This window comes from Cylas formicarius, unplaced genomic scaffold (genome assembly GCF_029955315.1).
Source record: "Cylas formicarius isolate icCylForm1 unplaced genomic scaffold, icCylForm1.1 PGA_scaffold_10__41_contigs__length_53128322, whole genome shotgun sequence".
Lineage (NCBI taxonomy): Eukaryota > Metazoa > Arthropoda > Insecta > Coleoptera > Brentidae > Cylas > Cylas formicarius.
The window spans coordinates 32540076-32797944 of record NW_026844214.1 but is presented as its reverse complement, the minus strand read 5'-3'; the positions used below and the strand labels follow the sequence as shown (position 1 = coordinate 32797944).

Sequence of the window (257869 nt, the reverse complement as noted above, 5' to 3'; positions counted from 1 at the left end):
ATTACTTTTTCTAATGTACCTAAACTTAAATCCTAACAATGTTTTTCTAAATATACTCTCAAGGTGCATAACTAATGTATAAACCTCTGAAGTAAAGTATCTGTTTAGGTGATTTTCGACATATTCTCTATAAACTTTTGCCTCGGGATAAAAAGTGTCTCTTTAGTTCCTTGGATACCATCTAAATTTTGTTCCCAAATTGATTTAAAAAAATCCTCCTTTCAAATCCCTGCTCTAAAATACCCATTATACAGACGTTACCTAGGGCTGCGAGCGGCTTCGGATATTTCCGGTGATATATTAGCCAGAGCTTTGGTTTGTCAATTCTGATGGTCAAGGCACGCGTATAGTATGCAACACCTTGTAAACTTGTTCAGTCATTCATTTATTAAGCAGTCCCTCCGTTGGTGCCAAATAAATTAATCTGGCGTTTATCAAACTTGTGTAGCAAAAGATTTCTAAAGATTTTTTTTTAAAGGAAACTTTCACAGAATAATGTAACACTATTTGCAAATATTCTGCATTCTACCTTCGTCGGTGGTTGATAAATCGACCTTGCTGACGTTTCGCCAACCATCCTGGAGATCTCAGAGATGGTCCTGTTCATAAATTTCACCGTTACAAAAAATATGTTTCAGACAAGTATTTTTCAGTTCGGTTGAATAGGTTTGATTCCAGATTACCGAATTGCAATATATCTGAAAGAGCTATGTCAAAACTAACCTGAGAAACAGAACAAAAAATATACGACTATGACAAATAAAGTCATAAGCAGTTGCCGACAACAATAATAAAACCGAAATCTCATTCGATCAAATTAAAAATTAATCAATGTAATCAATTCTTCTACCCGGAAATATCGGAGAATCCATAGAAATCTCTAAACAACCAAACCATCTTAACCGCGACTCTGTCTTTCAGCAATATGGAAATCTGAGACAATGTTCATGTCCCTCTTTTAGCTCCACCTCTCTCAAAAAGTATATAAGAATAGAATGTGAGCAAGCTTCACTTAAGTTCTGAAGAAGCCATCAGGATGGCAGATTGGCAAAACGTCAGCTAGCTTTGTTTATAAACAAACGATGCAGAAGAGATCTAGAAGATTTGTAAATAGCCTTCTGAAGAAAATGTTAATTTTGATGAGTAACGAATGCCGCTCTCATTGCTGTTGTAAGTGTTCTTTATAATTTTATAAAGATTTAAAAAATCCTTATGTTTATTAAAACTAAAATAGTAACTATTCCTCCTAAATATTCCAAATATCTAACATCGGTCCATTTTAGACCAACATTAAACACGCAACAAAGTAATATGATGCTCCAGTTATCCTCGTAAAAGAAAATAATTGAAAATGACAATAATTTCCAAATTAACAGTTTTTCTTAATTTGCTACAATAATTTATTGATCTGAAAATAAGTCAACTGTCAAGAACTTAGAAAACAATTTTAAAAAGTAATATTTGAATATTAGTATTTACTTTTTACAAAACTGGTTTCCTTCTGCGTCGGTTTTTGCTGAGTCGAACTTGCTGAGGTTTCGCCAATCATCCTGTTAGCTTCTTCAGAGCTTGACTGAAACTGGCTCACGTTTTACTCTGTACTTGCTTATATATTGTTTGAGGAAGGCGGAACTAAATGAGTGGCAGAAACACCGTCTCGGATGACCGATTCCCATGTTGGTGACAGGTAAAGACCAGAGTCGTGGTTAAGATTGTTAGGTTGTTTATAGATTTCTATAGACTCTCGGATTTTTCGTTGTTAGAATAATTGATTACATGCAAGCATTTTAGTTTTATCGAATAAAATTTTATGTACGGTTTCGTGATTGTGTTCGACAACAGCTGATGGGTTTATTTGTCTTAGTCGTAAGGCTCTTACGTGTCCTTTGAGCCTAGTTGATATTTTTCGTCCGGTTTCTCCAATGTATTCTTTGCCGCATATGCATGGAATGCTGTAAACTCCTGGAAACCTCAAATGGAATTTTATCTTTGACGAAACGAATATGTCGAGAGATTTTGGACAAGTGGTAAATCTGGTTGCGACGTTATACTTCTTTAGACATTTTAATATGTGGTCAGTGATATTTTCAATTTTTGAACATTGGGTCATTGTATTTACAGAAAACCTACGCACACTGACCGATACCCTAATGCATGGTCACATCACCATCCGGTCCAAAAATCATCGGTTATCAACTCTCTTGTGTACAGAGCCGTAAAACTATCTCACCCGAGACACTGAACCCAGAATTAAAACACCTTACCTCTGCTCTTCTCTCTAATAATTTCCACATTAAAGATATTGAGCGTACGATCAAAAAATACACTTCACCACAACCTTCCAATAGCAATGAGGCCGAAAGCAATCCTATACTTGGCACTGTGCTCCTTCCTTACATTCAAAATATTACTGACCACATATCAAAAGTTCTAAAGAAGTATAACGTCAAAAACAGATTTACCACTTGTCCAAAATCTCTCGACATCTTCGGTCCGTCAAAGATAAAATTCCATTTGAGATGCCAGAAGCATTCCATGCATATGCGGCAAAGAATACATTGGAGAAACCGGTCAAAAAATATCAACTAGGCACAAAGAACACGAAAGAGGGTTACGGCTAAGACAAATCAACTTAGCAGCTGTTGCCGAACACAATCACGAAACCGGACATAAAATTTTATTCGACAAAACTAAAATTCTTGCATGTAATCAATTCTTCTGCCACCGAAAAATCCGGGAGTCTATAGAAACTTACAAACAATCTAACAATATTAACCGCGACTTAGATCTCTACCTGTCACGGTGTTTATGCCCCTCATTTAGCTTCGCCCCCTCAAATAATATATAAGCAGGTACAGAGTAAAATGCGAGCCGGTTTCAGTCAAGCTCTGAACAAGCCAACAGCATGATTGGCAAAACGTCAACAAGTTCGACTTAGCAAAAACCGACGCAAGGGAAATCCAAAAGTTTTGTAAAAAGTATTACAGTAGCCTGTGGAAGAATCTTTGAAAAATTAATATTAGTATTCATTTTCAATTATTAAGTTAAGGTTATTAAGTAAATTAAGTAAAAAAAATGGTTTAGATTTCACTTTTTATGCAAGTGCAATATTTGTGGCAAACATACTGCATTAAAATTAATCAACCGGGCGACGTATTAAAGAAAACATCTACACAAAGAAATTAAGTTTAGCAAAGAGCTTTAAAAACTAACAAATCTACCAAAAACAAATATAATAAAATAAAAATATAAAACAGTTCGCAAAAAAGTCTTTTCCAAAATATGGCGAGAATATGAATCGCCTTATACCCGCTGTGCACCGTCATGTTAAAAAGGAGAAGCGTGTCCTAAATACGATATCTATTTATATGTACTTTAATACACAATCAATCGGGCAACGTTGCTCGGACGCTCAGAAATCTGCGCAATAAATGAAAAATATACATAAGGAGGCTGGGATGCTGGAATATAAAAGTTTTCCCGTGTATATTGGACGCTAGCAAGTCATCTCTATGAAAGCACGCAGACATATTAGTATCATAAAACTTCATAAAAATGATCTTCGTAAAATCTGGCCTAAGGAAACCCAACGCCATCTCGTTTACCAAACTTAAAAATATTCACTTGTTAAAGTAGGGATCTTGAAGAAAACGATACTGGACGCTCATAAGGTAGCGGGATCTACATATATATATATATATATATATATATATATATATATATATATATATATATATATATATATATATATATATATATATATATATATATATATATATATATATATATATATATACAAAATTCTTTTATAAATAATAACCAACAAATATCTGACTGAATTTAACAAATTCCTACTGAATGTAACAAATTCCGTTGTTCCTGCGGCGTGCCGGGTATTTATACGGTAGCTGGACCGTGCGAGTTCTAGAAGTTGAGGAATCGCTTCTTAGTCAGCATTACTCGGTACACAATGTAATGACTAATGACTTTGAGGTTCAATAATAAGGTTATCGTGCCATTGAGATTGTTGTAAACAAACAGATTGAATTACTCCATATAACAACTCCCCTTTTCAAAAAAAAGTTGTTACTTTAACACTTTAACAATTCAATAACTTTTAAAGCAAGCGATGCCTTCTTCATCATCTTCTATTGCTTCTCCAACTCTAATACTTGGTCTTCTTTTTACGAGAATTCTTGGTAATCTTCGTAAAATATTTTCTTCATTCTTTGGAGGTTGTGGTGGCCGTGGTTGGTTTGAACTTCCAATAGCTAACCGTCTTTTACGATTTTTACATTTAAAATAACAAAATAAAATAATTAAGCAAATGATTAATACAATTGATAAATAAGCCATGGTGTATATTTTTGATTATAAGGTTCATTTATTAAATCATCCAGATTTTTTGAATATTGATCAAGTTTATGTTTTGCAATTTCAAATTCATCAAAATTAATTTTACTTAACTTTAAGGGTCGTAAGTACTTTGTATTTCCAATAAAAGAACTACAGTAAGGATACAGGGTTAGAATTGTATTTTCTATAATTACTTCAGAATATGGTCGATGATGCGGACATTTAATAGTAATTGGTAATTGTTCTGATACACTTATTAGAAATTTGTTTGTTTTTAATTTTTGAATATTATATTCTTTAGCATATAACAGAACAATCTAACAAGTATTTGGAAGAGACAATTGAGTTTTAAATACTTGCCCTTAACATTGGGCGTTTGTATCAATTGGATAATGAAATAGATTTTGACATAATATTGCGTTATATACATTTTTACAATTTTCTACACTTTCAATAGGAATGTACATTTCTGAATCATCATCTTTCCATTTTTCCATTAGTTCAATAATGTTTAAATAAGACGATGAGTTATGTCAAATGGCAAACTATTTCTTCTCAAGTTTTGCGAAATAGTTTTTAAAGACATGATTAATTCTTTTGGAGTAATAATTGAAGTATGAATAAACTTTTTTTGAGAATGTAATTGCGTTTAAAGTATCATTCATATCATATCAATATGTCTAAAATTTGAACCTTTGATTCGATAAATTTTAAATTATCCGATATATCATAATTTGATTCCTCAATTTCTTTAATATCTTTGTTAAAAGTTTCTTGGTCAAATTGTAATTTTCTTATAGTTTCGTTAAAATTTTTCATTAACTCTTCAAATTGATGTTCATTCTATTTCGATTTCATTAATGCATTCATCATAATATTCTACATCAGAAGCGTCTAAATATCCCGTTCCAAATTTCCATACAGATCCTAGAGCATTGATTAAACCACCTTGGTTTCTTGTATGTCGCTTATATCTAATAGAAACATCAAATTCTATTTCTGAACATTTAGTTCCTAAGGTATTTGATAATTGGGTTAAGAATGATAAATGTGTTTTTGCACTTCAGCTATAAAGGCATACATTCGATTATTTGAGGCTGTTACTAAACTAGGTAAGCTGTTTAATATTTTATTATTATTTTCAAATGCGTTTAATGGGTTCATAGTAAAGGTATTTTTTATTGGTTGTAATTTGTTTTCTGCTTCTATTGATGTAATAACGATAAATAATCTGAAAAGAGAGAAAAGTTTCAATCGGTATCATTTTTTTGTATAGAAATATGTTTATCTTCTTTTTCGTAAAAAGGTTTTAATCTATCAAAATTGACTTTAGTTTTTACACCTAGTTTTAAATTAAGAGCAGTAGCTGAATTTTCAAAGATTTCAGTTAATTTAAATGGACTATTAAATTTATTAGTAAGTTTTCCTTTTATTTGCTATTCTTTAATATAAACTTTATCTCCTACTTGGAAATGATGTTGTTTAGAAACGTTTTTATCAAATGTTTCTTTTGACCTTTGTTTTTGTTGTTCAGTTTTTTCTCTTGCTTTATCATAATAATATTTAATTCGAGTATTTAAGTCTCTTACATATTTTGTAATTAATTCTTTTTCATTATAAACTGTCTCTGGTGGTCTATTTGATGTATTTTCAAATATTAATTGCCATGGGGTAAAACCATGTGTTTTATTAACAGAATTATTGCACTAAACGGACATTCATTTGGATTTTCCCATTTTTGAAATTCGAAGCATTTCTAATAAGGTTGCATGAAATCTTTTTAAAGAACCGTTTGATTCGTATTTGTATTGTATACAAATTACATAAATCCTTTATTAATTGATTATTAAATTCTCTACGATTGTCACAATGAATTATTAGGAATGTTGAAAGTAGACTAAAATAGTACTTGCCACTGATTTTGAACTTTTATCAGATATTGGATAAGCTTGAGTGAATTTTGTTAATTCATCTCGAATTGTTAGAATAGAATTTTTTGTTGGAATTTCTATAATATCAATTTTAATTCTTTCAAATGGCGTTTTTGGAGTTTCAGTAATTACTTTGCGATTAATTTTAGTTTTTTGGCAGGTTTCACACTCTTTAAAGTCTTCATTCCTTGCAATGTATATTTTTCTTTAATTCGTCTAATTGTTTCATTTATTCCGCGGTGAAGGTCACTTTTTCCACAATGTTTTTGATGAATAATTATTGGTATCTGATCTTTGTCTACAATATACGCAACTACATTTTGACAAACGATTAGTTTTAAATCTTTATCGGCGAAAATAAGAGACAGCATTTGGAGAATAGGTCACTTGATATTGTTTTCGACATAATACGTTTTGTTTTCGATAAGGTCAGTGTTACAAAGTATTTTAAATAATTCTGGTACTGCAGTTTCGTTATTAAACGAGAGAACAATTATATAATAGTCACGTTTCTTTACCGTTTTAGAAGATAAAATATTTATTTTGTCGGTTGAAAATTGTGGTGATTCTTCAAATAAATCGTCGATTATTTTAAAATTTAAATCGTTAAGTTGACTCTGTTGAAAATTTGTAATAATGTTTTTATGTTCTTTATTTAATAATTGTTCATTTGAAAATTCTATTTTTGAATAATCGATTGATGGTTTTGTTTGATATAATTCGATAAATCTGTCAAATTCATTTTGAATTACATTAGGACTCATTGGACAAGTTGTCTCTTTTTGGATTTCAGCTTTATTTGATAAGGTTCCTTCTTTATCTTTTGATGTACCCGGTTCATTTAATAATTTTGAGTTAAAGTTAACAATTGTTTGTATTTAATTTATTTTAATTCTTGATAAGGCATCCGCGTTTTTATTTATTTTTCCAGGTTTATAAACAACTTCATAGTCATATTCTTCGAGTTTTAATCTCCATCGTGCTGATCTACTACCAGCATCTTTAATTGAAAACAACCATGTTAATGGCCGATGATCAGTTATAAGTTTAAATTTTCTTCCATAAAGATAAGGTCTAAAATGTTTAACAGACCATACTATAGCTAGTAATTCTTTTTCAATTGTTGAATAATTGATTTCGGCTGAGACTAATGTTCTTGAAGCATAAGCTATTGGTAACTGCTAATTCTAAAAATGATTTTATTTCTTTTGTACTTTTTGGAATTGGAAAGTTAATGACTCCATGAACTTTATCTGGGTTGGTTTTGACACCATCTTTTGTAATTAAGTGACCAAGATATGCAACTTCTTTTCTCAAAAATTCACATTTGTCAGGTTGTATTTTCAATATACAATGATTTTCGTAATCGTTTTGAAACTTCTTTAAGACGAGAAATGTGTTTGTGTATTGTTGGTGAAAATACAATTATGTCATCCATATAAACTAAACATTTTTCATTTTGTAACCCTGTTAATACAATTGTTCATTACTCTTTGGAAAGTAGCGGGAGCATTTTTAAAACCGAAGGGCATTCTTTTGAAAGAATAGCTTCCTAGCTCTCAATTAAATTGAGTTTTTGGAATGTCTTCTAGATCAATTTCTATTTGATGAAAACCTGAAGCTTAACTGCAAAATATTCACATTGACCTAACTGATCGAGTCAATCGGTCAGATGATATTTATCATCTACAGTAACTTCCTTTAATTTTCGATAATCAACGACTACTCGCCATTTTTGTTTTCCTGACGCATCCATTTTCTTTGGTACTACTTATATTGGTGACGACCATGGTGAAGAAGAGGGTTGTATTATTTGTTGATCTAACATTTTATTAATTTGATCTTTGACTTCTTGCTTATGAACATGTGGATAGCGATATGTTTTTGTGTGTATTGGTTTAGAATCTCTTGTGTCAATTTTGTGTTCGATTAGTTGATCTCCATCAAGATAAAATATTTCAGAAAAATTAATACAAAGATTTGTAATTAATTCTTTTTCTTACATTAGATCAGCGAGAAATACATCAGCTGTGCTTAAATCTCGATTTAAAATTGAAGTATAAAATTCTCCATGTTCTTTTATGTGAACGATTGCATTTGGAATTAAAATGTCATTGTTTCGATCCCCTAGCAAAATTGCATCAATGTTCCTTAATTTGTTAGTTTTGAGTTTTTTTCACAACGGGATTCAATTGTTATTTTGTTTACTGGTGTTTTTTTACCATAGTTTTTTGTTTCACGATACATTGGAACAGTTTTGAAATTTGTAATCAATTGATTATTTGCAAAATCGATCTTAGAATCATAATGTTTGAGAAAATCAGATCCTAATATTCCGTCAAAAATAATATTTAAATCGTGTAGATAAACTTTCATTGGATCATTTGGTTTAAAATAATTTAAAACTGATTTTGTTACATGAACTCTGTTTTTTGTTATTCTTGGACATTTGGAATATTTTCAAAAAAGATTTAAAATTGAAAGTCCTGCACCTTGCGCGCGGAAACGGACTTTGACCGCAGCTGGCACAGCAAGAAGTCGCCAAAATTAGTCAAAACAGGATCAAAAGATTTTTAATTACTTAACTGATCCAACCACGCTTTTAGTCTTCCTTCCGGAGGGGGCGGCCTGAGCAGCGTCCTCTGTGCCTCGGGTGGTGAGGAAATTTGTTGATCACCACGCGTATGATCTGATGCGTTCAACGGCACTTTTTGAACCACACGATGAGAGCCACCGATTTAGTCCTTCATCGTGATTTTTAGTAGAGCATGCGCCTAAGGGCGCTGGCGGATACAGCTGACCAGTTAAGCTTAAGACTTTAATACCGCGGAGAAAAGTAGAAGAATACCTTCTTGATGCTGTACTGGCAGCCAATAAATAAGTTATAGATATATTTAGGAAAATGCATAAAAACCCGAAGAAATAATAAAATGAAAACTAAACAAATGTAATAAAGTCCTTCCGCACTTTCGATAGATACTGAGACAAGATGTATTGATAAGTATTTCTTGAGGTTTTTTGTTTTTAATTAAAATTACATTCCTTGTTCAATTGGAATTTCCGAAGTTTCTAAACGAAAATTTTCATTTTGAATTTCTTGATTATTTTCATTTTCTTTTACAAAATGACGTGCTTTTCGAAAATTTTGTTAATTATTCGGTGTAACCACTTTGTTTTGTTGAAATTGGTTTGGTTGCGGCGATTGTCTTTGTTGAAAATTGTTTGTTTGATTGTTAACATTTGGTGTATAATTTGTTTTTTTGACATTTTGTTGAAAATTTGGCTGATAATTATGCCTTGGAAATTTTGTTGAGAATAATTCCTTTGGAATAGGGTATTTTGTTTTGTTTAAATCTGCATTCTTTTGACAGATGTCCAATTTTTTTACAAAAATTAGATTGTTTTTGTACTTTTCGATTTTGTGATTGTTTCGCGTAATTTGAGCGATCATTTTGCATACGATTTCCAAGTTGTGAACGATGTTGTTCAAAATATGATAATTGCATTTCGGGTTTTATTATGTTGATTGCATCTAGCATAGTAGCGGGATTGTTTGCGCGTACTATTTTTGCTAAGTCAGAATTTAGACCGGTTAATACGGTATATAACATCATCGATTCAATTAATGAAATTTGGGCTGTTTTTTGAGTAGTTAAACTTTGTTTATTAATTGCTGAAATTAACTTTGCACTGGGTGTTTGTAAACGAGCTGCAAAAATTATCGCGTTTTCGTTTGGCAGTTGACATAATCTTTGCAAATTATAAATTAATGAAGTTAAATCTCTCTGATCGGCAAAATGAGTGTTTAACAAATTTAAAATTTCTTGCCATGAATTTAATTCTCGAGAATGAATTAATTGTGCTGCACGACTACGTAATTTTAATTACTAACAAAGGGCGTTGGTTAATCGTACACATTTGATAAGCACTGTTACAGGTACTTACGAAAGTATTTAGATTTATTGGATTACCATCATATTCTGGTAATTTTGAAAACATTTCTGAAACTTTGTAAGGTTCAAATTCTTGTTCAATTAATGGGATTTGTGGTTGGGATGTTGTTGGTTCAGTATTTTAATTCAATTTTAATAATAAATAACACTTTAAAACCAGATGATTCAAATTGTACTTACAGTAACAATTGTTGATTCATTGAGTTGACCCCAACTAGACGTTGGTTAGCGTTGTTAATACCAGGGGTTCCACCAAGTGCTCCTAATCCGTATCTGCTTGCGCCGTTTGTCGTAGTTGTTGGGGTCTCAGTTTCTTCTTTCTTCGAAAGTTATTTAGCTTCTTTGGTACCAGAGGTTTCACCAAGTGCTTCCAATCCGCACCTGCCTCCTGATCTTTGCGATGAATTTCTTCTCTTTTTTTCTTTACAACTTTTCTTCACGGCTTCTGGACTCTCTGGCTCTTTTTTTTTTCTTCTGGGGTGTTGATTCTTCTTTGATGAACTTCACGTTAACGTGAGTTGAAACTTTCTTCTAATTATCACTTTTTCAAAATCGCACGACTGCGCCACAGAATAACCAGCGGTCATCAGTTTTTAAAAAGAACTTAAGGCATGGTAACATATTGTCAACAAGTGTTTCTGATTTAAATTTTGTTTTGAATTTACATTTTTTTTGCAATTTTTAAAGGTGGTGGATCCTCTCAAATCAAGTAATATAAAAGTTCCTTGAAAAATAAAAAATAAATATTATCATGCTATATTTTTATGTAACTTCTTATTGTATTTATAAGCAACAATATATTTTATTCTTTTCAATAAAGGCCTTATTAAATAATTCATGTATTTATTTATACTAACCAAAACGAGTTAATAAAACACTATATACAATGCTATTATAATTAAAGGTAAGTCGTACTTGTGGCATAAACCATAATCTTGTCTACAAAACCAGTATTGAGTGTGCATCTGGAAATTAGTATATTATACAACAAGTGCGGTTAACGAGTGAGTTAAAAAGTTTACTGAACGTGTTGCATACTATACTTATACTTAAATACAGGTCTGCAGTTTTATTACAGTACTCTTCAAATTTTACAAGACCTATATCATACCCCGAGCAAACTGTGTCCCATATCACACCAAATTGTTCGATTAATGTTCGATTGACTCCTGTTATATCTGAAATTTTTCTGGAAAATTAAAAAAGGCTCTGACGGTATTTCCGTCATTACTGACCCCGAATCCAGGTTTTGGCTTGTCTACGTCTAAAGCCATTTCATTTCTAAATCTTTTGTGAATCTCTTGTTTCCTAATTTTAACTTCCTCTTGTTGTTTTTTACTTCTGAGCTGCCATTTTTTGTGATTTAACTTGTAACCTATGTGAAGTAAACAGTCAAAGCATCTTATTCGCGCATGTAACGTAGACAAGTCAAACTCATAATTTTTATATTTATTTTGTGTATTGTTGGGCTTTACATTCATATTTTTTGGAGTTGCGCCACAGATATAACAGGTTTGTGATAATTTTGTATCGGTTAGAATATTACACACTTTTCCATCTACCATTGTTAAGTGAAGCTCATGATGAATATTTATTTGAACATTATTTTCTAAAACAATAGCTGTCTGTTTTAATTAATTTATTTGCGACTGTATTTGTTTAGTCTCGTCGCTTACCATTTCGGTAGTTTCTTTAGAAAATAAGAATTTTATAAGCCGGCAAAGTTTGGTGGGTGATCGTTTTGCCATAGAAGAATATTTTTGTCCTTTATTGGATTAAGTTTGATTGGCACTAGAGAATATATAAATAAATATTCGTCATTAACTTCTTCGCCTTTAAACTTCTGCTTATATCTACTGTGCCCAGAGCTTCCATCACATTCATACTTAGTGATGCGTGCTGTTGAAGTACAGGTTCCTGTACATTTACTAGATGTTTGGCGGTATAATCCAGCAATACTTGAAGGTCGATAATTTCAACTCTAGTTTCGTTGATAAAAATAATTTCACCGGGATATAGAGGATAGCATTTCAGTTTTGCTCTCTGAATCTGTTTATAAGAAGGATATTCATGACATGAAGGAGTTCATGACCTGCTTCAATCGCACTTTTTCGTAGGTTTATATAGCTTTGCTTGGTTAGTCTGCAATCTAAAAATATGGCTAATGCTTCGTCTTTAGAATACTGTCTTGGGTTTCGGGCGTCATCCTTTTCACAGCAATGTTTTATAACGGTTGCTCTGCCAGGAGCTGCGGTACTGATTTCTTCGACTAGATTAGCTGCATCTTTTTTCCCATCATTTCTTAAAGCAATTTGAGTAGCAAATGTAATTCTTCCGTATTGACTTTAGTAAGTGCTCAACTTTTTTTTTCTTTTATCTATGAAGAACTTGGTTAAAAGGCTAAGTGGGCGACCCAGGGTTTTTTGTACTTTTTCTTCAAAGAAATCTTCTGTTTGGGCCCTAGCAAAACAAATAGAGCCATTCTGCAACCACTCATCATACTTTAGTAAAAATCGATCAGATATTTTGCCGCACTTCCTCCATCTTGTATTTATTTTGTTACAGATATCTTGAATAATCGATATCCACTGTTCTTGTGTATGCACTCGTTGGCCTTCATATTTTTTTACTCTATAGAGTTTGAAAAATTAAATATTAATGGTACTTACCTCGTCACTTCTTGTCAAATCGCAGAAAAAACACAAACATTCTACATTGCATGTACAGGTCTAAACTAATTAACAGGGCTGACACCAGTTGTCAAATACTTAAAGCGGCATTTGTTTTCAAGGCCTACTAAGCCGTTTAAAAAGTTCGAAAACTTCGTTATTTTATCGAAGCGATTGCAATAAAAATAGATTTTCTTTTAAACATCTGATATTGTGAATTTATAAAAAATTCTTGGTAAAGTATTTTTACAAAGCAATACTGTTTTTACATGTTTCAGTACGTTCTTAATTTAACAACATTGACAAATTTTGCATTTTTAATAATGATTTATTGTAACCTAGTTTATGCATGGGGCCCACAGTGCGAGCGGAGCGAGTGTTTAATAAACGAATGAGTTAAAAAGTTTACCGAACTTGTTGCATACTATATTTTTTCTACGACCGTTAGTTTTTGGGTATATTTTCGTAAAACAACACGAATACATTCACTGACATGACGATCAGAATTGACAAACGTCAAAATTCAAAGCGTGGGAAATATCTCCGAAAACATCCGATTGCTCCCAAATCCGTGCGGTAAAATCCCGGTAATGTCCGAAGTGGCTCGGATTCGTTGGAAAGGAAACTGACGTGGTAAAGTGACGCTTCCCGGATGCTAGATCGGTGGGTAATTAGGTATTTTACAGACGGGAGTAGAAAAAAAAATTCTTAATAGGACATCTTCCTTTTAGAATTTTTCATGTCAGCCTACACTTTTAAAAAATTCCGAGCATTTCTGGAAAAGTAATTTTTAGTTATCTACATTTGAATCCAGATTGCAATAAAATATTGCTAAATTATTCTGTGAATTTATACTAGTATTTAAAGCCCGGTAGACACGATGCAATTTCTACATGTATTTTGAGCATTTTACAATTGCTGTTTAATATTATTAACGGGGATTTTTTTGCGGTAGCCGCCATGCAATTTTTGCTAGCTAAATGTTTTTTAAATTTTGATACAATAAACGACACTTTTAATGTTAAATCTGTTACATTTAGGACTAATTGTTTATTGACTTGTTTTATACTACTTTTTAATTTTCTTGGTTACATTTTCTAGTACTCCCAGTTTTTAACGAAATTGTTCATTGGTACTTTTCATAATTACATATTTGGGAGTTGAAACTTTCTGTAATTACTAGACTTGCGATGAAAGAATGATCGTTCTGTCTCTAGGAGGTGCCTGTCGAACATTTTTTCCACTTAGATGTTTCCAGTGCGATATTAACTCTGCACTTGTCGCTAATTTTGTCAACAACGCTTTCTACACATTAAATCTTTTTTTGCCTGAAAATTTAATGGAATTCCGCCATATTTTGAAAAAATACAGCCGCAAAAATTGAGCATTCAAACACTGACGATCTGCCAGCGGCCATGTTGGCTGTTGGAAGCCGCAAGGCCTTATCGGTCGAACGTCAAAAAATTCAAATTAGAGCTGCCATTGGTTAAAAACGAAATTTCAAATCTCGCGCATGCGCATTTTGAACGGACCTCAAAATTTTGTTACATAGCTGCTTCACGAGTTCCTGTATTATTAGCATAGGCAGGGCCTCTAGTACCTATATGGGATATCCCTATAAAAATTGCTGGTTCTAACCTAAAGATTCTGTCACTCGATCATGTATAATTTTCTCTGTACGTCTCGTCTCATCTGTTGGCGGGTCCGCTCTTACAAACCACCTCCCCCTCAGCTGAACCAGAACATTCGGGATTTTCGACACTTTGCTACCATCTTAACAGGTTTAGGATCAATCGAATGTTTTTGGAAATATTACCGACGGCTTCTAAGGAAACATATAGTACGCAACACGTTTGGTAAACTTTTTAAGTCACTCGTTTTAAGCACTCGCTCCGCTCGTACCAAATAAACTCATTAGGTTAATCATTAATATTTTAACTTGGCACAACAATTTAAGGTATTCAGAGTCGCAATTCTTGATAAAATTAGGGTGAAACGGACGGCTGTACTTAAGCTTTACCTTACACAAGTCACCAAAATCGAAGTATCAGTTATAAGGGAGGCACTTACTTTACAAAGTGATTTATTTCTTTTTTGGTTAATGTCTCAAATTGCCAACATCGTATAGGTCCCTTTTTTTACAGATACAATTTTAACTTAAGTTTTTCCAAACCAATTTCCATGAAATTATTCATAATTCTCTGCAGGTTCCAGGTTTTTCTCGTTTTGTGCACACATTATAATACAAGCCAACACTTCAAATTTTGAATTTGATTAATGTGTTGAATCTTTGAAAATGGTTTCTTAAATATAAAATGCTATTGGTTTCACCTCAGTAATTACCCAAAATCAAAATAACCAACACTAACAAACAATGATCACCAAGTGAGAGAATGGTGTTTTCAAGATTTATCCGTATCCAGATTACTTTAGGTATATGGTGTGGTGGGTAAGATTTTTTATAAATAAAAGAAAAACTTAACATATTTATTATATTAAATAAAAATTTTCAAAACAAAGTATAAACAACCATTAAATAGCTCTGCATGATATATTTAAAAAAAGAATAACCTTTCCACTATTTTTTCTGTTCAAATTTTTAGTTAAATATACAAGTTATCATCATGTAACTTGTGTAAATGAAATAAACAGTGACTTAACTTTAAATAAACTTACATATATATGTAGACGTAATACAAAAGGGCTTAAGACTAAAGTACTATAATAGAAATCGAATTTAGCGTTTAAAAAATGCCATAAAAATCTATCAAATTATTATGCAGACTGACTAAATTATTGCAACTTTGCAAACGAGATTTTTTTTGGACGAAGTAAACCAGTTCATTAGTTCTGGCTCAACCAGAACAACAAATAAAATACAAAACTTTGTTCTTTTATTTACACTGTCATGGAAATAAACTAAGTTTTAATTTAAAAAAATTACAGTTTTGGTGTAACATCCGTACATATTTATTATATATGTACGATATTAGCTTGGAATGTTAAATTAGCTCATAGCCTGCATGCTGATTATATATTTTCAAACTTTTACATTAACACACCTGTCACAATCATAACTTTTACAAACTGTTTTACGAGATTCAGTGACTATGATTTTAAAGCACCTGTTACTCTCGCACCTGTTACTCTCGAACATTTATGAAATAAATAAATAAAAACTCGACGTGATGCATGTCATAATGAAAATTTTTGGAGCCACGGACATCCAACAAAAGGCATGGATTTCATATACCAACACTTTTGGGGTTCAACAAAAGCCAATATGTACACTTATTCTAACTAAAATAAAACTAGAAATATTACATGGTATAAACATTAAAACTTCAAAGTGAATCATAATGTGTGACTAAAAAACTGTGTGTGTGAGTTCATTACTCACTTGCACTTAAAATAACATAAAATACTTTAATATGAAGGCAGGCAGCTTTTTTGCTCTAATCAAAATGTTTTCAAAGCAAAGCGAAGCCAAATGATATCCACACGTCTCGGGATAGAATAATTTTACGCCTGCAAAGAAGTAAGTACAATTTAATATATTTTTTACTATATTTACTGATAATCAGATTTTTAAAATTTCTATTCTTTATTCTTACCTTCGCAATTACTGTTGTGCAGATTGTTGCTGAATTTCAATTTTTTCCACAGTCATATCAGGGTTCATTGCCGTTGCTTCTTGTATGGCTTCTGCTAAAGCTCTGTCATGATCGATTGGATCGCCATCAGATTGAATTGTAATTTTTTGTTCCACTCTTGTCTCCACCACGCCATCTCTCTCTGTTTTATACTATTAAATAAAGAGTCGATTGTCATTATCTATTTAAACTTCGACCTATGTATATTGTAAAATTTTCTGGAGCGTAATTGCGTAAATATTTTGGGAACTCTTAGTTTCTGAGATAGTAAGTGGAACAAGATCATTTTTAAAGTGTATTTCTAGTTTCCTTGTTCAAATGTTCAAATTTATTTATTGATATTTGAGAAATTACTTTGTTTATTTACCGGAAAGTTGAAAATACATTTTATAAAATCAAATATGCTTCCATTGTATACTAAATTAACTATAACAAATGTTTTACTTACTGTAATCGTCTCAACAGTGCGGGTTTTAGAACTTATGGTTTGCGTACTGACGATTTCACCCGTTTTCGTGTAATTGCCATCGTCGGAGGTAAGTTGCATCTTCCTGGCTTCTGTTGCTACAATTGGGACACCTGCTGTAGAAGTCTTGTATGAAACTCGATCAGGACTGTAAACTATGCTTTCCGTTTTAACAATTCCTCCTGGTATGTCCTCCTAATAATAATAAGGCAATCAACAAAATTGTTAAGAGAATTAATATTGTTAGAATACAATTTTATATATATATATATATATATATATATATATATATATATATATATATATATATATATATATATATATATATATATATATATATATATATATATTATCAAAATGAACATTAGGACACGTATATGTGGCTTGACCTGCGTGCATTAGGATCGTTTATATAACATGCGGATAAAAACTTCAATTTAAAAATCATCAACCACTTTCTAAAATAAAACATTTAAAAAAAGGCTACATGCGCTGCACTAAAATCAATCAATAATAAGTCGTGCTTTTTTCAAAATATAGCAAGAACGTAGTTAAAAATCGTTTACTACCTTTATCCTACTTTTTGTGCATAAGAAATATTCTTCTTTAATTTAATTTCATTTAATAAAACATAATAATCCCGCTCTTCTAGTGGCACTTGCTGTTAGAAAACACTTTTCCGTCGTCTTTAGCGGATAAAAAAATCAGTGCTTTGGAAGAACAAGACAAAAGATAGTCAATACCCTCCAAGGTCATATTACAACATTAACCGACTGAACACGCGTTTTTGTTCATTACTTCAGAACTCCAGGGAATCAGATTCCTGCATAAAAATAATGTTAGAAGGCGTTAAGAGGACTTGAAATGAAATTAAATGAAAAATCAGGAAAGTATCTTTTTTCCAAATCGAGACTAATGATGATTTTTTATTTATTTACCCCATAAGTTTTATTAATAAATTTGTACAATAATTTTTGACCTAAATTGAATTAAAGATTTAATAATTCTTGAAGCTGATACTCACCTTATAAATAGAACTGTTGAAATATGGGTGATTGGGGTCATCGGGAGGATCAATGGGGGTGCCTGAATCGCCTGAACTAGTCGAGCTCACACTATCTCGTCTGCCCAGCTATTAGTCATGCAAGTTAGTTATTGATGTTGGGTTAAAGTAGGAAGATTATTCTATTACTCACACAGTGTTTATGGTTATTGTTTATACGTTTTTTATGGATGGGTTTCACATAAAGCTAGTAAAACCGTATTTAGTTTTTTGTTTATCTAAACTCATGTGATTTTTTTGAGGCGGAATAAAATTGTTAAAGGAAGAAGAGCAAATAAAAATATTAGTTATCTTATTTAGCTAATTCTTCTTGTTACATGTAACATATTGGATTATTTCAATAAAAACTTTTCTAGGTGAGAATCAAGTATAAAGATAAACTATGAAATCTTAGCAGCTCTCGAAAATACCTTATTAGTTACACAGCAATGAGTATAATGGAATATGAACGTAATTAATAAACCAAAAAATATAAAGCTATGTTTTTAAAGGAATAAAATAAAAATAACAGTTAAGCGAACATCAACAACAAAAAAATAACCTGATCGCCGCTGACAACCGTACTGGTTGTTTTAACTTCTTGAGTTACAGTCCTTTGTTCTTGCCTTGTTGCACTACTTGTCAAAGAGTGTGCCACAGTTTTTTCCTCCAGTTGTTGAGTTTTGGCGTTGGTGCCCAAATCTTCATGAGTGGTTGCGGTACGGGTTATTACAGCTCGCGCTGTTACAAACGGGGATTTTCCATCGTCTAATGGGTCGGCGTCAGTCTTTAGGGTGAGGGATAATGGTGATAAAGAAAAAAAATGATTAAAAAAAATAAATGAATGTTCAAAATTACCTTTAACCTAGTATTATAACGTAATTCTTATGGCCCATAAATAGTACCGCCTAGAAATTATAACGCTGTGATCTACAACAGCAACAGATGTCATTTGGAAGTATTCTTGAATTCTATTATTATTAAACGGTGCATTATTTTTTATTTTTGTTTTGTTATGTTATTTTCAAAACAAATGTCCCAGTACCGGTCTTTAAACTAATTTATCAACTTCTCTCCTTCCACTGTTTTCTAGAAAATTTACTGTTCTTAATATAATTAATTCATTACATTTGAAACATAAAGACTGTTCTGAACTAAATGTAATTTTATTAATTGAAACCGGCAACGTGATGTAACCTAAAATTATGTGGCGTCTAATTTCGATCCCTTTACTTATAATAAAAAAAGGGTTTTTTTTTCTTCCTCCATGGTACGAGGGGATATTGTGGATTCAGGCACAAAATGTAGTAGGTAATGTAATGTATGTATATGTAATGTATATGTATATAAAAGTTTTACCTTATTGATTTGCGACGAATAGTTGACTTCGCCAGTTCGTCCATCTTCGATCGTTTCTTCAATATTTCGGACAACGCCGTCTTTATCCTTTGTTACAAATTGTTCGGTTGTTGTCTTGACAACAACCGGGCTCATAGCAGCTACTTCAGTTTTACCTTTTGGTGTACGTATATCAGTAATCCCTTTAAAATTTTCAGATGCATATTCGTTCAGATCATCACCACTAGATTCCCCTGAAGAATCGCCATGTTTCATTCTAACCTTTGAGTCTTTGAGATTTTCAAAGTGACTTGGATCGATTTGGGCATAATTCAATATTAGTTCTCCTGTGACTGGATCCTTTCTTGCTGTCTCTGGATCTATATCGCCAGTTTGAGGGTCTATATGACCCCATTCAGAATGTATTTTTCCTGTAACTGGATCTATTTCGCCCGATAGAGTGAGGACTTGAGTAATTTTTGTACCGGGACTCTTAACTAAAGGATCATCTGGGTCAACTTGTATCACTTTTCCTGTTTTAGGATCCACCATGCTGTATATGTAGACCGTTTGTGTAGTTACATTGACAATTTTACCAGTTTTCTCGTCAAATTGACAATTCTTGGGATCAATCTCTTTAACTTTGCCGGTGGGGTCGTTTTGTGTTATTAAATATATGCGAACTATAATCAGTTTTCCAGTTTTTGGATCAATCTTACCATACTTGGTATAAATCTGGCCAGAGCCCGGATCTATTTCTGATGTCGAATATAGAGGAGCGCCAGTTTCATCAATTTGATTAGTTCTAGTAAATATTTGATTTGTATTCGGGTCAATTTTTGTATTGCTTGAGTCAACTTTAACACTTTTACATACAGTGCCACTTTTTGGATCAATATAGCCATAAACGGCTGTGACATAACCAGTAGTGGAATCAATATTGCCAGTATTATAGACTTCCTCTTTGGTTACCGGATCATTATAGTCAAATACCCAAATCTGATTATTCTTCGTATCAATGCGTACTGTCTTGGGGTCCTTCTTCACGATTTCACCATTCTCGTTGACTTTTGGATCAGAAATAAGAATGCCAATAAGTCTTCCATAAGCAAGATCAACTTTTCCCGTTTTAGGATTAACATACCCTCCTTTAAAAAGAATCTGTCCTGAATACGGATCGACAATCCCTTGTCTCACATCATGGCGACCAGTTGAAGGATCTACAGAGGTTATTGTAGCCTGAACCGGATCGATCTGCCCATATTTACTGTCAATCTTATGCGTTATTGGGTTGTACAAACCCTGTGATACCTCAGGAGTTGCATTTTTGCAATCAATAACATTTTTCTTAGGATCAACTTTACCAATAAGAGTTAAAACCTGTACTTCTGGGTCTACTTCTGCACCGAGTTTGATGACTTGACACAATTCTGCATTAATACTATCAGTTTTTGGATCTCTTACGCCTGTCGGTATAATTATATTACCCTCTGCGTCCAGTTGAATTGGGCGAGAAATTGCTTTGCTTGTCTTGGGATCTACAGTAACAATATTCAAAAGTTTTAAATCAATGGTACCATATTTAGTAACAACTGCTCCAGTAGCGGAAAGCTTTTTTCCTTTAGAGTTTTCCATGTGGCCCCTGTTAAGATCAATATTTCCCGTTTCTGGATCAATTTTTGTGATAACCGAGGTAATTTCAATAACGGGATCGCTTTGTCCTGCAATGCTGATCACTTGACCTAAACTGTTATCAATTTTTCCCGTTTTAGGATCTGTAACTCCAGATGATAATATGATTTGTCCATTTACTTCATTAATTTGCACAGTTCTAACATCAACTTTTCCTGACTTTGGGTCATTTATAATCAGTTTCCCATTCTTTGGATCAATAAGTCCATATTTAGATTCAATCAAACCCGTTTCAGGATTAAGAAGAGCCGTTGATTGTTGGAACTGCCCTTTTTCGGTCTCCATTTTACCAGTTTTTGGATCAATTTTTGTGGTTATAACGGTAATTCTGATAATTCGCTTTCTAGGTATCGGAGCAACATGTGGATCTTGCGCTTGCTTAAGACCAACAACAGAAAACACTTGTCCTAAATTTGAATCTGACTTTCCGGTTATAGGATCGATTATTGCTCCTCCATTTATAATAATTTGACCGGTTACAGGATCAACTTTACCCGGTATTATTTCTTGTTTCCCGGTTGCACTATTGTGTGTAATCAATTTGCCCGCAGTTGGGTCAATTTGGCCATATCTAGTTTCAATATAACCTGTTGTTGGATCTAAAACACCAGTTAAATGTTCCACATTACCATTTTCAATATCCAAAGAACTGTTCTTCGGGTCTTTTTTAGCAGTAATGACCATAATTTTTACAATGCGATGTTTGGCGATAGGATGCAATACACCAGTAACAACTTCCTTAACAGGTGTAGAGAGCGTTTGTTTCGTAGGCGAAATTTTTGTTTCTGATATTTCAATAGCATCATCTGTTTTCTGCAATTCTTTTTGTAAAGGTTGTTGGGGCACCAACGGGTCTACAGTCGGCTCCGTTATATGTACCGAAATAGCTCTTCCCAAATCTTTATCAATCTTACCAGTTTTCTGATTTATACAACAACCTTTAAATATTAATTCACCAGTGCTGGGTTCAATAAACCCAATCTTTGTATCAGTCTTGCCCGTTTTCGGATCTACAGTAGTTAATGTTTCGTCTATAGGGTTCAAATGCCCATATTTTGTGTAAATTTTATTTTTGTCTGGATCATACAAACCAGGAGTTACACTTGGCACGGCGTTCTTGGAGTCAATAATATTCTTTTTATGATCAATTTTGCCTATATAGGTTCTGATTTCTATTTCTGGATCCATTTCGGGACCAACTTGAATTAACTGGATAAGGCAAGGATCAGTTTTACCACTCTTGGGATCAACAATTTCAGAATTTATAATAATATTGTCATCTCTATCAACTTGAACGGGTCGTTCGTGGAACTGACCAGATCTTGGATCACGTGTAAAAATTTTCATCAACTTCAAATTGATTGTGCCATGTTTGGTAACAATCTCACCAGTTTCTGGAATGATTTTTCCGTTTGAAATTTCAGATCGCTCATTTTCTCTAACCTTACTGTCCTTTTTACGGGTAGTAGTTGTAATGACCACAGCAGGATGCTGTGGATCAACTATATTAACTATCTGAGATAAGTTGGGGTCAATTTTACCAGTTTTTTGATCCATTACGTTGTCGTTCATAAATATTTGACCAGTATTTTCATCGATTCTTATCGGGGTAACAGTTGCTTTACCGGACTTGTCCTTATGTATTACCTTGTGATTGTGGGGATCAATCTTTCCATATTTTGATTCAATAATACCGCTGACTGGATCAACTGTAGCTGTAAGTTTTTCAACATTTCCTTTTTCAGTATCAATTCTACCAGTTTTTGGATCTTTTTTGCTTGTAATAACCAAAATCTTAATAATTCGTTTTTTCGGGATTGGATGCGATGGCAAAGAATACTTAATTCGAGTTTTTTCAGGGGCAGAATAATCTCCTACAATAGTTATAACTTGGCCCAAAGTAGAATCTCTTTTGCCCGTTTTTGGATTAATTACTGGTCTACTTTCCAAAATAATTTGACCAGAAGATGGGTCTATTGAACCTTGAACAACTTCTTGTTTTCCAGTCGCTGGGTCTGTTATAGTAACTATCCCCTTTGAGGGATCAATTAGTCCATATTTTGAATCAATTTCTCCGGTTGGGTGTAAAATACCAGCTGACTGATCAACACTTCCATTTTCAAGATCTAAATGGCCACTTTTTAGATCTCTTTTCGCTGTCACTACTAACAATTTTACCACCTTATTCTTTTGTTTTGGAATTGTTAAAGGCAGTTCGTCACGTGAAACAGGCTTCTCTTTGCTTTTCCTGGCCGTTTCAGTTATTGTTGGATCAACTGGAGCTCCTCTTACATTAATTTTAATATTGCGTCCAAACGAACTATCAAATTTGTTACTTTTAGGGTTAACTAAACCTCTAAAAAGTACTCCTCCCAAGGTTGGATCTCGCTGACCCTCTTTTATTTCAGTTTTGCCTGTTTTTGGATCCATAATACTTAGCGTCTCATTAATAGGATCAAATACGCCGTATTTGGTGTACAATTTATTTGTGTTTGGATCATACAGACCCACAGATTTTTCGGGTTGTGATAAAGATTTTGGGTCTAGACCTCGTTTATCTAGTTTACCAGACAAAGATGTAACCACAATTTCGGGATCTACTTCTGAGCCAATTTGCAAAATCTGACTTAAATTATTATCTCGAATGTTTGTTTTGGGGTCAATTACCCCTGATAGTACAATAATATTATCATTAGAATCAAACTGTACTGGATGCTCCTCAACTTCGGCAGTTTTAGGATCTTTTATAAAAATTCGTTTTTTCTTAAGATCAACTGTGCCATATTTTGTCAACATCACTCCACTCATTGGATCAATTTTACCATTGGTTGTCTCTTTATGAGCTTGAGTAGGATCTAACTGACCAGTTTGTAGATTACGTTTGGCCGTTACTGCTGTTACAGGAATAATTGTATCTCCATTTGCATCAATTTTTATAAGTTGACCTAATGTATCATCTACTTTGTTTAATTTTGGATCAATAACACCTTCAATAATAAAGTGCTCCAAGTTGGGATCGAATGTAACCGGACGTACATCAATTTTACCAGATTTAGTATCCTTATGTGTAATGTTACCTTTAACTGGATCGATGGTACCATATTTAGTGCTAATGCACCCAGACGCAGGATCTAAAATAGCATCCAGAGTCTCACTAACACTTTGCTCTACTTCGATTCGTTTAGATTTCATATCCTTGTTTCCAGTTACTACAACAATTTTTATTAAACGTTTCTTAGGTTTAGTATGTAATGGGGTTGACGTTTTTTTGTCTGGTTCGCATATTGCAATAATCTGACTTAAAGCTGAGGACCTTTTACCACTCTTTGGGTCAATAACAGAGCCAGACGTTATTACTATTTGTTTAGTAATTGGGTCGATATAACCTTGTACTACTTCTTTCTGGCCATTTGTGGGATCTGTGATGATCACAGTGCCATTCGATGGATCAATAAGACCGTATTTGCAATCAATAAGGCCGGTATCAATATTCTGCTGACCTAAGGTTGCTTCTGCTGTAGCATTATCAGTATCAAGACGTCCACACTTTGGATCTCTTGGACCAGTAATGACAAACAGTTGAATAGGCCGCTTTGTACCGGCAATTGCGAAACCCCCAGGGCTTGCACCTATAGACTTAGGTTTTAGCGGATCCCGTTTATATTGTTCTCCAGCTAAGAATGCTGCAGTGTCAGCTTTGGGATCTTTAAAACCTGGACTTGCACTTTTGGTTAACTTCTCAACATCTCCTGGAGCATAATTGAATGCTGTCGCAGTTGCTTTCTTAGTTGGCGGGGATTGTTGAGTTTCAGGCTCACTAGTGGGGCTGGATGGCAATTTTTGATTTTCATAACTGAAACCTTGTGTATATGGTTTTCGGGGAGTCACTTGCTCTTCTGGAGTCTCATAATCATACTCTTTGACATAACCAGGTAACGGAGGAGCATTTAGTGGACTTTTTTCTGTCTTGTCCTTGGCAGCTTTTTCCCTTTTAGCAAACAGGCCTGCAGGACTCTAGTGTTTGAAAAAGAAAGCAAATAATCATGCTTAAATTTCATGCACTACATTTATTGGTTGTTTACGCTAATTACACTGGTACATTTATGTACGTCGTTCTATATCAAACAATATCTATATAAAATAGAAATTACTTCAATAAATAGCATTCATACAATTTTATACTAGTAAATTAAAAAACAAGTAAATAAAATTATCTTAAAAAGGTTCATGCTACAAGTTTACAGTCGAACTCAGCGATTTAAACTACAATTACCAAATAAATAGGGAATCTCAAACCAATTACTTAATTTTAAAAAAGTTTAAATTTTTTTTTATAACTTTCACGGTTGTTATTCACTTGACTGATTGAATTTAAGTTGAAACCAACCTTGTATACGTCTGAGCAGAGCAGGTTTTTTTTTCTGCAAGCGGTAAAATATTTGAAACTACTCACCTTTGCTTTTTTCTCTTTTGGAATCTTGTTACTTTCGTTTGAGGTATTTAACTCAGTGCCATCGCTTCCATTTTGTTCAATATTATTGCTCTTGTTTTCTTTATCCTTGTCATCTTTATCTTTTCGTTTACTAAATAGCCCACCAGAAGGCAATACAGCTATTCCCCCAATAGGTTTCTGCCGAGAAAGAATATAACTTAAATTTTTTAAAATCAATTAAAAAGAACGCCTAACAAAACCAACAAACTGAAGCGGAGAAAAGCCAAACAATAAAGTAAAAATTCCCAAGATTTAAAAACAGTTAATGAAACACATAGTTCTTGATTTTTTTTTCTTTCAAATATTTTTGTATTCGGCTATATTAAATTGTAATGTAGAATGGATTTCTCGAATACCGAACGTGACAAATAACTATGTCAAACTAATGTTATGGACATCATGCGCTTCTTTTAGAAATATATTTTAACTAAATTTTTAGTAACAGAGTAAATTATAAAAATACCTCGAATATCTCCCAAACAAAACACAATGAAAAGGTCAAATTTGATAACGGCAATCCAATGACGTAGTGTTTTAGCCGCTTAGAGAGAAATTTATAGACATTCTAAGCATAAATATATTTGATATTGATTGGTTTTAATTTTCTCTTGAACAGAAACAAGGGCAACTTTCTTCTTACTCTAAACCGCAAAAAAGTAGAAAATCAAAATTAGATTATTACTACAAATAAAGTTTCTGAAAAACCGGTTTCTTAAAGGAACAGCTTTTTATATTTTCCGCCGCATTTGATTTGTTTATTTATTCATTCATATAATACTGTGCAAGATATACCTATAATTTAAGAAAAATGAAAACCCATAAGAACCTCAAAAAACCAAAAATATTATTAGTTCAGAAACTACCAAATAGCTTAAAAAGCTCATTTACACTTTTAATTATAATAGGTCTCAACCAAGCAAAAAAGAACAGCGATATTAACTTAAAAAGACAGACAGAATGCTATAATATGAGCAACACCTTTTCAATCTTTTCTGCGTCATAATCTCCTTCGGTTGAACTTACAGTGCCGCTGGATTTCATTGAAGTGGAGCTTGGCTGCCTAGTATGCTATATGGGTAAAAAAATGATAATGAAGATGAATACAGGAGCAATGTAGATCTTATTAACATCGTCATTCTTATATTTCCAAAAACGGGGAACAAGAAAAAAAACACTCTAAGGAGACATGTTAAATGTTTCCTAGACATATTTAATAGAAATTATTACACACAAAAAATTCAGTCAAAGAACTGATTCGTGCAGCTTTATTTATAACATTACAAATGTTAGTTAACAGTTCGCTAGTGTATCTGTATTTTTTTGTTCACATGTCGAGGTTACTCAACCATAACCTCAATTACAATCTCCATGTAAAAAACAATACAAAAAATTATCCTCATCGCTGATATTATCAACAAGAAATGAAATTGTGAAAATTTCGATTAAGGTAGAAAAAAAATATTTTCAATGTTTTAATTGCACCATATACCAACTCGTTTCTGTAATTTTGGCTGCGAACTTTTAGTTGCTAGTTTCACACCGGTAAAACTTAACACCCCATCTCGGTTATGTATTGTGTTGGCACTTGATAACAATACAAAATAGAAAAAATCTCGGAATAATTGCTTTTTTTAATTAAGTGATATTTCGAAAATTTCGCTATCATCTAAAATACAACCCTACTGTTTTTTAGGGTTTTTTTACCTGATAGTTAACTAGAGTGCCAAAAACTGACAAAAACCATGTAGAAATTATGCAACATTACCTTTTCTTTCTTATCTTTAACTGCTTTGACTTTTGGAGGAGTTTGGTTGTCAATATCGGGGATATGATCTGGTGGATAGGGCATTGTATGACGTTTATTTGCTTCATTGTAATCATCCTCCGGTTTTAAACCGCCGAGTGCTGAAAAGTTGAATTTGACAACTGATGAACGAAACAAAGCGACGCATTCAGTCCAAAAGAAGAGCACACATAAACACTTACGCACGTCGCTTTTCTTTTTAAGAACTTACGGTCCATGCTTCTAGAAGTCAGCCGTTTACCAGTAAGTGACCTTTCAAATTGGGGTGCTGGCCTGTCTATAGGAGTTTTCCTCGTTTCATAGTGAGTACGACCAGAATATCTAAAATATTTTATAAACCAAATATAAAATACTCTATATTATTTGAAAGATTCACCTAAATTTGGAGCCTAAGCGAGGAAAAAGCGAATATTTTTGATTAATTTCTGGTGACATCAGTCTGAAGAAAGTATGGTGCTCAACGCAAGTCTTCCATAACTTCTTGGCAGCCCTATGATTGGCTAATTTGAATCCAATGGTTGACTCAAATTGCTCAAACTCGCCGGGACGAATTTTGATATAGAAATTATGTTGTTTGTAACTTATTTTTAAAATTTTGGGCCAAGCAAAACGATTGATTCTTAATCTATCTCTATATACCAGGAGCCCAGATGCACATACTCCTAAAATAATTCCATAATTTGGAATACAAAACTTTCACATGTTTTTTCACTTATATGTATTTTTATATACTAATTAGAAAATAGTATCAATGCGAAAGATTGTAAAAATATCTCTTGTATTTCAAATTTGTATGATTTTTTTTTAATAAATTTCAAAGAATGATAGATGCAATGTTACATATATGAGTATACTTAAGAATTTGAAAAATCTATAAAAAAAATATAAATATATAGGATGACCCGTTGAAATAATCAACCTGTCAAAAATGACATTTATAAAAAAAAAATTGACCAAAAAAAAAAACATAAAACTTTCGAATTTACCCCTTCTTTTCTATTATTAGTGTGTACTCTGTTGGTAAGGTGTAAAAATATACTAAAGAAAACAATACTTTAAGACGTACCCAACATAATGTCTACTCCTTCTGAATCTTTTGCAGGATGTAAGTCAACACCATACATGGCCAATTTTTTTGCGTTTTCTAGATAGTGTAGTTCCGCCTCCGCAGGATTTTGTCCCCTATTTATTAAAAAATAAAGTTACAGAAATATTACCACATTTTTTATTTTGTGGTATTTAAATAAAACGCCATAGTCGCTACCATTTTAATATTTAATAGATATCTTGTTTTTGAATAAAATGTTCTGTTTTTAGCATAATTCCTACTTTTTACCTATGAGTTTTGTGCAGCTCACAAACTTTGTCTTCTAAATCCTGATTTTGGCTTGGAGCAATTTTAAATTCTTTTAAATAGTTGCGGCCCATTGTGTCTGGATCATAATCCCCAAGTTCAGATTGGGCTAAGTAAGATCCTAAAAGGGCATGTGTGACAAATGAACACGGCAAGCGACCACTGAGTATGTCGTTCCTAATTTGAAGACACAAGTGGTATCGGGTTATATCCTCTTGAAGTTGCGCTGGATCCGGAGGATAAAATTTAATTTCAAAATTAAATCTCCATGGTTCGTCTGAAAATTAATAGGACAAAATCATATTGCTTTCAAATTAAAAGAAAAAAATAAAAGTCTTAGATGAGGCAAATGGTGATACATAAAAAGTTATATATAAAAACAGTAGAAAAAGGTTTTATATATAATCATAAACTAGGTGGTTTGAAAAGCACTTTCGAGATTGGCTACTTACAAGTTTCACGTTTGTTGGATGTTAATTGCATTTCAGGGTTATTTATCGCCAAAATTTATAAAACCATTTATTTTATTTTAAAAAGTTCAATTTCTAGACGAATTTCTGACCTCCTCCTTTTAATAGATGAAACTACTTACTTGCTTAAAATATTTCTCATAAAAAATAAGAAATTCAAATAATAACACTTACTTTTCATAAACTTAGCTATCCTCTTATCAAGTTCCAGCCAGTTTCGAGGATCGTGTCTGTCTGCATATGTTAAGCCAAAGTAGTCTCTCTCAATCAAATTTATAGCTTCACATACCCTGTCCAACAAATCCTTGCCTTTTGCTTTTCGCTAAAAAAAAATAGAAAATTTGAAAACATTAAAAGTTGTAAACTTTTGAACAGGTTAGTGTGTTAACACAAAAAAGTCACTCCATTGTATCATCGAATGGGTAAATTGTGATGAAAACTTGTCGAGATCCCCTTCCCTGATGAAAGCACTTTTCCTTTACTGAATCCTCGCAGGAAGAATTTTTGAAACATTTGAGAATTCAGTCTTTATAAACTTTTCTGTTCGGTTAGGTACTTACATCAATGCTGACTGATAGTGTAGAACCATCGAGCATGATGATTTCAGCATGTGCATTTCCGGTCATTTTAATCGACGTGGATGACTTTTTGGCCGGGGACGAATCGTTATCTACCGCCATTTTACTCTCTTCGGGTATATTAGCCTATCCTAAAATAAACGTTCAAAAGAAATCCCATTTTAAATATACAACATTTTATTCAATGTAATAATTTTTGGTTTTAGTTCGGTATGTACTGTGTGTCCCATTTTTGATGGTTTTACGTTTACGTTTTACTTATTAATAAAGCTAGCGTGTTGCGGCTTTCATGGGCCAAGACTACCTTCTCATGAAATGACAGGTGGCGCGAACAGAAATGTCATAACTAATTTACAGAACTTATGACAAGGAGTTAGTTACCTGTCAAAATAAACTTTTTTAAAGCCAATATTAAATGCGCATTGATAAAATATACCCCTATTATATCCAATTTCTCCTAATTGACACATTTTGGTTTAACACGAGCCATAGCAAAAGGAAGAGGAGGCAGAAATTAAAATATATATACAGGGTGTCCAATATAACGTAACCCTATACCTTATATCAGAATATAAAGGGTGTACGAAAAAATCTTAAATACAAAAGTCTGAAAAGTTTGAAAGTTTTATTTTACTATACTTTCGCATATATAGGACACTCAGTGTTGCCTGGGTAAACACAACTTTATTGTTCTTTAATGAAACATCCTGTATATTATTACATTTTTGGATTCTACTCAAGTTTCTAGGAAAATTTCATATATAAAATGTTCTATACAAATGTCTAATGGTTTTTGACAAATTTAAGTTTTTATCTCATTTGTCATGTCATTTGCAGGCAATAAGAAAAATACTAATTTTTCCTAAAAGGAAATACTTATTTTTTAATTTGGGTTTAATACCTTGTTGACAAGAAGCTACTTTAATAGAATTTTTATAATATTTTGATAACTAGGGGTAAAGGTGTTCCAAAAGTAAGATTAAATATTAAATTAAGAAAAAATCCAAAAATCTTTTTTTTTTTTTAATGGAAACCACCAAATTTCATAATTTCATCTTATTTACCAACATAAAAAAAGGTAAGTTTGTATAAGGTTTGTGTATGCTGAAAATGTTTAGTTTTCGAAAGATTGACAAATTAATATTCTTATATGACGATTTTGCTGAGGGTTTTAAGTTTTGACAGTGAATATAATAATAATATTCAGAATTCGATTATGGCGCTGTCGAGTGGGCAGCATGTACAGTTACTCCGGGCATTTTTTAAGTTTTTTTTTTCATTAGTTTTTGTTCAAGATAATATTCAGGATCCTGGCGAACACTATTATAACAAAATTACTAGACAAACTCTTGCGTGTGTTAAGTTGACATGAATACGAGAGGTGCAAAACTTCCAAAAACTGATCTCATTTTGGATATCAATTCACGTGTTAACAAGATGGAGGAGATTTTGCAGTGCGGCTTGGAAGAGTTAAAAAATCTACTACTAGTGCTTTGCAGGATTTAAATAACATTTTAAATAAGATGAATGTCTTTGAAAACAGTGTAAAACAGGATCTTGCTGGTCTAAAAAGTGAGATCGAAAAAACTAATTCACAAATAGAAATTCCAAGGGAAGATTTATTTAATCGTAAAATACGCACCATGGCGTACGGACACTATTATTAACATGGTAGCTACTAGAAACAAGGCATTGTCTAAATTAAAAAAGAGTAAACGCCCGAGTGACTGGCAGATCTATAGAACTCTGAGAAATACTGTAACTGCGGCGATAAAAAGAGAAAAGAAAGTGTATTACAATAGTTTTTTTCTATAATAATGCCAATCCAAAGAATGTATCGGCAGGTATGAGGACTATGGGACTATTAAAGAGGGAAAATAGTGATTTACCTGCAAATATATGTAATATTAAGGATATAAACGGTCACTTTATAAAGTCTGTTCCCGATTTACCCCCTGGTAAGGATTTAATTTCATATTATTCAAATAGAGAAAATAGTTCAATCCCACGTACTTTTTCTTTTACCCCTGTAATTGAAACTGATGTATTGCGGATAATTAAGGCTATTAAGACTAAGGCAGTAGGTTGCAATGGTATTAATATTTCTACAATCAATTTATGTATTCCCCATATTTTGCCTCATATCACACATGTTTGGCTTAGAGTTCTTTGTAAAAGAACCTACCAGGAAGTCTAAATCAGTAGATTCCTGTTTGGACAATGTAATTTCCAATTTTCCTAGTGACCGGTTAAGTGTCCTAGTCTGTGACCCCGTTTTGTCAGATCATTTGGGACAATTAATAAAAGTTAATTCGTCAGTGCTTTGTCGTAATCATGATAAAATTAAAAGAAGGTTAATAAGTAATAAACGTATAACTGCGTTCGGCAACAGTCTGGAGCACATTGAGTGGTCCAAACTTGTCAGTAACGAACAAAGTGGCGTTGAGTTTTGTTCTATGTTTATTGAACAACTTAGGGGAGCTGTCGACAGTTTCTTTCCCATTGTTAACTCTACCATCCATTGCTCGCCAATTAAATGGTTCAATGAAAACCTTAAACAAATGCGCCAGCATCTTTTATGCCTTAAAAAAAAATACCATAGTTCAAAAAGTAACCAAGACTTTCATGCTTACAAGCGGTTCCACAAAGAATATCGTCACACTATAAAGGTGGAGAAAAAGAAGACTTATGATGACATAATTCTGAGTTCAAATGATAAATCTAAAACGACATGGAATATTGTTAATTCGGAGAGACGGTCTAAGCACAGTAACTCTATTCAATCATCTATTACTCCGTTGGAGTTCAACAGATTTTTTGCTTCTGTGTCAGCGGAGATAACGAAAACCATCACACCTTCAGTAGTAGATGCTATGACCTACATCTCCAGATCATCTAGACCCAATTTCTCGTTTTTTATGTCGGCAGTTGTGGAGAGTGATGTTAGGGAAGCGATTTTAAAACTAAAAAACTCTCGTTGTCTTGACTATTATGGTCTAAATGCCAATATTATTAAGCAATCAATATCTTCACTTCTGAAACCTATTACGTTACTAATAAACAATAGCATTGAAGAGGGATGTTTTCCGGATGAATTAAAAGTGACAAAAATTCTTCCACTCCATAAAAAAGGGGATACTAATATCTTAGATAATTTTAGACCAATAGCAATCGTTCCTATCATTGGAAAAATTTTTGAGTCGATAATAAAAGATAAACTTATTGCTTACTTTGAGGGAAGGAAATTGTTAACAGATTCCCAATTTGGTTTTCGGTCAGGTAGGTCCACCATCCGTGCCTTATACACAGTGATTGAGCATGTGATTGATGGGTTTGAGGAGGGCCTGTCGACTTCGGTAACGATGTGCGACCTCACCAAGGCATTCGACTGCGTGGATACTAATATACTTCTGTCTAAACTTGAGTACTACGGAATTCGTGAAAATACCTTAGCCCTTTTAAAATCTTATTTGACCGGAAGAAAGCAATATGTTGTCTGGAATAATCGGGAATCCACTCTGTTGGACATTACTAATGGAGTGCCTCAGGGTTCCATCCTTGGTCCACTTTTGTTTATAATATATGTCAATGATGTAGTATTTGCAACAAATGCTGCTCGCAGTATACTCTATGCGGATGACACATCATTGATTGAATCGGAGAAAGATCTAACTAATTTAAATAAAAAGGCTGTCACTACACTCTCTATGATTGAGCACTGGTTCTCTGCTAATAAACTTAAATTAAATTCCGATAAAACAAAGACTCTAATTTTCAATACCAATCGAAGAAGTAAAAAATCTGAACCGGTCAAACTCCTTGGTGTTTACCTAGATGCGTTTTTAACGTGGTCGCCTCATATAGACTACCTGTGCGGTAAATTGTCATCTCAGGTTTTTGTTCTGAGACAACTGCGAGGTTCGATCTCGCAAAGCACTCTCCGTATAGTTTATTTTGCACTGTTTCATAGTATCTTATCTTATGGTCTACTACTGTGGGGGAACGCGACGGAGGCCGAGAGAGCCTTTAGATTGCAGAAGTCTGCGGTTCGGGTTCTTGGGGGTGTTCCGCCGTCCAGCCACTGCCGCCCAATATTCAAAGAATTGAAAATACTTACGTTACCATGTATGTTTATTCTCCAAACTTTAGTTGAAATCCACTCAAATTTGTCTGTTTTTCCGACTCATGGTGGATATCACAGTTACATGACGCGAACAGCTGACAATATCAAAACATTAAGATCGAGGTTGTGTACTACACAAAAAAATAAACTTAATCTAGAATTGTATAATATTTTTGCAAACACTATTTTTCGGTCCAAAAATATTGATATTAAACGACTTTCCATCAAAAAATTCAAACAATTATCAAAAAAGTTTTTTGAAGAGCATTGTTTCTATTCCATAAACGAATTTGTTACTTATCGGGCACAGTAGATCTAAATTATTTTAAGTTATTTTATAAATTGTTATTCTTTTGCTGACTTTAAAAATACGTTTTGTATTTGTAAATGGTCAATAAACGATATATATATATATATAAACTATTGCTTAAAATATTCAATTTTCCCGGCTCAGTGGAAAAGGCACTCGTCATACCGTTACAAAAAATTGCAAATCCAACAACCTTAGATAACATTCGCCCTACCAGTATTTTACCAACCTTTTCAAAAATCTTGGAAAAGGTTATATGTGAGCAGATGCAGTTTCACTTAGATAATAACAAGAAATATCCCCGTTACTCAATCAGGATATAAAGCTGGACAAAGTTGTACTACAGCTCTACTAGATATAACCGATGATATAATTAGGGCTACAGATGAAGGCAAGCTGACACTACTAACCCTTTTAGACTATTCGAAACCGTTTGATACTGAATCATCCAATTTTTATTTCAATGTTAAATTTTATTGGTTTGTTAGAAAACGCAATTAATCTTTTTGCTTCATACCTACAACACCGATCTCAAGCGGTAACATATAATGGTGTAACTTCTTCATTCTTAAATGTTAAGGTATACATCAGGGATCTATTTTAGGACCGCCTTTCTTTATTGTATATGGCTCTCGCTTTACAAAATTTCTGTTGTCAAGTTGTCATCAGACGATACACAACTTTACCTTTCTTTTTTTCCCGGTGAAGCTAAGCAAGCCGTTGCAGCGCTAAACTATGACTTGAATATAGTTTATGAGATGTCCACTAAGCATTGTTTTGGCCGAAAGGGTGACAGGGAGAGATTTTTATTGGATTGCCATGCTGTGGAGATTAATAATAAAAAAAAGTTTTGTGATTCGGAACTTAGGAATGATAAAGGACAAGGATTTGAGATTTTCAGAGCATATTTCTAAATGTTTACAAAAGGCATATTTAATGTTAAAATTTATATATCAAAATCGTGAATTTTTAAGCAGAAAACATTTTGTTTTGTCTCAACTAAGTTTCGGGGATGCAGTATATGGCTCTTGTTTAAACTATTTTGATAAATGCTGATTTCAAAAGCTTCAAAACTCATATCTCAGGTTGATTTTTAGGTTCCGAAAGTTCGACAGAATTCATCACATACTTCAAAGAGTTAATTGGTTAAATATGAAAAGTAGAATATTTCGTCATTCTGCCGTTCTATATTCAAAAATACTAAGTAGAAAGTTTCCTCCATACCTTTTCAATAAAATAAGCTATCGCTGTGACGTAAATAATCTTAATTTATAATTGGCTTACTCCGCCAATGTATGCAACTGAAATTTTTAAACGCTCCTTTTCATATAATATTGTTTCATGTTTAAATAATTTGCCAAAACCTAAAACGCTTCAAAACTAACCTTTTTCTGAGACTACTGGATGAGCAAATTAAGGAAATTTCTAGGTAACTGTGTGCGCTACATGTAATGAAATATTGCCTTAATAATTTTTACTTTGTGTTTGATTTTCGCGGGAACACCAATCATTTTTTTTTTGTTTAAGTTACAACTTATAAAATAGAAATTCACGTACACTTATTTTCTCTCTTTTATCGGGTTAGATAGAACAGTATACTAATCTTTAGTAGACTGAATCTCGCCTTTTAGTCAAAATGTTATCTTGTTATTGTTATATTGTACATAATTCAATTAAAGATCTTGTTCAGTTTTTATGTACTTATGAATGTGAGCCAATAGTGGCAACGCCGCACGACACCACGAAAAAGGGGAAGAGTGAAAAACCGCGCGCACAGTGGCGAATAAACTGTTAGAGAATTAGGTCGCAAAACGGGGGGATTGACCACATGTAATTTTTATTTAAACTGGTAGTGTAGAAGTCTATCTCTGTTCCTTTTGAAAATTAGTAAAAGCATGAGAAGTTCGCGTGGGTGTTATTTCAACATCAAGCAAGTGAGAAAACCCCAACAGATCTTTATTATTATTATTATTAATATTATCAATATAAAGTCAAGAAGGCCATGATAAACAAAAAACCCGAGAATGTAAAATGTTTTTATTTTATTAATGTCAAAAATATGGGTCCATAGACTGCTGAAGAGCGCTTATAGTTGTATGAGTACTTTATTCGCAATAATAAAAGTCCAGCTTTCGCTCTTCGGGAACACCAGCAGTTATATCCAGCAAGCAGATTGCCCACTCAACAGATTTTTAGTAGAATAGTGCGTGACCTACAAAATCGTTCAGTCATAAAAAACACTGAGAACTGCCCTTAGTGAAGAAAAACAATTAGATATTCTGCTGTATTTTCAGGAGAGCGAAGAAAAGGCAAGCCTCGCGTGACATTCGAGAAGTAAGTCGAAGTAGCATTCAAATCTCTTTAAAAGTAAATAATTATTTTCCATTTAAAATCCTCCCTGTTATGTTATTAACAGCTGGGGATAAGCACGGCCTTAAAAATTCAAAATAGCTATGACCTTTCATTTCATGAAAGGGTCGCGAAAGCCGCAATACTCTAGCTTTACTAATAAGGGAGATTTAGATTAGATTAATTAGTTATTAGTTACATAATTTTTACATGATTCACTGGATCCTACTTAAAAGGCCCTATCTAGACCAGTTTTCACCTTTCCGATAAATTAAGGTATAACGGAACTACAAAGGATGTTTAAGAATGCAAAATTTTCAAAATCGCTCTGTATCTAAAAATCAAAGATAGCTATGACCACCTTTCATTTAATGAAGGGGTCACGGACGCCGCAAAATGCTAGCTTTACTAATACGGGAGAAATGTTCGATTAGCACTAGGGGGTTTATTTATCCTTTACTGGGATTTATCGGAAAAAATTGAGTAAGTGAGCAAATATGTTGCTATTACTTATGAGTATTTCATTTTTTGAGACTTAGATAAAATTTCATCAGTTTGTAGTTAGTTCTTGAAAATGTTACTAATTAAAACAAAATTGTAGATAAATAAGAAATGTTAGCAGTAACGAATTCGATTTGCACTAGGCGGTTTATTTATCCTTTACTGTGATTTACTGGACAAAATTGATTAAGTAAGCAAATATTTTGCTATTACTTATGAGTACTTCATTTTTAACACTTAGATAAATTTGTATCAGTTTGTGGTTAGTTATTGAAAAGGTTACTAATTTAAATGCATTCTGTTAAATCACAGCCCACAACTAGAGTTATGTACCGAGGTGGCAATCTAAAAACGATCTATCATAGATATAGTTATTGCTCGCGCATTGTGGGTTTCATTATTGCTCTGCCAGAGCAAACAAAAATTTACAAAACATATCCTAAAGATTTATTTAAAAAATTGACGGCGTTGGCGTATTACTTTGGTCCAGCATGGTTTAAGAGTATTCGGGTTTCTGATGTCACAGATCATTTTGAAAAATTTAGATTCCCTAATTTTGAAGTTATCGCCGGCTTAGGAAATTCCTGGAAAAAGGTAGCTGAGAATCATGTATTATTGGGTTGGGATGCGTAGTTATCGCGGCAGTTGCAGGAAACTTTTTTTTGAGTTTGAGAGTTTTTTCTACTGTTACAAGTCAGTGACACGGCAACAGGCACCCTCTAGAGAATACATTCAATAATAATTAAGACACACTGCCATTTACTTAGATTAGAGTTTGATAATATTCATTAAAGAGAAAATTAATAGCCGTGTCAAGATACATAAATTAAAACAGGTTTTTTGGCGTATATTTAAATTAGCGGCGTGCACATTCATCTGACGCCACGGCTTCTGACGTGTTGTGTGGCTGTTGCACGTCTGGCTGTACTGTGAAATGCTTGACATCATAAGGCATCACAACAAACCTCAAAACAAGGCTATTTACAAATCTTCTAGATCCCTCTCGCATGGGTTGTTTATAAATAAAACTCGCTGACGCTCGCATTCTATTCTGAACCCGCGTATAAACTGTTTGAGAGAGGCAGAGCTACAAGAGGGACATGAACATTGTCTCCGATTTCCATATTGGTGGCGGTTAAGATTGTTTGGTTGTTTAGAAATTTCTATGGATTCTCGGATTTGATTACATTGATTAACTGATGAATTGATCGATTAAATTTTAATTTGATTGAATGAGATTTGATGTCATGTTTCATTATTGTTTTCGGCAACTACCTATGATTTTCTTTATCGTAGCCGTATATTATTCGTTCTCTTTCTCTGGTTAATTTTGACAGCTATTTCTAAACTCCCTATTCCTGAAACTCAAAACATTATTTCAGATATATTGAAATCCGGAAGTCTGAAATTAAACCTTCTCATCCGAATTGAAAAATGCTTTATGAACAAGTATCAGGAACAGGTAGGTACAAGTATCAGGATGATTGGCCAGTCAGCCAGTTCGTTTTATCAACCATCGATGCAGGAGCAATGCAGAATATTTGTAAATAGTATTTCATTAACCTGTGAAAGTTTCCTTTTAAAAAAAATTCTTCAGAAAATTTTAATTACATATTACGCAACAAGTTTGATAAACGCCATATTGGTTCATTTGGAACGAACGGAGCGAATGCTTAATAAATGAGTGACTGTTGTGACATGTTGACATACTGAACACCTTGACCGTCGGAATTGACAAAGCAAAGCTAATAAGTCTGAAAACATCCGATAACTCCCAAACCCGTGAGTAATACAGCGGAAATATCCTCGCAGCCGTAGGTAACAGAACTGATGTCTTAAAGCGACACTGTGAGCCAGCTCGATAGGTGTAACATTGGGTATTTTAAAGAAGGAAGTTGAAAAGGTTTTTTTTTTTAAATTTAGATGGCAAACAGGGAACTAAAGATACACTTTTTAACCCGAGGCGAAAGTTTATAGAGAATATGTCGCAAAAACTTTGGGAGTATATTTACAAAAAAAATGTAACGACTTACGTTTGAGTATATTAAAAAATATAATATATCAAAATATTGTTCGGTGGCAGTGGTGACACATTATTGAATAGTTACTTTTTATCTTTCTTATTCCTTTTTCAACATTATTTTTATTTTTATCTTAGGGGACAATGAAGAAAAATAATTAGTATAAAAAACATTTTTATCAAATAACTTTTATCAAAATTCGTTTCAAAATCATTATTTTTAGGAAAACATAAAAATGTTACTTTTCACATTTATGTTGGTTTGATTAAACGCACAAGTGAAGGACTTAAATCGTTCAATAAAATACTTTTTAAATGTTGCGGACTTTAATACCGACACTCAATATTATTAGACGATTCGATCAAAATACTTTAGTACCCAATTCTTGAAATAAGTATTTAGGAAATGATCTTTTAATTTGCAAATTTCACAATCATTTCCTACTGCATTAGTCAACCGCTTATATTGCATATTTCAATAATATAAATATTTATATTCGATATTTTTAATATTTCGAACACCGCTCTAAATAGTATTTAGCAGAATTGTTGTAAATAAAATGTACTCAAAAATTTATAGATTATAAATGTAATAGCAACATAAATATTGTTTAAAATTTTGCGACAAAATAAATTGTTAACCATATATACAAGCTAGGTGGTATAACTCGTAATTTAATATTTTATAATATTCGCATACAAAAAACCAAAACTTGTTGCGACTGCTTGATAAGATATCCACCGTAAGCGACTCGATGGGCGTTAAGATAAATACAAAAAAGACAAAGGTTGTGTTCAGATATTTGGGCAGTTGGATCAGTGAAGAGCTAAATCCCAATGTAGAAATAAGAGCACAATACATAAATTTGTCAAATGCTACGTGCACTCTACACTTCCTTATGGTGTTGAGTTATAGACATTGAAAGTACGTACAATCAATAAGCTGGAAGCATTTGAGATGTGGCTATAATCGCAGAATGTTAAGGATACCATGGACTGATCACGTTTCAAATTTGGAAGTTCTACATCGAATGAACAAGGAACGGGAGCGATAGGATAAACAAAAGAAAAACAGTATATCTCGGTCATCTTATGAGATATAATAAATACAATTTCCTTCAACTCATAATTGAAGGTAAGATAGAGGGAAAGCGCGGTACCGGGCGTCGACATTGCTCTTGGCTGAAGAATATCAGAGACTCACACACATTACTAAGAAAAGCGCAAAAGAGTAGGCCACTGACAGCAGAATGGAAACATGATTTTTGTAGATTTTCATTCCTTTACCACACATATCGAAAATAAACTTTTCTTAATTATTTCATTTTTTAATAGAAAAAAAAAGGCTTGTGTATTTTTTTTACGTTTGCGTTAATTCCAACTTAGCCTACTTCTTCCTAATTTTTGGTAAAAGAAATAAAATTCTCTATTGCAATCGTTTCTACATGCCCGCACTATGGAGCGATAATCACTTTCATTCAATGAAAATGAAAAACAAAACAACTAGGCGATACAGACCCGTGACCCCCAAAATTTCGGGCCAGTCTGAAAAAGTTAATAGTGACAGTGTTGACACTTAACAAAAGCGCAAAAGACCACTGGAAATCGATGAGCTTTTAAAATATACAGATTGGGTCTCGCGCCTCTACCGGGTATACGGTTGAACTAACATTATACAAGAAAATTCAGTTTACTATGATCCTAGCGTCCTTCTGAAAATTTTAATTTAGACTACTCAGACCATGTATGCACAGTTTCTATAGCGTTTCATCCGAGCGTCCATATATGCAGAAGAGTTTGCGAGGTTATTCGACCCTTTTGATCAAAAGGTTCTGGCCTGCCGGTAAACTTGGCTCCTAAATTTTTGCGAACCGTATCTTCAGACATATAAATGTAAACGATTTACAATTTATATTCTCAAGTTTTTTTATTAGTTTTGGGTTTGATGCTCCTGCTAGACAAATGACGGGAACAAAATTAACCGACGTACCAGACCCTAGTGTTTTGATCTGCTTAGAGAAAAAACTCACAAACCAAAAAAACTGCAATTTGTCAGTCCAGAAATGGAACTTTGCAGTTCGTTAACAGTTCATCATTTGATCTAATGAAGCTATTCTGAAATACTTCCAATGAATAAAGGATTGAATACTTACAAACGGCTACGTTTGTTTACTGTCAGTAGCGCCACAGTTGGAGGTCAACGGCCCATGCGTTGGCATTTTATTTTAATTCACTTGGCTCCTTAAAAAGTTTGCCGATATAATTTACTGCATTTTTTACTAGTGTCACTAACCAGAAACCATCAAAAGCTATGGTGTAAAAAGATGTGTTATATTTTGGTCTTATTAAATATTCTAACCGATCTTAGCAACAATTCTATTTTTTTTAATATTTATTGCAATATGTGCTGGAAGATATCTATTTTGTTGCCAAAACTTTAAATTAGTATAATAAAAATTAACTAATTTCAAATAAGCTGAAAATACCACAGATTACTTCAATTGAAAAACTGAAAAATTGAATTCCGTTCTCTTAACAGCATTCGCCTAACATATCCAGGAAAGGCCAATAAGATACCTCATATTTGAACAACGCTTGTAATAGCTTTGTTACAACCCGTCACGAGAACTGTTTAATTTCCAGTCAAGTTTTACAAGCCTTTGATGTGTCAAAAAATGTTTGGGCAACTGAAAATTACCGATTTGGCGTGGTTCCCTGTCGTGCTGTAACAATCTTAATATAGAATATAAAAACAACAGCAGCAGCACCCTGAAAAGCAACCGTAAAGTAATATGAAGGACGTAAACAACAATAATTTCCAGATTTTTCGCCCACAAATTTTCTGAACTGTCACTCTGCAGTCGTATTAAAGAAAATTAATTAATCGGGAAAATATAAGGAACGTATTGGGTTATTAGAAAAGTTATTCTCCGATAATGGCGCTGCTAGCAGTAAACAAACATGGTCTCGTGAACCTTTGGCCAGTTCATTCTATGGTTCGCCCAACCATATAGCGTTTTTACACCTTTTTATGGTTTTCACTTCGGATGAGTTTAAGAAACGACTGCTGTAAAGTGGAAGCGACCATTCTTTTCAGCACGTGTACCACAAGCCAGGGCCGTATTTGAAATGCTAGCCGACAAGAACTGTGCAGTGCGGACTGTTGTATTTTAAGAGTAGGGAACTTTTCTTTGATTAAACGGTTATATTAATTCCTATTAGTGTGCTAGTTGATAGATTGATCTCCTATATTATAAACACATTAGAAAGTTTATACTGATTTCCAATTTAAGGGATTAACATAATGACTATACAATATTTTCCTAGGAAAGCAATACAAAACCTTATGTAGATAACTAATTTATAATGGATATTTTCCCAGTTTGCTATTGGATGATTTGTGGGGGTTGGTCAAATCGAGGTATGCTGTCAGTTTTATGAAACGGTATTTTGTTAGCCGTCGAAACTTGGAGTTCCGTCTTGTGTTTGTAATTAGTAATTACCAACTTACTATTGTTCTATTGTTTTTAAAGACTCAGTGTGCCTTTTTATTGAACTACCATATAAATTTTATTACAATTTATTACTTACCAAATACTACCTTTATTCAATTTTGTTAGTTACTTGCGACGTCCAGCGAGGAAGAAGTTGAGATTGTGGTCAATGACGTAATAATCCCTGATGAACATCCATCAAATTGAAATGGATTAAAAACTCCGACACATTTGCCGGTTGCTGCCAAGATTATAATTTTAAACGTATTTCCGTTTCTGAAATCGTTGTCTGAGGAAAGTGGAGTCATAAAATTAACGTCTGAGATGACTAAAACACCGTATGCCACCGTACGTGACATAGTTGTGGGCGGTGTCCGAGAAAGAAAAATGCGAAAAGAACGTGGGGTCCCAAAAAGTCTACTTGACATGCACCATGCCGGAATAGTGAGACGGTTGATATATGATGCGTATCAGAAGAATATTATTTTAACAATTAAAACATTATATGAAGAGTTGCGTAGTGTTTTGAACATTGATTGTTGCCAAAAGACTTACGAATAGGCTTTTATTACAAAACCAGCAATAAGAGAGTTTTGATGGAATCAAGAAGAATTTTGTAGTGGAGGACAAAATATTTGAGAGAAATCCAAGAAATTTGTGCTATAAACGTCCCCATCATATATTTAGATGAGACCCGGTTTGGTAACCACGATACTGTCAAGAAAGGATGAACTGATGGTAACAGCAGGAAATGTTTGGATGTTGGATGTGCAAGTTTTGATGGGGAAACGAATTACATACTACATTCGGTCTCTAAAGCTTTGTTGCTTTCTGCAAAAGATACCAAAGAAGTAAAGGTTGACTACAACGAAAACATGACGGCAGACATCTACAAAAAAATGGTTTTCTGAAAATTGCTTCCCAATATTCCACCAAACAGTGTTTTCGTGATGAACAACGCCAGCTACCAATATACACAAGAAGCAGTTATTGGAAGTTCTTAAGACGGTAACGTTGGATAGTTGTCCGCCTTCCACCATATTACTGCAATTTTAATCCGATAAAACTGATGGGGACAACTGAAACAAACTTTAAGAAGAAACAATACCTCGCCGAAAGTTAGTTCTGGGGCAACAGAATTAATTAGAAGTGAAGTAGAAAAAATGTCATCGAAGAAGAAAATGTTTGCAAAGTTGACTAGTGCCAGAATTACTTATTAATATGGGAGACGAGTCCATTGACGATAGTTATTATTTTATTGCAGTATAACTTTTTTTAAATAAATATGTTAACATTGTTTTATAGCTAAATTTACTCCTTCATTTATATTTATAATAAACATTTTAAAGTAAGAATGGATTTTCCACTGCATGGACTAATAATAATCGAGGAATCTCACCGATGAAACTCTACACAAATCCGTCAGCTTTCAGCATGCACGAAGGTACCGAAGTACGGTTCTGGAAAGTCATTATGGAATTGCGAATCTATTTATTGGGAGTTACAAAGAGAAACCCAAGCGAGGTAGGCCTGTGGTTAGACCTTCATAAAAATTTATCAAAGTTAAATACCGGATTATGTTGTAAAAACGGTATTTCGTTGGGTTATTTCTACCCGAATAAGCGACACTAAAGCATTATTCGTGGCTCTGTCATTACTTTTTCCGGCATAAAATCCAATTTTATCGTATTTAAAGTTTAATGTGGAAGCCGGAGTTTTGTAGAAGACGAAGCAATATTAAATACAAAAGATGTCATTTCAATTGGGTTGCAGAAACCAATAACTTAATGGACATTTTTAAAATGTGCAATCTAGCAAAATTTAAAAAGCAAAGTATCCATAAATCGCCTTGCTTGCAGATATAAAGCTGGACTTGTCGTTAAGTTACAAATATATTGCTAAATTACATTAGGTAAAAAAAAAAGAATAAAATGTTTACATTAAAAATTATTTTTAGGATAACTGTCGTCATTGAATGTTTCGTAAGTGACATCCATCAACAGAGAAATTTGTATTGTGTATATATTTAAAACAAGCAAGTTTCCCAGAAGAATCAACACAAACACCCCGCAAACATGAATCTCAAATGAAAACAACGCCAATTTTACTTCCGAAATAATTTTTCAAAAATTCCGGCAGACGTCTCATTTAATTGTAAAATCGGCAATACCCTACCAGTTTTTCATCACGGAAGTTTGGACAAAATGGTTGCCCGAAAGCAGTTGGTGTTGAATCATGACAATGGCCGGAAATAAAATAAAGGGACGATACGATAACTACACAAAATGTAACAGTTTATTTAAAAAATCGGCAATTATTAGTTACGAAACGGTATATTAAACATGAAACTTTTGTAAAATGTTTGTTGTATCGTTCTCGGGGCAATTTTATATTTGTCATGTTTTACCGATCTAGCATATTTCTAGTTCAATAAATTTATAAAAACTATAAACCTGCCGCAAAATGGAAAATAAAAAAACAAAAATGTACTCTGATATTATTATTTAACGTCTAACAGAATTTGATAAGCGAAATAAATAAAAGCGACTGCATACGAATAACATTTATTTTTAGCGTATGACGATTTTAACTGGAATTCTAAACTATCGAATGGGCAACTTATAATTATTAGTTTCAAGAATGGTTTTTAGAGTTTAAGGACCCAAGAAGAAATAGTGAAACTCTCTTAAGCTAAAAAATAAATTATGTACTAAGAGCTTATAACCTGAGAGACTGGATTACAGTAGAATCATGGTAAAAAAAACTAACCAGTATTCTCTGGTACAAAGCAACAAATTCTGTTTTACTAATTGGATCAAGTATGCGGATAGCGTCACTTTAAGTCCAATCCCACGCGGCGGAATCAAAGCGGAATTTTCGAGCGGAATACGCTTCCGCTTTAACTACACCATATAGCCAATGGAATAGATTCCGCTTCCGCTTTTATCAGTTTCCCTTCTACCTGAGAAACAAATGCCAGTACATTACTTTACAGATAATTAATGCAAGTTTTCACTTCAACATTTCTTCATCAAGTTTCAAGCATTATTATTACCCTGGCGATAATGAACTTGTTTACGGCTGCTGTGAATAATTCAGTGGTTGTTTTGGAAAACCATGTTCTTAAGTTCTTTATCCATGATATCCTACACGTTCCGAGTCTCTTTTGTCATAGATTTTTCACTGGAGCATATCCTTAAGGAGATGTATTTGTCTTCGTTTCGCATTATATAGCCCGGAAGGAAATTTGTTATTTAGTTTTTTCCTCGCTCTACCGCAGTCTAGTTTCTTTATCTACATTTACTTAGTAGTTAGTTTACGTAGTAGCTTAGTTTTAAATATTATTTTATTTAATTAAAAAACTTAATTTTGTAAAAAAAAAACAACTATAATGACAGTTGTTGAAATCAATAGTGCAATTTCTTAATTCATTAACAAAATACCTTCAATTGTTCTTCCAGGATGAACAAATTTTCATAACACCACATATTATCATTGTATTACTATGTACAGGATGCGCCATATTCTATTCCGTTATTTCAAAAGAGGTTGGATTTTTTGATTGAGCACACACGTAGTCAATTAAAAAAACTAAAAGAACAAATCTTTAGAAAACACCCTGTATATTATTATGGACATCGAATCCTCGCGAAATAAGGGTGATTTTCCACTCTTAAGCATCTAACTGTCAACAGTTTTATTTTAGAGCAAATCCCATATTATCTGATTTTAATTTTTTTTAAATTATATAGGGTGACGTCGAAACTTAATGCGATAGTAAACGATCCTTGTATAAAATACGCTATACTCGCTATTTAAAAGATATTCGTGATATTAAATATTCTATATTCCATAAAAAATATCGAGTAAACTTGTGGTAAATATTACAAACATTAGAAAAATATGCTGTACTATATGTATGACAAATTGACAGAAATCTACCGGTCGAGGGGTAGTGGTGTACTTTTGGCCGTCATCAATACTATTATTTCAAATTTATTTATTATTAGTTATTATAAGTGGTAATGCAACCCCTAGTAAAACCATGCATAGTACAGGTAAAATGTACCTACAATCAAAGTACCTAATAACCTTTTATTTACACAAAAATACGCAAATCTTGTTCGGGCTATTTTCACTTATTTATTGACTAATTTGTAGGAAAATTGTCGCTACCTATCATGTTGGTAGAATTACAATTTACAGTCAGTAAATATAAAAACAGTTTATCATTTGTTTTTCATCAAATTTACTCAAATGAATCTTATATGATTAGTTTTAGTAATTATTTCTGTTCGGAAAAGTCAAAAATCCTTTTCTACGGAATGCAGGACGTATAATTGCAGCTAATTAATAAGAGCTATGTTGACAAACAGCTTGCAACAAGTAAAAGCTGTTATAGCAATGTTTTTAAATCATCTAAATAGAAGCAATCTGAAAGACAATTATTTGAAATTAAGATATTTTTAGAATCACATCTCAGCCAAATTGTTATTATCAAATAGAGACAGAAAGCATAAAGCGTAATGTACGGTTTCGCCTAAAATACTAACGAAAACGAATATAGAAAGTTAAAAAAACATTAAAGTTAAAGTTAAGAAACAAAATTTTTTCAGCAAACAATAAAATACACATAGTATGTAACGCAAAAACCCTCGCAAAAACGCGCAAGCCACACAATTTTATCAAAACAAAAACATGTTTGCAGTTAAAGCAAACTGTTACACTTGGGCAGTGTGATTCAGTTTTCAGTTATTTTTCACCAATTAGAAAATACTGCCCAAAAATTGATTTAAATCATTAATGCCAAATTCTTTACTATCAATTTATGGTTATGATTTACCTTAACTAAAAACGAATTCAGCAGAAATTCGACACAATCATTTACGGTGGAACTGGGATGGGCGACAACCATAAACAACTACCTCTCGCAGCTAAACACTTAATACTTGTGGCGACAGCGACAAAATGAAGAGTTGTATGTTGTATGTGTCAGTAAGCGTACGCTCCACTCTAACCTGAAAAATGTAACAATTTCTTGTTTTTCATTACCCATTAATTTTATAACATACAGAAAAAAATAGTTTTGTTGCACTTAACTAAAATTTCAAAACTATTAACATTTTTTGAACATAAGGGCACCAAGTTAGTAATTATTGTGGTACTATTTTTTATAACCCTGACGACGCGGAGGAATTCAATATGGACGGCGTCGCATGAGAGACAGGCATTTAAAGAATTACGTCACGGATATACATAGCAATTCGGTCACTATTTCGTTATTGATATCATTTATTCTAAAAACGATTGGACCAAGTCACTGAATTCGGCATGTAAATTGTTATTGGAATTATTTTATTATATAATTGAATATTGGATGCGGCAAAAAAATTTCTGTTTTGTTTACTAATAGCAGCGAACTAAACATAGGGTCTGGTAAAGTTTACTTTTATTTTTTTTCTATCCAGATAGAAATGAAAGATTTTGGTGAATGATAACGAAATGGAACTCCTGGGAACGGTAAACCAAAGAAAATAGTTAGTTACATCGGCACTTATTTCCGCAAGTTTAGCGCGAACAATGACGTCACCTATCTACTTCGATGCTGAGAGTTCAAAACGATATTTTGTATATATAGTCTAATTATACTAGCCTTGTGATACGGTTATTTTCACTTTTGATGCAATAAATTTGGCTTTAAAGGTAAGTTTTTATTACCGAATGTGTGGCACGTGATACGTCTCATATCCCCTTTCGGTCGGCTAGCAATTTTATCTATCCTCTTTTGCTTTTGCTCATTAGGTTCTTTCGTAGGTATATGGATCTATGGTTAATTATTGTTCTATGATGGTTAACCTGTTTCAAATTTCTTTTGGTGTTAGCACGTTGTCGTGGAAAGTGGGTTCTGGTTCAGCGCTGATCAAATTAATAGATAAATTTGATTATCTCGACCAGAAAGCCAAGATTTGAGAATAAAAATGGTTAGTGAACGTTAAGATGGAAATTTCTTTTTCTTCTCAATATGACTTAAATATACAAATACTTTTGAAATATCTATTACTGGATATTATGCGTTTTAGGCTACCACGAAAGAAGTGAATCCAGAAAAACCCGGTCAGGAAGTTGCCCCAATTCATCACATCAGAATAACTCTGACATCTCGCAATGTTAGGTCATTGGAGAAGGTATGTTCAGATCTCATTGATGCGGCTAAAAAACAAAAATTGAGAGTGAAGGGGCCAGTTCGCATGCCAACAAAGGTGCTTCGTATCACAACTCGTAAAACACCATGTGGTGAAGGATCCAAGACTTGGGACCGATTTCAGATGAGAATTCACAAGAGAGTTATTGACTTGCATTCTCCATCAGAAATTGTTAAGCAGATAACCTCAATCAACATTGAACCTGGTGTGGAAGTAGAGGTTACCATTGCCGATGCCTAATTTTATTTTTCTATTTTTAAGAAAATAAAGTTTACAGAATGACAAATATGTTATTTTTTGTGATTATGAGCTACCCACTTTTACATCCTGATCAGAACAGAATAATAGAGTATTTAGCAATTTTGAAAATAATAAAAAATAAAACAATAGTGATAATAAAAATTGTATTTTAAAATGAATACAATTCTATTACAGTAATTCTAAGTCTACCATAGCATAGAAGATTTGAGAGTAAGCCTTTCTAATTTTAAACTCATAGACCTTTCATAATATTGAAAACACTCTTTAGATATTATGAAAATATATTACGATTTTTCCGTTTTGTGTATCAATTATATCAAAAATATACACAAGTAGAAAGAAATAATTGTATAAGTCCAAAACAGGTTTTTTCAAGATATAAATATATCAATCTTTAGAATCTAACACAATATACACTATACATGCATTATACAAAATAATACAGTAATACATTTTTTCATCTCGTATAAAACATAAATACTCTTTATTACACTATAATAAAAGTTATACAGAATTTCATAAATGCAGACAAAAAACTGAACCAACAAATAGAAAGTTACAATACAAAAATGGCTAAATTTTATTATAACCTGGTAAAATGTAACTCAGGACCTTTAGTACAGAAAATTAAACCAACACTATTTCACAAAAAAAAAAGTGGTCGCTTTATATTGATAGCTACTACCTTGTGGAAAATGCAATCCTTTTTAGGGATGAAAAGCTAATTTTTGTTACATGTGAAAAATAAACCTTGTTATGTGGATGCGAAAAAGATTTAGATTAGAAAAATTAAGATATGGAAGCTGGATTTACTTAAGTTGGTAATATACTATAATATCATATTGATATATACCAAAATAAACCAAGTTATGGATTTTTAACTTTTGTGACTGCAAACAATAAAAATGACTCCCTTAGGAAAAGGGTAGACGACAAGTTTCTATATAAAAATTTTAAATTTACAAAATATATTCATGGCTATTGCAATAAATGAAATCTGTGCTAGATTTAAAGATTTATTTGATGCCTCTTAAATATCTACAAACAAACTCTAGTTAATGCTACATGATGCAACCCAAGTGTACTCTGTTCCTTTTTATTGTAGAAAGAAAGTTGGCAACCTTGTCTACAGTGTGTCCCAAATTTGAGCCTCATCATTGAGTTGTCGAGACCGTGACAGTTAAATGAACATCCCGTTGGGCAGCTGAATGTTATTGACTTTTAACATCTGGTGACATCTAAATGATGAGCACTCAAATTTGAGATACCCCGTATACAGTTTGTTATATAAAATGTCACCCTTAACAGATGCTTTATAGATTTTAAGTAAACAAATTGAACAAAACACATTTGTACTTAAACATATAGGTGAGATGTTTAACAATGTTGCTTAAGTTGCCAAGGGTCACAAGTTCACGTTGATATTAACTGAAAAAAAATTATATATAATGCGTTTTTTATATTAACCTGTAAAGAATATAATAGAGCATAACTAAAAAAATAAAAAACTTTCAAAACATAAGCAATGACCACAGGCAATTTTTTACGTGGGTGTTTTGATAACTATGAATAATTAAAAAACCAGCAAAATGAAATAAACATTGTAGCATTAAATTGCTGATAATGTTTGTGCCTACCAAAAGTTAAAGTATTTGGTGAAACTACAATCATCAGTCAAAAATTCATCAATTCTGTAATTGAAGATATACTTACAGATTTCACTGTTGATTTGATAAATTTCTTTTTATTCGTGAGATCAAAATCCGGGTAATGATCATACACTCGCTGACAAACAGTCTTCATTGTGATCTCCTCCAGGTTGGCTCCTTCTAATATGCTTTTAATAAACGATTTTATTTCCTCGTCCTACAAGTAATAAAAAAATATCTTTTGTAAACTTAATTTTGTCCCCTAAGATCAGGAAAAACTTACAGTTGGTGGTTCTGCATTTTTAGTTTTTTTCTTAGCTAAAGGTTCATCCTCTGAAGAGCTGCCTTCATCAATGTCCATTTTCTCATTTTCTTCTTCATCCTCTGAACTATCCTTAGCGCGACGCCCTCTGGTAGGCTTGCGGGGTGTGGCTTTAGCAGGGCGACCCCTTCCACGACCTGGCGTTTTAGGTTTTGCTTTATTGTTCACTTTAGTATTCTTTCTTTTCTTGGTCTTAGGTTCATCCTAAAAAATATAATAAGTGGAAAGGTGAAATTAGTAACCATCAAAAGCATAAATCCATAACACAAATACTCAGATTCTAGATTGTACAAAGCTGGATAGATTGCAAGATAATTCAATGAATAATTTAAAAATAATAAAACAAAAAAACATACATCACTCTCATCGGAAGTGGCTCCACTCATGCTAGCTTCATCTTCATCAGATGAACCTTTTTTGGCGCGGCCCCTCTTGCGTTTGTTTACAGTTCTCGGTTTATCTTCGCTCCCGTCGGAGACATCCCCAGGTTGAAACTCCTCATCGCTCGAACTTTGTTCCTTTAGGCTAGCTCTCTTTCCTAAATAAAACGCGAAAAAATGAAGAGTGTATTAATGCATACTTGTGAGTTTAAAAAAACTCATTCAAAGCAACATGCGGAAAAAATTTAAATTCAATTAGTCAATGCAAAACACCACCAACAGTAAGATACTTCTTTGCCTCCTTAGGTAGCCAACTTTCTCAGCAACCAACTTAATCTATAGAAATAATATTTTCTCACAGATCACCAACCTATACTTAGAATTAAAACAAATAAGCAAGTGTGCTACAGTTTAAAAAAAGACATTTTTACAACTTTTGCTAATTTAAATTATTTTTGACATTATACCTCATCATTCTAAAGTTGATACAAAGAATGATTAGCAAAATTTGCATTTTCTCTAAACGGCAAATAAAAATTATTGTAATCTTATCAATCAATTCAGGCAATTACAGAAAATCTTATGTTCATATGCATGTCTCATTTTGGTTTTTGAATATTTATTTTAAGAATTATTTATATTTATTTTAAATAGTAAAACCAGATGGAAAACTGGGATTAAAAAATGTGACTGAATATATCAAATTACTTGAAAGTAATCCTCATGATTTTTTAAATTATTTAAAGTTAACAAAAATTTAATTAACACCCAAAAAATATATCCTATCTCAAAAACTGGTAGACATAAAAATAAGGAATTTATTTTTACCAACCTAAGTAAAATACAATTTTATTTAGTACTATCTGGTTGAAACTTGGAATACTGATCTGTATAAAAACTAAAAAAATTAAAAAACTTACTTATAGTGGATAAAACGAGTCTCTATCCATAATTATTCTTTATTTGACCTCTTGCTAATAAAGTACTTAACCGCAACATAAATGCAAAACAGAAAGTTAATAAGCAAACATTAACTTAAAAAGAACTACATTTAAAAACAAAGAGCAAGCGTACAGGGCGGTTTTTTTTTTAAATATCACTGCAAGGTGTGATTTACCTTTATCTCTTCTGACCCTAGAGGAATGTTTATCATCACTTGAGTAATCATCATGTGACGAATAACCTAAAGGGGAAATTAATATAACAAATTAGAAATGCACACATATATTGAGAATTATTCTAGAAAAAATGTACCTCGGTTGTTTGCTCGGACAGCTGATGCTCTTTTAGGTCTTCCACCTCCTAATGGCTTGCCAGAATCTTTAGGCTCTAATAAAAAGTCCACGATTCTCTCAACAATTTCATCTTTAGTGCCTGCTTTGGCAAGGTCCAGCTGTTCACAGACGATCTTTAAACTTTTAGCCTAAAATTTTATTTTCCAATAATTATTAACTTATAACTTAGGAATAATAAACTTACTTCCAACTTTTGCAGAAGTGCAATTTTTTTTTTGTGCTCTTCAGAATCCTTTTTAAAGGAAAACCCATTAAACCTTTTAATATTCTTCTTCAAGGTATTAGACTTTCCAATTGTTTTAAACAATATCCGGTGCAAAACTTTTAAATCGTCATTTCTGAAGCGAGTGATACAAGCTTCAACACGAGGTATTTCACCAAGTGGAATGCCTGAGCCTTCTTCAAATTCAGTTTTAGTCTAAAACATTCGCATCACATTATGAATTATTAACAAAATAAATCACATAGTGTCAGAAACAAATAATTTTTATCTATACTTGTTTCATAATGCAATTTGAGTTCTCTTATTTATATCAATTGAGAGATAAAACTGCTGGTGCGATGGCCGAGAAAGAGATAAACTGAATTAAAAAAATTAGAAAGTGAGAAAAGGGCAACCATATCTTTTTCTGGCCTTATAAATAACATTACTGATTTGACCTTTATTATAATAAATGCATTTCAAGGCAAGAAAAAAAATTATGGATAAAATAATATTTTTACTAATAGCTTTAATTTTTATATTTATGTGTTATATTATTTAGAAGCTCTCAAGTATTTCAATTATTTGGATACCACAGATAATATTGTTGCACTCAATGTTAAAGGTCACTATTACCATTTAAACATGATAACTAAAGTCTAGAAGAATAAACTATACAAAACAATAAACGTTCTTTACCAATCCAAAGTATGTTCACTTATTATTTTATTGTATAACCTGTCAATCATGCAAAACAGTCTTTAAAAAATCTAAGAAAACAATGTTGTAAAACAAGGAACTTCAGACTAGCAATGTAAGTATTTATATCTATTAAATTTCAGAACATTAAAAGAAATACAAAAATATATACTAAGGTGCACTCTACCTCTTTTGATTCCTTTTTATACTCCTCTTCAAATCTTTGGACATTCTTGCGTTCTCGTTTCCCAGATGTCTCTAATGGTTGGTCCAACAAAGGCACACCCTTCTTTTTTTTTGGTTTAGTGTCTTCTTCACTCTCATCTTCTTCCTCATCTTCTTCTGCTTCCTCATCTTCTTTATCACTGTTTTCATTTTTTTCCTCTTTAGGTTTAACATCCTTTCCTTTCTCTTCTTTTTTAACTTCTTCATTTTTTATACCATCAACATCATTCTGAGATTTATCTTCTTTCAACTCGTTTTTGGCTGGCTTTTTATCTTCATTTTGGGGGTCTTCCCTTTTATCTGGTAGACAGTCCTTTTCAGAATCTTGTTCTGATTCCTCCTCAGTAGTCGCTTCCTTAGGTTTCTCTTGTTCCTGCAATTCTATATCCTTTTCTGTTGTTTCCTTAACAGCATTTTGTTTGGTGTCTGTGGAGTCTTGTGATGAATCAGTTAGGTTGTCAGTGCCGCTTTTTTCATTGGCCTAAATATTAATTTTATTTATTAACAACCACTTATCAAACAAATATTTTCAAATTTTAGGAGATATATTTTTTGTAAAAAACGTTGTTTCCCGCTTTTTCAACAACAACCGCCATATTGAAGGATGCTCAACAAACACGATTCTTATTATAATGTTACTAGAGAAGTTCAATACTGGTTCAGTTGGAAACCAAATAAAGAAAAAAAAAGTGATACTTACTCCCAAAAATTATTAAAAAGTGAAATTTACTTACGGTTGATAACGCACTTTTAGCAGAATCACCTTCGCTAGACATCGCAAATGTCATGTACCATATACCGCGTCTCGCGTCTCTACAAACGGGCAGTGATCACGGACATTCTTTTAGACCACAGTATTTGAAGTGGTGTTTCTAATTTAACAGCTAGCAAAAACTATTTGATTTCCTCGAAAACTTCCCTAGGTAAAAAAATCTATTAAATTGAAACTGGCTTGTATTTGTTAAAATCACTAACCTGAATCCTTATTTTTTTACTCTTAATCAGAAATCAAATCCTATTTTGGTTAATAAGCGGAGCACAATTTCATTTGTTGTGTCATGCTAAGTTTGAGGATTTTAAACTAAACCAATGATTTAAATGAAATAAGTAAATTAATTATAAATTCATTTCGTCTCGTCTGGTCTAAAATTTTACTTTCGTACACAAAGGTTAATATTGAATAAAATCGTCGAGAAGCCAATCAACTATACATATAAGTAATTCGTAAACATTGTTTGCATTGTTTTTGGGGTGTAAGGGGTGATGGCAAGACGGTCCAAATAAAAGCCAGCCCTAATGCCAACCTCACCTGCTCGAGCGGTGGTAAATATATCACCCGGTGCACCCTGCTAGATAACAGACGAGGCTCTGGCGACCGAGTACCGGCGGGATAACCGTACCAACGAGATAGGAGGAAATGCTTATCTCAGGACCACGCAGAAGGACCAGGGGCCCCACTGCGTCATATATCCCCCCAGGAAAATTCATGATATTGATGATTTGATGAGTATTACGGGATGTGTATTGCCGAGCGATCCAACTAGCAATTGGCGCCACTCAGGGTCCGGGCCTAGTGGTGTGAAATGGGCGACTGGCCATGTGCGTGTAGGAAACCAGGCATCACATGGAAAACGGGCTACTGGAATGAACATATGGAAAAGTTTAAAGATAGCCACCTGGAACGTTCGCGGACTGCTAGAAGCCGGAAAGTTCGCCATAGTAGAGAAAGAAATAAGCAGTCATAGCATAGTGGGCTTAGCAGAAACGCATTGGAAGGGCTCAGGACACTTCATATCCAGAAACAATAACATCGTTTTTTATTCAGGCAACGAGGACACATCTAGAAACGGCGTGGCCATAGTAATAAACAGGACACTTGAAAACTCCATAACAGAATACAGAGCAATCAATGATAGAATCATCTTGATCAGATTTAACGCGCGTCCTGTGAAGCTGAATATTGTACAAGTGTATTTTCCAACCAGCGAAGCACCAGATGATGAGGTAGAAGAATGCTACGCCCAATTAGAACAGCTACTAGAGACTCTACCAAATCGAGAAATCACGATGCTAATAGGCGACTATAATGCCAAAGTTGGAAGAGAACCTGGAGATGAACATCTAAACAAAATTATCGGCAAATACGGTCTGGGAAAAAGAAATGTTAGAGGAGAAAGACTGCTGCAATTCTGCACTGAGAACAACTTTTTCATCACAAACACGGGGTACGAACATCATCCAAGACGACTATACACCTGGACCTCACCTGGAGGCCTACATAAAAACCAGATAGACTACATCCTAGTAAAATCCAGATGGAGGACTTCAGTAAGGAATACCAGGACTTACCCAGGAAAGGACTGTCACAGTGACCATCAGTTTCTCGCAGCAGAGCTCCGCATAAAATTAAGCAGATCGCAGCCTAATAAAACCTTTAGGAATTGGTCGGGCCTTAAACATAATGAAAATTTCAGATCAAAGGCTAAAGCAGAAATCTCCAAAATAAATTCACATACGCAATCAGACGATGACTCTAACTCATTGTGGAACAAAACAAAAACTGCACTGCTAAAAGTGGCATCACAAACTGAAGCTTCTGTGAAACAGAAGAGGAAAGCATGGATTGCAGAAGAAACCTGGAAGAAGATTGAATCGCTGAAACAACTCAAGGCCACGGGCTTACACAGACATGAAGATAGAGAACAATATAGCAGGCTCAACCAAGATATCAAACACCAGTGTAGAAAAGACAAAAACAAGTACCTAAACGATATATGCGCCGAAGCTGAGCAACATTCGCACAACAACGAATCAAAAGACCTGTTTAACAAAATCAAGCACATTACACGCACGTTCAACTCAAAATCCTGGGCGATAAGATCCGAAGCTGGTAAATTAATAACAGACAAAGCAGAGATAAAGGAAAGATGGAAGGACTACTGCGAAAAATTAATGGAAGACACTGCAAACTCAAACAATGACACAGAAAAAAGCACATACAATGGAAAAGAACCTCCCATACTGAAAGAAGAAGTAAGGACAGCAATTACCAAGCTGAAGTCCAACAAGTCGCCTGGAGAGGACGGCATTGTTGCTGAAATGCTAACTGCACTTGAGGAAACAGGAGTGGAATTGTTTCATAGGATCTGTCAAATGATATGGGACACCGATACTTGGCCCGATGATTGGACGAAATCGGTCTATGTGCCAATACACAAGAAGGGACCGAAGGACATCTGCGATAATTATAGGACAATAGCTCTAATCTCACACGCTAGCAAGGTCATGTTACACATAATATCAGAACGTATAAAGCCTTTCCTACTTCCACAACTACCACCAGAGCAAGCCGGCTTTGTCCCGGGACGCGGAACTAGAGAGCAGATACTAAACCTTCGACAAATAATTGAAAAATCAAGAGAATTCAATGTGCCTACCTACTTATGCTTCATAGATTACTCTAAAGCTTTCGATTGTGTACGATGGCAAAACTTATGGACGATTCTAAATGAAATGGGCACACCTGGCCATCTAATATCGTTAATTCAAAAGTTATACGACAACAATACAGCCTATGTCAGAGTAGATGGAGAACTAACCAACCCATTTAGAGTGGGTAAAGGGGTCAGACAGGGCTGCATACTAAGCCCACTACTCTTTAATATTTATGGCGAGTGGATTATGAGGAAGGCGCTCGATGAATGGCAGGGAGGAATCACCATTGATGGCATCAAAATCTGTAACCTACGCTACGCCGATGATACGACACTAATCGCTGCGTCAGAAGAAGAATTGATCAGTCTCATACGTAGAGTTGAAGCGACGAGCAACGAAGTGGGTCTACAAATAAATAAGAAGAAAACCAAAATAATGATAATTGATCGCCAAAATAACAACAGACCTGAAGTAAAACAGATAAATAACATCGAGACAGTTGATACCTTCATATATCTTGGCACCACAATATCGAACATGGGCGGATCTAGCGAAGAAATAAAAAGAAGAACTGCCATAGCGAAAGAATCCATGACCAAACTAACTATAGTGTGGAAAAGCCATCAAATATCCCTTAACACTAAAATAAGATTGGTCAAAAGTTTAGTGTTCTCAGTCTTTCTCTATGGATCAGAATGCTGGACGCTGAAAATGAATGATAAAAGGAAGATAGATGCATTTGAAATGTTTTGCTGGCAACGAATGCTGAGAGTGTCCTGGACCGAGAGAAGAACCAACCAATCCATCCTACAACAACTTGGATTTAGGAAGAGATTGAGCATCGTTGTCGCAGAGAAAATTGCAAAATTCTTCGGTCATGTGGTTAGAAGAAATGGCCTTGAAAGACTCACACTGGAAGGAACGGTACACGGCAAAAGATCAAGAGGAAGGTCGCCCACAAGATACACGGATCTTATAAAGAACCTTACCGGCAAAAACCTCTGCCAGTCATTCAGGATGGCAGAAAACAGACAGGAATGGAAGCTCACCACAGAAAGCAATCTATGAACTCACGATGCTCGAAACCGAGCAAACGACTAAGAAGAAACATTGTTTGCCTTGACATAACGATATGTGCAGCTGGTAGTTTTTTAGCCTGCAACAATTCTGGATGCAGGTATCTGCTGCTAATTGCTAATTGGCCTGGGGGTTTGGATTGAGGTTGGATTTTCAGTTTATTGATAATATGCATGTAGTATTCCAGGGTTCATAAAAGTCGCTTCTTTTCGTTAATTTCGACTTGTTTGTAAATAAAATTATTACAATGGCTAAAAGATTTATTAGAAAAAAGAAAAATTGCAATTTTAATGCGGCTGTAAGGTTGGCTTAAATCTTCTTCTATTAAGGATTCAAAGTGTTGATATTTATTTATTGTAAAAATTATACCGTCATTTTTGATGAGTCCGCCAGTAGACTTTACTATAGATATTATAATAAAAAATATATTAAAAAATAAGAATGAATAATTAATAAGCGACCTATATTTTTTGTAATTAATTATTGATATTTATTTCAGGCAGTTTGCCTTTAAAATGGAGCTTGAAAGGCAAGTTTATTGCTTTAATTTGATATTTGTAGGTTATGTTATGTTGTCTTGTAATTTAATTTTTAATTTTTTAGAAATAACTTGACTTGCCAATTTTGTGAGATGGAATTTTCAAATATATCGACCAAAAACCGACATATACGGGCAAAACACTCTGGTCAAGAGGGATCTAGATCTGAAAGAATGCATCATATTTTATGCCCAATATGCACAGACAGGACTATTTCTTTTTTACTTCATACAGACTTAATTAAACATTTAAATCCTTTTCATAGCTTAACTATTAATGAATCTACTTTGCATTTTAGGAATTTTGAAGAGTTTTCGGTTTGGAGGACCCAAGAGAATAGGGAAGTAAATTACGCTTGCCGTACACAAAAAAAATATCAACACAGTCAAGAAAAAATATTTTATGAGTGTAACAGAAGTAATTAAAAAGGTTGTGTGTTTACTAATATGTGAGTAGGCATATAATGTCTCATATTTTTTAAGGATTTGTCAGCTCAGCTAAAAAACGAAGTGTGAAAACTGGAGGGGGACATGTCCTTCAAGAATTGTAGTTAACATTTTAACTGAGGTATAAATAATATTATAATATTATTGTTATCTACAGATTAACTATATTTTATTAGGATTTGTGACGTAAAGTTTGTCGAAAAACATGTAGGACACATTGATGAACTAAAGACCAAGTGGTTATCAAAAACTGAACAGGAGACTATTGTCAAAAAACTAATTGGAGGAGTTTCAAATAATAGAATAATTGTAGATTCACGAATAATTCAAAATGATCATTTGCACAGAATAAACCTTGTCACGAGAGGAGATTTGGCATACTTAATCAGGAAATTTAAAATTGTGTTAAGAGGAGAGATGCAGATGACATGATAGCAGTAGCACTAAAAGTTGCAAGCAAGAAAAGTGGTAAGTACAATTATTATTATTTAAAATGTAGGAAAAGCATTGTATATTACTTTTGCACAAAAAAATGGTATGAGTAGTGTTATATTAATTAGATATTTAAGTTGGGTGTGGATAAATTTAGGTTGGTTAAAGTTTTGTATATATTATTGAGTTATTCTGCTTAACTTTTAGTGTGTGTTAAAAGCAATATAAATTCCTTGGTAATTTGCTTTATGGTGAAGGTGGTAGAGATTTGCTTTCATTGTAGGTGAGAGTTTTTCTGGGTTAAATGATGGAGATTTTGCAATTTTGTATATGTACGGTATTATGGAGACAAAACTTCCAGCTTTTAGTCAAGTAATTTGTATAGATAGAACACATCGAACAAACAAGAAAAATCTGGATTTAACTATATTATTGGTTAAAGATGAGAATAATATTGGTTTTCCTGTTGCATTTTTATTTTCTAATAGATTAGATCAAGCAATTCAACAAATATTTTTTAGTGCTTTACAGGTTAGACTAGGGGAAACAGTAAAGGCTTATACATAATGAGTGATGATGACCCAAAATACTACAATGCTTGGTGCCAAGTGATGGGTACAAACCAGAAACCTAGAAGACTTCTTTGTACATGGCATGTTATCAAAAATTGGAATATTCAAGGTAATGATGGAAGCAGATAAAATAAATGACAATAATTTTATATTCATCAAATGCCAATAGCTACCAACATAAAATTACCCTAGAAGCTCATAAGAAAGCAGAAGAGATGGTTGATAAGGTAACCGTTTCAAGTAATAGTAATTTTAAGGTGCAATCTGGTGCAGTAAGTAATAAACATTATTTTGTACCCTATAATGAGGCATGTGATGTAGAATGCAGAACTGGATATTGCAACAAATGTAAAATATGTTTACATAATTATCGCTGTAAATGTCCAGAAAATGCTGTTAAAACTGTTATTTGTAAACATATACAAGCTGTAGCAATGTTTGAGCAGAGATGCGAGTCTGTTTTAGATACTGTAAGCTCCGATGATGAAGAGAGGAATGATTTGCATATTGATGAGCCATCAACATTCAGGGTACGTTAACTGATGTTACCCATTTTATTCAGGAAACGAAGCCCATTCTCCATGTAGACACTATTGCATTTGAAGATAGGCGACAGGTTTGAAAAAATTAAAATTCGAAAAAAGAAAAATTGAGAAGCAAACATATTATCCTAATAAAAAATAATATAACTATTTATAAACCTTTCATTTTCATATAATATTTTATTTTTTAGATAATTGCATACTTTAATCAGTGTTTTATTTATTGCATAGATTTTAATTAATAAATAATAATTGTATGATATAAGATGTAAACAAATTTTATTGTCATATTTTATGTCAATTTACACTCAAAATACAAATAAAAGCAGTATAAAGACATTGTCAATTTTATTTTATAAACTTTAAATAGAATTAACACATTAACCAAAGTTTACTTGGTCAATGATTAACAACAAGCGATCATACGTATGCGAAATGCGTTCTCCAATCTGTCGAGAAAGTAAAGAGCGCTATGCGGATGCCAACTTTAAAACACCTCGATTTGAATTTGGCGCCATAGTGAAAACTAGCCGCCGCGTTCTGATTGGCTCGGCACGTTGGACAATTAACGTATGCTAACTATATGTACGAATGCAATATAATTTTTTTTTTTCGCAATAAGTATGTGCCCCCTTTGATTGAGGCATTTGATTTGATTTCACCTTATCTGAGTCACATTGACTCGTATAATGTTTTCCCCTGTTTTCAGGTTGATATTGATTCCCAGATTCATTCTGTGCATTTTGTAGATTCGGGGTTTTCTAAGAATTTTCCTAATGAACAGGTTTTTCGGGAGATGTGTGAACAGAAGTGGCCTTCAAATTATGCATTTGTTTTTACCGATGCCTCTAAGGAGGATGATAGGGTGGGAATAGGAGTTTATATCCCCCATCTTAACATTAAGTCAGGATGGGAGTTGAACCGTTTTTTTAATATTTGTATGGCTGAAATGGTGGCAATTAAGCATGCATTTCACTTGATACATACATATAATTTAGTTAGAGCTGTAATAGTCTCTGATTCTAAGAGTGCCCTCCAAAGTCTGAATTCTACAAAGTTCAATGCTAAATCGAGTGGTATTTTCCTAGATGTTAAACATAGGTTGAAAGTCCTGGCTCAGAGAAGTTTTCGAATCTCTCTTTGTTGGGTTCCTAGCCACTCCGGTATTAGAAATAATGAAATTGTGGATAGGGTGGCCAACCAAGCTAGAGAGAATGTCTAATTGGAATTAAAACATGATTTTACTGAGTTTTTTAGAGTTGTTAAAAATAATCTATGGATTTCCTGGTCTTTAAATTGGAGAAGAATGGGTTCCTACAAAGGTAGGATTTATACCAGCTTCCACGAGAATTCTCCGGTTAAATTCTGGTTTCATGGATTGCATCTCACCAGAAAAGAAATTACTACTATGTGCTGAATAAGAAGTAATCACTGCTGTTATCCGGTACACCTATGCAGGATAAACGTAAAGGCAAATAACTTATGTGAATGCGGAGAAGTAGGAGACCTTAATCACATATTTTTTGATTGTGTGAAGCATCGGAAATACTCTCAATCCCTTTATAGAGACCTGATTAATTCCCATGTTCCCTCTCCTATTTTTTGTGAATAATTTGGAACGCGATGCCAAGGCTGTATGTAACTTTATTAGTGCATGTGATATACGCTTGTAAATAGACTTGTGTGCATAAATTTGAGACTACATAGTGACACTTTAAAATAGACTTTATTGTGCATGGAGAGTAATGTAACTGCCCTATTTAAAAATTGTGTGGACTTGTAGGAGCATTCCTTGACGGTAGTCGGAAATGGGCAAATGTCCTTGGTTCACGTGCCCATGTTAAGGAAAGGCAAATAAGAAGAAGATGATCTGTACTTGTAATTAATGTTCTGTGGTTGAGTGATAGGATTTTTGATACTATTTCCTAAATTTTATAAAGAATTTGAAAGAAAACAAGTTTTCTAGGGTCCTTTTCGACAAATATCTGTGAATAGCGGCTAGTCATTAATAATTTTGATTTTTTTTTATTTTAGTTTTCTGAACATTTTTAACCTAACATTCACATATTCTTAAAACATGCCGCTTTCCTGTCGATTTTATAAAGAAAAATATCCTGAAGTGGAAGATGTTGTGATGGTGAATGTAAGAGCTATAGCCGAAATGGGCGCTTATGTACATTTGTTGGAATATAAAAATATAGAGGGTATGATATTACTCTCGGAACTCTCTAGAAGGCGTATTCGGTCTATTAACAAATTAATTCGAGTAGGCAAAACAGAACCCGTTGTAGTTATTAGAGTAGATAAAGATAAAGGTTATATTGATTTATCAAAAAGAAGAGTCAGTGGTGAGGATGTAGAAAAATGTACTGAAAGATTTGCAAAAGCAAAAGCTGTTAATTCTATCCTAAGACATGTTGCTGAATTGCTCAAGTATGATTCAGATGAACAATTAGAAGAATTGTATCAAAAAACTGCTTGGCATTTTGAAGAGAAATACAAAAAAAATAAAGCATCAGCATATGATTTTTTTAAACAAGCTGTTGCGTAAGTTTCACATCTTGAGTTTTATTGTTATGATTTTTACAATCATTTTAGTGACCCGAGTATACTTGCTGAATGTAATTTGGATGAAAAAACAAAAGATGTCCTTTTGAGTAACATAAAACGTAAGTTAACCTCGCAAGCAGTTAAAATTAGAGCTGATATTGAATGTGCTTGTTATGGATATGAGGGGATTGATGCTGTTAAGTCTGCTTTAAAAGCAGGTCTTGCTTTGTCTACAGATGAATTGCCAGTTAGAATAAATCTAATTGCTCCTCCATTATATGGTAAGTCAAATGTTCCTGAAATGTAAATAGTAAAGTGTGCTAATAAATGGAAATTACAATGTAATTTAACCAGTTAACAACAGAATATGTAATATGAAAATAAAATTACAATTAAAAATAGTAAAGATAGTAAAGCTAATGTTATCAATGTTTAAGTTTCATGATTTATTAGTATTAATAATGTAAATATGTGTATTAATTAAAGAAATTTTGATTCAAATAATTCTTTTTTTTTTTTAGTCATGACCACCTCAACACCAGAAAAACAAGATGGTTTAAAAATATTAGGGGAAGCAATAGAGCAGGTTAAGAATAAAATTACTGAGTTAGGCGGAGTTTTTAATGTGCAAATGGCGGTAAATATTTTTTAGTTAATGTTATGGCAGTTTCTATATATTAAAATATTTACATTACATATTAATTCACTCTTTAGCCCAAAGTGGTAACTGCGACGGATGAAGCTGATTTGGCTAAGCAAATGGAAAGAGCAGAGCTTGAAAATACTGAAGTTGCTGGTGATGATGATGATGAGGAAGAGGAGGAAGGACAAACATACAGTGATGGTGAGGACCAAGAACAAGGTGAAAATGGTGTTAACACAGATAATGAAGTTTAGACAGCATCTTATTAACTTCATAAGTGAGCCTTCAGCAAGTTTGTAAAAGGTCAGGATTTATTAAATAATTTTTGACTTGGGTAATAAAGTCCACTTTTGTATGTTAAACTAATAAAATATCTGTAAATGGTTAATGTTTTATTAAAGCTATCCAGCCTTTTATGGAAATGGGAAATCCATAAAAAATTGAATTGGTGTGTGTCTCTTTTGGCAAAAAAATAAGGAGTCAGTGAAGCTCTTTATAGTAAAATATTTTATAAAAATTCACATTATTAACAAAACAAATAACATAGTATCAGAAACAAATAATTTTTACCTATACTTGTTTCATAATACAATTTGAGTTCTGTTATTTATACCAATTGAGAGATAAACTGTTGGTGCGATGGCCTTATAAATAACATTACTGATTTGGCCTTTATTATAATAAATGCATTTCTAGACAAGAAAAAAAATGGTTAAATAATATTTTTACTAATAGTTTCAGTTTTTATATATTATATGTGTTATATTATTTAGAAACTCTCAAGTATTTCAATTATTTGGATACCACAGATAATAATGTTTCACTGAATGCAACTTGGGTAATAAAGTCCACTTTTATATTTTAAACTAATAAAATATCTGTAAATGTTTAATGTTTTATTAAAACTATCGAACTTTTTATGGAAATGAGAAGTCCATAAGAAATTGAATTGGTGTGTGTCTCTTTCAGCAAAAAAATAAGGAAATTTAGTGAAGCTCTTTATAGTAAAATCTTTTATAAAAATTATTAGAAAGTGGTATCAGACTTGGGTAAACGTACTGGGATATCTCGGTACTTCTACGGGATTCTGGTAGATGTCTCGCTTCCGCGACATTTAGTCCGCGCAGCACACGTCCGCCTGATTCTGCTGGATGCCGCGCTTGCGCTAGCGTCAGGATTCCGTAAGTCACGGACCGCGATATCGCGAGAGCCCCCCACATGGCCTCGCGCTGGCCTGGCGTCGCGAGGAAAATGCTTAATCGGATTAACTAAATGTAAATTGCTCACTTAATTACACAAATAGTGAGAAGTTTTTGCTGTATTCATACTTTTGAATTTGATACTGAAGTCACTCAATGTGCAACAAAGTGGTCACTGTCAATGAAAATATGATATCCGAAATATAGAATTTGGATGTCCATTCATCTTTCAGGATAAGCATATGCATATCCAAGTCAAGGATTTTTGTTACTATTTGTACTCCCTTGAGGACGAGATGGGGAAAATATGTACTGGTACGATATGTGCGGCGCACTCCAAATTTTGATGGTGTGTATCGATCATGCGTGACTGCCGCACGTACCTGCTGTTCCATTTTTTTCGCACGCGGCGACGCTCATGGAATCATAGTATCGGACGCAATAAAAATAAGAAAACTGCATTAATGGGTAAAAGATAACAAAAAGACAGTTATTTTTTCTTCAATATATGACAACATAATTTCTCGCCACGCATCTTCTCTATACGGTTTATTATGGTATTGAACTAATTTTGTATTCTAGAGCAATTTTTCTCACCATACAATCGAATCAGTTCGAGACACTTTTCATTATCCATTGATCGATGCGCGACAAAGAGACACGACTCAAAACGCTCCGCTCCAGAATTTTGACGCTTCGGTATTGAACTTGGCGCAATCGATACACAACTTCACTCGGCTTGTTACTTTCGAAAATCGATGAAATCGAATTTTTCGAAAGTATCTGCGCTCGTATAAAAATTTTATATCTCGGTAATTCTACGGGATCACCGGTGGTACAGAAATTATCACCGCTTTTTTTTTGTCTGTTTGTCCCTTCTCCGTTGTCGTCTTTTGGTTTTTCCTGAATAACTTTCGAACCGTTGGAGCTACAAAATTGAAATTTGCCTCCTTTTTAACCCTCCACGAGGCACATAAGCTTATAAGAATCTTTTTTTCGCGATTTTCGACTGTTTCTTGAACCTTGCTATGAAACGCGATAACTGTCCGTAATTTGAAGCTAGCGACTTCATATGCACATATATGCAGCTTTGCCTCGTGACGGAACCTATTGAAAATGGGGGGGCTGGGGGGTCGAGAAGTATTTAAAAAAAAATAAAAATCGCGTGTTCAAAGGTCTACAAAAAAGACCGTTTTTCAAAAACGGTTTACAAGACCGAAAAAAGTCTTGAACTAGAAGACGCAGAGGAAACGACTCCATAAACTTTTGAAGCTGACGATAAATGAAAAACTTTTAAAGATGTGATAATTTGATATAAACAGTATCGTCAACTGTGTTGAGAGAGAGTTTAAGGTTTCGTCTATAATACAGGGGGCGCGAGACATTTGAAAAAATATAATTTTAAATTGCAATTACCAGTACAAATTTTAATATTTACTAAAGTGTGCCGTAACTTTGGAGTTCGACGAGATATGAAGGACACTTTATACAGGGTGGAAAAACAATGCGTCCCTCTAGCACAAGAATAAGCGAAGCGCCTTATTTTTAAAATAAAAATCTGATTGGCGCTAATTGCGACGAACTTGCCCCGCCAGCAATGATTTTTTGAAAGCAATCTTGTTACTTTGGAAAATCGATGAAATCGAATTTTTGAAAGTATCTGCGCTCGTATAAAGTTTAAAGTTTTTAAGTATTGTACAGGGTGTTCGCGATGTTCCGTGCAATATTAAAAAACATAATGAGTACTCCAAATTTGCAGCTAGCGACTTCAGACTTGGAAGAGAAATAAAAGTGTGGACCCGCATTTAGACACTTTAAATTGGGATCAATAAAATAACGCGAAGTATTTTTTTTTAATTTTTGATTTTTTTTGTGATTATTTTGGCATCCAGAAAAACATCTTCCCCTCCAAAGCCATTCATCCGATCGGCGCTATAACTTTTGTTTCACGCATTTTTTTTATTATATACAAGGTGTTTTGGTTATGGACAAAAAGCTAAAAGACCTTGAAAATTGTTCTATTAGAGAGTAAATTATTAACCGTAAATCAAAATTCGTACAGGCAATAGCTAATCCGTTCAAACATTGTTATAGGCCGTATCAAGGGCTACAATTTTTGTATTTACGGTTTTCGTCTATCACATACGCTGTTCGAGATATTTGAAAAAATCCAAATGAAAATCACCACTTCGCCCTCAATCTAGACACGATGACGTCATTTATAATTACCAATTACTGCATGGTTTCAGAAAACAAGTAGTTTTTTGAAAACCATTTACTACATTGGAAAAATTCGAATACCAGGAAACTAAGGAGATCTAGGGCTATATCCTCCATTTCGAACATTGTTGGAATTATATACAAGGTACGTCGTTTATGGGCAAAAAATTCTAATAAATTCTAGAAATTTCCGCTTTTGTGGGTGAATTATTGGCGATACATGAAAACTTTTAAAGATGTGATAATTTGATATGGACAGTATCGTAAGCTGTGTCGAGAGAGAGTTTACGGTTTCGTCTATAATACAGGGGTCGCAAGATATTAAAAAAAAAAAATTAAATTGCAATTACCAGTAAAAATTTTAAAATTTACCGAAGTGTGCCGTAACGTTGAAGTTCGACGAGATGTAAAGGACACTTTTGGGTGTATTCACAATCAAACGACATCGATTTTGCGAAAGTTCCATAGTGTACCACCTTGTTACTTTCGAAAAATCGATGAAATCTAATTTCGAGTATCTTGCAGGTGAATAATTTTTTTAAAAATTTTGAAATTTTGTCTTAATTTTAACTGCATCATCAGAACAACGAACAAGCCTGAAAAAACTGGGTCAACTAATAAGAAATCCAAAAGACCGTTCCCACCTTAAAAATGAAATAGTCAATAGTCAAAAGCATTACATAGTGCAAACAAACATAAAAATATCAGCCTGAATCCAACAACACAAACTGGCAGTAAAGACCAGTCAAACAACATGGGCGATCTACCAGCATTATCTGCAGTCGGCCTACAAAATGGATTTTGAAGAAAGCAAAGAGATCGCAGATGAAGCCTCCATACTCCCTGGAAAATGGTATGAAACCATACTCATAGGAAAAATACACAATTTCCTATCTCCGCAGGTTGTGCATCAAAAATAATAAATAAATCAATTTACGAAAGCTTTTACACATTTGACTTTACTTATAACTTCAAAGTGACACAACGAATTTTGCCTGACTTGGTGTCGTTGAAAATGATTCTCCAAGCAAGCAAGGTCTAAAGGAATCCGCTCGTGGCAGCTTGGATACCCTCACTACTCCAAGTGTGACAAAATACGTTTAGCCATTTTCTGTTCGGAGATACCCTCCAATCGCTTTCCGTTTTGATATAGAGCAAAAACCATTCAACGAAAAAGAATTGAATTTTTCCCAAATTTAAAACTTAAGAATGCGATTAGATATGCGATAATTTTTTGTATAGACGAGAATTATTTTTTGAGATAGCGCCGAATGTTCTCAAAATCCAGTCAATATTTTTTAAAGTGGTCAATAAAAGATTTCTGTTTATCAAGAGAATACTGTCATCAAGGCCAAGTTTCTTTAGAATCTTATCTTAGGTTCGGTCAGTATAATTCCAAAATTAAAATGTTAAATTTTAGTAAGAATTTGAAACTTTTTTATCACAGAATAAATTAAAAATTTTGTTACTGATCCACAATTTTAAAGTAATCTTGATAGCTGGGCATTTAAATTTTGGAAAAAACAAATGGCTTGCTTCAAATATTAGTTTCCTAACTGTTTATGTTTTTAAGTACTTCGTTGTATAAATATCGTAATAGTCTACAAAAAAAAAGAAAGTTCGCTTCCTCTGCGCTTTCGATATACTCGGTGACGACGCAAAAATACAGGCTATAACGCGTATCGCCGATCGATCAGATATTTAACTCATCAGAATATCATGGCAAAAATGTGAAATTGAAGTTTAGCAATCGCCAAATATTTAAACTAACTACAGGAAAGCACCGACAGAGAGTAGCCCTTCTGGTTGTTTGGTGTTACAAATAATATTTCATTTACGTTTCTTGGCACTACAATGACCCACCCTGTTTAAAAACATTACTCAACACTCTCAAATATAAAAAAATATCCGCAATCGCTGACCCCCACTCTGAAATTAAATATACATCTAACCCGAAAATGTATCTTTCGAAAAAGACCAGTTCAGAGTTGCCTTTGCAAGTGACCACATAGATCTGGCAATGAACTTACTGATAACAGTCACGCTTTTTGGGATCTTACTGTTATCAGTATATGTTTTCTCAAAATTTCGGTATACCTACTGGACCAGAAAGGGCCTGGCTCAGCTGGAGCCCACCTTTCCATACGGAAATGTAAAAACAATATTAACCGGCGAATCTTCGTTGGCCGATGGGTTTCTGGAAATATACCAGCAATTGAAAAAACAAAATCTGAAACATGCCGGAATATACTGGTTCTTCAAACCCCAATATATTCCTTTGGACCTGGGCATCATCAAGAATATATTGCAGAACGATTTCTGGAACTTTATGGGACACGGTAAGTACCTACGCATTTCGTTTTTTACATAATGGGGGTTTTCACGTTAGTTTCATTTTATTTTGTATCTAGATTTACATCCGAATAAGAAGCAGAAGAATTGTTGGAATTCCCTTTATTTTATACCAATTATGTAATTATTTGCAATTCAGGTTACCTAAAACAACTTATATGATGACTCAAAATGAAAGAGTTGCATGAAAATTGCCATATCTGTATCAATTAAAATGATATTCGAGTATCTTGCAGGTGAATAATTTTTGAAAATTTCAAATTTTGTCTTAATTTTAACTGCCTCATATTGAACTTGCAGTCGACTAAGGTATATCAAGAAAAAATTCTTCTCTACAAAAATTTTTTATATTGATATGGTTCGTTGCTCCTGACCTATGAGATACGGTAAAATTGGGTTTTAGATTTAGGATTTTTCAATCAAGAAAGCTCGGTAGTTGATTTGCAAGTTGTTAGTGTTAAAATTAATACCAACACACATACCTTTAATACCTTGCACTTCGTAAACTAGCACAAAATTTATATGGTAAACCTAATCTCTAAAAGTGATTAGTTTTATATAATATAAACTTTAAATATAAAAAAAGTGTATCTGAAACTAAAATTATTCCGTTATATTTTACGAGGAGTACTTTGGAATATATATGTAGTGCGGTTAGTTTTTGAATGTCACAAAAATTTGGAAAATGGGGTAGTAGATCACTAATTTTAGACTTGAAAGGTCGTTGGCAACAGTTGTACTGAACAGACCGGCCCTTTAAAAATTTAAAAATCTGACTTGAAATCAATTAAATGAACCGCAAACAAGAGTTACGACGTCCATTCATTATTATTATTACTATTATTATTATTACTTATTATTATTTATATTAAAAACCCTAATGAGATATATTGCTTCATTTTAACAAAAGGAAAATTTTGTTGAAGAAGTTCGAGAAATAATTAATTTGAACTTTGAATAACACAAGGCTATCTTAAATATGCGAGAGAATGCGCGATCTTGACATAAGTACTATACTAACAAGAAATAAGTATGTTTTGGTGTGTGGAGCGAGCGGTACGTAACGATTCTAACACCCTTTGTAAAAACAGACAAAAAGAATGGGATAGACCAGTTTGTTTTAACAATGAGAAAAACTCAAAGTTTGTAATTATGGTATGTGAAACCGATACGAAGACTCATTCTATAGTTATCGTTATTAATGCATTCCGACATATAAATCTCATTTTGTGACCTACGGTTCCCGCAGCTGTGACACAAGAATCTGTGATAAATCCCTCAAAATGCAAATCCAGAATATAATACTGGTTGGAAATAATAAATTTTCGCATTGATAACAACATCGTCACCGTCTAAATAAATATTGTTGCTAAATAACACGGGAAAAGAACGTGTTGTGGCCACACGAAGCGTAATAATGTCTAGCTGGCTGTTGATAATGCGTTTATAGAGCGTTTCTTACGCAAATCGTTGATTTAAAGGTTGTTAATTGGGCATTTTGTATAGCAACTACGACGACACGAGAGTGTTTTTTGGTCGTAGACCGAGTTTTCTGCTATGGATAGTCTCGCAGCGAGAGATCGGCATAAATTCAAAAGTGATGACAATATCTGCGACTAAAAACTTCTTTTTGATCAAGTTTAAAGGAAAATGCTGAAATAGTATATTATGCAACAAGTGCGGTAAACGGCATTTGACTCACGAGTTTATTTGACCCGAGCGGAGCGCAGCAGAGCGAGTGTTTAAAAATCGAGTGACTTAAAAAGTTTACCGAATGTGTTACATACTATGCTTTTTCTACGACCCTTAGTTTTTGGGTACATTTTCGAATGCACATTCACTGTCATGCTTTTTTCTACTCCCCAAACGCAATTATGCATGAATCAAGCGTAAGAAAAATGCCACTTTAAGACGTCAGTCTCGTAAAACACATTTATTTTGAGTCGGACATTTGACAGTTCAGCATAATATCACAACATAACACAGAACTTAACACACGGTACACAACTAACCAAAACTAACTAAAATAAATATCTCATCTAAGTATCACGTAGTGTCACAACACAACACGTCAGAAGAATCGGCTTTAGTTGTAAATAATTTCACCACATTTGGATCTTTGGCGCCTTCCGGAGCATATAGTAGTAAGCTTCACTTAAGCAGTTAGCTGTGAAAAAAATAATACACATTTTTAAATTTGCCAAATTGACATTTTGTTGGTTAGCGACACAGACGTAACTAGATTTGCTTCGAGAGTTGCAACGTGCAGACAAGAAAAATGACATCCGGCGAAAAAAATTTAATGCGAGTCTCTTGGAGTAATTGATAAGCTGGGCATCAACCACGAATGTCCTTGAGGAGAGAATATTTAAAATCGCACACCCTTTCTATATCAATGTTTATTTTTTTCAGACGCTCTGTAGAACATTTACCCTTTTAACAATAAAATTTTTAGCAGTAAAATTTAAACTCCACTAACTTTACTGCCGAGGCACCAAATTGTTACGGCGTTTTCCGTAGATTAGGCTCCTACTAATTCTGTTCTGGAATCCGCAAACGATAGAGAAAGCAACTTCTTAAATTGCAATTTTGGTTCAGTGTGAACTGATAAATGAATCGCCATTATTCCTTACAATAATAAAGTTTTACTAAGATTTATTTTCAATTCACTATAAGATTGAGTTAGGATCCCCGCTCATACTATACAAAACTGTATAATTTAATAGGTTTTTATCACAATCAACACGACATCCTCACCAAGAACCTATTTCGACTAGAAGGCGATGAATGGAGAAACTTAAGATCAAAACTGACTTCTACATTTACATCGGCGAAAATGAGGACAATGTTCGATATTTTGATGGAGAAAACTGACGATTTAGTGCAACTTCTTGACGAAACGGTGAAATCCCATGAAAGTGTGAAAATCGAAAACATAGCTACAAGGTTTACCATCGACGCAACTGTGAGCTGTACCTTTGGCATGGAATCTCATTCGCTAAAGAATGAGGAATGTGATTTCAAGTAAAGTTAAATTATTTTTTAAAATTAATTGCTACTTCCGTTACAAGAGATATCTAATTTTTACTTCTCGTAGACTTAAAACGCAAAAAACTGGGCGTAAGCTGAAGGGAACTATAATGTATTGTAGAGTATGAAGGAATTCCAGAGGAACTCTCCGTTCCATGTTCTTCGCCTCGGAATTTGAATCTTATTTCTTCTTTAATATCTGAAAAAATAATTTTAATTTTAATTTCTCTATAAATATTTTTGTTTCTATTCCTCCATTTCGGTTGAGGAATTTGGTACTTGTAGTAAGTAAGTAAACGTACCAATGGCAGTCGCGATTTGAGATTAAGATTCCAGAATTGTTCCTAATTGTTTGATTATTTGATCTATGTTTCCTTTTCTTTCGCAATAAAACTTTTAGTTGTGGTTATTGCGATTCAAAATGTAATATTTTCCAGTTTTTGAGCCCTAGAAAATGTATTTTTTAATGTTAACCAAAAAGATTTTTTATACATATACAATTAATTACCGAATTAATATACTACATTTAATTTTGTAACTAAATAAATCGTAGCAATGGAAATCAATCCTAACAAAACTTCAATACCTACCACAGTCAGAATGTTTTGCGAATGGTAGTTGGCAAGTTACATACATTTATGCATTTTAAGTTTTTATGTACCAATGTGGCAACATCTTGCTTTTTTAATATATACCACGTCATTTTTATTTACAATCAAACTCTTTGTATTCGGGGTAAATATTTAAAAATTCACTTTTTTTACTTTGCTAATTTGTCGAATTTGTCATATTACTATCCTGGGCAACAAAAGTGCGATACTCATTTTGAGAAGTAGCTAACGCATCAGTATCAGTATCTGTGTTCTGCTATGAAATGACGCAAAAATAACATGTCCAATTTCTTAATCGTCAGATATTTTTTTTTTCGGTCATTTATCTTATACTGGCGGCGTTTTTAATTTGTAAACGATGTGATAATTTGTAAACGATGTGATTACAATAATTTTATTTTTATTTTGCATCAATAACATACGTAAATTAGTTTATCTTAAATGGTTGTTAAATTCAATTGAGCAGAAAATATGATAAAACCAATTGGAGACCACACGCAACAAAAACAAAAGCAAAAATTGTAAAATAGTTGTTGCTTTTTACAGACGCACAATTCCTGGAAAAATGCGCGGTATTTAATTTGTGCACAAATTCAAACTACATCGTTTCTAAAAGCAGGTTGAAAATAATAGAATTACAGTATTAATTTTATGTTAAAAATAAATCAATAAACGAACATGTAAAGGATAACAAAATTTTCAGTATTCACGATTTTTTTTTCAATAGGTAAAAAGATCTTTACACAAATGTTCCGTAGTTATAAATCACATATTTTTTAAAAGAATTTTAAGATACTTTGAGTTATGACATACATACACAGGTATACCTATGTAAGTACAGTTTTCTTACAATTTTAAGTCAGTCTTCGGATTTATTATTTATCTTCGCTCATTGAGCGATAAGACTTTGCAGAACATGTATATAAAAAGGATTAAAAAATGCTGGGAACTCCCAAAAGGCTTAGCGCGTTTTAATAAAAATGGAGTTAGAAAAGGGCTTTTAATAATTTATCGTGCTATAAGTGAGGTGATTGGGATTACTTACCTTGCCACCAGGTGACGTTTTCTGACATAATTGGACAATCTTCTGCAACAAGATTACTTTTTCGCGTCATTAGGTAATTAAATAAGGGTCCAACAACCCAGTGAAATCCGCATCTCATTATTTTTATTCTAACCTAAAATACGAATGAAAGAACTTTTCCACTTTGCAAGTTGTTATTAATGACAAATTATTATATTATTATTTATTCATACATTTTTGCAAAAATACCATTCTGTTGTAATTTGCATTACCTTTATTTTTCAGAAAATACGGCGATAAGTTTGTAGAACCAAACCTGGCAGCGCCGTGGTTAGAGATGTTTGTTCCATGGAAAGTTTTGCCTTATACAGGATACAAAATATTTGGCGATCTAGAAGATTTTCTTTACCGATTGGTGCTAAATATAATGGATTACAGGAAAAAACATAACATTTACAGGTTAGATTACAGAATTTTGAATTAAGCAATAAAAATCATATGTTTCTTACCATCGAGTAACCGCTATCTAAAATATACCTAAGTTAGTTAAAAATATGTTTCGATCCTTGTACTCTAAAATTTTAATTAATAATTATACTGCGACAATTCCTCTTCTTTTCAGTATTAACATTTTTATTTTTAAGCCGTCTCACATTTATTATTTCAAACAACTTTTTGTAGTTATTTATTTTATTTATTTTTTATCTTAAGCCGTCTTTTATAAAATCTCTCTTTTTCTAGTTCTAAACGTCATGGGAAAACTGTTTTGAACCGTGAATACGAAAATACCATATAAAAACAGGACTAGATTGTTGAATGTACGATGATCATAGTAAAATTCACAGAATTTAATAAACATTGTTTTTACTTTTACTTTTATAAAACTGATGCTTATAATTAAACGTCATGTCACTAAAATCCAATTTAACTTATTTTCAGAAAAGATTTTATCCAGTTATTAATGGAAATGGGAGAACTGCAAGAATCAGATAGCAAAGAGGGGGAGTGCCCTTTAAGCAAAGAAGATATTGTGGCACAGTGTTTTCTTTTTTTTACCGCTGGATATGAAACGTCCGCCTCCACCATTACATTTGCGATGTACGAAATAGCTCAGAATCAAGAAGTCCAACAAAAAATTCGAGACGAGATCAACAAAGCGTTAGAGAAGTGCGACGGCAAATTGACTTACAAAGTGGTCTCGGAAATGACTTACTTGGAAAAAGTTGTTCAAGGTAATTTTTCACCTGGAATATTTTCATACAGTGGTTATTTAAAAAATAGTAACAGAAATTTTGTCTGTTTGCTTGTATTTTGAGTTATTTAATATCTATTGTTTTATGACTTTATTTATTGAAGCTGTTTACACATAGTCGGCACTTTGTCTTATATTATTGCATCTTTAAAGGCAGCGAACACGTGTTTCCTAAAACTACTTATGAGATATCATGACCTTCCTCCCCAAGCCCCTCTGATCGCACGGTTAAAAATATTTTTCGAGATATGGTGTGATTTTTAGCAACAGCATAATAAATAATATGTATCATAATTATTTCGTATTGTTCAAGTTATCCACATGGTAAAATTTATTTATATTTCCGGTGCAGTTGCACTACTGTTTTTGAAAATATCTTGTTTTATTATATTTACTTGAAGTTTTCGTCAACAATATAAATAAACTTTTCATTGCATTTACAGCAGTTAGACTTAAAGTTTTTGAGCTTTTTACTTGGTAAGGGATAAAATGAAGTTTCGGTTATTGATATCGTTTTTATATATTCATCTAGGAACAACTACATAGAAAAGGGTGTGCATTGATTTCTGAGTGATAACAATAAATAAAGTTTTTATTTGTTTTGAATTTTAGAAACACTAAGAAAATATCCCCCAGTTTCAACGTTGCCACGTTTATGCTCTAAAACTTATAAAGTACCCGAGACTGATGTGGTCATTGATGAAGGAACTATGGTTCAAATCCCAATTTTAGGGATACATATGGATCCAGACTACTATCCTGAACCGGAAGTTTTTAATCCTGAAAGATTTAATAATGAAAACAAAGCGAAAAGGCCAAAGTTTACATGGATGCCTTTTGGGGAAGGTCCGAGAACGTGTCTGGGTATGTAATGTGATGTGCTATCTTATTTCATTTTAATTGAGTATAACTAAAGAAAATTGGAAAATATAATTAAATGAATTATTAGTGAAAAAATGTCCCATGATGGACGTATGTTATAAATGTAATGCAGAATTCCGCATACATTTAAAGTAATGTTATTATGATATTAAGAATAACAAAACAATTCATTTATTCAATTGGTATTTTATAGAAGCTTTGAGCCGAATATAATTGCGTGTGATTTACTATTTATTGTTTTTTGGATGTCTTTTTTGTTTTAAAAAACTCAATTTACCGTTAGAAGAAGACCGAAGCCGTAGCAAGTAATGGTTTATAGGAATAAACGACATCCCCATTGGACCTAATTTTTTTGCTGCCCATGAAAAATTAAACGAAATTGAACGCCGTTCCTTAATAAGGGGTGTTTTTTTTCGATGTACAGAATTTTAAGTTGCAATAAAACAACGATGGATTATTCGAATGACATGAATTTTATTTATCCGAAAGATAATCTTGTGACCGCCAGGGCTAGCGCGGATGTAGTCCAATCTAGACGTCCAATTTTCGATGACTTTTTCCAACATTTGTGGCCGTATATTGGCAATAACACGGCGAATGTTGTCTTCCAAATGGTCAAGCGTTTGTGGCTTATCCGCATAGACCAATGACTTTACATAGCCCCACAGAAAGTAGTCTAGCGGTGTTGAATCACAAGATCTTGCGAGGCCAATTCACAGGTCTAAAACGTGAAATTACGCGGTCACCAAACGTGTCTTTCAATAAATCGATTGTGGCACGAGCTGTGTGACATGTTGCGCCGTCTGGTTGAAACCACATCTCCTGGACATCATGGTTATTCAATTCAGGAATGAAAGAGTTAGTAATCATAGCACTATACCGATCACCATTGACTGTAACGTTCTGGCCATCATCGTTTTTGAAGAAGTACGGACCAATGATTCCACCAGCCCATAAAGCGCACCAAACAGTCAGTTTTTCTGGATGTAACGGTGTTTCGACATACACTTGAGGATTAGCTTCGCTCCAAATGCGGCAGTTTTGTTTGTTGACGTAGCCATTCAACCAGAAGTGCGCTTCATCGCTAAACAAAATTCGCTTATGAAAATCAGGAACAACGGCAATCTCGTTTTGGACCCATTTGCAAGCGTTGTTCAGGCGTGAGTCTATTCATGATGAATTGCTAAACCAAACTGAGAATAAATCACTTGACAGCTGTTAAATCGGTCGCCATCTTGAACAATAATGCCAACTTAAAGTTCTATACATAAAAAAAACACCCATTAGAAGTTTGTCACAAAACCTGGCTGTGTTTTATTTGAATAACATTATCAAACTGTTTGCAGGTTCAGGATTTGGAATGCTTCAGAGTAAGATCGGAATTATGGGTTTGATCAAAAATTACAACTTTACCTTAAATGAAAGGAGTCCGCGATATCCACTGGTTATGAAGAAAGGTTTATTTACTAGCCACTCCAGTCGCGACATTTGGCTTGACATAACTAAAACAAACCAGTAAATAAAGGAATCTGATTCACAATTTTGTTTAATTGGAATTCTTAACAAACAAAAATCAGAAACTGTGATATTTATTTAATTACGCAATAAATTAATTTGTTCGAAAGTGGAGTCTCAATATAATAGTTTTTTTTATTTCATTAATATGTGTTTTCTATAAGGTACACCCAAGGATTTCTAAATAATGCGTGGAACACAATAATTCAAATAATTTATCTGTAATATCATCTAGTAAATTAGTATTGCAACTAAGGAGCTTAAGAGAAAAAGAAATTTAAAACTTTCATAATAATACTCGTTTTTTTTTATTTAATGAACTAATTTTCCTAGATTTTCTCTTTATTCCAATTTTTATTAATTACAGGAAAAACTTATTTCTAGTTTTAATTTTTACACCTTCAGTACCTCAAAACTTTTAAATAACATGGAATTACTATATGTTAATTTGACTTTTCGTTGCCTTTCAAAAATATTTATTGTTATTATAAAATGGAATGTACTAGGGTAGCTAAGTGCACATCCCAGAAAGGAGCACAGGTCATTTTGTTACATTTTGGTTACTTTTTGTTCAGTGTGCCTCAAAAAACAAGAACTTAAAAAAATGTGTGATTGAGTAGATAAAAATAGTATAAGTGGAATGTGTATTTAAAAACGGATCTTTGTATTTGTTCAGTTCTAAAACTAATTCGATTTCCATTATTCAGGTTTTCTTCGATAAGCAAACAAATTCTTATTCATTGCGAAACGGTGGTTCTTGAGTTTCTGTTTACCATTGAAGTGTTTACCGCTAGGAACAATTATTTAAAAGGGGTGGTATTCAATTTAATGTTATATGTATTATATTAAGTATATAGTGTCAGGGTTCGTTAAATAGGATGGTGAAATTAACTTAGCGACTTTGCTATTTCGTCCAAAATGTTTGTCAATGGTCCCGAGAGTGGCAGTTGCAGTGTGCAATGGCCGAGGTAGTTGACCTACCTGAGCCTTAGTGTCTAAAATTAGGATTGTAATTACTTTCTGGCGGTTGTTCGCAAAGTTCGTTCTTGAAAATGGACAGGAAAATGGAATGGAAAATTAGAAAATAATTATCCCATTGTTTTCAAAATATTCGGAGTTGGAAAAATTGTTGCAAAGTGTTCATATATAACTGGAGTTGGACAGTGAACAATATACCGACTTGTGCACGAGAATAAACGCAGCCCCATCAGGTCACCAAAAAGAAGTGCAGGAAGTAAATCAACTGTAATAGATGAGAATTAAAACACTGTCATCAGATGATTAACACACTCGTTTTCCTCAAAAAATAAATAAATAATTACCTACCTTTGATAAAATAATATTTGGATAAAAACACAAGCAATCAGATCGATTTATATCAGTTGATTATTTTATACGTTTCCTCTTTTCGGAGCGGCGCGTGGCTTTGGCTCCATTGCCTTCTTGCGATGGAGATCGAATATTCGATCCGTTAAAATATCAAACATAATATTATGCATTATTAGTATATTATGCAACAAGTGCGGTAAACGGCATTTGACTCACGAGTTTATTTGACACGAGCGGAGCGCGAGTGTTTAATAAACGAATGACTTAAAATATTACCGAACGTGTTGCATACTATACTTTTTCTACGACCGTTGATTTTTGGGAACATTTTCGCAAAAACAACACGAATACATTCACTGACATGACCGTCAGAATTGACAAACGTCCAAAATTCACAGCGTGGGAAATATCTCCGAAAACATCCGATTGCTTCCAAACCCGTGCAGTAAAATCCCGGAAATGTCCGAAGTGCCTCGGATCCGTGGGAAACAAAACTGACGTGGTAAAGTGTCGCTTCCCGCACGCTAGATTGGTGGGAGTAGACGGGAGTAGAAAAAATAAGTTAATGAGGACTTCCGGTGCAGCAGACCGTGGCACGGCATTGAAAATATTTCAAATTAAAAGAAAATGTTGAACATCTACCAAGAGAAACACTGTATACAGAAAAAGGTTTTTTTTTTGTTGTAAATACTTCCGAAGGCGCTTCACAATTTTTAATTACGTGTTTCCCGCAGCTTAGCGCTTTTTAAAAAAATTATCTTTGTCGACATGTTTTATCAATCAATCAAAAATTATCAGTAAATATAAACGATGCTGTCAAATAGATCGATTGGATATGGATATATTGTCAAATCACAAAACGACAAATACGATAAAGCGTATTAAATTTTATTGCTCAATAAAGCAAGTAACTACGATTTGCCTGAACGGAACCCAAATGGATTCTACAGCTGACTCAAACGATTACAAATTCCAGAAAGGCAAAAAGAAATCACGAAATCCGCTGAGCTTGAAGGTCCATATCAATACGGAACCACGTACTACATTCAATCCTTCAAGGGCAAAATCGAATAGGTAATTAATCGGAGATCATACGCCAAATTATATAGATATACTAAACAAATAAAAAGTAATAAAGCTAGATTCGATTTTTTCGTTATAGAAGCGATTCTCTTGGTGCCATAGAAGAATTAGTTCAATGTGGGATATGTCTGGATCGTCTATCCCACCCAAGGATGTTGCCATGTCAGCATACATTTTGTCTTTCTTGCTTGCAGACTCATCTTGCCGCTAAAAATTTGAAATTAAAAAAACTTCCGGTTAATGATAATGAACTGTAACCATTCGTAATTCATCGTAAAACTTTATATTGAGACTTCCATTTTTAGATCAATAAAAAAACACATCAACGTTAGGAATGTCAAGTGTCCTGTGTGCCAACAAGTTACCGACTTACCTGACGGAATTAATAATCTGGGAAAATTGCCCAAAAATCTGTATATTGACTCATTGCTTAGATTACTAAAAGATGATGGCTCGCTTACAACTCCTGCGTGCCAGGATTACAGTTGCGCAAATTGTCAAACATTGTCCAAAGACGTGGAACAATGTTGTCAACATTGTATGAAGGTAATGGACTGAATGTATTTTTTATAGTTAGGTGGTACTTTCGGTAATATTTTTAATTGCTGGCTCGAACTTACGTCGAACATAATCAATTTGAGCACCAGAGTTATTCAGGGTTATATTTATATATTATATTATTTTATCATAAGGTTTGTGCTCGGGTTTATGATGAACCTGAAGATTTAGGATTGGTCGGAAAGTTTTTTAAATATGTTTTCAAAATCGTAACCTATATAGTTTTGATACTAAAGAAGTATTTAATTAGAAATTAAACTTAATTGTACGTCATATTTTCTTTTACCAGGGAATGGATTTTTTAATTTCTGTATAGCTAAGTGGAGATTTCCCAGAGCACACAAAATTATGATTTTTATTGCATCTAGTTTCCTTGATTTTTAAAAATGTAAGACAATGCGTTCGCCTAAAAAATATGCCGTTCCATTTAAATTTATCAAGTTATAGCTACTTACTAATAAATTAGCATACATTTTTATTACCCTATATAGATGGCAAGTTTTTTATATGAAATGATAATATGTTTATTGGTGTATATTTCTGCAAATTAATAATTATGTTACATTTTGACAGACTGCCGATTATTTAAGAGTCCTACACCAACATACCAATCCTACGTACTAAGTTTGACAGTAGAATCCAAAAAGGTTATAATTTGCAGGAGGTTCATTTTAAAAAGTACATCTTTGATACTTTTTGTACTTTTGGGGCAACCCGAATAATATAAAAGTAATTTTAAAAAGTAACCGCAACAGCGAAACGTTGAAAACCTTTTGGCCATCGTGCCAGGGTATTTTACTATTCCTACTAGAACTTTTGGACAACTGAATATGTTTTTTTTTTAATTTGGTGTATGGCAATAGTGGGCTTTCTAAAATAATTAGGCACCTGCAGCATTGTCAATTTAACTCAAAACAGACCACAACATTCTAAATTCAAATGAAACACTTTGTATATTAGTACGTTTTCCGGTTTTTCGCCTAATTCGCAGTAACTTTTGTTAACATTTTCCTATGCCTGTCTCCTCTCGAAAACAATAATTTTAATTTATTTTTGCAGTAATACCGCCGTTTTAAAATTTTACGGGGGTGAGCTATTACATTTGTTTAAATGACTAATGGAGAGTAAATCATACAAGAGGTTCCAGTAATTTATATTTCTGAAAATGAATTGGCAACGCTCCAGGTGCGCAAATATTTCAAAAAGATAGATCGTGGCGTTCTATGGCCATACACCAAACTTGAAAAAAAAACTATTTAGTTCTCTAGAATTCCTAATAGAACACAAAACGTGAAACGTGATATTTGAGACTTCTTCGATTACGGAAAAAGAAGATGCGAACCTTTCCAATCTTGGTTTGCAGTCATAACTATAACATAATCTATATTTTAGAAATATGTTGGTAATGGCAAATTTGGTACCTCTAGACATTATATGGGTATACTGAAACATTCATATTTTTTTTAGTTATTTTGCAATGTTTGCTGGAACGAACATTTAACCCAGTTAGAGTCAAATTTGTCACTGCTCGTCAATCAGTTGCTAGAGTCGGAGACTCGACTTAAACATAAAAACAGCAACTTCGATGCTCGGTGTGATAAATTAGAAGAAAAAGTTAGACACACCACTCAACGCAAAATCGACGAATTGCGCCGGTAAGTGGTGAACCTCCTCCGTAAAGAAACTTAATGTAAAAAGCAATTTGCTAAATTTTATAACTGTTGTGTAAAGATGCTTTTCACGAGGGCTGATACTTTACGAATATTTTTTGACAAATTTGCTAAAATAAACAAACTGCCATTTTTAATTTTTAATATTTTTAGACCACAAGCTCATAATTTTGTTTCAGTCTAATCTTACACTATTTTTCAGTAACGAAAAAAAGGTCATCGAAGAAATTGAAAGCATTAAGCAAGAGGGACATATTTCTGCGGATATATTAAACGAATGTGTAAAAAAATTAAGGGAAGAAATTATTTTGAAACCGGGAAAGACGGATTATCAAAAGGTAAATTTTGATTTAATAAAAGGTATACCATTAAGGTAATCATTTTGGATCAATTTACTGTTTATAGACAGAGAAGAGAAAATCAAATACAAACTTCAACTTAGATAATATATTTCAATATAATTCTACAAAAATTTTTATTGCAAATGCATACCACATTTATTATTATTAATACCTATATTGTAAAAGTGGTCAAAAAGCAATGCCATGCATTTTCTGATTATTTCCTAAATGCTGTTTTGCCGTGTTTGTTATTTATCGTGACTAACTAAACTTCATTTTGATCCATAATTAAGGAAATTAGCAGATATCTCCCCGTTCATTGTTCAGGAAAATAAACAAATTTACGAAAACTTCGGAAACTTTAACAATTTTACGTTAAATTTTCTAAATGTACAGGATGTTTATTATATGAATTTTACGTCACTATGTTAACTGTCAATATCAATGTATACACTCAAATTGATGGAAAATTTCATAACCATCTAACTTGCTTTTATTTCGCTATCCTTAATATAACGCCAAGGTTGGGCAAGGAAGGGTTGAGGATGTGGTAGGCGAATTCGGGCTGGGGGTGAGAAATGAGAGGGAAGAACGCTTAATAGAATTCTGCGAGGAAATGAACTTTACTATTATGAACACCTTTTTCAAACTGCCCTCGAAAAGACTGTACACCTGGAAATCCCCAGCGGATAGCAGCCACACATAAGAAACCAAATTGACTTTATAATGATAAACCGAAGATATCGCAACGCAGTTGTATCCTGTAAAACCTACCCAGGCGCAGACATACCGTCAGATCACAATCTGTTGTTGGCACGCACTAAACTCAGATTAAAGAAAATCGTCAAAAAAAGGCACTCAAGACGCATTAACGTACGGAAACTCCAACAAGAAAACATACTACAGCGAACCAGAGATAAAATTAACAACGAACTAGGCAATATTTCACAAACAAGCAATCACGGAACAGAAATAGAAGACCTTTGGAATAGAATAAAAACATCCATAGTTCCGTCACGGAAGAAGAGCTGAGGTAGGATAAACAGGCGAAGAGACAGGAATGGATGATGGATGCTATACTGGAACTTATGGAAGAAAGGAGACAATATAGAAACAGGGATACGGAAAAATACCGATAAGTGCATCGGAGAGTTCTGAGAAAGATCAAGGAGACCAAGGAACAGTGGCTGCAAGAAAAATGTGCTGAAATTGAGATACTGCAGGCAAAACACGATAGTTTTAACCTCCACAAGAAAATAAAAGAAGCAGCAGGACGATTCCAAAGACGGAATACAGGAGTTCTCCTCGACTCAGACAACAACACCATCACCGAAGTCGACAAAAAACTAGCAAGATGGAAAGAATATATGCAGAAACTCTTTGGAGAGGAAAACGTAGACAATGTGGCTGCAACGGTTAACACTGAAGGACCTACCATCACACAAGAAGAAGTGGAAGCAGCTATCAAAAGGTTAAAAAACAACAAAAGCCCTGGACCAGATCAAATACATGGAGAAGTCCTGAAGCTACTGGACTCCCAACAAATAAAACTGATAACCACCCTTTTTAACAAAATCTATATAGATGGCCAACTGCCAAAAGATTGGCTGATGTCAACATTTATCCCGCTACCCAAGAAAGCGAACGCAACTAAATGCTCAGAGTACAGTATTATAAGCCTGATGAGTCATGCTTTAAAGGCCTTCCTCAATATAATACAAGCACGAATTTACAAACGACTCGACGAGAACATAAGTGCTAATCAGTTGGCTTCAGGAGAGGACTTGGCACTAGAGAAGCCTTGTTCGCCATACAAGTGCTGATCCAACGAGCACGGGATGTCAATACAGACGTTTTTACTTGTTTCATAGACTTCGAGAGGACTTTCGACAGGGTTCGGCACGATAAGCTCATCGCGGTGCTACGAGAATCAGGAATGGACAACAGAGACACGGAGATCCTATCAAAACTATACTTACAACAAAAGGCTATGGTTCGAGTAGAAAACACAACGTCAGCAGAATTTAGCGTTGGAAGGGGAGTGCGCCAGGGCTGCATACTGTCGCCTCTCCTGTTTAACGTGTATTCAGAACATCTATTCAAGGAAGCATTGGATGATACAGAGGACGGACTTGTAGTAAATGGTCAAATTATAAACAACTTGAGATATGCGGATGATACCGTTCTTGTGGCCGACACTGCCGAGGGGCTTCAGAGACTTGTAGACCGAGTGGCGACTGCATGCGAAGGATACGGTATGAAGATAAACTGTAAAAAAACACAAATATTAATTATCAGTAAAAACGATATTGGAAACCTACAGTTTACTGCAAACAACGAAGCCATCAAAACAGCAGAGACAGTTACATACCTGGGCTGTACTTTGAACAAAGATTGGGACCACTCTCGAGAAATAAAGTGCCGAATCGAAAAAGCAAGAAGCACATTTAACAAAATGAGAAACATACTCTGTAACTTATCCCTCAGCGTCCGCACTAGAATAAGGGTCCTGAACTGTTATGTTCTCTCGGTCCTCCTTTATGGGACAGAAGCATGGACCCTTACCGATGCCTCGTGCAAACATATAGATGCCTTCGAGATGTGGTGCTACCGCCGCATCCTCAGAATTTCGTGGGTACATCATGTGACAAATAAAACGGTCATTGAGCGCATCGGAGGAGAAATGGAATTCCTAGCAAACATCAAACGCAGAAAACTGGAATACTTTGGACACATTATGCGCAATGAGAAATACCACCTACTCCAACTCATCTTACAGGGGAAAATAGAGGGTCGACGATCGGCAGGACGCAGACGAATATCGTGGCTGCGGAACCTACGTGCATGGACTGGAATGACATCAACAGCCCTATTCAGATCCGCAGTAAACAAAGTAATATGGACCAACGTGATAGCCAACGTCCACAGAGGACCGGCACTTTAAGAAGAAGAAGAATATTTAGATATAGGAATATTTCTTTTGAAGGGGTATTAATTATCTTCCAGAATAGTTAATACAATATAGGAAAAATGATATTTTTATTATTTTTGTTTTCAGTGGTATACAAATACATACATAACACATAAAATATACACACATAAAAGAAGTAATTAAATTTTGGAAAACCGGTAAATACAGTTATTAGGGAGGGAACAAAAATCAACTGCAATTGGAAGAACGGAAAATCCAATAATATAAAGGGCGTTCCATTTAAAATATCATTGTTGAATAGCTGGAAATATATTATATAGTCGTCCTTGCTTATGTAAAATACAAAATTTTCAGAACTGTCCTGTCTGGTTCACTTCGGTGAATCACCCTTTATACACATATAACAGAATATAAATCTAAATTATGCAGGCTGTATAGATTAAGTTTGGCCTCAATTCCGGGTTGGAAATGTGCTGTTTTTCATAAACCAAAAGAACTTAAACCTACAAAACATACAAAAAACAGTAAACAGTAAACAGTCATTTCTGGACATTAAATTACTAGCTAGAAACAGACAATTATTGAGACATTTTAGAAAATCTCAGAAATTATAGCCTTTTTTAATTTTTTTCTGTGCCGATTCGTGCTATTACATCATTTCAAACTGTGGCCTAATCAATCATAATCCGGAACTAACTTAACCTACATACATAAACCTTTCAACTAGAGTGGCTAGTAAAGCTTAATATAACTAAATTAAAAATTATATAATAATTATTTAAATAAACATAAAGTGACGAGGTGACGATTGAAAAATTAAAAAAAAATCACGGAACGAAGTTTTTTAACGTTTTATTATTATTATTATTATTATTATTATTATGATTGTTATTCACAGGTGTTTTGTTAAACGACAAGCAATTCTAGAACCTGTTCAAATTTAAACTTTAGTAATATTTAGAAGTATGTCATGTCGTACTTGAGTAATGAATGTTCCACATTGATAGACAAGGGGAGTAGGAGTATTCTCGTTTAAAGTAAAGCTATAGTCCCGCAGGAGGCCAACAAGACCAATTTTACTTTGCAGCATTCCAAATCTTAAACCTGGAAATAAACATTTAGTTACACAACTTTCTTATACATTGAAAATCATTATGTCAACGACTAGGTAACGACTCCATTCTGCAACAACGAACATGCAACAAACAAATCAATTGTGTCAATGTGAAAAAAATTGTAAGGGAAACCAGGAAACAATGTATATATGTGTGTATACGATGTATGTATACATTATTCAGTTCGATTAATGGAAATTGGGACGTAGTTTAACGTCTCCTTTGTGACAGAGATTACTTATTACAAATATTAAATACTACTTAGGCTTTCAGAAATTTTTCAATTTTGAAGCATTGTTAATTGTATGCACTTCTTTTGTTATTTGATGCTAATATATTGCTAATTTAATAATAATCCGACCCCGCTAACAGCCACGTGATCCACAAAGAAGCAGTAAATTATTGCGGTTTTCGAAATGGGTAGAAAAAACTTCCGATCCAATACAAAATTCTTAATTTGTTCATAAATAGATTTTCGAATACCTGTTAGTTTAAAATGTGTTATTATAATTTCTTGATAAACAATTCTTATTTTTAATTATGAACTTCAAGACGTATAAATTATGATAATCCGAATAAATCGGTAATCCGATGATATTAAGTTGTACTGTACACGGACAGAAATTATTGTTTAAACTTTGCATATACTTTTTCAATGATAAAATTGTTTATTTTGAAACAAATTCTTTAAAATTAAATTTAATAAAAATATTGATATAATATAATAGTGTCCAAATTAATCAGGATATTTTTCAGATGTCACAATTATTTTAATTTATCTTTTATTAAATTTCCAGAAAGTCCGGTTTTAAAATTATAACCCTATAACCAAATTTACCTATACATATTCTCGGGCCCTCCCCAAAGCCCAACCACGAAAACTCTGGTCTTTTTGCTTTGTTTTCTTCAGTGAACCGTTCTGGGTCGTATTTTCCTGGGTCCGGGTAGTAGTCGGGATCCATATGTATTCCTAATACTGGAATTTGTACTGTCGTACCTTTTTCTATGACTACATTAGTGCCGGGCACTTTGTAATTTTGAGTACAAATGCGCGGAATAACCGAGACAGGAGGGTATTTTCTTAAGGTTTCTGGAATTTTCAAAATTATTATTAACAATTGTTCAGATTTTCCAAAAAAATCAATAAAACACATCAAGGGTGCAATGGGATAATGTTGACAATAATCTTAAGTTTTAGTAAACAATAATTAAAAGTTTTGGCGCAGGAGTTCTCTTTTTTAAAATTTTGTTTCTATATTGAAGTATTTGCTGAAAATTACATAGAACAAAACTGAAAACGTCAATTTACAAGTGGAACTGTTATAAAATTATTGATTCCACATGAAGCATTACTTACCCTGAATAACCTTATCCATGTAAGTCATTTCCACAAGTGCGTCGTATGTAATTTTGCCGTTTTTATTAACTTTATGTTTTATTTCTTCTCTAACTTTATTCTGAATTTTTGGATTTTTGGCCAATTCGTAGAGAGTAAACGTCATGGTTGAAGCCGAAGTTTCATATCCGGCAGAAAAAAATAGAAAACACTGGGCTATGATTTCGTCATTAGTTAATCCGATCGTTTCGGTTTCTCCTTTACTTAACTGATTGGATTGTCCTGATTTTTTCATTTGAATTAGAAGTTGCATAAAATCTTTTCTAAAATGACAAGTATAGGATATCCCATCTAAACTTTAAGCAGAACAATTTAAAAATGTCCATTGGGGATATATGTTGTTGTTATATATGTTAAACATTTTTTAATAAATATTTCAAAATTTTCTTAAAAAGTCCTAAGGGTTTTTGATACATAAGAATTTTTTTCTAAATAAATTGAAAACATATTTTGCAACGTTTCCCTTCACTCAGCTGGGTAATCTATATGTGAATTTTCCTGGAATTTTTTAAAACTTGACATGACGCTAGAATAAATTTGATCATACACGGTTGGAACAGTGAGAGGAATTTGGTGTAAAATTGTCTATAAGGTATATATTACCTACCTTTCCACATTATTTTTCGACCTATAGTAGATAGTTTCAGTAACGATTGTTTCAAAAAATTCTCTCACATCACCAAATGATCGGTATCCAGTATAACTTAATAATTTCCATGGAATCAAAGTTTCCACCCATTGACTAAATATTCTTGGGGCAAAAATTTTATTTCCATTTATTCTACAAACAACAGACGGTAAAAATACATAAAAACCATTATCGCTTTAGGTTTGACAGCAAGCGACGTAATTTTTAAAATTTCAAATTGAACTGTTTTTGTTTCCTATGGTTTATCCCAAGTCGACTTTCAATAGGTTTTACCTTTACGGTGCATTCTAACATCTAACAAGTTGATATGGTCGAAGCTTTACTTATTTTTAATACTTAAGCCATTAAGAATTTTGGAAAAAATATCTATTATTAATTTTTCTTACCATTTTAATTATTAGTAGTCGTATAACTAATCATTAAACAGATAAAGCTTCGACCATATAAATTTCATCCCTTGGTCCCTTAAATATTTGACATTGAAAAAGATAGCAAGTATAATGAAATTCATTCATCTATTAGAAATATGAGTCAATATCGATTGACAAAAAGATTGACTTGGGTTTACTAGGTTAAAAGTGGCGACGATGCAACAGAATGTATTCACCTGAATTCGCAATTGCCATCCCTCATTGAATCGCATTCCAGCCCGAAGGCGCAAGACCCAATAACGTCAGTGGTAAATCTAGCCGACACGTCCTTAATATTTATTGGCTCGCCCGCAACCACGCAGTCATTTGCCATAATTTCCAATCCTTCAATTTTATTTAGCAATGTATCGAACATCGACTTTAATTTTCCCGAAGTAAACGTAGGACTCAGTTTAGCTCTCAAATGTTTCCAAGGTTCGCCTTCCATTCTGAATAATGTTTGGGTCATTAAGTCTTTTTCATGTGTGTACAAACCTGTAAAATAACATTATCAGGCCATTATGTCAAAAAACGCCATTTGATAGCGAGATAAACAATCAGAATCGCCTAACTCATTGCCTAGGCAACACCCTTTTCTGGCGCCAAGTTTTTTTAAATTTCTTTATGCCTTTTTGGAGTAGTTGACATTTATTTTGTAAAAATATTCATTCACTCACGACCACCAAGAGCAAAGAGTATTAAGCAAAGAAAATTTTAATTTGTCTCAGTTTTAAGGCATCAGTACTTACTGTAACTAAGGTTAATATAAGAACTGTTTCTGTAGAAACCGAATTTTAAAAATCATTTCAGAAACTAGAAAATAATTTCCGCAATCTTCTCTTTTCGGTTAACGGTTCGGAAATATTTTTTTTACATTTATAGGGCCACCCGATTTCCTTATACCGTGCCTCGTTGCGCTTATTGGGACATCCGGTACATGTTTGCCAAAACGTCAACTCACCTCGGCCCGAGAAATGGACGAAATCCTTCTGTAAAATGCACTTAACAATTTCTACATCTAATGGAATATACTGTGGACTGAAGAATCTATATATTCCGCCATGTCGCACTTTGAGCTTTTTAAATTTTTCGTAGAGCTCTAAGTACGTGTATCCTAGAGAAAACTGAGCGGTCAATAACTTTTTTATGTTTCCGTAAAAAAATTCCGGCTCCAATTGCAGTACGCCTTTCCTTTTCCAATATGAATATCTCCATTTGCTAAATATAAATAACAAAAAAGGCAATGTTAAAAGAAAAATAATTAACACAGTAAACATTCTCCCGATTCGTATGTAAGTCGATCTAAGCTTTTCATCACTTTATAATTTACAATGGAATGAATATTTTACGTAATCTGAGTTAATGTTATCCTTATCAGTTTGATATTGACACGAGAACGATATAAAATGAGTGAAAGTAATTTTAGAAGAATGGCAATAACTTTATCTACTGGAGACACAAGTTCATGTACGTTTTTAAATCGACTAAAATCGTCCGAGGTCGTCATATACATATGAAATTAAATAAGTCACACCGCGTAACTTAAAAGAATTGAAAAGTATTTCGTCCAAAAATATTGAAGTCACTAACTATTTACATAGTACTATCCATTAGACGGACTATTAATTTATATAACATCTATTTCTATCAGTTGATGATTTATATTTGCGCGCCAAACGGTCACTTTTGGACGGACTGGCAGGGAGCAGTGCTTCGCTTTTATAGAACATGGCCCCTTCTCACGATAGGGGTCGAATATTATCCGCTTCTTGATAGGCGGCATCTGTAACCACGCTCCGATTTCCGCGTACCCGAGTTTCTTGAAACGCAGACAGGTCCGGGCCCAGTTGTTTCAGTTCGTTGACTTTAAATAAGACCCATATTTTGTGGAGGATAGATTCTTTTATTGCGATTCCGAAAAAGAGGAACATTTTGAATATTATTTTATTAATAAGATAAATGTCATCCAAATGTTACATATTATTTTATAATATAATGCAATTTCAACTGTCATTGTCGTTTTCATATGTGCGGGAATATTATTGCTTGATCGATGACAATTTTAAACTAATTGAGAAGAATTCATATACAAAATTTTCCCTTTCCTTTCTTTGAACTTGACTAGTTTGCTGCTCATTTTAATTACCGTTATTAGCATTTGCAAATGTTAACTCTTTAAGTGGACTATTATTGGGAGAAGGCAATATTTATTGTATCTCTATGCTCTATGGTAGTGATAATTAAAAAAGTCGCGTCTTTTATTTGAGGGAGATGATAGATGATAATTATAATTATAAATTTTGGTTGGTGACGTCAAAGAATAATAATAGATGTATTACAATAATGTAATAAATAAGTTGCACAGATAATTTTTAGACGAACAAAAATTTAAATTGCACCGGTGCGTTTGTATATTGAACCGATTGATTGGAATCTCACAGACGTATGGCCAATCACTTGGCATTTTCAGTGGTTATGCATTGAAACGATGATATCCAGAAATGTTATTTTAACATTTTTCTATCCGTGAACTGTTTAGAAATAAGTTTCAACCTAAAAAAAAATGTGCTGCGGAAGTAGTGTGTACTTGCTCAATTTTCAGGTCAACTAAAAGATCTGTTAGATATAATCAAAGAATACGCATTGAAAATATTAGTAGTTATACTTAGATCAATTAAAATATTAATTTCTGTTCATTTGAAATGATATTGAAACGATTTTATAGAGTAGCTATTGTACAGGGTATCTCAAAAGTATTCTTACAGCACCTAACTTTTTTTTATTTTAAATGGAAGATCTTGTACATTATTTCATTTTTGGAGTTCTGAGAAATATTCCTCTTTGGTTCGTCCATACTTAGTTACAATAGCTTCTTAGATACCTTCATCATGGTAAAAATGTTGAAAGTTGTAGTATTATTTTAAACAATGCGCCATTTGATTATTGTTAATTCGTGGTAAACGGGAAGAAATTGTAATTGAAAATTGATTTTTGACTTATAGGGTATTAGCGTACAAGTAACAAAGTAAAATAAATTATTTTTATCTATTTTTAAAACACACATCTGTGATCCTACGTGCAGGGTATCTGCGACTGCGCGAAAATTTTGATTACGACCTGCTATCGGCAAAATTTTAGGACGCTCTCTTGTCTTTTCTACACCTTGGGAAGAACATTAAAATTTCATACAGTTCGAGGATTAAAGTTAGTGGTTAACTCCTTCAGTTTTCAAGACCTAGGGCCTCAGAAGCAGAACAACACCAACGGCTACCCGTGAGTACCCTGTTTCGGTTATCGCTGTTGTATGTTGCGCAATTGTACCTATGAAATTATCCTTTCGGTCATAATGTTGTACACAGGAAATAATTTAAAAAAAAAAAAGAAAAAATCGATATTAGATATTAAATAATATTTTGATTTGCAACTATCGAGTGTATCGCAGGTAGCGTTCGATCGGTGATAAAAAAATACGGTCGCGTGTTTTTTCAGTATTCAGCGATCGCAAAGTATCGTACGGTAATCTCATATCTTGAATTTATTTTGCGCTATTATTACGGGTACCATTTGTGTCCATCATTCAACATTTCTTATCCAATCATCGATAATAACTATCGAATATTGCACATCAGTAGATAGGTAGTGACAGTTCAAGAATAAATTTTCTCATTTTTACATGTAAATTGCCATAAGAAAATTTAAGGTTCATATCAGCGGAAATTGGTCCCGGTCAAGGTCATTCGATCCATATCCTTAGCACCAACCAACCTACCGTCTCCCTCAACCCCACCCCTCCCGCCCGCAATCTCGATATTCCTGTTGCCGTGGCATTAGTACTCAAAAAAAAAAAGAAAAGAAAAGTCGCTCCACCCACTGTGTCGACCACAGATTTAAGAGGTGCTTGTATTTTAAATCAGCGTCGTCTATGACGTACGTATTTTGATTTCAACGGCGTCTATGATGCAATACGTTGTCATGTACGTGTTTTAAATGAGCGTCGTCCGTGACGTACGTACGTTACGTACGTACGCAAGCGGGCGATTATAAAGTTTGTGGTTATGTGCGGTGGAACTCTTAATTAGTAAATATAGATCTTTTTTGGTTACATTATATGTACATATCATCATTTTCATAAAATAAAAATGCCGAGACCATCGAGTGGAGTCACTGGATCCATTGAACTCATCCGTTTACATTTTATGCTATGCCTATCAATGACTCCATATTGACAAACATCTATTAGTATGCCCATTATATTTCTTTGAAGGGGTTGACATATTAATTACTAAATATATGAATGTTTTCTTTTGTATGAACAGGAATTGCTTGTAAGTTATTTGCTAATTTACAGTTGGGTGCATGGCTCTTGCAATCTACAAGATATAGTCATCGAAAAGTCCCGTCAACAAAAATTGAATATAAACTGCCACGCGAATCAGCTTTCGATATATTTTTTCGTATTTTGTTGGTTCGGTGGTCTTGACGAATTGATGCGAAATTATTTTTAACTGCTTATATTCAAATGAAATCCATTTTATTTTTCGGAAGAAAGACAGGCGTGTTTACTCGTACGTCAGACGGCGGTCACTATGGTTTCTGTCGGCAATGCAGCTTGGGTAAGAATTTTTTCGACTAAGTAGCTGCCCATTCCATACAAGCCCACATTCATTTCTCTCTTAATTTGTTAACTAAGAAACCGACTGTTTTTGGAAATGAATAACCGAAATATTTCAAAAACTGTAAACATTTTCGTTCTTATCCTGTAATATCATATTCATGTTTGTTTTTTCTTTTGCTGTTCTTGGATCCAATTCTCATTGCCGTTATGTCGATATCATCCAGAATGCAAGGCGCACCTCAATCTCGTTACCGCCAACGCGATGTGTTAAGGCGTGCACGTGCGTCCCCACCATGAAGAAATTTTCCGTGCGCGGACAGGCATAGATGCGTTATCAGAGTCTTCGTATTGCCACTGTTGTTATTGTACGTGTGTATCAAGTCGCAAGTAATTTCAATCTCCGTTTTTTCTACTGTAAGTCTATTGTTAAGTACCTACAGTTTCATTATGGTTTCATATTTTCACAACGATAAAATAAAACATACCACTGAGAATATTAAATATTTTCAAAATATCAAGGACTTTGCTATGCGTAGAATCATCCGATATGCGATTTCACATTAAATAAAGCATCACCATTCTGGACCAGTCACTAAATTTAGAATACAATATTTCGTTGGAATTATGAACGTTCAATTATATTCTACAAATTTTAATTTGACCTTGTGATCTTAAGTTTTGACTTATTTTGGGTATTAAGGGTTCTGATGTAAAAAAACAAGATTGATTTACCATTTTTGAGTTTAGCAATAATGATCTATAAAAATTATTGTGGTTTCTTTATAGGATGCTGCTATATTAACGTTTGATGTCAACGAAACTTTTACTTTTGTTTAGTTTGCCAAAGTTAAATTTTGTGATACTTTAAATAAACGATTTGGCGTAAATAAATTTTATGCACGTGTCGTTGGGCCGATTTATTTTAAAGAATCCGTGTTACTACTCAACAGTTCACAAAAATCTTCTATCAAAGGCCCGGACCACACAATAGCGTTCAGTGCTACGTCCGTCCAAAGTTTACCTTACAGGACACTCAAATTGGGATTTTCAGTTTTGTACGTGTGCGGCACAGTGAAAAAAATGTCTGTGGTCGAAGCGCTTATTGGAGCCATTAGAGCTTTGTTGGCTCTTTCACTGGCTTCTCCTAAAAATGATGGTGTCACTCAGGGTATGAAAGAATGTACTCAATTGATAAGAAGAATCCAAAAGGAAATGCGGACTACGAAAACGGTGGGAGAAAAACAACGTCTGGTAGCTCAAATGGTCCAAGTTAAATCGTTTCGGAGTCAATTCAAAGGAATGCTGAAGAGAGGTTCGGGAAGTAGACCCGTAACTGCGAGAGATCGCGTTCACTGGGATGATGTTAATTCAACATTTGAATCGCGCATCAGGACTGGCGTCATAACTAACTTTCAACATAAGGAAGTGCAGAGTTTCCTCCAAGACTGTTTCGCACTGTTTCGACGACGTGTCAACAACGCGCTGAAAACGGACCAGGCCGTTAAAATAAACGCTGTCTTCGGGGGAGAATTTCAAATTCAAAAGACTGATCAAATCCAGACGGAAATTAAATACTTTACAACTTCGAACGCAGCAATCTACAAAGATACTAATTTAGAACAATGGTTTGAGATAAACGTTGTCTTGTCAATTAAAACCCAATTAGAGGAGTTCCAAGAAAAAGATTCCGGATGGACTTTGAAGAAAATCCTAAATTTAATGGTCAATATCAACAAGTTTAATCCACTTCACGCCGGAAGTTACCTGAAGTTACCGGAGTCGATAGCAAGAAAGCACGCCTGTATTAATGTGCAAAATTCTGATGAAATGTGCTATGCCTGGGCAGTGGTCTCTGCTCTGTTTCCTGCTAGATCAAACTGTGGAAAGACTTCGTCTTATCCCTCTCCCCAGTCTGTTTTAAGTCTTAAAGGCATCCAATTTCCAATAACATTGCGGCAAATTCCCAGATTCGAAGGTCAAAATTATGTTTCGGTGAATGTTTATAGGCTGCTGAAAAAATCATCAAATAGGTTTCAAGTTGTTCCTGCTTATCTGACCAAAGATAAAAAGGTCAAACACGTTAACCTACTACAGATACAAAGTCAGTATTTTACCGAAAAAGACCCCATCGATTTTACGCTCGTTACATTCCATTATGTATGGATCAAAATTATGTCTCGGCTTTTATCATCCCAACTTTCGAAACGTGATGGTAGAAAATATTTTTGTGAGCGTTGCTTGCATTATTTTCATTCCGAGGAAAAGCTAGCGAAGCACGCCAATGATTGTGAGAAGAGAAACAAAAATTTGGAAATTCCGAGGCTTCCCGAAGAAGGCAAGAATTTTGTGCAATTCAAGGACTTTAAGTACAAAGAGAAGGTTCCTTTTATTGTTTATGCCGACACGGAATGTTTTTTGGTTCCCGAATGTGATAAATCAGCGTCCGACACCGAGAAGTATCAGCGCCATGTTCCGTACTCTCTAGGCTATTATTTTAAATGTTCATATGACGACTCCCTTTCATATTATCGGTCGTACACGGGAGAGGATTGTGCGGAGTGGTTCTGCAATGAGATGGAGCAATTAGCTGAGAACATTGAGACGGTATTCTTGTGTGATATATTAATGGATGAACTAACAGCTGGACAAAAAATGGAATTTTACAAGTCTAAATTGTGCCACATATGCGAGAAGGCGTTTGAAAAAGACGACAAAAAAGTTCGAGACCATTGTCCCCTGACTGGGAAATACAGGGGACCCGCACACGATGTGGCCATCCCTAAATCTCCAATTTAGGGATGGCCACATCGTTCCCGTAGTATTTCATAATCTTTCGTCGTATGACGGAAATATAATAATAAAAGCTCTAGCCAAATGTGATGGGTCGATCGACTTGCTACCTGTAAACAAGGAAAAGTATATTTCCTTTACGTGGCACCTAAATGACAACTTGGTGAAATTCCGATTCATCGACAGTTTTCGATTTATGTCGAGTGGCCTGGACAAGCTGGCGGCTAATTTAACGGAATATCCGATCCTAGAGCTCGAATTTAGTGAATTGTCGGAGGAGCAAGCCAATATATTGAAACAAAAAGGCGTTTTCCCCTACGATTATATGAATGGATGGAATACCTTGAAAGAAACTGTTTTGCCTCCTATTTCGGCATTTTATAACATATTGGATGACAAACCGTTGACCAAAAAAGATTACAAACGTGCTCAGGAAGTCTGGGAGAAACTTGGATGTCGAAATTTGCAGGATTATTCTGAACTTTATATGAAGACGGACATCCTGCTCTTGGCAGACGTTTTTGAGAGGTTTCGAGAAACGTCACATAAGACCTATGGACTTGATCCTGCACATGCGTGCACACTGCCGGGATACGCGTGGAGCTGACGTCGACATGATTTTGTTTATCGAGAAAGGAATGCGAGGAGGCCTTAGTCAGTGCTCCAAACGATATGTGGAAGCCAACAACAAATATATGCACAGTTACGATCCCTCCAAAGTTGATAAATACTTGATGTATTTCGACGTCAATAACCAATACTGGTGGGCAATGTCTCAATACCTACCGTACGGAGGTTTTAATTGGTTGGATGAACAGCAAATCGAAAATCTTGACATTTTAAATATATCCAACGAGTCGGACGTCGGCTACATCTTGGAGGTCGATTTGGAAATACCCGAGGAGTTGCACGACAAATTTGCAGATTTACCTCCATGTCCCGAACATCGCTGCCCTCCAGAATCCGAAAATCAAAAATTACTGACCACCTTATACGACAAGCAGGAGTATGTCATTCACTATCGTAATCTGAAACAGGCGCTACAATTGGGAGCTAAGTTAAGAAAGGTACATTGAGTCATCTCGTTCAGCCAGTCGCCTTGGTTAAAAGCCTATATCGACCTAAACATTGCACTACGTCAGGCTGCCAAAAACGAGTTTGAAAAGAACTTGTTTAAATTGATGATCAATGCTGTGTTTGGAAAAACAATGGAAAACATACGGAACCATTCCAACGTTAAGCTTGTGAAAAACTGGGAAGGTCGCTACGGTGCGGAAGCTCTGATTGCCCGACCCGAGTTTAAAAGTGCAACTATAATTAATAAAGACCTCGTTCTTATTGAATTAAAAAAATCTGAAATATATTTTAACAAACCTATCTACGTTGGGATGTCAATTATGGAGATAGCCAAGACAACAATTTATGACTTTCACTACAACTACATTCAAGAAAGATTTTCCAATTCCCGAGTTTTATATACCGACACCGATTCTCTTGTATACGAGATATTAACCATAGACCCGTACGAGATTCTAAAAAAGGATTGTTACCAGTATTTTGATACTTCCGACTATGCGGAGGATAATCCGTACGATATACCCAGAGTCAATAAAAAGGTTTTGGGTCCCATGAAGGATGAGAATAATGGACGAATTATGTCTCAGTTTATCGGACTGAGAGCTAAAATGTACGCCACAAAGTTCTATAAAACACCCGAGGAAGAAGAGACCGCAAAACAACAATTGATGACCGCAGAAACAGATCGCGAAGCATTTGAACGTAAATTTAAAAACTTGGGTGTTACGAAGAGTATCAAAGGAGTTAAAAAATCCGTCATCAAAACTAAGATAACTTTTGAAGATTTCGTCGATTGTTTGCAAAATTTTTCTGAAAAAAGCATATCGCAGAATTTAATAAGAGCGAGCAAACTGGAGTTGCACACAGTATCCCAAAAGAAGATCGGGTTAAGTCCTTACGATGATAAACGTCACATATCAAAGTCATCAGTAGAAACGTTGCCGTGGGGACACTATTCAATTATGGAAGAAGAAACTGTCTCCGCTTGATTGTAAATGTGTTTTATTGATTTTGTTTTGAAATTTCGTTTTTCCTAAAAATCGAATGAGGTGCACTTAAGGACTCAATTCACGTCTGGCAGCCTCTTTAAGTTTTTATTTTAAAAAATGCATGAAATATTTTGATCTTTGTCATTATATTTTGGGAATATTTAGAATAAAAATGACCGGAAGTCCTTAATATTTTTTCGCTTATTACCTCCAACTACTTTTATTATATTTTCCACTGTCAATAAACAGTTTGACTCCTGTTAATATATGGTTTTTAATTTTTGCAACTAACCAGTACCTATAGTACGTGTCTACTGTTAACAGCAAACAGACGACCGATTTGCAAATGCCTATTTTGAAAAAGTGTTTATCAATCTAGAAGACATTTATTTAAAGATTAAATGTGCTATTGGATTCAATTTTTCAATATATTCAACTTTATCTCGAACCAGTTTGCGATGTCAATGCCTCGCAACCGCAGATAAGAGACTACGGTGCGGCGATATCCTAGTGGGCGGATGGATCGCCTTTGCTTTTAAGGCGCAAAAATATATATTTGCGTGTGCTATCAGTAATTTTGTTGGGGTTAATTTTTTTGCCAAATTACGTCATGTGAAAGTCGACACGCTTTAAAATTGCATGCGGCAGACTGCACGTCTGAGGCGGTTGTGTGTCAAGTCGTCCCGTCTGAGCACGTGGACCTTGAGACTCCCACCTGCATGGCTCTCTGGTGACAACATACGTTCATCGTGTTTATTCAAATAGGCGTTTGTGCCTTTCGATTTTTAAGTCAATTTTTAATTTTTAATTTAACCATGGAAGGGAGAACATGTGAATAAATACATTTAATGTGTATTGTGTATACAGTGCGAGTCTTTTTTTTGTTTTGTTTTTGTGGGTTTCAGTTTTCGTTAATTTTCTCAGTGATTTGTGAATAATAAAAAAACAATGATCACTTTTTTGGTCAGTTCCTACCTGTTTTTATAATATAATAATCCACTTTTTTGCGTTGCATAATAATCGAATTAAATTGAAATATATAGTGTTTTTTAAATATCCTTTAAATGACAGGGAATAGAAATGTGACTTTACTTACGTCACTTACTGAAAGTTTTGTTTAAAAAATGTGTTTTATAGGCAACGCGACATATACATATTTTGTTTCTTGTTTGTTCTAGAAAAACACGGTTTGTTCGTTTGACAATAATCCGCGTTTTTACTTGTAAAAATAATCAAATTAAATTGAAGTATATAGTGTTTTTAATGTATTTTAAATGACAAGAAGTAGAAATGTGAATGTTGGTATGTGTGTGTAACTTTCACACACATTATGTTGACGCATCCAGCAGGGTGGGTGGTCGACAGAGGGAGACGGTGAGGAGTGTATTTCCTATATAGATTTCTTGAAAGAACGGGAACAAGAACGTCATCAACAGGAACACCGTTATGGCCGACAAAGTGGACGCAAAAAGAAGAAGAAGAAGACCCTCCTCGATAAATATTTGTTATTGTATATAGTTTTCTTTAATTAAACTTGGACACACCGGGTGTACCTGATTATTAAAACCCTATGTATAAGTCACTCGACTTGTTTACCATCGATCCTATACTCCCGATCACCGCGTCATCCCGTCCTAGCGTCTCCGTCACCTACTGCGGTGACGCAGCCGCTGATAGGAATTCTGTCGAGAGCGCGCACGCGCGACATCTAGCAGCAACGAGACGGAACCGGCGGTACATAATTAGCTCGGCATTAAAGTGACCGTTCAACGACGGACGGGGTTTCGGGTTCGATCTTCGGCAGGAATAAGATGAGTCATCATTCTCGAGATCAAACACATAATTACACATTGGTTTTAATATGCTCGTTAGCTCGGCGTTAAAGTCTGCGGTCGACAAGCGACGGATCGGGGTTCGATCCTCGGTAGACGCGAAAAAAAGGTGAGTCACGTGACTACACATCTGTTGAGTGGTTGTGAGAAGGGGTGTGAGGGTTGTGGGTTGATGGGGGGGGGGGGTGACTGTTGTGGGTGGGGGATGCGGGAGGGGAGGGGGATGCGGGAGGGGTGGGGTTGAAGGAGACGGTAGGTTGGTTGGTGCTAAGGGTATGGATCGACGAATGACCTTGACCGGGACCAATTTCCGCTAATATGAACCTTAAATTTTCTTATGGGAATTTACATGTAAAAATGAGAAAATTTATTCTTGAACTGTCACTACCTATCTACTCACATCATCGTTTACCTATCCATTAATCATATTGAGTGTAATTATTCAACGTTAAGCTATTATCTTGATTCGGGTTTAAAGGCCGTCGTCGATTGGAATTACTTCCTAACGTTTCGCTAGCACGAGTGGCGAGCTTCTTCAGAGGTCCTTCCATCTCCGATGTTGGACGTAGACAGTCCAACATCGGAGATGGAAGGACCTCTGAAGAAGCTCGCCACTCGTGCTAGCGAAACGTTAGGAAGTAATTCCAATCGACGACGGCCTTTAAACCCGAATCAAGATAATAGCTTATCAACGGACCGCGAAAGCCTTAACCAATTTATTATTCAACGTTGTTTATTGATTTATTGATTTTAATAAAAAAATCGTATCATCTGCCTTAAAAAGGCAATTCAGAAACGCGAGGTTTATAAAAAAGTATTACGGAATGTTATCAACATTCTTAAGAAGCAAATAAAGATTTGTTATCGAAAGAATAGTTTAAGGTGAGGTATATTGATTTGGAAGAGCATTTCGAGAAATTTAGGCAATGCCAATACCAAGCCAGTGATTATGGAACTTCTGAATCCCGACCCTCAAGACGAGTAATCCAAGCAAGATAAAATCAGAGCGGAAGTTCAAAAGTTTTATTATGCTTGCAAAATCAGTTATAACAAAGTTTTTCCTGAGGGTTCTAGTAGCGCTCATTAGGTCCGTACTGACATTACAGCTCAATTAAAACAATTGGGTATACCTGTGTTTAAGAGGGATAGGAAGGTATGGCCTACAAAAATGTAAATTTAAGTAATGTTAGGAAATTACAACATTTCATTTCTTATCTAGATAGAGAACCTCTAACATTATTGGCCGGAATTCAAATTTCGGACGATAATTACCAAATAGCATATTATAAATTAGTCAGTCGTTATCAAAATAAAAGATTAATTGCAAACAATGCACTCGGGTCAATTATGAAGGCTACTTTAAAAAATAAGTCAGCAAAAGAATTACGAGCATTAATTGGCACTTTTTCAGAATCACTAGAAATTTTAAATGCTTTAACGTTCAAAGCTGGGATTATGTCATTTCTTTTATAATAATAGAAAATCTAGATCCGAGTACTCGTACTAGCTTCGGCATGGCTAACAGCCAAGTCGAAGTTCCTACTTATCACTCTCTTTTCTCTTTTTTGGAAAACAAATATAAAACCCTAGAATCCGTACAATATTTACACCCAACGAAACCTAAATCCAACTATCAACCTAATAGTCACCTTCACAATCCCAAAATTCATGATAAGCCTATTATAATGCGGGTTATAACCGCATAAAATGTTTCAAGTACGTATTTTAAGTAAATGTTCTAAATTTTTGGAACTAGTACCTGTCGATCGCCTAGACTTTGGAAAACAACAACAACTTTGCATGAACTGTCTTCATCCTTCACATGGAGTAAATTCATGAACATCGAAATTTTCTTGCCGTACTTGTTTTTCCAGACATCATTCCTTATTCCACATGGTGAAACCTAATCAAGAAACAACAGAGAACACTATCTCAAATTGTAACAAATCTGAACCATTCACTTCAACCAATACCTTCATGTTTCGTTCTCCGAAAATCTCTCACTACCCTTTCAGAGTACAAAACTTTGGTCAAATCCTGAGAGAAGGGAAAGCTGTGGGTAACCCTGGTGCACCTTTTGCATTCGAAACATTCTTTGGCTGTGTTGTATCTGGCCGAATAAACAAAATTACCGAATCAAATCAAACAAATTCCATTTTTACCAGTCCACCAGTGTCTCTAGAGGTTATCGTTCCGAAATTCTGGAGATAGGTTTATGGTAGATCTTCCGTTTAAAAAGATAAACTACCAGATCTAGGTAATACCTACCCTCAGTACTTTTCTTAGATTTCTTCTCCGGGAAAATCGCTTTTAAAAAAATCCCGATCTTCACAAGGCTTATTCAGAATTCATAAAAACGTACTTAGGCGCTAATCACATGCCCTTGATTTCAAATAACAGTTCAAAACTACCATTATCTTGTTACCTCCCCCACCAATGTGTTTTAAAACCGGATAGTGTTAGCGCCAAATTAAAAGTCGTGTGCGACCGCTCAGCAAAAGGTCCGAAAAACATCAGCCTGAACGAAAGTTTGCTCCCATTGCCTTCGTTACAGATATAAAAATGATGTTTCGACAAGTTCTTATCAGTCCTCACCATCGTGTCTTCCAAAAAATATTATGGCGTTTTGATCCTGAAGACCCCATCTCGGAATACGAGCTGAATACAATTACGTTTGCTTTGGCATGTTCTCCTTTCTTGTCTATGCGCACATTGAAAGAACTTGCTGAACAAGAAAAGTCTAAAATTCCCAGAGCTAAACTTCTGGACACCTCAATCTATGATATTCTTTGAACGAGGTCATCCATATCCGATCACCTAAAAAAGGTGAGTCACGTGACTACACATCTGTTGAGTGGTTGTGAGATGGGGTGTGAGGGTTGTGGGTTGATGGGGGGGGGGGGGGGTGACTGTTGTGGGTGGGGAATGCGGGAGGGGCGGGGGATGCGGGAGGGGTGGGGTTGAGGGAGACGGTAGGTTGGTTGGTGCTAAGGGTATGGATCGAATGACCTTGACCGGGACCAATTTCCGCTAATATGAACCTTAAATTTTCTTATGGGAATTTACATGTAAAAATGAGAAAATTTATTCTTGAACTGTCACTACCTATCTACTCACATCATCGTTTACCTATCCATTAATCATATTGAGTGTAATTATTCAACGTTAAGCTATTATCTTGATTCGGGTTTAAAGGCCGTCGTCGATTGGAATTACTTCCTAACGTTTCGCTAGCACGAGTGGCGAGCTTCTTCAGAGGTCCTTCCATCTCCGATGTTGGACGTAGACAGTCCAACATCGGAGATGGAAGGACCTCTGAAGAAGCTCGCCACTCGTGCTAGCGAAACGTTAGGAAGTAATTCCAATCGACGACGGCCTTTAAACCCGAATCAAGATAATAGCTTATCAACGGGCCGCGAAAGCCTTAACCAATTTATTATTCAACGTTGTTTATTGATTTATTGATTTTAATAAAAAAATCGTATCATCTGCCTTAAAAAGGCAATTCAGAAACGCGAGGTTTATAAAAAGGTATTACGGAATGTTATCAACATTCTTAAGAAGCAAATAAAGATTTGTTATCGAAAGAATAGTTTAAGGTGAGGTATATTGATTTGGAAGAGCATTTCGAGAAATTTAGGCAATGCCAATACCAAGCCAGTGATTATGGAACTTCTGAATCCCGACCCTCAAGACGAGTAATCCAAGCAAGATAAAATCAGAGCGGAAGTTCAAAAGTTTTATTATGCTTGCAAAATCAGTTATAACAAAGTTTTTCCTGAGGGTTCTAGTAGCGCTCATTAGGTGCGTACTGACATTACAGCTCAATTAAAACAATTGGGTATACCTGTGTTTAAGAGGGATAGGAAGGTATGGCCTACAAAAATGTAAATTTAAGTAATGTTAGGAAATTACAACATTTCTTTTCTTATCTAGATAGAGAACCTCTAACATTATTGGCCGGAATTCGAATTTCGGACGATAATTACCAAATAGCATATTATAAATTAGTCAGTCGTTATCAAAATAAAAGATTAATTGCAAACAATGCACTCGGGTCAATTATGAAGGCTACTTTAAAAAATAAGTCAGCAAAAGAATTACGAGCATTAATTGGCACTTTTTCAGAATCACTAGAAATTTTAAATGCTTTAACGTTCAAAGCTGGGATTATGTCATTTCTTTTATAATAATAGAAAATCTAGATCCGAGTACTCGTACTAGCTTCGGCATAGCTAACAGCCAAGTCGAAGTTCCTACTTATCACTCTCTTTTCTCTTTTTTGGAAAACAAATATAAAACCCTAGAATCCGTACAATATTTACACCCAACGAAACCTAAATCCAACTATCAACCTAATAGTCACCTTCACAATCCCAAAATTCATGATAAGCCTATTATAATGCGGGTTATAACCGCATAAAATGTTTCAAGTACGTATTTTAAGTAAATGTTCTAAATTTTTGGAACTAGTATCTGTCGATCGCCTAGACTTTGGAAAACAACAACTTTGCATGAACTGTCTTCATCCTTCACATGGAGTAAATTCATGAACATCGAAATTTTCTTGCCGTACTTGTTTTTCCAGACATCATTCCTTACTCCACATGGTGAAACCTAATCAAGAAACAACAGAGAACACTATCTCAAATTGTAACAAATCTGAACCATTCACTTCAACCAATACCTTCATGTTTCGTTCTCCGAAAATCTCTCACTACCCTTTCAGAGTACAAAACTTTGGTCAAATCCTGAGAGAAGGGAAAGCTGTGGGTAACCCTGGTGCAACTTTTGCATTCGAAACATTCTTTGGCTGTGTTGTATCTGGCCGAATAAACAAAATTACCGAATCAAATCAAACAAATTCCATTTTTACCAGTCCACCAGTGCCTCTAGAGGTTATCGTTCCGAAATTCTGGAGATAGGTTTATGGTAGATCTTCCGTTTAAAAAGATAAACTACCAGATCTAGGTAATACCTACCCTCAGCACTTTTCTTAGATTTCTTCTCCGGGAAAATCGCTTTTAAAAAAATCCCGATCTTCACAAGGCTTATTCAGAATTCATAAAAACGTACTTAGGCGCTAATCACATGCCCTTGATTTCAAATAACAGTTCAAAACTACCACTATCTTGTTACCTCCCCCACCAATGTGTTTTAAAACCGGATAGTGTTAGCGCCAAATTAAAAGTCGTGTGGGACCGCTCAGCAAAAGGTCCGAAAAACATCAGCCTGAACGAAAGTTTGCTCCCATTGCCTTCGTTACAGATATAAAAATGATGTTTCGACAAGTTCTTATTAGTCCTCACCATCGTGTCTTCCAAAAAATATTATGGCGTTTTGATCCTGAAGACCCCATCTCGGAATACGAGCTGAATACAATTACGTTTGCTTTGGCATGTTCTCCTTTCTTGTCTATGCGCACATTGAAAGAACTTGCTGAACAAGAAAAGTCTAAAATTCCCAGAGCTAAACTTCTGGACACCTCAATCTATGATATTCTTTGAACGAGGTCATCCATATCCGATGCCCTAAATCTTCAAACGGAACTTATAGCTTTATTAATGTTGAGAGGTTTCGAACTAAAAAAGTGGGCCAGCAATTGTCCAAAGTTCTTATCGTCTGTTCCAGACTCTGACAGACAAATGCCTCTATCATTTGATGGAGGCGAACCATATTTCATCAAGGTATTAGGCCTTCATTTGTCCTATAATCGACATATCAATGTCGATTGAAGATATATGCACTAAACGTGCTATTCTTTTACTATAGGAACCATCTTTGACACTTTGGGTTTTTTATGCTTTTATGACCCATTCTACTTCAAGTTAAATTTCTAATGCAAAAATTATGGATTCTTAATATTAACTGGGACGTACCATCCCCACCAATCATAGAAAAATGGAATAAATTTCAATCCGAATTTCCACTTTTATCTACCTTGAAGCTGCCTAGGCAGATTAAACTATCAAAAATCAATTCCTGTTGAATCCACCCTTTTTGTGATGCTTCTACGTGAGCCTACGCCAGTGTGGTGTATTTTCGGATGGAAGAAGAAAACAATATATCCATCTGTCTAATTTGCGCAAAGGCTAGAGTGGCAACCATTAAGTCGCAAATATTGGCACGGTTAGAACTTCAAGGTGCCGTACGTTATTTTGTCGACTTACGACAACCAAATAACCATAAGCGAAATTTACGCTTGGTGCAATTCTCGAGTTATCCAATGTTGGCTGGGAGCACCTCCAAACCATGTCCAGGAAATTCTACCGTCATTCCATTGGAGCTCGATCGCTTGCTCGATCAGAATGGCTGATAATGTTTTGGATACCATTTTGGACAAATTCTCACCCTTGTCGAAAACCCAACGCATTCTTTGTTACATCATCAGAAATTTTTTTTTATCCCATTCCTTCCAAAAACCGAAAGAAGTGTGTAAATGTTTTGGGTCCATCAAAAAATCTACTCTCGGGGAACAACAAAATGCTCTTGCTGTTCTGATCAAACATGTCCAAACAGTATCAGCCCCATGAAATGAGTTCCTTACCATTCCACCGCATCAACCAGCTAAAACCATTTTCTCAAGTGGCCATTGATTTCTGTGGCCCTTTTCAGGTCCTGCCCTATCGTTCTCGATGTTCAAGGGCCTTGAATCCTTACGTTTGCGTGTTGGTGTTCGTGTGCACCAGTGTCCGTTGCATACACTTGAAACTCACAATGGATTTATCCACAGAAGGGTTTGTGGCTGCCTTTTGCCGTTTCGTCGCCAGACGCGGTACCGTTACTGACTGCTGGAGTGATCAACGAAGTAATATCATTGGCTTTCGAAACCAACTATATTAGTCAGCTGAAGGAGAAGCAGACAAATTATCTATTTGTTGGCATTTAGGACCTCCGGTGACTCCTCACTCTAACGGTCTTGTTGGGGTCGAAGTCAAGAGCTTCAAGACACATTTTATCCGAGTTGTCGGTGAGCAGAAACTGATCATCGAGGAAATCTCTACCCTGCTTTGCCAAATAGAGGCCGTTTTGAATTTGTGTCTTTTAACCGCTCAGTCCACTGATACCAATGAGCTGCACCCATTAAATCCCGGACACTTCTCAATTCTGGAGCCTCTAAACTCAACAATGCTAGACCCGGATTTGTCACACTTGACATTACGCAGGTTGTCCAGAAGGCAACTTATTCAGAAGCTTAACGCTGATTTCTGGAAACGCTACTCCGCAACGCTACTTTTCAACAGCGATATAAATGGACAAACCCGTAGAATGAAATCAAATTAAACAATCTAGTTCTTTTTGCGAGTGACACCACACCATCTTTGAAATGTCCGCTCCGTAGAGTGTTAAAATTGCATCCTGGAACAAATGGTCGCGCTCGTGTTGCCACTGTAAAAACAGCAAGCGATAATTACAAAAGACCGATAGTCAAACTGTGCCCTTGGCCGCTAGATAATTAAAATATTTAACCTATTAAAATTAGTTCAGTATAACAATTATAACATTTCTATTTTTTTGTTCTTTTTTTGGATGAACGTTTACTTCTTATTTCTTCGACTTCTTTTCATATTTAATTATATTTCATATCTCCATTTAGGTCAAGTAAGTGTGTTTTGGCGGCCAATATGTCAGAGTACACCTAACAAAGTAAAAGAAATGATTGTTATCTATATTTAAAACAAACAACTGTGATCCTACGTGCAGGGTATCATACTGCGATTGCGCGAAAATTTCTGACGCTCTCTTGCCTTTTCTACACCTTGCCAAGAATACTAAAATTTTATACTGTTCGAGAAGTTAAGTTAGCGGTTAACTCCTTCAGTTTTGGAGACCTGGGGCCCCAGAAGCAGAACACCAGCAACTTTCGGTGCGTACCCTGTTTCAGTTATCGCCGTTGTGTGTTGCGCAATTGTATCTATGGAATTATACTTTCGGCCATAATGTTGTACACAGGGAAAAATTAAATTCCAGCAAGCTTTCAGTCTTCTTGCGTTCCTGAGTTCTAAAGACTCAAAACTTCGTTTTTTAGAATGCAATTATAATTCAAGTTCAAATCTAATTCTACATCGATTGACTATGCCTTTCTCTATAAATATTTTCAAGAGTTTGTTTGCTATTTCGTATTTTCTGTCAAACATCAATCGAACCCCAAAGTTCTTTTTAGTTAGCATTCATTTTGACCAAGTTTGACATATTGTTGGTTCTATTTTAGTTCAAAGACGTTAAAGACCTCATCCAGATTACCCGATTTGTAGCACTTGGATTTTACACTCCGTCGCTCTATAAAAGAACTAGTGTACTTCTAGGCTTGTACAAAATAGAGATAAATTATTGAATTGTATTGACGGTGCAACTACTTTAAATCCAGACGTACCACGAAGGTTCATTGCGCCAATAAAACTAGAGTTTATTAAGTGTTTGAGCAAAAAACATTGTGTCTTGATTTCATATTACATCACATTAAATTAGAAAATGTAGAATAACAAAATCATATGTCCTATTTCAAAAAAGTTGGGATAATTCCATTTCCATCTTATTAATTGCCATTTTGTTGCTTCCGTATATATCACAGAATTAAAAATAGCGAAAATTATTCAAAATTTACGCTCTAGAGGTAAAAATCCAAAGACCTCAAATTTCGTGGCACTTTCAGTTATATCGGAAGCAAGTCCCAATGTTGTTATCTTTATACCTTTAATTAAACAATATTCTTAATATTCCGCCAATAATTAATTCGCTTAATTTTATATATTTGTGCTCAAATATTCTTAGCACTCTTATATAACTGGTCAATTTCTAGAGTCGCATAATCAATTTGACGTAAATAAAACCAAAAACTTGTTAAGCAAGAAAGAGCTACCCTGTATATTTCCAAGAATATATAATCTAAGGTTTTACTATATTCAAGGTATAATATAAATAACAATATTAATAGTTAATTAATTTAATGCATTAAAAAAATTGTTTTACCATGTTAAAGGTTTCAACGTACTTAGATCTACACAAACAAACTTCAAAACTATTGGAACAGGTTAATTATTTCGGCGAAACCCGCATTACGTTTGATCCCTTAACTTTCAAATTAGAGCAATGTACAGAAGCGGTATATAACGGCGAGGAAGAAGAGCAGGAAGTTGTGGCGACGATAACTAATCCATTTGAAAGTATTGACTCGTTAGTCAAGTATTACAGATCAAAGTAAGTATACAGTTTTAGATGTTTATTGACCTATATTATTTATCGCACTTAATATGCCGGAGTACCAGTAAGAGCAGCGAAGTACGGGCGGTACTAGAAATTTGAAAAAAATAATTATTAACTAAATGGGTCCAGAGAAAATCCTGCAAATTATTTTCACTAACTTGATTTTTAAAAATACGTTAAGTGCTATTTTAAAGTCGAGACGAATTTCAAATATTTTTTCAGGGAAAGTGGTTAGGATGCTGGAATATTTTAAGAAATAAATATCCGTAATTTCAAAAAGGCTCAGTATATTTTATTATACTTGAATTTCTTAAAAAAAAACTCTTCCTATCGTTTTGCGATTGCGATTGCTTATCTTGGCTAACTCAATATCTGTATTCTAAGTTAAAATATGAATGAAAGTTAACGGGTCATTATTAATGGGTTGATATCCAAAATTTACCAAATAAAACGTTGATTTATTATTTAGGATGTCAAATGATATTTAAAATCAAAATAAAATGTTAAAGGTATATATCGTTATTTCTTTTACAACATTTTTTTTGATATCCTTATCTATTTTCCAATATTCAGCATTATCATTTATTTTTTCATTGAAAACTAGGTTAAATCACTGACTTGGTTACTACTGATCGATTGTTAGAGACCAACTAAATTTATTAACTGTTAACTCTTAAACCATGGCTACTGGGGCTATTTGCGATACCCCGTCCGTTTCCCTAATACCGCACCTCGCTGTCGTTACTGGGACATCTGGTATATAACTCTGCATGCCACATCTATAAACATTCTATACATTTAAAAAGTTCGCCCAATAAAATTTTTACTTTATTGACAAGGAACAAAAACCTAGAATAACTTTACATTACATTACTAAAATTAAAATCGGAAATCAGTTTTTTATAATACAACAAATAAACTATTTTTTGAAATTAGCAAAATTAAAACGGCACTGATATGTGTTACCGAGAACGAAAACTATTCTCAGAAATAAGGAAAGGAAATCTAGAATATAACCATTGATAAATGCACAGAATACTACGATTAAATGATTCAACTAGATTTCCGCGTTGTGAGGTTTTATATGCCTAGCAGCAAATATATGTGCAGAGAGATCGGAATGTCCGTCAATCACTCGAAGCTTGAATTTAGTCGAAACGCATTTCATAAGTTACATCTTTTGTCTCAAATAGCGTGGTGATGTCGAACCGAAGCGCGTAAAGCAGGGGCGTTAATATTACGGCTAAAGCAAAGATACTTGACATTTTCTGTCTGGCCTGCAAATTCAAATTGTAAAATAGTTTATCACAATAAAAAAAAAAACATATTTATTTTTTTCACATTCAAGATGTATGAACGGATAATATAAACTACAAAAAACATGTCGTATGTTTATTAGAGCTTTCTTTATCGAATATTGTTTTGTCCATAAAAATCATCATTTAGACTTAAGTTTAAAACTTAAATATGTATACCTATATACTACCTGTATATTGTGACTCCAAATTTTAAGATAAAAAAAATATTAAAAATATTAAAAACAATGTATAAATTTTTCAAAGAAACTTCCACAGGCTACTGTAATGCTTTTTACAAAACTTCTGGATTCCTCCTGCGTCGGTTTTTGCTTGGTCGAAATTGCTGACGTTTCGCCAATCATCCTGTTGGCTTCTTCAGAACTTGACTGAAACTGAAAAACCGAGCTTCGTCAGCAATTTCGACTAAGCAAAAACCGATGCAGAGGAATCCAGAAGTTTTGTAAAAAGCAACAATGTATAAAATGTAAAATGTATAAATGTAAAAAAAACAAATAAAATCTAATCGAACGATAATTAATTTTTAATAATTGATTTATGAAGTTTTAATTTTCTTTTTATATTAGCCACAATCTGTTTCAGATCGTTCACTCCAAAACTTCTCTGGACGAAATGTCCTAGACCTGCAGGAATTGGTGTGCCTCCATGGGACGATTCAAAACTTTTTATTGCCGCTACTGATAGTCACGACGTTTTAATAATAGACAAAAATAAATTCAAATTAAATACGAGGTGAGTATAAACTAATATCCGCATATTATTAATCCCCAGAGATATGTGTCCCAATTTATGAGAAATAGAAATAATTCAGATTTTGCACGAATTATTTTTGCTATAGCAGCAACAATTGGATGTGGCATGCGCAGGATAGAAAGGAGTGGCAATGCTTAGGGGAGGCGTACGTCCGACGATGGATGGATAGCTGAGGATGATGATAGCAGCTAAGCAAACTAAGCAAAAACTTTATTGAAAGAATTTAGTTTTAATTTATAAAGTCGTTATTTATATTTATTATAATTTTTATATTGTGTACGGTTTATAAAGATAAACGAAATTAAAGGGGAACGTTACACACAATAACAAATACAAATTTCGTTATTTGATATAAATTACAAATATTTTTGTAGTCCATTTAATTTCTCATCCACCATTTGACCCAGAAGCAAAAAAATTCATACGTCGTATGTTAGCTTCATATAGATATCTATACTACTATCTAGAGACGCTGCCTATGCTGATAATACTTTTAAAATGGACATTACAAAAATGTTGAGAAGAGGCATTCAATTTGAGCATGCGCGGTATTTAACCATTTATTTTTCAATCAATAAGACCTGTTATTTGAAATGAGAACTAGCAGAGTTCAATAACCAACATGGCCACTGACAGATCGTGAATTCGATAGCTCTAAGGTCGGATGTGACATTTTTACGTCAGTATTTTCTGGAAATATGCTCAGCTCCCGTTAAATTGTCAGAGAAAAAGAAGGAAAATGACTTAAAGTACAGCTTAGTGTGTCAAATTTAAGGGCATACGAAAATATCATAGCGGCCTAATTAGCAACAATTTTTAATGTCCTTACAGCCACTGCATTCAAGGCGTGCTACTATGGAGGACTATTCTGGGAGCCCAATTATGGGAAAGTAAAATACTTCAATAAAGCGAGTCAATTTATATGATACAAGTTGATTCTTTCTGAAAAATATTGGGTATGATTTTGTTGGTGATATACAGTTTCCATAAATTTTCTCTCAATTTTACTCACTCACTGTAACAGGTCTGGATATTTTGCGATAAACAAATTACAGACTTCTTCTTGAGTTTTCGTTTTGTCTCCATATCCAATACAAATTTAAATTTAAATTCGCTTTCATTAAGATGTACCATATTCACTTTCTTTACTGTTCATTCCAAAATTAAATTTCTTATTCTTTTACCATAAAAAGACACAGACTTCGAAAATCGATTTAAAAAAAAATGGTATTCTATTTAAAAAAAGAACTTATCGACATATACTTTTTGACCCACACTGTATATTTTCTATTTACGGAAAAAAAATTGTGATCGACATGTGTTAGTATTTTTCTTGATATACAATGTTTAAAGAATTTGTTTCATAATTTGGTCGTTCACTGTCTAAAGAATTTCGATTAAGTTATTCTTCAAATGCGACTTTCATTAATATAGATTTTGATTTGACCGACATTTCAACTTAACTTGGACTAAGGCAAATTTTCAGAATTAACCGAACTTGTTCTATTTTAAACAGATTATACAACGCCAACATGATTTGTCCGGTCGGAGTGACATTTTCTGCTCAGCGGAAGGAGACTTTTGTCACGGATAAGTGGAAACACTGCATTCACGTATTCTCAAGCGATGGAGTATACTTGAGGAACATTTGTAATCAAAAACTCCGCAGTCCGGAAGGTATCGCGATGGGACCAGACGAAGAAATTTTGGTATGCGACACGGGAAATGACAGAGTTTTGGTAGTGGATCCGGAATCCGGAGAAAAAGTTAACATTATTGGACCCTCAAGTGGAACGTTTTGTCTTAATTTTCCGACAAGCGTGGCCATTCACGGCGGCAAAATCGTTGTTATGGATTCGGGGAACAACAGGGTACGGTAAAGCTAGGAGACGAACAAAACACTCAGCTGTGAAAATTGTAATGAAATGCATTAAATCATAGAGAAGATCAAATGAGCAATTTGTGTACGAACCATGTCTCAGTGATGTTGGCCCAGCTATTAAAATTTCATTTTTCTATTAAATTTGTTATATTAGCAATCACGTATTAAAAACCATAACGTATTTCTGATAACATTCGATATTTTTATTTAGTATTAGCTTAAAATACTACAATTTCTTGTAGTAGAGAAAAAAATATCTTAAGTATTTTAAAAACTGATTAAAAACTACGAACCAACGAAACCAAATATCAGCAAATTACTTCTGTGTCACATCGTCTTTTCGACTGATTACTGCTTTGATACGTCTTGGCATAGTCTCAACTAATGTTTGGTAGTCATCTGGTGTACCAAATTTCTTGGAGATGGTTTCGTAATTCTGGAAAGGTCCTTGCGGTATTCTATCAGAGCTTTTTCTTCATGATATGCCACAAGGTTTCAATCGGCGATAGATCTGAACCACTCGAAGTCTATTTTAAAACTGGAATATTGTTTTTTAACATCCAATCTTTTATTTTTTAAGCGGTATGGCAAGCGGCACCATCTTGTTGGAAGAGATTGTTTAGATGAATTTATTTAATTTGAGGTTTTAGGTTATTTTAAGCACTAAGCATTAAAATATTTATCAACATTTATAATATGTTCCTCAAAATGTAACTCTCCGACTCCACTTGCTGACATAGGTCCCCAAATCATACCAGCAGCCCGAAACTTAATTTTTTTTTATAAGATGATCATTCTGAAACATTTCTTTTTTAGTTCTTATGACACGACCTCTATTATCACCAAAGCATACTTCAAATCAGGCTTCATCACTTCAAATTATGGAGTTTCATTGATTTGGAGACCATGTGTGTTCTTTGGACCACTCGAATCTATTTTTCTTCCGAATCTTTGTCAGCAAGTTCTTTTCTTCTGACTAGAAATAGTTAATGAAAATTGACTTCTGAGAAAGGTAAAATGTTATCATTTGTTTTACAAAGCTCACCTTTATTTTATCGAAGCAAATCAACAACAGCAACAGGCCATTCAACTTGAGTCTCCATTTTATATTCTGCTATACACAAATCATTTTGCAAAGAAGATAATTTCGTAATCAAAACGCTTTAAAAATGCCCGCATCATTTTTATTATCTTCCATAAAGATTTAAAGAAACCCAAAATATCATATTTGTAATAAAATTTTAATTCTCAACTTTTGTGGTGTTGGGCCAACTTTCCAAACTTTTACGAAAACTTAATTTCAATAACTCGCAAAATGCTGTTTGGGCTTTGCAACTATTATTTGTTATGTACATGAATGTGTTGAAATGAAAATCTATTTTGCTACCAGAATCCTCATATATATATATATATATATATATATATATATATATATATATATATATATATATATATATATATATATATATATATACAGGGTTTTTCACTTAAAACTCCGCACGCCAATAAGTCCAAAACGAAAAGAAATATTTAATTTATGTAAAAAGTAGTCAAAGTGTGGGGTCAAGTAGATATTTCCCAAAGTTTAAAAAATTCGATGCCTGCAAAGAGCTGGGCGTCGCGACGCGTCGAAAAATTATTCGATTGCAGAGACTTTGGAAATACGCGCATACAAAAGTACATATTATTTAAAAACTTTTTTGTTATTTACTCAAACTTATTTACTTTACCCGTTTCTAAGTTATACCGATTTAAAGTAAACATTTCTTGATTAATAAAAAATGTGATTAACGCTTATTTTTACCCATGAATGTTAGTTACTATGGCAACCAATGTCATCGCAGTTGTTTTAAGTGCAATTACAAACGTAAGTTGTTATTGCTGTATCAAAAAATTGTTACATTTTGTCACAAGAAATATCCAAATTAGTTCGGTTTAAAAAAAACTAAGAATTATTATGTGAAAATGGTGCAATTTAGCAATGAGGAAAAAGTAGACATGTTACTGGTGTTTGGAGAATGCAGATGCAATTGTAGAGAAGCAAAAAGAGTTTACGCACGGCGTTATCCGCATAGAAGAGTCCCCGATGCAAAAACCTTTTCAAGTTTATGTAAAAACTTAAGGGAATATGGCAGCTTCATAAAACCTAAAAGAGATAGGAACAGGACGGCCCCAAGATATCCCTATCAGAGATAAAAGAAAATACCGGTGTTACCATAAGTTCTTTGTGGAGAATTCTACATAGAAACTCTTTTCACCCGTACAAAAATAAACTAGTTCATAAACTAGAACCAGGCGATTATGCTAGAAGAATGTATTTCTTAGCGACATTGTCCGATTTGTATAGCCAAGATGCAAATATTCTCTCGAAAATTTTATGGAGCGACGAAAGTCGATTTCAAAATAATGGAATCGTTAATAGACACAACTGTCGTTTTTGGTCCGAAAACCATCCTCGTTGGATTACAGAAATAGGTAACCAACGAATTTTTAGTATCAATGTTTGGTGCGGCATATTAAATGGATTCCTTATTGGACCTTACTTTTACGAAGGAACTTTAAATGCAGATCGCTATTTAAGATTTCTTCAAACTACACTTCCGGAACTATTAGAAGAAGTGCCTCTTGACACTAGAATGAATATGTGGCTACAGCAGGATGGAGCGCCTGCACATAATGCCCAAATAGTAACGAGGTATTTGAACCGAGAATATCCCAATAGATGGTTTGGTAATAATTGACCGGTAAGGTGGCCGGCGAGGTCCCCGGACATTACACCACCAGATTATTTTCTTTGGGGCTACCTAAAAAACGTTATCTATGAAGAACCTACCGAAGATATGACTGATCTCATTAACAAAATTAGTGCAGCGTGTGCCGCTATCACAAGAAGGACTCTCCTACAAGTGACCCAAGCTAATCTGTTAAAAGTTTTTGATAGTTGTGTTCGAGCAGATGGACATAATTTTGAACAAAATTTTTGAAATGTCTTATTATGTAGTTAATTGCAATAATAATTTTGGTTATTAACTTGTAGGTATTTTACTGTTTTTTCATTTATTCATCATGTTATCAGAACTAAATCGATAAAAAATAATAAATAAAATCATACTAAAATAGTTGAAATCTGTTCTTTGTAATTGCACTTAAAACAACTGCGATAACAATGGTTGCCATAGTAACTAACATTCATGGCATACTTGTAAAAATAAGCGTTAATCACATTTTTTATTAATCAAGAAATGTTTACCTTAAATCGGTATAACTTAGAAACGGGTAAAGTAAATAAGTTTGAGTAAATAACAAAAAAGTTTTTAAATAATATGTACTTTTGTATCCGCGTATTTCCAAAGTCTCTGCAATCGAATAATTTTTCGACGCGTCGCGACGCCTAGCTCTTTGCAGGCGTCGAATTTTTTAAACTTTAGGAAATATCAACTTGACCCCACACTTTGACTACTTTTTACATAAATTAAATATTTCTTTTCGTTTTGGGGTTATTGGCGTGCGGAGTTTTAAGTGAAAAACCCTGTATATATATATATATATATATATATATATATATATATATATATATATATATATATATATATATATATATATATATATATATATATATACATACATATATATATATATATATATATATATATATATATATATATATATATATATATATATATATATATATATATATATATATATATATATATATATATATATATATATCCTTGCATGATTCATCATCAGATTCAATCACAGATTGCCTCGTACTAGATGGAAACGTGTGTAATTATTTTTTAAAACCTGTGGTGAAACCCATTCTCTTAAAAAACAAACCGCGTCCCTTAAATACTTGACAGAGATAAATTATTATTTGTTTCTTACAACGATCTTTTTTTTTATTTTGTGGATACTAAATACGTTTTTGTTTTTTTTTTTTTTTTGCCAATTTTTAATTTCGTTTTCTTCCAATTTTAAATACTCTTTCATATGTCACTGGTGAACTGTCTTTGAGTTAAGTAAACACTAAAACACAAACATACAGTTGCGAAGAAAGAATAAGGAATAAGGAGAATCGCGGCCAAACTTTTTTCAAAGAAAACTTGTATTTTAGGTCAAAATATTCAATCGAAATGGTGAATTCCTTAGCGAGTTTGGTTCATTTGGTAGCAATCCAGGACAGTTCAGATACGCAGAAGTGGTAGCTGTGGACCAGTTGGGCTTTATTTTTGTGGGTGATTCTGGTAACGCGAGGATACAAGTATTCAAACCGGACGGAACAGTTGTGAAAATTTTTGGAACCAAAGGTGGATTTAAGTGGGTATCCGGAATTTTAATAACACCAGACCTAAACGTTATCGCTACTGATATTAAATCGCGCAACCTTAGAATTTTTTAACAAGCCTATTGTAATGTTTTTATTGTTAATATGTAATTCATTTATGTACTTATAAACAAAGAATTTTAAAAACGAATTCGACTGTTTTATTTTAGCAAAATCTTTCACAAAATAACTGCAGAATTTAAAATATTTATGCAGAAAGAACAGACCATCGCAAATATAAATTACGACCTTCATACCTATTGTTAATGGTTAAACCCAAAAACCAATAATTTATTCATGGGTGAGAGACAAGACAGGAGTGTCAAGTAGATGCTGACCACGTATCGGCTGATATCAGTGGAAGTGTGGAATAACCCGTTTTACCGTATGTTTCTGAAAAGCTTATTACGAGTATTTGAATAATTTTTCCGTAATGTCGCGTCCAAATTACTTGTCATTAAGAGCAAAATAAATTGTAAAAAATGAGCATGAATGTTTAATAAGTAGAGAATTAAAAAGAAGCTTTAAAATAAACCAAGCTACTTTCAAAAACGCTAGTATGCTCAATAACAATGAATTATTAAATGAACAAAAAAAAGCTAGTGATCACATTTTTCCTACTTTGGATAGAAGAAGAAGATGAAACCAATACAATCGTTATCCGTACCAATAGAGATCCAAAACAAGTAATGAAATCGCACAGATTACGAATTAGGAGATTTAATAACCTTCAGAAAATTAAAAAGTTAAGCTGACATCCGAAAGCAGAAGTACAATTAACCTTGTAACTAACCACCACTGCACCGTTGGTATTAAATTAACCGCAACGCCTTGGGACGGCCCGACGCAAAAGACCCTTTGATCCCGCTCGGACCCCGGCACGTCACGCTACGCGACGGACGCGAAGTTTTATTTTCATTTATTCACGCATTTTGATCATTCCTTTTGAAACTAATTGTTGAAAATTAGTAAGAAGTCTGTTCCGTGTTTTCGTGCTACCCACTTTACCCCGAGAGGGCCCCGTTCTCTTACATTGGCGCTCCAACTTGTTTCTCGAAAGAGGTTAGATTTCCGAAATTTTACGTGAGTTTCACCGGTTTTCAAGGATTTTTCACACACACACACACACACACACACACACACACACACACACACACACACACACACACACACACACACACACACACACACACACACACACACACACACACATACACACACACACACATGCACACACGCACACGTAACGTTAAGTGAAGCTCAGTTTCAAGAACTTAACCGTAAATTCACAAACGCAAGTATCTAGTGCTCCGACATTTTCAGGAAACTTCTCGCCATGTTCATCTCGGTTCGATGGTTTAAAAGACTCTGACGTAAATGCTTTCATAGACGCGATTTCAATCTATAATGACTGCGTACAAATTTCTGACGGAAAAGCTTTGAAAGGACTTCCGATGTTGTTCGATGGTTTCGCTGCGAAGTGGTACCAAAGTGTAAAACGCACAGTTTTTGATTGGAATGAAGCTTTAGGGTTATTAAGAACAACTTTTGGTCCTCAAAAACCACCACATCGTGTTTACCGCGAATTATTTGCAAAAGAACAAGATTCTACTACGCCGACCGACGTTTTCGTGTGCAAATCTCGTTCGATTTTAGGTCAGCTACCACCGAATACTTTAAGTGAAGATGTTCAACTCGACCTGGTGTACGCCTTGTTAAACAGAAAAATTCGGGAAAAGATTCCTCGCGATAAAATCGCAACATTCACTGACCTACTTAAACAAGCGCGGTTAGTTGAAGAAACTTTCGATCGTGAACTTTGTGACAATTTTAAGCGCGTTCGTTGCCAATATTGTAAAAATATCAGTCATTCAAAAGACGAGTGTCGCAAATTACAGTCAAAACATGTTAATGAAAATGCTCCGTCAAAGCAAAACATGCAAACAGCGACCGCATCTTAAAAGAGTTCGCAATCATTTGCATCAGCAGCACTCATCACTGCAACTACACCCATAACGTGTTACGGTTGTGGAAAGCCAGAATTTGTTCGATCAAAATGTCCGGAATGTAAGCCAGTGGAGACTGCCTCCGTTGATTTTTCGTCAGTAGACACACTGATTAGTCCACCGTCCACGGTACTTCTAGTCAAAATCATTGGGCAGGGAATTGTTGATACGGCAGCCAAACAAAGTGTTGCTGGTAGTACGCTCTACAAGGTATTGCTGGAAAAAAGTCAACAGTTTTGCAAAGAAGAAATTTCAGTAAAGCTAGCGGACGGACAAAGCAAGAAGACTCAAATGCTCACAACGTCCGTAGAAGTAGACTTGAACGGAAGAAGAACAATTTTCGGAATCGATTTTTTGAAAGATATGAAGCTTAGTTTTGATCTTGACAATGAAGAATGGACTTCTGCTGATCAGCCAGATGCGAAATTCCAATTGGACTATGAGAGTTCATCACCACTGCTATCAAATAGGGTAATTGAAGCATTATCGTTGGAACATTTGCGATCAGACCAGGAAGTAATGTCCACAGATGAACAGAGAGGGCACCTAAATCAACTCTTGACAGAACGAAATAATACCTTCAGTCTGGGGGGAGAACCAACCCCTTACGCTCGACATTATATCAACACGGGAAACCATCCACCAATCGCCATCATCGCTCATCTGCCGAAAGGAACTACTCCACTTCAGAAAGGGAATCTTTAGCAGTAGTATCTATCGTAGTGAAAACCGAACATCAACCTTTGAGATGGTTACTCAATCTAAAATCACCCACAGGACGTCTAGCGCGGGCTTTGCAAATTCAAGGTTATGACGTAAAGATTGAATATTTACCGGGCAAACGGAACATGGTAGCAGATACCCTATCGCGACCGCCTTGCACACATGATGAACAAAGGACTTGCGATATCGGCATGGTAACGATCGAACTGCCGCATCTTAGCGCCGAAGAAATAAGAAAAGAACAGCTAAAAGACGCGGAACTCGAAAAAATAATCAAGAGTTTCGAATCAACAAATTGAGAAGATATTACACGATGGACAGTCCGTGGATATCTACTATCTCAGGGAGTTCTGTACACGTATTCTTCAGAAGAAGAGGAAGAAGAAGCTCAACTGGTTGTCCCTAGCCATGAGAGGGAAAAGGCTCTCGAAGACAACTCATCAAAGTGGGTTGAGTTATTTGCCTTAAAGAAAGCCACCGCCGAAGAATGCGCACGGACTCTCATCGACGAAGTATTTTCCCGGTATGGTTTGCCTAGAAAAGTGATCAGCGATAACGGTGTACAGTTTGTGTCAGCCGTCATGCAACAAGTATGCTATACACTAGACATCAAGGAAACGCTCATAGCATCGTTCCACGCATCAGCAAATATGGTTGAAATGAAAAACAGAGATCTCAAACCAAGACTAGCAATGCTTGTTAAAGAAGACCATGGTTCATGGCCCGAGAAACTGGCGACGATCAGATTCGCTATGAACAGCGCATGCAATGAAGCAACTAATCAATCTGCTACTTACCTCACCTTTGGGAGAGAATTAAGGACCCTCGATGACATCAACAAAGATTTCCGCGTAATAGCAAATACGGACAATTTCGTACCACAAATCACCCCATATCGCCAGAAAATTGCAAGGACATGGAATGAAGCTAAAGAAAGCCACGAAAAGAACCAGGATCGACAGAAGCAGTATGCTGATTCGAGAAGAACAAACCCGCCAACTTTTCAATTAAAAGGCAGAGTTTGGGTTAAGACGCATGCCAAAGGAGTGACAGCCAAATTTTCCCCGAAACGAGATGGTCCCTACGAAATAATCAGAGTTGTATCACCCACCACTTATGAAGTTGCCAGATTTGGAGAAGACCCTAGGAGTGTATCATGTCTCCTCGTTAACTCCTGTAAATTTCGCTGAGGACGAGCAACCAGTCGTTAGCTTGAAAAGATGAGGACGACTACTAAAGAAGAACAAGAAGATATCTGGTTCCTCCTCGAGCCGAGTTCGAAACCAGGGGGGAGAGTGTAACGAGCCACCACTGCACCGATGGTATTAAATTAACCGTAACGCTTTGAGACGGCCCGACGCAAAAAACCCTTTGATCCCGCTCGGACCCCGGCACGTCACGACGAGTCCGGATTCCGGACAGTATCGTATTGAAAAACTAACTAACCCGCTATTGACGGTTAATCAAGGAATAAGCTATATTGTAAATGGGTACCATCATATCTATTACCATTACTAAAATAAAAAACTGTGTGAGTAAAATAAAGCTAACACTACTTAATATGAATAATACAATAAGTAATCTAACCTCATCGTCACGGGACCTTTTGACAAATCGGACTCATGATCTGCGTTATCATACTAAGATAATTGACGAATTCATAAAACATTATACATTACCTAAAAGACGCAAACGAAGATACTTAATATAATAGGAAAAGTTCACAAATATCTCAATGGTACGTTAGATGCAGACGATGGGGAAAGATATGATAACTATATTAAAATGTTACAGGAAAACCAGTTTTCGTTACAACAAGATACAATAACTACTCAAATGATCCTTAAAAATATTAAAATAAATCAAAAGCACTACAGGAAAGAATAAATGATTTATCCATGAAAATATTGAAAACCTCTACCGTTACTCATCTAAATATTATCTTAAATAATATGGAAAGTAATCTTCATATAATAAATGAATTATATAATAACATACAAACAGCAATTAACTTTTCTGAAGTAGGTATACCATAGTATTCTTAAATATAATGAACTAAAGGTGGAGCAAGAAAAATAAAATCCCTTTTGATAATTAAACAAAGTATTATGAAGTCGCACATGCCGATGTAATTCGAAAGAATGAATTAATAATATTCGACATTACTTTACCAATAATTTCAAATTTACCTTATACACTCTATTGTGTATACCCAATTCCTATAAATAAACAGATAGTAATCCTTAAAAATGCCTATGTTCTAATAAACCCGAAAGACTTCTTTAATACAGGGCAAAAATGTGTAAAAGTAGAATAAATATCTTTATGTTATAAAAACCCAACCTAATAAAGACGAACCTTGTGTAATTAATTCTATAAATCTTAAAAATGATCATTGTTCAATCACATCTATCTATTATAATAATACTTCAACTAGGCAACTATAAGATAACTCTATTATCCTCATTCCATATTTAGAAGAAAAGGTTTCCTTCTCCTGTCCTAATCAAAATACAATTCAACTAATTAATCAACCTCCATTAATAATACCCCAACAATGCATGGTTAACATAAAATATAAAAAAGGAATATTTCAGTACACAGAAAAATGATACAATTAATTTAAGGTTAAAATTACCTTCGATTACCATTAATAAAAAAAAAATCTAGAAACTGTACAAGATGAACTAAAAATTATAAATGGTCCGACAGTTCTTTAAAAACATTTATTGTAACGCAAGAAACGTCTTTAATTAGTATTTTAATAATTGTTGTACTTGTTGTCATAGTAATCGTAATTGTATTTTATAAATGTCGTACAAATAAAAATAGAAATGTCCAAATGGGCATACAATTAAAAACCCCGTTCCCCGTTCTCTCATACTTATATTTATTATTATTATATGGCCATTTCTGATTACTCGTATTATAAATCATCGCTATTAGTCATGTATCGCCGCTATTAGTCATGTAAGATATCATATTATGATGACATTTAGAAATAATAATATAAAAAGGTTTGCAGAATAGTCTGCAGTCATTTAGCTCTGTACTAACGTAAGGTGTAAACTGTATTATTTTTCCATATAAAGTCTTTGGGAAAGTAAATAAAAGTATATTGCGAGATTCCGTTTTCAAAGAAAAACTTGTTATTTTATACTAGATTTTCGTTTCTCTTCACATCATTTAATGAGTTTTTTTTCAATGCTTTTAATTGTTGATCATTTGTGACGCCTTCCTAAAAAGAACATCAGTGGCGCATGCTTCAAAAGTTGAAATGTCAACTTCGAATACGCAATAAAATTGCTTTTTTCTACTCCCGTCTGTAAAATACCTAATTACACACCGATCTAGCGTGCGAGAAGCGTCACTTTACCACATCAGTTTCGTTTCCCACGAACCCGAGCCACTTCGGACATTTCCGAGATTTTACCGCACGGATTTGGGAGCGATCGGATATTTTCGGAGATATTTCCCATGCTTTGAATTTTGACATTTGTCAATTCTGACGGTCGTCAGTGAATGTATTTGTCTTGTTTTGCGAAAATGTACCCAAAAACTAACGGTCGTAGAAAAAGTATAATATGCAACATGTTCGGTAAACTTTTTAACTCACTCGTTTATTAAAAATTCGCTCGACTCGTGTCAAATAAACTCGTGAGTCAAATGCCGTCCACCGCACTTGTTGCATAATACACTATTAAAATGAGGTTTAACGCCACACTTATTATTTTTTAAAAAATAGGGAGGGGATTTTTTCAACCGCAGTGTATAGGCAATAATAAGACAGTTTTTAATTTTTTGCATTTCTATGTCGTCCATAAAATATTAGCAAATTCTTTTCTAATTGCTTCACAATTTGCTGAACTTTTTCGTCCTATCTTAGGTATTGGAAGAAAGGACATTTTTGTGTCCAGGAATGATTTTACTTTCTTTCTCCTCATCAAATGACTATGGCGGATTGTAAGTCTTGAGCGAATGTTTAATTTTTCTTAAGAAGTTGTGTAAATAGACGCATGCTAATACTACCAAAGTTGCTTTTTCAGTTGATAGTAGCATCACATCTCTCAAAACTCTAAAAACAGATGACATGATGCCGAAAACATTTTCAATAATAAGCCTTGCTCTACAAAGTCTATAGTTAAAGATACTTTTCTTAGAAGTTTTTTTTGTTCTGCTTTATAGCTTTAAATGGTCACTAAGGCTAAAAGCATCATCTCCTACAAATACATAGGGAACTTTCACATCTCTACTAGGTAGAATGTCATCAGGTGGTAAATGGAGCTCATTGTTTTGCAGTTTTTTCCAGAGTATGGAGTTCTTTAGCACACCGAACAAAACTATACTAAATTTTATTGTAGTGAAAATAGTTGCTGCCACTATGTATTGGTGCCTGAAGTATGCAATGTCTACCATCTATGGCACCAAGGCAGTGAGGAAAATTCCATAGAACTTCATAATTTTCCGCAACATATCGCCACTCTTCTTCAGTTGTAGGCATCTAAAAATAAAAAAAAATATTGTAAAAAATTATAAATCCACAGACTTTTCAGTAGATGGTTCGACCAAGGCGTCAATATCAAAAAGAAGAAGAGGAGGAGGGGAAGGAAGAGAAAAAAGACATGGCCAACGATGATATGGCGTTGACGAAATATATAATGACAAACAAGTAACAGAAGTACCAGAAGGAACAACTCTCAAAAGAAAATCAGATTTTAAACCTCCCAAGGAGGTCAAACGCGTAACACCTGTGACTTCTGTGAATCGTGCAAGCAGTGGTATCTCTAGAGGGCAAAAAGCATATCAAATATTACACGAAACTATTGCAAGTAAAAAAACAAGAGACGATAGCACAATTTTTGGAGAGCATTTGCATACACAAAGTAAGGTGGAACATCTAATTGGATATATTCTGTATAAGGCTGGCAAGGGCCTTTATGAAAGACACGTGTCCTCAATCAGTTACATTAACTAGAAACAATAATATTTAAATCAACCCTATGAACAAACTTATACGAGTATCACGCCTACCACAACATCAAATCCATATAAGCATTTTTCTTCAGACTCTCAGAGCACCAGTACTCCTTTAACATCACCTTCAGCATCAGATAGCCCACGTTCTTATGAAAATCGATCTTTTATTTCGGAGGCCCCATCAAAGCAGATTTTTTTATGTGGACCCTAGATTTTTCAATAAATATTTAAAGCATTATATTTAACTATTGTACTAACCTTTACGTATTCTTGAAGCGTATCAATTATAGCAGAGCAAACTTCATCCTTGAAATGAGTTGTTGAAATTTTAAAAGTATACATCAAACTTATATATATGTGTATGAGTCACCAGTAGCTAAATATGGTAAGGTTAATTTCAGTTGACTATATCGCTTCTCTAAACTTTTTTGGACTAATTTGATTTAATAGCCATTGAAAATCAGTAGACTTCATTTGGCAAGAAGTTTGAAAAAGGCCGTATTCCATTTCAGCTTTGAGATAACCAATTAAGTCTATACCGACATCTGCTTTTGAATAATGATGTCCACCAGCGCCGTTTTCGTCGTTTTTTCGGGCGCTCTTTCACTGCTTGGGCCTCCGCCTCACTAATAATAATATACAATGTACTTGCAATAATTATATCCTCATCTGATGCCATATTTACCACTTACAACAAAAGTTCGCGCGCCAAAAATACCCGCGAAACTGACATGTGGACGGCAGAACAAATTTTCAATCGAACGACGAAAACATCTAATGAATTCGGTCGAATGGCTTCGGTCACATGCGTTCGCCAGATGTGTACTCGCCTTTAGCTTATGTACATCATGCCTTATGAAACAAAAATCTATGAAAAAGGGATTTGTTGTAAAACCCATTATACATTCAGAAATGAACAGCCGATGCCAAGTAGATCTTATTGACATGCAGTCGAATCCTGGTGGGCCGTATAAATATTAGTCGATCAGGACCATATACCCAAATTTGTACAATTAGGGCCACTAACAACAAAAACAGCCGATGAAGTAGCCTCAGCAATACTAGATATGTTTTGTATTGTCGGTGCACCAATGATTTTTCATTCTGACAGTGGACCTCAATTTTGTAACCGTGTAATGGAACAATTAAAAAGTATGTGACCCGGACTAACATTATTTACCGGAAAACCTCGGCATAGTCAATCATAGAAAGGTGCAACCAAGATATAGAAAAAAATCTTGGGAAATGGTTACAAGATAATAATCCCAATAACTGGTCGAATGGTCTGAAATTTGTTCAAATGATGAAAAATCGTGCATATCATGAAGGGATGAAGCGTTCACCATATAAAGCAAAGATTGGTTTATTAGATTCCAAACTGCCTAAAGAGCTGATTGGGTATAGTAAAAGCCACCAGCATAGAAAATACTTTGGATGAAAGTAACATTGAACTAAATTAAAATATAACAGCTCATATTGAAGAAATGGACATTGATGAGAAGAATAAAGCAGTTGAAGTTCTACTGAAGGAAAACTCTACTATTACCGAAACGATTCAGACATATGCAAATGAAAATACACAGTTGGAAATGATTGAAATACCCAATTGAGCAGAAGCAGTTAAAGGTGACCAAAATACTTTAATTCAAGTAATTGAAGTTCACGAACTAAAGGACGTGAAAAATAATAATTGTTGTGTTGACGAAAACGTTGAAGTAAGGGAAGATGGAAATGCTACAAGTGTGTTTTTAAATCATGCGTGCCTTCGTCAGATTTTAGATAGTAAGAATTGTGAGTCCAGTATTTTGGAAAATAGACAAGAAGCTAAAAAATGATTAGAAAAACAATCAGAAAAAACGGCACTATTCGTGAAAAATACTCTAGAAAACAATTTACTGAGTGTTAAAGAAAGTTGGTTCCATTAGAATGCGTGTCAAGGAAAAAAATCATTAAGAGAAAATGTCAAAAAGCATTCAGTTTCGGAGGAGACCGGGATACCAAAAATCTAATTGCAAAACTCAATGTTTTACAAAAAAATGTAAATGTAAGACAAACGATCTATTATTTAATTTGGTTTTATTTAGATTTTTCTGTATTATGAGCATGCACGTCTATGATGAATGTGAAGTTACTTGCTTGATTAATATACTCGTAAATTGTCCAGCTAAATCGCGAAAAATGAAAGTGAAATTGGATATAACCGACCAAATTGTATAATTCGCGTTCTAACCAGATAATTTACGAAAATTCTTAAAATATATTTGTTTTATTCAGCATTAACCAGCTGTATTGGTTAATTCGTATTTTAGCCGGTTAATTCTCGAAGTAACTAATTTTTCGTATTAACCGTAACAACAGGACTATATTAAGGAATTAACCTACAAAAAGAAAATGACTAGTGAATTATTGAAACAATATAAAAGCTTGCGCGAACATAACTCCGAATTACATGAAAATAATAGATTTTTACGAAGATATGTACCTGCAGCTAAAAGTTCTATAGATCTTGGCAATTCGTATGCTAATGTGGCTCTAAATACGTATACCTAAAAAACAAGACAAGACAAGAATGTGCATGTTTGATAATAAAACCGGAGGAAATGCATTGAGTGTAGTCAAAAAGCAAGTTTAACCAAAGCAAAAAATATTTTTAAGATGTATCAGTGAGAAAGACTTTGAAAATATCGTCAATGTTATAAACAGTGAGAATAGTGAAATATTAACAGCGAAAGCACGTGTTAAGCAAAGTCCACAAATAAAAATAACCAATATAACGGAAGATATTGATAAAGAAAAACTCGAATATGACATAATTCTTAGAAATCAGTTACCATCAAATAGTGTAAATATATACAAAGCAATACTCTCATACTGCTGCTCTAGCAGAAATAACGTTTGATGCATATGCAAAAATTATGAAGAATAAATCTGTATTTATTGTATTATCTGTATTATCAAACGGTGTAAAAATTGTTGCGGGAATAAACATTCCCTGAAAAAGTGTAAATACTTTCTTCTGTGAACCATGATGCAATGTGAACAATGTGTACCTCAGATATAACAATATGCATTAACTGTAGTAACAAGTACTACTAACCAAAACTAACCAAGAAAAGGTCCATCAATATTCTGCTGATGGTATTTCTAACAGTGAAAGCTATTTAAGTAAGTTTTAAATCCTTATATAAATATAGTTGTATAAAATTTATAAAATATTATTTATGGATATAGAAGAATATAATTTTAATGAAGAACTAACATTTAACTGAAATTAATGTCAAACCTATCTTCAGTAATTCTGAGCTTTTGATTTTACTAACTACAAGTATTAAGAAAAATATATTAAAATTGGAAACAATGATAAGTACTTTTAAACACAAATCAGATGTACTGTTAATAAGTTTATAAATATAGCAGGATATACATTTATGTTAAAAATAAAAAAATAAATAAAAAGTCACTAGTATACTTATTTAATTAACGTATTTTCAAAATATTTGGAATTTATAGATGTCATGATTATGAAATCAATAGGTTCATTAATGATTATGAGAAATTCATACTAAGCAACAAAGACGTTACAAATCACATAATGGGGGATATTATTGAGTTTAATAATAAAACTGAGGAATACTTTTACTACCTGTTCTGTCTCCATTTACTTTTGTATTTCTTTTTCTTTTTTTATCTTACTTTTATTTAACTTTACGAATGATTTTTTTGTTTACGTTGGGTGGTATTCATTCACTTTAGGAAGTGCTTTGGGTTTCGGGATATAGTTTAATTATTATTATTTTGTGCGTATATACATGCCTTGACAACTGTATACTCTGTCTTGTTCTCCCTCCTTTATTCCCGGGAAACCTTTCCTTCTTTTATATATACATTTTTTGTCACTCCATTTTTACCTGCCTCCGGCACTTCGCGAGCGGCCGTGCCGGAATCGAGAATTGCGCGTTGCGAGTCGGAAATTTGAACACCTGTTTTGAAAAGCAGTGTGCAACACCCTCAAGAGTCGAACCCTCCGGTAGAACCGTGCAGCGCATTCCCTTCAACCCAGCACATCCTCCACAAGGAAATTTGGGGTAAGTCAGGGCATTTTACTTCGGATTCGGGGAACCAGAGTGATCTTGGAATTACAGATTGGTACCAACAAATTTATACACAAATTTGTTGCGTAACCGAACACAAAATATTGTTCCTTCGAGCCGGATTCTCTGTGAGCCGAATCCTTACTCTTGAGACATTGCATAACCGCTTATTTACTCAAGAATATTTTTCCTTTTATTCATTTTACTTTTCCAAAGCACATCCTAGGTTATTACTTATTTCTTCAATATACTACTATGCCTTCGTATGCCCCTTAGAAAATGGTGTCATAAACTCTCAATATACAAATTGAGAAAGGACCGATTCTAAATCAAAAAATGCATCTTGATTTCTGCTATTTGCACGTGTATGTAGGTTGTCTTTCTCGTTCCAAAGACGACAAAAAATAATCGCGAACTCGCTCCGGCGAAATCCCTTTTTTTTGTCTCACCTGCCGGTCAATACGGTGCCTGCCAAATTCAATAATTTACTTTGAATTCTCAATACAATTATTATTATTTCTTTTACAAATTCATAAACATTAGACTTGTTGTTGGAAGCCATCCCAAACGCGACCGTTGAGTGTAGAATACGGGGGCGCTTCCAAAAGTACCTAATAAATGCCTCCTGCAGGTGAGAAAGAAAGAAAAATTGCGTGCGCTCAAGCCCTGCGTCAAACCGTGCTTAATCAATTGGACCTGATCGAATCCTCGGCTAATCATGCCAAAACGAACCCTGCCTCCCACTCCAAATTTAAAATTAATTTTAAAAAGTTGGATTCATGTAGCAAGAATTTTGAAAAACATCACCTTGCGGTAATCTCTCTACTTGCAGACGATTCCGAGGCTCTTGCGGAGGAGCATAACATTCAAACCAATTTCTTAACGAGATGCGTAGAAATCGAGTCCACTTATTTTGATTTATTCGAAACAGAAACGGTTGATTTAACCCAAAGCAGGGAACACAATCAAACTATAATTGTACCAGAACAAGAATACTCTTTGCCCAAAGTAAACGTCCCTAGTTTTTCCGGAGACATCGAGGAGTTTCCCTCATTCATTGAAATATATAACGCGATAATACATTCACGGGGATGTTCCGATATTGAAAAGTTTAAATATCTGCGTACTGTCTTAAAGGGGCCGGCTTTAAATTTAATAAAAAATATTAAATTAATTGGTGAGAATTATACTACGGCCTATGACGCGTTAATAAATAGATATGACAATAAACGCTTGCGTGCTGTTTCTTATTGGAAAGCTATAGAACATTCTCCGCGCCTTCCGAGTGATGACGTCATTAGCCTCCGTAGGCTCTTAGATATATTTAAAGATAACTTAGACTGTTTACAAAACATGGGTTACGTGACGTCGCAGTGGTGTTTTATTATGGCAAATATTTTACTGGACCGCTTAGATCCAGTCACGCGTAAACTGTTTGAACAAAAGCATTCATCTAATGAAATGCCCACATACGGTGATATTTATAAATTTCTTGAGCAGCACTGCACCGTGTTAGAGTCACATGTTTTTGGTGCAAGAAAAGTCATTTGATATACAGATGCGATGCCTTTTTGGCTCAACCAGTGCACGAACGCGTTAATTTCATTAAAAATAACAAAGGTTGCACTAATTGCTTGGCAAACTTACATGTCGTGGCCCAATGTTCTTCACAGAAAAGATGCAGACATTGCGGTTACAAGCATCATAGCCTTTTATGTTTAAAAGGCAACCCTTCCTCTCCCCCCGGATCACCAGTTTCGGAATCTCGGAGTATGCAAGAACCAGACGAACTGACTCTACACAGAAATATCACTGTCGGCATAGCTCTAAATGATCACGATACCCTGCTTTCGACCGCGTTATTACATATTCGTGACGTTCATGGGAATTGGCATCCAATTCGCGCTATTCTAGATTCGGGTGCTCAAACCTCATTTCTTACAAAAAGGTGCGCTACAATGCTGGGTCTTTCTAAATACAATATTTCAATAAGTATTAACGGCTTAGAAAGTATGCGTATGTCCGCATACAGCGCGGTACATTGCGAAATTGCGCCACTTGCCACCAAATCACACACGTTTCATGTAGAAACTGTTGTAGTCGATCAAATTTGTAACAAAATGCCAAACATGTCGTTTGATCCAAATTCTTTGGAATTTTTAAAAGGACTAAAGCTCGCTGAGCCTCAATGGTATACTCAATCCGAAGTACAACTTCTTATTGGTGCTGAAATTTATGGATCTCTTATACAGGACGGTCGTCTTTACTTTGGACCCAATGTCCCTACTTGCTTAAATACAGTTTTCGGTTGGACCTTAATCGGTAAAATGCCTTTGGATGCCGGCCCATCCAATTCTAAAACCATATCCGCGTATTTTACTACGGTGTCAAATATCGACCTAAATAATGCCCTACAAAAATTCTGGGAAACCGAGGAAATTCCCAATGTGCTTCAAAAGCCACCTTCAGATATTTATTGCGAAAAATACTATGCAGATACAACTACCCGCGATACGAACGGTAGATATACAGTTTCTTTGCCATTCCGAATCACATCTCCGGATTTTGGAGACACCCGAGCTCTCACCCTTAAGCGGTTTTACTCTTTAGAAAACCGGTTGCTACGTAACAAAGACTTATACCATACCTATTCCGAGATCATGGAGGAATATTTAGCCATGGGCCATATGCGTCCGGTTTCGCGCCCCAGCGATGAACATTTGCACGAATATTTTTATATCGGGCATCACGCGGTTATAAAAGAAGATTCTCGAAGTACTCCCGTACGGATTGTATTCGATGCGTCAAGCCATGCAACCAATAAGCCAAGTCTAAATCAGGTGTTATACGCCGGTCCTAAGTTACAACGCGATTTGGTAACCATTCTGCTTAATTTTCGACTACATAAATATTGTTTCGTCACTGACATTTCAAAAATGTATCGCATGATAAATGTTGAATCAAGTCAAAGGAAATACCAAAGAATCTTATGGCGTTTTAATCCCGAGGATCCAGTGTCCGATTACGAATTACAAACCGTAACTTTTGGGATAAATTGCTCTCCATACTTGGCGATTCGAACGCTGTTACAATTAGCTGATGATTATCACGACCTACCCCTCGCTTCTAAGATTATAAAAGAGTCGGTTTATATAGATGATTGTGCGGTTTCTTGTCCAGATTTAGAGCAACTTTCGCTTATGAAAAACCAGTTAATAGAACTGCTCCGTCGGGGAGGTTTCGAACTTAAAAAATGGGCTTCCAATGAACCTAAATTACTCGCGGATTTACCAGAAACCCACGTACGGATTCGCGACTTTTCCCTCGATTTGGAGAATGATACTCCGTTAAAAATACTAGGTTTGCGGTGGGATCCGCAAACAGACCTTTTTTTTTACTCTTTTACTTGCACTTCTAAATTATGCACCAAAAGAAATTTACTTAGTACACTTGCTAGATGTTATGATCCACTAGGTATGCTTACCCCGGTCACATTTCTGGCAAAAACTCTAATTCAATACTTGTGGCAATTGAAATTGGATTGGGATGAGCTTGCACCCGCGGACATTATTTTAAAATGGAAAACATTCGTCAGCGAACTTAATTTGTTTTCGGATTTTAAAATACCCCGTTCGATTGACCTTTCGAATTCCATTTTTTGTCAGATTGTGGGCTTCTGCGACGCGTCTGAGCGAGGCATGTGCGCCACTATATTTTTTCGCGTTTCGAACCAGGATGGCACCTACAAATCGTACTTTGTGTGCGCAAAGTCGAAAGTAGCGCCAGTTAAGAGAATTAGCCTTCCAAGATTAGGACTTTGTTCTGCGGTATTACTTGCCAAATTAATGCATTTTGTACAACGCTCCTTTGTTAACAAGATAATTTTCCAAAACGTCATCGCCTTTACGGATAGTACCGTCGCCCTTTCGTGGATAAAAGGTGCTTCTTTCGGGTGGAAAACTTTCGTGGCCAACCGGGCGACTTATATTCAAGAAAAAATTGCGGCTTGCGACTGGAACCACGTTCCGTCCGAATTCAACGCCGCGGATCCCGGGTCACGTGGTTTACTTACCTCGGATTTAATACAATGTACGCTTTGGTGGCAGGGACCCGCATTTCTTCGCACTTCGCAAGAATTGTGGGAATTTACTAAAATTAAAATCGAAACCCCTTCCGAAGCTTTCGAAGAAGAGCGCAGAATTGTACTCACGTCGACGATAACACCACACTTTTTAGACACTATGTTAAACAACATCTCTAATGCTAGAAAACTTATTCGGGTTTTAGGCTACGTTCTAAGATTTATACATAATATTCGTTCCAAAACATTTTACGAACCAAAGGTTCTTACTGCTCCTTCATGGCTACTCTTTTTCGAATTACAAAGCGCAACTAACACCTTTGTTAAACATATTCAACAGAGCTATTTTGATAACGAAATTTCACTCCTCAAAAAAGGTAAACGTCTACCTAAAGTTTTCAGGAAGCTCAATCCGTTCTTAGATCAAAATGATATTTGGCGTGTTGGCGGACGTCTATGTAATTCAGAACTAGATTACGATAAAAAATATCCGATACTCTTACCCAGCAATTCTCGGTTTACAGATTTATTTATTAAGGATTTGCACGAGAAATATATGCATATCGGCGTACAAACCACACTCTTTCTACTTTTCCAAAATTACTGGATATGTGGGGCTAAGAAACTTATACGCAAAATAATTTCGCGTTGTATCACTTGCTGGCGTACGCACCCGACGCCTTTTCAGCCCCTTCTGGGAAACTTGCCAAAATTTCGGGTTTCACAAGCCAAAGCTTTTGAAAACGTGGGTGTTGATCTAACCAGAAGTTTTCCTATTACCATGAATCGCTTACGCGACGCCAAGAGACTTAAAGCCTACATCGTACTGTTTGTTTGCTGCTGCACTAAAGCAGTGCACTTGGAAATTGTCTCCGATTTATCGGCCGATACTTTTTTAGCCGCATTTCGACGTTTCATAGCACGGCGTGGCCGCGTCAGTAACGTTTACTCGGACAACGGCACTAATTTTGTTGCCGCCTCAAAATATCTTAAAGAAATCTATGCTCACGTAGCTATACACGAGTCAATCCGATGGCATTTCAACCCTCCTTCTGCACCCCATATGGGGGGCCTATGGGAAAGTAACATTAAGTCGGCGAAAACACATTTACTGCGTGTTATCGGCGAACAAATTCTTACCTTTGAGGAGCTTTACACTTGCACGACCCAAGTCGAAGCTATCTTGAACTCTAGACCCTTATGTCCCGTTAGCACGGACCCAAGCGATTTAACCGCGTTGACGCCGGGCCATTTTTTATCCTTAGAGCCTCTGTCGGTTATTCCAAATCCCGATACAAGTCAGTTAAAATTGAACTTGTTATCTAGATGGCAACTTTTGCAAAGATTGCATCGCGACTTTTGGCGTCGGTGGCACAAAGACTATCTACATGCACGGCAACAACGGGCAAAGTGGAACGACCACAATGCGTCCGTTGACTCCAATACTATGGTCTTAATCAAAGACGAACAGACTTCTCCATTAAAATGGGCATTAGGTCGCATAGCAGAACTGCATCCCGGTGCAGATAATATTGCAAGAGTAGCTACCGTAAGGACGGCAAAGGGTTTGACTTAGCGACCCCTAGTTAAGCTTTGCCCTCTTCCTCTAGCGATCTGATTCAGAAAATAACCTTCCGATCCCTCAGGTATTTTCAGGGAGGGCGGAATGTTCTGTCTCCATTTACTTTTGTATTTCTTTTTCTTTTTTTATCTTACTTTTATTTAACTTTACGAATGATTTTTTTGTTTACGTTGGGTGGTATTCATTCACTTTAGGAAGTGCTTTGGGTTTCGGGATATAGTTTAATTATTATTATTTTGTGCGTATATACATGCCTTGACAACTGTATACTCCGTCTTGTTCTCCCTCCTTTATTCCCGGGAAACCTTTCCTTCTTTTATATATACATTTTTTGTCACTCCATTTTTACCTGCCTCCGGCACTTCGCGAGCGGCCGTGCCGGAATCGAGAATTGCGCGTTGCGAGTCGGAAATTTGAACACCTGTTTTAAAAAGCAGTGTGCAACACCCTCAAGAGTCGAACCCTCCGGTAGAACCGTGCAGCGCATTCCCTTCAACCCAGCACATCCTCCACAAGGAAATTTGGGGTAAGTCAGGGCATGATTACGGTCATTTTACTTCGGATTCGGGGAACCAGAGTGATCTTGGAATTACAGATTGGTACCAACAAATTTATACACAAATTTGTTGCGTAACCGAACACAAATTACTACCTATTGCAAAATGGTTATGAATCTATGATGAATACGTGTACATATCCCATTAGGAATTGTGATGATGGATCCTGCATTGAGCATATTTACATGAGAGAAACTAACATAGTAAAATCAGGTAAAATAATTGATTCAATCTCAAACCACTACCCTGTTTTGGTTTTTGGGAATAATGTAAAATGCAAAATGAAATAAATAAGAACAAATTCTGGAAATTATGTGTCTCCGAAAATTGGAAACAAATAATGAAGAAGCATTGGAAATTTTAATAAAGAAAATTCAAAATAGCTAAGTATCGCTTAAAAGTAGGCCTAAAAGTCAAAAATCAAGAAAAATTTGGATTATTCCTGCTCTAATCAATTCAGTCAATAATAAAAACAAATTAAATAAAGCCCGAAAAAACAATCAATATGATTTGATTAAAAAGGAGCAGGATCTACAATACGAAAAAAAAACTTAAGGTCCTGCTGTAGCGATATGTAAATAGTAAATTAAATCGTAGTACAAAAAATAGCCTAATAAATGAAATATGAATAAAATGTAATGCACTGATATCTAAACTTAATGAAAACATCAGTCCACCAAGATATACCATATAATCCAAATATAATGTTTCTAGCACCAACAAATTAGACAGATGTTTATCAGATTATTATTATTAAAAACAAGGCCGGTGTGATGATATTCTTGCCTGCATAATTACGTTAGCTGCTCCGTTCATAACCCCAGTATTGACTCACATGATAAATAATGGCACGGCGCAAGGTCCAGTTTATAAGCAATTTCAAGAAAAATTGGTTAACAACTATCGTCCGATTGCGTTAATTTCAAATCAAAGGTTTTTGAAAAAAATATTTTTGTCAGGTGATTCAACTTTCCTCAAGAAGAAAGGTACAGATGGTGCTACAGCTTAGTAAATTTATCTATGAAGTCTTAGCCTACCAACTGCTGTGACTTTTTTAGACTACACAAAAGCTGTTGATATAGTTTATATGAATATGGGAATGAGGGATGTAAGTTTGACCTTGATAGCAAGTTATCTGAAAGATAGACGCCAAGCTGCCAGCAAGTTAAAACAAATGTTGGAGTGCCCAATGGCTCAATACTTGGATCAATATTGTTCATTTTATATATACATGATTTATTATTGGTTTTGCAAGATACCTTAGCATATGAGGATGATACTGCAGTACCAATGGAAGCAAAATCATTGCCCGAACTTTCAACACCCATGTCACTGGATCTTGTATACTTCTGGCTCTATCAAAACAAACTGGTACCTACTCTGTTTTTGTCTCTTGCAAACGATCGAGACTCTCTTCCACAGAATTTTGAAATCAAGATTAATGGTGTGAGTCTGAAAAGAGTTACCAGTAGTAAATATCTAGGAATAACTTATGACTATAATATAAAATGGGATGTTCACGTGACTAACACAGTAAAAAAATCAAATATATAGTATATAATTTTTATAGACTCAAGGAAATTATTATAAGAAAGCAGTTATTACAAATTTATTATGGTCTTTTCCATAGTGTTGCTGTGTATGCAGTCATAGACTAGGAAGGAGAAGCGCATTCTTAAAATTATTGGAGTAAAGGAACAAGATGCAGATAGACCACTGAGTATCAAACAAGCGTTTGTAGTGAATTATATAATTTATCAATATACAAAATCAGATGAATACTAGTAATAAAAGTATTATTTTACCGCGACACCAATTGGCTATTAGACAAATCTCAATGTCGACAGAACAGTGTTTAAAAAAAAGTTAAAGAAAACATTAGAAGTGTTTTCAATAGAATAAATAAAATGTATAAATTAAATTCAAAATATCTATAACTCTTCTTCAATTTTTTAAAATTATAAAAAATATTAATATAATGTGTATAATCGGAGGTGGAACCAATAGTAAGTAGTTGTAGTCTGTATTTATAAGTTATTTTAGGGCTAACCTATGTACGGGCAGTATTTGCCTATAAGTCCTTTACTGTATTATTATTATCTAAAATAATTCCTGTTTATAAAAAAAGAGACAATCACATTCCGAATAACCTTAGACTCATTGCAATCATCCCTATCTTTGGTAAAGTGATCGAGAAAGCCTTAAAAACCCGCCTTTGACGATTTTTTGCAAACCACAAACTTCTGAGCCACTCTCAGTTCGAGTTTCGTGAAAAGAAATCCACAACCCATGCGCTCATAGACTTTGTGAGCAGGGTGGTCCAGGATGATAATGGTGAGATTTCGAAGGCCTTGTTGTATAATCTTACAAAGGCATTTGACTGTATTGACCACGTTGTACTATTGAATAAATTAGAGTTTTACGGCGTCAGGGGTATCCCTCTACAATTAATAGAGTCATATCTTGACGGCAGATTTCAGTACGTCGAGAGTGGCGGCATGTCAAGTGATAACGTTCTCCCAGTAGTCTCCGGCGTTCATCAGAGCTCGGTACTGGAGCCACTGCTCTTCATTATTTACATAATAATCTGCCGCTGTCCATACCCAACACAAACGTGACCCCGTTCGCAGATGACACTGCCGTTCTCTCAAAGGCTAGCAATCATAGAATGCTTACTGAAAAAGTTGATGAAACTGTGAGGGTCCTTCAGCAGTGGTTCTCTGCAACCAACCTAGCCCTTAACCAACAAAAAAACTCAAGAACTCACGTTCTCTTGTAGCAAAGCAGACTTTCTTCATCAAGACAATATTACTCTACTGGGATTTGTTATTGACAGAACTCTGTCATGGACCGGCCAGATTGACGAAGTCTGCGCCACGCTGTTCCGTCGTTTGTTCCTGTTACGACATCTCAGCCACTGGCTAACAAGGTTGGCCCTAAGAACGGCCTACTTCGATCTGCTGCACAGTGTGTTGTCTTACGGTGTTGTGTTGTGGGGTGGGGTAAAAACTCGGAAAAGGCCTTTCGTTTGCAAAAGAAGGCCACGCGGCTACTTAGCGGCGCGAGTCCGCGTGAACACTACAGATCCATCTTCGCAGATATGGAGATTATATTTTATACATGCATGATAATACTGATTCTTATCGCACACTAACTAGTAGACATGAGTATAACACCAGGCAAGGTGACTCGATCGCCCTACCGTACCTCAGACTGACGTCCTCACAAATTAATAAAATCAATGTTAATTAAATGTAAATGTAAATTATACAATGTTCTGCTGAGCAGCCTTAAAAATCTACCAACCAGACAATTTAAGCAGAAAATGAAAATTTTCTTTATAGAGAATCCCTTGCAATTTGTGTGTACTTTATTATTGTTTATTTTATATATTTTTTCACTGCGATAACCATTCTAATTGCCATACTCTTGACGTACCATTTGTTGTTCTTCTGAATGGTTAATGAAGTTCTATTCTATTCTATTCCATTGTTATTATTATTATTATTATTATTATTATTATTATTATTATTATTATTATATTTCACAGGAAATATTGAATATAAATCATATGATATATTAATAATCTACTAATTTTATAACCAAAAAAAGAAAGAACAAAAAAAGGCGGAAGAAGAAGGAAAGATGCCACGTTTCCGTTAGAAGTTTTGCAAATCGTGGATCTGGCTAACTATCGTAAGAAAGTTGATTAATGTCTCCCTTCAAACCGCGACACATGAAAACGTAATTATTCCAAAAGAAACGGACAATCGATTCAGTAATGAACTAACTTGTAGAGAAATGATATATGATCTTCTCCCCTTTCAGGATAGGAACTTTCCTCCCTAAACATTAAATACTTCAATAATCTTCTCTGCACACTTTTAATGTATTAAGCCTGGCAGTTATATATTGGAGACCATACCACTAAGCTATAATCAATCTTGAATCTAAAGTAACAGTAAAATAATATCTTAATCGTAGATGAGCTACAAAAATACCTGCAATTTCTTATTGCGAATGTGAGGTACAAAAGAGAACATCTAGTAAAATAAAATCCCCAGATGCTTTATAGTGGCAAGTATAGTCAGGATAGTACTATCCATACTGTAATTAAAAACTTGGTAAGAAACCACGTTACACTTGCTGAAGATGGAATTTATTTTTAGTACACAGTTTTAGGTAATCTGCATAGGCAAGCAAAATTTGAGATCGTTTATGAATACATTCAACGGAAGGGGTCGAAAATTAGAACCCTACGGCGCGCCAGGGAGTCACAGTCAAAAAAAGGCAGGGAATATAAGTATAACAACCATGTCGATGCGTAAAGCGATAAATTTATGTAATACAACCTCCAAATATTATTGAAAAATTGTATGAGATCAAAATGGGTCGCGGAAGGATCACCCACAATAGGCAATTTTCCAGGGTTCTGTCGACATCCGAACATTCCATAACACTGCCTGGCGCATCAGCTGGTACATGAGTTAATTTAAGTGAAGTTAAATTGAGTTTGATCGTTCCTATTGATTAAAAAATTAGAGACGTGTGGAAGACCGGCTCGGAAGAAAACCAAAAAGTGGAATTTTTATAAAACAGTCAAAAAAATTAATAATATAGGATAACAACAAGTATTCCTTCTTATAATATAACACCAGCGTAGGAATATTTGTCTGACCTATCTGTTAATTGGTAATGAATAACCTTGATTCGAACCATATCGGTATCTAAAGCAGCATAATGTTTTGTCTTACTCGTCTTATAAATCGTAAGGTAGGGCAATATAGTGTCACCCGTACTAAACGTGTTCCGAGCTAAACCGGTAAGTGTACAATACCAAATTCTCTCTTGGGAATCTCCATGGCTTGTTAACCTACCGTTATTTTGAGAAATAAAGCAGTTGGTCACTAGGTCCTTCTAACGTACCAAAGTCTGTTGAAAAATCACAGCCACGTGTGACAGTGGATGTTTAACAGCCAAATAAGTACATTTGTAAAACTCAGTGCAGTTGTAAAGTTGGAATTACAATCTAAAATTTACAGGATGTGAGAAAATAACTTATTAATAATATATTATTTAAAAATGAAGATTTTTTTTAATGGTTTCATAATAAAAGAACCTAAAAAGTCTCTTGTCTTCTTACATTGGAACTGCCTAGTGTAAAATCCAAGATATAGAATGTAAAATTATATTTATATTTTTAATATTTAACTTGCTCCCCTTTATATCTTAACAGGTTCTTCTTTTGTTGAACAAGAATTTTTTTACTATCATTTTTTGAAATCGTGTCACATTTTTGTTAATCATTACCAAATCTCGAATAATGTTTTCTAAAAATTTTATTTAAATAATTTTTCTATAAAAAAAATTATTAAATTAATGAACATATATTAACATTACAATAGTAGAGGCTACGGACTACTATGAAATAATCAAGAGCTGAGCGTATAGGCAAAACGACTTTTGTTGACCGTCGATTACAGTAAATGTTTTAGTTTTTTCTAGAGTAGATTTTCGATTGCTTCCAAAATTATAAATTATTTAATATTTTGCCAACATAAGTAAGAAATGGTGTAACCACTGTTAAATAATAATACTCAATACTTACATTTGCAAGTAGAAAAGGATAAAAAAAATTGCATTAAAAGATACGGTTGAGTTTGCTGCAAATATAAAATCAATATTAAATATTGTTGATAATTCTTTCAATTTATTGAAAAATTTTAATTCTTTGATTGAGCGCCAAAAATCAAGAAACACGAAATATGTGCGGAACTCTCCAAAAGAAAATAATAAAGTTTAATGGAAAAGATGTTCAGTATTGTTGTGGATTTTTTAAAAACATATATGCAGATATCTGAATAGCCGATTTTTTTAAATTATTTATGTTCATGTTAATCAATAACATCATATTATTTCTCACAGTTGCCAGCTATCATTTAATTATGAAGAAGCCTTTATAACATTTTTGGAATTAACAAATTATAATTGAAGATAATTCACCTCAAATTCTTATCATCGAAACTTCAAAAAGTAAAACTCTACCAGGATAGGTCAATTTAAAAAAATCTTAAACGCTAAAAAGTGTATCAAATAGAGGTCGAATTTGTATAAAAAAAATTATTCGGCTTGCCACTTTGTTTAGTCTCTTATTACTCAGGTAAAATTGAAAACCGCAATTCCTAAGGGACAGTATGGCGAGGAATTTATGTCAGTCAATTTGCACATTCGTATGTGCATGCGATCGCGAAATGTTTATTGTTAAATCAATTAACCGCAATTCGTAATTAATAGTACACTGCACGAATACAGTTCCTCCACAACTGACCCGACTGTTCCAAAATTTAGCGGAGACGCTCACGTATGCCTCACACCCGTTCCCAAAAATTTAGATCAGTCAATTTCGTTCGCGTATCTTTCAACACGATCCAGTAGGCCATGCAGCGCACGGTTTCCACGGTAACGCGGGGCAATTGAAAATCCGGCCCCACGAAGACGACATTGCGGCACACTTGATTCGCGCGGTTAAAAAGCGATCGGTTTGTACTAAAAAAAAATCCGCGTTAAAAGGTTTTGTAATAGTGCAGTTTTCTTTATGACTAAATTTTCCGATTCGAATTGAATGATAAACAAAATGAAAGCATTCGCGATAATTATGCAGTGCCAGTTTCATAAAGTCGATTGATGACAATAACGGATGGTTTTAGGTATTTTAAAAAAAATAAGGTAAGTACTAAGGAAATTAAATTTAATAGCTGTACAATAAAGTAATGAAATTTTAAACTCAAATCATAATATTTAAATGGATTGGCAACGCATTTTTTGTACTAGTACAGTAAAGTGTTTTTGAGACTGTTCTGTTTATTTTGTGTACATTTTTTTGTACATTTTAAATCTGAATTTGGTTAATTAAATTAATTAATCAAGAAGTAATTTTTGTCCCGAAAGATACACCTTAACATTTCCGTTTTTAATTCACTTAGATGTCTTCGTTTTTGTAATACTGTAGGGTGTTGAGAAAACACACGCCTTAAAAATTAAAGTGTTTTAAACGCTAGGTCAACAAAAAATACTTTTTCATTTAACTTGTATTGTTATTTTTCTTCAAAATGGTCAAGATTGTCGACAAATTGATAATTTAAAAGAAAAAACATCAAAGTTTTGTTATATGTACGTTAATTTTAAAATTTAAATTACGCTGCTGCATAGTTAAATACAATGATCAATAACGTCGAAAAAACCAAACTGTATTATTTCCGAATACTCTAAAAAATAACGTATAATTAATTATTAGTTAATATCGTAGAAAGTAAATTCCTCGAGTCCCAAGCGCACGCACTTGAGAGGAATGTGAGTATTTCAAAACAACATAAACGTGTTGAAATGTCAGAAACCATTTTTATCGTATTTGAACTATTAGAACTGAAACTCTAGAATTTGAAATAGAAACTTGTATCAAAATGTCTATGTAATCAAAAGTTATTTACCTGCTTAAGGGTGTGTAGTTACAATCAGTGAAATTAAATATCATCTAACCAAGTGACACTGATTGTTTATGAATAGTTTTAAAACAACTTACAATAGTTACTTGAATAACTAGTTCGTTTTGAAGCAAATAGACTTTTTATATTACGCATAGCACATATTTTCTACGATCAAATAAAATTTACCAGCTTTACAAAATAGTAAAGTGTGTAATAAAGTTCAATCGAAAATATTTAAATGGTAAGACATTTTTTGAACTAGTGAAGCAAGTAAAGTATTTTTTGCATTAGTGCAAAAATAAGGTTAATTTGCAGTCACTGTAAATCACTGTAAACAATCCGAAGAGTATACTTTTTTCACGATCATAGGAAAAACTATCTTTTAATGTACCACAAAACGCGTAGGTGATCCCCAGACTATTTTCATTCATTCTTATAATAATCCTAATAATTAAAACATGATATACAGCGCGGATAAAGAATAAGGTTCTAATCTAACCAAAAAAAAACACGATGCCTCCAATTAAGTGGTATAAATAACTTCATGGTTTCTTTTCTCATGCACGTTCGTTTCAAATAAATTGCGTGGTCTAAGCAAATACATAATCTGGAATATCGACTTATATAACACTGAAATAAAACTTGATTGTGGCGATTGCAATTTAGTTATTTACTATTTGAAATTTTGTTTCTGCTTTGAAATTTCTTTCTTTCTACCAAATGAAAATGCGAATTTCACTTTTTTTTTTAATTTTTTTCATTTTATTGCTACAACTGGGGTAGTTTTGCTTAATCTATGAATATATTTGTTCATGATGTGTTTATATTGTGCGCACAATATACTAGTTTCAACAATGTTAGACGGCATTGACTTTGTTACTAGTACAAGTTCCTACGATGATGATGATGAGTCCGAAATAACAACTTACGCTTTATTATTATGTTCCGACCGTGTCGGAGACAAATTTCAGGACAAGCAGTAGGCATAGTACCAGAAGTTTCTAAACCTGTTCCGAAAATAAATTGAAATTGTCTAAACAGACGCCGATAATAGTAGATTATGTATCAAGTGTGGTAGAGGGCATTTGAATCATTAGTTTATTTGGCACGAGCGGAGCGTAGCGGCACGAGTGCTTAGTAAACGAGTGATTTGAAGAGTTTACTAAACGTGTTGCATATTATACTTTTTCTACTACTGTTAGTTTTTGGGTACATTTTTACAAAATATCTGAATAACACGAAAACATTCACTGACATGCCAGAATTGACAGACGTCAAAATTGAAGTCGTAATATCCCAGAAATGTCCGAAGTTACTCGGATGTGGTAAATGAAACTGACGTGGTAGATTGTCTCTTCCCGCACGCTAGATTGGTGTGTAATTATACATTTTACAGACGGGAGTAGAAAAAATAAGTTAATGGGGACTTCCGGGCAGCAGACATTGGCACGGCGTTAAAAATATTTTGAAACAAAAGAAAATGTTGAACATCTACCAAGAGAAACATTGTATACATGAAATGAAACTGACACTTTCCGCAAGCTAGACCAGTGTATAATCAGGCATTTTAGAGAAGGGAGTGGAAAAAATATTTTATCTAATTATGATGATTTGCTGGACTAATATCAGTTCTTAGAAATATGAAAAAAAAAACATACAAAAGTTGCTTGGTAGGATGATAACCATACCTTTACATCTCAGATATCTGATCTAATGTACGGAAATTTTAAAACCGAATGGCAGTCGGGATTTCTGCGGACTTTTAAAGACGTATTATAAATTTATATATAAGTAAAAAAATACAATTTTCTTTTAAACTGCCGCGGTATGCGATATTGCATGCTGTATCTTTTAAATCTTTTTAGATTTAACTCCGTGCTACTGTTTTCTATGGAGATATCTGAAAACAAGATTTTATAAACATGGACCCAACAGGAGGCCCTTGACTTCTAAATCTTTGTTATTCTCTTCTTCCACTTTTGTCTGTCAGACTGATCTCGCCAGTTTTCGATGCCCATCTCCCTTAAATTTTCAATGGCATTTTCCGGCCACCTTTTTCGTGGAATGCCTCTTCTTCTTATTCCGGCATCCGCTCTCTCCAATATCCTTTTTGCCCATCTACCCCCCTTCATCCGCAGGACATGCCCTAACCAGCGTGGCCTCTGCTTTATCACTTATCGTTTTATGTTGTTATCATTGTCCGCGTTAGTTCTTCTCCATTCCGCTTCATTTACTTTAACACCTCCATAGATTTGCCTTAAGATTTTTCTTTCCCAGATTGCTAATTTCTGTTCTTCTTTCCTATTCATTTCAGCTCCGTACATTACTTTTGGTCAAATCATTGTCTTATAAATAATAACTCTTTGGCTAGTTAGCATTCTATTTAAAACACCAACCGTTTTATTCCCCTTGGCAATTCTTTTTTCTACTTCGTACTCCTCCTTCCCCTTTTGCATCAAAGTGACTCCTAAATACTCAAATTGATAAACATTCTCGAAGCTGTATCCCTGGCTCCACTTTAAATGTGACATATGCTTCATTGAAATTTTTTTAGCAGACCATTTGCAGGTATTTCGTTTTTTTTTCATTAATCATTAAACCGTAATATTTTATCCTTTTTTCGAGGTCTTTAAATATAATTTCTAGCTCTTTTCTGACTCTTGCTGTGAAGACTACATCATCTGCGTAGGCTAAACATTGATGTTTGCTATTTTGTTATCATACATTTTTCTTATTCTATCGATTCGGCTATCTTTTCTGAACACCCGTGGGCTTTTTCTTTAGGATCTTTGCAAATACTTTATAGACAACATCTAATAACGCTACACCTCTATAATTATTATAGAGATGCAGTTTTATCTCGCTTTTTGTGCATCGGGCAGATCACAGTATTTCCCCATGAATTTGGCTTTCTTTCTTCCTCCCATATTTGCTTTTATGATTTGTGTTGAAACAGATAAATCGAAATCATGTGACAAGATTAGTATTTTTTGAAAATTATTTTTTCTTAGTGGATTGTGAAACTAATTTCCTATACGATTTCATGTCATGTTTCATTTCACCACAAAAAACAAGTAATGTTAATTATTACTGATTTTGTAAGATTTTTTTTTCGAAAAGTTTGAATAATTGCGGTTTTATCATGATCATTCTCTTTTGTAATTTGTGAGACTCCGAAAAAACCAAATAAATATTGGACCATGTCAAAAGCATTTCAGTACAAAAAAACCTCTAAAACCATTTATCTTTTTTTCTCGTTATTAATATATAACATATTAATAATTGTAAAAATTGAAAAAAAAAAACTTATATTATAAATAAAATAATAAATATAAACTAATCAATTATTTCAGAATACCATTAACCATGAACCATAAAAAAAATCAGTACAATCGGGTCAACAAGTTTCATCTCCGCATACAGAATCGGTAAAGCCGGTTTGGTAAATCGATTCCATGTTTCTGGTGACATCTTTCGATTGCATCAGAATGCAGCACGTGCCTTAGGTAATAATCTCAGGTTCATACGAATTATTCGATTAACAAACCTGAACGAACTGTTTGAACGAGTTGTGATGGTATTGACGTAATGGAGTTTTTCCTTGGGGAATTATCGACCACAGAAACTCGAGCAAAATTTAACCTGCCACGAAAGTTTACAGAATGATTAATCTCCGCTCCTATTATACATACAGCAAGAGTCAAATGGGTAAAGTTTTAAAGAAATCTAATGCATTTTACAATTGGCTTCAGATTTACGATCGGTAAATTGGTTTGCGAAATATCGGCGAACAACCTAAAATGACGGATTTCGTGTTTACGCAGTACTAAATCGAAAATCAGAAAGTCGTGGTAAATTTAGTTAACTCTTCAACAACCTACAAGTTCAACACAAATTGAAAAAGAAAATCGTTACAGAAACAATTTACAAATAATGTAATGTAAAATCTAATTATGTTGGTAACTGGTTATGTATTTACAGATTTGCTAAAAGACGTCAATTTGCATCGAGACATTTTTGGCAATTGGTGACTGTTTTTCGTAGAATTCTAGCAAGTCTATTTCCATTAGTGTTTCTAAATGTGCCCAAAACTCTTCGTCTCAGGATCTAACATGTCAATTTTTTTATTTGAATAAGGAAGAGCAGTCATTTTCAGGAGGTTTAACAATTTGTTCCATTTATGATTTTAATGAGAGAAAACTTTGATACTTTAAATTATTTAATGTCACAGTAGGAGCCTGCGTTAGATGAAAAAAAGGTGACAAATAAATCATGGCCTACTTATAAAATCATTAGGACCTAGCTTTGAGAAATGTTATAAAATCTTTTGTGCACTCCATAAATCCAAAAATCAAATATGATGGCCATAAGAAGCTATCTTACTAGTCGTAGAAAAGTGTTGGAATAATAATAATAATCACATTTTGACAGCTGCCAATTTAATCGTTTCGGATTTATTAACGAAAAATGAAACCCGTCATTTGCGACACAAAGCCCATAATTTACAAATTGTAAAACTATTGTTACCCCAAAGAATTCGATCATCTGTTCCTATCCATATCGTTTTTAGACAATATAGTGGCCCTACTACGGTAATAATTGATGCGTCTCAGGCGGCACTGATATTTTCGTAGAGAAAGTTATGATTTCCAGATCCTTAACTCTTTTTCCCAAAATGTTTGACGAGATCTTAGCATACTGCCGTAAAAATGCCGCATCCAAACTTACTGAGAGCCTGTCCGCGGGTATGTTGGTTGCTAACCGCCGTAAGGTAATTGGTTAGAGATGAAATTTAAAATCTAGCGCAGCGCATGTTGAACGGAACTTTTATAAAATGTTTTCATAATTGGTCCAAAAGTTCCTGTATTATAGGCGTAGGCATATTCCTACTAGCTATATCTTAGCATCTAATGTTCTTTGATTGGATTTTTTTTAAATAGTTGATTTTTTTATTCCAAATTTAGCAGTGAATGTGAAAGCGATACTGGTTTTGATGTTCCTCCGAAATCATAATGGGAATGTAATAGTACAATATTTGAATTGTTCTTAAACTTCCATAGCAAAAGGTAATTAGTTTTCAGTGAAAATGGAAGACCACATCCAAAAATAGTTCGCAGCTTCTTATCGTTGATCAATGAGTACTAAAGTTTGATTAGTATATTTTGTAACAATCAAGTATGATTAGAGTCATTTTAGTCATAAGCGGCGCGGAACAAATTGTTGTCAAATCAATACAACAAGTATCGTTTATCATACTTGTTGTATAATATACCAATTTAGTCGAAATGCCTAAATTATTTCATATTCTTCTTCTTGGTGCAAGATTCTTTTATTAAGGAATATTGGAACCGCAGTTCAATATTTAGCACTGGTCATATTTTGCAAAATAAAAAAAGTCAATTCATTTATTGTATATGCAAAAATAAGTACCGTGCAAAAATAAAGTGATACCTGTTTGCTTCATTACCACATATGGAGGATCAAGTTTAAAGTTTTAACGCAAGACTTTGAGCCGATAATAAAATTTTTACCTGGCTGACCTACAAAAACATACAATTTCGGAAGGTGTGGACTAAATATTAAAATGACGCTGTCGATTTTAAACCATGATCCGCTATGATACATTAATTAATTTGCATTTAAGTCACGTTTCTAAACTACGGACGCAAACCTTCCTTAACCGTAATAATTCAAATCGCGTACGCGGGCGAAAATTTTGGCACTCTGCTCAGTTACGAAGTAATTCGTAAAGTAAAAAAAACATTTTATTAACAACAATTTAGGGGATCTGTTAACCATTATTGTAAATAGTCGAATTTGATCTCCCTAAGAAGGTAATGGTTGGGAAGGACAAATATGTAATTTTCCTTGAAGTTTAAAAACCGATGAAACAAACCTAAGCATGACGTTTTCATAAAATTGCAAATAACGAATCCGAAAAAATCAAAGCGAAAGAAAGACCGTTTACCATAAAGCTATGGTAGCAAAATATGCAACATGCACGACGATATTGCACTTTGCATGCCAAAACAAAGAAATTTATGTCACCTCTCGCTATGAATTTCAAACAAACTGAAAGGAAGTATTTTTTCACACTTGCGATTTTGTGACCAGAATTAGTTTACTGCGAGGGCAAGATGAAACTGTTCTAGTGTTTGGACGAATTACTTTATTCGTTTGTGATACCAGCATATCATAATTTTAAGATTGGATATTCACTCAAAAATAAATTTGTCTGTAATTACGATTTTAATCCCCATTTAACACTTACGCGGTATGCAGTTAAAATTAGAAAAACTAAAGTAGAAAGTAAGTAAGAAAAAATTTCAAAAAATAAATATATTAAATAATAAATGAAGTATTTAGAGATTTCTAGGTTAAAATATTTTAAGGAGTAATTAAGTTAACAGTGCCTTTCTAATATAAAAGAATAGCGAATGCCGGTGTGCTTGCGTTTGGAGCACAACGCCTACGCTTAATTTATTTATAACTAAAAATGTTTTACTTTAAATATATTATCCAATTCAGTGAAAAACTAAATTTGAATTTTTAGATATATTTTAAGAACGCGTACCTGTTTAACTAATATTATCCAAATGGCGCTCTCAACCGACAAATCATTTTATGTTCATAATTTTTATTAAGAAATTAGTGATGTGCAAAAATATTTTCAAAAAACATTGTTTTCAGAATGAAATTGCCTTCGAACTTGGTACAATACCAATATCTGCAACATCATCCACTAACTTTAGTGGTCTTGATAAGTATTCTTGTATCTCCATCATCGACCAAGGATCAAAGGTATAGCGGAAATCGCCATAATGAATTCAAATCGAGACAAAAAAGGATTCTCTGGGTGACAGAAGACGGAAGGTTGGCATTACCTCCTGGAACCACCATGGTTATTACACCGTCATTATCAATGCCGTTCGCTAGGTATCCACCGGAGGGATTTTTCTCGAATTTAACTCTTAGTCTGCCATTTACTAGTAAGTTGCTTATGATTAACTATTTAACAAATGATAGAATTGATCGAATGCAGCGTGTTGAAATTTGTTACAGTTTACGAGGACATTTTTAATTAATAGCGCATCAAAAATCTTTCGGAACTTTAGGTACGCAATACAACTACACTTCATATAAAATAAACGTACCAATTTGTCCTTAATAAGGCTAAAACAGCTTAAAAAATTGTATACAAAAAATATATACTGTTTCAAATTCAAAGTCGACAATGTTTTTCAACAATATTTCTTTTTAAGATTTCTCAAGTAATTCTTTTGAAAATTATTGGATTTTTTTCTGGCTATAATACGATTGCATTCTCCATGCATAATTAATAAATTCATTAAAACAGCATTAGAATACTGGTTTCCTTCCATTTTGAACCAATTTTATCGACAAAATGTGCACCACAATCAATAATGAGTAAATCTGTATTAAACTGTCATGTGAAAATGAATTATTTAACATAAGACGAATATTTCGTGGCCACCAAAAAGATGAATTATGCCAAAGTAATTCAGTTTTCAGAAACCAAAGGATTTAGGTATAGGGACATGATACATCATTCGAAAGGGAATTTAATTTTAATTAATAGAATTTGTGATTATATAGAGGGTGTTCAATTTTTAAAAATTCCTACGTGCATAGATGCAAATCATTAGTTTTGAGCAGTCCTGGATAATGTAGAAACTAGTTTCAATATTAAGAAAATCTATTCGATACCTCGCTAAACTATGCCCAAAATTTTGAATTTTCTACTAGGTTTCATTTTATTGACTAAAATACCCAATTACCAAACGATTTATTAATCGGTTTCAATTTTAATTTATAAAATATACTCAAAGAATTTAGTTAATTAGCGTGTTGTCTCTTTGAACTATTTTAAAGGTTGTTACTTTGTTGATGAAAGTCGGGGTTACTGTCGCTTGTCTCTGCTCTTCAGAACCTGTTGCCCTTCGTATCCATTGCACGATCGGAATAATCAGCACCATTGATTGAAGTAGTTACTATGTGTGTTCTGCCCTTAGTACCAATATACTGATGTGTGTCTCTGCCCTTTAGTTTGGTTATTATGGCCTGACTTGTTTATTGCACTGTCGCGTGTTGCTGGCCTTCAGTACCCGTGGGGTTATTTGCGACAAGATACATCGCGTGTCTCTGCCCTTATAATGCATTGCACGGTGGGAATAATCAGCACTAGTGAATGAAATAGGTACTATGTGTGTTGTGCACTTAATACCAACCTAAACTCAGTTCCAGATTTTATGTTATCTGTGTTTTCTGGTGATATTAAGTAATATCAAGTTTGTGTTATTATTTTTAATAATCTTTGGTACTCAGGTATTTTTTTTAGTTTCAAATGCGAACCGTGTGACCTCGCTGACGGACTGATCACTTTTCGTTTTAACAAAAATGCTTTATAATTATTCATTAAGAATAAAGAAGTATATATATTATACACTTTCAAATTAAAATTTTATTGTTATGCTTACCCTCTCTTACATATGTAAAAATAGAATGTAATCGTATTCCACATCGTTTAAAATTACGTTAAATTAACTTAGACAGCAAAAACCAAACACTCTGTAGACCCAAAAAGAGCTAGTGATACACCTAAAGAATTTAACTTAACACAATCAATTCTTGTATCTATCCTGTTTGTGGATACATCTGTAGTTTCCCACGCTCATATGTACTCCCGCAGATTCCGGATATCTACTTACAAAACTCTCTGAAAGATGTCAGATCAAAGCAAACCAAAACTAATTATAAATTAATCTGTTCCACCTTCCAAAACTAAATTAAATAATGAAATTTTATTTCAGTTGATTTCAACAAATTAGGTTTAACAGATAACGAAAATCCCTATGGGATCCTGCCTCCCCTCTTAGCGAGATCTATGGGAAGAGCAGCTGGTGGGATGTTGGCGAATTATATCGCAAACATATTCGAGAGGCGCAGGGGGAAACGGTAAATACCGTGTATCTCATTTTTGATGGGTTTACGGCGTATCTCCCTTATAAAAAAATTTAGCGTGTTGCGGCTTTCATGCTATCAAATGAAGACTGGTACAAACAAAAATATCGTAGCTATTTTTTACTTTAAGATACAGAAGATTGCATATTTAGAATTTGTAGCTCGGTTACGTGTAACGTTGCCGTTGTTTATGTAGGACCCGTCGTTTTTTTTAACTCACATATTTTGCTATACATACTAAACTTATATTGTTTTTTTCTTAATTAAACATCCTGTATGTCTTAAATAGTTTTATTGTTATGAGTTGTTCAGAAATATGTAGCATTTAAGACTTATTCAAATGCTAAGTATTTATGTTTAATTTAAAAATTTTTCATGATTAAATGGAAAATAGGTGCCCGTTTTAATAACAGAGTTAGCAAAATCACCACAGGGTGATCTAAAACTCCAACATTTCTGTTTATGCCACCTTTCATTTAATAAAAGAGTAGCCTTGGGTTATGAAGGTGGGAACACGCTAGCTTTATTAATAAAGGAGATAAGCCGCAAACCAATCAAAAATGGGACACATCTTACACTTTTTCATAAATACCTACTTAATTGCAAATTTATTCCTTATATATTATCTTGAGCCTTGCGCAAAAAGTAAGTAATACAGAACACCAGTTTTGGAATATAATTATATAAAATTCCTATTATGTATACATATTACGTTTTGATGTTGTTATTTTGAATAATTTTCGGTTATTCAGCGTGCAATTGAATATTATTCGGATAATAGGTCAAATTATGATTCACCGCCCCAAGTTGGTCAGTTTCATGGGGGCGAACGAGCTATACTCTATGTGGCTGTGGAAGAATTTTTGGAGAATTTTGGCCTCGATGGCAAGGCCTGTCTTCTCAGAGCCATTTGCGAAGTACAAGCACACCCTATGACTGGCTTTGGCATGATAGGCGAAATACTTAAGCTTTTTTTAAGGTTAGTACTTATTTATGCCACAAATCACAAAACTTAATTTCACAAAAATTGTTACAGGGAACGTAATTTTACTTATTACTTGATTTATTTATTAGGTACGTTTTGATATTACGCCATCTTCGGATAGTAAAACAAAACAATTAAATGTCTACTTTTCGAATAAACCAGAAAACACATTTTTTTAATGGAATACCCAGAATTTTTTTAATTCTATTGTTTGCAAATATTCCATAGATCCTGTTTAGTTTTTTGATTTTATTATTTCTTTGGGTTTTTGTGAATTTTCCTAAACAAATCTATAACTTATTTATTGGCCGCAAGGACAGCACCAAGAAGTTATTCTTCTACTTTTCTTCGCGTTATTAAAGTCTTGAGCTTAACTGGCCAGTTCTACCCGCCAGCGTCCTTAGGCGCATGATTCACTCGAAATCACGCTAAAGCGCTAAATCGGTCGTGCTGCCGTTGAACGCACCAGATCCTCCGCGTGGTGATCACCAAACTTCCTCATCGGATCGGCCCCTCTGGAAAGGAAGACCACAAATCGAGGTAGGGTCAGTTAAGTTCCGTAATTGAGCAATATTGATCCTTTCACTGTCGCAACTTCTTGGTGTGCCAGCTGCGGCCAAAGTCTGTTTCCGCGAGAACAAAACAGATCATAATCCACAATATTTACTTAAAATTAACAATTATTGATGAATTATTACCATTTTTATCTTTTTAGTATATTTTTAATATTCATTTGTTTTTCTGCTTTCGTTATATTAATCGGCGCGCTACGACTACCTTCGTAACTTAACTGACTTCATATCTCTAATAATAAAAAAAGTAAAATCATTAGTGAGCAATTAATTGGGCACAATGTGTATATTCTGCATTTTTCCATTTTAATAGTTATTTTACTTACGAATGGAATTGATGCTACAAGCCAATTACGCCATTTTCTAGCGCTAGCAAATCCCCGTTTTCATATATGATGAAAGAATATGTTGATGCGGAAAAGGCCGGTAAAGGTGAAACGGGCGGACCTGCGGAATGCTGGCCATACATGAAGGATTGCCCAAAATCTCTTTTTATACGAAAACACAATTATTACAGGTATAATAATTTACCACCATAATGAAATTGGTTGATTAAATGTATTCACTTGTTTATTTTAGTACAGGGCAAGAACACGATTTAACTAGAGAAGAACACCGGTCAGTTACCATTAACCCTTCGCTAAACGAAATGTGAAAGATAGTTGAAGTCCTGGTATAGGAAAATCCATATTTAATTATTTGGAATAGATTTAGACCTAGGCTAAGGTCTTCAATTAGATGTATTAATTTCAACTACACAATGTAAAAGATACCAAACCAACAATGTGATCTTCAATATATGATAAATGATAAACAAGAACAAAAACTTGTGGCACTATAAATATAACATAATGTTGTTAAATAAGCATAGTTGTAAAAAATAATGTAGGGTAATAAATAGTAAATAATACACATTTGCTCAATTTGTATAAAATATCTATTTGGCATTATAATATAGTGAATATGTAAGAGAAATTATTTCAAATCGTTTTGTAGTACAATAAAAACTAACCAGATCATTATGTTTATTTTAGTTTTGTCACAACTTGCAAATTACAACAATATTTTGTAACTTTCCCCCCAAATTTTTAAATACAGTAGGAAACAAGACTTTCAGCCCCTACGGTTGACGGCTATAAGTGTATCAAGTCTTGGTCCCCCCATTGTCAACTTGAGTCAAGGAAAAATCACAACAAATGTAATTTTTCTATAAATCTTAAATTGTTTCAATCAAAAATTTTAAAAAATAATATTATGTAATTATTTTCTTGTGAGTGTAAAATGGTGAATTCAGGCAATCAAAATTGTTTTAACAATAACCTTAAAATTAAGAAAATGGTAGTTCACAAAAGCTATCATTAATTTCTTATGGATTGGATGAATCCATTATAAACTCTGACAAATCTTAGGACAAAAAATTACAAAGTTCAAATATTAACTTTAATATAAAAAAGAGTGTTACTCTATCTTTAATAACCACATAAGTTACTACTAACCTTTTTACTGAGCATTTCGCTTGTGTATGTATATTAAACTTGGCAAACAATTTCAAATATTTTCAAAATAACATAAATCACAATATGTTACCAGATATGGCATTCAGTAAGCTAATTATATTTTGTTAAAGAATGATGTTTATTTATATTCCATAAATTAATTTACTATTTTGTTCTAAACCCTTGCACAAAAATTTGTTATCTTGTTAAAATCAGTTTAAAAGTATGTCTCTAAAATGGAATTTGAATAAAATAAATATAGACATAAGACGCAAAAATAAATAACTATAGTAATGTATAAGGCACTAACTTTTGATACAGTTTACAAAAAATCTTCCACTAGAAAATGTTTCTACTGCAATTATTACATTTTGATATAGATCTGCTTTCTCCCAATTTTACAACCTCTTCATCCTCCTGAACTAACAGGCCACTGTCTTGGCGTCTCTAATGATAGGAAAAAAGTGGTTAAATATATTTCCCACTATACTTCACTATATACACTCCATAATCTTTAAATTGATATTCTAGTGGAATATAACTGATGTTTTTAATGATGTTATAACCAAGTATTGGGTTGTTCGGAAAGTCATTTCGTTTTTTTTGGGGAACATGAAAGACAGTTTTCGTATAATGAATAAATATTTTATTAATTTATATATTGGCCATTCTGGTCCAACACCTTTTGCCATCTTTCTGGCAGTAACATAATTCCCCTCTCATAAAAGTTTGGTCATTGCTGGCAAAAAACTGGTTCAGGTGCTTTTTGACATCTTCATTTGAGGTAAAGGTTTTGCCATCCAAAAAATTTTGCAGGGACCGGAACAAATAGTAGTCGGAAGGCGCCAGATCGGGAGAATATGGTGGATGTTGCAGTATGTCCCATTCAAGCTGTAAAAGTTTTTGGCGAGTGACCAAACTTGTGTGAGGTCTCGCATTATCCTGGTGGAACACTACACCCTTCCTGTTGATTAATTCGGGCCTCTTCTCTTTAAGTGAATCATTCAATTTGTCCAGTTGATGACAATAGACTTCTGAATTAATCGTTGTATTGTCCGGCAAAAGCTCAAAAAAAACTATTCCTTTGACATCCTACCAAACGGAGAGCATCACCTTTTTTTGGTGAATGTTGGCTTTTGACACTCTTTGAGCCGGTTCATCTTTTCTGCTCCATGACCTCTTGCGTTTAACATTGTTGTATACAACCCATTTTTCGTCCCCAGTAATAATCCGCTTCAAAAATGGATCATTTTCTTGACGTTTGAGGAGCGAATCACACACGTCAACGCGACGACGCAAATTTCGCTCCGTAAGGACATGGGGCACCCACACATCGAGCTTCGAGGTTAAGCCCATGCCTTTCAAATGGCCATAAACAGTCGAATTCAACAAATTTAATCTCTCACCGATCTCTCGTGTGGTTATTCGCCGATTTACATCAACTAATGCCTTTATCTCATCTTTGTCAGCTTCGACCGGCCTTCCAGACCGTGGTGCAACTTCGACATCAAAATTGCCAGATCGAAATTTTGCAAACCAGTTCTGGCACTGGCGTACTGTTAACACGCCTTCTCCATACACATCCGTCAATTTTTTTCTCGCTTGGACAGCATTTTTACCTTTTCTGAAGTAAAAAAGTAAAATATGACGAAAATGCTGCTTATTGCTCTCCATATTTAAAAGGGCACCAACCAAAAACTACTGCGTAGAATTAATAGAACTTTTTCACATACAAGCCTTGCAATATCAGCTCTCAAGACATATAATGCTTATGCGGCTTAAGTGTGAAGTTGGTTTCGAAAAAACGTAATTAAGTCCTCTGACGGGCAAAAATGAAATGACTTTCCGAACAACCTTATAGTATGATTGACAAAGATGTGTGATAATTTTTATAAATTACCTAAGCTTATGAGTATGATATTTACCTTTAACTCGGTTGCCAAGCACATGAAGGCCTCCTCAATGTTTGAATTGTCTTTAGCACTAGCTTCCAAAACAAACAGAACTTCAGGCATGTATTGACTTAAAGCTTCTGCTTCTTCAAATTCCACTTCACGGCAACTTTCCAAATCAGCTTTGTTACCAACTAGTGCTAACAAAACTGCATTGCCTGAATATCTTCTTACTTCTTCCACCCATCTTGTTACTGAGAGAAAGGAAGGACGTTTGGTAATATCATAAACTATTATCACCCCATTTGCAGAACGGTAATAACTTTGTGTAATTGTTCTAAATCGTTCTTGACCTGCAGTATCCCATATTTGTAGCTAAAATCAACCAACCAGAAAGTAAATACTATGATTATAAAAAAATAACCAAATTAAATTTGTTGTAAGAAATCCTCTCAAGTTACTAACGCTATGTGATATCAACGGGTTACTAATTAAGTATATTATAATTCGTAACAATTACGTTAACATTGCCAGATTTATAGCAAACAATATTAAAATCAATAATCAAATCCTTAGCATAAAGCTGAAAAACTTGTTTAGGCAAAGCAGTGATTTACCTTTACTCGTTTCCCATCAACCATTACAGTTTTCATGGAAAAATCTACCCCTATGGTATTTCCATGTCTCTCAATAAATGTTCCATTTTTAAAACGTTGCACAACGCAAGTTTTTCCTGTTCCGCAATCGCCAATTAAAACTATTTTAAACAAAAAATCAAAACTTTCATCGGGAGGAATTGTCATGAGAGTTGTGGGATTCCTTGAAGTCATTTTTTTAATAAGGGTAATATTACTATATTATTTACATTTTAACAATCTAGGTTAATAACTGGTTGGCACAGATCATAGACAACTATATCATTTTGGTTGGTTAGTTTGCACAGATTAGGAATTGCGAGTTGTGGTAAGTTGCACATTGTAAATTATAGTTTTTTCTTATTTATTGAAAATTTCGGTCTGCCTGCCTATTCTTGAAAAAAGGAGACATTTGACATCCCGGGGAGATTTTAAGATTCCTATTCCCTAACAATTTCTCTTTAAGCCAAAAGCCCGTATTCTGTGAAAATTAAACAAATCTCAGAAAGTGAAGGTCGGTTTTGATTTTTACAAGTTATCTTTGCCATATTCGCATTGGAGGATAATTTTTTTCACAGTGCAATATGTTTTTCCTCTTGCATCACAATGGAAATGATTTCATTTTGTGGTGTTTCGAAAGTCTGCACCTTTATTACATTTCATTATTATATTTGTTCCAGGTTATCTAGAACTTACTATAAACTCCAATAAAATGGATACAAGAAAAGTTAACGCCGAACAAAAACATGATTTCGTATATAACAGAAAAGTTTCAAATATTAGTGGTCTCACCCATAAGTTGTTTAACAAGAGGTTTGGTTAATGAAAATGGCCGAATATGTTTTGTTAGAGACCTTGAATAACTGTTAGATTATATAGTGGCCCCCCTGCCGTAAAAAATGACGTACTGTAGGCGGCATTGACATTTTCGTAGAGAAGCAGCGATTTTACACAGGCTTAACTCGTTTTCTTAGAACTCTTAACGAGATCTACGCATATTTTGAGGGTATACTGCCGTATAGATATCGCATCCCAATTTATTGGCGATCTGTCAGCGGCCATGTCGGTTATTAAATCTCATTGATATGGTATCAGTACGCAAGTTACTGATACTATTACGATTGTAATTTACTAGTAAAATGGTTCAGTACATAAAATAAAATAAAAACAAATGTGTATGATTTGTAGAATGACAGACACAAAAGACATATTTTCGTAGAGAAGATAATTTTGCGTCATTTTCTTTCTAAACAACAATTTCCACACACTTACCTCATTTTCCTAGAACATTTAATGAGATCTAATCATATTTTGAGAAATTACTACTTTGTTGTTGAAATGACTACTGGTTCCAACTGCAGTCAGACACCGGTTTGCACCAGTAAATTTCTGTCATTCAGTTGAGTGACACAACACAAATACAAATCAGTTGATTTTTCCATATAGCTATTAGACATATAGAGACCCTGCCTATGCTAATGTCACCAAATTTTGAGGTCTGTTAAATAGGCGCGAGATTTGAAATTTTTTTAACCAATGGCAGCTCTAATTTGCATTTATTGACGTTCGACCCATAAGGCCTTGCGGCTTAGGTTTGGTTTGGTTAGGTTTGGATACTGCATTTTTACGCCAGTATTTTCTCAAAATATGTCGAAATCCCATTAAATTTTCAAGACAAAAAGTAATTAAGGTGTAGTTAAAAAAAATAGCGACAAGTGCAGAGTTAATTCAATTCAATTCAATGCGTTTTTCAGAAAACTGTTGGGCAAGACTACCAGGATCATTCGCCCATTGTCGACTTCCGTCGAGGATCTACGGATATTCTCCAGGAAGACTAAATTTTAAAGTTCTAAATGTCGAGGATTTTCGGATCTTCTCTAGCAAAGGAGACTGATTTTTGAAGTTCCAAATGTCGAGGATTTTCGGATCTTCTCCTTCGAAGGAGACTAAACTTTGAAGTTCTAAATGTTGAAGTTTTTCAGATCTTCTCTAGCGAAGGAGACTGATCTGTGAAGTTCCAAATGTCGAAGATTTTCGGATCTTCTCCAGCGAAGGAGACTAATCTCAGAAGTTCTAAATGTCGAAGGTTTTCGGATCTTCTCCAGCGAAGGAGTTCTTCTTTGAAGTTCTAGCTGATATACATAATGATTAAAACTTCAAAACTAACCACAAGTCGTGCAACAAAATCCATACATCCAGGGTGAAAAAGTGCAGAAAAGGCACTAATAGGAGCGGGTAAGCTAGCATCAATGAGGGACTCATACAAAATTTGGGAGTGATTCCGGTGCAGAGCACCATCAAACAAAATATGTTCAATATCTCCCACCTCTCCACAAGCACACCGATTAGATGGTTTTACGTTTATCTTGTAAAGATGTGCTGGGGAACTACAATGATTACTCCTCATTCTGCACACTGTTGTAATCTCCTTTCTGGACAGCTGCAATTTATGGAACCATGGAACTGTTGGAGGGGTCTTATAAGCTGCACCTTCGCCTTCCTTCTAAAAAAGTTATGATTTTCTTGATAGGCAATATATAGCCGTTGGGTCGCTAAGAAACTAGGATTATTTCTAATTCTAAGGGACTTGACTAAAAACTTAGAAGCCAAGATAATCCTCCTCACCTCCAAACTTGTTTCGCAAGCCTCTCCCAATAAAATATTAATTGGAGTTGATTTAATCATACCCAATGCCACTCTTAACGCCTGATATTGAATCCTATCCAGACCAGACAGGGTTTTTTTCCCGCAGCACCCCAGAACCATAGAACCATAATCGAGATGGGAACGCACAAAAGCTTTATAAAATATCAAAAGAGTAGACGGATGGGCTCCCCACCACGTCCTAGTTAGAAATCTCATAATATTAATTCCACTGGCTGCCTTATGGATCATCCTGCCAACTTGGGGAACCCACGTAAGCTTAGCATCAAATGTAACTCCGAGGTACCTAATTTCATTTTTCAAGGGAATATTTACACTATTAATTATCAAGTCAGGAAGTCCAACCAGAGCAGATCTAGAGAATATAATAGCAGACGACTTTTGCGGACTAAGCTGCAAGTTAAACCTATGCATCCAATCAGCCACTGCCGCCAAGGCTCTATTCAGCAAGCCTATAGCAAAAAGGATATTAACATCGCTACAAAAAAGGACAATATCATCTGCATACTGGATAATAGAAACCCTAGAAGGAATTACTAACTTAATTGAATTTACGTATATATTAAATAAAAGAGGCGCTAAGGGAGATCCCTGAGGGACCCCCTTACTGGTTGATCTAGGTCCGACCAAAAGTTGCCCAACAGCATCCTTAACAAATAAGTTCCTATTGAGGAGAAGTCGATTGATTAACCCTATAGTATCCCTAGATATACCCTGCTTATCCATATCTTTAATTAGCATGGGAATGTTGACGTTATCATAAGCACCCACAATATCCAATGCAACCATAACAGTAGGAACAGTTTTGCTCTGAGCACACAAAATATGACTTGTTAAGATGGAAACATTATCCATAACGGACTTACCTCGCCTAAAACCGGTTTGGGATTCTAATAACAATCTGTGATGTTCAAGAAACCACTCTACTCTGCACTTTAATATCGACTCCAACACTTTACCGAATGTAGATGACAAATTAATCGGCCTATAAGAACTAAGAAGATTAGGATCCCTACACGGCTTTAATATTGGAACAACCAGCTGTGTCCTCCAACTATCAGGTATACTACACTCGTTTCTCAATAATTTGTTGTAAAAATTCACTAAGAACACGGCTCCCTCTATTGGTAAATGCTTTATTAATTCAAAAGAAACTCTATCCAAGCCGGGGCATGTGTTTTTACGACTTCTAACTACAGCGATAAACTCATCCAGAGTAAAAAAGGGAGAAACTGCACTGTTGCTTCCCCCCTCAAAACTTGTCTCCTCTACGACAACATCGGCATGACCGACTAAGGAGTCCAGCAATTCCACCGGTACTGAAAAGTTAAGTGGAAGTTGACAATTAACCTGGTCAATAGCTTTTAAAAATCTTTTCACACATTTCCATACATACCTAGCACTCTCATTGGGAGATAAACTCTGGCAAAAAATTTTAAATCCCGCCCTCTTCTTTTCCCTAAGAAATTTTCTACAGCCAGCCCGAATTCTTTTTACATTAACATAATTCTCTAGAGTAGGAGAAATTTTGTAATTTCTAAAAGCCTCTCTCTTTTTAGCGATCATTAACGAGCACTCGTGATCTCACCAAAGAAGTCCACATTTACGCCCACTCTTATGTACCTTGTACAACTGGTCGTATGACGAAATAAGGGGATTGCTCAAACCAATACTCATCAATTTAGAGAAATTATCCTTCTCTGCCTTAGAAACATTGTACTTCAGTAGATACGCTTGAGCAGGATGATGTAAACTGTCCGACTTACCACGAATATGACACAATATCGGGAAATGATCGCTAAACCCTCTATCAAATAACACCCGAAAATCGGCAACATGAGCCAATTCATGTGAACAAAATACCAAATCGGGGACAGAACGGGAGTCATTCCCTGTAAATCGGGTGGCAGAGCCGTCATTAAGAATGAAGTTGTTATCACTAATAAAGTCCGATAGTAAAGAGCCGTTAGCCAGACCAACATAACTTTTAATTGTAGAGCCCCACTCTTCATTATGAGAATTCACATCACCAGCAAAGAAAACAGGTTTTGACCTAAGTCTATCAACCAAGGCATCTAGAGACATAGGGAGATCAGGAGGATTATACATCAAAACTAGAAATAGGCTGTCCATCTCCAACACTATAACCTAACATCTATCCGGCCTGGGAATATCGGACACATCTAAAACATTACAACCGATGTTTGAACGTAAAAAAACAATAATCCATCCATACGATCGTCCCTGACAAAGGAGAAACCAGATAAGGAAAACTTGATATGTGGAAGTAAAAAAGATTCATTAATCATGACTATATCCGGACCAAAGTCACGAATAAGCCTAATAAGACTATCATGATTACTTCTAATACCTCGAGTGTTCCAGTGAATAATTGAGAAATTACTAATTTGAACAGAAAGATTTGACTGTCGATCTAGGAACATTAATAAATTAAATCCTGCATCCTCCGGGAGGAGGCAGGGAGTCAAAAGGACTCTCAATTTCATGGTACGCACTTTTATTGGGTATATTGGACAAAACTTTTTTCTTTAAATTTTCAAACCGATACCAAAATTCACCAGAGAAAGAGACCGCTGTAGAAGCAGTGTCCATCTCGGACTCTGAAGATAAGTCATTCAAATGTGATATATATAAAACTGTTCTTTCAATTCACAATGAAATACTGGATGATCTCCAGCGCATAAACTGCATCTACCCTTGCTTTTGTATTGGTTTTTCCAATGACCAAACCTGCAACAGTTCATACATAGGACAACAGGACTAACATATTTTTCGATTGAACACTCATTTTTATAAGTACAGATTGATTCTGGAAGAGTTTTACCCTCAAATGTTATTATATAATCATTAGATGGAACCGTCTTGAAACCAAAAGTGCCAGGCAGAACACCTGGGTATTTGACCCTTTTAGTTAGTCTGCCAACATTAACAATCTTAATGCGTTTTAGTGATCTTCCGATGTTAACCTTGGCTTCTGCCTCAGAGTAAAAATCATCCTCATCAATTAAGTCACCGATGTCCCTCACCAACCCTCGGCAAGTGACTAGTCTTTGAGGTATATACTTATTATACCCACCAGCTGTCGAATATGTTTCATTAGCCTCCCAAATATATTATTATGAAAAGTACCAATGGACAATTTTGTTAGGTATGTAGGTATTGGAAAATATAAGAAATAAGAAATTTAAAAACTAGTATAAAACAAGTCAATAAACAATTAGCTCTAAATGTAACAGAATTAACACTACCAAACGTTAAAGAGTGTCGTTTATTGTCTCAAAATTTAAAAAACATTTTGCTAGCAAAAATTGCATGGTGGCTACTGCAAAAAATTCCCCCTCAAAAATATTTAATAGCAATTGTTAAGTGCTAAAAGTACATGTAGAAATTGCATTGTCTAACCAAAAATTACTTTTCCAGAAATGCTCAGAATTTTTTAAAAGTGTAAGCTCACATTCTAAAAGGAAAATTGACTTATAAAAAATATTTTTTTTAGATGGATCACTCCAGTCCTGTTTAGTAGACAAGATTGTGGTTTATGCCACAACTATGACTTCCCTTTAGTTATAATAGCATTTTATATAGTGTTTTATTAACTCATTTTGAAGTTCACAGGAGATATAGTTGTAGAATGAACACAATGTAAAAATATAAATGAACAAATACATGAATTACTTAATAAAGCGAAACGTCTGCAGGATTCCAGTCGGATGCAGGATTTGCAGGATTCCAGTCGGAGTTCAACGAGCGAATGGATGATATCCCGGAATATAGTGTCATCATTATATATATATATATATATATATATATATATATATATATATATATATATATATATATATATATATATATATATATATATATATATATATATATATATATATATATATATGAGACAATAAACGACACTCTTTAACGTTTGGTAGTGTTAATTCTGTTACATTTAGAGCTAATTGTTTATTGACTTGTTTTATACTAGTTTTTAAATTTCTTATTTCTTATATTTTCCAATACCTACCTACATACCTAACAAAATTGTCCATTGGTACTTTTCATAATAATATATTTGGGAGGCTAATGAAACATATTCGACAGCTGGTGGGTATAATAAGTATATACCTCAAAGACTAGTCACTTGCCGAGGGTTGGTGAGAGACATCGGTGACTTAATTGATGAGGATGATTTTTACTCTGAGGCAGAAGCCAAGGTTAACATCGGAAGATCACTAAAACGCATTAAGATTGTTAATGTTGGCAGACTAACTAAAAGGGTCAAATGCCCAGGTGTTCTGCCTGGCACTTTTGGTTTCAAGACGGTTTCATCTAATGATTATATAATAACATTTGAGGGTAAAACTCTTCCAGAATCAATCTGTACTTATAAAAATGAGTGTTCAATCGAAAAATATGTTAGTCCTGTTGTCCTATGTATGAACTGTTGCAGGTTTGGTCATTGGAAAAACCAATACAAAAGCAAGGGTAGATGCAGTTTATGCGCTGGAGATCATCCAGTATTTCATTGTGAATTGAAAGAACAGTTTTATATATATCACATTTGAATGACTTATCTTCAGAGTCCGAGATGGACACTGCTTCTACAGCGGTCTCTTTCTCTGGTGAATTTTGGTATCGGTTTGAAAATTTAAAGAAAAAAGTTTTGTCCAATATACCCAATAAAAGTGCGTACCATGAAATTGAGAGTCCTTTTGACTCCCTGCCTCCTCCCGGAGGATGCAGGATTTAATTTATTAATGTTCCTAGATCGACAGTCAAATCTTTCTGTTCAAATTAGTAATTTCTCAATTATTCACTGGAACACTCGAGGTATTAGAAGTAATCATGATAGTCTTATTAGGCTTATTCGTGACTTTGGTCCGGATATAGTCATGATTAATGAATCTTTTTTACTTCCACATATCAAGTTTTCCTTATCTGGTTTCTCCTTTGTCAGGGACGATCGTATGGATGGATTATTGTTTTTTTACGTTCAAACATCGGTTATAATGTTTTAGATGTGTCCGATATTCCCAGGCCGGATAGATGTTAGGTTATAGTGTTGGAGATGGACAGCCTATTTCTAGTTTTGATGTATAATCCTAATGATCTCCCTATGTCTCTAGATGCCTTGGTTGATAGACTTAGGTCAAAACCTGTTTTCTTTGCTGGTGATGTGAATTCTCATAATGAAGAGTGGGGCTCTACAATTAAAAGTTATGTTGGTCTGGCTAACGGCTCTTTACTATCGGACTTTATTAGTGATAACAACTTCATTCTTAATGACGGCTCTGCCACCCGATTTACAGGGAATGACTCCCGTTCTGTCCCCGATTTGGTATTTTGTTCACATGAATTGGCTCATGTTGCCGATTTTCGGGTGTTATTTGATAGAGGGTTTAGCGATCATTTCCCGATATTGTGTCATATTCGTGGTAAGTCGGACAGTTTACATCATCCTGCTCAAGCGTATCTCCTGAAGTACTAAGGCAGAGAAGGATAATTTCTCTAAATTGATGAGTATATATATATATATATATATATATATATATATATATATATATATATATATATATATATATATATATATATATATATATATATATATATATATATATATATATATATATATATATATATATATATATATATATATATATATATATATATATATATATATATATATATATATATAATTTATATATATATATGTATATATATTGATACTTGTTAAGTTGGGACTTCCGCTACGTGAAGCGGGCGGCCTGACATCCACTATTTACGGGACGTATATTATAAAACTTTCGATATATATATGATGAGGGGGGCTTAAATATATCGTTTCGCATAAGACGGGTAAATATTTTTCTTTTCAAAATTATTGCACATCAGACACTCATTCTGACTTCTGCCATATACGACTCCGCGATGATGCCAAGTTTCTCATATATACAAGAAGTGACAAGATATGTTTTACTGTTAGACTGTATATTAAGGAAGTCACAATGAGTAAAGAGATTCAGCTGTATATAGAATTCGCTCGATACTGCAAACGTGGTTCACCCAAAACGAAATCCGTTGCACGTTTGCACGTCACGAATGACTCCGGATGCGTTTAAATTTAATTTGCTGGCGGTCGCTTTGTGACGTGCCGCGGATTTAGTTTTGGAGGAGCTACATATTTTTTAAAAAGGTGTCAACTTTTGCTAAGATTTTATGGGAATACGACAAAACGTTAATAATTCTGACTGATTTTGCACAAACCTTTTTTAATATTTTTTGAGTATTATTTTGGTTTATTTAAATATATATTATCTAAAACTAAATAAAAAGGATCAGTATATTTAAAACACTTTTTTTATTGGTCGAGGTATTAGTTACGCACACGAATAAACGCTTGCCTTGAAAGCTCATTTTTATTTTATCGTTTAAGTTGGTGTAACTATTTGGAATCTGTTACTTTTTCAAAAACCCCGTTTTAATATTTTGGCAAATCTTCGTCATTGCTGACGAAGATTTGCCAAAATATTAAAACGGAAATAAATGGCATAATTTAAATTTAAAAATTTGAAAATTAAGGATTACAAAACGCATATTCCAAATAATTTATATTTTTTAACAAGTCTTCTTGGCTCCAGCGAAACATGTAATGTCAGGAAAGAAATGGAAATACTTAATATTTGTCAAGTTGATGAGTTTAAATGAAAAAAGAATATACCCCTAAACTTATTGGCTTGGGACTCTTAACCTATTAGGAGACCAAGTCAAAAAAACTGGTTGAAACCAGCCACGCTTGTTGTCACACAGTATCTTACACACAAATTTCAATAAATGAAACCATACCTGGAAACTTTAAACTTTTGCCATATAATGTAAAATTCAATGAAAAATTTCACATGTACTGATAACCGAAGCAATAGTACAAGAGTATACATCAGTTCTAAACACCTGTCAATATAAAAAATGGTATGGAGACATTCAATTTTCTGTGAAATAAGATTTTTTAATTTAGACATTTAGATAAGCGAGACAAAAATCATCCCTGACCAACACGAAGATTTTTTTTTAGATTAGCCAACCCAATATTATTTTTTTGTTATCTACACCATACTGCTCTTAAATTGACAAAACCGCTTTTCAATATTTTCATTAGGAATACTTTATTTTTTCATTTTAAAAACACCGCATAATGCTTTTATATGGGAGTATCTTATGAATAAAAGCTTGCTCTGAAATCTCATTTTTATGTTATCGTCTACCTCGCTGTAACTTGAAAACTATTTGGTTTATCAAAAAAGTGTTTCCTATAAACGATATGCATTGAAGGTTAACGAATCCGTTATTTTTTTAAAAACCCCAATCTGATGGATAGTTTTTGTTTTTAATTAGCAAAATGTGAAACCATGTCGTGAATATCACGGAAGCCAGCGAAGCAGCGAGGAAGGGTCGGATTTGCGAGGACGGTCAGGCCATAGACTTTGCGGTTCCGACGTGCGCTTGTACAACCACTTTCGCAGCGAGGATGATTTTATTTATTTTTTATGTCTACGTTTTAAGTGTCAAAATAGTTTTCTTTGAGGGAGTGAAGTAGTTTTTAATGTGACTAAAATATATTTATTTTTGTGCGGGAATGATAAATAATAACGCATTAGTTATAATTTTCATCCAAATGGATATTAAAATCAGTACATGTTCTAATTGCGAACTTGATTCAACAATCAAATTAAAGCATTTAACGAAAAAAGCTGCTAACACTAAAGGAAAAGTTTTTAACTTCCAATTATGTGTACCTTGTCAATAAGGCGGAAAGCTCATAACGTCAAAACAAATATCCAAACAAAAATTAATTGAATGTGCAAAAATCCGCATGAACATCTGTTAAGGCAAGGATCCTGATGCTCTACATATTTTTTTGAATTTTAATGACAAGGGAACAAGTTTACAATGACATGAAAACTGTTACAAAACCTATACGAGTTTTAAATTGCGTATTTTGCCAGAAACGTTTAAAAAATCAAAAGCTCTGACAAGTCATGACTAATATGGAAAAACAAAATTAAAACTCGAAGAAATACGAAATTAAATGCTTCATGCTATTTGACAGAATCACGTAAAACAATAAATAAGCTCGCACATTGGGATTTTTGGTTAAAAAAGTTAAAGGCATCTTTGTGGATCGAAATAGTGAATTCTCCAAGAAGAAATCTATACCTAGAAGAAAGTAGAAATTTTTTGAAACGGTTTTCTAAGGAGCAAGTCATTGAAGCAGTAGTGCATCACACTAAGACGGAAACGTCCAACTATTAATCCTTTGCTTCGTCAGCAATGACGAAGATTTGCCAAAATATTAAAACGGAAGTAAATGGCACAATTTAAATTTAAAAATTTGAAAATTAAGGATTACAAAACGCATATTCCAAATAATTTATATTTTTTAACAAGTCTTCTTGGCTCCAGCGAAACATGTAATGCCAGGAAAGAAACGGAAATACTTAATATTTGTCAAGATGATGAGTTTAAATGAAAAAAGAATATACCCCTAAACTTATCGGTTTGGGACTCTTAAATTATTAGGAGACCAAGTCAAAAAAACTGGTTGAAACCAGCCACGCTTGTTGTCACACAGTATCTTACACACAAATTTCAATAAATGAAACTATACCTGGAAACTTTAAACTTTTGCCACATAATGTAAAATTCAATGAAAAATTTCACATGTGCTTATAACCGAAGCAATATTACAAGAGTATACATCAGTTCTAAACACCTGTCGATATAAAAAAAGGTATAGAGACATTCAATTTTCTGTGAAATAAGATTTTTTAATTTAGACATTTAGATAAGCGAGACAAAAATGATCCCTGACCAACACGAAGGGTTTTTTTTTAGATTAGCTTTTTACTTCTACTTAATTTTAGTTGTTATTATGGATATAATTTTAATTTTTATTCTAGCTTCTATGTACACTTATGTACTATTGGTTTAATATGCAATGTTGCAATGTCAAAAATAACAAAAGAGTATCATCCCTATCAAAAAATTCGACTATGAGGGCAAATACGTATCACATTCGCTACGAAAGATGGTATATAAACAAAAACGATCTTAAGCGGCCGCCGCAACCGCAAGTCTTTTATTACCTGACCGTTTTTGCAAATTTGACCCTTTCTCTCTGCTTCGCTGGCGGCCGCGATGTTCACGGCAGGGCTTCATATTTTGCTAATTAATAATAAACGATCCATCCGATTATAGTTTTTGAAAAAGTAGCTGATTCGTTGATCTTCAATGCATATGATTTATAAAAAGCATTTTTTTGATAAACCAAATAGTTTTCAAGTTACAGCGAGGTAAACGATAACATAAAAATGAGTTTTCAGGACAAGCGTGTTTTCGTTAACGATATAAAAGCATTTTGCGGTGTGTTTTTAAAATGAAAAAAAAAAGATTTCTAATAAAAATATTGAAAAGCGGTTTTGTCAGTTTAATGGCTGTATGTTGTAGATAACAACAACATAATAATATTTTTTTGTCATTTTCATTATAAAATTCACTCCCACCACCCCCTGCACCATACGATTTTTGTACGACCAGTTGGTTTTGTATTCTTAGGGACAGTGTAAAATTGGAAAATAATCACTCAGACCAGCCTGTAGAACTCCAGAGTTTTTGATTAAAGTTACATCAAAAACACAAATGTAATCAAGCCATTTTAATGAAGTTTTTGTAGTTCTTGTAATTTTTGTAAGGTATTTAATAATATACAGATGGTTCAAATGAATTTTTTAGGGGTGGAACTATTATAAAGTAATTTTTTAAAAATGTGTCTGGATTGTTAGGCCTTTAAAATTTCTTAAACAGCAAATACCCCTTAGCCTACAAATTCATTATAAGAGGCAAAAATATATATAAAAACAATTTCAGTTTGAAATGTTTGTTTGCGTTTTGTTTACGTTGACACAATCAAATGAATATTAATATTTTTGATCGCATTATTTAAAAGGAAGTTTGAATTAAGATTCTAAAATTTGTAAAATGTCTTTATAAAATTTTTATCTTGACATCAATTTATAGAAGTTTATGCCTCTTTCAAAAAAAAAAGTATTTTTTTTAAGATTAACATTTTATTTCTACATAATTTCAGGTGTTCTTATAGATATAATTTTAGGTTTTATTCTAGCTTCTATGTACACTTATGTATTATTAGTTTAATATGAAGTGTTGCCAATAAAATATAATACAAATAATTACTAATGTCAAATATAATAAAACGGCACCATTCCTATGTAACAAGTAATTAATCAAAAAATTCAACTATGAGAGAAATACGTGTATCATATTCCCTACGAAAGACAAAAACAAAACAAAAACGATCCTAAGCGCCCGCCGGAACCGCTAAGTCGTTTATTGTCTGACCGTGCGTTTTGTAATCCTTAATTTTCCAATTTTTAAATTTAAATTATGCCATTTATTTCCGTTTTAATATTTTGGCAAATCTTCGTCATTGCTGACGAAGCAAAGGATAAATAGTTGGACGTTTCCGTCTTAGTGTGATGCACTACTGCTTCAATGACTTGCTCCTTAGAAAACCGTTTCAAAAAATTTCTAAGTTCTTCTAGGTATAAATTTCTTCTTGGAGAATTCACTAATTCAATCCACAAACTTGCCTTTAACTGTTTTAAACAAAAATCCCAATGTGCGAGTTTATTTATTGTTTTACGTGATTCTGTCAAATAGCATGAAGCATTTAATTTCGTATTTCTTCGAGTTTTAATTTTGTTTTTCCATATTAGTCATGACTTGTCAGAGCTTTTGATTTTTTAAACGTTTCTGGCAAAATACGCATTTTAAAACTCGTATAGGTTTTGTAACAGTTTTTATGTCATTGTAAACTTGTTTCCTTATGTCATTAAAATCCAAAAAAATATGTAGAGCATCAGGATCCTTGCCTTAACAGAATGCGGATGCGGATTTTTGCACATTCAATTAATTTTTGTTTGGATATTTGTTTTGACGTTACGAGCTTTCCGCCTTATTGACAAGTTACACATAATTGGAAGTTAAAAACTTTTCCTTTAGTGTTAGCAGCTTTTTTCGTTAAAGGCTTTAATTTCATTGTAGAATCAAGTTCGCAATTAGAACCTGTACTGATTTTAATATCCATTTGGATGAAAATTATAACTAATGCGTTATTATTTATCATTCTTACACAAAAATGAATATATTTTAGTCATATTATAAACTACTTCACTCCCTCAAAGAAAACTATTTTGACACTTAAAACGCATACATAAAAAATAAATAAAATCATCCTCGCTGCGAAAGCGGGTCTACAAGCGCACGTCGGAACCGCAAAGTCGTTTATTGCCTGACCGTCCTCGCAAATCTGACCCTTCCTCGCTGCTTCGCTGGCGGCCGTGATATTTACGACATGGTTTCACATTTTGCTAATGAAAAAAAAACTGTCCATCAGATTGGGGTTTTCAAAAAAATAACGGATTCGTTGACCTTCAATGCATATCTATTAGAGGAAACACTTTTTTGATAAGCCAAATAGTTTTCAAGTTACAGCGAGGTAAACGATAACATAAAAATGAGATTTCAGAGCAAGCTTTTATTCAGTAGAGACTCCCATATAAAAGCATTATGCGGTGTATTTAAAATGAAAAAATAAAGTATTTCTAATAAAAATATTGAAAAGCGGTTTTGTCAATTTAAAAGCAGTATGGTGTATACAACAAAATAATAATAATTTCTTGACAATTTTTAGAAAATTCACCCCCACCACCTCCTGCACCGCACGATTTTTATACGACCAATTGATGATGCATTCTTAGTGTAGAAGAAAAGATAAAAAGTGATTATTACGTTTTAGCAAGAAAGTGCAAACGAAAATCCAGTTTAATAGAATTTTGCGAACTTATTAAATCTACCAAGGAAAAAGGCATTTCTACTACTACAAAAATATAAACGAAGTCGGGACATTTTTACATCTTGACTTTTCACAACCCAACTTGCATGTCAAGGGTTCCATCCTTGAGAAACATTTAATTGTTAAATCCGCAAGGCGACATCTTCACTATCGAGATACAGAGCGTTTTTAAATTTTCGGCCCTTTAGAAAATTGCCCATAACATTTTTATTTATGAAAATTTTGGATCCAGATAAAAACATTATTATGGCATTTTAAGGCAAATACACTAGCGTACTCAGATTTTTTTTACAGTTCTTCGTTTTCTCATTAATGAATTCAACTTCCTTATTTTATATGGCAATCATAGTCCTGAAATATAGGGCATTCTTTTTATGTATTAGTGTATTGTGTCGCTGTCAGTTAAGGGCATAAATTTTATGCTTTATTGAATTTTGTATCACATAATTTTAATGGAAAAACTGAACGCAGAGGCAGTTAATGAACTTTATTTCGATAAATATCCGGGGCAGCAACAACCAGACAAGGAGGCAACGCAAAATCAAAGCGACTTAAATGAGGAAGAGAAAATCCGGAAATTGAATATGATTGCACAAGTGTTGCAAAATCCAAGCATTAATTCTTGAAAAGAGTATTAAATGAAGTGTTTGGATAGTGTTGGATTGGAAGTAGTGGCCTGCGAAATTGTGTGATGCTAACTCCTCTAGTTTTTTTTATGGGGGATATTTACAGATCTTATATTAAAGAATTTTCTAAACCAAATCACAATTAGAGGAAGTCACTCGCGAAGCGTTTACTCCCATCAATCTTATAGAGTTAGTGAATAGTTGCCATTCAGTAAGAAAACTGACGTTCGGTGTATAAGAAGTATTCAGGATATTTTGTATTCGAATACTTATTGCTTTCTGTTTATTAAAATAACTATAATTTATGAATAATAAATAAAATTCCAATAAAAGTATTAAATGGTTCTTAGGTTTCGTGTTTTTCACTTAAATTATTTTAAATTGTCCTTATCTTATCTTTATGTTAAGTTCCAGAGTTTATTAAGTAAAGTAAACAAACCAGACTCTTTTAAAAAACTCCAATAAACATTTTGCCCACTCTGTCCAAAATCCTGAAAAAATTCATAAAGCAACAAATTCAGTCACATGTAAGAAAAAAATCTTGTGAGCTTTCAGTCGTCCTGACAAGTAAAATGCTGTGACGCAGTGTTTAAATCAAACTAACCTTTACAGAGCTCAGCAATTGCAGAACTATTGCCTAAGACTAAGATAAGGTATCCCAACATCTTACACGATATTTACAGTCTGCGACCTTATTTTTCATAATTGTAAAAAACCATATTCCAAAGTATTTGCAGCAAAGACTGCATTTTAGCATAGATGTATATACGTTAAACCGTCGTTTTCGGGCTATAGTATAACACTATTTTGAACTATTCAAAAATAGTTCATAAATTTCCGGCTAAAATACTACAATCAAAAAATGAATTTATTTTTAAAAAAATTACTTAATTAAAAAAAAAAGAGCAGTAATATATTTAAACTCTAGTATAAATTAATAACTGAAAATGAACCAATACACATAAACAATGTCTGAAAATAACCTTTATCAGCATTTACCTATTTAATTTCTAGCGAAATCTACGATATTTCAGGCTTCTTAATTTTTATTTTATGTTTTCCTTTTGATTCATTTATTTTATTGAAGTTAATGTACCTAAGCAGCTTTTGCGTCTAAATAAACTTGTCAAGGCGAACAAGCGGAAGAAAATTTTTCAAAATTATATTTGTTTATTTTCTATAATAAAAGTCCTTTATTATTATTAAAGACAGAAAAATAATTAAACTGCCAATATTCAAAATGTGTTTATCATATCTTCATCATATCTTTTTGAACATTTTCTTGTTTTTATCCAAACCAGAGAAGGCATTAATTTAGTACTCCATTCATTTTTAAGGGAAGTCACAAAATTTCGTTCGTTACCCGCAAATACGGTCGAAATGAATCCTTTTCAGTATATTGTGCGCCTAAAATAACGGCCTTGAACTACGCAAAAAATGCAGCGTTGCCATATTACTACCTCGTAGGAAGCCATAAAGTACTAGAACTAAACATACTGTAAAGTCCTAACGTATGGTTTACCGCGGAGATTCAAAGGGAAGTCAATACATGCGACAGACATACCAAGATTACATTGCGAATCGCGATGCGAGCGCCAACGATCTACGCCTGAACTAAAATTGATAATGCACGGATAAATGGTCGACCTTGGGACTTCATTAGAAAATTTTGCAGGAACGTTGCTAAGGCCCTCAAGGTCATACTGGCAAAGTTTTACATAGGAAACGTTGTGACTTCCGAAATCGAAAGTCACCATGTTGTAGATGAAGTCACATCGTTAATTGAGTATGTATTTTGGAAGTTGTAGAGTACGTTTCTCAATATATATATATATATATATATATATATATATATATATATATATATATATATATATATATATATATATATATATATATATATATATATATATATATATATATATATATATATATATATATATATATATATATATATATATATATATATATATATATATATATATATATATATATATATATATATATATAGTGTTCGAAATGTTTTCGGAGCGCGAGCATTGAAGATGCCAAGTGAGATTTTGGCGAAACGTCTGCAGGATTCCAGTCGGATGCAGGATTTGCAGGATTCCAGTCGGAGTTCAACGAGCGAACGGATGATATCCCGGAAAATAGTGTCATCACATTTTTCCATCCGTGAATCAATACGTGAGAATATATATATATATATATATATATATATATATATATATATATATATATATATATATATATATACGCGTCTAGAGCGTCACACATCTTGGCATCAATGTTAAGGGTAAAATATATACAAATCTGTTTTTATCATATACTTGTTCGCGTATGAAGCGTCATTATTAACTTATATTATTTTTTCGGTTTTTTTGCCAGTTCTGGCTTGTGTTGAGTGCGGCAAGGGTCAAGTATAAAGACGAATAGGTAGGTACCTATAATTTTCTTCCATTAGGGGGACTTTTCAAATTCTCGTGATTTTTTGACATTTTTCCGTTCTGTTTCTAGATGGTTTCAGAATGAATAGGAGTAGCAAAATTATGATGCTTGCTCGTAATAAGATTGATAATGATTGTTTAGAATTTTTAGAAATTTCTAAATACGAATCACAAGGGACCAATAGAAACGAACAAGAGCGATTTCTACGTAAATGTTCTGGTAAGTACACAACTAGGTTTTTGTGTGTGTATGATTATTTACGGTCCTACTAGACGAATTTTTTTTTGAAATAGAACACGCTGTATATTTTTACATTTTTGGATTGAATAAAACATTCGGGAACTTTTTTTTTATTAAATACGTAAACATTTTTGTTGCCAAATTAAGAAATTTGGAATCTGTAAAAAACCGTGGTGAGTTTTCGTCTTCCTAAGAACTTATTTTCTAAAGTATTTTCAAAAATTTTTGTGTCAAAATATTACAAAAAAATTGCCAGTTTCAACGAACTTGTTATCGTCAAGCAAAAAAAAGTATTTTGAATTTTCTCCAGCACCGGGTGCCTCGGTAACTATAGTAAATTTCAAAAAATTATAGAGTATGCTAGTCAAAAGACATACTGTCGAAAAATTGAAAGTTTTGCCGATATTAAATCAATGTCAAATCGCTATTTCAAGCCCTATAATAGTTATAGCGTATTCCCACTTTCATATGTCACCCGCATATTGAAAAAAATATAGAGATTTATTTGGTTTTTGGTTTGTTACTTTCAGTACTTTCTACAATACAAATTGCTATATAGAGAAAGGTAGAAAAACATCAAAACTTGAAAAGTTATTTGATCTTTTTTAAATATAAAAGCGGGTAGCGCAAGCACCCACCCAAAATCACCTAAAACAAAAAATTTGTATTAAAATTGCATACAGAATACACAAAAATAAGGTCAATTTTGGAGAAAAAAAAATTGTAGTAATACTAGAAATAATTCTGCAAAAATTGTCATTTATTTACCAAAAGTACACCTTTGCTTAGCTGTGTTACTCTAATCTTAGCTAGAATTTTATATACAGGGTTAAAAATATATTTTTTCTGAACCTCTTGTATGAACGGTATTTTTTAAAGGATAAAATAAACACCGATCTACGTATATTCCCAACTGCTGTAATAAACAAGCCACCGATGTCCGACTCGGCGCCGCAAAAAATGGGAATCGGCAAGTGCCTATACAAGGCATTCTCTTATTTGTTGATTGTTGCACGTAGAAAACTGTATTACAATATTTTTGTTTTGGGTATTTTGGGAATGCCACATTCAGAAACTCTATTTAAAAATGTATTCTTCTATAAGACACAGAAAGTCAAGCAAACGTATAGTAAGTAAACATAAAATTTTTCCTCTTTAAAAAAAAAAGCTTTTCAAATACTCGCCAATCAAAATGGAACACACTGCAGAATGACTAAAAAAAATTAATTCTAGAACAAGAGCAGATTGGTGTTTTGATCGGAGAAATAAATGCGAATAATGAAAATGTAAACAATGGATCAAAATACATTGAAGAAGATGAAGTTTCGAGATCTGGTAGAGCATCAGAGTATTTGGAATCTGAAGGCGAACAAAGCAAGCCAGATTCTGACAAACTCGAGGATCCTTGCGTTGTGCAAAAGGTAGATATTTTGGTGCACCATTCTTATTCTTATTGGCGCCATACTGCACATTTTATTGCTACTAAATATAAAAAACTATTTTCTACGATCGTGCAAATGTTAGAGATATCTCGTAGTTTCCATTATTTACGAATTAAAAGTTTAAATGGTAGTTTAAATTGTGATTTGTTTTTCTAGGCATGCTTTTCCGCCTTTTTTTGGATAGTTTCAGATCGTAACCAATCAGATATGGAAAGTGCTACTACACACGAAATATTAGGAACTTTAAATTAATAAAAATTAAAACAATTTTAAAATATCAATAATAGACAAGGTTTTTCTAGAATCTCGATTTCACTAACAAAAACAAGTATTTTTTTTTGTTCTATTTCTTAATATTTAGGCTATTTAATTGCGATAATACTTCAAACGTGCATTCACCATCTACAAATTCAATTAAGTTTTTTTTTAGCATTTAGCAAATTAACAAATTTAACAATTAGCAAATTAAGATGCCTTCAATTTAAAACTTCTACTGCACATAACGGAACCAAAATTTGGCTCAAATTTTAAAATCACTAAAATTTCTATTTTTACCGTTTGAAAAGTAGCCAATTAATTCAGTTACATGAATAATAATTATTTTCTTTTGTAGATACCGAATACCGATGAAGAAGAAGCGGCAACTTCCACTGGTTCTCGACAAAGCTTAAATAAAATCACTGAATCCAATCCATCACAAAATTTGGGAGTTTAAGCAAAATGGGGAAAGAAGGAAAGGAAATACAAAAATGGACTTTTGTATGTATTCTGAAAGCTATCTATTAAATTTTGCTTGACATGTATGTAGGTGCACATAGTATTGAAAATAGCGTGCAGAAAATTATCTCTTTGCCAGCTAGAGATCCTGAAATAAGAAAATTGTTGAATTTCTGAAGAAGAAAGGGCAACTTTTTAAATAGTAGCGTGAAAAAAAATCTAGCCAAAAAATATTACCCTGCACAAACTGTAAACGTTTTTTGCCTCAGAACAGCTTTAGCGTCACAGGAAAAAATGCATGGGAACATCGGATAAATTACACCAAGCGAAAGGACAAAATTTGCTTCTTGAGAATTGAGAAAAAAGGAAAGTCATTCATTTCTTTTCCAAACATATAAAAAAAAATGTTTCCCTGCCAAATAGTTTGAATGTTTAGCACTGAAAGAAAAATATACAGGACTGTTCGACAATAAAGACTGGTGAAAAATCAAAGCCTTCGTTCAAAATGAATATATAAAGAAAAGGAGTTTAAAGTAAAACCGCAACCTTTTTGTTTTCAAATGCTTTTATAGATGGATAGATCGCTGACGAAAGAAGTGTAAATTTTATTTTGTTTTGTCTCTAGTTTTAGTTTTTTTTTTTAATAAATAATGTATTTGTAGATCAGTACTAGTTTCAATAGTTAATGTGTGTGTGTGTGTGTTATGTGTGAAATCACAAGAATAAATATAATAACCAGAATAGACTAAGCGCTAATGAAAGAAAAAATGGAACATTTTTTTCTATTCTGCTACACATAACTTCAAGATATTGAAAAATATATTTAAAAATCCTTATGTGTACACCGAAATTCTTCTTCAAGTGATAAATTTTCGGAAATCCTCTGAATTCCACTTGATTCCCACGGAATGCCACATAATTCCTTTATAATTCTTTTTCTATAAGCATTCACATTAAACTAATAAGGAACAAAAATATGGTAGTTATCATTAAATAACACATAAATTTAAAAAATCAATTAGTACAATTACAAAATAGTGTATAAATTTGCCATCTAGGGTGGTCCGTAATTAATGCGCTAAAAAGCAATCGAAAGCGGTATTTTACTTGCGCGTGTGGATTAATTATTATAATATATTGTCTCAAAACGTTTGCCTAAAATTCAGATGTTTTAAATATATATGGAATTTTGTTTCCATCCTATACTCCGTTAGGACGATCCGCAAGTACGCGACTGGCACGACCGAGCGTTCTTTCGGCTTCCCGGCAAGCTGGACCTGTTCGGAAACGCAATTCACTATTAGTTTTTTCTCCCTTTTGCAATCGTCAATGAAGAAATGAACACATTCACATTGATACTAGCGTTGACTTGTATAAGTTAAAGTAAAAGATATTTTTTAAAACGGAACAAAAACTAACTTCACTGATTAATATGCCATAGGGATAGTAAAAATATTTGTTAGTAAATTGTACCTGGTATATACCCAAATCAAATTAATAATAGAAGTTAGTGACACAGCATTGTTGCCTATTTTTTGTGGAGATGAGTGATAAAATAGCGTTATTATAACTACCCACTTAACTGTACCTAAAGTTCTCTGCATATCATCTGAGAAACTGGAATATAATCTTATTCACCTTCTCGAAAAACCTCGGAATCCAAGTTTTCTTGTCGATATTTTAAAAATTGCTGTCGATAACTAAACTTTAAAACTCAGTGAGCGACATTTTCCTAGAGCACATTTGGCTCAAAATCATTATTTTGGCGAGTTTAAATTAGGATTGCCTTTTGGTGCATTCATTATGGGCCACCTTAGATAACTGAAACGTATCGAATTACTGAATCGTTCATTTCAAAAACTACTAAATCTACTAAATATACTAAATACTTATTCGCACCAACAAAACATTCAATTTTTTTTTGTCTAGTTTTTAGTGTTTCTTAAAAATTGTACTTTTCGATTGTTGTGTTGTTTGAAGTGAGCTATTCAACTATAAAAAGTAATGTTTATAAATCTAAACAGACTCCAAATAATGGATGTCCGAATTCCAGAATGAAAATTTTAATTAAAATTTAAAAATATTAAACCCGATTTACCGGTTTTCACGTTATATTTCTTAAGAACTTTTAATGGCCAGGGATGTTTTGGATGTAAGGAATGACAACAACGTCTAGTGTAGTGTTGCTTTCGGACTCTCACATTCAAAAAATTACTGATAACATATCAAGTTTTTAAGAAATATAAAGTCAAAACCAGATTTACCATATGTCCAAAAATCTCTTCTATGCGTCAAAGACCAAATTACGTTTGTTCATACCCTTCCTTCAATTCCTCCACCCCTCAAACAATATATAAGCAGGTATAGAGTAAATAAAATACGAGCCAGAGCCAGTTTCAGTTAAACTCGGAAGAAGCCAACATGATGTTGTAGTTTGTGGAATTTTCTTTGAAAAATTATTTATTTTTGCTAAATTTCATTTTCAACACTCTGTGGTTCTAAAACATTCAAACATTCTAAAAATGTTATACCGTTTTTCATCTTAAAATTCAACTCTTTCCTTTTGACAGACAGATTAGAAAAATTCGTAAAAAACAATTGAAATGCTTCCAAACAAAAAAATGAAAACATCCTACGGACTCGAAATACTCTGATCCACAATGTTATGCGGAGGGATTTTTTAATATATATATATATATATATATATATTATATATATATATATATATATATATATATATATATATATATATATATATATATATATATGACACTATATTCCGGGATATCATCCGTTCGCTCGTTGAACTCCGACTGGAATCCTGCATCCGACTGGAATCCTGCAAATCTTGCATCCGACTGGAATCCTGCAGACGTTTCGCCAAAATCTCACTTGGCATCTTCAATGCTCGCGTTCCGAAAACACTTCGAACACTGTTCGAAGTGTTTTCGGAACGCGAGCATTGAAGATGCCAAGTGAGATTTTGGCGAAACGTCTGCAGGATTCCAGTCGGATGCAAGATTTGCAGGATTCCAGTCGGATGCAGGATTCCAGTCGGAGTTCAACGAGCGAACGGATGATATCCCGGAATATAGTGTCATCACATTTTTCCATCCGTGAATCAATACGTGAGAATATATATATATATATATATATATATATATATATATATATATATATATATATATATATATATATATATATATATTATATATATATATATATATATATATATATATATATATATATATATATATATATATATATACACTTCGAACACTGGGTTTTCGGAGCGCGAGCATTGAAGATGCCAAGTGAGATTTTGGCGAAACGTCTGCAGGATTCCAGTCGGATGCAGGATTCCAGTCGGAGTTCAACGAGCGAACGGATGATATCCCGGAATATAGTGTCATCACATTTTTCCATCCGTGAATCAATACGTGAGAATATATATATATATATATATATATATATATATATATATATATATATATATATATATATATATATATATATATATATATATATATATATATATATATATATATATATATATATATATATATATATATATATATATATATAAATGTTCATTTACAATACATTAATCTATTTTTAATTATTAGTAGAATAACTAAAGCAAAAATTTCATTAACTGTAAATTCTAAACAAAATTTAAATCAGAAGCACTTGTTGACAATATGTTACTGTGCCTTATATTCTTTTTAAAAACTGATTACTGCTGGTTATTCTCTGCGAGGCTTCTTTATAACTTGTAATGTTGTTTTCACTACCACTGAAGATTAGAAGATTGAAGATCTGCCAGGAACTGTTGTAGAGGTATTAGGTTCGGGAGGTTAACTGTTTTGTCCTCCCTATGTATTCCATCAATCTAGTGATAATATTCCTAGTAAATTCTACCCGTTCTAGTCTTCCCTATATTGTTTTTGATGCCTGTGTAGATTTTTTTCAGGTCTTTCCATATCCTGTCCAACATTTCCTCAGTTTAGTGAAAACACATTCTGCAAATAACTTAAAATTGCATCTCTATTTCATGTGAGTGTAATTTGCGTTTCAAAAAGATTACCGTTTGTTTGAAAAAAAGACATACCTTGATACGATCTTCGAAAACTAGAGGGGTTTTCGACAAAACTTTCCCGTTGGGAGCCTGAAAAATATTTTTTTTTGTAAATACTAATAATAATATAACTAATAACAAATAAAATATATTTATTATGTTGGAATTTCGTACTCACCATAACTGTCCAATACACCCTTACCAAATTCCTCTTTCAAGACTAAATTCTGCCAATACCGATCACTACGCTACCTCTACCTAGCACAAAATATACTCGCTACTAAAAATGGCGTCCACCCAAATTGGATTTGTAGCGCATGTGCCACCAGATGTTTCCGCTGCGGCATGGTAAAAACAAATGTCCAATACGCTCCCAAGTAGTGTTGTGTCAAACGTTCATTTTACGAAAACCGAATCAATCAGTTACCGATTTCGAAAAGGACTGAATCATTTCAATCAATCGTTCATATCAATACTTTTTGATGCCAACATATCCGAACAGTCCGAACTACCGATTCAGATTCATTTGAATTTGAATTATTGTTGTCTCTATATGTTATGCTTTCTGTTCTAGTTAGTATAATATTTAGCTGTGTTCTGCTTTTATTGAATCATGATTTTACCAAAATAGTTGCTACGTATTAATTTGTTTAAATTAAATATCTGTGTGGAAATAGATATTTCATTCAATATTCAATTCAACACATCAGCAAATCTACAGATTAATGTCGCAACTCAATACTATAGAATTATTATAACTTTTCCGTGACCTGTCTCAGTCATGCATTTAAATCTTAAATCATTCAAATGAATCGTATTCCGGCGAATTCGGCCCGTTGATCGGTCATCCTATATTCGGTCACTTCAGATGGTCAGGGCAGTAGGGAGAGCGAACAAGGTGCTCGAATTGTTACGAACAAGCGGGATTCGGTCGTTCGATCCCATGAAGTGATAGTATCAAAGTGACCGATCAATCGCGTTTGACACAAGTCTACTCCCAAGTCCCAATCGCAATCACTACCGCTACATATCGGGAGCGCTTTGCTACGTCCGCTGAAGGCGAACTCTGTTGCCATAGATGTGACGTATAAGGGTTTCTAAGTTCTAGCTCTTAAAGAATATACATCATAGCTTGGTGGTTTATCACTTGCAAAGGTTTTAAAATTTGATATATGTATGGTTTCTTCAGAGCCAATTAGCGAGTTTCTCCAATTTGCTATAAGTGGTGCTAAAGCAAAAAAAAAATAAAACTTGTCTCTTGCTAAAACGAATTACTTATTTGTGGTCTTAACCCAAGGAAAAAATGAGTGACATCAAATCGTTTTTGCATCAGTATTGTCAAAAAAATAAAGTTGAGCCTAATTTTGAAGTGCGACCCACTGGTAAGTTACAAAAAGACACACCAGAAGGTTATCGCAATCCTTTCTATTTCTCCCTTTGATTTTAGGTCCAAAACATAGACAGAGATTTCTATGTGAAGTCAGGATTAGTGGTTACAACTATGTTGGGGCTGGCAATTCTACAAATAAAAAAGATGCTCAAAGCAATGCTGCTAAAGATTTTGTGTCTTATTTGGTACGACAAGGTTTGGTGAATCAGAATGATGTTCCCCTCGACTTGGATGCTGCACCTATTCAAACAACCAGGGAGCCTTCAATGGATTCAAGTTTCAACAAACCTCAACATTCAGTCTTTGGAGAGGGAATGGGACCAGCTAATTTTGGAGAAGCGTATAGACCAAGGGATGCAGGTGAAGGAAGTAACTGGCATTACATGGATAGAGCACAAGAGCAAAAACACATGGAAGAAGCAGAGGACCTTGATGTCAATGCTCAGATTCATGGTAATTGGACTGTAGAGAATGCAAAATCAAAACTTCATCAATTCATGCAGCTGAATAAGATCAATACAGATTATAAGTACACACAAGTTGGTCCAGATCATGCCAGGTTAGTGGTAGTATGACTTATTTATTAAATTAGTAGGTTTTTTATACAGTAATAAAAAAGATAGCATAAAAAGTATACACTTTTAGCAGAAAGATTAACTTCTCAGTAACAGAGTTTATTACTAGACACTATTTGCTATGCTAATTATTTATTTATTAACCAACTTACAGAAATAAACAATTGTGGAAAGTAAATATCCATTTATAAGTAAAGTTAGAAATCATAGCATGGCAATTAGATCTGTAACAGTCAGTGGCATGTGCATGCCGAGGCAATAGTAAAATGTTTATGATTTGGCAATTTTTATCAAATATGACAAAACATAAGAGAATGTAAAGGGTAGTGCAAAGCGCCAAACCATACAAATAATCATTGCAAACTTAAAATTAATCTCGACATATGACTTTTAAATGGAAACACTCATATTTTGGATCCATTTGATAGAACTTTTTTCCGGACTTAAAAAATATATACAAAATACAGTAGAGGAAGAACTGGACAAAATTTATACATTGTTAAATAAAATTCAAAAAACTATCTGTAGAGATACAACTTGTACAGTGCTCAAACTGTCGACCTTTTTCGGTCTAATTTTTAAGTTGTTGAGATTTATCTATATTATATTAATGAAAAATTACATATTTTTTCATGTGCTGTAAAATGTTCATAGGTACAACTACGCAGCGTACCTCTGCACGGTATGTTTGTACCTCTGGACAAACATTAAAGAGGGACTAAATGAAAAATATATACTCTTTTAATTGGAAATTATAGATTAAATAATTAAAACCAAGTTTCAGAAGAAAAATTATTTGCAAAAAATGAACATTCATAACAATTTGTATTACTAACCTAAATTGTAAGTTCCACATTCTCAGTTGAAACTTATCAGTGCCATTTGCCTTTTCTAATCAGGCAAAACTTCTAATACTTCCGCATGAAGTATCGCGTAATTTTTTCCTTTAGAGTTCAACAAGGACATAATCACAACACACAAATTTCCATCTGAATGTCAGGTGAGTCTTCTTTCACACTTTGTCTCTCTTCATCGCTTTCTGACGGAGTTAAGGATTCTCTTTCATCTGATGAGCTGTCATCCAATGGACGTATTTTTCTTTTTACTTCTATCAAATTTTTTTCTGGTGTCCATGTCGAAATGAGTGTTTTTTCCTGTCTCTATCCTCCTATTATATGGAGAATTCCCTGTAACTGCAAATTCTTTGATGATATTCTGAGGCACAAATGCTTTTGAATACGCTTTTCCAACTATCGCGGCCATCTGAAAGAGGGTGAGTGGTTTTCCTGGATTTTGCAAAAACCAGTCATTTACGGCTTGGTTATAATAAGTTTTGTAGGGACCAAACACTGTTCTATCTAATGGTTGTAATTTATGAGTGTGTGGTGGAAACGTTAATAATTCCACACAATTGTCTTTAGCTAAGTCTATGAGTAGTCTCCTACGCCAAAAACGACACTTCTTTCTTTGTGAGTCCATATTGCATCTTGGGCCATCTAATAGACCGCACAGTGGCAATTAGATAACTGTAAACATACTTTGTCCATAGGTACATGCGTCCAGAGGTACAACACTCTCGCCTATGTATAATAGTCTTTTTTTCTGCAAATACATTTCAAAACAATGAAAAATCCAAGGACAGTTGTGGAAATAATTATTATGCTAGTGATTTATTTATTTTTATTTATTTATTCATTTCATTCATGGTTTTTCACATTGTTTTACTCTCTTAGAAAAACTCTCAGGCTAAATATAATGCAGCATCAAGTACATTGAATTAAGTACATGTATTATAAATAACGATGCCAGTTGATATATTTCTTGATATAGATCATGATAATTTGCGTTGTAAAGCATAATTGGAGCTACAGAATGTGACATACACTAACTCAAGAAGCTCTTCATATACCCACTTTAATGTTCCTTATGTCTCATTGGCACCAGGGATGTGCCATGGTAATGAAAAATATTCTGCCTTATTTCAGTTTGTGGAAAAATCTTTATGCTTTGGAATAAAACGCATTTTTAGCAAATTTGCCGATTTTCGTAAGCATGTTTATTTCATAGAACTAAAGTTTAAACATACTTATTATCCCCAAAAGAATATGTTGCTTTTAAAGCCAAGGTTTATTGATTATTTTTATATAACATTTTTTCCCCTATTTATTATGGTAAAATGGCGATTCAAGGTTTTTTCTAATTAAACAGCTGCTAAACGACTGAACGGATTTTAACAAACTTGATCTTGTATGGAAAAGCGTTCCTTGTTCCATCATCATCTTATATATGCATAATTGCAAAACAAAAATTTAGAAAAAAAAGTAGTACCTAGTGGGGTTAGTGAAAAGTATATTGATGTCTTCTTCCTAACTAAAAATATCAAAGTAAGAAAATTGCCATCTCATACAAGTATAATTACTTTGGTATTTATTGTTGAATATTTGTGTTTTTTCAAGAGTGAACAAATTTGATAATTTTATATTTCGAAATAAAAAAAAATTGTGTAGTGACCTATTAATTAATAGACAGAAGCAAGAGTAGTCTGAATATGAAGATTAGGCCAGGAGATTAAAAATAATTTCCTCGTTGGCTGTTACAGATTAGTTTGCTTTGTCAATTAGGTAATAGAAGTAATAACTGGTTAATTAATAGCATTTAGCCACGAAGCAAGGAAAATATTTTGTTCTTTCTACATAAGAAAAATACCTCCAAGTGTACTTTTATACTCACATTATATTCACAATTCTGTTCAGCGGTGTGAATAACAAAAAATAAATAATTAAAAACTTTCCTCAAAAATAAATTTTGCATAAAAATGATATTTCAATAATGAAAATATCCAATTTTATGCGACTTAACTAATTTTACCCCTGAGGAAGCTCAACGCAACCCAGAACTGTTGAGTGTTGATTTATTTATTTAACAATTTTCTTATGCTAAGAAAATTATTAAATAGTATTTGATTAATTTGTGCAGTAGAATGGTTGTTTTAGTTTCCTTGATTGACATGAATGAGATGTAGTTTCTTGAGCCGTCTTGTGTATATTTTCTGAGAATTCTCTTGGGTATTTGGTCTCTCGAAAACAAATAACATAATTTCTTTAAATATCTTTTTCCAAATATTCTTATTTTGTATAAGTGACATATATAACAATTGATGACATTTAGTTAGTATATTAGGCAACAAGTAGATGGCATTTGACACGAGCTGAGCGAGTGTTTAATAAACGACTGATTTAAAAAGTTGCCGAATATGTTACATATTATACTTTTTCTATGACCGTTAGTTTTTGGGTACATTTTCGCCAAACAACACGAATACATTCACTGACATGACTGTCAGAATTGACAAACGTCAAAATTCAAAGCGTGAGAAATATCTCCGAAAACATCCGATTCCTTCCAATCCGGTGCGGTTAAATCTCGGAAATGTCCAAAGTGGCTCGGATCCGTGGGAAACGAAACTAACGTGGTAAAGTGGCGCTTCCCGCGCGCTAGATCGGTGTGTAATTAGGCATTTTACAGATGGGAGTAGAAAAACATAATTTGTCAGCAAATATTTTATGCCGATTGGAATGGCATGCAAAGCAGAATATAGACCAATTGAAAAAGCTTAACGCACACTTCTAGAAAATAATTATTCCAAAAACTTAATTAATAATATCTTTAGTAAACGTACCAACAAATTTTATAATAACGTAAACAAAGCCAACATCAAAATCCTCATAGCAAATATATATCACTACCATATATACCTGGGTTATCAGAAAAACTCCAGACCATTTTCAAAGAACAAAATTGAAATCCGACACAAAAGTTATAATTTACAAAAAACATATCTATTCACAATGTGTATATAGGACAAACAAGGCAGTATTTAAAAAATAGAATCATAAATATGACGAAAAAAATAAAACACACATTTAATTTTCAAAAAGTTAAACTTCTATTAATAGAACCTAACACCAAAAAAAGAGAACTTTATGAAAATATAGAAATCCAAAAAAAACAAAAAAATCAATAACTAACAAAATTAAATTATCCAATATATAATAATAATAAAAATTATCCGTATCTGCTTTGCATGCTATTCCAATCCGCATAAAATATTTGCTGACAAATTATATTTACTTTAAATATGTAATATATTAACGCAACGTCAAATGTCACTATACAAAATAAGAATATTGTGAAAAAGATCGAAATATATATATATATATATATATATATATATATATATATATATATATATATATATATATATATATATATATATATATATATATATATATATATATATATATATATTCGTGTGTAAATTGTGGTTATTTTACTTGGGAACATAATGACCATTCTTAAGGCATCATGTGCTGAAAATTGTGTGTGATGGTCAGAAAAAAACCCTTGACCTTTGCACTCAATATTTTCGCCGAAAAGTTTTTAACAGTTCTTGGTTTTAGCTGTTATTTTTCTCTCAGGGGCCGAGACGACGCAAAATATTTTCTTTCGCACAAAAGTGAGTATTTCAAAAATGTTTTCTTCCCTGCCGGCTACACTGTACATTTCTCGAATTTAGGACTTTCGTAGCAGAAATCAGCTTCTATGTGAAGCAATTAGGTCGAGTAATACACGGGCGTGACGGAGGTTCAAATAAACAGTCAGCAAGCAAGAGCTGCGCTCTTTCTGTGGTTAGACAGCTGTTCCATCTAGGTGTTATTGAAGCGTTTTCCGGCACATTAAAAAAGCAAAAAACGGCAGCTGAAATGCCGCCTTTCCAAGTAAAACTGTCACCTCAACTGGAAAACCAAATCGATGAGATTTTACAAGAATTATCCATTGATGCTACAGAGGTGAAAACTTTGAAGTCTGATCAGCCAGTTTCCCTATTGAGTAGTCATGTCTTGGATGATTTTCACCCTTCCAAGCCTACTGAAGCGGGAGTAGTTCCATGGTCGCCGCCTCAGCAGAATTGGAATCCTTGGACGGCCTGTAATATTGACGAAGGATTTTTGGCAACTGCTACATTAGATGAGATTAGTGAACATTTGCTTGAAGAGGCCAAGCTCAAGCAGACCAGTGATACCAAACTACAGCAAAATAACATTGATAGACAGCGCTTACCAGTATTTGCCATGAAAGGTAAACTTATGGAAGCAATAAATGAACATCCTGTAGTTATTATCAGAGGAAATACAGGATGTGGCAAGACCACCCAAGTATGCCAATACATCCTTGAGGATTACATTATGTCTGGTCAGGGAGCATATTGCAGCATTGTTGTTACACAACCGCGTCGTATTTCGGCTGTTTCAGTATCGGAGCGAGTGGCCAACGAAAGAGCCGAAGAATTAGGACAATCTGTTGGTTACTCTGTCCGATTCGAGTCAGTATTACCCAAACCTTATGGATCAATTTTATTCTGCACGGTTGGTGTCCTGCTTAAAAAACTAGAAAATGGCCTCAGGGGCGTAAGTCATGTGATTGTGGACGAAATTCACGAACGTGATGTTAACAGCGACTTTATTATGGTAGTTTTGAGAGATATGATTCACACATATCCTGACCTAAGGGTTATTCTAATGTCCGCCACCATTGACACTACTTTGTTCTCCAAATACTTTAACAACTGCCCGGTGCTGGAAATTGAGGGACGCGCGTTTCCAGTGAAGCAGTATTTCCTTGAGGATTGTATTGAGTTGACTGGTTTTGTGCCTTCAATGGAGACAAAGAAACGCAAAAGTGGAAAAAAAGACGACGGCGAGGGCGACGAAGACACATTAGTCAGCGAGGATAGTGACGAAAACTTAAACAAGGTCATTGCCAACAACTACAGCATCCAAACTAAGAACTCGATGGCGCGTCTCAGCGAGAAAGAAATTAGCTTTGAGCTTCTTGAGGCCATACTTCAATATATTAAATGTCAGGATATTCCCGGTGCCGTACTGGTGTTCTTACCTGGTTGGAATCTCATTTTTGCGATGATGAAGCATCTACAACAGCATCCTGTATTTGGAGGGTCCAAATATTGTGTGCTACCGTTGCATTCTCAGATACCACGCGAAGATCAAAGAAAGGTTTTCTTGCCTGTCCCACCTAGTGTTACCAAGGTTCATCTCTTATAATTTTTTTTTTATATCTCTTAGAGTAACTATCCGTATGTTTTAGGTTATTCTTGCAACCAATATAGCAGAAACTTCTATAACTATCGACGATGTTGTATTTGTTGTTGATAGTTGTAAGGCAAAAATGAAAATGTTTACTTCCCATAATAACATGACTAGTTATGCCACTGTGTGGGCATCAAAAACCAACTTGGAACAAAGGAAAGGTCGCGCCGGGCGGGTTAGACCAGGCATTTGCTTTCACTTATGCTCCAAATCTCGATTTGAAAAATTGGATGAACATATGACACCAGAAATGTTCCGGACGCCATTGCATGAGCTAGCGCTTAGCATAAAACTTTTAAGGTTAGGTTCGATAGGCCATTTCTTGTCAAAAGCCATTGAACCTCCCCCGTTGGATGCGGTTATCGAAGCTGAAGTGTTGTTGCGCGAAATGAAATGTTTGGACAAAAATGATGAAATGACACCATTGGGTCGTATAATAGCCAAAATGCCAATTGAACCTCGTCTGGGAAAAATGATGATTCTTGGGTGTATTTTCATGTGTGGAGGTCCGTTGGCGACTATGGCTGCCAATTCATCAACCTTTCCTGAAATATTTACCATGGATATGGGTCAAAGACGCCTCAGCTATCATCAAAAGGCTCTCTCTGGCGATCGGCATTCTGACCATGTTGCCATGCTGACTGCATTTGAGGTATGGTATCATTTTATTTTCAAGTTTTCAAAAAAAAAAAATACTTACAACAAGGTGAACAAAAATTATTATTGTAGAAACAAAATTTAATCATTTCAACATGGTTTGGTTAGGTATGTTGTTCACATGACTGCTTATACTATTTCAGCTCTGGGATCAGGCGAGACAGGGCGGCGAGGACGCAGAGGTCCGTTTCTGCGACTATAAAGGAATCAGTTTGCCCACAATGCGGATCACTTGGGAAGCCAAACACCAGCTTCAACAAATACTGAGCAATTGTGGTTTTCCAGAGGAAACTATGGCGCCATTGCCAATGGAGACAGTTGGACCAGACCCCAAACTAGATGTGATTATGGCGCTTATGTGTTATGGACTCTATCCAAATGTCTGCTTTCATAAGGAAAAGAGGAAGGTGTTGACGACAGAAAGCAAAGCGGCGCTGATACATAAAACTTCTGTCAACTGCAGTAACTATGTGCAAAATTTTCCATATCCCTTTTTTGTGTTTGGTGAGAAAATTCGTACAAGAGCAGTTTCTTGTAAACAGATGTCAATGGTCACTCCTATTCACTTGTTGCTATTTGGTTCCCGGAAGGTAGATTGGGTAGATGAAGTGGTCCGGTTAGACAATTGGATTAATTTGGACATGGATCCCTTGGTAGCGTCAAAATTAGTGGCCCTGCGACCGGCCTTGGAAAGCCTTGTAATCAGAGCATCACAAGATCCTGAGCAAATCATGCAAATGAATGAATTAGACAAAAAGGTGGTCGCCATTATAAAAGAATTATGCAAGTTGCATGCAGGGAGTTTTGGAATACAAAGAGATAAGGCTGCTGTGGAAAACATGGTGATGGGCAAACGTCCACCAAGGGGCCACTCACTAGGATTTTCAGGCCCTCCTCCGAAAATGTTTCGCGGTAGTCGGGGAGGGATGTATGATGGCGGTAACGGAGGTGGCAGTGGATTCCGAGATCGAGGTGGTTACTTTGGAGGTCCAAGAAGTAGAAGTAGTGGTTATGAGGGAAGAGGTTTTGGTGGGAGAGGAGGAATGGGCCGAGGCTTTAGGGGAAACAGAGGCAGAGGTGGTGGATTCAGGGGTGGATATTATTAGTTATTTAATTTAAATTTATGTATGTTAGTTTATGTGACATTTAGATTTTTGACTTTAAAATGAAATACATAACATCAACCCTAGTAGTTATTATTCGTGACTTGACCATCCCCCGTCCCCCGGGGGAGATTTTGTGATTGCAAATTTACAGATTCCCAAGCAACCGAAAAAAAAAAAATTAGTTTGACCATTCTACGAGAGATGTCGCCACCCATTAAGAGCTCAGGTTTCGATCGCCAGATGTCACCCTTAATGGGGGGGGGGGTAGTTTTCGCGTTAGTGCCTTTTTGGCAATTTCGCCCCGCTAGGGGTAGTTTTTGCGTTAGTGCCTTTTTGTTTTGACGTATTTTTGCGCGAGGTGAAAAAAGCGACCGGTGTGTCGCGCGCGGTCGGGGGATTCGAACCTCGAACCCCGCGCGCTACGTTAGTCGAGCCTAGCCGAGCCTAGCCGACGACGATTTCGCGGCGGCGGCGACGATAAGAGAATTCAACTAATAAAAGGTCGTCGAGGTAGTATTGACATCCGATATGTTTAAAATGCGCGAATTCAATAAACACATTTTTATTAACTTACAATGTATCTGATAACGATAAAAACATTATACGTAAATAAAGCATTGATATTCCATACTTGCTAATGTGATGTTGTAATGTTTAAATTCATCTAGTGTGACCCCGAGGTTAGCTACTTTGTGCGAAATTGCATTGTTCTGTTTCCGCATAAATATAATAAAAGGTCGTCGAGGTCGCGTAAAATATAATTAAATTAAATAAATGTGCACCGATAAAATTTATGATGTAACATTTTTATGAAATATCGCTAACAAATGGCAAGTTGAGTTAGCTAGGTCCCTTTTTTGACTTAAAGTAAGTTGGTGGTGTATGTTGTTTTGCGGTCAGACAGAAACAAATTATAGACCAGTATATGTTTAGGAATTAAATGAAAAATGACATAAACCAAATACGTGTTACTAATAGAATTATTTATTGATTACATATATTTACATCTCGGTTATGTATATTTACATCTCGGTATAAATTCATAGCTTTAAAAAGACTGTGCCTTTTTGACATAATTTTTTCAATATCTTCTCTTTCGAGAAAAATTTGCGACCGTCCATTTTTTAATAGCCTCAAATCACAAAGCTCTTCTTCGTTCCAATACATCACCTCGATGTCGTCACCGATGTGAAACGTCGTTCCACTTTAGATGTTCTCCTACTTCTTCGTTTAGAAAATTGAGAAAATCCAAGAACTCTTTTGGTTGAAAATCCATATGTTCGTCCCTGCTGGTGAAACGAACGCCAGTGTTGTAAATTTCAAACAGCATATTTTCGTCAATCCTAACAACATCAGTGGCCATTTTAATTTTTTTTTTTTGCTGCGTTAAGTACACTTTTCGAGTCACAGTCGATTTAAGAGTTTTGGAATATATGCGAACAATTTATACATCCACATATCCCTACTTGCGAAGATGGGCGGAGCAATGAATTTTTGTCAACTTGTATAAGCACTTTGATAGTAATAGAAAACAAGCACCCGTAACTAGATACAGTAGAATCAAAACCTTTTGGAGGTCTGTCCCAAAATTTTTCTCCTTATCACTACGATAGCTGCTATTATTGAAAGCAATCGTTTACCATTCGCCGTGGTCGCCGAAACTGCGATCAAAGAAAACCAAACGGACTTTGTAATTTAGATACTGAGCGGTAACGTTTGGTAACCTTGCTCCAAAAATGTGTAGCTTATCGTTACCGTTAACTGTCATGGGATACAGCTGACTCCATTCTTCCGGCCAAACGCCACTGATATTGTTATTTTTAAAACAAACGTACGCTTCGATAACCCCATTGGGTTTATTTAAGTAGAACATATTTTGCACTACCGCTGTTAATAAAACATATTGAGCACTTAACAAAGCCATGTTTCTCACTATATTGAGGCGATTTAAATCAATGAACTACTTTTTATAACACTCAAACAAAGTGGACATTTATTTTGTGGAGGCACGGGTCCGTCGATATGAGTTCTACTATCCGATCGATTATAGTGAATAAAACAAGGCAAATGAGTCTGCAGGTCGAAATTGTTTTTCTGCTTGTCGGATAACCTATGCCACATAGCCAGCAAGTCGTAGGATTTCACGTATTTGATTAGGTATTCCGCGGGAAGCTCATCGACGTTGCTTATGGGGCGATTCATCACTTAACACTTGAGAATTAATTTTGATTTGCTCGCTTTGCGTTAGTCTGTTTTATATGTTGCCGCACAAAATAAAATTGCAAATTTTGAAAGCACATCTTTTTATTGTCATTTTCATATAGGAATTTTAGCATATAACCAATTGAATAATAATACAGAGTTTCGTAAGGCACACATGCGTAATCCACCATTCATATGAAAGGTGCACTGAGGTCAATCCAATTCAAATTTGAGCGGTATCAGCCAACTGTCGTCGAATTTTTCGATATTAACAATCAAAGGAAGGTGTAGCTGTAGTTGTTGGATCTTCGAAGTCAAAAAATCAATTTTCGGTTGCCCTCTGAGGTCCGCGGTTTCAACCAAACGCCTAACCAATTCGTCGATAAAGTTATAGTCTATAAGACCTGTACTATATTTTAATCCGTGGTGAAAACGCTCGAGCCAACGTACGCTTCGCTTATCAGCATGAGTCAACGTTAAAAAATCTCTCGGCGGCTTCATTATGTAGTGGGCCATTTGATTTCCGTCGTAAATTGCAATTTCTTTAGCGACGAAACCTTCACCGTCCTTCAGATTAAACCCTTGTATATCTAGTGCCACGATCCGCATGATGACAACTGTCAAAAATGTACTGTTTCGCCTGATATTTATGGCAAATTTTTTGAACATCTGCGAATCGGGTTTTTAAAATCCGTTACATTTGTTTTACTATTTTAGTAAGCGGATTGTAACTAAATACTTTGTCATGTAAAATGAGACAATAAACCGATGTATCCTTCTTGATATTAGCGCTAGTTTCAAATTCAATTCGCATTACCACGGAACCAGTTTGTAGAGACTCTCTTTGATGAGAACAATCGATGTGTGTAATGGGACATTTTTCTTTGAAATGCTGCGGTGTGAAAATTGGCTCATTGGACATCCCGTAATAAGAGTGTCTAAAATTAGCAAACATATCATACAGAGTCGAATACTTGTTTTCTTTAAAATTTAGGTTTAAATCATGGTACGGATATCGTTCCGAATTTAAAAATACTTTTATATTAGTTAAATCGACGTCATCAAATTGACTCATATCCTTTTCTACTCGACCTTTCCTATTTTCGTGGAAGGCGATAATGATATGACGCGGAGTTTCTAGTTTATTTGATGTTTTCACGGGCCACGTGTGAGTTGTGGTTTCAGGCAGAGATGAATATTCAATAATTTCCCAAGATCTGAAACCGATTGTTATCTCTTTATTAGACTCCATGATTTTCGTTAAAACAAGTTCTTCTGCAATATTTGTCATTATTTTTGGGATTTTCCAATATATCTTTTTAAGCGAAACTTTAGGTATTTCGGGAGTTGTGGTTTTTGGTTCATTGTCGTCTAAAAAAAGGACCGCATCTAAATCGTTGCTGGCTCGTATTAAAACTAACTCTTGCTTCATATTCAATACAATTTTTTGATAATCTTCGAAGAATCCTGATAGCATTTTCAACGGAATAGAGATGTTAAATTTTCCGTGATCGTCGACCATAATTCTGTCACTTGCATTTCGATTTGGAAACCATCCTGCATTTTGAAGTTTTATACTTTCGTTGGTATTATAGGAAAGATATGCTTTGAATGTTGATGCCAAACCAACGTTCCTGACTGCGTCCAAGGTGACGCCATTAAGTTCGTACCGGATCTCTCTAAAGAGAAAAGCAATTCCATTGTTAATAAACCTTAATTTTCCAGTGTACTTGTCATCTTCATTAGTAAGGACTCCCTCGATGTACAACACACTTTCACAGGGTAAAGTGAAGGAATCTAGTTCCTGAATTGGTATGCGTATTTCATCGTTATAGTCGAATTTTGAAGACACGAATGGTTGATAAGTATGAAACTCTGAACTTACGATGGAGTTGTCGATATAGAGTTTTTCGTTAACATTTAAAATTGTCATTTTAAGAGCACTTGGAATCCTAATGATTTCAAAAAGGTGCGGTTTGTACGTGTTAAACGTTGGCCGTTTCTAATGGCACTGGATTTGCAAACAATATTTCTCTTTTTATAGTTTTTTTTTTGTGATTGTACTGTAACCACTGATGGTTCTCTTATAAAAGTCCTGTTATATCTGGTAACCATTATTGCTTTTTTAAATGCAACCTCACTGTTATCGTTTTGTTTCTAAAATTAATAAGATCTCCGTCTTAGTCGATGATTTTTATAGTGATATTATTAATTGTCTTAACACTGATTGGAGAATAAAGTATAGGTAGGGGCGACTCGACTATTTTATACCCAGGAGCTACAGCCGGAAAAAACTGATGTATTATGTGAACCGGTTTACCATTACTGTATGAGCCAACACATATATTACAATCGACGCAAATAGCATTGACTTTATTAATATTTACTACTTTATCCGACTGTTCTGTAGTCGATGCTTCAACTACTCGCTTTTTAAATCCAAGCAGTCGACCTATGGAATCATTCGAGGAAAAGTCAATTCGTTTAGAACAAAAAATTGAACTCTTTAAAGTGTTGGAATTTGATTCCAGAATAAAATCGACCTTCTCTTTAAATATCTTTTTCACTTGGTTTTTGACGTATTTCTCGATATCTGTTAAATCGTACGTTCCCTCTGGAATAGTTATAACTTTCTCTCCTATATGTAACTTGTTATTACCGGGTTCAATATTTGGTATGCTCATGTACGTCTCGAAATCTGCTAGTCCCAAAAAGTATTCCTTATCATCATCTAAATAAATTGGCGGATTGAAATCGGCGGATAATATAGAAGTTTTCCCACTTATGGAAATCGTAGTGGACATTACGAATCTAAATTAATCACTGACGTTTCACTTTAACGGCATGTTATTATATAGAAATTTTAGTGACAGATGTCCGCAATTGTAAGAACTGGACTTTTGTTTGGTTTCATAAGTGTAATATATGTTAACATTTCCGTTAGAATTAAGATATTTAACTAATTCTACAGGCGGTTTCAAATTTCCGTAACCATCAAAGTAGAAAGCCTTAGTTTTGTCCTTTATGTAGCTGACCCAATGAGTTCCCTGGTTTTTCTCACTATCCAAGTTAACAATTCCGCATTCTTCAATTTTAATTTTTCGCGGTAAATTATCACGCATAAAAACGCCCCTGAAATGCGGAATTTGTAGTATTTTTGCATATTTTTCCAGATCGAAATTTGTCAAAGCTCTTCGAGGTAAATTTATTTGGACTTTTTTTTTCTCTTTTGGGTATTTTTCTCCTTCGACACAACACCGCCCTTATATGGTTTAATATAAAGACCTTTTCCTTCACTTCTACTGTTTTTAAACGGTTTTACGTATAGTCCTTTGCCTTGGGCTTCGATGGCTCTGTTATGACGTTCTTGTTCTGCCAACTGCTCTTTGGCCGCTTTAGCATCGTTTACTGCTTTCGCGATACCTGCCGCTCCTCCGCCTAGCGCGCCAAGTGCTCCCAATATCGGTAGTAAAAGAGGTAAAAATCCACCAATTTTATTAGGTGTTTTTATAATACGCTTTTTTTTTGCTCGCTTTCATTTTGCTTGCTTTTTTAACACCCATTCCCAATTTTCGCTTTCCTTTCATTACACCTGTTATGCCTAAAGCGGCTGTTTTTTCTCCAAACGAAGAGTCCTTTGCTTTAACCCTCTGCCAAGCTTTATCTTCTAAGATCTTGTCTGCTTCGTGTCTCTTTGTTAAATTGTTAGACTGAGAGTATGCTATATCGTGCTCTTTACAAGCAGCGTCTAAGGGATTTATACCTGGATCACCTCTATTTATTCTCTTTTGTAAATGAGTACCCGGTCCGCAGAATTGGTAACCAGGAATATGCAGTTCGATAGGAAGTTTGTTTATAAGTTTATTTACCAATCCTGAACCTTTCGCCCTGTTTCGATGTACAATCATGAGAGTGTTTGGAAATACTGTTTAAATATTTAGGAATTATGCTATAAATACTTTTGCAGGTTCTTGTTAATGCCTCAGTCGAAATGAAAGTTGTTAAGCAAGCCTTTTCTTTACCCGTAAAAAACCACGACGCAAGCTTGGTCCGCGAATTTCAAAAGCACGGCGATCTCTTTGGAGGTAGTTGCAAGAGGGCACTAATTGTAGGACCCTCAAATTCGGGTAAAACCAACGTCATGTTATCATTGCTCGAACATCCTAATGGAATTAGATTTGAAAACGTTTACTTATATTCCAAATCCCTGCAACAGCCAAAATACGTGTATTTGAGAGAACTGCTAAAGCCTTTACAAGAGATTGGCTTTTTTGAGTTTGAGATCGATGAGAATATCGTTTCTCCTCAGGAAATTAAACCCAATTCTGTTATAATATTTGATGATATTCCTTGTCACGACCAAAGTGTCATTAGAGATTATTTCACTCACGGTAGGCATAAAAACACCGATTGTTTCTTTATTTTTCAAGGATATTCTTCTATACTCAAGCGACTTATCAGGGAAAACGCCAACCTTCTGATTTTATTCAAGCAAGACATGATGAGTTTAAAGCATATATATAACGATCACTGCATGTTGGACATGTCATTTGAACAGTTTAGAAATATCTGTGTGTACTGCTGGAACGAACCTTATAATTTTCTTGTGATTGACAAAGATTGTGAGTTAGATAAGGGCAGATATAGGAAAAACTTCGATTCCTTCATTTATATATAATATCCCAAAATGGATAAACGCCTAGCGACGGAGCTAATAAAATCAAGAAACGCAGTTAGAGAAAAATATCAAAGGCTAAAACAAGCCGCAAGTGAATCCCAGACGCAACTCGAACAAACCTATAAACCGATAACTCAGCCTCTGCAGCAATTAATTTCATCAATAAATAAAACGGATATCAAACAAGAACCGTTTGAAGAAAAAGAAAATATTAAACATGAAGTGTTAACCTTGACGCCTACCAAAATAAAGGAGAAAAGAACCGGAAAAACCCCAATCTTACCTTCAGAATTGCCCTCATTTTTTGATACCTCCTTTCCGTCGATCCAACAACAAAGCAATGTTGTAGCTGAAAGTACGGGTCTTTCGGACAGCGATACTACGTTGGGAAATCTGTCAGATATTTTAGAACAAACTAAGCAAGCTATACAGGATTACGTCGACACTCCCGCTTACGAGCAATGGTTGAATGACTTTAATAAATTACCACGAACATACATTGATGACAGCGTAAAAGATACCCAACATATATTTGACCATAATTATGGTATCGTTCATGACATAGAAAACGATAATTTTTTTCTGGGCTTAACCCAAAAAGCTGTGGAAATTGTCGGTAAAGATGTGAAGGTACAAGGTATTACATACCCTGGGACTGTGGGTTTGTATGAGTTACTTTTCAAGAAGGTGCCGGTCGGTTTCAAATCGCAAGATCTAGATAATTATATGGATATACTGAAAAGAACAAACGCGTATCGGAGAAACCATGACCTTAATGGATAAGTGCAAGGAAATGCATCATATAAATATATAAATATAATTGGACCTTATTTACAGGAGCGAGGAATAACAAAAACAAAAAACCCGGTGAGACGACTAGCTGACGCATTTTCTAAAGTGCCTCCGCCTTATAGGACAATCAAAACTGGGACGGGGTTAACTTTAAAATCAAATAAAGAAAATACAGATTATATTTATTGGGATAATGTTAACGAGCTTGTCGATAGATTAAGACTGTTATTGGCATCTACTGCTGCGGGGCACACGGGACATGAGAACGAAATAGCTTCAATTATTGAAGAACTAAGAGAGGGAAAAGTTATCTTATAAAATAAGCACGACTGAGAGTTAGAAAATTATTTGAGTAACAACCGCTGTCATGACTATTAATAAATTTGGTACACACATTAATCACCACCTTAACGAGAAATACGATAATTCAATGAAGGAGTTGGAAAAACATTTATCCAAAATAGAAGTGCTTGAGAAGACATTTAAGAGCTATCAGGCAGATATCAATTCCCAAGTTAATAAACTTTTGCCACAACAAAACCGATATACACAATGGGTGAACAAATACAATACGAGTTTGGACCAAATAAATCAGTTAGCGACAACAACTAATGAATGATTTAAAATGGTGTTTAATTCAAATTGACGGGCAATCGACAAAGTAATGAGCAGTGAGAAAGCACAACTCGTCCGAGAGCTGCACAAGCCGGCACGCAGAAATTACGCGCGTCGCAGAACTATAATACGAGGGCTGGATGATTTGTGGCAAGCGGATTTGGCTCAGCTAGACCGATATGCGAAACAAAATAAAAACTTTAAATTCATACTAGTCGTGATCGATTGCTTTTCAAAATACGTGTGGTGTCGACCGTTAAAAACAAAAACCGGTGTTGAAGTTACCAAAGCGTTTACCCAAATTCTCAAAGAAGGACGCCGGCCGCAAAATCTGCAAACTGATCTCGGCAAAGAGTTTTATAATATCCATTTAAAAAAAATGACGGGTAGGTTTGACATAAATCACTACAGTACATATAGCAACGTGAAAGCTGCCGTAGCCGAGAGAGTTATACGTACTCTCAAGGAAAAATTATTTAGATATTTTTCGTTAAACGGCACCTACAAATGGATAGATGTTTTATCCTCTGTTGTCGAAAAATATAACAGTAGCGTGCACAGGACCACCGGAATGAAACCTAAAGAAGTGAACAAAGATAACGCGCGTAGTTTGCTGAAATCAGCGTACAGTCACTTGAAAATTGTAGGACCATCTAAACTTAAACTGGACGACGTTGTAAGAATCAGCAAGACCAAGCACGTGTTTAGCAAAGGTTATACTCCCAACTGGACCACGGAATTGTTTAAAATCGTAAAAGTGCAGATTACAAATCCGGTAACTTATCTGTTGGAAGATATGAAGGGTAAGCCTGTAATGGGCGCTTTTTACCAGGAAGAATTGCAGAAAACCGTTAACCCTGACGTCTATCTCGTCCAAAAGGTGTTGCGCAAACGAGGAAATAAGGTTCTCGTGCGCTGGTTGGGCTTGGACAAGTCACATGATTCATGGATCGACACCGCGAATATCCTATAAATTTCTTCTATTATTTTTGATTTTGTGAGCGTCCGAAACAGACATGGAACAAATTGTGTTGCCGGATAATTTTTTAAATTTATTGCAAGAGAATGGTTTGATGGGTCCACCGCCTTCGCAGCCACCAACAGATATTCCAAAACGTAAGCGTACTGCTGCAAATTCACGAGTTAAGAAAATAAAAATTGAATCTCTACCGCAAGCACAAGGAGAATGGTTCGAGGCGTTCAAAGATGACAACGAAAAAAGGATAGTTTGTGAGGCGTTCAATTTGAAAAACAATTTGGAAAATCAGCTGATGCAATGTGAAGAAGGTATCCAGCAGCTCGAAACTCAGATAGCAGTTGTTCAGGCCGATCTCCAAATACTGCGCTTACGTGCGGAAGAATACAAAGCAAAAATCGGATATTTCCAAAATTTGGCTCCAGGACATATTGTATAAAAATGAAAAAATATTCAGTAACTGTATTTTGATATAAAAATAAAATCGCGTTAAAATATTTTCATTTTATTTCAAATGTTAGCCAGGACGCTTTTGGTCAGATTTAAATTAGGTCTAAAATATCTATGGAACAGCTCTCGAACAGGTCTAGGACAGCCTTAAACAGACCCAAAACCTCTACGGAACAGGTTTCTACAGGTCCGACACAGATATGGACCATTTTGCTTCTTTAAACAGGAATGTTTATTTCGCATTGCGATCGAACAATTATTTTTGGTGACGCAAAGTATAACATACTGACAAAATGAAATTACGGAGTGAGATTTTTTTTTGCGTTTTTGTTCGCGTCGAAGGAAATGCGACGATAAACTCGATGTCGAAGGAAACGCATGCGGTAAGAATATCAAACGTTTCGATTAAACCATTTCTTGTGTCGCAGGAAAACACGTATGCCGTTCCTAAGCGGTCTAATATGAAAGTCTCGTTTAAAACATTTTTTTTTTGCGGCGAAGGCAGGCGACGCGATGATCTCACCCGCCAAAGTTTAGTTTAAACATTTCGCAAAGCGATGATGTCATGCATCCGCTGCCGCACACCGGCGACGGGGCGGGCAATGATATCAGCCAGTTGTCAAACGCGACGGCGGCGGTACGCCTGAGTCATCGCACACAATCGCGCTGCAATTTACATTCACGCCGCGACCAACGGTCGAGTTTCGAAGCGAAGCGGCCCCATACGACGACGGTTTGGTTAGGTTAGGTCGCTAACTACGACCAATTTTATCAGCGGGTCGCGTTATATTGCGCAATTCTCGCCAACACAAATCTTAATTATTCTGAAGGAACGTTCTCGAATGTAATTTTAAATTCATTACCCCAGAAAAATTGGCTTAATTAACAAGTGACCGCCGCCATAGTGAGACTTCATTCTTTGGATTTTTGTTTGTGTTTCACCACTTAAAAAAGGTAAGTGTCAAGTAGAGATCTGGAACAGTTGGAGAGTGAGACGCCTATTCCTCGCAGCAAATAAAAATGTTCACCTGCGAATATTGCAACCGCTTGTTCAGCCGTAAAGACCACCTGGCGAGGCACGGGGACTGTCGCGCAGCAGTACAAATTTGTGACGTTTGCGGCGGGATATACAAATCCGAGGGGGCTCTCCGACGCGTGGTGCAGGAGCCAGGAGTAGAAATGATACAGACCTCCTTCCGTAACCGCATAGTTACATACCGTCTGGCGTCCACCGTTAACCCTACCGACGTTAAGGGCTTCTTGGACCACCTTAGGTCCAAAATCCTTACGTTGGTAGAGTCGAACGTCCGACGCTACGGCAACGTAAAAGTCGGTATGGAGCTATTCGGAAACTTCCTCTTGCAGACGAAGGAACAAGAGGAGGTCAAGTCCAATATCAATACCAAATATCGGCTGGTGAGCGGAAACACCGATCTGGAGGAGCTATACGTCCAGTTCGTCGACATCTTGGCTACCAAAGCGTCCGAGTTTCAGGAAAGGGACAGCGGTATGATTCATAAAAATGTATATTTCCGAACTAATTTCTTTCTCTTTTTTACAGGCTGGGCGTTGGAGGAACTTCTCCATTTAGAAATAGGGATTAACAAGTACAATCCCCTAAGGGCGTCGTCCTATGTTAGCCTGCCCAAGGAAATCGAAGCCAAAAAAGCTGTTTTGAACTTGCAAAATACGGACGAAAAATGCTTTATGTGGTCGATCTTGGCTGCTCTTCACCCAATTCACTGGACAAATAACGCTAACAGGGTCAGTAACTATGTAGAATTTCAGAACGAGCTGGATTTTACAGGTATCGATTTTCCCGTTAAACTTAAGGACATATCCACTTTTGAACGACTTAATGAAATTTCGGTCAATGTCTATGGCCTCGAGAGAGTCTATAACAAAGTCCGTAATGATGTTGAGGTCGTTGGTCCTTTGCATTTTACTGAATCTCGTAAAGAGAGACATGTAAACCTATTATTAATTAGTAATGACTATGGAGAAAATCATTATTGTTTAATAAGAAGTATGTCTCGGTTGGTTTCAAAACAATTAACTAAAAGGTCCTCTACAAAGTTTTTATGCGATGGGTGTTTGGTTTATTTTTATAACGAAGAAAAACTAAAGCGTCATAAAGAACACGACTGCACTCACATTTCCATCAAACTTCCGACCACCGAATTGCGCAAGGATAAATACGGTAAAGATGTTCCCGCGAATAAGCTGAAATTTGAAGAATTTGAAAAGAAATTAAAAGTTCCTTTTGTTGTGTACGCGGACTTTGAAACAGTCATGACTCCTTTACAGGTGGAAGGCGAACCGAATCCCAACAAATCGTTTACCGTCAAAACTCATATTCACGAGCCTTACTCTTTCGCCTACTATGTCAAATGTGACTTTGACGATTCCCAGTCTACTTTTAAACAGTACAGAGGTCGGGGCGCACACAAAATTTTCATTGAATGGTTGGAGAGCGACTGCAAAGCGCTCTACAACAAGTTCATGAAAACTTCCGTGCCCATGACCACTCTATCGTTTGAACAAGAGACCGGCTTTCGAAACGCTGCGGCTTGTCACATTTGCGAGAAGCCATTTAATGCAGAGGACGAAAAAGTAAGGGATCATTGTCATATGACGGGCGAATTTCGAGGTGCGGCTCACTCCACTTGCAACTTGAATTTCAAAGTTCCGCGGCACATCCCTGTCTTTTTTCACCATTTAGGTTTCGACAGTCATTTATTTGTAAAATTTATGGCTGAAGAAGGGGAAAAGATCGATGTCATCGCCCAAAACAAGGAACGTTACATTTCCTTTACGAAACATGTCCTAGTCGATAACATTGAGTCGGAGAAAGGAGGCAAAGGGAAAAGGGTATTTTTAAAACTCCGATTTTTAGATTCATTTCGATTTATGGCATCCAGTTTGGACAGATTGAGTCGAAATTTGAACGATAGTCAGTGTCGGGAAGTCAACAAATTTTTTAAAAATGAACAAGAATTTCAACTTATTCGACAGAAGGGCGTTTTTCCATATACGTATCTAGATTCTTTTTCAAAATTAGACGAAACCAAACTGCCATCGCACGAGGACTTTTATGACTCCATGCGAAAGAGCAACATAACCAGGGAGGATTACAAGCGTGCCTGGACTGTGTGGAATTTGTTCAAATGTAAAACTTTAGGCGAATATTCAGATATTTATTTAAAATCCGACGTTTTACTTTTAGCCGATATTTTTGAAAACTTCAGAGAGGTGTGTCTGAAAACGTACGGTCTGGACCCGAGTCAGTTTTATACGACACCGGGTCTATCATGGACGAGCGCCCTGAAGGCGACAAAGGTCGAACTGGACCTGTTGACCGACGTGGACATGATACACTTCTTGAAGCACGGTATCCGCGGAGGAGTCAGTCAGTGTAGTGTGAGAAAGGCCGCGGCTAATAATAAATTTTTACCTAATTACGACCCTTCCAAACCTATCTCTTACGTCATGTACTTGGACGCTACCAATTTATACGGGGCGGCCATGTCACAATACCTCCCAACGGGAAACTTCGAGTGGTTGGAGGAGGGCAAAATTCAAAATTTAGATATTACGCGTATCCCCAACGATTCACCTAGGGGCTATATTTTCGAAGTAGATTTGGACTATCCGGAAGTGCTGCATGACGCACACAACGAACTGCCTTTTTGCCCGGAATCCATCGTTTCGCCAATCGCGAAAACCAAAATGAGAAAACTTATTCCAAATTTAAACAATAAACGTAATTATGTATTGCATTATAGGAATCTGCAACAGGCTTTAAGCAACGGTTTAAAGCTTGTTCGCATCCATCGCGTTCTTGTTTTCGATCAATCTCCCTGGCTAAAACAATACATAGACTTGAATACGGCGATGCGTAATACAGCTAAAAATAAGTTTGAAAAAGATTTTTTCAAACTTATGAATAACGCTGTGTTTGGAAAAACGATGGAAAATGTGGACAAAAGGGTGGACGTGCGGCTCGTTTCCCATTGGGAAAATATTGGGAAAAGGTTGGGGGCAGAAGCGTTAATCGCGAGACCTAATTTTAAAAATGTCGCCATATTTAGCGAAAATCTAGTAGCTCTCCAGATGGAAAGGACTAAAGTCGTATATGATAAGCCTATTTACGCCGGATTTTGCATTTTGGACATATCCAAGACTCTCATATACGACTTTTTTTACGGCTATCTAAAGGCTAAGTACGGCGACAAAGCCGTCTTACTCTACACCGATACCGACAGCCTCGTTGTCCAAATTTTTTGCGAAAATTTATACGAAGATATGAAAGAAAATTTGGACAAATTCGATACTTCTAATTACTCGGAGAACAACCAACACGGCATTCCTGTAAACAAGTCCGTTCTTGGTAAAATGAAGGACGAGTACGCAGGACGGCCGTTGTTGGAATTCTTGGGTACGGGAGCGAAAGCTTATTGCGTAAATGTGGACGGCAACGAGTTGACCAAAAAGGCCAAGGGCGTTGCTGACTCGGTCAGCCAGCGCGAACTTAGTCTCGACGACTATAAGCGCGCTGTCCACGAGGAAGGCACGCTAATCTTGCGCCAAATGTCTTCGTTTCGCTCACATTTACATGATATGTACGTCGAACTGAAAAATAAGGTGGCGTTGTCTTACGCGGATGACAAACGACATCTTATACCCGGCTCAGAGTACACGCTAGCTTGGGGCCATCGAAATTTAGTTGGTTCAAAGGACAGCGGGAAAATCACTGATTGATCGACCACCAGATATTTCTTTTGGCAAACTAATATGTTACGATTCCTTTAGATGATTGTAGTTTATATTTGTGTTTAATTTATGTATCTATTTATGTCCATATATGCTATTTATATATGCATATCGTTCGAATATATTTATTAATATGTGTCTATCCTGATGAGGTTTTGTATATGATTAATAAAACAATTTGTTCGATATTAGTGTCATTAAACGTCTTTTTCCCTGTTGCATTTTATTTAATCCGCAAAAAAAAATGTTGTCAATAAATTATTATATTTTAAGCGACCTCGACGACCTTTTATTAGTTGAATTCTCTTATCGTCGCCGCCGCCGCGAAATCGTCGTCGGCTAGGCTCGGCTAGGCTCGACTAACGTAGCGCGCGGGGTTCGAGGTTCGAATCCCCCGACCGCGCGCGACACACCGGTCGTTTTTTTCACCTCGCGCAAAAATACGTCAAAACAAAAAGGCACTAACGCAAAAACTACCCCTAGCGGGGCGAAATTGCCAAAAAGGCACTAACGCGAAAACTACCCCCTACCCCCCATTAAGGGTGACATCTGGCGATCGAAACCTGAGCTCTTAATGGGTGGCGACATCTCTCGTAGAATGGTCAAACTAATTTTTTTTTTCGGTTGCTTGGGAATCTGTAAATTTGCAATCACAAAATCTCCCCCGGGGGACGGGGGATGGTCAAGTCACGAATAATAACTACTAACCCTAGATAGCTTTGTTTAACTACACCACCTTAATATGAAAGCTACAAAAATAATGCAAATTTGATTGCTCTGGTTAATGGGCAAAAGAAATGCAACTTATGAATTCTACTATTTTTTGACCAATTAACATATCTTTAATTTTCCACATAGTTCTGGAGGCCACTTAAACAGACCAACTCGTTGACTTAGCCCTTTGGTAATGATATTGTTCTTCCCCATTGGCGCCATGGTTGCCAGATCTTGCCCATTGCAAAGGGCGTTGTGCGAAATGTTATGGCACTCAACCAACCATTGGGTATCAGCTACATTGTTCTGCAGCAGCAATCTGCTTTTGACGTTAAATTTGTATTGCTTTATTTTTTATGATATATTGCTACAAATAAAGTTGTTTTGTGTGGGATCGTGACGTCATTGCGGTATAGGCGCTCCCACCAAATTAGCGTAAATAAATGGCATAGATAAAAGTACTTTACCCATTGCGCGAAGCCAAATGTTAAGGATGATTTTTAAGTAACCTCAAACATTTTTTATTTTGATTTCATTTTCTTCTAAATATGCCTGGCATCCGCTGTGCAGTATTTGGTTGTAATAACAGTTTTGTGAATGCCAAAAAGAATGGAGATAACATCAAGTTTTTTCCATTTCCGAAAGCGGTTGACCTGACCACCAAGGCAATTCGCGAGGAATGGATTGAAAGTTGCAATCGGCTTGGCGACTTTAATCCAGACTTAACTCGTGTATGTTCCATACATTTTTCTGATCAGGACTTTAAAAGGGACTTTCAGAATGAACTATTGGGTAAGTACGAGTGTAATGTTATTGGCTGAGTATTATAAGGTAAAAAATACTAGATTTTAGACTAAAAATAGCTATGAAAATTCTGTAGAAATGATTTTGTTCTACATATTTATTATTTAAAAATCTTGTTAATTTAAAGTTTTCCAAGAATGAGATGTGGGGAAATTATTCGTTTTGCTATTTATCAATTGTGTTTCAAATATGTGTATAAAAAATGTAAATATTGATTCTTGTTTAAACTATAAAAGGTATTATAGGGATGTCATTTACTAAAAAAGCTAACTTGTAGTCTAATCCTACTGAGGAGTTCAGTTAAAATTAGGACTCTACTTTAAAAGATACATAACACATATGCCTAAATGAACCTCAAAATTCTTTTCAGAACATAATGCAATTAATTGTGCATTTTTTTTCTACCTGTTTGTAGGTTTGCCGTTAAAGAAAATGCTCAAAAAGACTGCTGTGCCTACATTGTTTCTAACTTCACAAAAACCACAATCAACACATTTTACTGCAGTTGGTGAAGGTGCAAGGTCAAACATTTATGGGGTTCCTCAAGTGGCCTCAAAAGATGGTGAAAAACTTTGTCCCAGAAATCTCAACTATAGAAGCCTTTATCATAAAATGTGTTTGTTGCAAAGGAAGTTAGCAGAAGTGGATAATTCTAGTACAATTAAATCCGAAAATGGAGAATCTACTCTTATAAAAAATAAGAGGTGGTTTCAACCTTATTAATAATAATAAAATTTGTTCTGCCCGCTGCAAAAGTGGTGTAAATTAAATAAGGTAGAATTGTCAGTTTATAACCATACTTTTTTTTTGTTTAAAACTGGTCTCTAAATCTTATTTTGTTGTGTGATATTGATATAATTACAGGAAATTGAAATTCATCACAACTTTTAAGATATCTATATAAATTAATAATTTATGAGAAAATTTGATAACTTTTATGTGCCCTAAGCCTGCATCTGCTCTACTATTCAATTTTTGAAGGTGCTTTCAAATAGTGCATATTTAAGTTCTATTGACAATACAATAATCATAATTTTTATTTAACCTTTCACTTTTTGTTATTATAGTTGATTATCATATAGTTAAAATTTGTTTATATTTAAAACATTATCATTATTATGACCTTAGAAAAATAAATCATTAGCTTGTTTATTCTGTTTATTATAATTAATTATTATGAGCCATGAAACTGACAAATGAGTTAATAACGAAATTTAACACAATATATTGTTTACCAGAAATGGATAATGGATAAGATCTCACTTGCCATTTTCAATGCTTACACTTGGAAATCAATTTAAAGACTCCTCCCTACCAAGATTGAATAAGTTATTTAATTAGCCTATAGACTAAGGACAACAAGTCAGAAACTAACCAAATAAAACAACAATATTACAAATTGTTTCGAAGAAAATTTATTTTTACACTAAAATATTAAGTGAATCACAAAATTAATAAAATATTTTACGATTCAAAAATATAAATTCCAATGTCTTGATTTTTAAATTATAAGACTAATTAACAAAAATAATAAATATTTAAGAAAAAATATAAAAACATATGTATGTTCATTGTGGTTTTATTAAATATTTAACTGGGAATGATCTTTTAGAAGTGACTATTTTTTTTTCCTATCTTGAGAACACTTTGGGCAATACCATTTGCCCTTAGGTTTGGTGGTCAATCCAACACAGGCAAAATGGAACCATTCAATGGGACAATCAGGATTATCGCAACCGATCATTTCTCCATAAGACACTTGATGGCACAGACAGTATGTTGGTTCATTGGGGTCAACAGGCATATCCAAAACGTCACTTGGATGAGCAATACCGGCCAGGCCAGGTAAAACTGATGCAACTGCTTCTGCAACTTCATTGGCACTAGCTTTACCAGAAGTGGCTCCACTTCCACCTTTATCAGATCCTACACCTTTTTGTTTTTTTTTCTTATTGCCTCTAACAGTTCCCGAAGAATCTTCCTCACTAGAATTGCCAGACCTTTTCTTCTTATCAGTTTTACTTTCTTTAATTTTCTTTCTACCCTTTTTACCAACATTGGGTTCTTCTGGTATTCTAGAATTTAATGCCTTATCTTGAATTTCAGATTCAAACCTAGCCAAGTCATTATCCAAACGCCTAATATGTTTATCAACAAGTTCGTAGGTCTGAATTGCTAACTGCACCTTATCATCACCCAGTTCTTTTGCCTTATTAAACATGTTTTGTATTTTATCTAATTGTTCTTTCCTTTGATCAGTGTTTAAGGATTTTAAATTTCGTAGATATTTGTCGGCTAGTGCGTCGATATTTTTCATAAGGCCTTGCGCCCTTTTGTCCAGTTCACTCATTAAATTGAAATTACGCTGTAGTTCATTAGGTAAGTGTTCTAGACTGTCCAGGTAGTGCTCCAAATAAAGCGCTGAGGTCATTGCGTTAGAAAATTACCTCTTATAAAACATATATTAATTTGATTATCTGCAATGACAACATGAGCACAAGCTGATGTTTTTCTTTGTTTTTTTTTTAATTTGACAGAAGCATAGTATATTGTTTAACATTTCATATTTGAAAAACAAAAATTCCCATCTAAGGTACATAATCTTATTGACTATATTCCCCGATTGAGGACTTAACCAGGGCTTAGCTAAGCTTTGTTTCAATACATAGCTGGGCTTAAAAAAGCCATTCCTTGTAAAGAATTAAGCTAGGCTTTACTAAACTTAAATAAACTTGACAACGCCGAAAAATTTCGGCGACAGAATGACAAACAAGCGAAAAAAAACACACATAGTATAAGCTGTCTTTTTTGAGGTTCAGTCGTGAGCATTGCACATGGAGGTTTAACCTCCGTTCACTCCCGATAGAATCCCTTGTAATCGTCCCCAAAATTTTAAAATCGGTTTCCGCTGTGTGGATCTAGTGTTTTTAGTTTTCAATGAATGTTTTACAGTTATAATCTTTGGCGGCCCCGTCGTTTTTTCGTGTTCACTCCGGTATGGATGCGGGATGGGCCCGGATGGCCTGCGGAGGAATCGGGGGAGGCCGTTTTTTTCAATCGGTTAAAAAATTTTGAATAGTGTTCCAATTGTTGTTTCCGCCCCACTCGGAGGGAGATGGATCCGGCCAGTCCCTTTATAAAGAAAACATTGAACTATATTCGTAAGTGGCCAAGTAATCATAGCAAACTTGGCCAAGAAATGTCATGGAGAAAGAGAACCTTTCTTTTTTTTTTGGTCAACCTTCAAAGATCAGTCTCATTCGCTAGAGATCTGAAAAACCTCAACATTTAGAACTTTAAAGTTTAGTCTCCTTCGCTGGAGAAGATCCGAAAATCTTCGACATTTGGAACTTCAAAGTTTTGTCTTCTTCGCTGGAGAAGATCCGAAAATCCTCGACATTTGGAACTTCAAAAATCAGTCTCCTTTGCTAGAGAAGATCCGAAAAACCTCGACATTTAGAACTTCAAAATTTAGTCTCCTCCTCTGAAGAAAATACGAAAATCCTCGACGGAAATCGGCAATGGGCGAATGATCCTAGTAATTTAGCCCAACATTTTTTGTGAAACGCATTAATGAATTGAATTTTGGTCAACCAGGTGAAGTGGTGTGCACAGTTTTACCTGGGTCTGAGAAAATTTTCATCTTTTTGGCGTAATTCTAGTCTTCAACTGAATTTTTCTGTCTGGGCGAGTTTTATATTTGGCTTGGTTTGATGTCGCAGTTCGCAATAATTTGGCGCTTTTCATAACATGGCATGTGGGGGGTAAAGAGCTCCCGGATAGAAACGATCGTAGCGTAGTTAATAGTCCGCAAATGATTTTGATTCCTTTCAAGCTCAACTAAACTTGTCCCAAGCTTCTACTTCCTCTAGCAGTGGTTCTTAATCAGCCTTGGCGCTTTCGCCTTTCGCTAAGAAAACAGCACATGCTATCGCCCAGCATCAGTAATTCTTAGTACCCACTAAGGAGGAAATAGATTTATTGAAGAGAGTTACGAAAGCTTAAATCTGTCTTCGTGGAAGATCAGGATGCTCTAAACGAAATTGCAAGAATTTCAGTCAACATAAGGAGGACACTTAACTAAAAGTATAAATATGAGCTTACAGACCAGGGGCCATTCCTTACCATAATGGAGGGAATAACTTCTCAAGTTGGAAACATTTACCCGAAAAATGTTGGAAAAATCTTACACAGAGCTGGAATCCAAGGTATAACTAAAATCAATAGAAAAGGGGCTAATAAAATTGGAATTGAATTCAGAACATCAGAGTATGCTAATCAGTTTTTGTCAAATGAAAGTTTCAGTTCCGCTAGAGGCTATAATAGGAACATTCCACAACGTCTTTGTCCCTTGTAGAGGACTAATCAAGGATGTAGGGGACCAAATTACGGAGGAGGATTTTTACGCAGAAGTGGTAACTTATACAGGAGAAATCAAGATATTAAATGTAAAAAGAGTCTTAAGAAGGAAGAAAGTACTTGCTATTTCTGGCGAAAAAGTAATGAAAACCATCCCCACAAACGATTATATTGTAACATTTGAAGGCAAATCATTACCCCAAACTGTAAATATTTTTGATAATGAAAGAAAAGTGGCAAAATATGTTAACCGTGTTATAATGTGCGTCAATTGTTGCAGATTTCGACATGTCAAAAATAATTGTAGAGGCAAGCCTGTTTGTGGTCTGTGTACCCAAGATCATGTTATGTTTGTTTGTGAAAAAAGAGAGCAAGCAATGAAAAAAATCAAATGGGGTGCAGATGATCTTAACAAACAACCTGACCAAAACGTGTAAAATTCCAAATTCTGAAGTAAATCCAAAACCAAGCTGTGTACAAACGATAAAAACAAATGAATAAAACCATGAGCTTCTACAACCTTTCTTTTTATGAAGCAGCTAAACTGCATCTGCGGTTAATTAATGCAAACCAAGACTTCACCTGAAAACCAGAAAATTTTCCTAGTTTAAATAGGAAAACTCAGAATAAAACTCCTCAGGGCAGTTCCTCATATACATCAGTACTTAAAAGAAAACGGTCTGACACACAATGCATCAAAGGGTATGATAAAATAGCCCATGAACAAATTTTGTTACCCTCAGTGCAAGAAGTCTCATATATACAAGTAGGCGAAAATTCGACATCAGAGTCAGAAATGGAAGTAACCCCTCTAGGAAATGGCTGGGAAGAAGTCTGCAATAGGTTTGAAGCTTTCAAAAAAGACATCACGTCAATAAAGGATATGGATGAAAATTGTGTCAACAATATCAAACAATATTTTGTTTCTCTTGGCCTATGGAGGGGGGGCTGCTGTGATGGCAGCGGGTTACCTACAGGGGTTGGAAGAAGAAAAGGTATTCTTACTACTAGTTTTAATCTAATAGTTTTACACACAAACGAGGTATAGTTGAGGTATAATGAATATTGCTAATTGGAACATTTGCGGGGCTGAAAAAAAATAAAGGTGCTATCTTTAGACTTATAAGGGATTTTAGGCTACAGATCTTAATGCTCAACAAAACCTTACTTAAACCCAACACCAACTTTAAAATATCAGGGTTCTCTTCTGTAAGAGCTGACAAACCTAATGGTGCAGATGGTATAGCAATTTTCTTGAAAAACAAAATAAAATATAATATCATCGACTTGAGCAGAATCAATATACCAGAGAGGTGTCAGGTTATTCTTGCAGAACTTGAAGATTTTTTTATTTGCTGTGTTTACGACCCTCCAGATATTTGTTTGTTCAGGGAAAGCCTGGATTCAATTTTCGATCTAACCCGTAATAAACCAGTCCTCTTTATGGAAGATTTTAATGCCCATAATCCAATATGTGGTTCCCAGGTCAGCTACTCACAGGGAATTAGAAGTGGTAACATTCTTTATGATTTCATTAAGGATCACTATTTGTGTGTACTTAATGATGTGGTTCAGAGACTGTCTGGACTTTCTGACTCCAGGGTTCTCCAGGATAGAGTGAATAGCGATCATTTTCTTATTTTGTGCATGCAAGAAACTACACTAGCAAATATAATTTCAATAAAGAAATTTTCTGATTTAATCTCTTCGAAATTTAGAACTTCACTTCCTATAAATTATGAGGATTTTATGAATGCAATTTTCTTATCTATTGCAGAATCTGTTCCAATGCATAAACACCCGTTAAACTACGGGTGACCTTGGTGGGATAATGAGTGCACCAACGCCATTAAAGGGAAAACACAAGCATTCAGAGATTATGAAATCAACCCCTCTGAGACCAACTACCTGGAATCATTAAGGACCCGGGCACAAACAAGACAGCTGCTATGTAGGAAGAAAAAGGAATGCTTTGTCAACTTTTGTGGGAATCTATCTCCAAATACTAGTGCAAAAGAAGTTACCATGTACCAAAATCATCATTTTCCCTTGAACTTCTCAATCCCACAAGATATGTTTGATCTTTCGACTCAACCTCCCTCTATGTTGCGTAACATCCCCGAATGTCATTTCTCATCAGAATATACAGAAGAGTTCCATATCTCAGAATTTGTCGCTGCTGTTAAAGGTCGGAAGAGCAAGAGTCCCAGTGTGGATAAAGTGCCTTTCAGTGTGCTCAGTCATCTCCCTCTTGAAGGAGCAGTCTTTCTAATTAATTTTTTCAACAAAATATTTCGGAGGGAACTACCATTCCAGAGACGTGGAAAACCCAAATGGTGATAGCAATTCCTAAACCGGGGAGAGACCTCCTTTAACATTATCTTCCTACAGGCCCATCAATCTAGCTTCTTGCATACGCAAAACTTTTGAAATTATGATCAAAAAAAGACTAGAATGGTTCGTAGAGAACCGACGTTCCCCAAACTGGATTCAGAAAGGGTAAGGAAACTTTCGACAAACTTGCATTCATCTCCTCAGAGGTTCTCTGCCATTTGGCTCGCAATCAACTAGCAGCAATGGTGACGCTGGATATATCCAACTACGATAATATAAATGTTGACTTATTGACCTGTGCTGGCCAAAATTGGAATAGCCAGAGATTTGACTTTGCTTATTTAAGATTTTCTCACGAACAGGAAGATACAAGTTAAAGTTCGGTCTACTAATACATTTGTGTCAGGTAGAACAACCAGCAAAGGGGTGCCTCAAGGTTCCCCTTCTTCTCCATTACTATTTAACATTTACATCGATTCAATTAAAGAAACAATTCCTGAGAACATAAGACTTTTACAGTTTGCAATACTGCCTTGCTGAGTACTGGGATTGGTGCCCAAACAATGAATGAATAATTTGAATAGAACTTTGCAAAATATACATATTTGGTCTTTGAATGTAGGACTTGAGATGAACCCCAATAAATCTGCAGCTACATTTTTTTCCAGGAAGAATTACAATGTTAATTATCTCCTCAGACTCCACCTCAACACTCGAACCATAGCATGGAGAAATTCCATCACATATCTAGGAGTGATTTTTGATCCAAAACTGTCATGGAAGCCACAAATTAGAAACATGATATAGAAAGCTTCAGGTGGGTTGAATATGATGCGATTTATAAATAGAATCTGGTGGGGGGGCACATCCCTCTACCCTTCTAACCTTTTACAAAGCTTATCTCAGACCCCATTTGGAATAGGGAGCCTCTTTTTTGGATGGTAGTTCTAGAAAGTCAATTGCTCAATTAAACAAAATTCAATTTGAGGCACTGAGAATACCTCTGGGATATATGAAGTCCACACCTACTAACATACTTATAGGGGAAGCAAGTGAAATGGATTGAGAACACAGAAGATACATGCTAGCGGGTAAATCATTATTGAAAGCCGCCAGTTTAGTGGGCAGTGAAACCTTAATAACAGTTAGACGGTTATATATCACCTATAATGAACACTATTACTTTTTTCGGAGAAAAAGTATTTCCGCACTTGTGGATGCTTTTGAAAGAGTTGATTTACTGTTAGATACACTCTACAGGAGCCCAGTCTATCCCTGTTTCTCTTGTCCATTGCCGAACCTCTTAAGCTCTGTTCAAATCCAGAACTTAAAACTAAAGAAAGATAGTAATAACTCCAAATTATTTGAAATTAAGAGGAGTGAGACTTGGGCGCCTGATTTTCATCTAATTTTTACAGACGCCTCAAAGGATAAAGAAGGCCGTGTAGGTTTTGGTGGTTACAACTACAATACGAACCTTAAAGTGGGACAAGGCCTGCCAAGTGATCTATCCATTTCCTCTGCCGAGATTTATGCTATTTTTCAAGCTCTGGATTGGATTGAATTCAATGACATCAACAAAGAGCCTTTCAGACTCCAAAAGTGCCCTCTAAGATATCAATAAAACTGAGATGGATGCTAAGTCTAACTACCTAATCTTGACGGTTAAAAATAAACTAATTACCTTAATAAAAACTCAAAATAAGGACATCCAACTATGCTCGATACCAAGCCATACTAGTATAAAAGAAAACGATATTGCTGACCAGATTGACTAAATTAAAGCATAACATCTGGAATACTTGGAGTGACAGATAGAAATATATAGGATTAGGGGAAGGAGTTAATTTCACCTCACATTTTTCTACTCTGCCATCTATACCCTGGTTTCATAAGCTGGATCTGAAAAGAAGAGAAATCACAACTACGTGTAGACTGAGAAGCAACCATTGCTGTTCTCCGGCTCACCTAAATAGAATTAAAGTCAAACTCTCCGGAGACTGTGAATATGGAGAACTGGGCGATTTAAGTCATGTGCTGTTTGACTGTGCTCTTCATTGGGAAAAATCACAACAGTTGTATGAGTCACTCATTAGTGCTAATTTTCCGTTGGCCCTGCATAGTAATTCCATTTTGTTTCACCGCACTGTGTTGGATTTTGCTGCTAGAATTGTTTGTCGCTTTTTAGATGCATGTGGATTAAAACTTTGAATATTGTTTTCACATTTTCTAATTCTTTCGTTTATTTTTTTTTCGCTGTTTAGCCGCACCGTGGGATGATGGTATCACCCAGACCCTCTTTACGGAGGCATCCTTCATGGAAATAGTTTATTGCACACACTACCGAGAAGCTGGCCGAATTGCCTTAGCGGCAATGGCCAATAAAAAGCGTAATTAAAAAAAAAACTTTCTTTTTGTGTTTTTTACTTTAATAAGTTCAAGGGGTTTTATCTTGTCATTGTGTAGTTGGAAAATTAATTTTGCTCAAAAAAAAAAGAAAAATAAAATGAGTGATAATCACAAAACTCGTGTTTCCAACTTCAACTTCACAGTTAATGGCAAATATAATTGCTAATAAATATGGAGACATCTTGGAAGATAAAAAACCGATAAGCCTCTACAGCAACGAAAGAGAAAGCATGGCAAGAAATTGAAAAAGAATTTAATGCTAATAGCTCAACCAACAGGAGTGCCGTTTCTTTAAAAAAGTGCTATGAAAATCGTAAAAAGGAACAGAGGAAATCTTTAACTGAAGAACGCATGGAAACTATGCTTACTGGTGGTGGACCCGCTACAAAAATAAAAAATGATGACAGATGACATTATGTCAATTATAAATAATGGGGCTGGAAAATCATTTTGATGATAGTCAGGTCATAACAATTAGAGATAATGAAAGTGTTAGCCAGGAAGTTGTGTTTGAATACATTACTGCAGCATTCTAAATGTTTAACAATGTATTTTAAAAATATATTTTTTTGGCTCTGTTATGGAAGTTTGATTTTTTAAAAATATATTTTGTATTAATTGTAGAGTAAAAGCACCTCAGTAACTATCACTTACAAAATAGGGCAAACAGGAAAGCACCAAGAGACTATAAACTATTTAAAAATTTGTGAAAAAAGTGGCACTCATGTTGAAGTTATATTTGGTATTCTAAGTATGGAATAAAATCCCTATAAAAAGGAAATATTGTGGCTTTATAAAATAATCTGAAAATTTGAAGTCAAAACCAAACTAGTTAAAACAGAAATAGTTAAAAGTACTTTATTTAACAAAAAATAAATATACAAAATAAGATTAAATTACAAATACCTTACAAGTTTGCAAAATGGTTGTTTATAACATTTATAAAATCACACATCACATGTCACTGATGCAAGTTGATAGCAGGTACTTCTTTTAGGTCAATCAAATATTGTAATTTGTCAGCATTTACGCCTAAAGGAGGAAGTTGAACATTTTCGTACATTGTTAAGGCAATATTATGCAACACTGCTGTAGTAGCAACAATCACACTTAATGCATTACTAAGACTGCATTGAAGTTCATAACAGAGAGCTGGAAACTTTCATTTTCACAGTTTCTTGTACAAATAGGGGATTCATTGAAAAGCTGTTCTGCATATGTTATAGGATTCCCAAGTAGAATAATTAAATATGCCTTAGTGCATATCCACTATCAACTAGAAACCATGATCATACCTAAACAGTATCAAAAAACTCAACAGTCTTACCAATTACGATGCCATTTCCAAATTTACCAGCTTCAAATCTTGTTATTAATCGGCTATTGTTAAAAATTGTGGCATCGTGGGCAGATCCTGGCCAACACGCTACAATCACAATCACACACTAACTGCACATTTATGGAGAAATATGACTTATAGAATTTCCTCAGGTGTCGCCAATGTCTACTTGATGAGCACTACTTGCATAAAATAATAGTGCAGTCAAGCGGGACACATTATGGTTGCAAATTAAAATCAAATGTATATATATATATATATATATATATATATATATATATATATATATATATATATATATATATATAACTTTTGCCTACCATTATTAAGAATTGTATACTAAGTGTTTATCCGTTTGTTTCATTATGTCGCTTCGTTCATTTACCTTAACTGTAAAGTATGGTTTTTGAGGAACTATGTGGTAGACTCTAATTTTGTAAGTATTTCTCACGATTGTTTTAATTGTCTGTTATATAGGTTGACCTGTTGTTTTCATTAAATTTTAGTTCACTCCTGAAGAAGTCAACAAATAAATTCACGAAAAAAGGAGCTTTCTATTTTCTTTGTTTTTTTTTTCTCTTAACCACGGACCGCTACCCGATATCCTTTGAATTCATATATATATAATATATATATATATATATATATATATATATATATATATATATATATATATATATATATATATATATATATATATATATATATATATATATATATATACAAATTAATCAAACTGAATGGCTCATTAATTATCATTTATCTCCAGTTAGGAAACTAAATACATATTTATATATATATATATATATATATATATATATATATATATATATATATATATATATATATATATATATATATATATATATATATATATATATATATATATATATATATATATATATATATATATATATATATATATATTATATTTCACTTTTCAAAAATAACTTTTTAAAAAATATATTTATTAACTTTAAATTAAAATTATAATCAAAATGATATTGGACATAATAACCTTGTGACGAGAGAATGTTATTAGACCGTTAAAATCAAACTAAAAATGGACATAATAACCTCGTGATGAGAGAATGTTATCAGACCGTTAAAATCAAACTAAAAATGGACATAATAACCTCGTGATGAGAGAATGTTATCAGACCACGTTTTACAATAGAAATTAGTATTTATAATAAATTTATCCTGACGTTGACGGGGTCGACGGCTGCGGATGTTACGACGTTTTCGCAATCGTTGCACTCTTGCAGGTCGGTGGCATTTAACCCATGTGGACAATAGGATTTCCGGAGATAACAGCTCCCCCATTAAGTAAAAAGGTGGAGCCTAGCTGCAGCTTTTCGCAGACTAATTAAAGCGTAGCTTCTCGGGTAGTTACTTCTGGGTGGATGCTAGTCCGTCTTTTCGGAGTTAGTGATTTGAGTTGCATCGGGAGCAGGGGTCTTCGACTTTGCTTCGGAGGTTGTTGGGGATCGTTACCATCGGCGATGCTGAGTGTTGTCGGTTTCTTTCTCCGGCATTTGCAAACGAAATAGCAAAGTACTAAAACAGTCATTAAAATAATCGAAATAATTGTCAGCCAGTGAGAATGTTTCTGAAGGGTTGGTTGATGAAGTAGGTTTTCTAATTTTTCCGAATATTCGTGCAGCTTGTGTTGGGCCACGTTAAGGTCGTCGGTGTCGATCTTACTTAGCTTCAGGGGTTTCAACTCTGGGGGTTGAAACTTCTCTGGAATGTGAGAACAGCAATCATATGGAATCTCCACGGCGTGGCTCTTGTAGGTCACGTTCTTATATTCTTCGACAAGGTATTTAGCTCGTACTCTGGAGCTTCCAATAAATGCACTGCAATCTGGTTGTAGTTTAAGTAAAGAATTAGTTTTTAACATTTCGGCTACGAGGTCTCTTTTTCCACATTTAATGGAGATTGGTAGTGGTTCGGATACGGTAATTAACCAATAATTAAAGTCGATTTCTATAACATTGTAATCTGAGGCCAAGACGATTGAAGATTGACATGTAACAAGAACACGATCGGAATGTCTAAGCAACTGCGCTTCGCAAAGGGCTTCTCTATCGATGGGATATTGCATTAAGTTAAAACAGATTCTTTCTTTACCGCGAATTTGTTTGCAGCTTTTTAGATCTTCAGGTAGTACATAGAGTAAAGAATCGTCATCACGCGCAATATATTTTATTGTTGATGGAATTATATGGAATAATCGTGTTCGATTGTCCAAAATTGGAATAGTTAAAACACGATACAATGTGTATATTTCAGGCTCAATTAAGGGTATTCTTAGTACAAAAACAACTTTATTTTTAGTTTGAAATGCTTCTAGCTCCATAATATCTACGTACCTTGCAATGCTCGAAGTATAGGGTGGTAGTGGTAAATTATTTTTTGTCAAGGATTTTGAAATTTCCTGAAGAGAAATGACTAAATCTCGTGGGTAAATAATAGAACTATGTAAAAACTTTGATTCGTGCGAACGTGATTGCGTTTAATATATCGCTGAGGTAAGACTCTAGGTATACATAACTTTCCATAAGGCTTTCGCAAAGATTAAGTGTTTTAATTTGACTTTCGTAAAATGCTACGGTGTCTAAAATATCATAGAGAGATTTTTGAATTTGAGTTAGATCCTGATTGAAAGTTTCTTCGTCGATTCGGAGACTTTGAATTGTAGAATTAAAAGATTTTATAACAGATGATGTAACCGATATTTGAGTTTTTAACAGCTTTTCGATTTCGTGTTCGTCTTTAGTTACTTTATCTATGCATTCATTAAAGTATTCGCCGTCTGTAGAGTCTAGGTTTCCGGTAATTGATTTAAAAATAGTTCCTACACCGTTAATTAAACCGCGTTTAGTTCTAAAATTAAAATTTTCAGTGTCGATAGTAATTTCTGAAAATTTTCCTTCGACTGAGTCAGCAATTCTGTTAGAAGACTAAAATGAGTTTGGATACTTGTTTTGAAGGCTGTCATACGAGGAGAAGAATCGTCTAACATTTCTGTGAGAGAGGAAAGTATTTTATTATTATGTCGTATGGCTTCTCGCAGAGGTTCTAGTTCCTTATATACTAGCAGCGTCCATTTGTTGTTGGATATTCTTAAACTACTTTCTTCATGGTAGAAGATGCCTACTGTATTATTTCCTGGAGTAATGAGGAATTGGGGTGCGACTGTAGAGATCAGTCCCAAGATTCTGAAAGAAATTTAATCTAATCGTAATAAGGTTTAAACTTGTCAAAATTGAATTTTGAAACTTGTTCGGTAGTTAAATTTTTGACAGTGGCTGAAGTTTCAAATACTTCAAGAATTTCATACGGACCGTTAAATTTATTCTGAGCTTTATCGCTAATTTGAGTTTCCTTAACATAAACTTTATCTCCTACATTATATTTAGTCATATTTCTAGAGATTGCTTGATCAAATCTTACTTTGGATTTTTGTTTTTGTTGATCAGTGCGGGTACGCGCGACTCTGTAATAATGCTGCATGCGATTATTTAGGTCTCGGATGTATTTGGTGATGAGTTGTTCTTCATTACACAGAATTTCTGGAGGCCTACTAGAAGTGTGCCCAAATATTAGTTCATAAGGGGAAAAACCAAGCGTTTTATTCTTTGTGTTGTTGTAGCAGATTATTGCGTATGGAAGAGCATGAAAGGGGTGTTCTTTTGGATTTTCGGCTTTATGAGCTCGGATCATTTCTGTGAGCGTGGCATGGAATCTTTCTAGTGATCCATTAGATTGTGGGTGGCTAACGCTGGAGAAAGTTAACTTTATATCGTACAAAAGACAAAGATCTTTGACGAGGGAGTTATCAAATTCCCGGCCATGGTCACAATGTATTCTAAGAGGAGTTCCAAAATGTTGGAAGTAGAGAAGAAGGGTAGTAACGATTGTAGAAGCTTTTTTGTCTTTTATTGGATATGCCTGGGTGAATTTTGTGAGTTCGTCTCTTATGGTAAGGGCGTAATTACGAACTGGGAATTCGAAAATATCGATGTTAATGCGCTTAAAAGGAGTTTTAGGAGTTTCTGTGATAACTAATGGTGTGTTGAGGTTTTTACGATAGATCTTGACTTGTTGACATATTTCGCACTTTCTAATATAGTTTTCGACATCTTTGGTCAAGGTTGGCCAATTGTACTTTTGCTTTATGCGCTTAACTGTTTCGTTGATTCCGCGATGTAAATTATTTTTTCCTGAATGGTATTGGTCTAAAATGATAGGGATCTCGTCTTGATCGGGAGTTCGAACTATATCTTGGCAGATTCTTAGTTTTATATCCTTTTCGGAAAATATAAAGGAGAATACTTCTAATATTGGAAGTTGTAAATTATTTTCAATACAAAGATCAAAGTCATTTTTAGCTGTGAATAAAATATAGAATAAATGTTGAACTACAGTTTCATTGTCATATGGAAGAGGGATTATATAATATTTCCTGCCTTTGACGGTTTTGCTAGAAAAAATGTTAATTTTGTTAAACGTAAAATTTATATCTTCTTCAAAAATATCGTCCATTATTTTGTTATGCAAATCATCAAGTTTTGATTGCCAAAAGAAAGTGACAATATCTTTGTGGTTTTTGTCGAGAAGTTGCGAATTAGAGGTTTCTATTTTGGAATAATCTATAAGGGATGTGGTTTTGTGAAGGTATGCGAAGTTGTTGTATTCTTCTGTAACTTCCGCTGTGTCGTCTTTGATATCTGAATTATTAGAATTGTCATCGTGAACGATTTCTTCTTTACTTGTGGATGATCGGTTGTGAATGTCATCGTTATTAGGTGCAAGGATAAAAATTTTCTTTTGGAGATCGACACAATCTTGAATATGGTTAATTTTAACACGGGATAAAGCGTCTGCGTTTTTATTTATTTTACCGGGCTTATACACAATGGTATAGTTGTATTCTTCAAGCTTAAGACGCCATCGAGCTAAACGACTACCAGGGTCATTTATCGAAAATAGCCAAGTTAAAGGACGATGATCAGTAACGAGAGTAAATTTTCTTCCGAACAGATAAGGGCGGAAGTGTTTAACTGCCCATACTATGGCGAGAAGTTCCCGTTCTATAGTTGAATATTTCGCCTCTGCACTACATAGAGTTCTAGAGGCATATGCTATGGGAAGGTCTTTTCCAATTGGACCTTGTGAAAGAACTGCACCAATGGCAAATGCACTGGCATCGGTGGTTAGGACAAAAGTTTCCTCGAAATTTGGATAAATGAGTATTGGGTCACGTATTAGAGCGTTTTTAAGCTCATCAAATGAATTTTTGCATTCTGAATTGAATACGAAGGGTGTGTCTTTTTGCAGAAGTCTAGTTAAAGGTTTTGAGATCTTAGCGAAATTGGGGATAAAACGTCGGTAGTAACCGGCTAAACCAAGGAAGGATTTAATGTCTTTTGGTGATTTTGGTTCTGAAATTTTTTGAATAGCGTCTATTTTCTCAGGGTTGGGTTTGACTCCATCTGGGGTCACGAGATGCCCTAAATAAGCTACTTCCTTTCGAAGAAATTCACACTTGTCAGGTTGGAGTTTGAGGTTTGCACCACGAAGGCGTTTGAAGACATCAGTTAACCTTTGTATATGTTCGTGTATGGTAGCGGAATAAACGATAATATCGTCCATGTAAACGAGACATCGTTCGTTTTGAAGACCTAAGAGAATGTTGTCCATGACACGTTGGAAAGTGGATGGAGAATTTTTTAGTCCGAAGGGTAAACGGAGAAATTCAAAATGACCATTTTCAACTGAAAATGCAGTTTTAGCAACGTCCTTGGGATCAATTTCAATTTGGTGAAACCCAGAGGCTAGGTCCAAAGTAGTGAAATATTGACATCTGCCTAACTGGTCTAAGAGATCGGAAATATTGGGAAAAGGGTATCTATCGTCGACAGAGACTTCATTTAGTTTGCGATAGTCGATGACTACGCGCCATTTTTGTTTCATAGAAGCGTCTAATTTTTTTGGGACAACCCAAACAGGGGAAGACCATGGAGAAGTGGAAGGTCGAATGATTCCTTGTTTGAGCATTTTGTTGATTTGTGACTTTACTTCTTTTTTGTGGACATGTGGGTACCTATATGATTTTGTAAAAATCGGTCTGGCGCTATTCGTTTCAATAGTATGTTTAATTTCATTGGTAAAACTTAAATGATCTCCTTCTAAATAGAATATATCGGAAAAATCAAGACATAGTTGTGTTATTAATTCTTTTTCTTCTTCGTTTAAATGATCGGTGCGTAACTGGGATTGAATATTACCGCGCCTATCAACAGGTTGAGAGTTTAGATTGAAAATATTATTTATTTCTTTTTCGTTAAGATTTGTATTAAAAGGTTCGATAGATAAATTTGAAAAATCTATAGTTTTTGGGATAGCATTAGCGTTAATAACAGTAGTTATTTACTTTAACTAAAGCATTAGGTAACCTAACTTTTTCGCATTCTTGAGAGTGGAGAATAGCGTCTGTGTTTGTTAAACTACATTTTAATTTGAAAATTCTTTCGGTCCTAGGTTCGATTGAAATTCGATTTTGAATATTTTGTTCAGGTTTTTTACAAATTTTGGGAAGAACAGATTCGTGTCCTACTTTATGTAAAGGCATTGTTTTGAAATTCGTTATAAGTTTTTTGGACTTTAAATCGATTATACATTGGTAGTGATCAAGAAAATCTAAACCGAGAATTCCGTCAAATTCGATATCAAGATCGTAAAGATAGACTTTATGTTTGTCGTTATCGGTGAATAGAATAAGTGTGGATTCTTTAATAAAAAGTGTTTGATTTGTTATACCTTGGATGGTAATATTTTCCTTAACTCGTTTTCTGTAATTTTCAGCGGTTTTATATTGAAAGATAGAAATACCTGCGCCTGTATCTATTAATATTTTGAATTTTTGCGTAGCGTCAAAAATATAGTATAAATTTTTAGAATTTACCGTAAGAAGAGGGTTTAACAGAAGTTCTGTTCTGGAAAGTTTAGATTGGGATTCATGTTGTCTAAATTCAGGGTTTGAATTTGGGAATTGATTTCGAAAATCGGGTCTGGAGACATTTCGTCTGGTGGGATATCGTAAGGGCTTTCTTGAAAATCCTGTTCTGGTTCGCAGTTTTCTGGATGGTTAGAATAATGATTTTGAAGTTCATTATCTTCTTGAAGAGTGTAATTTTCATGTGAAAATTCCTGGGAATTTCCGGAATAACCGTCGATGTAGATCGGGTTTGAGTTTACATGATGAGTTCGCTGCGGGTTTGGATTCATAAAATGTGGCTTAGGATAAGAGTTTGAAGATTTCATCGGTATTTGATTCGAGTTGTTGCTAATGTTGCTTTGTTGGAACCAATTAGAAGGTCGCTGTGGATATTACGAAAAATTTGGTTTGACATGCTGATGCGTACTTCTACAATGATTCGAAGTATGGCCAATTTTATTACACAAAGTGCATTTGGGTTGCTGAAGAGGGGTTCGAATATTCGCAGAATGCGATTTAGGAGAATTTAATTTGACAGATTTTTGATTTTCAAAATATGAGAGTTGGAGTTCTCGACGAATCCTTGCTTGGGCTTCTAAAAGTGAAGTGGGATTACTAACACGAATGAGTTGACCTAATCTAGGTTCTAAACCTGTAAGAAGTGTATTAAGGGTCATAGTCTCAATTAAAGATATCTGAGCATCCTTTTGCTCTTTGGATCCTAATGTGGTGGATTTTTGAACACATGAATGCATTTTCGCATTTAGGACTTGAAGACGATTGAAAAATGTTAATGCTGATTCATTGGGCCATTGTTTAAGACGTTGAAGGTCATGAATTAGGGAAGGTAAATCTCTAGAATCACCAAAGTGTAGAGTTAATAGTTTCTTTATTTCTAGATATGAATCAGGATTCCTAGAATTAATTAATTGAGCTGCTTTACCGCGGAGCTTATTTTTAATGTGAATCACTAAAAGAATTTTTTGTTGCGTTGTTGCCATATTATAAGCACAATCACACGCGTTTATAAAATTTCCTAAAAAGATTTGGTCGCCCTCAAATTCAGGTACGATAGAGAAAATTTCCGAAAGTTTATATGGTTCAACTTCCAGCATTGTACTAGGTTCGTCTGATTGAGTTGCCATTATTTTAGGTTTTAAGAAAAAGCAAATAAATTTATACGAAGTTCAAACACAATTATTTTTTGTTTTAAATACTGCCAAGTTAAACTTGGAGACTAAAATTTAATCAAAATAATTATCGCGGAACAATTCTACGTTGGGAAATTCAATAAATAGGTAATTTTCAACCTTGGGTAATCGAACGTAATAAATTCAACAATGTTGCAAATTAAAAATAAAATTATTCGTAACGATTCTTAACACTTACAGTACTATTTTCATTGCTGCCTTTCGAGACGGTTGATGGGTTTATCCTTGTACCGGTACGATGGGCTGTCTTCGTTGTTCCCTAGATTTAGGGGCCGGAATCTGCCGCCACTAGTTAGAATACTCGTGTTCTAGCAACGTGAACAGATCCTACTCCGAATTCTTGCCTCTCGAAACGGTGATGGAAGGTTCCTTGTTCTGCGATGGTTCTTCTTTCCGTCTAATGCGATGGTTCTTCTTTCCGTCTAAGGGATTGGAATCCGCCGTCACTAGTTAGAATACTCGTGTTCTAGCAACGTGAACGAATCCTACTGACTGCGCCAATTTTTATATTTCACTTTTCAAAAATAACTTTTTAAAAAATATATTTATTAACTTTAAATTAAAATTATAATCAAAATGATATTGGACATAATAACCTTGTGACGAGAGAATGTTATTAGACCGTTAAAATCAAACTAAAAATGGACATAATAACCTCGTGATGAGAGAATGTTATCAGACCGTTAAAATCAAACTAAAAATGGACATAATAACCTCGTGATGAGAGAATGTTATCAGACCACGTTTTACAATAGAAATTAGCATTTATAATAAATTTATGCTGACGTTGACGGGGTCGACGGTGATGACACTATATTCCGGGATATCATCCGTTCGCTCGTTGAACTCCGACTGGAATCCTGGAATCCTGCGAAGTGTTTTCGGAGCGCGAGCATTGAAGATGCCAAGTGAGATTTTGGCGAAACGTCTGCAGGATTCCAGTCGGATGCAAGATTTGCAGGATTCCAGTCGGAGTTCAACGAGCGAACGGATGATATCCCGGAATATAGTGTCATCATATATATATATATATATATATATATATATATATATATATATATATATATATATATATATATATATATATATATATATATATATATATATATATATATATATATATATATATATATATACATATATATATATACATATATATATATATATATATATATATATATATATATATATATATATATATATATATATATATATATATATATATATATATATATATATATATATATATATATATATATATATATATATATATATATATATATATATATATATATATATATATATATATATATATATATTCTCACGTATTGATTCACGGATGGAAAAATGTGATGACACTATATTCCGGGATATCATCCGTTCGCTCGTTGAACTCCGACTAGAATCCTGCAAATCCTGCAGACGTTTCGCCAAAATCTCACTTGGCATCTTCAATGCTCGCGCTCCAAAAACACTTCGAACACTGTTCGTCCGGTGCATCACCACTCCAATCAGAGCAACATGTATATGCCCCATAGGATGTTTTATTTGTATAATTAAAGGCTTATAACATGTTTTCATTTTAGAAGTACCAAGGCTAGGAAGTTAAAGAGTTTAATGTTTTATCTACAAAGAAGGCTGACAAATATTGAGGAAGCTCGAATACAAGAAATTAACCTCTTAGTAAGAAAATCCAGGAGGAAAGAAATAAAATTTTGCACTTATTCTGTGAATTACAAAAAAAAGAGCAATAATTCGAGAACACATTTTTATTTGGTATAAGAGCATATTTGCTATTTGGTTCCTTTCCTCATTTCCAACCTCACCTGCAATATCGACTTCCATGTGTCGTATTTCAAATGTCACGTTGCTCTGAAACTTGCTGGATGTGATAAATTCTAAAATGGACCTCTTTTAATAAGTTTACAAATGTAGGCCTCGAAAATATTTTACGAATAAATTCCCATAATTCCTTACAGTCTTTTCTTGGTATTCTTTGGTATTGGACACCATCATTAACCTCGAATATTTGAATTGGTTCTGCTAATTCCAAAACCATTTGACTATATTATCCTCCGTCATTTCGTTTTCAATTAAAATGTCCATAACATCCTTTCTACTAATTTCTGATGTAGTAGGTCCTAGAGTACAAAGACGTTTCCACTTTATTAACACATATTAAATCAGCAGCACTACACACAAACACTGAAAAAGATATACCTTCGAAAAAAATGTAAATCTCAAAATCAACACCCAAAAAAAAAAATAACCCCTAGATACATACACGTTGCCAGTCGCTATGTATCGGGAGCGTTTTGCTACGCCCGCTGAATGCGACCAATTAAAATTTAGGTTCTTCCTTATTGCTTCTAATGGCCATCACTATATAAGGTCATTCAGCCGGCTTACAACAATTGTGAACATCATTCAAAAATGCTAAAGAATACCTTATAAGAGAAGAGTCTGGTCCATTCCATCATCATCCAGGCTTGTTAACATATACTTAATAGGTTCTCAAAAAAAAGGTACTTTGACCGATGGCAAAAAAGGCTTTCCCGGCAACCATCCTGGCCAATACGGCCTTTAACCATCGTGGACAGAAAAAAACACCGGAGCTGACAATGATTATAACTTTAAAACCTTCACAAAACACTTAGAAACCAAACACTACCGATATCAAAACTTCGTGGGACGATTACAACGGATTCTGTCGGGAGCGAGCGCAAGTTAAACCTCCACGTGCAATGCTCACGACAGAATGCAAAAAAAACTTAGGTTATGTCATCTAACAAGCCAGGCCTAAAAATCATTTTAAATCGGTTTAAACTATAAGCTTGGCTTTTGTACACACGCCGAATATGGCCGTTGATAATCTAGCCCAGCTGACCACCAAATAGTATTTGCTTTTCGTGCGGTGAATACCATGGTAGAGTTGTGTCAATCGCGATTGATTCGATCACTTTGATTTAATCACTTCATAGGATCGAACGACCGAATCCGGCTTTTTCGTAACGATTCGATCACCTTGTTCGCTCTCGCTGCAGTCTCAAGTGACCGAATACATAACGACCGATCGATCGACCGTACCAAAACAAACCGAATTCGCCGGAATACGATTCATTTGAATGGTTAAGATTTAAATTCATGACTGAGACAGGCCACGGACAAGGAATGGGAGTATTGTTATAATTATTCTATAGTATTGAGTTGCGACATCGATTGGTAGATTTGCTTAAGTGTTGAATTGAATATTGAATGAAATATCTATTTCCACACAGGTATTTAATTTAAGCAAATTAATGTATTACTGGTACAAGCCAATACGTAGCACCTATTTTGATAAAATCATGATTCATTAAAAAGCAGAACACAGCTAAATATTATACTAACTAGAACAGAAAACATAACATATAGACACAACAATAATTCAAATTCAAATGAATCTGAATAGGTCGTTCGGACTGTTCGGATTTAGTGACTATTGCCGCTTATGTTGGCTTCAAAAAGTATTCAAATGAACGATTGATTGAAATGATTCGGTCCTTTTCGAAATCGGTCACGTCTTTCGTGTTAAACCGAAAAATTCGAAAATGTCGCAGAAAACTAAAAATACTTGAAAAGAAGAAGAACATTTTTGGGGATATTGCTTTTGTCGAAACCATGTTGGCTATAATGCTGCAATGTTGGATATTTTTTCAAAATGGCTGATCGCGATGGGCAAGTTTGATCAGTGATTTGTCGGAATACGTTCTACTCAAAATTTCAAAAATTCTAAAACTTAGTTGCAACAGTGCGTTCCAAAACGCATTTTGTTTAGTGCATTAAAAAAAAAAAATAATTGCAATGTAGACCTTGAGTGCTTCTTGTGATAGTTGAAAGTTGGGGCAAATCTACCTATGTGTTATAGGAAATGAACGAGAACAAATTTTGTGTAACTGAAAATTAATTGTCGGGCTGTTAATGTAAAACCAGAAGTAAGTCAAAAATTTTGTACTTATTTGCTATACACGCCTTAAATTTTACGTTTCTACTGCGTACCACCATGGCGCTTTTGAATGTTTCACAATAAAAGGTACAGAAATTGTAGTATATTTAGGGTTGTTGCGAGTGTCAAATGCTATAAGTCACCAGAGTATTCAAACATTTTTTCTTGGAAGTTGGATATTATTATGTATACCGGCGGATGTAAATGAATGAAAACAGCTGTTTTCTAGGAGTGGATTTTAGGTATCTTATAATCTAAATTGTACACTCAACAGGGTTTCTAAAGGGTTGTTATTATATGTGAAACTTACAATTCTTTGTCAGGATAGTGAATACTTCAAGATATTACAGTTTTTAAAATTTATGCTTGAATAAACTTTCCTCGTATATTGTTTTAGTGTTTTTCAAATATATTTTGCAGGATCAAATTTGAATGTTGCCTTGAATAGTTAGTGACCAACAGTAGGTCGCTAAGGCATATAAGTGGTATAATTCGTTTAAGTCTTAAAATATGCCAATGCGTTTGGTTGGCAGACAGGCTGTCAATTGTGAAGTGGCTTAACAGATATTTTCCTATACAGTATGGATTTTATGAATAAAACGAAAAAAAAAAACAATTATCATCATTTGCTCAGCAAACATTGATTAGCTCGTAATGGAATATTTCATCGAAAATATCATGAAATGGCGTAATTCGAAAAAAATCAAAAATTTTGGAAACTCATTTCATATTTTAACAAGCATTCTCACAATTTAATTATATACAGGGTGTCCCGATACTGCAACGACGGTTGACATTGTGGCAGTGGACGGCGATAGAATGAAATAAAAGAAAGTTGCCCAGTAGCATGACTTCAGTAGCAAAAAATTATTGTCATGTAAACTAGATGTCCCATAAATGTGTAACGAAGTAAAATAATGTTTTTTTGCTTACCAAAGACATATTCTCCTCACGGATCCTCCTATAGATATTTCTTCATATTCGGATTCTACTATTAATTTTGAACTTATCTCATAATAATAATAATAATAGATATAGAGATATTAACATTTTTGTGTTTATTAGGGAGGCAAATAGGTATCCTTGTATTATAAGTATTGTTTTCTCCCATATAATTAAGATTTGTTTAAAGCTTGTGTATACTAAATAAGATACGGGTTTTAGTTTGGCGACTTTGGCAATAGTTAAAACTCTTTGAACAATATTTTGACAATAGGAATTACCCAGGGAAATGTGAATTATACTATTTACAGTCTAGAGTTTCAAGCAAATTCTTTTTTTTTTCTTTTTTCAACTTCCACAGGCTACTGTAATACTTTTTATAAAACTTCTGAATTCCTCCTGCGTCGGTTTTTGTTGGCGAAACGTTAGCTAGTTCGACTCAACAAAAACCGACGCAGGAGGAATCCAGAAGTTTTATAAAAAGTAATTTCAATTTTTGAGAAAGTTCATTTATGAGACTTTCTAATAATTGTATTACCTTTTTTATAAAGTAATCTATTTCCTTGTGATATGTGATTTGATCAGGTTTAGTTTAGTTATTTATATCTAGCTTGTTTAATGCAAATGTATCTCGCATATAAATAAGAGGTATTTTCCTTGGAGCACGAAATGCAAAACGTAAATATTAAAGTTATTGTTTTATAAGTAGTAACTGATAAATATTTTATCTATTAGCCCAATCAACCTAAAGGTCACAATTGCTTTGTTTACTTTTTTGGATCAAAGAATTTGAACTTGAAAATATCTTTTTTATCGGTTCCATTTAAAACATTTATGGGTCACTTAACAATGTCCTGACTTAATAACATACTAAATATAATTATTATTTTCGTGTATTTGCAACCAACTTTTCCGGAAAATTACTGACTAGTCTTTTTCTCATATTTAATTTTTTGCGTTTAGTATTTTTTATAATAAGTACCTAAGAGTGCAAGGTAGTATACTACTAAGCCAAATTCTCGACTAAACTATTTGTAGTTTGACTTTTAATCGCAATTTCATTACAGTTCCACCAAAATCAGTCATCATTTAAAAATCGCATGCTGGTCACTATGTTGCGTTATTTATTCTTTGGCATTTATGAATACTTACGGTTGAGCTCAAAGCTTTTATACTTATCAACAATTTTTCCCTAAAGAGGCAATTTTTTCCAGTATATCTAGATTGTAACCTTGCCCATACATGGATATTTTCGAAAGTTTCACTTTGCGGATATATGTATGGCGGTGAATTATTATTTTATAAATGATTTTCATATTGTAGCGCGAACTATAAAGTTGTGTTTTTTGTTTAATACAACTGTTCGTAGATTCGCTGATAATAATTCCCCGTTTTAATGATGTTCATGTAACTCTCCATTAAACGTAAATATTTTTTTATTTTTTTTTTCTTCAAAATATAACCGAATTTTAATTTGTTTTAATGTGTTTAATACTGAAAGAAGTTCAAAAATATTTTCCATTATAGAAAGATAAACGAAATATTTTATTGCTCCCTGGGTTAAACCTTAAGTGCGACAAAGTTAATTCTAGTTTTTAAAGGAAGAAAACTAGGTGGCAAATGTTGTTGCCGTATTGCCACGGCGCATCGACGCAAAGGCTTGTTTTTTGCATCAGTACTTCGCAACGCGAAAATGTTTCACAAAATAGCCACATTTTTCTCTCCATTTTTTATAATTTCGATAACTGGAGCTAGCTGGTTTACCGATGAGAATTTTTTCTCACGAATGTATTAACGTTATAGTTTTTAGTAGAGATTCTTAGGGCAATCTTATTGGATAGGTTGGTTGATTTTGAAGTTTAAGAAAATTCGCATAAACTTAATTTTTGTAGATTTTGTTGAAGTATTTGATGATTTACTTATTATTCACACTGTTGTCCTACATGTACACTGCTACAAGTGCTACTTATAAATAGTATGGAAAGAAAAAAAAAGTGAATTCTTTTCAGATATTGGATTCAAATGCAGGCTATGGATAAATTGCCTCAGGCATCTGTTAAGAAAAGAGAGTCAGTGGGCTCAAGTGCGGTTGTAGAGCAGTTACTTCTTTCATCCATGAAACAACAGCCTGCTGAACTTTCTTCAACCAATTCAAATTCACCTGAAGTGTGTTTTGTTTGTGGAAACAGGGGCCATAGTCGTTCTTACCCCTTGAGTTCAAAACCTAGACCTGAAAGACCAAAAGAACCCTACTTTCCATTTTTGGAGTCTCACGAGTCACCCAAAGGATATTCGTCCAGTTGCACAAAAAGTTGGGGTAAATCTAATCTAATCTGGTTACTAGATATTAAAATGTTACGAATTTAAATTAAATAAAATAAATTGCATTTTTTAATTTTCATATTAAATAGATAATACCATAAATATTTTATAATCATAAATATATATATTTTTTAGTTAAACTTGCAAATTAAATTTTATGGAACATTGATCAAATTGTTTAAAAAGTGCACTGAATTGTTTTAAAAATTAAGGTAAGACTAAAAGTAAGCGATTTTCACAATTTTATTGTGTAAATTTCCAAAGTTAATTTCTTAGACGCTTTGCATGGAAAAAAGTTTTTGAGAATTGAAAAATAAATTTTCATAAGCATAAAGAACTGTGGTTCAAAAATGAATAACATTTTAGGGCGTATGTGATTTAACGGTGGAGCAAACTATTATGATTGAGATTATGATCATTAGAAACTGAGTTGCTACTCCTGTAACACGTTAGCTGTGTAAGATAAGCGGTTACGTTAAGTTAGGTTAATCTAATCGATGAAACTCAAATAATTTAAATCGCGATTTTCTCCAAATTTTTTTTTAGAATTGATGTATTGATTTAGGTACATGTTGGGAATAACAAGGCCACTGAGTCACTTTTATGAAATCTGCAAAAACTCGTAAATTTGGACTAAAAGTAATTTATGAATTCTCTAGGAAATATTCCGATATAGATGGAAGTCTCTTTAATTGTTTTCTCTATCTTTGGTCATTTAAATTATAACGTGATATACGAATTGCTCATCATGCCATTGGTTTCATTTTAAAAATACTTTTAGTCTCACCTATTTTTAAAAAGTTTGCCTTTTTTTGTTCCGCAAAACTTTTAATATGAGACCCAATGTGAAACATTTTGTATAATAATTGCTTATTTATTTATATTCCCACGTCAAAGTTGTATTTATTTCTTATAGCTAAAGGTGATTGCGCTATCTATGCTGCGTGTAGCTTATGTTATACTCTCCTTCTCCAACAATGGGACCAGTATGAATTTATTTCGCGTCCTCACTCTGAGCGGCTCTATTGGCTTAAGCGGGTTGATAATGGACCATACACAGGCGCAGATATGAGCATGCAAGGCGAATATGCTGCTCAAGTTCTGGGTCTTAACAACGAGCAAGGGGTTTGTTCCAGTTCCAAATTTCCCTTCGCTGCATGTTCCACGAGACCTGTAATCAGAGACGAATCTTCAAGATTAAAAGGTTCGCCCAGACCTACCTCAGCCCCAGTGAGTAATTCTGATTTGGCTTTATGGTGCGGTAAATATTTTAAGATTTTTGTTGGTCTTTTATTGCTTTACCTAAAGATTGTTATGAACTTTATTCAAGTGTTTATTAAATTTTCTTAGGTAGTTACTGGTACAGAGAGAGAGGACATGGTAGCAGAAGGTGCATTGGATTTAACCCATTCCAGTCCACATCAAGTAGTGCAATCAGTGTCTGTGCCACCTATGTTTCACAGCCAAAATTCTAATTCATCCACCGGTACTGATATTTTAGACTTAAGTATGCCTGATAAAAATTCCGTGACAGAGGTAAATATCAATGAAATTCCAATTTGTAAGAGATGAAATTGAATGAACAAATTTTGAAGTAAATTGAGTAATTTTCCCAGTTTTTATTACTTTTCAAAATTTTAAAACAGGCATTCCTTGAATTAAACATTTTGTGTAATTCTTAAAGCGTGACTTCAAATTGCCAGTGATATTAAATGCGATGGTGATCATGATTTTCAGGTCTGTTATGTGTGCGGTGATGAGTTCAAAAAGGGTAGTTTAGATTTTATTGCGTCAAAACAATTAACTGAAACACCTCTGCAACCATTTTTTCCCAGTCTAATTGAACATCCTAGACCTAGTCGGAGCAGGCCAATTGATTCCCAAGGCAGAGTCCAGGCTTGTGTTGATTGCCAACAACACCTGCTCAAACAGTGGCAAACATTTCAAACACAAGGTAATTTATCAGTTAAATAGATATTTACATCTGATTTGGATACACAAATATTTAAACAAAAATGTTATTACCACTTAGTTTCATTACTGCTTACTTAAAATATTTTTTTGGGTTCACTGTATAGATGAAAATCCTTCAAAAATACATTATTTATTGCTATGAAAATGAATAAATATTTTAAGTGCTAATTATCGGTTTAATTTATCTTGAATTACTACAATTCCAGTAAAATGAAAAGACAATTTTGGAAAAAATCTGGAATTAACCGGTTTTCCATATCACAATGGGATCATGTACTATTAGATTTAAGTAATTTTAAGTTGTGTCAAACATTTCAATTCCATTTTTTATTACACTTAAAAAATGGACTAATCGTTCATTTCAATCTTTTAGGAGTTTCGCACGCAGAAAGAAATTATACTTTGCGTAAACGTCAGAGTGCCGCTTTGGATACTACTACCTTCATTTGTTATACTTGTGCTCTGGAATATCCTTCCTCTAGTATACGGCTGCTGTATTGTTGTCCCAATGCTGAGAAGGTACCACAGATTTTTTTTAAATAAGCAAATCAGCAATGCTTTTACTAATCAAACTGCTTAATACAAAATTATTTTATAAAATTAATAACACTGTATAAAATCTGGCAGAAAGCTAAATATTGGTTTTATATTTTAGGAGCCATATTTTCCATTTATCCAGTCTTTAAAGGCGCCACCCGGGGCTAGCCCTGTTTCCCCACAAGGCATGGTACAAGTGTGTTCCACATGTTATAAGAGCATTCCTCAAAAACACCAGGTTAGTGCGAAATAAAATTTTATGATGGTGCCCATTGATGCAAGGCAAAAATATTCAAAACCATGCAATGGTTCTAGGATAAGAGTAAAAAAGAGGTTGGCACCGAAATTGTAGTAATCTTTCGCTTTCATCACAAGCAAATAGTACTTGCCTACTTATGTGATTGTGAGTGTGAGCCTCGTTTATTCCCAAAAAAAATATAATTATAGTTTATTTTAGGTTAGTTATGTAATTATATTTATATTTTGTTGGTCAATAATTGTAATGACTTGTGTGACCAGACAAAAAGTAATCTTGCGTAATTTGGTATCAGATAATATGCAAATTTTTAATATCCTTGTTTTCAAAATTTTAGCTTGCTATAAAAACGAAAAGATGTAATTAGTTAAGGTTTTCAAACGACTGATGTCGTTTTTAAAAACACTTTTTATTGTTTCACAAACAGAACTACCAGCTTTTCGTTAAGCCAAGGAGAACAAGGAGAACTGAAATACAAAGTACATTGTATACATATTTATAATGTTGTTATGCGGACCACGCGTCACAGATACTGGGAATGCTGACGCTAGTATTTCTTGTAGTCATCAGCATATTCTATCACATAATTACTCCCTCGGTAGTGGAAAACCACAGGGACGGGTTGTTGGAGATTTTCCATGCTGTAACTATTAGCAAAGTTAAAATAAACCTTATTCCCGTCGATGTGGCGAGACTCCAAGTGACATCAATCGATTTTAGTTGGAATGGCTGGTACTTCACATCGTGATGTTTTACATTTTCAATTTTAATGGATGGCAGTGAGAATGGGTTTGCTTTAAAAAGTTCCTCTTTATTCCAAAGCTCAGAATTTTGGGTACTTATATCACAATCATATGGAACATCGAATAGGCAAAGTGCTCCAATAAAAGCTATTTCCACAATTCTATTCGGATGGTATTATCAATACAATATCTACTTGTGATTGGTCGTATTATATGCGTTGAAACATTTACGTTGACTACGTGGCTATTTTTGTTTTCGGTATATTTAATGAGGGTTGCCACACAGTCACCGATTGGCTGGCTAAGTTGATTTTCGCAAACGTACGTGTCTTCAATGATTGGACAGATTGCTTCTTGATATTGTTGCAATAATAGGTAGAGTAAATTAGGTACAATTAAGGATCGATTTACGGGTACTGGGAGTAGGTGGAACAATTAAAAAATTTCTTTAAGAAAAATCGGAATATGGACGGCAAAAATTATTTTATCCTTTGCAAATTTAATTTGTAAGTTTGCTAAGTGATAATAATTATTTTGATTTTCAAAAATTATAATTTGATGATCACCATAGAGAACCTTCAATTTTAGAATTATTTGTTCTAATGCAATCTTTAATTTCGCAAATGTAATGGCATCTTCTAAATTATCCAAAAATGGTATAAAACCTTGGCAATTTAGAATTAGTTTGCATAAGTTTGTTTTGAGCTTTAATAAAAGTAGTAATGTCAGTAATAGTTTTATTTGAATTATATGTGTCTAAATGTTTTTTAATAGTTTTTGATTTTCTGTAGAAGTGTTATAGTGTCATAATTGTCGATCAGCTGTTGAATCAACGAGGTTTGCTTTTTTAGTTGGATGTCAGATGAATGTTTACTACGAACAAGTTCTGCGAAAATTCTATCAAATTTTTGTCCATCGTCTGAATCGAGAGCGCCAAAAAGCCATTTCAATAATTTGGAATTGCCAGGAGTTGTAAAATGAATTGCAATTTTATGCAATCTACAGATATCTAAAAGCAAAGACGTTTTAAATTCCGTATCATTATCGCACGTTATTTGTTGAGGTAGGCCGTGATGACTTATAAAGGTCTCTAAACCATCTAAGATGGCAATTGCTGTGCAAGCGGGTTCTAATAATAAGCTTGGGCGTACCGTGAAAATACGTCTTGTAAATATTTTTAACAAAGTGTAATTTACACCTGCATTTGTCAATTCATTAGAATTATTTTTTAATTTGAATTGACTATTTTCTATTTTCTTTTAAACTCAGTTTAACGAAGTGAAGAACGCACTTAAATTGTCGACGTCTTTATCTTCACTCATAAATTTAATTGATTTTGAGGTTTCTTAAAATTAAACAAAATTAAGAATCTTAAAATTATTTCCACAGCCCTAACCAGGGAAGATGAAAGGAGAACAATGTGAATTTTGGGCACTAACCTTGATTTCTCTTAGTCACCAGCCTATTCGTCCTATTAGAATCTTCCTTGTGTAGCGCTGCTTGCGAGGGTGATTTCTTATCTTCTTTGCCCTCAGTCAAATTCAATTACGTTGGGTTTGTCAGTCAGTCGTCGTTTTGGAGTTTTAAGCGTTGAAACCCACGTTTCGCGATCAAATCATCCCGATGACGCGGCTTTGATCGAATACTATCCCAAAGCCCCACCGACTGCGGATCTCGTTTTTAAAAACACTTTTTATTTTTTTACAAACAGAGTTACTAGCTTTTCGTTAAGCCGTTACAAGGAGAATTGAAATACAAAGTACATTGTACACATATTACGTTTTTATGCGAACGTCGCGTCGCAGATACTGGGAATGTTGAAGCTAGTATTTCTTGTAGTCATCAGCATATTCTATCACATAATTAATTGTTGGATAATTTTTTGTTAATTTGAAAAATTGTCTTGGTAGGTTTATGGAAATGAATCTAGTACCCAGTCTAACAATCATATAAGTGTTACGGAAGTTCAGTACTTGAATAACAATTCCTCCCGGTCGAGTACTGTGAAAAGTCCTGCCAATTCTGCTGGATCAGACATTCGGTATAAGCCCTATGATATTAATTCGTCTGCTGTAGTTACCAACCGGAAGAAGCAAGTTCCATTATCTGAAAGTGGAAGAAGTCTTAAGGTATTTAAATTAAAAGTATTTTGTTCTTTGCAGTTTATCATCATCGTCAATGATGATTGATGGTTGTGATTGGGATTATTAATTGGTGATATTTTGGGATATTCCCAACCAGTAGTAACCCAAACCATCTAATCTGGATTTGAGAAACCGTCAAACCATATTTGGTGTCAATAATAATTAAGGTTTTATGAACTTTGAATAATTATTTTTGTTTATGTAATAATTTAAAAACTAAATGTTGTCAGGCTTTTGTGTTTTAGACTGACTGACAACTCTAGCATGTCAAATTTTTATCAACGATCTTTTTTAGAAATCATCTGTGTTAATCCAATTAGTACTTTTATATTTCCTACTTTGAATTTGAAGAAAGAACAAATCAAGGTTTTAGTGACTTTTGATTGTTATTAGACAACTAAGTTAATCTTAACTCTATTTTATCACAGCTCTTTATGGCGCAGCTCAAGAAACTGATATCTAAGTTACTCACCATATTCTGAAAAGAGCTAGGAAGATTAGGGTAAAGAATTTCAAGAAGGGCATGAAATTGGATTATTTAATTCTTTTGTCATATAGAGTGAGACATTCGTCATATAGAGTAAATAAATGCCTAGTTTTGTATGGGGACTTAGTATAGCAAATTTAGTATACAATACAGAGTTATATGAAACGTACCTGGAAATTAATTATTATTATTATTATTATTATAAAGACCTGAGTCGCGGTTAAGATTGTTTGGTTGCTTCTAGAGTTCTATAGATTCTCGGATTTTTCGTAGGTAGAAGAATTGAATACATGCAAGAATTTTAGTTTTCAGTTTCATGATTGTATTTGGCAACTGATGATGAGTTGGAATACATATGCGGCAAAGAGTACATTGGAGAAACAGGACGAAAAATATTTACTAGGCTCAAAGAACATGAAAGAGCCTTAAGACCATGACACATAAACTGTGACATGTGTTTCCTATCCAAAGAACACAAGTGGAATAAAGATTAATTTTTAATAGAACCGCGATCTTTTATTTTTTGCTGCTAAGATCACTTGGTACACACTTTGTGGTAATGACAAGTTTTTGGTTATGACAACACTTGCTAACTGAACCGGGCGGGAATTATGAAAGAATAATTTTATTTTTTCAAAGAAACTTCCACAGGCTACTGTAATGCTTTTTACAAAACTTCTGGATTCCTCCTGCGTCAGTTTTTGCTTAGTCGAAATTGCTGACGTTTTGCTGATGATTGGCGAAACTTCAGCACTTTCGACTAAGCAAAAACCGACGCAAGAGGAATTCAGAAGTTTTGTAAAAAGAAATAATTTTAATATCACGAATAAGATTAGCAATAATATTTAGGAATAAGGATTGACAGTAATAGGCCATTTATTTCTATACTGCATTTGAGCGATTTAACTGCCTGTTTTTGCATTCTTGCATTGCGAAACTTATATTTCTTGTTATAATTGCCTCTCCAGTAGCTTTTGCTCACTTTTTCGGAGGTCACACACGCGCTGTTCAACATTGGATATATGATTTAAAATTTAATGGCCCGCAAATTTAAAATCAATATGGTAAAAAAATTATTTTGTATTTTTTCAATTGCAGTCCGTAAATGTTCCAAGAACGACATCTCCCTTAATGGATGTAAATGGTCATCCAAATTCGCAGAGTTACCGATGTTATATATGCGCAGGTTTATTTCCTCTGCCCCAAATGGAATGGATTAGTACATCTCCCGAAGGCATGAACTCTCATGCTATGCATTTTCCTTGTTTGTCCAAGGTAAGTGGTTAGAAATTTACGTATATTGCCTAATAGAGGAAAACAATACGCATAGTGTGCACTGTCCCAATGAAATTCACTATGACAAATATGCCTTTTTTAAAATAACGAACTTCAATTCTGTGCAATTCTGTGCCTGGAAATCAGTTGATAAGCAGAATGTCCAGTTGTGGTATTCTTTTTGTAAGTTCATTTAATTTTTGGAACATGTGATCTTTTACAAGAAAAACTTGAGTACTTCCGCAAACATTAAAAACTACGCCAAGGTACACATGTTGACTGTGCCAAACTTGAAATTATTAGAAATTCTTCGAATCTCAAAAGCAAGCCATGTTAGTAATCTGAAAATCACTTCATGCTCTTCATATAACTAAAATAAAGCAGAAAACGCACTAATCCAAAACTGGATACCCTCTACTTTCAGGCATATTGGAAGCATTTAAATAAATTTGAACATTACCTGTTTTAGATTGGCAGAACATTAGAAAATAGTTGTATTGATTCTCACGGGAGAGTTTTAAGTTGTACAAGATGCGTTAATCATTTGGCTGCGCAATGGGAGACTTTTGAAGCTGAAAGAGTTCCGTTAGAGAGAAGAAGGTATGCTCAAAAAACTTATTCTCAAATCTCAAAATTTACAAATCTTTTGGATTCATCCTGGGACGGTTGTTGCTGTATCGAAGTTGCAGACGTTTCGCCAATCATCTTGGTGGCTTCTTCAGAGCTTAACTGGGATGGGAAACTGGGATGATTGGTGAAACAAAAAAGATTTTTGGTTGTCATTATCAGTAGAAATGTATTTGAGGATATGAAAGTTTTGTTATTTGGTAAAAATTGCAACACAATAAGCATTGAATTTACTTGAATCAAATTAAGAAACTCATTTCTCATATAGGTATGATGTTCCATTACCTGATGCCCAACTTGTCAATGGTGATAGAGGTATCCCTACACCTCCTAGTACAAATAGTGAGAGGACAGTATGTAGCAATCCTGGCGGCAGTAGTATTTACTGTTTTCTCTGCGGTTTACATTCAGAATTTACTTTGGCTAGGGTTGTTTATAGTAAACCTCAAGGTAGGTGTAATTATTGGAATTATGGTGGATTTTGCAATGGAAATATTGTGTTTAATATGATTCAGTACTGTTAGAAATAATATTGGTAATACTTTTAATAAGGAAGAGGGTGAATTAAAATCAATTTTTTAAAACTTTAGCATGTTGTTCTTAATTGCTTTTGATTACAGGTCGAAATGCACCTTACTTTCCTGCACTTTTGCGTCACAAGAGTCCGCCTAATGCAGAGCAACTTCGTGAGGATGGCAGTGCACTTGTATGTACTTTTTGTTACCATAGTTTGGTGAGTCAGTGGCGCAGGTACGAGAGTCAAGGCGGCCATGTAGTTGCAGATAGGAGAGAATATAACACTCACGATTATTGTTGTTATGTCTGTGGTATAACTACATATAGGAAAAGAGTAAGAGCTTTACTTATAAAGGTAAGATACAGCTTTGCTAATACACATTTGTGTAAGAGGTATGAGGGTTTTCTCTTAATTAATCGGATAGAGAATTATAAGATGTATAGGCAATCACTTTACAATTTACATTCGTTTTATTACTCTAAAAATTTATTGTGCCCATTCAAAATTTTTTGAAAATGTGATAAAAAAATATTTTTTTTATATCCCACTAGAAAAAAATTGATAAGGCTGGGAACAACAGATCCATTTGGTGCTTGGTGACCAACATAAAAAGGGTGTTGCATAAGAACTGTAAAAAGGGATTTGTCATATTTGCCTTAATACAAAAGTAATAAAACAATACTGCTCAATACATAAAGTTAATTGTTTAGAAGATTTTATTTTTTAATGTTTAGTATGTAAATGTTTTTTGTTTGTTTTACCTACAATTTTTAGAAGTGTCCAGCTTGTACAAGCGTGGCAATTGGTAAACTCATTATATGAAGTAAAAAGTGATTTTTTAAGTTTATCTTATGGACACAAAATATATTTTTAGAAACACATTGGAAAACATTTTTTCTCTAATATGGCTCATCTAATTTAATTGAATTTAAATTTAAAATTGTATTTAGGAAATGGAGAACGCAGCGCAAGTTCATTTTTCCTTTTAGGATTTTCCTTTCTTAAGATTTCATCCACAACCGGAATATTCACTGCTTTTGGAAAATGGTGATTACTCGGTAGTGTGCTTAGATTGTTACGAAACCCTTCGTACCCAATCATTGGAATATGAAAGATGGGGTTTACCCTTAGACAAAAGGCAGTACAACTGGATAACACAACCTCCACCTCCAGAAGATAGTCCAGAAGCGGGAATAGCCAGACTGCCTAGCGGGCAAAGAAGTGATAAAGTTGTAAGTAAAATTTATTTCGAAGCAAAAATTTTAAAGTTGCATGTAGAATTTAAGATTGAAATAAAATATTTCAGTAGAAATTCTTGTTATTTTATTTTTATTTTATTTATTTATTCACTTAAAAACTATTAAATTTTGAAGTAAACTATAAGTATTTTATGTTTCTTTCAGTTAATTTATGTTACTCTGGCCTCAAATATTGGAGTATGGCTAATTCTAAGAACCATTATAGATAAGACGAAGACGAAAATCTAAAAATAAAATTTTCATGTGTATCCCATTTGATACAAAATTTCAGTTTGTTTTTAAGTTAATTTTTGTTGCTAGTTCTTTACTTAAATGAATGTCAATTTATCTCTTATCAGAGGAAACATTTAGAGGAAAACATAAGTGGTAACCTTGTGATTTCAAAGACCACTTAATTTTATGTGATGTATTCCTTATGATTATTATCTTAAGTACATCTTTTTTTTTCAGGTGCCACCGACGTTCCTAGCCAAACCTGCCAGAAAAAACAATTCGCCAAAAATTATGGAGAGAAAAGCTAGTACAAAGACTGAACATATTGCAAGTAAGTAAATTAAGTAATTTTCCCTTTTTTAATTTCTCTGGAGATTTGAATGAATATTATGAGCTGCAGTAATTACAGTTTCAAGGATTATACCTATATTCGTCTTTTATTTACGTTTATTTATTTAATTATTTGTAGTCTAAATACATAAAAATACTGCGCAATAAATATAGCGCAGAAGCAAAAAAAATGTTTTTCATTTAATTTAGAAATGATAAAAAATGCAATAATTAAAACAATTATTTTAGCATTTAAACAGTCATCCTTTTTCTTAATGGAAAAAATATTTAATTTCAGTAGCTTGAGATGTAAAATGCCAAAAGAAAACTGTTTATTATTCAGGGTGATCTGGATGGAAGTGTTCCTAAAGTGTCCTGGTATGTCCTGTATGTTTTTAAACTTTTCACTCTTATTTAATAAACGTATTTGTCATTCTTATCAAAATTTCCCTTGGTGCGGGGTAAGGTAACTAATGGAAACCAAGACCTTTTTTTATCACGCATCGTTTCTATTTCTGACGGATTTTTAACAATTTTTTTTAAGACTTAAAATTCGCAAAATTATTTTTTTGCCGAAAGTCGTGAAACTTGCTAAAAGTTTTTGTTTTTATTTTGTACTTGATTTATTAAATTCTACCCGGGGAAATGGCACCTCTAGTCAGGAAAAGTCGGAAAATTCTCATTTGTCAATTGCTCAGACATCAAGTTTTTGTAGATGTTTGTGAACGTTTTACGTATTACATATTTTTAATTGTTTAGATTTTTTTAAAATAATTCTGTAATGGCCTTTTAATAAAATAATAGCTGCTTCAAAAATAAAGTTATTGAAGTAAACCAAATGCGCCTACAGATAAGGAGGTAAAAAGCAGTAATTGAGGCTATAATTATTTTAAAATATTGCGATTTTAGGTTGTTTAATTGCTGACATTCTATTTTTAGTTTAATTTTTAAAATAAATAGTTTTCAATGAACACCTATTATTCTTTAAAGAAAATCAATATTATCTTCCTACCATTTTAGTGACAATTTAGCAGCTACTGCTGTAAATTTCGGTGTGCTTATTCCGAATTACACCTTTGCCGCTCGCGCCGCCAAATTGCAAAAATGACATCTGTATGACGCATTTCCTTTTACTACTCATTTTGTTATACAAAAAAACTATGTAAGCTTTGATTTTTATAAAAATGAAATCGCCTATTTCAGTATACCTGAGATAACAGACATTGATATTTTAGAACTAACCCTGTCTGTGTAAACGGCAACTAGGCTGTCGGTTTCCATAAATAACCCTGAATCTTTAAGCAATAAATCGGTTATATGTAACATTTTTTTCTGCATAACTATTAAAATTTGCTTAAAGTACTTACAATAGAGTAAAACGTTTTTTTCTAAGCCTTTGTGATTTTATCTGCTTTTGTGGTAGGGACGGTCACTAAAAATTAATATTTCTTTGTTTGCCATATTTCTTATTTTAACCAATAGTTTGCTAGCCCCAAGAAAATAACTGATTTTTGAGATATTTTTGTGTAAATAAACCTACTCCGAAATCCGCACTGTGTGAAATTAATTATAAAAGTCTGCGTAGTTTTGGTTAGTTTTCAGACGATTAGGCGTATTATTTCCAAGACCAGAGAAAAGGTAACGAAAATAATTCTTGTATGTTCAAATTATTAATTTGAAAACAACTGTTGGTTAGTTCTTGGCGAACGTTGTAGAATAATTGTTTTTATCATACAGTAAAAAATGTGTTGTGAGAGTATTTGTGAATTATGCAATGTAAATAGCCACAGTTAACTATCCTGTTCGACACATTAATACTCACTTTTACTTTCGCTAGAAATTTTTAATAGTTTAGATTGTTTTCGAGTTTATAGAAAATGGTAGTTTTGGAAGAAATTCGTTTCCCGCCACAACTACTTTTTTTGCTAACCGTCAAGCACAAGAAGTTAAAATAATGTCCCTGATTTAAAAATTATGTTTTTCTACCCCCGTCTGTAAAATACCTAATTACACACCGATCTAGCGTGCGGGAAACGTCACTTACCACGTTTCGTTTACCACGAATCCGAGATACTTCGGACATTTCCGGGATTTTACCGCACGGATTTGGGAGCAATCGGATATTTTCGGAGATATTTCTCAAGCCTTGTATTTTGACGTTTATCAATTCTGACGGTCATGTTAGTGAATGTATTCTCGTTGTTTTGCAAAAATGTACCCAAAAACTAACGGTCGTAGAAAAAGTATAGTATGCAACACGTTCGTTCGGTAAAAGTCACTCGTAATTTATTAATAGGTAAGAGACCAGACAGGTGCAAGTCAGATAGTTATCGAGCACGTGTCGATTGATATCAGTGGCAGTACTGCCTACTATCTAATATCGTCAAAAAAAGTAGTGATCCATACCTGTTCAGATCTGGAAATATGTAGTAGAGCACATTAAAAAGAAATGAAGAATTGAATTTTGAATAAAAACATGCTTATGTAGGTAATTATTGAAAATTAGTATATATTTAGTGTTATCGTATTTTCTATCTCTAATATGTGATTTTATTATGCCTGAATAAACATAATATTTAATCTTTAAATTTTGAAAACACCTTAAAAGTCCGTTCGTGATGCTTTGTCCAAGAATGTGTGTACAGGTTATTTCGATAATTGCAGTCAAAGCCAAGACAGAACATACCGTACATTTTGCAAGTTAAATTACAGTGACCTTGTTCTTATGTTTATCGTTTGATATTTATTAACTGTTTTATAACGTTATAAATAACCTTTTCTCTACTTTTCATAAAGGTTATTTGTTTTTTCAGAAGTACGTAAAATAATTCAAATTAACCACCTTTTGTGAGTTCCACAATCAACACAAAATAATAAGAGATTCTTTCAGAAATCTGTCAAATAACCTATTATGCGATACCTGTTATCCCAACTGCCGTCAATATTCATCGCGTCCACTATTGACATGTTAATCGTGGCCCGATCGGGGCAAAATGCTTACCCCGGCGGAAGTGGGTAAATAAAGACGTTTATCTCGTCTCTTGGTCGGGGAATGCACGACTGAAAACCCCCCTCGAATAAAAAAGCAAAGCCGAGCAGGGGCGGATTTTAGAAAAATATAAATCCGCCCTAATTTCAGTAAATTTGTCATTTCGCGTAGGGTTTTTTACTTTTTACATTTGTTTGCAGTATCATTTAAACGCATTATTTCTCTTCAAGTGTGCACGCTTCAAATAAGGGATAAAGTAAAACAACACTAAAATAAGTGGCGCAAAAAGTGGCGTTGTTTTACTTTATCCCTTATTTGAAGCGTGCCCACTTTATGAGAAATAACGTTTTCCCTTGGTAACCGATAAAGTTCAATGCTACATACTGCGGAAGAAGTTGTCATGATACGTTTGGAAAATAGCAAATAAACCCGCCACAAAAAATATCGCAATGCAATATTCCCAAACGTTTTTCTTGTTAATATTTAAACCTGTTTAAAAATTTTTTGTATGTTTAATGTTTAATAACGGCTGATTTCATTAAAAGGAAAATTCAAAATGGGCAAAAATAATGAATATAACATTTATTCGAAAAGAATAAAATAAAAATGTAAAGTAACAAACTAACAAATTTCAAAGATAATTTTAGCAATTCTTTATCTAGTATTGCCACTTCTGATCCTAACAACTCTATTGGACATTAACGGTATTCTGACCCTTGAGAGAGCAGTATACAGCTGCTTGGCTGTAACATGAAGTGTTCGTAAATTTTGCAAATGTAAATAGCGGCCTTCTACAGGGTTGATGCACCTGGGACGTCCTGGAACTGATCTTCTATTGTAGCTTCCAATTTGTCTAAATCTTCTTAACAGTTAAGGAACGGTATATTGGTTGATTCTCATAACTTCAGAAACATATTGCTGCGAGCGCCCATCTCCAATTAAGACCACGATTTTCTGCTTGTTCAGGCGTCAAGTCAAGTGATTCGAACAAGGGGGAAATTTCATAAGAGGTACAAAAAGTTCCGATTTTCGTGGGGCATGTAGACTTTGTCCGACCCTGGCGAATTACAATCACCCTTAACATATCTCTCTTCCGGCGGAACTCTTGGCAACCCGTCATCGCTGTCGGCGCGCGGTGGAAATCAAGTGTGCGTTATTGCAGTCCGTTCGTCTCCGTGTGGGCGGTTGTCGATAAATCGTTTTGTTTTCTAAATTCGGCGGGGTCACACATGCACGCGTCAACGTAAACACGCCCAAACGATTTGTCAGTCTCGTTTTTCGTGCTAGTGCCGCGAACCGATTGTTTTTTTCCTCGTTTTTCGTTAAATTATTTTGTGGTTTACATTTATATTTTAATAAGTTATGCCTACAGAAATATTGTCAAATCTGAATTGGACAATTGTGAAATAATTGGAAAAAATATTCCAGTATAATTTTAATGGCCTACAGAAAACTGGCCTTTGAAGAAAATTTGAATGTTTTGCCTTTTTACTACTGTTAATAAATGTAAACGTGTACAAAATGTGAATTGATGCGTTATTCGAAATTTTGTTATTTTCATTGAAATTTTAGCAGGTGATCTGAATAAATAATAGTTTAAGTAATGATATAGAATGGAAATACTGATGAAGTATTTTTTTTAGACGCTAATAGAATCAGAATAATAATATTCGGCATTCGTTCATTTTTAAAGCCACTAGAATGAAGTTGGATCGATAATTCAAAAATGTAAGTTCGACAGTTTAAAAGTGGATAAGTGATGGAGTTTAAATATTCGCAGATTTTAACTCGCACTCATCCATACTACCACTATTGTCAACAGAAGCAAGGTTCTGTTGAAGGTAAGGTTTTAGCAAATTCAGGAATCTAACGGTGCAATGCGTCGCTTACTTAAGTCGGGTAGACGCAATGCAATTTATACATGTATTATAGCTATTTCATAAAAGTGTAGAGTAATAAAATGGGAAATTTCCACCAGCTCCATTCAATTTCGGTGTCGGCTTTATGTTCAGTAAAATTATGTTTGATTCCTATTGTGACTCCGATACTAATAAATAGGCTTTGATATCATTTATGACCACTTACCATCCTACCTGAAAGAGTGCCGTTTAGTATTCGTTTATGACGGAGTAAAAGAAAATGAATGACTCTTTAGTGACAACTTAATTAAAATTATTATTTAATTAAATTAATTAAAATTAAAAATTAAGGCAACCTGCACTAAGGTGTGCTTCAAGAAAAGAGACTCCATATTCGGGTGTTTTTGGAAACTATTTTGGAGAAATGATAAAATATCTTCCTGCTAAATTATTAGTAATTATGAATAACGGATAGAGAAGAATTCAACTTCATCTTCGGGAAAACAAGAAATATCCAACTGGTTATCCAACTTTTCATTGAATTTGAGCTATTAAATATGTCATATTAATACGAATATCGTTTTATGAAATACGACGTGAAAAGTATGGCAGAAAAATTTAGTGTTCATACAAGACACAACACGATATTGAAAACGAACCTTAAGTTACGGTTTTACCAAGCCCAGGGTACTTAATATTACACACATATCACATTTTTATTGTATAAAAATAAAATTCCTGACTTATGAGAATCCTACCAGGGCGCCATTTTCAGTGTTGGTTAATGGATAACAATTGAAACAGTTCATAAATTGGAGAAACCCGGATGGTACTATCTGTATTCGATAAAAAGAATTTTATAACAATATATAGAGCTTGACTATTCGTTCGGTCACTCGCATAACTAATGGGGTTTTATTACTCAACTCCTTTATGAAATAAACTTTAGCAGTTATTTTTACTGCAAAAAATCATTTAGAATTTTAAAATTTATTAGCTAAACTGGACGTAAAAAGAAACAACATTTAACTCTTAAATTAAAGTGTAACTTTTTGGATACTTGCTGAGAAGTCAAAATCATTTAATATATGTTGTTGCTGTTGCATGAACTAACTTCTATCGTGTCATACCTTTTCATTAAAACCGAACTCAGTATGATAGATAATGAGTGTTTTGGTAACTATGGCCACCAATAATTTATAACAAATTCAAAGAAAATATTTAAAGTTCTGTGGTACCTTACTGTTCCTAGAAGCAATATAACCCATATTATCACAATTGCAGTTCTGTTATCTCTCAACGATTAGGAATTTTCTCAACTACCAAAATGGTGACATTTGGTTTTCCTGTTGGAAATAAATATTCTGAAAACAAAAATGCCTTCAGCCAGTAACACTACATCATATCTTTTGTGTAGGTGTGCCTAATAGTCCCAAACAACCAACTGTTTCTATCGTGACTTCTTCAACCACAAACGGTGTCATAGTCGGTGTGCCTTCACCAACAACGTTACAAGCATCTGGAAATTCAAAACCAAGATCTTCCTCAGGGCATACTGTTGCCGGGCACAGTGGCGGTCCTGCGGTTTCTGTACAGAACACCCCCGCTCAGCAATATTCTTACCATTCGTTTGCCGCAGCCTTAAAAAGTTTAGCTCAGCAGAATGTACCCACAACTGGAACAACTGAACAACAAGTTGAACCCGTGCCAGCGCATAGGAGTAGAGAATCAGGTAAAAAATTAAATTTTTTAATTTGGCCGTTTCCAATATTTAATTAACTTTAAAGTGGCCGCTAGTGTACCAATACCAGACAAGTCAAAAGACAGGGTAGATGCTCAGATCTATGGCTCTACTGGAAGTAGACCACCCGAGTCTCGTCTGGCAAACAATCCTGTTGATCGGTATTCACATCCAGGAATTAATGACATTGGTAGGAGTGGTTTCCAGCCCTACAGACCCGAAGACCATAGGTAAGCTGCTATATTTTTACAAGTAAAAAGGTGTTAACGCCATTTTTATTTTGATGTTTATAGGATAGGCCCTGTACCGGTTGGGTTAGATGTAGCTAGCTACTCATCTTATGGTGCATATCCACCACTTCCTCTAATGGAAGATCAACTTTACTATGAACGAATGTTGAGGCCGCCCTGGGCGCCCATCGGTCACCCGTATCTTCCTTACATGATTCCAGGTGCCCACATGCCGCTGTATGTACATGAAAGGTGGGCAAAACCTGTTTTATTATTATTATTTTTATTTTTAACAAAATAACTAACAATTATAGTTGATTAATATGGTTTCAACTATGATATTTTTAGGTTGAAGTTAGAGGAAGAACACCGTCACCGTCTCGCAGCAGCTGCTGTCGCTCGTTCGAAAGATGCGGAACTAGAGCGTGAGCTCATTGAACGTGAACGAGAGAAAGAACGGTCCGCGCAGAAAGTAGCTGACGCGGCCCGGAGGGTTTCCCCACATGGAGGTGCGTCATCGGCCGCCCACATTGCACCTGCGTCGCATTTAGTGTTGCCAATGTTGCATCCCGCGACGGGAGCAAGCATGTTACCTCCTTCGCCGCTTAGTTTAGCGGCCGCGACTACTAGACACTCTCCACTTGGAACAGCGGGATTTCTAACCCCAAGTAGTGGGGTGATTCCTCCTCAGGGCTTTCCGTCTGTACCTAGGTAAGCCAATCATTTTGTCTGCCATCCTAACAAAAACTATAAATGCGGATTCCGATAATTCTCCAAGTAGAGAGTCGGCACCAATTTGTCCTAAAGTGGAAATGGAACTGGCATCAATATTCATTTCAAGTAAGATAGCTAACTCTGAAATTTCATCTTCAGTGTTTGTTCAAATAAAAATGTATATTATATGCAACTAGAAATAAATAATTAAATAGGAACACAAAGTTGTTCAGATTTTCAAATGTGCATATTTGTTTTTTTATTTGTGAAAGTGGCGTATTAACAAGTCTGTGGGCAAAAGAATGAAAAGCAGCTATTTTTTATGTGTAGCAGTTATGGAAAAATCCAATTTGGTTTGTGTCTTAATTATCATTAAATGTAAAAATTTAATAGAATTAGTTTGTTCAATCTAAACAGTGAAATTTATTCAATTATGCATCGAATTAATATGTTCAAAAACATGCTTAATGAAATATCAGTTCCAATAAAACAAGCAAAAATGTTATCTATGTATCTATACCATCAAAGGAAGTTTTTTCCCAAGGGATGTTTTTGTATAATGTTCAATAAAAATCTCTGCAAGTAGATTTCCCTTTACCAACCTTTTAGAAATATAGATTTTTCCATTAAAATGAAAATTGTTTTGATTTAATCAAACAATGAAACTATCTATTAAATCGTGTTTGATAACTGGATTTACCTTTTTTTTTATTGAGAAGCGAGTTTTATTTTAAGGGTTTTTTTTTTTCGATGTATAGAACTTTAAGTTGCAATAAATCAACGATGGATTATTCGATTCGCATGAATTTTATTTATCTGAAAGATAATCTTGTGGCATTACATTTTAAATATGATTTCTGGCATATGACCGCCACGGCTGGCGCGGATGTAGTTCAATCTGGACGTCCAATTTTCGATGACTTTTTCCAACATTTGTGGCCGTATATCGGCAATAACACGGCGAATGTTGTCTTCCAAATGGTCAAGCGTTTGTGGCTTATCCGCATAGACCAGTGACTTTACATAGCCCCACAGAAAGTAGTCTAGCGGCGTTAAATCAAATCTTGGAGGCCAATTCACAGGTCCAAAACGTGAAATTAGGCGGTCACCAAACGTGTCTTTCAATAAATCGGTTGTGGCACGAGCTGTCTTATTGAAACCACATCACCTGGACATCATGGTTATTCAATTCAGGAATGAAAGAGTTAGTAATCATAGCTCTATACCAATCACCATTGACTGTAACGTTCTGACCATCATCGTTTTTGAAGAAGTACTGACCAATGATTCCACCAGCCCTTAAAGCGCACCAAACAGTCAGTTTTTCTGGATATAACGGTGTTTCGTCATACACTGGAGGATTAGCTTCGCTCGAAATGCGGCAGTTTTGTTTGTTGACTTAGCTATTCAACCAGAAGTGCGTTTTATCGCTAAACAAAATTCGCTAATGAAAATCGGGAACAACGGCAATCTCGTTTTGGGCCCTTTCGACGAATCTACGCCTTACTTGATGATCGTTTGGCTTCAATTCTTGCACGAGTTGGATTTTGTAAGCAAGTAAACCAAGATCCTTCCGCAAAATCTTCCATAAAGTGGATGGACACAGATCCAATTCCTGTGCTTGATGGCGGATGGACTCATTCGGGTCTTCCTCAATGCTACGCTCTACAGCAGGGGATGCGAGTTATCAATAAAATATAAACGTTCCATGGTTAATCGAATTGACTGCTCTGATGGACGATTTTGTCGACGATAAAATGGACGTAGTGCGCGATACGTATTCCGCACATAACCATTATTTTCGAAATACAATTGCACTATTTGCAAGCGTTGTTCAGGCGTGAGTCTATTCATGATGAATTGCCAAACCAAACTGAGAATAAATCACTTGACAGCTGTTAAATCGGTCGCCATCTTGGACAGTAATGCCAAGATGTTCTATACATCGAAAAAAAACACCCATTATTTAAGTGATAAGTATTATTATTTTCCATAAGTAATAGAAATTACTATTTTTGTTCAGATTAATCATGACTTTTGTGGTAATTAACCATAAATAAGTCAGATACCATATGAATGTTGTCCAAAAGATGAGATAACTTATTCCTCATATTCCATTGCATGGTCATGTCATCTCCTATTTGCTAAAGTTTATACCACGTTTTTGAAATTGATTTGTTAGTAAATTTTAAGCTCCTTAAGAAGACCTTAAACACTCTATATTGCTGAAAGTGAAATTAAACACGTTGTTTAACTTATTGATGTTACTTCTAGGTCATCGCCTTCACTGCAACGCCAATCGTCAATGGGTAGTCATGGTCCTTCATCAGTTACGCAGCCTGGCTACTCGTCCCTCAATTTAACTGCACCTCATCGCCAGTCACCTACAGTTCTTCAGCCTTCAGGGCCGTTAATAAATAATTCTGGACCTGCGGCAACATGTGCACCCACTTCTAGTCATTCGGGTATTGGCGGTCCATCATCGTTATCTTCCAAGCCGCCCACACCAAAGTTAACCTCCCCATCAACAGCTAACACAGCGTCCAATCTCTCGTCAAAAGAAGCAATATTAGGCGCAGACCGAACGACACTGATAGCTGCTCCGGTTGCCTCACAGACCGTCGCAGGTGAGGCGAGCAATGAGGACTGTGCCTGACCTTCCGCCTCGCTTGCCGTTTGCCAATCATCCTCCCGAGATCCTTTGTGTTTCGGTAATTAATTGTGTTGTTGGTTTTCCAAATTCTTGTGGATTACTAATAATATCAAGGTTTTATTCGATTGAGGAGTTATAACGTTCTTCGAATAAGATCTGATAAAAAAACATCTGTGGTGAAAATTTTGAAGATACTTTTTAGGTATTTGATTTGACTTTAAATATTATTTGTGAGGGCCATAATTAGGATGTGATAAAGGCGCCTATCGCAAGGCATCCGCTAAAACATCCGCTAAAACATTTTTTTTCCCCATTTCCCCAGTTTCAGATTAGATTCTTATACCTGTACTTACAAATTTAAAAACTCAAATTGTGATTAGTTGAAGCTTAAGCCGACTTTAAATTTGTTGGTCATATTTATCAAAAAACTTTCAATTTTCAATAGCAGTGTAAAATCTGTAAATTTTTGGAAATGAAATGGCGCGCGAACTAGCAAGGTTTAATTTATTTTAATTATGTCAAATTAGTCGACCATTTTGTTAAAAATTCCATTTTTATTGTTTAAGCGCATTGATAAAATTTTCTCAAGTCTTTCACAGCAGGAGACAACATATAATTCTAATAAAATTATGAAAACAGTAACAATAATGCCTTTTTGTCGCAGGTAATAATATTTCTTATTAAGCCATTTTCAGGAAAATGTAAACTGACTGGGATTATTAGTAGGGGTGAAAATCCAGCAAAGTAACTTGGCCTAATACAGCAATTTAGTCCAAATTTCAATAAGTGAACAAACAAAATTTCGAAAGTTGCAAGTTTTTCAGGAAGTGCAAGTAGTGATTCAAATAACACTAAAACATGATGGATGATAAATAGTATACCATCAAGTTGGTAAAGATAGGTATAGGAAATGTAGCCTTATGGTACATTGTGATTTTCATGACAAGCTAATGGAATATATGCTCTTGAATAGGTCACAGGGGAGTCTCTTGGGAATTAGTGGCCTGAGTTTGATTCAACATTCGTAAACTGGATTTTTTTTCGTTAACTTGTATGACTACTTGTTTTTGAGGTCTCCAAAAACACTAATCTATTTTACAGTCAGTATTAGTTTATAACTACTAAGAATTTGATTGATTTTTGTTTGTTTACCCGCTTAACCGGGCTTTGAGCTTTCTTCCTTGTTTGTTACATGCATTTACATTAACACCTCATTCACTAACAAGTTATTTCAGCACATATTTCATTAAAAATCATCGTTTTTTCATTTTTCATTTTTATCGGTCTAATAAATAATATCAGATTTGATGATCTGATGCAATATTAATGTAAAATTTTAAATTATAAATAAGGTCGTAATTTTGTAATTTTGTTTCTCCTTAACCCCGCGTTTTGCTGTTGTGGATTTTTTCATATGTATTAGTATTGGCATTCAAGGGGGGCGACCCCTTTTTCATATGTATAAAACGTTTCTATTCTATATTTTCGCTTGGTCAGCAACATTAATTGCTTTTAGGTCAATTTGGAAAGAAGTTTCATAGAAAAACACTTGGTAGGAAGTTGTTTGGGTTTGAGTTACATGGGTGTATAATTATGCTTTTCCAGGCGATATAGTAATAGTATAGTATCCGTTTAGTTTCTTTCTAGGCGAAACTTCTATTTTTCTTCACAATTCATACCATTCAAGAATTATAAACAGTTTTTTCATATTTAGGTTTAACAACTTTTTCTAGTAGAGATATTTATATCCTTATTAAATTGACAATCTTTTTTCTTGTTTCAGCTAGGAAGCCACAACTAATTTCCAAGTTCACCGTTACTAATGAAAAACCAAATTTAATCAAAGCATTCCCATTAAAACATCACTCCCAAATCCCCACTGTCATTCAACAGAAATCTTGGAAGTCTTCGTTAATTACGTCTCCCATTCCAAAAATCCAAACAAGTGAATGTGGAAAGGATAGTGCATCCAAAGGTGATGGTAATTTAAAAATAACTCCTCATTACATTGACAATTTGGTAAAAGATGTGGAATTTTTTTCAAACAATAAAAAAAGTGTGGTTCTAACGGCAAGTGAGGCGCAGCATATTAGTTCAAAAGGTGACTACGTTACCAAGTGCCATTTGAATGATAATGCTTTAGTAAGAGAATCAAAACATATTTTGAAAACGACTTCAACTGCAGTAAAAGATTTATCTAATGTGGAAGTGCTACTATCTGAGAATTTTAAAACGCAGCTGTCACCCAAAGATGGTTTGGACCATGATACAAAAGACCAGCATCTAAAAGATCCACCAATATCTTCTAAAGCTTCAGTAGAGGAACTTTTTAGTGAATCATCGGAAACTCGCGTCAACAATGTATTTGCGTGTGCTGACAAAGGGCTTGAAGTAAAACATGTTCATACACCATTAATGAATGTTATTGCCAATTTTCAAGTGCAAAACCCCGTTTTGCCCATGGCGTCGCCAGAAACACCCAATGCCCCTATCATATCACAAATGGAAGCCAGTGGTTGTCATAAACCAGATGTTACTTTATCAAAAAGTCTCGCTGTGGATTGTAACAGTGCAATGCATGATAGGAAGTTATGTGAAAATCTGGATAATGAAACCCAAACAAGCAGTAGGTGTTTTCACAAACGGATATGTTATTACATATAAGTACATAAATGTTATTGTAGAAGCTACTAATGTAGAAGTCAAATCTGTTATTGTCGTTCCAAAAGTACCACCAACGAAGCCACTTCAAGGAGTTTTAAAACGCCGGCAGCCCGAAAGTGTTTTAACACAGTCTTCTACAATATTGAATATTCCTAATTTTGCCATTTCCGTGTCTAACTTGCAACTTTCAAAAAGGCCTAAGTTAA

The 257869-nt window shown here is 34.4% G+C and overlaps 14 protein-coding genes, 2 long non-coding RNA genes and 1 pseudogene across 26 annotated transcripts in view; 8 read left to right on the top strand and 9 right to left on the bottom strand.

Moving 5' to 3' along the window:
- Nucleotides 1–15412: 15412 nt before the first annotated feature.
- LOC132708413 (protein 4.1 homolog) lies at nt 15413–47818 on the bottom strand. Of its 5 annotated transcripts, none has more exons than XM_060680743.1 (17): nt 47696–47818; nt 47439–47613; nt 29781–29929; nt 29395–29542; nt 28733–29027; nt 28463–28578; nt 27773–28058; nt 27608–27717; nt 27358–27497; nt 26571–26660; nt 25554–25730; nt 19430–25114; nt 18633–18857; nt 18053–18160; nt 17011–17223; nt 16524–16714; nt 15413–16437 (listed from the first exon to the last, which is right to left on the bottom strand). In XM_060680743.1, the coding sequence occupies exons 3-16, from the start codon at nt 29898–29900 to the stop codon at nt 16532–16534; spliced, it is 7896 nt and encodes a 2631-aa protein (XP_060536726.1). In that variant the 5' UTR covers nt 29901–29929; nt 47439–47613; nt 47696–47818; the 3' UTR covers nt 15413–16437; nt 16524–16531. The 5 variants fall into 5 exon arrangements, with proteins under 5 accessions (XP_060536726.1, XP_060536725.1, XP_060536724.1 ...); XM_060680742.1 differs by having other exon boundaries at nt 47668–47807; XM_060680741.1 differs by having other exon boundaries at nt 47439–47802.
- A 610-nt stretch (nt 47819–48428) lies between these two features.
- Nucleotides 48429–49084, top strand: LOC132702105 (small ribosomal subunit protein uS10). Its single transcript, XM_060670539.1, has 2 exons — nt 48429–48576; nt 48676–49084. The coding sequence occupies exons 1-2, from the start codon at nt 48574–48576 to the stop codon at nt 49036–49038; spliced, it is 366 nt and encodes a 121-aa protein (XP_060526522.1). The 5' UTR covers nt 48429–48573; the 3' UTR covers nt 49039–49084.
- A 238-nt stretch (nt 49085–49322) lies between these two features.
- On the bottom strand, nt 49323–54695 carry LOC132695828 (protein DEK-like). The gene is made up of 9 exons (XM_060660338.1): nt 54566–54695; nt 53794–54312; nt 52890–53123; nt 52665–52833; nt 52528–52593; nt 51387–51568; nt 50992–51234; nt 50773–50925; nt 49323–50487 (listed from the first exon to the last, which is right to left on the bottom strand). Exons 1-9 carry the CDS (start codon nt 54617–54619, stop codon nt 50473–50475), a joined length of 1635 nt encoding a protein of 544 aa, XP_060516321.1. The 5' UTR covers nt 54620–54695; the 3' UTR covers nt 49323–50472.
- An 8065-nt stretch (nt 54696–62760) lies between these two features.
- On the top strand, nt 62761–64455 carry LOC132701470 (eukaryotic translation initiation factor 2 subunit 1). The gene is made up of 4 exons (XM_060669414.1): nt 62761–63421; nt 63473–63705; nt 63946–64061; nt 64139–64455. The coding sequence occupies exons 1-4, from the start codon at nt 62952–62954 to the stop codon at nt 64319–64321; spliced, it is 1002 nt and encodes a 333-aa protein (XP_060525397.1). The 5' UTR covers nt 62761–62951; the 3' UTR covers nt 64322–64455.
- A 5016-nt stretch (nt 64456–69471) lies between these two features.
- On the top strand, nt 69472–78261 carry LOC132708607 (probable cytochrome P450 6a20). Its single transcript, XM_060681033.1, has 6 exons — nt 69472–69825; nt 72565–72862; nt 74789–74962; nt 75443–75735; nt 76368–76619; nt 77984–78261. The coding sequence occupies exons 1-6, from the start codon at nt 69507–69509 to the stop codon at nt 78154–78156; spliced, it is 1509 nt and encodes a 502-aa protein (XP_060537016.1). The 5' UTR covers nt 69472–69506; the 3' UTR covers nt 78157–78261.
- Nucleotides 78262–80357: 2096 nt separating this feature from the next.
- On the top strand, nt 80358–118522 carry LOC132708591 (RING finger protein nhl-1-like). The gene is made up of 9 exons (XM_060681000.1): nt 80358–80555; nt 80644–80817; nt 80870–81110; nt 82590–82777; nt 82995–83130; nt 109919–110136; nt 112041–112190; nt 113728–114082; nt 118211–118522. The coding sequence occupies exons 1-9, from the start codon at nt 80419–80421 to the stop codon at nt 118493–118495; spliced, it is 1884 nt and encodes a 627-aa protein (XP_060536983.1). The 5' UTR covers nt 80358–80418; the 3' UTR covers nt 118496–118522.
- LOC132708597 (probable cytochrome P450 6a23) lies at nt 83849–90940 on the bottom strand. 2 transcript variants are annotated; one of them, XM_060681013.1, is made up of 7 exons: nt 90597–90940; nt 89833–90130; nt 89184–89357; nt 88538–88839; nt 88019–88270; nt 87045–87169; nt 83849–85401 (listed from the first exon to the last, which is right to left on the bottom strand). In XM_060681013.1, the coding sequence occupies exons 1-7, from the start codon at nt 90910–90912 to the stop codon at nt 85345–85347; spliced, it is 1524 nt and encodes a 507-aa protein (XP_060536996.1). In that variant the 5' UTR covers nt 90913–90940; the 3' UTR covers nt 83849–85344. The 2 variants fall into 2 exon arrangements, with proteins under 2 accessions (XP_060536996.1, XP_060537003.1); XM_060681020.1 differs by lacking the exon at nt 83849–85401 and adding an exon at nt 86197–86568.
- A 6806-nt stretch (nt 118523–125328) lies between the features above and the next one.
- LOC132698074 (uncharacterized) lies at nt 125329–126805 on the bottom strand (annotated as a pseudogene).
- Nucleotides 126806–141212: 14407 nt separating this feature from the next.
- Nucleotides 141213–155175, top strand: LOC132703850 (uncharacterized). Of its 2 annotated transcripts, none has more exons than XM_060673373.1 (6): nt 141213–141259; nt 150612–150910; nt 152753–152897; nt 153685–153882; nt 154828–154977; nt 155040–155175. In XM_060673373.1, exons 2-6 carry the CDS (start codon nt 150613–150615, stop codon nt 155113–155115), a joined length of 867 nt encoding a protein of 288 aa, XP_060529356.1. In that variant the 5' UTR covers nt 141213–141259; nt 150612; the 3' UTR covers nt 155116–155175. The 2 variants fall into 2 exon arrangements, with proteins under 2 accessions (XP_060529356.1, XP_060529351.1); XM_060673368.1 differs by lacking the exon at nt 141213–141259 and adding an exon at nt 142781–143163.
- On the bottom strand, nt 155136–158839 carry LOC132703867 (ras-related protein Rab-43). Its single transcript, XM_060673385.1, has 3 exons — nt 158466–158839; nt 157882–158223; nt 155136–156403 (listed from the first exon to the last, which is right to left on the bottom strand). Exons 1-3 carry the CDS (start codon nt 158676–158678, stop codon nt 156296–156298), a joined length of 663 nt encoding a protein of 220 aa, XP_060529368.1. The 5' UTR covers nt 158679–158839; the 3' UTR covers nt 155136–156295.
- A 23309-nt stretch (nt 158840–182148) lies between these two features.
- LOC132707598 (uncharacterized) lies at nt 182149–182973 on the bottom strand. Its single transcript, XR_009619758.1, has 3 exons — nt 182821–182973; nt 182676–182732; nt 182149–182586 (listed from the first exon to the last, which is right to left on the bottom strand). It is a non-coding gene; the product is annotated as an uncharacterized LOC132707598 (long non-coding RNA).
- Nucleotides 182974–183516: 543 nt separating this feature from the next.
- Nucleotides 183517–192628, top strand: LOC132700624 (dosage compensation regulator). Of its 4 annotated transcripts, none has more exons than XM_060668062.1 (5): nt 183517–184024; nt 184090–184591; nt 189184–190714; nt 190773–191426; nt 191575–192628. In XM_060668062.1, the coding sequence occupies exons 1-5, from the start codon at nt 183946–183948 to the stop codon at nt 192535–192537; spliced, it is 3729 nt and encodes a 1242-aa protein (XP_060524045.1). In that variant the 5' UTR covers nt 183517–183945; the 3' UTR covers nt 192538–192628. The 4 variants fall into 4 exon arrangements, with proteins under 4 accessions (XP_060524045.1, XP_060524062.1, XP_060524054.1 ...); XM_060668079.1 differs by lacking the exon at nt 183517–184024 and adding an exon at nt 189086–189123 and having other exon boundaries at nt 184106–184485; XM_060668071.1 differs by lacking the exon at nt 183517–184024 and adding an exon at nt 189068–189123 and having other exon boundaries at nt 184106–184485.
- Nucleotides 192629–202876: 10248 nt separating this feature from the next.
- LOC132707271 (uncharacterized) lies at nt 202877–207290 on the top strand. Its single transcript, XM_060679063.1, has 3 exons — nt 202877–203204; nt 203262–203757; nt 203812–207290. The coding sequence occupies exons 2-3, from the start codon at nt 203271–203273 to the stop codon at nt 207009–207011; spliced, it is 3687 nt and encodes a 1228-aa protein (XP_060535046.1). The 5' UTR covers nt 202877–203204; nt 203262–203270; the 3' UTR covers nt 207012–207290.
- A 1985-nt stretch (nt 207291–209275) lies between these two features.
- LOC132698068 (inhibitor of growth protein 5) lies at nt 209276–211156 on the bottom strand. Its single transcript, XM_060663922.1, has one exon. The coding sequence runs from the start codon at nt 210970–210972 to the stop codon at nt 210160–210162; it is 813 nt and encodes a 270-aa protein (XP_060519905.1). The 5' UTR covers nt 210973–211156; the 3' UTR covers nt 209276–210159.
- An 8843-nt stretch (nt 211157–219999) lies between these two features.
- Nucleotides 220000–227944, bottom strand: LOC132705305 (uncharacterized). Its single transcript, XM_060675816.1, has 2 exons — nt 227381–227944; nt 220000–222209 (listed from the first exon to the last, which is right to left on the bottom strand). The coding sequence occupies exon 2, from the start codon at nt 221345–221347 to the stop codon at nt 220352–220354; it is 996 nt and encodes a 331-aa protein (XP_060531799.1). The 5' UTR covers nt 221348–222209; nt 227381–227944; the 3' UTR covers nt 220000–220351.
- Nucleotides 227945–228711: 767 nt separating this feature from the next.
- Nucleotides 228712–229604, bottom strand: LOC132705398 (uncharacterized). The gene is made up of 3 exons (XR_009619420.1): nt 229423–229604; nt 229156–229343; nt 228712–229100 (listed from the first exon to the last, which is right to left on the bottom strand). It is a non-coding gene; the product is annotated as an uncharacterized LOC132705398 (long non-coding RNA).
- Nucleotides 229605–230890: 1286 nt separating this feature from the next.
- Nucleotides 230891–257869, top strand: part of LOC132708424 (uncharacterized) — a 30163-nt gene continuing 3184 nt past the window's right edge. For both annotated transcript variants that reach the window (XM_060680766.1, XM_060680765.1), the window contains exons 1-21: nt 230891–231176; nt 234139–234446; nt 235368–235681; nt 235802–235987; nt 236189–236405; nt 236799–236944; nt 237081–237200; nt 239872–240090; nt 241691–241867; nt 242337–242467; nt 242763–242944; nt 243115–243365; nt 244001–244243; nt 244721–244814; nt 251079–251393; nt 251449–251632; nt 251696–251884; nt 251981–252343; nt 254621–254973; nt 256783–257625; nt 257684–257869. The exon at nt 257684–257869 is cut by the window's right edge and continues 74 nt beyond it. In XM_060680766.1, coding sequence (XP_060536749.1) covers nt 234152–234446; nt 235368–235681; nt 235802–235987; nt 236189–236405; nt 236799–236944; nt 237081–237200; nt 239872–240090; nt 241691–241867; nt 242337–242467; nt 242763–242944; nt 243115–243365; nt 244001–244243; nt 244721–244814; nt 251079–251393; nt 251449–251632; nt 251696–251884; nt 251981–252343; nt 254621–254973; nt 256783–257625; nt 257684–257869 — 5008 coding nt within the window. In that variant the 5' untranslated portion in view covers nt 230891–231176; nt 234139–234151. The remainder of the gene's footprint in view (nt 231177–234138; nt 234447–235367; nt 235682–235801; nt 235988–236188; nt 236406–236798; nt 236945–237080; nt 237201–239871; nt 240091–241690; nt 241868–242336; nt 242468–242762; nt 242945–243114; nt 243366–244000; nt 244244–244720; nt 244815–251078; nt 251394–251448; nt 251633–251695; nt 251885–251980; nt 252344–254620; nt 254974–256782; nt 257626–257683) is intronic.

What these genes read in the sequence shown, in the direction of transcription:
- LOC132708413 (XM_060680743.1), bottom strand. Translation starts at nt 29,900, where the DNA reads ATGGCGGTAGATAACGATTCGTCCCCGGCCAAAAAGTCATCCACGTCG. An exon ending in GACTTCTAGAAGCATGGACC is followed by an intron (nt 27,498 to 27,607) that starts GTAAGTTCTTAA and finishes TCAACTTTTCAG; the next exon opens with CACTCGGCGGTTTAAAACCG. An exon ending in CAAAAGAGAAAAAAGCAAAG is followed by an intron (nt 25,115 to 25,553) that starts GTGAGTAGTTTC and finishes TTCAAACACTAG; the next exon opens with AGTCCTGCAGGCCTGTTTGC.
- LOC132695828 (XM_060660338.1), bottom strand. Translation starts at nt 54,619, where the DNA reads ATGACATTTGCGATGTCTAGCGAAGGTGATTCTGCTAAAAGTGCGTTA. An exon ending in ATAAAAAGGAATCAAAAGAG is followed by an intron (nt 53,124 to 53,793) that starts GTAGAGTGCACC and finishes CGAATGTTTTAG; the next exon opens with ACTAAAACTGAATTTGAAGA. An exon ending in CACTTCTGCAAAAGTTGGAA is followed by an intron (nt 52,834 to 52,889) that starts GTAAGTTTATTA and finishes ATAAAATTTTAG; the next exon opens with GCTAAAAGTTTAAAGATCGT.
- LOC132701470 (XM_060669414.1), top strand. Translation starts at nt 62,952, where the DNA reads ATGCCGCTTTCCTGTCGATTTTATAAAGAAAAATATCCTGAAGTGGAA. An exon ending in TTTTTTAAACAAGCTGTTGC is followed by an intron (nt 63,422 to 63,472) that starts GTAAGTTTCACA and finishes CAATCATTTTAG; the next exon opens with TGACCCGAGTATACTTGCTG. An exon ending in TTTTTAATGTGCAAATGGCG is followed by an intron (nt 64,062 to 64,138) that starts GTAAATATTTTT and finishes TTCACTCTTTAG; the next exon opens with CCCAAAGTGGTAACTGCGAC.
- LOC132708607 (XM_060681033.1), top strand. Translation starts at nt 69,507, where the DNA reads ATGAACTTACTGATAACAGTCACGCTTTTTGGGATCTTACTGTTATCA. An exon ending in CTGGAACTTTATGGGACACG is followed by an intron (nt 69,826 to 72,564) that starts GTAAGTACCTAC and finishes ATAATTTAATAG; the next exon opens with GTTTTTATCACAATCAACAC. An exon ending in AAAAAACATAACATTTACAG is followed by an intron (nt 74,963 to 75,442) that starts GTTAGATTACAG and finishes ACTTATTTTCAG; the next exon opens with AAAAGATTTTATCCAGTTAT.
- LOC132708591 (XM_060681000.1), top strand. Translation starts at nt 80,419, where the DNA reads ATGGATTCTACAGCTGACTCAAACGATTACAAATTCCAGAAAGGCAAA. An exon ending in TCAAGGGCAAAATCGAATAG is followed by an intron (nt 80,556 to 80,643) that starts GTAATTAATCGG and finishes TTTTCGTTATAG; the next exon opens with AAGCGATTCTCTTGGTGCCA. An exon ending in AAAATCGACGAATTGCGCCG is followed by an intron (nt 82,778 to 82,994) that starts GTAAGTGGTGAA and finishes ACTATTTTTCAG; the next exon opens with TAACGAAAAAAAGGTCATCG.
- LOC132708597 (XM_060681013.1), bottom strand. Translation starts at nt 90,912, where the DNA reads ATGTTTACTGTGTTAATTATTTTTCTTTTAACATTGCCTTTTTTGTTA. An exon ending in GATGGCAATTGCGAATTCAG is followed by an intron (nt 89,358 to 89,832) that starts GTGAATACATTC and finishes TGTTGTTTGTAG; the next exon opens with AATAAATGGAAATAAAATTT. An exon ending in GTGGAACATTCATTACTCAA is followed by an intron (nt 85,402 to 87,044) that starts GTACGACATGAC and finishes GTTTTTTTACAG; the next exon opens with TTTATCTTCATACCGTATCC.
- LOC132703850 (XM_060673368.1), top strand. Translation starts at nt 143,135, where the DNA reads ATGGTTTTAGGTATTTTAAAAAAAATAAG. An exon ending in GAGAGGCGCAGGGGGAAACG is followed by an intron (nt 152,898 to 153,684) that starts GTAAATACCGTG and finishes TTCGGATAATAG; the next exon opens with GTCAAATTATGATTCACCGC. An exon ending in CGAAAACACAATTATTACAG is followed by an intron (nt 154,978 to 155,039) that starts GTATAATAATTT and finishes TGTTTATTTTAG; the next exon opens with TACAGGGCAAGAACACGATT.
- LOC132703867 (XM_060673385.1), bottom strand. Translation starts at nt 158,678, where the DNA reads ATGACTTCAAGGAATCCCACAACTCTCATGACAATTCCTCCCGATGAA. An exon ending in TTGATGGGAAACGAGTAAAG is followed by an intron (nt 158,224 to 158,465) that starts GTAAATCACTGC and finishes GGTTGATTTTAG; the next exon opens with CTACAAATATGGGATACTGC. An exon ending in GCTTGGCAACCGAGTTAAAG is followed by an intron (nt 156,404 to 157,881) that starts GTAAATATCATA and finishes TCCTATCATTAG; the next exon opens with AGACGCCAAGACAGTGGCCT.
- LOC132700624 (XM_060668062.1), top strand. Translation starts at nt 183,946, where the DNA reads ATGAGTGACATCAAATCGTTTTTGCATCAGTATTGTCAAAAAAATAAA. An exon ending in TTTTGAAGTGCGACCCACTG is followed by an intron (nt 184,025 to 184,089) that starts GTAAGTTACAAA and finishes CTTTGATTTTAG; the next exon opens with GTCCAAAACATAGACAGAGA. An exon ending in GTTGGTCCAGATCATGCCAG is followed by an intron (nt 184,592 to 189,183) that starts GTTAGTGGTAGT and finishes TCTCGAATTTAG; the next exon opens with GACTTTCGTAGCAGAAATCA.
- LOC132707271 (XM_060679063.1), top strand. Translation starts at nt 203,271, where the DNA reads ATGTTCACCTGCGAATATTGCAACCGCTTGTTCAGCCGTAAAGACCAC. An exon ending in GTTTCAGGAAAGGGACAGCG is followed by an intron (nt 203,758 to 203,811) that starts GTATGATTCATA and finishes TCTTTTTTACAG; the next exon opens with GCTGGGCGTTGGAGGAACTT.
- LOC132698068 (XM_060663922.1), bottom strand. Translation starts at nt 210,972, where the DNA reads ATGACCTCAGCGCTTTATTTGGAGCACTACCTGGACAGTCTAGAACAC.
- LOC132705305 (XM_060675816.1), bottom strand. Translation starts at nt 221,347, where the DNA reads ATGGAGCTAGAAGCATTTCAAACTAAAAATAAAGTTGTTTTTGTACTA.